This window comes from Epinephelus lanceolatus, chromosome 21 (genome assembly GCF_041903045.1).
Source record: "Epinephelus lanceolatus isolate andai-2023 chromosome 21, ASM4190304v1, whole genome shotgun sequence".
Taxonomy (NCBI): domain Eukaryota; kingdom Metazoa; phylum Chordata; class Actinopteri; order Perciformes; family Serranidae; genus Epinephelus; species Epinephelus lanceolatus.
Window position 1 is genome coordinate 19,215,366 of NC_135754.1, and position 236,896 is coordinate 19,452,261.

Below are 236,896 nucleotides of genomic sequence, written 5' to 3' on the forward strand. Positions count from 1 at the left end.
GAACCCAGTTAAGTAAGGCATGGGAGCAGTAAAGGAAAAGTGAGTGTGTAGTAGAGGAATGACCGCTTGGGAGCTGGAATGCCAAGAGGACAGTCTACATGTCACACTATCACGTCACAGAGGAAAAGCCCCGGCTGCAGATACAGGAGGATCAAGTTTTATTTCTCTTTTTTTTTATGAGGAAGAGAGGGCAGTGGGGAGATATGGAGCAGCTTAGGTAGCTGCATGAAAGATGATCTGGCTGAAAATTGCTATTTAGTGAGGTACAATGGCCTCTTGTGGCGTATCCACAGCATTGAATTTGTTATTGGGAAATAAGACATGTCACTTGGGTTCATCAGCTGGAGTCACTCTCTATTTTTATTCTTAAACCTGTACAGTAACTAAGGATTTGATCGTTTATGATCATGATGTCTTGCTCGCCTGAAAATGTCTTGTTTCTGACAACGATATGTCAGTAACACTACATGAAGTGACAATACAGTATACATCATAAAGTTGAGCACAAACTCTGTTGATTTACAATTTGTTTTAACAGCAGTAAACAGCAGTAAACAGGCTGCTGGGTGGTGCAGACAGGAATTCAAGTTGCTGTTGCTAATCAATAAAGTGACAGGTGTTCCTGTAAGAACAGCAGTGGTCACTGCTCACCATCTCTGACAGCTACAGGGCACATTTTTGTTGCAATCTATTTATTCCTGTGTTACATTGCTGTGTAGTGTCAAAGTGTCAGCCATAGTCAAAGATAAATTTGTTTCTGGTGTGAAATAGTCCTTACTTAAAAAAATGCACTTATTGGTAGTTATTGCATAACAAAGTGGTTCCTCCAAAGCTTATTTTTGGTGCAGAGAAATGTTGACAGCTGTCAGTGTCAGCCTTCTGGACCATTAGTGTTATCCCTCCTATTATCCTTGAGGTCAATTTGACCAAAATCCATGTTTAACAACTGCTTGATTTCTTTTTTTCTTCATATAAAATGACTTTTTCTAATTTAATGGGAGCAACTGGGTCAACATAAAATTAACATGATGTTATATTTTTAATCTCTTGTACACATTTTGTACCCATCTGTGTTCTTTGGGGCCAATGAAGGCTGTTTTAGCCATTTGAAACATATGAGAAACATGAAAAAATACACACATTTGTTAATGTTTTTTGGGTGCTATTGAGGTCACTGTCACTTGCAACCTGCCAACCTGCCATAGCCATACCTGTAGTAGTGGGAGAACCCCTCAGTTTTCCCACACTATGGGGGAGGGGAGATATGTTTCCTGCGAGGACACTGATAGTTCACACAACATAAGGAGGATCAAACTTATACAGGCTTGTACTGCAGCCCTCTGAACCTTTCTCTGTGAGATCTCTCTTTAAGAGTTTTTGTCACAGCTCTTTGACAGCAAATGTGACAGAGGAGTATGTGTCTGGATAATGTTGAAGAGGATCCTGATTAGAATAAGACACTCGAGGTCATGTTGTCTTTTAACCACCAGAAGATTCTGTTCTCTCTCAGCCTCCAAGAGGGGACATGTATACCCTCCAGAAATGGAAAGTTATCACGGTCCCTCTCCCCAGTTTAACTGTTTGGGGACAGTGGGAAAGACTTAGGCTATGTCCACATTACAACCAAATGTGGTCCAAATTCTATGTTTTCGCTCTCATGTGATACAGATCTGTTTATTTTTTAGAGTGGTGTAGAGACAGACAGTCATATTAGAATTCAAGTGTATTTTTCCACACCACAGCACAGGGACAGATTACTCATCATAGTGTCAGAGCGATCCATTGAAATTACAAAAGGCTGAACCACTGCTGCTGCGGTAGGCTGCACCGATCGCCAGCCAATAGGGTCCAACTGTCAGATGCTTTCTAACCAGGACAGCTTGCCTACATGCTGTGACAGTTGTCATGAGGCGCCGACAGAGATATTGGAATGTAGCCCTGGACATCCTAAAGTTTTGGAGGAACTGGTCCTCGATTTAACGCACCACATCGTAGCCCCAACACTCCTGACTCTTCTCCTGACAGAACTACCCGCAATAGCTGCTAATAGAGATAATGGACCGAAAGCTTATTCGTGCAATAGGCTGTTATCCTGAAAACAAAGGCCTATTGCTCCGAAAGTACTCACACACTCCTCCAAACAGAAGCACATGGCTAATTATAATGCAGAATGACGCCATCGGATCTTCCTACTATTCCAAAGGCATGACCGGCCCTGCTCTGCCACTGATTTTCTTACCCTAACCTTAACTAATCCCTATAGTCAGGGGGTATGATAACATCATTCTGCATAGTCAGGGCCAAGCTTTAGTTCATCAGGTAGACTATGTACCCCATGTAGGCTCCTCGAAGGAGTCCTTGGCAGCGGCTCAGGTTCAACTCAAACCATTCGCTCTTTGCTGCCTGTCATCCCCCTGCCCTCTTCTTTCCTTTGACTCTTAAGCTGACCATAGTAAGTACAGGCCAAAAGTTTGGACACACCTTCTCATTCAATGCGTTTTCTTTATTTTCATGACTATTTACATTGTAGATTCTCACTGAAGGCATCAAAACTATGAATGAACACATGTGGAGTTATGTACTTAACAAAAAAAGGTGAAATAACTGAAAACATGTTTTATATTCTAGTTTCTTCAAAATAGCCACCCTTTGCTCTGATTACTGCTTTGCACACTCTTGGCATTCTCTCCATGAGCTTCAAGAGGTAGTCACCTGAAATGGTTTCCACTTCACAGGTGTGCCTTATCAGGGTTAATTAGTGGAATTTCTTGCTTTATCAATGGGGTTGGGACCATCAGTTGTGTTGTGCAGAAGTCAGGTTAATACACAGCCGACAGCCCTATTGGACAACTGTTAAAATTCATATTATGGCAAGAACCAATCAGCTAACTAAAGAAAAACGAGCGGCCATCATTACTTTAAGAAATGAAGGTCAGTCAGTCCGGAAAATTGCAAAAACTTCAAATGTGTCCCCAAGTGGAGTCGCAAAAACCATCAAGCGCTACAACAAAACTGGCACACATGAGGACCGACCCAGGAAAGGAAGACCAAGAGTCACCTCTGCTTCTGAGGATAAGTTCATCCGAGTCACCAGCCTCAGAAATCGCAAGTTAACAGCAGCTCAGATCAGAGACCAGATGAATGCCACACAGAGTTCTAGCAGCAGACCCATCTCTAGAACAACTGTTAAGAGGAGACTGCGCCAATCAGGCCTTCATGGTCAAATAGCTGCTAGGAAACCACTGCTAAGGAGAGGCAACAAGCAGAAGAGATTTGTTTGGGCCAAGAAACACAAGGAATGGACATTAGACCAGTGGAAATCTGTGCTTTGGTCTGATGAGTCCAAATTTGAGATCTTTGGTTCCAACCGCCGTGTCTTTGTGAGACGTAGAAAAGGTGAACGGATGGATTCCACATGCCTGGTTCCCACTGTGAAGCACGGAGGAGGAGGTGTGATGGTGTGGGGGTGTTTTGCTGGTGACACTGTTGGGGATTTATTCAAAATTGAAGGCACACTGAACCAGCATGGCTACCACAGCATCCTGCAGCGACATGCCATCCCATCCGGTTTGCGTTTAGTCGGACGATCATTTATTTTTCAACAGGACAATGACCCCAAACACACCTCCAGGCTGAGTAAGGGCTATTTGACCAAGAAGGAGAGTGATGGAGTGCTGCGGCAGATGACCTGGCCTCCACAGTCACCGGACCTGAACCCAATCCAGATTGTTTGGGGTGAGCTGGACCGCAGAGTGAAGGCAAAGGGGCCAACAAGTGCTAAACACCTCTGGGAACTCCTTCAAGACTGTTGGAAAACCATTTCAGGTGACTACCTCTTGAAGCTCATCGAGAGAATGCCAAGAGTGTGCAAAGCAGTAATCAGAGCAAAGGGTGGCTATTTTGAAGAAACTAGAATGTAAAACATGTTTTCAGTTATTTCACCTTTTTTTGTTAAGTACATAACTCCACGTGTTCATTCATAGTTTTGATGCCTTCAGTGAGAATCTACAATGTAAATAGTCATAAAAATAAAGAAAACGCATTGAATGAGAAGGTGTGTCCAAACTTTTGGCCTGTACTGTATGAGTCACTTCAAATATTAAAATGAACAATCTAAGCAGAGAGACTAGATCTGGGGAGTGATCACATTTGAGCATTAAGCCATGTAACGTAAACTACTTGCAAACCCACATTAGGTGGCTCATTTTGGCAAAACTGTCCTGTGTCATACGTTTTGTGACAAACTTGCAGCAACACGGGATGCATGGGACAAGTGGGTCAAGTGATGACCCTTTATTTACAATCCAGGCCCCCACATGGCTGTGGGAGAATGGCAGGTTGCATTTCGACAGACAATACATGGCAAACAAACCAGGCAAATATGGTATCAAAATATGGGCAGCACGTGATGCACTGTCCGCCTATGCCTGGAATATCAAGGTGTACACTGGGAAACCCACTGGGGAGGACAACAGGAAAAAAGAAGCCAGAGCTTCTTTATGAAGCAAATAAAACACCAAAAAGGTCTTTCTTCCAGATTTTGAGGGGTTGGGATTTTTTATTCTATTTTAGTTTTTTTGTTGTTTTTTTAATTGGGGTGTCTGACACATATAGCTGGGTCATAATTTTTGTTACAAGGACAAAAGATATCAGTAAATTTGAGGTTAACAGGAGGGTTATACTGTATGTTTGTGATTGATGCTACTGTATCATATTTATGCCAGTGTCACTTAAAGTGTGGCCATCAGGCATCAAAAAAATGTGCTTAAGGGGAAAAGTAAAACAGATTTGTGTGCATTAGAGAGGCCACTGAGACACAGTACATTCACCACATTGTGATGATCTACACAAGGGTCATACATAGAGCAGAATGTAATGACTTCAACATAGGAAAATAAAACATGTTGTTGATGTGTTGTTTGAATCAACTGACACAGAACTTTACAGTAAATAATAATAATAGTATGAACTTTGTGACTTTATGTCCTGGTTTTTGCTTATAAAATAAATAAATAAAGTGTTTTGGGCATCATAGTAACAATATGGCTGGTTCCTAACAATCTTTTTATCACTGCTCACCACCGGACTTCTTCTTTTACAGCTGAAAATCACTGCTAAAGTCACTCTTCTACAATCCAGTTGTGAATTGTTTATAATTCACAACAACTTACACCACAGTGCAAGTGGTGATTTTCACAACTGCCTTGTAACTCAAACAATTTACATGAACTCAGCGGCCCACGTCATGGTGTTAACGACCAAAGTGTGAGCTTGAAGGACTCCTCATTACCCAGTAAAACTGATAAAGAACTAGAGGCTAAAAGTCCCTCTAATTCTACAACAATTTGAAATTCAACATTATTTCAATGGATAGTTGGTTTTTCAACTTGATATGTAATATATTTTCATTTGATTTAAAATGCTTTTCATTGGGTTCTTCTTTTATGCTAACAACAAATAACATGCTATGGAAAAAGTTCATAAAGGAATGTTGGTTTTACTGATTAATGTATGTAAATTTATTGATAATGTATGTATAGTAAGAGGAAAGATTATGGTAAAAGATGAGAAACAAATAGTACATATAATATCCAGTGACTTGCTCAAGGACATTCCAGCAGGATGGATGCTTCTAGTAATGGAAGACCTAACTCAGGTTGTCAAGCTGAAGGGTGACTCTCTAATCACAAGGAACCCCATGGACTGTTATTGAGCCTGTCCATATTTTTTCTGTAAATAAACAGATGAAACATTATTTTCCATATCTTACTTACAAAATTAATTAAATTAAAAGGAGAAAATGCTTGCTTTTTTAATTGATTACAGCTCATTGCGTTACTTTGGACTCTTATGATCTATTGATATGATTTTTATATGTTGATACTGCAACGACACGGCTCATTTTTGTTGTGTTTGTGTTATCTATCTATCTATCTATCTATCTATCTATCAATCATAACTGAACTGAAGCCTTCATCTCAAAGTCACCAGAATCCACTAACAATCTATCTGTTATGTGCAAAAACATTTCATAGCTCTAAACCTCAGATGTACTTTTAGTACTTGTTGAGTAACTAACTGCTGTTCACAACTATGAGGACATATACAGCATATACATTTCTTATTATTAGCCTATTCTTTACACAACTGTGACCTTCTGCTGCTGCTCCTCAACCGAGAATTCCTAAAATAGGAGGTTGTTTTTGTGGCAGCTTTCAAGTTTCCAATCAGCTGCCGGTGACCAACTGACCCAGCCCTCTGGCCTGCTGGTGAGGGGCATTTCCTTTTCCAACATGTACAGAGAATTAACCATAATGTAGTAGAGTAGAAAGCCAGTATAACATATGCATGCAATTCATCATATAAACATTTATGCCGCAAATATTTTGAGATGTGTTTATTCAGAAAAATTTGAGTATGCATTTAATCATTTCCTTTGATTACACTGGCATTCAAAATAGTATAAGAATGATTAGTATGATGATGTGTGTGCAAACTCATAAAATCCTGCAATCCTCACATAGTTTGTAAATGTATAAGTAAGCTGAACTGTACATTAAACTTCAAGGGATGAAACATATCACTTTGGCATTTAGCTTTATGTTCCATAAACTTTATGTTGTTCCCAGACATAAAACATTTTACTCTGACTGTGTTCTGCCAGTGTTCCCATCTCTGTTTCACCCAGCCGTTCTCCAGGCCTCAGCTGTTGTACAGCCGTTCTGACCTCTGAGATTTGGGGGCTGTGATAGGGGTCGGCCTGTCAGTGTCTCCCTCAGGGCAGTGCAATGACATTTAACTCAATATCCCAGAAGGATAAGGTTTCTCCCCCGTCCCCTCCAACTTCCGCCTCAGTCTATTGCTGAAGTGTCAGTGGCCTGTGGGTGCAGGGACTACTACAGCGTAAACCCCTGTAAGTCAGGACAACCATCACCGCCAACTCCCACTGTGGTGCTAACATGCCACGCCCTCGTGCCAGGCTGAGGGATCACCATGTGCCGCCTTAACCCATCAAGCCCTCCCTCCTCCACTTGTGAACTCTATACGTGTTCCCAGTTCTGTACAAGTGTTAAGTACTGTGGCAGTGCAGCTGTACGCACAGCTATCTTATGCAACTAAGTCTGTCTCTGCTGACTTGCACGGCACAAGCAAAGTGAGAGGGACAAGGCGACATTTGTGAGTTAAAGACGTGGGGCCAGGAAAGACTGACATATATCGTGAAGAAGGTTATTGTTATTAACAGCTCATTCTGCGGGTTGCAATTGTATGCTGTCCAGCTAATTATTATCATAATTTGTGGGGGTATAATAAAGTGAAGGAAGCCACATTTCATTCATTTAATGTTATGAAAACAACTTGTTTGTTTGTAAGGAAATGTAATTTTTATGTTTAAGTAACATATTGATTAAAGGGACAGTCCTGTTTTTCTTAAGTGTGACTGTTTGAGGTACTTTATCCATAGTAAGTGTATTACCTACAGTAGACGGCGGTCAGTGCTCCAGTTTGGAGAAGCAGACATAAGTACTGCCATGGAAGCTAAGCCTTGTACTGCTGTGGAGGGGGGCAGCAGCATGGTGTATTACAGCCACCTAAAAACGCATCTTTTAAGTGGGCCTTTATTGGGGTGGCCACGATACATTTGCTGCTGCTACCATCCACAGCGGTACACAGCTTTGCTCCAGTGCTGGTGTTGTGTTAAGTCTGTTTCCCCGTCAAATAGCGTTTTGCTCCGGTAAAAATGTGTAGCGCCTCTCTCGTGGCTAGGGTTAGGGATAATCCTATGTCAGAATAATTGGAAAAATTTGTTCCTGACAGGGATCATTCATGCAAAACACCCCCTAAAGTTGGAAAAACAACTCAGGAAAGTCTGCGAAAAGTTTGGTATCAAGTTGAGGTCATATATACAAAAACATGGCATACGAAATATGCAATATGTAATATGGTATGAGGTTATAACCGTAGAGTGACCTAAAATAGATTTTAGAAAAGTTATTCATTAACATTAGTCAGGTGAAGCAAATGTTTTTTAGTTTTAGGGGATGTTCTGGTGCAGTAACAAGTCTAGGACAAAAGTGGTTTGTAATAAAAAGCTTCAAACTGTTATCAACATGTTTAAATACTCTAAGCAACAAAGTACAGCACATTGTCTTTTGTCAGTTGGCAGAACAACTCAGGAAATGGGACCGTAGGAGGAGCACGGGGAATTAGCATTAGGTTTGATTCAGATTTAGGTCAAGACAAACACTTAAACAGGGAAATAGTCTTTGACAAAACATCGGTACTGCTTTCTATTTCTCCAAACTGGGTGAATGCAATCTGCCATCCACTGTAGATAATATACTGACTATGGATAAGTGCCTCACACAACCCCACTTAAAAAAACAGCAAATTTTCCCTTTAAAATAACATACTCCAACTAAGCAGACAGTAAGCAAGCAGTGAGATCAGACTGCAGCTGCATCATCCTAGCCACATTTAGTCTAGCTTGCATTCATAAACCGCAGCACTGTTACACTCTTTAGCTTTTTATGCACATGCAAAATAAATTAGGAACGCACACTTTCACTGAGCAGCCACATAAAATCAAATAACGTGGTATTGACAGTGAGGACATAATTAGTACTGGGCAATAAGGCAATGGATAAAGGAGCTACATAGTCGGAGTTAGCTGGGTACTTGTTACAGCATTAGCTAATAGTAATAATAGAAGTGGCAGCTGAGTCTCTGAATCCAGAATTCCTCACGAGATATAAATAGACCAGGTGACACTGTGCTGCTGGGCATGGCACCACCACAGCTTTGCAGCTTTTTTATTTAAGAATGCAGGACCTTTAGCTCAGGCTCGTAAGTCTAACTTTCAACTATTGGGGTAAAATAAGATCCCATGTTGGAGCGCAAATTTGACTCCAGTGTCATCAGTATCCATGTGGTACTTTGGGCCGAAGAGTTCTTGGTTGTTCACACCATTCCACACACTTAGGGCTGTACTATATAAACCATGGGGGAGCTGACGGGAAAGTGAGCCTGTTGATCAAAAGTGGCTTTCTTTCTACTGACACGGTGTCATTTACTTGGCTCTGCATTTTTAGAGGCTGCTGTTGTTAATTTACATTAGAGACATTATTTAGGAAAACGCAACACCTGCAGTACGAAGCCCAGCATCCTGTTAGCTTTACTGGCTGAGATAAAATCAGATTTGACTTACAGCTGCCTCGAATCAGTCAATGTTCATTTTAGAGGAAGTCCCAAAAAGGATTTTGTGGTACAGTGGTTACAAGACTACACAAAATTCAGAGCTTGATCTAGTATTGTATGAACCACAGAGGTGGGTACTAACAACTTAACTGGGTTTTGGTTTTGTGGGTACTTTTTGGACTAAATTTGTGGAAGCAGTTTAGATGCTCAACTACATTTTGAAAAATCTATTTATTGAGTTTACTTGCATTTGCAGTACATTTTCTTTACCTTCTTTTATCCCAGGAAGTTACTTCTCAAGATGATTTTTTTTTTCAGTGGATGGTTCAGAGCCTGACTGTTTTATCGGTAGGCTGGTATTGGCCTATCACGGATATATCTTTGTCATGTTGTCTGATATGCAACAATATCAAAACATTTTTTTCATATTATAATGCAAAAAATGCTTGGGTAATTAAGAAATGGTGTCAACACATAGTTTCTCAAGAAGCAGCTCTAAGAGACATTAATCCTTTGATGTTATTTAACAAAGGGGACAAGAACTTAAAATCACTTGAGCAAAATACAGCTGGCGTCAAGAAATGTTACAGCCACCTCACTCAACCCAATCGCCTGTACCTACATTACATTTGGACGTTATTATGTAGCGGATATGTTGAAACTTCAACAGCACTTAATGTGTGGTTATGTTTTGGTTCTCAAATGGTGTGCTGCAGCACAAGGTGTGCTATGGGATTTCGTGATAACCACACATATTTATTGCAATTTTCAACTTGGCCTATACAAAAAGTAATGAATGAATTTTTAACTGACTGTCAGTATGTTGTGCACACCTATTTCCTGATAAAGAGGCAAACTTTGCCTTAAAAAATTTAATTTAACATAATTTAAAAATCTTTCACAGGGAACCCATTTGTCATTCGCGCACAGGCATTATAAGTCTGTGACACATTACATTATCTTACATTATTTTAAATGGAGTTAAGAAATATTTCACGAGTAATACTTGGTTGTCAATTGTAAACATTTATGTTGTAATAGGAGTGATAAAACGGGTTATAGAAGCTATTGGGCACACATAAATACAGGTGTGCCTTGAGATTTTGGCTTGCCTTTTGGTGTGCCTTAGGCACGAAAAGTTTGAAAACCACTGGTTTAGGCACAACAACCACTTGGTTAAGGTTCGGAAGAGATCATGTTTTGACTTAAAACTACTGGTTTTGGTGGCACAATTCCACCGGAAAACACAGTGATGTCTTAGTATAAAAGAAACCAACTGTTTCTCATGGTACTATCCCAACTGGAAACACAGCAATGTCTCTGTAAATGAACAACTGCTCTTTGTGGCACTATTCTGGCAGGAAACACATTAATGTCTCGGTAAAAAACAACCACTTTTTGTGGCACTGTCCTCAGGGGAAACACGGAGACGGGTCGCTTAAAAAACACCCAGATTTGGTGGCTACAAAGCCACTAAAAACACAGTGATGACTTTCTAAATAACAACCAGTTTTGTTGTTTGTTGGTACTAAACAGTGGTGTGCAGCTTGGAAAGCATCTCGCCCAGGTATCACACCATCCACCATCCCCTCCACTTCCCGATGATGAAGTCAGCTCATATACTACTTTATCACTTTAGAAACACTGATATGACACGTATGAAACATACAAATGAAACAAATCTGTAGTTTGCAGAAACGTACATTTTCTTCTGGCGCTTCTTCTGGGCTGCCTCACTAATGATTTAAACATTAAACCAGCACAAAAATCACAATAACCAACATGAGCCACCAGGTTCTGAACAGACACAAATAAAACAAACACTAACAAAAAAGTAACATTTGCACATCACAGCTGAGCAGACGGTGAGGCGCAGTCAAGCAGATCTTCACGGTTAGTTGCTACCTAGATTGTTAAATACATTGGTGGAAGGTCAAACAATGAGTCAATTATTTTATCTTTGATACAACTCTAATATAATCCTGTCTAGGAGCATCCGACATGTCACTCAGGCTTATCATATCATTGACCCGAGGGATTCCCGTGTACTGACCGCCGAAACTCGACACGCTGAGATGAACAGAGAGAACGAATAAAGAGTAAACAGTTCACAACACTGCCGTTCTTTAGCAACAACAGCAGTACACAGCTTCCTGTGTGTTTGATCGGGAGCTGATCGTTTTGCCTCAGATCTCATAAATAAAAAAAGAGCGTGTTGTCTTTTCAACACACCTGATTTCCACACACAAGGTAAAATATCTGTTACATGTGCAGTCACAGGTTATCAATAATTATGAAGGGCTGATCTATGCTATCTTAATTCAAGGTCAGCGACTTTATGTTTTTTAATTCAAGAAAAAACAAGTAAAGAGTTAAGAAACAGAATGAAGGGGATCAGTGGTCAGTTGACAGGTCTTCACTTCTCTCTTGGTGTCACTGTCTTGGCAGTGGACCTTGCTTTACCTTCCTGGGACCTTGAGCACCCTTGCCATGCCTCCCCAACTTCAATGGCCTCTAATTTGTCCATGTCTGCCCCGGCCCTCAGCTCCATCTCCTTCTCATGCATTTGAATGAGTCACAATATGTCCTGCCAGAGACCTTTCTGCGTCTTTTCTTTCACTTCCAGCCGAGTGGCAAGAGCCTGCCTTTTAACTGAATGCTCATTGGAGACTTTTTATCTCAGCACAGTCTTAGCAAAGAGCCTCCAGGATCTCAAAGCCACTAAGACCGTCTTGTTCTGCTCCCTCGGGTCATTTTGCTTCTGGAGCAGCTCCACAATTTCCTGACGGAGACCACCCTGTCCATCTTCTCTGCTATGTGTCTGATGGCCATGCTCTTGATGCTCCTCTTCATTCTGTTGAGTGTCAGAGTTCCTCTCGGGCACCTTGAGGACCCTTTACATCTCCTATGCTTCTTTGCAAAGTGCCTCTACAACCTTGACTACCCCAGATTTGTCAGCCTCTGCTTGGGCCACTGATTGTTTTTCCTTCTATAGGTTCTGGCTCAGCTGCCTTTCCTCCTGTAGGCCTCCCACCTTTGTTTAAGCTCAGTATCGAGCATCTGTGTTGTAACTGAATGCTCATCCAAGATGTTGTGCATATTCTCCAGTTTCTGCACAAGTTCGTCTACAACATCAACAGCCTCAGTTGCTTTGGCCTCTGCCTCAAGGCCCTCTTTTTTTGGAGCTGGTGGTGGAGCTCTGTCATTTCTTCAGAGAGAACTTCTCACTTCTTTTCCTCCATTTCGAGCTCATTGCCAAGCAGTGGGTATTCAGCTGAATGCCTGACCTCCACATGTTGACCAGGTGTCTCCATTGCTGGGGAGGAGACCACTTTCACACCCGTCACCTTGCCGACTTTCTTTGACTTAACTCTCTGAAGATTTTTCTTGTGTTGGTCAATTTTTTGCCCCAGGTCTGTCTTCTTATTCCTCCACTGTGAGCTTTTTCATGTGCAGTTCTATCACCATATTTTCCAGCTGGAGGGTGTTGTGGTCGCTGCAAAGGACCCTTGACTTATTTTCATACATCTCAAAGAGATCCAGGGTGCTTATTTTTCTTGTACTTGAGTTGTTGGTTTTTGGAAGTAAAAATACTTTTGTTTGAGGGCTCCTTCTTCACCTCTGATGAAGACATCAAGCCCTCAACGCACACGCACTGTACATCACACTGTCAGCCTTACAACAGATTTACTGAGTTCCATCTATTAAAAGGATTATATTTCACAAGTGAAAACAGCTTTATGTTAATATGATAGACCATCAAAGTATGTTTCAGAAACAGAAGGCTGCACAGATTTGAAAGGTTTGGACAATATCCTCCTGTTTCATTATAGCAGTCATAACTTACACATCTTAGTATTTAGGCCAGCATAGCTGTACAAACTAGTATGTACAGTATTTAGTATCCTCTGAAAGATGAACTCTTTGAAATTTACTACATCTTCAATGTCTCGTCTATTTTGAGTACTCTTATCTAACCAAGACACTACTCAGGGGTTCATTGCTATGGCTGATGGACATGTTGCAGCCACAAAAATGGATTGCACCCTGTAACATATGATTACTAAAGCTTGATTTCCACCCTTTTCTAACCTACAGACAGCAGAAACAAGGTCACAGTTGTGTCCTCGAGACTCACTGACCAGCACAAAATTTGGAAACATAATCCCATAGAAGTGCCGCAGTACGAATCTGAGACCCGGTAGCAAGTGACAAATTGTGACGACTGAGAGCGGCTTTAAGTCTTCAAGTCTGTCGTCTTGCTATAAATGTACACAGGATTGTACTCCTGCAGTAGAATGAGAAATGCTGGGGCACCCAATGGCCAACAGATATCAGGTTTGCAGCAAGAATATGATTTCTGTCACAAGCACAGTTGTGGCCTGAATATTTATGCCTCGTAAAGATCTTTTAGTCTTGGCCATAATATTCTGCGCAAGAGGTTCGGAAGAGGTAACAGTTGTTTCTGCAGCGAAACATAATGAAATGAATGGGTAACTGGGTTCTTAATCTCTAATACATGTGTATTTTTTTGGGTAAAACATACTGTAGGCCCTTCACCTTTCACCTTATTGGACTTGTTAGATTTTGAAACAGAATGATTCATACCAAACTACAGGACATGGAATTACAGAAAATCAATTTCAATTTAAAAGGTTTCTGCTTTTTTAAATCTAAACTCAACCCCCTTTCACTCTACCCTTCACCTCTCACCTCATTGGTCCTGTAAAAGGAAGGCTAAATGATAGACAGAGCATCTTGAAGAAGAGTGTTGATGACAGGAAGACGAATGAATGCAAAAAGAGCCAGAGAAATGCCTAAGAAAGAAACAGGATCCTTTTTTGATAAATATAGAATGAGGGACGACAAGAGGGACACCGTTTTCAACAGCCACTGTGTAGTAGCAGAAGGGCAATATTACACTTATTTCGAAAAGAAAAATTAAACTGATACAAAATTATTAATGGAGTTTCGACAACGTACAACATGTTGTGACTACTGCAGCCACCATTTTTATTTTGTTGTCATAAATTTAGTACTTTTGAAATGTTAACTATCCCTTGGGAAAATGTAAAAGAAAAAGCATTTTATTAACTAAAGCTCTACAGTGCTTTTGTCCCATCGTTATGTCGCTCTTCTGGCTTGAGGAGTCAAAGGAACTCAGCAGCGCCTCCCTGTGGTGAACAGTTAAACATATTCAGACAATTCAGGTGAAAATAAACTCCCTTGAGTCAGGTTGTTGCCTCTAAAGATCTTTTTAACTTACTATTTGACCAAAATCTTTTTAGTCAGGGACACAGTATATTAATATCAATTTTATATCATTTATAAAACATAATGTAACCGAGTTCAAGTTAGGACATACTGTGTGGAGAACCAATGAGGTCAATATTAAACAAGTATGAAATAAGTAAAAACAAGAATATGAACAAAGACAAAAGAAAAACCATGAGATAATCTAAAGCTGAAACTTAAATATACAAATTTGCCTATTAAGAGTTGCCTGTAACAAAAAGGCCCATAACCTTTAAACAGATTCATGTAACATGATCAAACCTTGTAGAAAGACACACACAGATAGAATTACACATACACACACACTAGTGACAAGTGAGGTTGTGTGTGAGTGCTAGAACTAGAGCTGTTGGGATATTACTGGTATTTTCGATACCCATATTTAAAAATGAAATATTTACACCATATTACCACACACATTATAATATTGTGTACATAAGCCTGTGACTATTAAAGCGTTTGTTTATTTCCTTTTCACTGTCCATTAAGTGTAATTGCTCTTTTTGTATGATTTTGTACAGTTATGGGTACAGACTCTCTCTCCACCTCCTTGCACGCTCATTTTGAGAGCCATGTATTTGACACAGAAATTTGGAAGAAGTTTTTTTGATTTGACCAATTTCTTTTTTTTCCCCTCCAATTTTTCTACAGATATCACAGTAGTATTGTTATCGGGAACTCTTTTGTCCGCGATAACTGTGTAGGAAAATCTGATACCGTGTCAGCTGTAGCATGAACACAGAGTGTGCTCGTATTTGTAATTCGTACTTATTATATTTGATACATCTTTTTATATTTAGGTTTCTCTGTAACGGAGCCTTCTGAAGAAAGCATTTCACATGGTACTTGTATCACTGAATTTAAAAAAAATCTTTAATCAGTTGATTATTAGTTGAGCAACAGAAAAAATATTTTGATGATCATGTTATTGCAAAAGTCACAATTCAAGCAAAGATGCCAAACACATTTGCTGGTTCCAGCTTTCAAATGTGAGGGTTTGCCTTTTTCATTGTCTTACATGATAGTTAACTCGATGTTAAGATTTGGTAATTAGTAATTTGATGTAGAAGTAGCCCCCGCTATTTCCTTGTATATGTAGCATCCTTTTGTTCCTGTGCAATGACAATGGAGGCTTTCTTTTCTATTCTGTTTAGAGAGCGTGGGGGCCATTTTTCACTATTTTTTAATATGTTGCAGACCTAATGATTGACCAATTAATTGAGAAAATAACGGACAGATTAATCAGTAATGAAAATTATCATAAATAGCAGGCCTAAAACAATCTGATGCACCTTCAAAGCCCATCTTAATAATAGATTAAGTTCATTTCATCCTGCATCTTAGAACAATTTACTTTAGATTTTCCTTTTATTCCAGCAAACAGTTTCAAATGTGTGAAATAAAAGTGCCCTGAAATAAAGTATCATTGCGAAAAGGCGCCAGATGCATTTCATTATTTCATAATAACGGCAGAGATTAAACAACTGAATCCTATAAACTGGTGAAACTACTGCAAGGACTGGTAACCATTTGTACAAACAGCCATTTGCAGGGGATTAACTTCAAATCCACTTGTTTACATCACATAGCATAAACAGGATTACAGTAAAAATGACAGACAGACACTGCAGCTCAGATTCTCGCTTTATTGGTCAACTTGATGAAAGACTACAAAACGAATTCACAAAAAATCTCTTTCAAGTAATCAAATCTGTACAAACCTAAACTGTATGGGGTTTTTACAGCTCTGGCTCATATGAATCTGAAGAGTCATATGTGTGTGTTTGTGTGGGTAAGCATGTGCTTGCTCGTCTGAGACAAGGTGACATGTTCCTTCCTGTTCAAGGATACCGAGACGCCACGCTCAGATAGGCAAGACACAGCATGCACGCTCGCACACACATGCACACACCTGTGTTTTGAGATTTTACAGTACAGAGGACAGGGAAAACAAAATACTTCCCCCCTCCACAAGTACACACACGCCACCTGCTGGCAGGGGTTTGCTGCTAAATTCATCATGTCAGCAATCTCCCACCATCTCCCAAACCCTGCTTTTTCAGTCAAAATTACTGTACAGACAGACACTGTGGTTTCAACCTTTCCACGGGAGGAGTGGTAAGAGAGAGGGAAAGTATAAATCTCTAATACTCTCACACAAAATGTACACGTGCACACATGATTTTAATGCTCACCGGCAGACGAGGTGTGTTTGTCGTCTGCGCACGCACGCACTCACTCAGACAATTCGTAACATTAAATGTTTTAAGAAGTACAGATAAAAAAGGAAAAAAGCCCTGGGTATAGGTTTGATTTCTGGCTGTTTGGTGAAAGAAAGGAGAAGAGAGGTAGAGAGGGCAGGAGGGGGTGGGTTGGAGGTCGAGGGCAAACTACTGGTGTCATTTCTTAGCTTTCCTTGGGGGAGTAACTGGGCGGCCAGTGCCCATGCCCCCTCCACCCCCATAGAAGAGCTTCTTGTCTGCAGGTTTGAGAATCTGTAAAGAGGAAAAAATGATTAAAACTGAGCAAAAATCAACAACAACAATGTTTACATTTTGACACGTTATTAGAGCCCCTTTACATCTTGCATTAAAGTGCATTTTGGGTGATCCAGACTGCAATTTGATAGTGCCTGACCACATGAAACTACAGGTACAAATGCACCCAAAACAAATTGACCACATTTTGTGAACCACCTCCAGAAGTTCTCAGGGATGCACTGTGACCTTGTTGAACTGTAAACACAATTGCGTTTTTACTCCACATTCAACTAGCAGCAGCTCTCCCGCACCTGAGGGTGAAGCTCCAGAGTGATCAGTGGTCTCTCTAATCAGATGCCAACAATACTGCAATGTCTCCTCCATCCCTAAAATATTCCTGTTTTACAATATAGTTTTACAATTTGCCTTCAAACATTGAGTAAAAACTAAACAAAAACGATCTCTCATTTCTTTAGTTTGTGAACAACAACAGTGACTCAGAGTGAGATTATAATTAATAGTTCAACAAAATAAAATCTACCACAAATGACACATTTAAACAGCTCCCAAATACAAAAAAGGTCCCCTGAGATCTATATATATATATATATATATATGTATATATATATATATATATATATATATGCTCTGCCTTCTCTAATCATCATCACGCTGTAACCTGTGACAGGCTGTTATAACACCAGAACATTCACATATATGTAGTTTTTCGTCAAGCTGCGAGCGTCACGTAGGTTTACATTACCAAAGATTTGTGACAAAATCCTTGACGACAGGGTCTCTCGCATGCGCACGGCGAGAGAGGAAAGGGAGAGACGCTGTACTGCTGCTGGAGGAGCTGCTGAATGAGTTACCGCTGCAAAGAGGGTAACTTGTGGTAACTCGCTAAAAGAGTCTGAGAAGTCCGGGGCTGTTCGTAAAACATTCAGGACGCCACAGTTTATTCCACACTACTGAAACTGCTGCTCTTCTTGAAACCACCGTGGAGTATGTAATAATTTCGCTTTCAGCCGTGCTCGCTGCTGCCATGGGTAACAGTATGACGTCATTATGTCAACAAGCCAAAATATTGCAAGTATCACGATGTGAATTTTTCACGATATTAAAAATTATACTGATATTATTGTGACGTAACGAGATGATATGGCACAGCCCTATCAGGTAGGCTTGTTTCATCCTCATCAACCTTGCTATTCTTTCTGACTTGCTCTGAGATGTATAACAAAGAAAGCTACTAGGGATGTTCAGATAAAGTATATTTTACTTAAGTTTATACACTTTTTAAGGCCTTTCATTAGTAAATGTGTGTTTAAGTCATTTCAAAACTTTTTAAAGGGCCCTTTAGAACCCTGAATACCAGGTGTAAATGTAATCAGGTTATTGTATCTAGATAAAATCTGGATATAAGACGCATTTTAACGCAAGGTGCAAAGGGGTCTAAGTGACCTCACTGATCTCTTGCTTACCTGGAATGAGCACATGAGGGTCTCGTCTACGCTCATCATGGCTCCAGCATTGTCGAACTCACCGCAGTAGTTTGGGGCTGAGAACAGCGTCACTAGCTGCCTCTTTGCAAAGAACTCATATCCGTCCTCAACCACCTGAAAACAGATTAACAACAGGTTAACAAGTTGTTGGCACGGAGTCAGGGTAACTTCAAACATTTGTTTTTCACCTAAATAATATAAACAGAGGACAAAAACAGAACTTAACTGTAATTCATTGACAGCATTTTACAAACAGAGGACATATACATCATAAACACAGCGCTGTCACTTGAACTGCCTACCTGGTTATCAGTAAAACTGGGCTGAAATCCAACTGTGCTGAAGTTGCCATGGGGCTATCCAAGTATTTCAGCAGTTCCACCTCACTTTTCTTCAAATATTCACTAACAGCTGGACACGCTCGTTTGATAAAAGTACTCGTGTCAACTACAAAAGTAGTTTGTGAAAAGGAGGAGCAAAGATTCACAACACAAAATACTGCAGGAAAAATAAAACCATAAAAAAGACCTGGTAACCATCCACCTTAGTAAAACTACTCTTCTCATCATCTCTGTGAAACTGCTTGAGATGCCATCCCATAACGACACACCTCAGTTCCACACCCAACTCTTGGTGGTTTAACCCAATGTACAGAAGTGGGGCGTCTTACCTTTTAATTTATTCACTTTTTTCTTTATCTCTCCCGTCTTTTATTCCTACATCTACAACCTTAGGATCAAGCCTGTGCACTTACCTGATGGGCCCGACAAATGAGGTCCATGTCGTGTTTGTGGAGGAACTTTGTGACCACGTCGGCGCCGAAGGTGAAGGAGACACCACGGTCGTTCTCACCCCAGCCCAGCACATCTTTGTCCGGGTCGGCCCACAGCAGGTCGCAGAGGAGGCCCTGGTCAGGCACATCAGTGGGACGCATGACCCTTCGCACCTGCTCCATGGACTGAAGGTCTGGGGACAGGCCTGGAGAAGTTCCAATGAAGAACAGGTAAATGTTAGACAGCAGAAAAACATACAGTATGTTTTTCAATGTTCTGAAGTCTGGGTTTGGTTTTACCACTAGTTCTGGGTTTAAAATTCACCCGAGGCATAAAATACTGACACAAATATTATTAATTTACTTTTACTGTTACGCTTGTTGAAATACAAAGGGAAATCAGGCCTGTACATGCATTTTTAGAGCTTAAACAATCAGTTGATGATCAGAAAATTAATTGGCGACCATTTTGATAATCATATGAGTCACCTTTAAGAAAAAATACCAAACATTACATATTTGCAGCTTCTCACATGAGAAGATTTGTTGCGGTTTTGTTGTTTTATATAATTGTTAACTGATTATCTTTCAGTTTGGGATGATGGCCAAACATTACAATACATCTGAAGTTGTCACCTTTTTCTGGAAAACTGATGGGACATTTTTCAGTATTTCATGGACGCCCTTCAAATAATAACCCACTGGAACCAAAAAAAAGGTCTAACTTTCAGTTGTGTATATCTTAACATTTACATGATCAAAAAATGATGGCTTTGGGCTTTAACCACAGTGTGCTCAACAGATGAAAAACTCTGACAAACATACAATATCCATTCTGTTTGTCCTCTTTTATGTAACTTAATAAGTTTGAAGAGGGAGGTGGTGTTTGCCCTCATGATTATCAGTGCCTGTTTACATATTTTGCGTGGCGGGTCTCACAGACCTGAGATAGCTGTGTCTGGCTGTTGGTGTCACGTTGTCGGACCCCTTAGGCCCATTTTATTATGCCATGTTCTGTATTACAAGTACTGCAAAACAAAATGAATCGCATCTGTTATTTACATTTGTGCTCGTTTCATTCTTTTTGTCATCAAATGTGTTTAATCAGCACTGTCTGCCTTTACATGTTTTGGTCTTTTTGTCAAGATGTCTGCAAATTAAGATTTGCTCCTTTAAATGCAGCTTCTTTTTGGGCTGGGTATTTTGTGAGCGATCGACTGAAGCATTTCTTTGAATTTTGCAGTTGTTTAAGACCATTATCAGCTCACTTATTCTGCATCCCCCCCCCCCCCAGTACGACATGACTCTACTGAACTTGGCTCGCTCTTTTTTGGTTTTTAAGATGTGGATAGAACCAGTTGCTTTTTTCTTGTACCAGCTCGGCCCATGTTCCAAGCAAGCTGAGTGAAAAGTGAAAGTGGAGGTAAAGCACTGCTGACTACAGAGAGACAGTCATCACTAGAAGGTGACGTGGGACAGCCTGAACAAACCCGAAATTTCTTTATAGCCAAGCTACTGTCAACAGCAACCAAAATTATTTTATTCACTCAACCCAGATTTTTTTTTTTTAAAAAAAAGGGCAGCCCACAATCTACACCACACAATTGACGAAGTATCAGACGTTCCTCTCTTGAGTTGCAGATAAATGGACTCAGCGAGTGTGTCACATCAAAGATGATGTAACGCAACTTTCACACATTGTCGTTATGGTGATTAGCTGAGAATCTGGCCTACACTGAGGGGGTACTATCTGCAGTGGATAACAACATAGAGAAAACGACCAGGTACCAAAACTGTGTTCATTTGAGCTGAACCATGCAGAGGAAATGACACATTACAGTATATTAAGACTATGTTCATGTTAAAGGGCTCAAAAGTATACTTCACTCACAAAATGACCATCTGTAAATCAATTAGTCGAGCCGTGTTAGCTTGAAAAAAATGACAAATGGGAAAAGATGAGCAACATAGAGCTGCAATAGTCATGAGAATTCGTCATATGTTGAGGATGAGGTCAAAGCAAAGGAATGCAAACGCCAGTAAGCCAGTACTAGCCGATCAGAGGCCAAGAAGGGGGGGTCCAGCCTTCGCCATAATCGGAAGGTCCTATGACATCATTCTGCATTATAATTAGCCATGTGCTTCTGTCTGTGGATAAACGTCCCTTCAGAACAATGGATTGGATATACACCAGATTTAGGAACACACATGACAGTGGCCCAGAGCGGATTGGAATAAATCAGATTTCTGTGTCCACATCACCCTCTACATTTGCTTGTAATGTAAATGTAGCCTAATTTGTAAGACATATGAACTGTGCTAGTGCTTACATGGCAGTAACTGTACTGGACAGAAGTAGAACTGCAGGTGTGATTACATATAAGATATTATAAGAGCTCTATAGCCAAGAATATGCAAATATACTCAAAACAAGAAATTAAGATCACACATAGCTCTACAGGCCTTTGACCATAATGTTGACAGTAACCACAGTGCAGAGACAAGTTAGTGTGTGTGCATTCTGGACAGACGCCAAATAAACTGTTTGATGAGGATACCTCCATGGCAACAGAAGATCTTCTCATCAACAATGGCTGCAACAGGCAAACAGTTGAAGCAGTCAGTGAAGGTCTTCCACAGCTTAATGTTGTATCGCCTCTTACCTGTGGGAGGAAACCACAATTAATTGGTCACAATCTTATCTTGAGACCAATAAAATCTTAACAGCTGCACCTATTACATCAGAAACACAATATTTTCTAAAAACCTGGCTCTGTGAGCAGCAGAGAAAGGCATGTGATTAATCACTGCTCATACTGCCTTATGGTGCTCCTTAGACTGACGCCTGGTGTACTGAGAGCTTATCTGCGTTGTGGCTTTTGTTACTACAAATAAGTCAGTTTCACTTTTATGTCAACTCTTTACTTCTTTTTTTTAGTTTAAACATTTGAAAAGATTAAAGACCAATAACTGCATTAACTTGACTATGCAAAAGCCTGCAGGGTAGGGCTTATATCTTTAGCAAACTGCTGGCAAGTGTTGATAGTAGAGGGAATATTAATGTCTGTTTGTGTCTGTATGTGTGCCACATGACTTACACTCATCGTAGAAGCCATATATTCTGTTAATGGAGGCGCACTCGTGGTTTCCTCTCAGCAGAAAAAAGTTTTCTGGGTATTTGATCTTGTATGCCAGCAACAGGCAGATGGTCTCCAGGGACTGCTTGCCTCTGTCTACATAGTCCCCCAGGAACAGGTAGTTGCTCTCTGGTGGAAAGCCCCCATATTCAAACAGCCTCAGCAGATCATAGTACTGCCCATGAACATCACCTGGTGAGAGGAGAAGTAAAAGAGACGCAACAGGCAGTGTTGGTAAAAAGTGGGATTATCATGCTGTGTGTATATATGCACAACAAAAGGTGAGAGATAGAGGTACGACAATACTTGTCACCCTGCAAATTAACAGCACTTTATACCACAATTGGCCTTGCATTAGTTTAAATGAATATGGTTATTTTGGTGTTGCCTGACTTGTTTTTTCTGGTGATGAGACTACATATGCAAGCTTGCATTTAGTGCAAGGATGGTGGTGAATCTCATCGCACTGCAAACTTGGCCACTTCCTGCAATTTACAGACTGTTCCTTTAAACTACCCTTCCTCATTAAGTGGCATCAGCAGTGTAACACAGGAGGGCAGCTCCAGGGAGACTTGAAGTGCAAAACAGCACTGCACTGGCAAGCCAGTTTTATCAGCTCATCACTGTAGTTGTGTAATTATGTGGCAAGGTCACAGCCATGCACTTTATAACTAGTAGGTGTGATGCATCACAATTCTCTCTTGGAAGGTTACTCTTCGATGCAAAAAAGTCAGTTGTTAGAAATGTAAAACTCAATTCTCTCCTGTCATAACTTTATAAGACCAGACTGTATGTTCCTTTCAACTGAACCAAATAAATGATGAAACATAGCACAGCTGATGTAAACATGTGCATCATTTTTATGCTCTAGGATAGACTACTTCTTGAGTTTTGGTAAAGATGGCTGAGTGTGAGCAACCACTGATGGATATGTCCCAACCAGCACCCCAACTTGAAAAGAATGAAAGCATTCTGAAGGCATTTTAGCTTTTCTGAAGTTGAAGGGAGGAGGGACCTGGACAAGAGACACACTGTATGCAAGTATCACACTAAATTTAAATATGAGGGAACACAACAAACATGGGAAACCATATTTCATGTTTCCACAAAGAGTTGGAGGAAATACAGGCATAGATCTCTATCATTTGTTCTTACTACTGTATTAAGAAAAGATAATGTAAGTAAGTTCCTCTGGTTCTTTTTATTATGGATCACTGCAATAGCCTGATTTAAAAGTAGTCACAAATTGAGAAAAACAGTTTTGATGCTTCAAGATACACAACTGTTTTATAATCACAGCATAACCATCTGAATCTAAATCAAATCATAAAGTGCCTAGAGACTGCCACCCCTTAATAACATGAATATACGCTTTCTCATTATGGTCCAGCACTATAAGCAACAACAGCCATCTAAAGAGTGTTTGTAAATGCAATGTGACCGCACTAGAGAATTCCCCTGACTCTAAAGAACACGACTAAGCCTCACCACAAATCTTGAGGGGCGCCTCAAGTTCAAGCAGGATTGGCTGGCTGAGGAAGATCTCCCGGGATTTGAGGCAGAGACCACGGATTTCGTTCTCTGTCAGCTGAACATTTTTGCCAGGTCTGGAGCCCTTCACTGTGAGGGGAAAAATGCAACAAGAGTGAGAAATCGCACACTGGAAACAAAGCAGAATGTATTAATCATACTCATCAGTCATTCAAACAGTGTGCAAAAAAATGAGCTGAAATGATGACAGTGTTTCTGAAAGAACAGTGAAGCGAGGTTATGGATTAAAGGGAAAAAAACACCCAAAATAGAATTCACATGTTCTGAGAAATTTAAGGCAGACTGCCATGGACAGTTGGCACATGTTAATGTGTAGCGTGCACACTGTTTAGTCTTCAGTCATGGACCCTTTGCACATTTGAGCTATCATGATTATATAAAAGAGCTTTGGAAGGAGAAAAGGAATGTGATACTGCAGATGCATGTGTTTACAATGGAAATTTCAGAATTTAAAAATGATGATGCTCAGTTGTTTGGCAGTAATTTTTGGTGCTCTACAATGCCACTAAATTCAGCCAAGGAACAGAAAAACAGGCTCTGGAGTCTTTTAGAGACATATCTTGGAGCTGGCCCATAAAGAACAAAAATTGAAGACTCAATTTCTAAAAATCACCCAGACTGCTATTACTTTGATACAGGGTATTTTCTGAATTACAACTGAGCCCGCCCTTACTCCTTTGGGTGTACATATAAAGCAAAAAAAAAAACCTTAAGGGCCTCGATGTACTAACTAAAACAATGCCACCTGATGATATACAGTAATGCATTCAAATGATTTCAGGTTCCATTTCGGTGGGTAATTATCTTTTGACTTTGCATCCAAAAAGCATTTGACTCCCAAGAAAAATAAATTTCGTCCAAGCATTCCTTTGGCAAGGTACGTTATGGACCAATAACTTGAAAATATATGTGCATTGCTCCATTTTTTACGCGATAACTTCAGGTCAACGACGACTCAAACAATATATTATGTGTGGATACTTTCTCTGGCAGGGTAAAACATAAATATAAACATGAACAATGGCTGCAAGACGTTAATTTGCTGTGATACGGATGCTCCTGACCGAACATAACTGGCGATCAATTGCCTGTTTTGTTAGCTACAAGCAAGAGATGAACTCTGGGTAGCACAGCATAGGTGGCTATCGTTGTCTAGCCTCTTTTAGCTAAAATGGCTACCTCGGTGAATAAATATCGAGCGAAATACTGCCTTACCTTCCAGTAGACGTTGTATAATGGAGTCGATGTTCAGCTTATCGGCTTCGGCCATGCTATTCCTCTATTTTGGTCGGTTTCTAATCACTCCTACGAATTCAAGACTTAGTTACTATTAACTGGCTTGCGAGTTACCGTTAGCTCAACTAGTTTAGCGTTAATCGGCTATCGTTAGCCCGCTAGCTAACTTAGCTAACCTTGGGGCAGAATCGGCAACCTCAAAATGTGAGGCTTGGTGCTGAATTGTTAAAGATGTAATGGCTCTCATGTACTTCAGAAATTCGCCTCGGTCAACTACTTTCCATTAAATAAACGAATTAACTTAAAGAATTTGTATTTTCTCGTGACAACGATCTCTCTGCCGTAGCCACTAGCACCATGCCATCGATAAAAAAAAAGGCTAGATGAGCGTTAGCTCAAAGCGAGGTTCAACGGAAACGGTCTGCCTGTCCCAACGCTCCTATTGGTCAGTTTTGCCGGTAGGCGGGGCTTAAGGGGCCATTCTTCTCTAGGATTGGCTGTTTTCGACGTCGGTTAGCATTTACTTATCTCAAACCACAATGTAAAAAAGACAATCATTCTCGGATATATCTCACGTTTTATTGGCGTTAAATATAAGATTTTGTCAAACAGTGCAAGATAAACCGCTCCTGTCCAGATTTACTCAAATATTCGCGTTTGTATCGCTCTGTGTTTGTTGCGCAGTAAAGCGACACCCACGGAAGTGACCAAGATGGGAAGAATTGACGACGTATTTTGGCATGACGCAATGTCCTAGCGCCTGGCAACACGCACCGAGTGATTCATTCTGAAGTTGAGAGATGGCTTAGCTAGTGTGCTAATTCACTGTAAGATAAACATGACTCTAACTCGGATAAACGCTAAAGTATCTGTTTTACGCTAGTATTGCTCTTGATTATATCATACAACCATCCGACCATGAAGTTGCTTCATAAAGACATTGAAAAAGATAATGCCGGGTGAGTGACTAGCTAATGTTAGCAAGCTAACCAGCATGCTACTTAGCAGCTGATTCTTCATGTGTCATTTTATGGTTATGTGACTTACATTCACATGTATCAGCGTGGGGAGACATGGGGAGTTTGGGAATAGTTATTACAAAAATAGTACCATTTGTAGTTAATATGTAATAACACACACACACACACACACACGGGACATGACATATAGTTAACCTAATGAGCATGGATTGTATTACTCAGACTCTGTTAGCGTAAACAGAAAGTGAATGACCAAAACTAACCCCGATTGTGATATAACTGATGTGCACTGCATAATTACTGTAGCAGCACTGATGATCCTGCATCATTGCACCATCTGGAACATTGTTCCCAGTACTGGCTTGGCATCCTTACGTACCTCCACATCCATAGTTTAGTATTTTGACAACCCAAACCACATTTGACTTACTAACATAAATGACACCAACTCAGAACCTGGCTTATTGATTGTGTGTACTTCTTCAGTCAGGTGACCCTGATACCGGAGGAGGCGGAGGATATGTGGCACACCTACAACCTCCTGCAAGTGGGGGACAGCCTGAGAGCCTCCACTATCAGGTACCCACTAACTTCAATCACATTAAGGTCACAGGTGAAGCCCTGCAGCGCACACCTAAACACCTGACTGTTTCCCAACCTTGTAGGCACGAAGAAGGATGTTGACTTTATTTTGTAGCACTGCAGAATTGGCAATGCTGTGTCTTTTGGGCCATCTATCAGCTCATGCTTCCATTAGCTAGTAGGGATTTTAATTCCTTCTCTGTCGCTTTAGGCATTTGTATACTATCAAGGCAAAGCTACTCAAGGTTTAGCTTCCATCCACCTTTATTACAACCAACCACTCAACAGATTGGACAGATTCTCAGTGCAAACAATGCAGCCAGCCCCGCAAACAGGGTGACTTTGTAGTGACTTGGCAGTCCTGAAATGGAAAGTTGCAACAGAAAGATTTATTTACACACAACTTCTGTTTTTGCAAGAATTCTGCTTTTGCAAGACATACCAATTTCCAGCTCTGTCTTGAACCTTCTCAGCCATAGAAAAGTTAGACATCTACTTCAGCCACACATATTGATTACCAAATAGGAATTACAATAGCATTTAATAAGGGCTGTGCAATTTCTATCATTGGCCAGTAAACAGTACATTTATATACTATTTCTTTTAACAATTTGCCTAATAGCCACAGACACCATGTTGTCAAAAACTAGCACTCAAGCACTCTTGATTTAGCTGTAGTTCAGCTGTATGCCTTGCCTTTACACAAATCCAAGGATGGAGATGTAATGTTTCCAGTGAAGCGTTTGGGTCAGTTTCCATTGTGCTTGGTTGTCAGGTTTCCAACTTTCACTCTTTCTGTCTGTAAATCACTCAGTGTTTTAGTCTCAAACACACACAAAGGAACTAATGTCTCTTTCCTCTGTTCCCACAGAAAGGTGCAGACAGAGTCCCCTACTGGAAGTGTGGGGAGTTCCAGAGTCCGGACTACTCTGACCCTGAGTGTGGAGACCATCGACTTTGACTCCCAGGCCTGCCAGCTGAGAGTAAAGGGCACTAACTTAGAGGAGAACCAGTATGTCAAGGTCTGAGATTTATGAGCAACCTGTTAACCAGCTGTTGTCATGTCACATTTATAGATGTTTTAAAGTGGAGCAGTGAGACTAGAATAATACAATAGGGACGCGAGGACTGAAATTAAGATTTTAGGAGTGATTAGAGATCGTTACACATGTAGATTGTGTCTGATAAGTGGTCAGTTTTGCTCCCCAAATGCTACACAGAGACTCAGTTTTTGCCAGTGAAACACATGAAGTGAAGTCAACTGTAAAATGGTTTTGATTTGGGCTAGTTGTCAGTATACTATGACTTGACTAACAATAGCAGAATTATATGTTAAAGAACAACAGCAGCATCATTTTTTTCCTGCACAAAGATCTGAAGATAGTTTACATACTCTCCCTTCTGCTGCATTTTTTTGTCATCACCCACCCACATTATTCATCTGTCTTAATGCTAACTCCTGTATGATCTAAGTAGCTGTGGTGACTGTGTTCTCTTCTTCATTGATCAGATGGGAGCTTACCACACCATTGAGCTCGAGCTCAACAGGAAGTTCACTCTGGCTAAAAAGAGCTGGGACAGCGTTGTGTTGGATAGAATTGGTAAGCAGGTGCTACCGTTTGCATTTGGCTGAGATTACAATTTGTTTTGTGCCATCAGAATAATCACAGCAGAAAATACTGCTTTGTCTCATCCTTGTGATTGGTTCATTTAAGCCCACACGTCCCACCTGCACGTCAAGCAGGACTTGTAAACATCATGGGCTTTAGCAACTGCACACCCAGCTGTCCAAATCTCAGTGTCCATTTCCTTGAACACATAAAACTGTATGTTAGAGTCGTTACTTGTATTTAAATTCAGATCGGTTCACACTCGGTGCAGTTTTTTGATGAGCACCACAGTGTGAAGAGGATCTTGCTCTGCCAAAATGAATGAACCAAACCATAGAAACACACTCTAGAGAATTCAAACCAAGTATTCCATATTAGGAGAAGCTTGCTTGTTTTGATGAGCTTATGTTACTTTCCGCATGGACTGTTCTGGACAGTACGTTTGCTTTTAATAGCATCATTAACCACTGTAATCTTGGAGAACTTGAACATTCTGCCAGATAGATTTACATGTTTTCACTCTGACCTTTGCCTCCTGTCAAACAAGAAGCTGTGAACTAAGCCGATGTGGTTAAAACAACACAGAGAGTCCAAATGTCAAAAAATTGCTTACAGATGTTGAAGAGTTGAGATCATGTTTAAAGCACACAGTGATGAGAATCAGCTGTTTGCATTTTTGCCTATTTGCAAATTATTTAAATCCCTTTCTTTGAAGATTTCTAGACTGGATGATCTTGCTTTTGTTTAACCTCTTTTTATGGATCACTCCAGATCCCAATAATCATGAGTTGGATATAGACATTGATATTAAAAGCTAATTATGGCTGTGTTGCCTGACTGACAGGGTGACACATTAGCTGGTTTTCTTTGACAGAAAATGCACCGTCCTCTTGTTAATTCATTTACATCTCCAACAAAGAGAGAGGGTTGCCATGGGAACAGAATCGGGAGAAACAGAAGGGACATAACTGACAGATGGGGTTCATGTATCTGAAGGAGAGGAGGTCCGTTGACTCATTGCTGCTGTAATCTCCATCACAATAACATTTACATAGAAAGTGTTTTAGGAATTCTCAGTAATAACTCACCCCAACTACAACACATTTTGATAGCGTCACACAAAGTACCATCTATCCTTGCTGTGTCTATCCTTTAGAGCAGGCTTGTGATGCAACCCAGAAGGCAGATGTGGCAGCTGTGGTGATGCAGGAGGGTCTGGCCAACCTGGTGCTGGTGACCCCTGCCATGACTCTGCTGCGTGCAAAAGTGGAGGTCACCATTCCCCGCAAGAGGAGGGGGAGCTGCACTCAGCATGAAAAAGTAGGTCAGCTCACTGTAACCGCACGGCCGTAATGAGCTCAGGCAGAGGTTGTTGTTTTTAATGGTGAATATTGTCAGAGAAGATTGAGAGATGAAGACAGAATTAATTGTGGATAGACTGATGGGAGAATAGAGTCTGTTACAACATGTTTTTTAATGAAGACTTAATAGGAGGCACTCTGAATAGAGCAAGGTAGACATATTTAACATGTATTGTCTCATTTACTGTGAGTACACTTGGGTAAATAAATAACATTAAAATAATCTACAGATTAAGATATTCAGTAAATGTGAAACTAAAGCTTACTGGCATTTCTAATTCCATTGTACTATCTCAAAGAGAATCAGCATTAAGGCAGGAGTCAGAGAGAGGGTGTGTGTTGGATGCTTAAAAACATTTTTGTTTAGTCATGAGTGTAACAAGTAGGGATGGGTGGAAAAACTAGTTACGAGATGCATCATGATTCTCTCTTGATAAAATTCTGGACACTATGATCACCTGCATCAATAATGTATGATCTGTTGTATTAGTAAAAGATAATAGACATAAAATAAACCTATTAGTTTTAAATATGGATCTCTGTGATCTGTAGCCTATAGTTCGGCTTTAGCTTCTAACTATCTTTGTCTTTTTAACCTTTTGTTGCTGCTGAGACAGTTTGACATCCTGGATATATCCTTCAACCACAGACTGTATTATGTCTCCATTTACAGGCACTGGAGAGATTCTATGAGGCTGTGATGCAAGCGATTCTTCGCCACATCAATTTTGACGGTAGTGCTGCTGTGTACACACGCACAGACACACACTTTCACATGCAAACACATACAGTATGTTCCTGTTTTTGTGTCACACACTTCTCCCTTTTTAATTTGTTGTTCCCACCACATTTGTTACTTTGCTGTGAACCTCTCATCTTCTGCACTTGTACGTCATTTTTATGGAACTGTTGTGGTTTATCATTGTTGCCACTTTATCTTTGTTTCTGTTGAATTAAACAGTAGAAAAGTTCTGATTTCTCTTCCTTCTCTTCTCTTCTCTCTGCCTTCTGCTAGTGGTGAAGTGCATCTTGGTCGCCAGTCCAGGTTTTGTGAAGGACCAGTTCATCACCTACCTCTATAAAGAGGCAGTGCGACAGGACAACAAGGTCCTGCTGGAGAATCGACCCAAATTCATGCTGGTCCACTCGTCATCAGGTCACAAGTACTCACTCAAAGGTACGAGCTGGTGGGCTCTAAGAATAAAACAATCAAATCTCATCACAAGGTGAAACTAAACAAAATGCTTGTTGTTTTGCAGAAATCCTCTCTGACCCCACTGTGACAAGTCGGCTCTCTGATACCAAGGTGACTATACATTCTGAGATCTCTCAGCCTGTGTCATCATCTAGTAAACACAAGCTACCAAATTGAAAAACGTAGCTAACTAGTGATTACGTTTAACTTTCAGGCAGCAGGAGAGGTGAAAGCCCTGGAGGATTTCTACAAGATGCTCCAGCATGAGCCCGACAGAGCCTTCTATGGGTGAGAGCAGTCGACAGGAAGCGACCCACAGAGTCCTCGTTCATTCACACTGATAACTGACAACCTTTGTATCTTTGCATCCTCACAGACTAGCTCATGTGGAGAAAGCTGCCGATGCCCTCGCCATCGATACCTTGTTGATAAGTGATAAGCTCTTCAGGTACATACTGAGACGTTCTTTACGTAATCTATTTTAAATACACAGTAAAGAACTGTGGGGTCAACTATATGGGTTATACATGGGTTTCAAAACAATCTAAAATATGTGCCAACAGAATGATTTTAAAGATACTAAAATCACATACTCCCTCACTTATTCCAGCCACTCTATTGGCTTTAAAGCACAGTTCGGGAACAATCGAATCTGCTCTTTGTAACAATGTTTTATGTGTGCTGTCCAGACATCAGGACATCCCCACGAGGAGTCGTTACGTTCGGTTGGTGGACAATGTGAGGGACAACGGTGGCAATGTCAGGTACTAGTTGTCCTTTAAAAGACTGACTACGTCAACGTTCACTGAGAACTGTTAGAAGATCCTTTGCGAATCATCCAGCTGATGAATGTCTCTCTTTTTCATGCAGAATATTCTCAAGCCTTCATGTGTCTGGTGAACGTAAGTTATAAAACCATTCAGATTTATATTTTTTCTATGTTAAAAGACAAAAGGAAGGTTTTTTTTTAAAATAATCATATTGCTTCACAGTGTTCCTCTGTGTGGACTGTATTTCCGTTCCTCACTAAACATTTGCAGGACAGATTTAACAAACCTTCATTGTTTCCGTCCATGTGTGCTAGCTTGCAGTCTTCTTCTTCATTAACTTTGCTGGCGCACTGCTCTTCTTCTTAGCACGTTACTGCCACCAACTGTTGTTCAGTGGAGTAATGTATATTGCAGGCATGCACATTTATCCTTGTGCATGATACAAATGAAACAGCAACCCAGTGTTGTAGTCAGGGCCACCTAAATGGAGACCAAGTTATGACCAAGGTTGAGGCTGACCAGGGTTTTTTTCATAACTCTGACTAACTTATAATGACCAGTCTGAGTAAAACAACACCAACATACTATCAGGTTTGTACTGTAAATGTTTGATGGCTTTGACCGCAGGAGAAAGTTACTGGTGTCATAAGACTCGCCATATATTGATTAAGATGAGGCCCGGTTGCTCAACTATGATTGTGGTTTTTACACTTCTGTACTTAAGAATAAAATCAGCCTGAAGATCTGGCTGTGCACCGTCAACTTTTTGAGTTGTCCATGTCTGTCCCCTCAGAACTGACTCAGCTGAGCGGAGTGGCTGCCATCTTGCGGTTTCCCATCGCCGACCTGTCGGAGGCCGAGGAGGACAGCAGCTCAGACGAAGACTGAGCACCAGAAACGTAGCAGAGAGCGCATATTGGGAGAAAAGAAGAGGAAGGTCGTCCAGTGTTGCAGATAATACAAGAATGCATCGACTCTGTGTTATAAAACAATAAAGCTGCTGCGTATTCCACCTCTGCAACATCCACACCTCTTTAAAGTCTGATCTCTGCACCTGATTCTGTATTTTGATTTGATGCTTTGGGTTTGAAGGTGGTAGCAGGTTTGAAAGGTGCAGGTTAACAATGCCAATGAGCAGGAATGTAACATTTGTTGCCAAGTCCAAATGAAAACAGTTGCAATCTTGACTGACATTTAGCAATAGAAAACAAAGTCTTTCTTTCCAAGTGTATATACAATTTATCTTTCTTGCAATTAAACAACAGAAGCATTCAACCACCTGCGTTATTTCAGTTTGTCGCATGAACCATCCTCATTATGCATGAATGAAACACAAGTTGAAACAAGATGTAAAAATATATAATTTATTAAATACAGTCATTTCATTTACACTTTAAAACTATTTTTGGTTATGGGTTAATACAACCCAAAACTACTGCATTCAAACAAACTAAAAATCAAGTGTGCTCAGGATTTTTAATTTGATATATTGATATTTGAGTTCCACAGTTACAACACTGTCAGTTCCTCTTTATTCTGCGCTGGCAAAATGTCAAATTGCAAACTTCCCTTGTGAAGAATTTCAGCAACTAAGACTAAAGTGCATTTTGAAACAACTTGCCTCTCTTCTCACTATACCTCATGGCCTCGCTGAATCCTATATCTCATTTCTATCAGTGCAGCCTTCAGTGCATGCATGTGTGTGCTCAATACACTTCGCATCACTCAGTAGGACACTGGTAGCTCTTAATCCAGGCTAAATCCTCCAGTGTGCCCCAGTGCAGGTAGATAATTGAGCAAATGACCATGACATGCATTATCTGGTGGCTGTTGCCCCAGTTGTCAAAGGCGCCGGGGACAAAGCGCTCAGGGATCTGGATGATGTTGACCAGCCCTCCCAGTACAGCTAGAGAGTCCATGATGACGAAGAGACGCAGGGAGTTTGGGCTGCCCACCCCGCTGCCGTACACCCTGAACAGGAAGAGGATGAAGCGGAACAGGGCCTGCCAGATGAACGCTCGCAGGCGCAGGACATTAGTGCGGGCAGTGGTGGCACAGTAGATGCCGTAGGCTGACAGGAGGATGTAGGCCAGCAAGGCAGTGTGTCGCGTGGTTGGGTAGCAAAGGAGGGTGATGTGGATGATGGGAAGTGCACCTAGTGACAAGAGGGAAGATACACAAGTGAATAAACAACAGTAAATATACAAAGTTAGATGCTATAAAGGTGTAGACTAGAGACTTGGACTGGAGTCAGTTTTAAAGGACCAGTGTGTAGGATTTAGTGGCATCTAGTGGTGAGGTTGTAGACTGCAACCAACTGAAAACCACTCTGCTCACTTTCCATTCCCAAACATCGTAAAAACTACAGTGGCCTTTAGGTAACCTAAAACACAATCTATGTAGAGGCAGTGTTCGGTTTGTCCATTCAGGGCTACTGTAGAAACATGTTGGAACATGGCGGGCTCTGTGGAAGAGGACCCGCTCCCTATGTAGAAATTAACATCTCATCCTAACCTAACAAAAACACAATTTTACTTTTAGGTGATTGTACACTAATGAAAACATATTTATGAATATTATATTCTGCCTATAGAACCCCAAAAATCCTACACACTGCTAATTTAAAGGTCCAGTGTTTGCATACTGCAGTATTTCATTGGAAACAGTATGCAATTCATTGGTTTCAGACAAACAAAAATATCTAGTGTACTGTTTAGGTGTACTATAAAACATATTAGTATGGAATTTTGTGTGCAGGATAAGTCTCTGCTCGAACTTTATCATGATGGTGACAAGACTTCAAGAGGTCACTGCTCCCAGCCAAGAAATGGTCACAAAAATCCCCATATAGCCATGATTTATTGTTTTTAAACTTAAACTTTTAAACTTTGAGTTTTTATTTTGTTTTATTTTATTTTATTGTTTGTATTGTTTTTATTTCATTTTATTTTCATTTTATTTTATCTTATCCTATTTTATTTCATTATTTTTATTTTATTTATTTATTTAAAAAAATATTTTACTTTTATTTTATTGTGTTTTATTTTACAGATTAAACAAACAAGACATACATTATTAATAAGTAAGCTTGAGACACCGGAGGGGGGTTTTGTAATTACCTTTGGACAGAGCCAGGCTAGCTGTTTCCCTCTGTTTCAAGTCTTTATGCTAAGCTAAGCTAACCATCTCCTGCCTCCAGCTTCATCAGACTGACACAAGAATGGTGGGCCCACTCTGGCAAGAATGCAAATACACGTGCTTCCCAAAATGACAAATTATTCCTTTAAGATAGCTTTGAACAGAAAATCAATTAATGGTCAGCATTTTAGCCATGATAAAGATTTGTAATTTGCTTATGAAGACTTGTCTTGCTCCAAAAGACTTTGAAACATGAGTGTGAAAGTTCATTCTTGGCTTTGAATGTATTTGAAAAGTATTCTGACATACTCTATCTAATCTGATCACATTCATTACTAGACTACCAAACCACATGCTGATTTAAAGCTCCAGGAAAAAAGCTAGAAAATGAAAAGTTAAATAATCAGATAGAGGACAACAGACCCAGCTGTTGTAGCATTAACAACTTACCCAAGGTGTTAACCAGACAGACCCCAAACATGTCCAGGGACAGCAGGGTGTCGTACACATGTTCTCCTCCCACATGGTTCATGAATATGTGATAGACCACTGAGCCCACAGTGGGGGAGAGGCAGGCCAGGTAGTGGACCACACAGATCCAGCCACTGTCCACCTCCATCCAGGGGATGCTGAAAGGCAGCAGCACCAAGAAAAGGAAAAAGGGGACGCCTGAGGTGACCAGGAGATGAAGAGGAAAGAGGAGAAATTAAATGAAAGAAGAAAAGAGGGGAAAATGTGTTAAAACCAGCACCAATGCAAGTCCCCTAGAAAGCCATCTAAATTGAAATTGTAAGCCTTTATTGCCTAAAAGTTTAGTTGGGTTGATGCCTATGTAGATAAGATAAGCCATCATCCATCACCAGAGGGGAACTTCAGGTGTTGCAGTAAAATGGAGAAACAGCAGAATGAAAATCAGAATAAATAGAATAAGAGGAACATACTAGTATAAGAGTAAAGGAAGTAGCAAAACAGCCAAAAGTACATAATAAAGAATATCAAATGTAATTAGTATAAAATGGTATAGTATAGTATAGTATAGTATAGTATAGTATAATATGTACATAATAACATTTATTATTATTGTAAATATAATGAATGATTATTATAATATAATGCTAATAAGAAATATATAAAAATAAAAATAGATAATATAATTTTTAGTATAAAATGTATATGATATTAACATATAATATTAATTATTATTAATATAAATATAATGAATAAATATTATAATATAAGATGAAATATATATGAAAATAAAAATAAATAAATATAAATAATATCTTATAATTATTTCAATATAATAACAATAATTAGTATTAATTTTTTATGTAGTACTTTCCAAGCTTAAGCAAATTTACATTATAATAGAATTTTAAAAAATCTAATAATTCTAATAATGATAATATAACAATAAATATAAAATAAATAAAATGTAATAAATATAAAATAATAAATATATGCTATAATAATATAATTATTTTGATATAATAATAATTTTAATAATAATAATAATTAGTATTATTTTATTTATATAGCACTTTTCAAGCTTAAGCACAAATTTACATAATGAGATTTACAAAATCTGATCCATGATTCTCTGTATGACACAAAAATTATGAACATTAAAGCACATACATCAAACAATTAAACAGCACTGGGCACATACATGAACAGACGGAAGTCAGCAGGTATAATTAAATATCACTGCATGAAGATCAATATGAGGAATTTGATTTAGTGCTTCCTCCGTTTGTTTCTTTACCAGATATGTGACAGATACAGCAGTTGGCTACATGCATAGAGAAATGTGAGCGACGCTCTGAAGCTAATGCCCTTCACTTCCCCTTAGTAAGAGTGTTAGCCTTAATGAACTTATGGGATAGCCAAGGAGAAAATGGAGCATGAGGGAGATGTTAGCAGAGGTTCAAGGTTGGGCTTGTTTCAGCTCATGCACAGTTAAATTTACATTTTTGCTTGTCTTTGTTCAACTTAAGTCGAGTTTAAATTTGTAAGCCTTACATCAAAGGGGAATATTTAATAAAATATATTAAGATACTATAAACTTGCAGCTGCGGTCTATGCAAACTCATGCATCTGCAAGATGGTTTGCCTGTTATGATGCACACAGCGAGGGCATTTACAGCTGAAAAGTGTCAGCCAGCTACACACCTTTAAAGACCTTGTTAACAGCAGGATATTTCCAGGTCAGGGATTCCCAGGGCAGATTACAGCTAATACCCCCTATCCTCATTACACCTCCTCGTTCAGCATGCTTATAACTGGCCATAAGTGAGAGTAGTGGACACCTGTGACCTGTTTTGTTTGTGCAACCCTTGTATGAGTTAAATGGTGGGAAACATTTGCTCTGTCTCTTACTGTGAAGATAATGCAGATAACTGACATTTTTATATTTAGTCCAAACTGACACTTTCCTAGATAAATAGCAGTGTAAAGAAAGGGCAATGCACATTTATTTTCTGGACTTACCATGGGTGTAAATGTTCCCCAGCTCATTGTGCATGTAAAAGAGGCTCCTGAGGCACTCATGAGCTGTAGACACTGGCCGGTACCCCGTCAGGACATACTTGTTGAACTGAAGGTGCTGAGGGGTCTTTGCAAAGTCCAACAGCCGGGGTCCTTCACAAAGCACCATCACTACTTCCTGCAGCCAATGCCCCTCACATTTAGTTGACAGTACAAAACAGGTTCCTCACCATTTACATCCTAAACGAGGCCACACTCAGGACTCTTGAGGCACGGTCGTGAACACAACGAGCCGGAAACTGTGTTCCTTGAAATCCATCACTGGACAGGTGTAATTCCAAGCAAGCAACCTGTTGAGCTGGCCAAGTGGCATGCTTTCAGTCAGGCCAATCAGCGAAGGGCTCTTAGCCATAAGCTGGGGTAATCCTCACAAAAAGCCATGTGCAGTATCACAGCTGCTCCATGTCACGGCTCATAACTGACACACACCTCAACTTTAACAGCTCTGTATTTCCCTCATTACACGCTGTACATGTTCCTATTCCCCATGCTTGTATACAACTGTGCTGCATTCAGGATGATCTGGGGATTACAACACTTTAAGAGGTGGATGTTTGTCTTACCTGCACTGATAACTCCTCAGCATGTGCATTTAAACAATGGTTTCTGATTTTGCTGTAGCACACTAAATGTACAAACGAGTCCACTGTTTAGTATCAATTGATGGTTTTATTCAACCAAATACTGTACAATAATAAACAGATGCTTGCAACAAGTAGTAAAAAACCCTTTCCCATGCAAAATAAATTAGACTGAATAACAGGATTAATTTGAAATGACAACATCCGGCAAAACTATCTGATTCAACTATACTGTGCAGCAGACACACTCCATGTCTTAATTTCCTCTCTTGCATGTACACTGAGCAGTAAGTGCAGGACAAAAGGTAATGCAGGGTGCATAAAAACATACATAAAACAGAAAATGTTTAAATGTTTTATCGCTACAAACAAACACAAAAATACCAAGACTATTCAACAGACAGAAGAAAATAAAAATAATATACAATTAGAAAACAATCAAAGATAATATACAATGACAGAAATAGATTATGCTTGTCGTTGTCTGTGGGGTTAACCTGTGTGGAGAAAGATGAGTTGGATGGTTGTTCAATTGTCAGCAAGCTGAAAATGATTATTCTGTAGTTTGTCTGTCTGTACCTTGATAGCCACTGTTCCCAAAGAAGCCGTTCAAGTCGTATTTGCCGTTCTTTGCTCCTGAAGACAAAGAAAAGAAACAAAAGTTTTCAAATTACTTTTACATCTCAGAATATTACTCATACTGACAACACATTACTTCAAATTACTTCAAATACAGCCTGTGAGTGGATTTTAATGTTTGGCATGGTCAATTTAAAGGCACAGTTTGACATTTTCGGAAATATATAGAGGTTTGATTCTCTGCTCGAACCCGATTTGGCCTGATCGACCTGCTGGGTTTAGACTGTGCCGTAATTTCTTAGCAGTGCCAGAGACCTGAACGGGGTCTGGTTTGCGCTAATTTTTGAAGCCCAAATACAATCACCAGAAATAAAAAGTGACAGGCTAGAAAAGAACTAATGATTTAGCATCCCTACCAGAACGATGCTGTAAAGCCTTGTTCAGCATTACAATGTTGTGTAGTCTAATTTAGCCACTTGTTGGTGGCTGTTTTTTTAAGAAACATAAAAGCTTCAAAGTTTATGAGAGGGGTCTTTACTGATGTATTTAAGGGTGTAGAACAAAACGTTACAGTGTCTTTCGCTTGTGTTAACCACAGACCTCATTTCAGGCACCCAAACAAAAACCTACTGAACAAAAAACACTGACTTTAAGATGAGGGAACTGGGAGTGCAAAATGCTAACTTAATTGCGGGTTTTAGGACTCATTACTGGAGTACTCTATCACTGAACTCAGAAAAGACTTTGGTTGACTAAAACTTGTAAATATTTTTTCCATTGGGCTCAAAACTGCTGCTGTGGTTTGGGCTCTGTCTGGTTTGGAGAGAAACCAAACGGGCTCATGTTGGGTCAGATGTGATTATTTTGGGCTCAATCAAGGCTCTAATTTCAGAGTTCAATAAAAACATTGATATCACTCTCAGTATCTGTCATATATGAAGCTTAAAGACATACTATGCAGGTTTGCCTGTTACTAATTGTAAACACACTCGCCAGGGAAAGTTCAAGTAAAAGCCAACCCCAGATTCACTCTCATTAGTCATTTTCGGTACTGTATCTTTTGGATGCCTGTTGCTTGAAGTATGGCACCTTGTCGCTACCTTTTTATACAGCCCCAATCTTCGCTAAGCACCGAGGGGGTACACACCAACGAACACAGATAAATACAACAACCACAGACTTCTAGTGGCTCATAAGTGATGATTGCAAGGGTTTACTTCTGAGAAAGTCTATTCATTGCCAATTGCTAAACTTTACAGTAGTACTTTAAAGTACTCTAACCTCTCCCAGACTTGCCTTGTGGGTGAAAATGCAGTTTGAGATGCTGCTGAATGTGAATCTGACGCGGCAGCTGCTGCTGATGAAGCAGGTCATCAGGTTGCTCAGGCACCTGAGCCACACCCAGCGAATCTGCGGCAGGTGCAGAGTCGAGGGTGAGGTCGGCAGTCCCTGCAGGGTCAGGCAGGTTGCCAACATCCGCATCAGGTTCCACATCAGGCGTGAAGGACTCCACAGGCAGATATGACGGGTCAGAGGGGTAGGCCAGAGTAGGGCTGGGAGTAGGAGCTGCAGGAAATGCAACAACTATAGAGGGAGAGACGGAATAGAGGGGGAAACTGGTGAATCACTGTGAACCAATACTGTCTTTGCACCATCAATGCAATTTATTAATGTCATAGTTTTACCTTCTGGCTGCACTTGTCCATTTATATAGCCCACATTTTCTGAAATTAAGAAACAGTTAAACGTTACAGAATGCAGTGAAGCCACAAGAGACAAACATGCAGAAATACACACAACACACTCACCATATCTGTCAATGGACATCCCCTCGCCTTCAACTGCAACTGCTGGTGTCGGCACCTCTACCTTCCCTAAGAGGTCAGGGGACAATAAACAGAAAAGATAAGAAGTCGTCCAGAAGCTGAGAACAGCTGTGCGTGCAATTATTGTTTAATGTTATCTTGCAATCACGAGTTAATCAAGTCATTATCACAGGAATTTAGAAGGCTGTTTCCTCCTATTACTCATAATGTTTATCACAGATCAGGGGTGCCATCCCTGCATGATGGCGTTTCATTCATCAGCACATTACACTGTATTTTTCCAACAGTCATGACAGTGATCTCAAAGGCTGAAATCAGGTGTGATCACATGAACAAGACACTCCTCTTCGAGTTTTCCATAATATTCCCGTGAGTGGTCATTTTCTTGTGATAAATTATGTTATCGAGAAATCTGCATTTCTGTTTCTTGAAAATCAACATAAATTTACCTGAGATAACAAAATAATAAATTCATAGTCTTGAGATAAAACAGCATTAAAAAAAAATTTGCAAACACAGCCGTTCTTGGCTTTGTAAAGAAAAAATTGGGGTCTGCAGTGTATTTGTGATGTGAATGTCTTTTCCTGACGCACCGTAAGATTTTTCGGCTGAATCTGTCTGAATCAGAGGCAGGGGCTCATACGGTAAACCAGCTGCACCTGTTTGAGGTAAAAAAAAAATATAAATATGCACTCTATTTCTTCATTTCTAACCCAGATGCTCAGATAATTTGTAGTAGTAATGACAAAATACCATATTCTCCCCCAGATCTGCTTTCAGATACAGATTCAAGGGGCTGTGACTGGTATGGTCCCTGGTTACCTGTTGAGAGATTGACACCATACCATTCAGTAAACATAATAAAAACTCAGAGGAAATGATTGATTGGTATGAAAAGGATGCACTGCACCATATTTCCCAGCAGATTTTGCTTTGCTCCCAAAACCAAGGGCCTGCGGTGCATAGGGAACTTCACCGCCACCTAAGCAGTTGGCAACCACATAGAGAAGACAAATTAAACCAAACAAATAAACAAGTAAGTGGCAGTTAGAGGGTAGCTGTCATGTTTACTGATTCTCACCTAACGTGCCTGTTAATTTTCCGCTCTGTCCAAGTCCCAGAGGTTCAGGCTGATACGATGATCCAGCCAGACCTGGAAGGCAATAAATAATTAAATAGATTCTATGGTTTTATGGCTCTGACTACATTTTTATTTCAGTCAGGACCACTTTAGTCAAAGAAAACTTTATTTCAATTTGTAGTATTGTATTTGGTGGTATGGCTCTGTTCTGGGGTCTTTCTGCCTTTCCTAGGCGTGTACACGCAGAAAGCCTCTAGGAAAGCCTAAGGTGGAGAAAGCACACCTCTCTGCCGTTCCACATGCAAATAAGGAAAGCCTGAGGCAGAGAGAGCAAATCTTCCTGCCCTTCCATGCCCCTATATGGAAAGCCTAAGCCGGTGAGAGCAGCAGCAAAGACCCCCCCCGGGAACAGAACAGCAGCTTGCAGAGGAAGCAGCAACAGTAGGCAGGCCAAAGCAGTTTAAATAGGGCGCCCTGAATGAGATTTGCCAATTGGTTGCATAGAAAGGAATCATGTGATCTATCAGCTGACTCCCTTCCATCAAGCAGCTGCTCCATCAGTTGATTGGGCTGTTTGAGACCAGCTGATGTAGCTAGGATGTGAGCTGAGCTTGACATCATGTCACATGTCACAAGTTTACTTACTGTATTTGCTGTTAGATTCGGCTTCAGGGCTCAGTCCAGCTGGTTGAGCTTCATAAGGCATCCTTCCATAACCTTTAGACAAGATGGAGAGACAGAAAGAAGAGAAATAATAACAGGTTCATGGGTGGAAGTGTGTGTATCAAGTAAATCACAACAGGAGATGTCAAAGCTAATTATTTACCATATTTGCCGGCTGTCTTTCCATTACTGCTGAGACCAAGAAGCTGTCCACCATTGGGGAATCCTCCATATCCTGATTAGAGATGATGGGAAAACAGTAAAAAATGATCATTGCCTCTCAAAATGATACCTCACAAGAAGCCTTTTTACAGTAAAGTATAGATTGTGGATTTAATTTCATCACGCTATCAGTGTCTGCATTTCTGGAATGGCTACTCGGTGAAGACAAAATGATTAGCCACAGCAAAACCCATTTTTGTCCCATCACACTTACCATATTGTGCTGGTGCAGAATTAGTGCCCATGCCAGCACCAAGACCACCTGCAAGTATTTTGAATTAATATAATTACTAATATCTCAAGCTAGACATAAATGTTAAATCTAAATGTCAATATTACATCTAAATCTAAATGTTAAATTTAAGTCTAAAGTTAAATGTTAACTCTGAATTTAAACATTAAATATTAAATCTTAATGTTAAATGTTAAATCTAGATCTAACATTCAGATCTAATTGTAAGTGTTAAATCTAAAAGTAAAAGTTTAAAACTAAATTCCACTGTTAAATATTATATCTAAATGTTAAATATTAAATCTAAGTTTAAATGTTATATTTAAATATTAAATGTAAATCTGAATGTTAAATGTTAGATCTAATGTTAAGAAAATATAGTCCAAGCTACATCTATCAGCTGTGTTCCTATGGATTGAATATTTAGATTTAACATTTAAACTTTTTTTATTACATATATACAGTACATTTTGTTAACAGTTACATATAACATGTTGTTTTACACAAATTTCTGTCTCAAATTTGTGGAAAATCAGCTACATTTGAGGAAAGTTAGCTGAATATTCAAAATGTATCTGCTAGAAAATTGTAACCGAATTTTTACATTAGATGCCTAATACTACTGGGGCCTCACATTGTTTTGAAACACAACATACTGTTTGACAAATGACTCACCATATTTTCCAGATGATTTGCCATCTCCAGCAGGCCCATAGGGGCTTCCACCATAACCTGGACAGAATAGAGACAAACATTTGGGACACATTTGGACTCATTAGACTGACCATGAATGTTTGTATTGATTCTTAGACAGAAAGGAGAGCATCAATTATAACATATTGACATACCATACTTTCCTGCTCCATTAGTGCCTGTACTGAGGGGCTGTCCACCAAACTGCAGCCCACCAATGCCTAAATCAGCGAGCATTGAGTGGGCAGAGAATAATGTTGGTTGGCACATTAATAATAAGACACTAAAGATTTATACGAGAGTTCTGCACATAAATGTGAGGCTGAATTTTATTATCTATAAACTCATAAAGCTGTCTATAAAACTCCCTTTTAATTCTTTTCCAGGCTACGTTATAGTGGCATAAATACAACGGACAAGCACTCACCATACTTGGTGTTAGATTTCTCTGCACCCACTCCCAGAGTCTGACCGCCAAATGGCAAGCCGCCCATTCCTGTTACATTGCAGAGATTTGGTTATGGTGTGTTATGTGTGTTTTAAAATTGTTTCATAAGTTAATGTTAGGTTTTACAGGTATACATTTTTTCTCACTGAGTTGTCTTGTGTTAATAACCATTTAAAAGAAATAATGTCAGACATACCACCATACATGCTGCCCAATTTTCCATTTGGACCAAGACCAGCAGACTGGGGCTCAAACTGACTCATTCCTGCACGAGTACACATGAAAATCTATTTACTTGAACACTTTGAGATGAAAATGCTGCTAACATGCATATATTCAGACCAAGACTATTTTTTAAATCAGTAATCATATTACTGAAGCTAATGCCAACACACTAACACCCCTGCCACTGGGATTGTATAAAAACAAATTGTAGGACTTCAAAAGTTCTTCAAATGCAAAGGTTTTAAAAAAGTGTTGAATTACAGGCACTCATGTGTTTGTTATTTTGGTCGTGTTTCTGTTTTTGCACACACAACAGAATCAATAATCCATTATAAAAAACACTTTTTCCATAGTGGATTATTCTGCTCACTGTTGAAGCATATAGATATGGTCTTACCATCGAGTTCAGCAGGAACCACTGGGGCTCCATTGTAAGGCATCTGTTTGGCACCACCTGTGGTAAATTGGACAATAATAGATCAATATCACTAATTTACTTCACCCTTCTGTTATATTTATCTTAACTGTTTGCTCACTTGGCACCCCCACCATACCTGATTTTCCATTAACAGTAGGAACACCTTGACCAAGACCTGAACAAAAACAGAGATGTTGACTTTAACTGTAATTCAAACAAAATGATATGAACTAAATTTCATACAATGGTACTTACTTGCATAGTCCGGCTGTACACCAGCACTGTAGCCATTTCCATTTCCATACACTGCAAACAACAGAAATACCATAGTGCTCTGAACTTAGACTAGTATGCTGAGCTAAATGGCCCACAATATATAAAATCATCTACCAATTCATAGTGCTTTATATCCATTTATGGATTCAATACTTTAACAAGGTAAGTATAAACAAGGAGGCCTACCTGATTTGGACTTGCCAGCGTCACCCAGACCTGCGCTTCCTGAGAAAAATGGCACAATTTAATAAAACACTCAACAAAACAGATTTTATACTAGAACAATCAAATTCAGCCTTGTGTTACCGGCACACCCTTTCCCTTTTAATGGCGGTGGCCTTGTGGGTGACCTGTGAGGGTGTGACGTGTACTTCATTGTGTGCATGTAGAGGAAAGCACATGCAGCAAAAAGTGATCAAAAAGTGATGACAGCAGTAGAATTAACATAGGTGCAGATCCCAGGGGGGGTGGGGGGGACATGTCCCCCCCCAAATTCTGAAAAACACAAATTGTCCCCCCCAATTCTAAATAGCCTAAATGATTGAAATTGAACAAATGTATACAGTAGTCCTATATACTGGGAGAAAGGGAAGATGATGAGGAGAAATGGGAATCCGTGAGAGGCGAGAGATGAGAACGTGAGTGGACATAACATGCCTGAGACCCTGAAACTAGAAGTAGCATTAACTAACAGCGAAGCAGTGAAAAGGAGGGTGATGGCTGGTTCCATGTACTATTGGCTGTTTAAGAGAAATAAACAGTAAAGGTAAGCATATGATTCTCTTTGTAGTGCTTTTTGAATGACTTGGTGATGGTGATGAGCCTCTATGAAATCGTGAAATATGCTGGCAATCTCAAGCGCTCTGTGGGCATGATTTGCACGCGTGCAATTAAAAAAAATCACAACTGATTGTGTCCCCCCCAAACTTGTCATCAGATCTGCACCCATGAGAATTAAGTGTCTAGATAAGCTCAGGGCGACTGCTAAAGCTCACGAGAAGGTCATGTTTGTTGTTTTGTGGTGAAGACTGTAATAAAGCCATTCTTGGTGAACGGCACCCCAACGCCATCCTTCCCTCTGCAGAGTGGTCCGGACTGCTAGAAGCTAGTAACCAGCTAATAACGAGCCAAGCTAAAATTAATGTTAATAGGAGTCAGTAAGCTGTCACTGAGAGAGAGGTAACAGTTGGTTTTTAAAGCTACTGGCCTAAGATATCAGGTTACAAGCTAAATTAAAGACAATCTTTAAAAGTTATCCTTTCAAAATGCACCTCCATATGAATTTCCATTTCTATATCCAGCTCCGAGATATGCTCCTTGTCCGTAACCTGAGAGCAGACAGAACAATTATCAAAACACAATCCACATTATAACTATTCCTACGCCATACAAGGTTGAATTGATTTAAAAAAAAAACACTCACTAGGTTGATTAGGTTTCCCTCCATAGGGATATCCAAGGCCTGCTGCACACATAAAATCAAAGGTACTTTGAAAAAACACCCTAAATTTCCTTTAAAGTAAAAGATTAAACCAAGAAAATATCACTATGTTTATATTGACAGTAAATGTTACCAGCTCCATATCCATTGCTGAGTCCAGGGACAGTGTAGCTTCCTGCTCCATAAGCTTGGGATGAAAAAAAAAAATCATTGAGACATGTATGAGGGCTTATATCGTAAAAACAACATAAAACAAATACTGCAGTGGAAATTGATGAATAATCACTGCACTACTTCAAAAAATCTCACTGTATTACTGGAGTATTATGGATTTCACTTTATGATTTTAAGACCTTACCTCTTGCCCTCACAGCTGTTTTATTTGCAAGCTCGTTACCTGGTTTGTTTGCTTTAGCTCCTCTGTTTGAATATCCCCCCGCACTGGCACTGTATCCTTAACAATGACACAATATCACAGCAATCAGGCCACACTGATCAAATCTGCAGTACGTTTAAATTATCATCTGCAAAATGATCCACTATGAACATCTCACACACAATACATATTATTGAAATTGAAAAATATTGAAAATAAAAGAGTAAGTTGATTTACTGTTTGGTTTGGCACCAAATCTATTTGGAACACCGGCTCCTGCTCCATAACCTCAAAACAAATGAAAGAATCATCAATTACTAATATGAACAAAAGGAGTCCTCTATTGTTGCCATGAACGTTTGTGCTTGTGCCAGTGAAAGCTCCAGTGCCTGCAATATAACCTTAAAATAACTAAACTATTTTTCAGCATCCACTTTGTCTCTGTGTGTCTCACATTCACATCAAGGTAGTGTCTAAGCTCATGCAGGGTTATAAGCATGTGCTTCAGACAACCAGCGGGTTCATGTAAAGTTTTACCCCCTTCTAATATTTCACTGAACCACCCTAAAAACGATCCCAATTCCTTTAAAACAAATTGTATATGCAGTAAAAGTAAAAAATACCATGGACTGTATAAAAAATGAACGTGACTACTGTGACGTCACCCATTGGTTTGTGGACTCACATTTCAAGCCGTCGCCGTCTTGGATTTTTAGATCCAGAAGTGATCCAAGGTGACTATACTTGGACAGATTTTAACAGATGAATTTAAAATTCACCCCGTACAGTTGTCATAAAGGGGGAAATCAGAGACCAAAACTGTTTTTGTACCAGGCTTTAAACATGTTTACATCTACTGTAAAGTTGGGTATTTTAACATTACAGGTCCACAGGGATTGACTCGCTCTTGGCGCTAACCTCAAGTGGCCGTTTGAGGAACTGCAGTTTTGGACTTGTTGGCTTAAAGCCACAGTTCCCATCCCAATTTCTCCCATCTAACGTTGAAATCATATACTGTATTCAAACAGATGGCGCACTCTAGCGCCTCACTGTTTCAAACACGTATTGCAACAACTGTAACCGCTGAGTACCAAAAAGCTATGATAACACTGATGAAACCATGTCATCCAATACTACATGGAGTATTCATTCAGGCTCCTACACAGACACGCGCGACGCGAGTTGACAAACCCCCTCCTCACCATGCTGGCTGTGTTTACAACGTAGGACTGTTGGGGCGGATGTAAACTGAAACAAACCAATCACGGCTTGTCCTTTGACAACTGACAAGTGGCTCAACTTCACACACCTCATCCCTCTCCTCGTATTACTGCGCCGCTAACAGCTGTTAGTGGCCAGCGGCACTACTGCCGCATAACAAAGTCCCACTCTTTGAGCATAATGCAGGATCATGTATTATGCAGCATCACGGGAGATGGAATCCTCATCGCCAAGAAAGTGCAAAAGGGAATCAAAAAGGCAGCGTGACAGGCGAATTAAAAAAACAAGGGTCAGCATTGGGGTTGCCTTTCCCAGGTGGAGAGAGTTGCTGAAGGAGAAAGGTAATACAATGACAGGCCAGCGCTAACAGCGGCTAACAGCTAACAGCAGCGCAGTCATGCGAGGAGAGGGATGAGGCTGTTAGCGACTGGCCGCTAACAGCGGCTAACAGCCAACAGCGGCGCTGGCCTGTGATTGCATTACCATTCTCCCTCAGCAGCTCTCTCTACCTGGGAAAGGCTACCCCGATGTGGGCCTTCGTTTTTTTAATTCGACATTGATGACATATTTATGAATGCAGACATCAATTTTTGCCAATAAACAACTGAAAATGTTACACAATGTCCCTTTAACTTTTCAGCCCCCGAGGTCACCACTTGAAAAATACACATTTTAGCACATAATTACTATGGGAGCACTGAAGCTATAGCAATAATTTTGTCACATCACAAGTATTAGAATATAAAATTCTCAGGTTACCAGGTCTTGGTATTTTCATCCATTGTCCATTTGGTACTCCTGATGGTCCACAGTCTAGAACACCAATGAAAACATGTATTATCAGCAAAATTCCACAGGTTAAAGTAAACAAGCATACAAATATACAGATAGGTACAGCTGAGCAATCAACCTCCAAACAAGCAGACTTTGTGTTTGTATAATGTTGCTATAATTTGAGGTTTGGACAATAGCAAAAGCCGCACTGTGTTATATATATCTGTGGACATTAAGATTCTCACAATGACAATGCTAACGTGCTGATGCCTTGCAGTTACAATATTGACCATGTTCACCAGTTTAGCTTCTTTGTATCATATAATTTGCTGAAGCAGTGGCTGACGGGAATCTCATTAATTCTGCAGGTGTTTGGTCATGAACCAAAGTACTGGACTGATCAAAACTGAGAGCTTATAATGATGCCACATCAAAAGTGGGGCAGGACTCCTCCTTTCAGATTATGTATTGTTGAATGAAAAGAGAGAAACGTTTACCAGGTTTGGCTGGTTTAGCGCCCTGTCCCTTGGACACTGAAGCTCCTCCTCCATTCACTGAGAAAGCACACAAACTGACAGATCAGGATTTAGTTGGAAATGATCCACATATATTCTCTCTTCAAAGTGTTATACTTACAACATCTATAAACACAGTGCAGTGAAAAAAGACCATCAGTGGGTTAACATAAGAATCACCTCATGCACCATGAATACCCCAAAGTAAAATGTATAAGGATTAAGAAAACATACCACAAGGACCAAACAACAAAATAACACACTTCATTAGAAATGAACACACTGTGAATTGCTTCATTCACATCCAGCTCTGATGTTAAAGGAACAGTTCAACATTTTTGGAAATATGGTTATTCGCTTTCTTGCTGAGAATTAAAATTAATAAGGAGATTAATACCACTCTCATGTCTGTAAACTAAATATGAAGCTAAGACTGGAGACAGTTAGCTTAGCTTAGCATAAATATTGGAAACATAGGGGAACCACATAGCCTGGCTCTGTCCAAGGTGACAAAATTGACTTACAAGCACCACCAAAAAAGGAGAAGTGTAATTTTACAGGTAAGGCCAACTCCCTTTCCTTTTGTTTCCAGTCTTTATACTAAATTGAGATAACTGTCTCTGAGCTCCAGTTTCACAGATCTAACGCAGCAAGAAAGTCGGTAAACTTTTTCCCAAAATGTCTCTTTAAAAGTGACATGTTGATTATTTAAATATGACAAAGTAGGGTGAGCCTATCAAGAAGAAAACATTATAAACAATTCTGAAAACTATAGGTCTTTTTCTGAGATAACTCTGAAGAGAACATGCGACACAGAAACAAAACAGAGCTGTAATGACACAAAAATCTGTAGAACTAAAACAATTACAACCACGAGCACTGGCTAGAATTCAGTCTCAAGTTAATGCTTGGCATTTCTCGCTCTGTACATGTCATTAAACTTCCAAAATAAATTTAAAAAAATCACCTTATTCAATCTATAATAGTGTCTAAATATTAGTATTGCAAATACCTAATGTAATACTGAAGTATTAAGAGTCAGACTGAATCCTAGCCATTAAAACAACACAGATCTTGCAGTTTAAGACACTTGAATTGTCATAATTCACACAATTCTGCAACAGACTACAGTTAGAACAAACACAGAATACAGTCTACATTTACACATGCAGTACAACACCAGTAAACACACCCAAATCAAGATTTATGTTTACCAGTTGCCCCAGGATCTCCTGCAGGGAGACCTTTGACCCCGAGCCTGTCAGGTCCTGCCTCAGGCTGACTTTTGATGTTAGCCTCCTCTGGTGTGACCTCAGGCACACCCACAGCTAGTGTTTCTTCAGGGGTGATGCTGTCTGTACTTTTAGCTGCCACTGTTTCAGGAACAGCTTTGGTTTTCAGCGGTTTGGTGCTTTCGGGGGCAGCGTCCCCTTCACTGGTGCTCTCTACCCCAAAAACAACGTCTGTCTCTGCACCGTTCTGCTCAGGCACAGCACTTCCAGTCACATAACCTAGAGGTCATACGTTCCATCAACATTGTTGTTAACATATCTTTGCAAATTATTCCTGCTAATGATCTTACACATTAAAAATGCACATCTATGGAAAAACCAACATATTCTCACTCTGTCCTCATCACATATTGATGTCTGGTTATGGACTTTCCATGTGAAAGGTACCCTGGGAGCGTACTGGGACACCGTGTCAAGTTCTGCCCGTTACATGCATCGTTGTCTTTCAAAATCCACTTCCATTTCACAGGAAATTTACCGTTTACTTAAGTAATTTTCAAAATAAACGGATTACGTCAGTAAAACGCTGCAAATTGACGTTTTTTTTTTTCCCCTCCAACAACTAACACACGTGGTTGGGTTTAGGCAACAAAAACACATGGTCAGGGTTTGGTAGAAAGAACAGGGTTTGACTTTATAATCTTACGGGGCGAGAACACCACTCTCATCTGTGTTTGTTGGACCCATCCACCATCCCTCCTGTCCACCCTACTCGGACTTTCGCAGCTTTAACTTTTGTTCTTGTCCCGCCACATTTCCCCCTGACACCGCCAAGCACCATTACACTATAAGGGCGACTGGCTGTGTATCATGCCGACGTTAAGGATGGCTTTATTTGTCATTGTCCGACGCAGCAAGTCACTGCCCAAGTGCTGGATTTCAACGACTTCAGAGTGAGACTGAGTTGGACAAACATGACAATATGCAACATTTTAACTCAGGTGCACATACAGTATATATATATACACAGTCAAACTACCGGGTACATACATAAAATAAAAAACATATTATAAAACATTAAACTGACATACAGTACATGCAGCCATAGCACCAGTTTGTACTCTTATTTTTAACACCATGCAACTATGGTTGCCATAACATGATTTGTCGTTTCTTCAATAAGAATCTGAGTTGTTTCATAAAAACATGAATTTTAAGAGTTAAGTTTCAAGAAAATAGTACAGAGTCATCATCATACTCTCTTACTTTACATTTCTTTTGCTGTCAATAAAAAATAAACAAAAAAAACATTTAATTCCATCAGTTGTACACAGTGGTTCATTTCTCACTGAGCACACAACAAACTTTGTCACCATTGCCATATGTAAATGTACAGTACACAATTCATTTTTAAATTCTAATAAACTACAGTGACATTCTGCTGCTTTATTTCAATGTTACAATATTACAACTGTGTGAAACATGCTAAGCAATGGCAGATACAGAGCATACTATTACTCAGTAAGAACATATGAAAGGTGCACATATGTTAATACACATTTTAATTTGGTTGCCATAGTCTCTGAGATGAAAAGCCACTATAATCAGGGTTTTTAATGTTTTCACTTAAAACAAACTATTATATTCAAGTAAAAGCAACTGTGTCTAGCTTTTGTCATTTAAGGCACACTTTTCAAAAGATACCACTGGATTGGAGTGGAGCTGTTATCAGCCACATAGATAAGGGTTTGAAGGGTCCTGCTACACCCTCTAGTAGCTTCAGAGGGCCGTTATCAGCCCACGAAATGCCATTATCATTTGTCACCCGGAGCAGTTTCTTTAGAGTTCACTTGCAGTGTCATCAGGTTTAGGCGCCAATACTATGTAGTTAGGTTTGGAAAAAAATGGGTTGGGTTAAATTAGCTATTTGTTGCATAACGTGTTGTAGTGTGAATATCTTATGTATTTCAATTTCAATAAGTCAGCACTGAATTTTGGTTTCACATGAGATAGAAACCCCAGTCTCCTGGGTGAAAGTCCTATGTTTGTTTGGACTTACTTGCTCCATGGAAACTACTGTAGAAAGGCCACTAGAGGTTGCCACCCACCAGCAGGTGTAGCAGACCTCTTCTAACCCTTTTCTATGAGGCTGATAACCACTGATATTGGTCATTCAATCGAGTGATAACATCTAAAGCAGGTTTTTAAGGCCATAAATTGGTGAGAACTTTAAAATCCAAGTGTAGATTTATAACATATAACTGCGCATAAAACAGCTGATGAGTCAGTGGCAGTTTTGTTATAAGTTGAACAATATAACTTTATTGACGCTTTTTGGACATTAAATTTTTGTGAAGACCAGACCAAAATAATTAGTGACATCAGTAGCAACTAAGACTTAATATCAACACCGTATTTATCTTAAAAAAAACAATTAAGATTAGTAAAAGGGACTTATAGAGTATTTGTTCTATGTAAAATTAAATGCAGTATGTGGTTCTCTCTAATGCTGAGTTCACACCACAGAGCTACAAGCTTCATTATCGCCAAGTTGATAGCTAAATAACACAGTACCATAAGTACAACAAACCATATGATTTGTTGACGCCTCACCGTGTCATTGGAGCGGTGAAAAAAGTTGAGGCCAGCTCAACTTTCATTTGTAGCATGTCACGCCCGTCAGCAGTGACAAGTGTTGGGTGCCAATTTGTAGCTTTATGTCAACGGCTTCTATTGAAAACAACTTGCAGCCTGTTGCTGTGTCGCTCGCAGTGTGAACACAGCATTAAAAAGCAAATTATCTCTCTGTGCAGCACTGTACAAAGTCATGTTTAGGGTACTTGCCTTGATGGGGGACTGCTTCCGGCTCTGGTGCTGGGTCAGTGTGGGGAACTACTGATGCAGGTCCAGATGTGGCTGCTTTCGGAGCTTTGCCCAGTGGTTCAGATGTGGGTTCGGATGCAGGCTTTGGGCCTTTGCCTTGAGGAATGGCTGGTGCTGGTTCTGGTGTAGCCTGAGGGATTAGTGGTGTCTGTTTGTAGCTTTTCCCTTGTGGCACGGGTGAAGGCAGCTTTTGATATTTCTCTTGTGTCACCATAACGAGGATACCACTCGTCGGCTCAGGGGCAACGGGTGCTGCACCGTATGTTACTGCTGGTGGGGGTGCAGCAGCCTCCTCTGGTGTTGCACTCGGCTGCTCAGGAGAGAGAACTCCACCTTTTAGGCCCTTTTCATTGGACACACCTGCACCATTTGGCATCATGCCGTAGCCTGAGAACCAAATGAAAAGCACATTTAAAAGGAAAAAATGGAAAAGCAAGTAACAGTAAAACTTAAAACATTGGGTCAGCTGTACAGTAAAGGTATAATGTAACGACAGAGATGAAGATGACACATAACATTTGTGTACATGTGCATGTACACAAGCATTTACCGGTATTTGCTGCTTTAGCCAGCTGTCCATTAGGTACACCAGCTGGGACACCAAAACCTGTGGAACACATGTTCATAAACAAATTCAGTTTGGTTTGGTTCAGTTTGGATATCACAAACACTGCATGTGTGAGTTACGCAGAAGTCTCACCTGTGTCGAGTGATTTAGCACCTCCACTGGGCGACACTGCTCCAACACCTTTGGTAGTTTGTGGTTTTGAGCCTCCGTATCCTGAGATTAAAGTACATTAATTCTGATTAATTAAATTCAGACCTTATTACTGTATAGAATACATTTTACATTGCATAGCAGGAACTTACCATTGGGTTTACCTCCATATCCACCAAGCGCAGCACCATTTCCATGACCTTGAGAGAAAATACAACAAGCATTCGGCAAGGCGGGTAAATATGGAAGATCTAAAATGCCTAAATCAAAACAAAATAAATAAATAAAATGAAATACTATTCACATTTATGTATGTTTTAGCTTTTTATATTTGCATTTACTGTGTCATAATTAAATGAGAAATGTAGATTTAAAAGGACAATTATTTAGCCTTTAGCCTAGGTGTGTTATATTTCAGTCCAGCAGAGAGCAGCATAGACCTGCCGGTGCTAAATGGAAGATGCAACTGTCCAATCACAACTCAGGGGCTGAACCGAATATTAAAGATGAAAAGTTAATAATTCACCTTTTAACATAATTTAATTATGACAAAGTAATACATTTATACACAAAGGACATATACATAACAATGAGCATTGCATTTTACTTTTTTTTTTTCTGACTTGTGTTATTTTGGTTGTTTAAAATCTTCCATACATAGTAGTGGTAAACCACAAATTACTGTAAATAAAGATGTGTATTTTAACATTGGGTTTCACCATTGGGTTTGGCTCCATAGCCTTTGGTAACACCTGCTCCAGCTGCAGCTGCAGCTCCATAACCTCGGGTCAAACATAACATTGCATAAATATATAATCCCACTGAAAAAGAAGGACATTTATCTACATGAGGAACATTTATAAAACACCAAATGAGATGAGTTACCATTGGGTTTAGCTCCATATCCATTAGGAACAGCTCCATTTCCATAACCTATAATTTAAAAAACATTACAAAAACATCCATATCTTATTTGAATGTGATGTTTTTGTGTGTGCCATGTTTACTATAAATGCTACCTAATTGAGGTCTCATAGCACCTCCTCTGGTGGCTCCATATCCTGTAACACATTCATGAAAGCAAATTGCTTAATTTTCTGACTGCATTGTCATCAAAATAAAACAGTTTTGTATTGTTAATAAATTTGAAAAAAGAAGTAAGAGTCCTACCATTGGTTTTGGTGCCATACCCATTGGGAATATTGCCATAACCTGAAACAAATAAAAGTAGTAGTTATTTTTTTCCCCTGAAAATGATGTCATTTTTTCCCCCCGATTTTAAGTTAAGTACGGGGCGCCTTGTTGCTTAGTGAGTAGAGCAGGCGTCCCATATATTCAAAGGCAATGTCCTTGCCGCAGCGGACCAGGGTTCGATTCCAGCCTGCAGCCCTGTGCTACATGTCATCCCCTCTCTCTCACCCTTTCACACTCAGACTGTCCTATCTAATAAAGGCAAAAGCCCAAAAAAATGTTCAAAATTATGTTGAGTATGCAACAACTTGTTGCAAGAGATGGACAATGCTTTAAATATTCTTCAAGGAATAGTGATGGATAAAGTCTCCTTAGCTCAAGAAAGGTGATACTAAGGTTCGAACATAATTACAAACATGTAATTGGCTCTGTGTTTACCTGGTTTTGCTGGCTTGGTGGCTCCACCACTTGGGTATCCATAACCTTAATAGTTTCACAAACAGCAAGAATAATTAGCATTATACTGTGAATATAATAATACTAATACTGCTACTAATACTAATACTAATTTCATGCATGCTGACCCACCATTTGGCACAGCTCCATTCCCATTAGGGGCTCTGGCTCCAGCATAACCTTTGAATTTTACAGCACAATGATTTTAGATTATTTTAAATTTTTTATTGGTAGACTTGACATGTTGGATATGATATTTATTACCATTTGATTTTGCACCTTGTCCACTGGCAACACCTGCTGCAGCACCATAGCCTGAAAATAATCATAAAGGGTTCAGAGAGGGAAGACGTAATCTACAAATATAGCTATATAATATTGACTTGACAGTAGGGATACACCCACCAGGCTTCGGTCCCTTCATTCCTCCATTTCCATACCGAGGTCCCAAACCCAAACCAGCGCTGCCATAACCACCCATGTGGCCTATAAAGTGAACACATGTTCATATTAACAAACAGCATTCTATTAATCATCCCGTAAGTGACATCACTACAGACTAACTTATGTATGACTCACCTCCCATGGGTTGAGCTCCATTACCGTTATAACCATTACCTCCATATCCTGGAAGAACAAATACAGACATTATTACTGGTGTGTTAGGCGGTGACCTCAGATCTGTGTCATGACCTTCACTTGCCTTGGTGCCTGGCAAGTTGAGGTACACCCAGACCTCTGGAGGCTCCAATCCCCACACCTGGACCTTAACCCACAGAAACACACATGTATCAATGTGTCAAAGTGAGTATTATGATCATCTGGTCAACAAGGTAGAAGATGAGATACCTGCACCGTACGGTGGTCGACCATATCCTTTCATTGGTTTACTACCAGCTCCCCCATGTCCTGTTAAAGCACAGGTTGTACATGCTTAGTTACATAAATATACAAACATGTTTTGTGTCACAAAACCTCCATTTCAATGTAATCAATCTCTTACCATTAGGTCTTGCCCCATTGGACGGACCAGCTGCTGCTCCTTGACCTAAAGAAGGATTATTATATTCAAAGATGTGATATTGTTCACATTTATTTACCTTGATACAGGTTTTAAAGTTCAGTTTTTGCAGATATTACCATTAGTTTTAGCCCCATTTCCATTAGGTGAACCAGCTCCAGCCCCATAGCCTAGCAAAAAAAGAAATTTAATTCAACAACATAGTAGGAATATGAACTCAGTGCAAAATGTTGCTGACATTATAGTTTAATACTGATCAACAGTAACTCCAGATAGGTTTTAAAGATGTGCACGGTGCAGAAACAGGCTTTCTAAAGCAACTAATGTCTTCATACATGGGAAATAGGGATTGTATGATATGAGGAAAATATTGTCATTAACTTTAGCATTGAATTTCGATGACAACTTAACTTGTGTTAGATAAACAGACACAAAAGTGTACTCAGCTCTGCCATGTTGCTTTCTGTATACTGCTTAAGTGCAACAAATAGCTTGTTGAAGTAAAAGGCAAAAGAAAGAGATTTATTTCTAACATTTTTTTATTGAACAAGTTGAACATTGAGGTGAACTCAAAAGGCACCAATGAGGGGCGTCGGTGGCTTAGTGGTAGAGCCTGTTGTGTTGTTGTATTGTACTGATGCTCTGTTGTTGCTTGTTGCTTTGTGTGGCTTCTGTTTTATCTTGACAATTTCTGTTTGCTGTAGTTAATGCTGTCTTCATGACAAACAGACATTTATCACAGTGCCATCAGAGCTACCATTACCTTTAGTTCCATGTCCATTATGTGCAGCAGCTGCAGCTCCGTTACCTACAAATGGATAAACACAATCAAGTTCTCTCTAGTCATCATCATAAAAAGTAATGAGCAAAAACTTCCGAAACATGTCTTCATTAGATACCCAATCAGTCGGCTGTAACTGTATTTGACATCAGGTAAGTTTTATACAGTTTTAGAAATGATATGTTTTTGTGCTGCTTGTCATTTTGCAGTTTGGTAACATTACATTCATTTAGATGTATTTATTGCCATTTTCACAGGACAGTATAGGTAAGTTGGAAAAAGGAAAAGAACTGTCAGAAGAGCAGCATAAAAACAGAAGATGTTAAGATATACACTTTTTTTTTTCTAAAAAGGCACAAACTATATATTATATAAAAATACATTTTATGAATTATTGCACAGGTAATCTATGATAACCATTTGCAATTATTTTTTAATATTTTGTCAAATGTAATTTATGAATACAAAAATAATATATAATCGATGAAATATAAAATGTCAGTTGCAGGCCTAAACTGTAAATTTATCTGATGTAAAATCTTCAAGAAAATAATTAAGAGACATTGTTTTCCTTTAATTAGCATTATTGTTTGTTAATGAGAATTATCAATGAAGACTCACCAGTGTGTTTAGCTCCATTCCCACCTAAAGCACCAGCAGCAGCAGCACCGTAACCTAAACACCAATAAGAGAAACAAACACCAAGAGACTCAGAGGCCGTTTACACGTTGCCGGCTATTTTCATAAACGGACATTTCACCGTCTCCGTTTTCAAAAAGATCTTCGTTTACACTTACCCGTGTATATATACACAAGAGCATGCCAAACCTGTAGGTGGCAGTGTAAGGAGAAGCTCAAGCCTTCCATGTATCCATTGTCACCATAGCAACATAGGTCGCACTTTTTACACAGGCGCAAGTTCCGGCGCATACTGTGACATGGGCTGCCTATAACTCCATTTATCTGCGTTTATCTCAGTTTACATGCAAACGCGCAACCGGAGTTTTCCAAAATCTCCACTCTGGCCGGAGTTTTTAGAAAGACTCGTTTTCAGAGGAGAAATCTCCGTTTGCGTGTAAACGAAGGGCACAAACGAAGGAAGATGTCTCCGTTTATCAAAATCACCATGTACGTGTAAACGGCCTCTCAGTGGGAAATGTGGCACTATACAGTAAAATGACCTCAAAAATATTAAATAAATATCCAGCACTGATGTGCAGTTTAAAGTTGATGTGCAGAGGACTGTCTGTCATCATAAAATGATTGAACCTGTGGACTTACCATTAAAAAGGCCTCTGTTTCCATTTGGTGCTCCATAACCTGGAGATCAAAGAGACTGTGTGAGTTTAAATGCATCTCAGCGTCTGCTACATGCTTCCTTAAATGATCATGAGCAGATACATTTGTGAGGCCAAGTAGTTAGATTCTGTCTGCTTGAGTACGGCAATTTTTTTTTCTGCAAAAATTAGGTGAATCCCAAATGGTTATGTAACATAGAAATTGTGATATACGTGTTTCATACAACACATCAGCACATCAGACTCAACCCCAAATCTGTTCTAATACATCATCACATTTAACATACCGTTGCCTTTAGTTACTTGTCCGCCGTAACCGCCAGCTTGAGCTCCATAGCCTGCAACAAAGATTTAAATCAAAGTGTTGTTGCTCAGTGTGTCTGTGGGTGTGTGACTATTCATGTTTCCTCAGTGTGAAGAAGTGTTTCATACCGTTGCCTTTCATTGGTTGTCCATTGGTTTGGCCGGCTTGAACACCATAGCCTGCAACAAAAAAATTTAAAATTGAACACCATTGTTGCTCAGTGTGTGTGTGTGTGTGTGTATGTGAAAGTATTAGTGTGTCCTCAGTGTGAAGACATGTTTCATACCATTGCCTTTCATTTGTTTTCCATTGGTTTGGCCGTCTTGAACACCATAGCCTGCAACAAAGAAATTTAAAATTGAACACCATTGTTACTCAGTGTGTGTGTGTGTGTGTGTGTGTATGTGAAAGTATTAGTGTGTCCTCAGTGTGAAGACATGTTTCATACCGTTGCCTTTCATTTGTTGACCATTGGTCTGGCCAGCTTGAACACCATAGCCTGCAACAAAGAAATTTAAAATTGAACACATTGTTGTTCAGTGTGTGTGTGTGTGTGTGTGTGTGTGTGTGTGTGTGTGTATGTAAAAGTATTGATGTGTGCTCAGTGTGAATATATGTTTCATACCGTTGCCTTTCATTTGTTGTCCATTGGTTGGGCCGGCTTGAACACCATATCCTGCAACAAAGATCACAGTGTGACAATGTTGTGGCAAAAAACATTAATTTAAACTTTTGTAAACTAGCTGCAAACTGGTGCACGTAATATCTACCATTAGATTTTGCTCCATTTCCATTCGGTAAAACTGCTGGATTTCCTCCTAGATTAGAAACAAAACAAACCAAACAAAAGTTTAAACACTTTGTAAAGTGTGCTGCAGTACAGTCAGAAAAAAACAGCCTTTGATATCCACTTGTTAGTTCTTTGCTGCCAAATCCTGCATTTTTTTTTTTAAATCTGAGGTTCACATTGTATTTATTTATTCATTTTATTTTATTTTATTTTAAAGAGATAATGCAATGTAACATAGCTCCAACACAGTTTGGGACTGATGTCTTGCACAGAGAGTTGATAGCTATTGCTAATGTTCAGCTCTTGTCCCTAGCTGGGCTTTTACACGTAGACCTAAAATGTTATTATACCTAAATACCTACCCTGTGATTTACCACCTTGTCCATTGGTTACACCCGCTGCTGCTCCATAGCCTTCAAAACAAAATGGAAAAACGTAACCAAAAGATCTGTTAATTTTTACGGACTGATAATATCATATTTAACTATATTATGTTAATGATTTATTCTATTCTATCAGTACAGACAAAAACAAAGCACCATTACTGTATCATATCATATATTAGTCTGGTGTATGCTGTTTGCTTGTTGACGTTGCCTCTATTAATCACACCACTGTCACTTTACCTTGTCATTTTGTCTCCAAATACTTGCTTTAATTGTATTCTTATTTCAGTTTATGTTTCTCGTATTATTTATTTGTTACTTTCTATACTTATTTGCATTTATCTCTGTACTTTTATTTATCTTACCTGTATTTAATCAAATAGGTCAGCTGAGAACCAATTCTAATTCACAAGAGGCAGCAACAGAAGGCAGCTTACAGCACTGGGTATTCCCAGGCAGTCTATCATCCATGTACTGACCCGGCCTAACCCTGCTTAGCTTCTAACAAAGGGAGAGATCAAGCGTATTCAGGGAGGTATGGCCATAAACAACCCTGTACCACTGCAACGACCGAATTGCCCCACTGTGGATCAGTGAAGGTGTATCTCGTCTTATTTCATCTTTAGTAAAACAGAGTGAACACAGGCACATAGCTGAACTTACCTTTTGTCCCTCCTCCATTGGTCCCACCAGCAGCTGCACCATAACCTTAAATACATTAGATGTATGGTGAGAAAGTTACGAGTATGCTCTAAATTTGCACTTGATGGTGCAGAGACAAATTCACCATTAGATTTAGCTCCATTTACACTATATCAACGTCAACTGCTGAGTCATTGCCTGAGCACAACATCAGAAAAATCTTTGTAAATCAGATTTATGTAACTAACCTATGCCTTTGGTGGGATATCCGCCGTATCCATTTTGAGCACCCATCACCTGACCCACACCTAAAGAAATATATATATATTAATTAAAATATTGTCAGGAACAGAGGGATTCATGGCTGGAGATATTTGCTTTTAATTTACCTTTTGATGGCATCAGCATTCGTCCTACACCTCCACCATTCTGGAGTTTTCTTCCTGGGAAAATCATGACATGACAGCTGTGAACAAAAGCTTCAGCTTGTGTAAAAATCCCCCAGATGCGATAACTTGTATTTTTCATAAAGACAGAACATGAACAGAGTGTGATGGATTTACCATTAGGCTGCGGCCCGTGTCCATTGGATACTCCAGCTGCAGCACCATATCCTTAAACACAGCACACGTCATGTTAAACCTCTGTAAGGTTACTGCTGTTACATAAAAGGAAAAGCATTTAACTTGGCATCTTATACACTGGGTGTATTAATCTTAAATCCACAGGGCAGGAATCAAGCCTGATTAGGATGAACACAGCAGCTAATTATAAAAACAAGGCAAAATGTGTAGTTGTGGTGATATAAAAATGTCAGTGTATTACAGTAAGGAGTTGTGGTAAGAAAACTGGATGTATCCAATTTGCATTTTTGGAGTTTTTATTTTGTTATGCTGAAGGAGTGATAGTCTGAAAAACGGAAGCTAAAACCACATCTGAAGTGTCTTTTCTCTTTTTTGCGATTAACGTATTTTTGTTTGGTTCCTGACATAAATAAATTTAATATATTTTAAGCTAAACATACAGTTCAATCTCCCTCCCCACCCCAATAATTTTAAGTCCTTAAATTCATTTATAAAAACCTGTATCCGGTCTTCAGTTCAGTCTGAGCAACATTTTTGGGAAGTAGCGAGCCTCGCCTCGACAGAAGTCAATGGAGTGACTGTGTACAAGCAGTAAAACCATTCTTTCCCCTCTCACACGGGGATGTTAAATTTAGACTGCTGCTGCCACCGCAGCTGAGCTGCCTTTGATTTCACAAACTGAGGCCGCTGGTAAAGAGAAAAGAATATATAGCTGCTTCGCATCATCGCAAGAAAAGTTGGTTGAGGGCCGAGGACACATAAGACCTATACAGCGAGCACCGCTAAGATTTCAGTTTGACATGATCGTTTGAAATTTGACAGGCAAACCCGAGCACCCAAAAGACGTTTGTCTCGTCTCTTTTTCATCTCTCAGCAGGTTGGACCCTTTAATGGCACCAGACTGGAGCATGCAGTGGTGCAGTATTTTATCACAATTCGGGCGTCTTTAAAGAACGCAAAAAAAAAACAAAAAACAAAAAAAAACAACAACAACAACAACAACAACATTGATGTCTTTTCAGGGAGAAGGGTAGTAATTTCTCTACAATTATTTCTATTCAAATTGTTCAATACTATCTTTAAATTCTTACCCTGGTATTTTACATTTTTGCAGAATTGAAATCTCTTAGCTACGGGAGCCGCAAACAGCCCTGCTTGCAATTATTTATCTAATGCAGCTATCTCAAGATAACAAGATAATCAACCTGTTATCACGAGCAAACAAAAGGCTGTTTCACTTTTATTAATTCTTATGTTCATCAGGGGTCAGGAGTGCCATGCCAGCATGTATAGATAGCATTGGGACAACTGTAGCACTTGATTGGAGCTGAAAATGTTAGCTCAATAAGTGTCCATTTCTGATCAACACATCAGACTGTACTTCAATCAAGCAGAAATTGCTTTGTGTCTTTCTGTTAGAGATGACATTTAGATCAGCTCTTGCCATTTAGCAGTCAGTTTTTTTTCTCATGATAAAATATCTTGTTATCTTGAGAAACTGGCCTTTTGTTTTCTTGAGAAATGAGAGAAATATTATATATACTGACCTGTTATCAGGAGAAAACAAGCTTTGTTATCTCAAGTTAAAGTAATTGACTCATGACAGAGATGACATAATATAAAAAAATTATCGCAAGCACAGTCGACTTCTGTAATTAAGTAGTTGGTGTTATTTCAATATAGATGTTAAAGAGTGGAGATCTAATGTTTGAATTCAAACCAGTCACAAAGTAATTTGGCAGAAGTCATCTTTAAAAGAGGGATCTAGAACAGAAATGGTGCAGACAGTACGATGATTGGATGTTGCTGTTAAACACAGTCAAAACAGTGTCTAACAATCCCCTTTTAGAAAGCTTTCCATCAAAACGCAGCAAGAGGGAAAACCAGGGTATTCAGTGTGACACACACAGGTAATGTGTAGCCTTACAAAGGCTACCTGTAAGACTTAAATTATGGCTGATATACAGTACAGAGACAGAGAGCAGTTCCTTTGTGCCACCTAACTGACATCATCATCATCATCATCATTATCCTTGGCCACATGTCAGCTCATAACTCACAAGACAAGTGTTTCACCTTCTTTCTACAACGGACCACAGACACATAACTGACCACAGTGACTCTACAGAACACACAGGAAACACATTTTTTCCCTGAAATAAACAGTAAATGCAGCTGTGTTTCTTCTGGATGTATTCCAGTGACGTTGACTGGAAGGTTTAAATTGGCCCATTTGACTTAATTATCCAATTAAGAAACTAATTTCTCTAAATCTTGCCCTCTAACATGTCTGCATTCATTTGAACAAAGAAAACTCCTCAGAAAATGTATCTGGATTAGAATGATTGAGATTTGGAAATCACATGTTCTGCTATCCAGGGACCAAAAAACATTTATTATTATTTTTTTTTTTTTTGGATTATCCTGATTCCAGCAGGGGTGTGAATTTCAGAAAAAAAAACTAGTCAAATAAATATACATTTATTCATGTTTTACACTTATAACTGTGTTAAAGCAGATGATGTGGACATTAGGCAAACTATTGGTTTTATTTTTTTTTTTTGAGTAAATTTACTGTACTAAAAGGCCTAAAGTTACTGTCTCACAGATGTTCATTTTTTTCCTCTTTGGTGGCACCTAACTGCAGTGTGTTTGTTGACAGACTGCCTACATTGTGATATATAGTCCCCATTTAAAGCACCGATTTTCCAGATTTGGTTTTCTCGAAAAGCTTGCATGTGGATCAGGGTGATCCAATCCAGTGTTGCTTTGAGAAACTGGCACAACGTGAGATGGATTAGTTGATTCCTGAATAACAAAACATTAATCATTCTGATCCAAAGATTGGGCCCAGTGCTCTAAATGCTCTAAAGAGTTAGAAAACGGCATGTCGTCTACTTTATCTACTTTATCAGTGTAACAAATCAAGTCCAAAATTAAATGTCCCATTGCATGTTGTTCCTGAAATCCACCCTGACTCCACCTTTCTGCTGGGATCAGGATGATCCTGACTGTTTTGGGGGATCAATGGTATCTCACTCCCACTACACATACTGAGGGGTTGATCCAGAGCAAAACCAAGGCTGGATTATGTGATCGATTTTGATTTCCGAATCCTTTTATTATTTTGATCAACCCATTTTCAAGACCCCATCCAATCAGATAACTTTTGAACAACTGGGCCAAGCCAGCAACTGTATCTTTAATTGATCATACTGATTCATGGCCTCAGACATAAAGTCACACAAACTAATATAAATCCAACAGATATTGGTTATCACACATTTTAAATGACTCACTCCCAGCAGGGCCCCTTCCCCTCTGCACTTCACTCACCCCCTGTGTGCACTGTCTGCACCAGCCCAAGAACCACTGCGCTCTGAAGAAGTAGTCGTCCCAGCATCGCAGACCTGTAGGGAAAAAGCCCCAAAGTGTTTTAGACCCAGCAGGAGAATGAGGAGAGCAAAGCAGATGATGTGGAGTGGGCAACGTACCCTGATGGTGAGGGTCTGATATACCCTCTGGTGTGAGGCGCCCCTCCTTCTCCTCCCTCTGCTTATAGATGCTCCTGTTCCCCAGATCCTCCCCCACTTGTTGGGAGAGACACCCAAGGTGTACACACACTAACTAAATAATTGGGCACTTAAAGTACATTAACACTTAAGGGAGACATAGAGGAGCAAAGAGAGGGAGTAAAGATTGGACAGTGACTGATGAACTCTGGACACAAGCTGGATTAAAGGAAGACGGAACATCAGAGTTTAGGTTGTTGTCACAGACTATATTTTCTAACTGTATAGCAAATTAACCCATGCAATATTTTGGATCAAGGTGTTCTTCCTGTCATGCAGCACTGAAAAACATAAATAAATGTGTTATTCTGAAAACAGAGTGTGCTTTAAAATATTTAAATGAGCTGTAGTGGAGTCAAATATAGCATGCAGAAGATGACAGAAGTCACTTTCACGTAAGAACATTAAACACACCATAAGGCATGAGAACAACCATGAATAGGAGACTCATCGTAACATGGAAACATACTGCAGACATAAATCATTCGTAATGACTGAACCACAGTGTTGATACAGGCACCTTGACACGTTTTGTCAAAATGTTTCTGTAGACTTAAACAAATACAAAAAGAGCATATAGAAATCTCAACATGCATCCTGTCTGGACTTTATTTGTGAATGGACTTTATGACATCACTTCCAGATGCAGATGAGCCGCTTTAAAAGAGAGACATGATGGAAACTGAGTGAGCTCCACGCCTCCTTCACGTCATAATATCTCCATGGATGCAGCCAACACACACACACACACACACACACAGTCGGTGAGAGCGGCCCCTTGTATATTTAAAGGGAAAAAAGAAGTGAGTAAAAAGAGAAAGATATCTCACCTTTCACACACATTCCTCACTTTAAGTCCAAATCCTCTTCTTATGGGGTCAAGGAGAGGTTAACGTCTCACCTCGCGGCCCACCCAGACCTCTCACATATTTGGCTTCTCAACAAAGTCACTCACCATCTCCGCTGCCGCTGACAAACCATCCGTCTAACTTTTCACCACCTGGTAACAGACGTGTCTTTCAACGTCTCTCTGATCCTTCAGCGTCTTGTCTTCTTTGGAAATGTTTAAGTTATCATGGTTTTACTCATCCAGAATTTGTGGGATTTAAAGCGTGATGTCAAGCAGGCATGCACAATTGCATCAGACAATTCTTTTAATGGAGTCTCATAATGCCCAGAGGATGAACCCTGGCAACTTTAGTGATCTCCTGACTTCCTCTTGCGCCGCCAGGAGGTTCACTTTTGTGGTTTTGAACTTTTGGTAGACCCTCATGTCCTCCTCAAAATGAATTGTGATAACTTTAGTGATCGCTTAAGTTTAGATCAAGCACATAATCAGGTCAAAATTTCAATTTGTCCAATATTTTGGTTTACACGGAAGCTGAGAACAAACGTTCATTCATTCATTCATTCATTCATTCATTCATTTTCCGTAACCACTTATCCTGTTGTGGGTCGCGGGGGGGCTGGAGCCTATCACAGAGCTGACACATAGAGACAGACAACCATTCACACTCACATTCACACCTACGGACAATTTAGAGTCACCAATTAACCTGCATGTGTTTGGACTGTGGGAGGAAGCTGGAGCACCTGGAGAAAACCCACATTGACATGCAGAGGGGCTCCTGCACCCTGGGTTCGGACCCCTCACTCTGGAGAGAAGATCACAGAATGATAGAGATGATTGAGAACTCAAAATTGAGTGTCTGGTTCATTTCATCACACCTGATTACAGCCAGAAGGATCACTGGGATTCTTAACTGAACAGTTCACTGTCCTTTTTTTTGGTTTTACTACAGTTACGTCATTAGAGCAGATAATCTCGCTTTCGCCAAACACGAGGGGCCAACCATCTCCCACCTCTCTGCTTCAGCCAGCAGCTGCTCAAATAAAGCCTGTGAAGCTGCAGCCGGGCTACTCCTTTCCTCCTTCCTTCATTTTTTTGACTGATCTGAAAGTTATGTCTGACAGAAAGACAATTTCTGCCTGTGTTTAACCTTTGCAGTCTGATGTGATGATCAATAATGGGTCGTCCTTGATCTGACAAATAAGACGCTACAGGTGTCAAGGTGTCTGATCACTAATAAACATTATAAATAAGAGGATACAACCTTTTGTTTTCCCCTGATAATGACATGATTATCACTCTCGAAATAAGCTTGTTTTCACGACATAATGAATTACCTTGTGAACGCCAGTGTTCCAAAAAAAAAAAAAAAAAATGCAAGCATGGCCGTTCTTGGCCTCTGTAGGTTTATGACTAAATGCCTACAAAACCAGTTTGTGTATAGTGCTGATGTTAGCATGCTAACACCCATAACAGAGATGACAAACATGGTAAACATTATACCTGCTTAACATCGGCATGTTACAGTTGTCACTGTGAGTTAGCATGCTGACATTAGCATTTAGCTCACAGCAGCAGCATGCCTGGGTGCAGCCTCACAGAGGTGCTATTTGCAGACTGTTTAAAGATGTCGGGAACAGATTTTAAAAGCATGTGTGTATTAAACTGTTGAGGGGTGGAGGGGTCATTAGCCTTTAAAGCCACAGGCAATTTATATATTTACCTACAAATCTTTACAGAACACAAGTAAACACACTGACATCCTACGGAGACCTCCCACACAGTGACATACACACTTTAATAATCACAGTCAGCATCTCTCTGTGCTTGTCAGTATAAATCCAAGCTGAGCACCAAAACTATTTTAAAATGACGTGAGACAACGTCAAATTGTTATCAGTCAGTTATGAGACAGTTAACACTTAAGCATAAGCTACGGTGGGCTTTAGTTTAAGGTGGTGGTCAGGATGTTTGTAGGTTGTTCAGTGTACCAGGGAAAAAAAACAAAACGTGGGCTCAAGACCACAGTGTGACCACTGTTCAACAAGGATTCTCTGACTCCACACAACCATGTCCGCAATGTGTTTTCCTGCCCAGATGTGTGCAGCTGTTAGAGGCAGGCTGGCCAACAAGGCTGTGACTCACTCAGTGTTGGGAGACAGCCGGTGGACTCTGCCAACTGTTGGTGCTCGATGTGGTTGGCACGGGAAATACAACTTCACTTGACAACGTAGCTTTAAAGCTGCAGCAAACAAACCCAGACTGACAGCTGTGTGAGCACAGAGAGAGGGCTGAGCCGGAGACGGACAAAGATTACTTCAGTCTCCTAATGGTAAAGAGATGAACTGTGAAACACCACTTGATTTATCGACCACTGTTTGAAGAACCCTCGAGGGAAACTGATATTTTGTTGTGTTTTCACGCTGTTAAAAACCACAAAATATCAGATTTCTATACAATATTCCTGTTTAATATACTCAAGCATGAACAGGGTTATTAAAATGGGTCTTCTCTGAACGATAAAACTTTCGTACCAGGGGGTCCTGGACAGAAGTGGACACAGCAGAGGGTTTAACAAACACAGACATAGAGAGTCTGGAAGGAGCTATAATTTACAGACCTCAAACACACCATGGTATGGTTACACAAACTTCGGAGTAATGGGACATCAACAGCTCTTGCGTTTTTAAATAATATTTAAATTGATACTGCACCATGTAATCATTTGAATAGGGCGAACAGGGCTTTATATTGCATCACTGTTCCACACAGTAAGCAATGTTAAGATTTAATCTTCTGTGCCAGACAAATATTTGGTTCCCTGACAAGATGTCACAGTTGACGGCCATCTTAATAGCACGTCATTTAGTGTAGTGTTGTCCTGTCTTCAGTATTGAACTGTATAGTTATTTTATTTTACACTGTTCAGCCACCCTGGTGCCAGATTCCACCCACTCCAAGGCGTTAAGAAAATATTAAATGTCTGTCAGCACTAAGACTTCATAGAGTCACAGACAAACCAAAACACATTAAAAGGCACATAACAGTTGTACAAGAGAAACAAGGGCCTCAGACGTGTATAGGGGCACACTGCATTACAAAGTATGTGTAGTGGCAGAGCACTGAAGTCATGCACATATTATCAGCTGTTACAATCACATTCAAACAAATCAGTAACTATAGTAGTCATCAGTCTGGCTCCTGCCTGCTTCACACCACTGTTACTATTATTGTCTCTCTTCATTAGTCGCCAACTGTTCTAGGTTTTTACTTGGCAAAACTGTCCTGTGTGTATTTTGCAAATCTTTTATCTCAGTGACTCTAATTTGACAAATGCTGCTCTGGATAGAAATGTCTGTTATAGACTTTTCTTTGAACCAGTCTGGAGTCACATCATGTCCTGCTGCCAGTTTCTCCCTTTAGGAATGTCACACTCTGGTGTTTCAGCACAGATCTGAGTGATTTAGTTCAAAACTTCCCTAAGCAAAAGAAACAAGAAATCTGATCAAATCTTTTTTAATGATTTTGTTTTAAAGGAATATTAACCGATAAAATGTATTTGTATTAATTGTGTCAGTCACTCACCCCAGGTGACCTTAAAAAGTCCCCCCCCCCCCCCCCCCAAGTATCCAAAGTGACTGAAGAATCCAAAGACAGTCTTGATGAATTGTTGAAAACTATATTAAAACATCTCTTAACAAATTCTTAATATACTTGTGCAGTATATTCCAGTACTTGCCAAACACATTCATTTTCATTAGAGAGTAATATTTAAAACTAGGGATGCATAATATTGGATTTTTGGCGATATCCTAATTTGTAACAACTTATTAGGTCACACGCATCAACCGCATCACCATGCAGAAGGAAGCATGCATCTACTCATGGACATGGCTGTAATGTCAATTAGCTCACAGTGACGTACACTCCCTTCTGCGCAGTGATACTGTTGGTGGATGTAGTTTGGTAGTAAGAAAATCGTTCCTACATGAAACTGCTTCAACAAGGTCTGTGGATTATCTTGAGTAACCAAGTCATGATTTCTTTTAAGAGACATTGCTGTTGAGTATTTCAGATGTATTTTTTGGTGCTTTGAGCACCACAAGCTGAGTGACATCTAGTTCCATTATATTGGAGAGAAGGCAGACATCTCTATGGCTGATATTTCCAACACTCTGCAACTCACACCAAAATAATCTAGACTGACAAACAGCACTACAGGGAAGAGGAAAAATATGCATTTTTAATTTGGGGGTGAACTGTCCCATTGAGGTTACTTTGTTCCCTGAAGAATGAGCCCATAGACACGCTGCACCACCCAAACTAGACTCCATTAAAATCTGATTGAGGACTTGTGTGCACAAGGAGCAGATCATGTCCTCCGAGGCTACAGTGTACCTACATGCTTCTGCAGACTTGATCAAACTGTTGAGCATTTTGAAAGATTTTTTTTATTTGTGTTGCAAGTGCTCTACAAGGGTGCAATATAAATTATTACTGTTTCCAAATGAATATAATAAATAAAAATTACATCAAATACATCATATTTAGTATCACTACACATGTATACACAATGCATTCCTTTTTACAAAAAAACCCAAAAGTGCATGGCTTATGACGATGGACCATGCCATGACCACTTCCTTTATGGTTAGTATCATAATAATAAACATATAGGTTCGGCTGTACAGTCATATATTACTCTACAATCCTCAACCTGGTCACCAATATCTGATCCAATGCATTTATCGCAGTAAGTTTCCTGAATGTAACTGGGATTTAATAGAAGCCACACTCGGTTTCATGTACTAGTTAATGTAATGTTACCAACTCAGCTTATGTCAATCTCATGAAATGATGGCAACACTTGTTATGGAAGGTTAAAATAAACAAAAAAACTTTTGGGTTAATAATTTCAGAATAACTTGCACTGATGTGACGTACTGGAGACCAAAAGGGAGGAAAGTAAAATGATCAGATAAAGGAAATAAAAAAGGGAAACAGTTTAAGTGTGAAAAATGTGAAGGGTCGGGGGAGAGGAGGGAAAAAAAAAAATCAAAGCATTTGTACATTATATTCTTCTGTTATTAATGAACACTGAGGAATTATTGTCAGAGCTGTGCGTCTGCTCCTTTAACTCTAGTGCTCATCACAACCTGGTCATTAGCTGAACGTGTAATTATTTTACGTCCACCTTAAGATGGAAGAGCCAGGAATCCGGTTGCAGACCTAAATAAAGATATTGGGTAATTATCATCCACCCAATACATATGATATATCAAAACATGTTAAAAGAGACTTACTCCATGTTGCTTTTCAGCTGATGCACCGTGCGCTTGTCCAGGTAACGACAGAAGAGGGTGAGCAGGTTTGAGGGCAGGAGGAGCGGCTCTACCAGTGAACACTGGGACAGCTGTCCCGCCACCTGGAATATTGTGTCGGTCCTAAAAGAAAACAGGAACACTGATGTCACGTTCTTCTAAGAAAGTTAAAGTTGTCTCCTATCATGAATTAACAGCCTTAAAATCCCCACCAGGTCTCAAAGTCACCGATGCTGGGCTCCAGAGGAACGCTTGAGGACAGCAGCTTCTCTCCTTGGGACAGGAGCGCATACAGCAGGGACAGTCCAAACTGAGGGGAAATGAATGAGGAAAAATGGTCACTTAAGTTCAAGGCAAAAATGGCCTTAAAAGACGGCCATTATGCTTTTCCAATGTTTTCCATCATATATAATGTTACAATGTCAGATGTTCATATTTTTTTTCTACTCTTGCTACCAGCTGACGTCAGATTGTTACGGGTTCTTTGTATGGTCATCTGCTCCAGACACGCTAACGCAAGTGTTTTCATTACATACAATGCTACATAGAGCTACATGCTAACGTCCAGTAAAACATGTAATCTTGGTTGATGATGTTATCTAATTCTCTCCATTTTCAGACTATAATCCTGCTGGAACACGTCTGGTTGTGAGGACTTTGGTTTAGAAGCTTTAATTGGTGATTTTTTGTGATAGAAAGTGCTGCTACACTCCATTACAGTCATTCCACAGTTGCACTGATGGTGCAGAGACGCCGAGATACGAAGACCTACTGACCAATCACAGCAGACTGGGCTTTTTCGGGAGGCCAACTTAAAGAGACAGGTGCTAAAATGGAGCATCTCAGACAGAAGGTGAATACAGGTGTACCAGCACAGACAGTATGAGGAAAAAGGTGTTTTTTGGACACTGAAACATAGAAACATGTTCCATTAGAAACCCAAAATACAAGTATAAAACCTGAAAAAGAGCATGATGGGTCCGCTTTAAATAAATGCCATGAAGCACCAGAAAGAACAGACCTTGTTCTGACATGCCAGGGTGAGGGACTCGTATGTTGTCAATGACTCAGATGATGTCAGATCTTTGAGGACGCAAATTAGCTGACTGAACGTCAGCCCTCCAATCACATTTCGAAGAGGCGGGTAGAGCACTGGAAGGGCCTAAAAAGAGGATATGAGGATAATGATGAGGATTAATACAAATAATCTTACATGACCAAAAACACACTTTAATTTCCTTTAACTGCTTCACAACAAAACAAAGAGGTTTTAAACATGGAAGTTCATTCTTGACCTTTTGAAAGACACGTGGCAAAAATATATAAGTTCAAACATCTATGTGCTTTCAATCACAACAGAGTCTGTGCTCAGCTGAGCTAAGAAGAGCATACTCACCTCCTCTGCGTCTCTGCTCATCAGCGTGGGAAGGTTAGAGGTCACAATGCTCAAGATTTTCCGTGCAGAATCATGTTTCAGGAACGGGAGCAGACGGGCGATTAGCGTTTTGCCTTTTGAGACCAGCAGGAAAGGAAGAAACTCCACGCCTGAATCTCTGCATCAAAAAATTGGAGAAAATTAATTCTGTGAATTCAACATCCAAGACAATGTTAACTATAACTATATACATTATTTATTATAAATGTATCCCCTTTTCATCAGCAATATTTACACAATATGCATCACTTCTCCTTAATGGTGAGGTGTGTGTATAACTCACAGGCGACTGTGATGTTGCAGCTGGGAGTAGATGTGCTGCACTTTCTCCTGCGACTTCTCCCTCACTCTGCTTTCCTCTGCTTCAGATGAGACAGTGGTTTTCATCCTCTCCGTCTCCTCGACCTCCAACAGAGCCATGAACAACTGCAGGGCAGAACAGGAGTGCCAGGGTGTTGGTTAATGTCAATAAAACGCATCTCGCTGCATCAAAACAAGTGCTTAGCAGGTACCTTTTCTATTTTGCTGAGGACCTCTAACCGCTGTTGTCTGGTGTCTTTCTGCTCCTGTGAGGGGGAAATAAGTCTCAGTATGAGGGAGTGCAGATCAATACACTTCAGAAGTTGTCTCGAAAACATATTCACCTCGAGTGGACCCTGAGCTTGGACTGCATGAACTGCACTGATGGCACGGCGAGGAGAGTAACATGTGGACACAGCAACTTGACCCAGAGAGCCTTCGATGTGCACGACTGGAAGAAGAAAAAACTTTTACAGTTGTAGGAAAACATGTTCAGCACTGGAAGCTGGAGTAGATACAGATCATGCATTACTCTTACACCCAACAGTGTGGGTTTGGTTTCAAAATTAGGGGGGGGACACACAATGAAGTCAATAAAATAATAATTTAAAAAAAAACCCAACTAGTTGCTATATTGTAGGCAACTGGACTTGCTTGAGCTTCTTGAAGACGTTTCACCTCTCATCCAAGAAGCTTCTACAGTTCTAACTGACTGGTGCAGAGACACAGACTTTAAACTCTGTAGGTATGAATCCTTGCAGAGTCGTTGAAGTCACACGTGAGATCTAGATCTCTGGAAGCAAATCCAGTTGCCTATGATATATCACTGAGGAATACCATGACCTGGCTGACTGAGAACCTTCACCAACATGCGCATGAAGAGACAGACTACATACAGCCCCAACAACCTGTGCATAGCCTGAGAGGCAAAACTGAGCAACAAACTCAGTTTTTGAAATTGGTCCAGTACTGAGCAGGAGCACTGCAGCTGGTAGCCGCAAAACAGGCTGCAATGTAACCACTCAGAAATTTGTGCACCGTCAATTACCGTTCACTGAAAGTTCTTGTTTTTGCCACAGACAGGCTCAGATTGTTATTCTAAGTGTCAAGGCAATCAAATCTGGTCTAATGAAGCTCAGCATAAGTTACATTTTTTTGTGTTCATTCATTCACAATTCTCTCCATCCCACTCCCACTGCTTCCTCTAGTCAGCTGACTATGGGTGTTCACTCGTTATCCAATCAAACTTTGCCACGATCTCTTTTGGCCAATCAGGATGCCACTGCAAAATTTTAAATCTGCTCTCTCCTCTGCTGCTGTCAGCTGTCATTTTAGGCAGAATCTTTGTACCTTCCTCCACCCCGTTCATCTCCAGCCATTGTATCCAGAGTCCAGGACGAGCTCAACAATGGCTCATTTCTCTACTCATCCAGATCACTGGCACTTCTCCATCTTCCTTCATGCTTATGTGCACATGTTAATAAATATTCTCTTTACTATAAAAACGAGTCTCTCTTGAGTGAAATAAGATGAAAGGGTGACAAGAGAAAAACCTGGTGTGTAAGCGTCCGTTTTTGTGACGTAAGGCGTGGTGAGCTTGGGTGGCTCTCTCTTGCCCCTGATGCCCAGCTCCTCCTCTGCCATCTTCGCTTCTATTCGCCGATAGTACTCCTGTGACAAAGTTAAAAAGTTAAAATACCAGAGCCATGAAGTGCTCAGTCTTTGTTTATGTCACGACACTGGAGCACAGACATGATACCTGGTAATAGTAGTCCTCATGGTACGGATTCTCACTCTGCAGCTGGATCATCTGCAGCCTGGTGATCCACTCCTTCTCTTTGGCGGTCATCAGATTACAGTAAGGATCCCAGCCCTCTGGTTTTCTACCAACAGACCGTATTGTTCTTTCATTAAGCCTATTCCTTCCTCACAACATACTAGATATGAAAACAAGTTCTTTGATAAGTGATGTCGCACCAACCTTTGGAATATGCATTGTTTTTGACTGAGCAGTCTTTTATGTTGAGGGTGGAGCTGTGTGACCGGACCTGGGTACCTGGGGGTCAAACAACTTCACATTTAGAAGAGTCACGGATACATTCAACACTTGTACATAAATTAAACAGTGTGCTCTGCTACATGTATACAGCCCTACAATGTTTTCTGAGGGTTCATAGATTTGCTCCTATTCCAGCAATTCAGAAAGACATGGGCTGAGTACCAGGAGCGGTGCAATGAAAATGTGAAATGATCCGACTGTGGAACAGTCTGATCAAAATGGCAGAGGATCGAATAAATGAGAAGGCTTTTATATGGAGTGAATTACACAGTTCTCCATGGGCAAAAGAGCTCGCTCAATCTTTGAAGAGGTGGATACAGTGTATATTTACAGGAATAACTGATGCTTCAAGAAAAAGCGGCTACTGAAATTTGAGGAGAAATGGATCGAAAACATTGTCAATGCCTAAAATAATAACATACGTGCACATTAAACACAAGTTTGGCCCTGAACCACATGTAACATCTTGTTTATTGTTTATCTAGAATCCGTTTAACAGGGAACAAAATGGTAGAAACCTCAGGAAGAGCAACTGAGGAGGGATCCATCTTCCAGGACGGACAGACGTGCAATACATGTTGATAATCTGGATAAACTACTTCATTGTGAAGTCCATCTTCAGTAATAACTCACATTTTTTATAGCGCCTTTCAAGGGACCCCAGGACACATGTGGTCCTAGCTTTAGATAAGTGTCTTGTTTCATTTAATCACTTTCATTTATCGCTTTTTTTGTTTTTACTGTTTACTTTTATCTTGCTTGTTTTTTTCTTACTGATGTGTGTTACTGCACCATCCCCTGCTGCAGAACTACAAGTTTCCCCACTGCCGGGCTGATAAAAGATTAGTTTAGAGTAGTGGTTCCCAAATGGTGGGTCACGGGTCGATTCTAAAGCAAGGTTTATGCTACTGCACTGTGCACCTACAACACGGAGGGCTTTGCAGAGGCGGCAACGCAGACCAAACGCAGACCGCAAGAGCTATGATTGGTCCTTCAAACTACATCATTTCCAGCATTTCGCAAGGTTTCACTTCCTGCTTCAGTGTCACATATTCACCCGTAGTCAGCCTCAAGACATTCGTCGTCGTAACATTTGTAATAAAAGCATTTGTTGTTCAATGTCGATCATTTCGAGCTCCAGCAATAGCCTTCTCTCTTGGTCGCCATCTTCACTGTGACTAGAGCAAAGCCGGAAGATAAACAAACAATGAACGAGCAACAACCATAGATGTGACAGAGTCTAGGTAGATATATAAAAGAACACCGTGCCCCCAAGCGCCTTGGCGGGGTAATCCATAGCGACATAGACCAACAGGACGCAAAACTATGACAGGCACACAGCAACTGCGGGGCAACTGCGTGCACATTGTGTCAAGTGTACGCAGAAGCAAAAAGAAACTTTAATTCAACCTCAGGTGACTCCATATTGTGTCAAGTTTGTTTTGACGTTCGGGCAATTTCCAGCACAAAGCTTTTATTTTGAAGTGCCAGTTTTCTGCTGTAGAGTGAGTGAGTACCGGACAGCTACTTAATAGAGACAGCAAACTTGCTCAATGACATAGCCAAATGGAAGTAAAGCACTGAATATATTAAACTGTGTGGACCTTAAACTAATGACTAAGGAGAAATCTGGACCCCTTGGCTGGACCGCATAGGAATCACTGGTTTAGATATTTATATTTTCATTGTTAACTTGCACTTTTAGAAGTTAAGTGTCAAAAAGACAGATACTTTTTGATGCTATGTATGTAAAACGACAACACCAATGCTGTTAAAAAAACAAAAATAAAAAAACAGCTCTGGAATCAGGTTTTCAAGTCAAGGCTACACAAATGAAACAATGGGGATGAAAATCATCTGGTCCTCCAACTGTGGCTTTTAAAGTATTCTCTCCAGCAACAAACCCACCATGTCACTGGAGGCGTATGTTCATTGATTTTTTTTTTCTGTACCATCACTATAAAAAGAAAAATTGTGTGCCTAGGACTCCTCTCCTTTTTGCCATGGTACTGAAAGAGGTATCGAGTATTGTACTGTAGTTTAAATTCAGGTTTCGTGACAGGGTGCACAGCCTACGTCAGTCTGGTTACATTTAGGCCTCCAGTAAAGTCAGCTTTATCCTTTACATAAAGAATCTGTCTAAGAGATGTACAGCTGCATCTTTTATCTCCAGAAGGTAGAGCTATCCATTCTTCCAACTTCACCTCGTAAACACAAATATCAGTGCCAAGGATTGAATGAAATTTATGAGTGTGAGGTCAGTGGAGAGAGTTTAATATACTCACGAGGGATGAGCAAGACCGCAGAGTCATAAATATGTCTGAAGCTCAAACTTCACTGACAAATATTTCAGGCCACAAAGCAAACATTTCTGAGAGATACACAAGATCGTGACACACCTGAAATGCTGCACTGGATTAGACGAGGGGCTGTAACAGGGGGACGGCCTCGGTGAGTTGGCACCAAAGTGAAGCTGCATCATCTTCGGAGTCAGAGACTGAGGAGAGGAGGGGCGAGGTGGGGTAGTAGGAAACATGAGAGCATCAGAACAGACAAAAGTAGACTGACACAGCTCTTTGTGAACGTGTTTGCTATTGACTTAAATGTATCAGAACAGATGTAATGTATTATGGAATAAACCTGATTGAAATGTTGCCGTGGGGTCAACGGCTGGCGTGCGAAGATGGGTGATCCTGGTACCATGGGTGCATGCATCTGCAAGAAAAACTAAGATTCAGTGAGGAAATGACAATGTGTTTGTTTAAAGGACCAGTTTAACATTTTTGGAGGAACATTTACTTTGTTGTAGATATTCAGACGAGAAAATGGATACTACTCTCATATCCGTTTTTGCTTGTTGAGCTCTGTCAAGCAAAGTATGTCCAGTGTGAGGATTGGATGATTGAATGTATGGAAGATGTGGTTTTAACTATCAGCACTTTACAGGAGTAGCACTCCTAATTACGGTGTGTTTTTTTATGACAATAAAAGCCATGCTGATGCGGACTCTAAATGTGTAGATGGAGCCAACAGCCAGTTAGCTTAGCATCGAGACTGCAAATATGGAGGGGACTAACTCATACAAAAAGCAAAGTGTGAAAGGACACAGCAACTTCCTAGGGATTCATCTGCACTGCAGGGTTGTCCCCCGTGGAGACGCCATAAATCACTGCACGTGCCCTAGAAATAATCTGGCACTGACAGTCTGACCTTGGTCTTTTTCCACTGGAGCCTACTTTCCCGTGTTTTTGATCCTAATTGACTAACAGGGACAGCAATTTTTGAAACTGGTCCACTACTGAGTGAGATCAGATTATTATAATGTGTCTGACAACATTGTGGAAAGGATCCCTACAGAGACAGACCTTTGTGTTAAAGACTAAGATCCTTTGCTTAACCACAAACAGCCCCAAAGTTGCCACCATCAAACCCACCAGACTCCAGCTAAATAAACAGTAATTTTTGCATGTATAAAGTCGCATACTTTGACATCTAACTGGGTGAGTTTAGGGTTTATTTCAATCAAACCAGAGCTGACAATTGCTGGAACAGTGAAAAAAATGAGCCAAAATAGTTGAGTGAGTTTTACTTTATTTCTATTGACTTTGAATGAAGTGTGTTCTACGATGATAAAATTATTGTTTATTTAAATGGAGTCTGGTGGGTCTGGTGAGAGGGATTTCAGGGCTGTTTCTGGTTAAACAAAAAGAATTCTACTCTAACTAAAAGGTCCACCTCTGTCAGACACTTACTTGAGCCTGTCAGTGGCAAAAATAAGCATTTTTAGCAAACATACACCGACACTGAAGTCTTTTTCACAGCTGCCAGCTGCAATGACGTCACTCAATACTGGACCAATTTCACAAACTGCCCCTTGATTAGTCACTTAGTCACAACAATACGGGAAACAGGCTGCAAAATACCGAAGATAACACTTAAGCACCAGACTCTTTCTTGGCTGGGTGCCGTGATTTTGTGGCATCTTCACTGGTTACCTGCAACCTCAAACTGAAGGTGAAACTCTAGGAAGTCACTGTGTCCTTTTCTTATATGCACACAAAAGCAAAAACACAGAAAAGATGTCTATCAGTGAGCTTTTCAGCATCATATTTATAGACATGAGAGGTATCGATTTTCTCATCCAAACCCCAACACCCAAAAACTATAAATGTCCAACTATTCCTTTAAACAAAAAGATTATCTGGTAAAGAAAATGATTCCTCCACCTGAGAGGGGCCTCTGTGGCCAAACTGTCTCCTGGAGTAGGATCCTCTGTGTTCCCCTCTCCTGCCCCTGAAGGGCGAGACAGGATATGGCACTTCCAGGAAGTTGGAGAGTAGGTGCTGACCTCTGCCTCTGTGACCGTCAATCACACACACTATAGCACTGTCCTAAGAAACACAGACATCAAAATAGGAGTTGTTTGTTGAGGTAACCACTATTATACGGATGGTTATGTGTATTCTTAGTGATCTTAACCTGAAGTATTGATCCTGAGATTCTTCTAGTCTTTCTAGAAGAAGGCGACATATACTGAAGGGGAAAAGAAAAATTAAAAACGTAAGGAAACTTAGCAAATGTGTATAAAACAAAACAAATGGCACTTACATCATGCTCAAAGGTCCGCTGGTACATCACGGCATTCCCACAGTCCACTATGGCACTGTCAAGAGTCTGAAAAACCACAACAGATCAACATGAAGACAAGCTGCTGTCAGGTGAGCTGCCCACAAATTTTAGACAACAAATTTAACCTGCATCACCTTGAGGCTCGGTCGCCCCTCCACTATCCTCATCACAGCTGGGTCTTCAAACATCTGGCCTCGGCCCAGCCCTCCTCTCTGTCCCCTGCCTCTGCCACGCTGCCCTGGGGGAGCCCGGGGCAGGTACTGTGGCCTCTGTCTGGGAGGGGAGGGGGAGCTGTGGCGGGATGATGGTTTGGGGTCTGGTAAAGGTGGTGGAGGTGGTGGCGTTGGTGTTGGGAGCGTAGGTAGTGGCTCTCCAAACTGAAGGAGATTGCTGCTGGGGTCCTCTGTGGTCCCATGTGGATCGAGGTCTACGATACAGATGCATGTAGAAAAAGGGAGCTAAACATTTATCTTTTCTTAGTGGCTACAAGAAACAGGATTTTATTTTATTCCACCCAGCTGTAAAATGAAACATGTCTACACACCCATTCCAAACGTCTCCTCGTTGTAGACGTTTATCTCCTCATCTTCCTCAGCCATGGCCTGCAGGAGCCCACAGTCCATGTTGGTCCCATCCTCTCCATCACTCCACTCCCCTCCATTCTCAGGCCACTGAGGCTCACACACCTTCTCAGCCTCCTGTGGAGTTAAATATATCAAATAAGCCAAGAGACACTGAGAGGAAGAAGTAACTTCTGTCTGTATCCATATTATTTATAAAAACGTCACATTTCCACAGCCATTATTTAGCTAGCATGCACTGAATACCTGATTAGCTTGTTAGCACACCGTGTTCGCCCCATATTTACACCTGCAGCTCGCTCAACACAACAATACACACACATTAAAAAGCAGCCAAATGACTCTGACTTACTTGTTGCTGTTCTGAATCACTCATTGTGTATGTAGCTATTTTACACTTGACGCCAACAGGTCACGGTGACTTTCTCTTTCCTTCAAAGTTACCTGCTGTCTCTCGTCAGACAGTGAAGGAGGCTCATTAACTTTTAATTGAACTCACCTGTGAGCAGCAGCAGAGGCAGCGTCACACGTCAACACGCTTCACGTAGCTGTCGGCTCACCTCTACTGTCCTTAGTATATACTTATATATGATATATTTTAATTAATATGAATTTATTTAAGAGGTTTTAAGTGTACCAAAAGCCTGGACACATTTTATAGATTTATAGAAAGTTCTCGGAGTTAAAGTGGTGAACCAACAGTGACATCTAGTGGTCATTTTAGACACTGCTCTGCAGCGGTGTGCATCCAAACTGTTGTTAGGGTATTATTCAATGTTTTCAGTGTTGCTTTCTAAATGTGTCTAAATACACTAAATAAAGTGTCCTTTTTAGCAAGAAGTAAAATAAAATAAAATTATAAAATTGCATTATTTATTTATGTACCATTTTCTGTATTCCTATGTTAATTCATGTTCATTTTCTCATGTCTGTTCTGACCATTTTTCACATTTATGTGAGGTAACACTCACTCACACTCACAACAACCCACTCAATAAATGTTGTATAGATTAAAAAAAAAAATCTTAGTATAAATGCTTCCCTTTTCGTGGGAAATGTGTTTATCAAATTTAGAAAATATATATACATATATATATATTGGTGAAAATAGCATGATGTATGTGTGTCCATTAGATGTATGTTCCACCTTGTCACACCCATGGATTGGAATTACAGAATCGGCCTACTTGGCACAGGCCCTGGACCCCAAAATGTCAGGGCCCCTCCCCTGACCCCCTCCTTCAAAATGTCACTTATAGGCTGTAGCCATGGAGTCAACATTGGGGGGACCAAATTTGCAGAGAAATTTGGGGGTCATCCGTCTCTGGACATTTGAAATCTCATTTCCTTGTATTATTTATCATGAGAAAGTACATAAATAAATACATAAAGTATACAGGCAGTGCAGCATAGACAACTGACACTTTAACAGTCATACTACATTCTAGTTTTTCACTTGTTCATCTACTTAAGTATTGAAATAGAGAGACAGCACAGTGTTTGACATCGATTGTACCAACCCACAGCAATCAAACAATAGCCTCTGCCAGGATATGGCACTTGGACGAAAAACACGTAGAACTGCAGTAGCCTAAAATGTAATACTAGAACCAGTGGAGGGGTTGTGATTCTCTTTTAGGGACATTTTTGATACAAATGATATGATACAATATTTCTGGTAAGCATAAAATATCCATACCATCATGCAATTAACGTGGCAAAAACTGATTTTTAAGATGTGTTTGTATGAAACATGATATTTTTCATTTAGCAGTATGCTTAATGTGGTGTTGGCTTTGATCACTGAAAGAATTTTGGCCTTATAAGGCTTCTTTGAATATTTCCACCCCCTCACATTCCACCTCGTCACAGGCTGATATCTAGATAAAATGGGTATGTAAAAAAATGTGCTTAAGCTTGCAAAATACACATGGATGGATTAATGAGCAGGCCTACTGGGCACAGGGCCAGGAGCCCAAAATTCTCAGATAGCACGTCATAGTACGTACCAACCAGGAAGAGACTCAAAATGACCACAAAAAGAGACACAAACCTAACGTAAATTGATGCATGACGACTACAAAGAGATACAAAACATTAAAATAAATAAAGAGGGGGCAAAACCGCTAAAGTCTGTGTCTTGCTCCTGCATAGTAGAAGTAGTGGGGCTTTTGGCATGTCTGCACCCAGGGGCCAATTGTCTTATGATCCCCCATATTTGCAGGTCTAACATTTTCTTCATGCTGTGAAATACAAAATTCTACATTTAGCTTCGACCAAAGATCTTCATAGCTCCAATCTGAACGGTTCCATGGAACGACCCAGTTACCCTCTGATATCTCCTCTATGTAATGCACAGATGACGCACTGCCAGCAAACATTATATTCTGTGTATACTTCAGATCACAAGTAATAATGTCAGCGAATATTGGTGAGTTACTTCTTTCCGAGTAGAAGCTGTAGTGGGATACACATTCTTTCAGACTGCATTTTTCACCTGCCAAAGCATACCTCCTCTCCAAAATAAAGTCTGCCCTACTATCAAGTATTTTATTTTGTGTATACATCACATTGGGCAGGTCCTGATCGTTTTATTGTGTTTTTTTAAAAATATTATTTCATTGCGTTTGATTATTGTAAAAGCTTGTATTGCTTCTACATTAGAGCTTTTATTGTGAAGGATTTTGACATACAGTATATATTATTAGTGTAATTTTAGATTGCTCAGGAGGGATGATAGGACAGGTATATAAGTTCATTGCTGTTATTTTTCATATGCAGAATGACCTTAGGGTTTTATGAGGTTTTTTATGCTTAATGTTGTAATGATTTTGTTATGTGTGATTGTCTGTCCTGTTATGACATAAAGGACCATGTTGGTAATAAGTGTTCACACTCTACATGTTATCCCTTGGATTATTTGTCTTTTTTATATATAAAATCAATTCACGCAGCATGGCTAACCTTGGTAAATGTTTCTTCTTTCCTGGCAAAAGTTATAGTGGGACAAAAATTCTTATTTTAAGGGATGTGTAGTCTTGGTTTAATTATAAATGCAAGCATATTTCCCCTCTTTTCTCACATGTCACAATCGATCCTTTGAGTCATTCACCCATGAGACAGCATAACAAGTTGTGTTCTCCTTTATTTTATTCTTTGGAATTGTTTTTGGCATATTGCATAGAGCAATGGTGAGAGAATAATGACAAATATCTGACATTAAACATATGAGAGCTTACACAAAACATACAGTATATAGCAGTCAGCAGACAGTATACGAATGCAATTGCAGTGGCACTTATACTTTTTGCAATATAAAGCAAATATATTAAAGGGGATTTTTTTGCACAATGGTACAAGTCCTTCACTGAAACAGTAAATCTGCTCTGAATTTACTGTTTATTTTCTACCTTTGGCAAAAGAATTCAATTTTCGATATTCAATTTGAATCAATACAGTATGTAAAAGAGTCACATACATGACATTTGGCATCTTTTTGTATCTGTCTAACCAATGCAAGAGTTATATTTCACGCTGCCAGTCAAACTGCAGTCCACTTTTATTGTGAAATAAACAGAAATTAATCAGGTCGGATGATTCTCTTTTTATTCCCCTCCCTGTATCAGCTCAAATTTTCTTAAAACCAAGAAAGAGACCAGCTCCACCCTCATTCCCGCAGTACAAAAACAAACAAATTGAGAACTCAGAGTCATACAGCTTCTTCACTTGGTGACCCAGAGAAGGAGGGGGAGGCAAAGTCCTGCTGTGTCCTCAACCAAACAGTTTGATGAAGCAGGGGTGGCAGTACGGCTTGTTCTCCTGCTCCTTGAAGCAGCCTTTGCTCAGCGGCTTCAGGCAGAAGTGACACACGAGGTGGTGCGGGTGGAATTTGGCCCCCATGGCGGTGACGCAGCGGCCCAGGATCGGCTGCTGGCAGGCCTGACACATGCTGCCGCGGGACTGGTGGTAGTGGGCCTCGCACAGCGGCTGACCCTCGTGTTCGAAGAAGCTGCCGTTCACAAAGGGGCTGTAGCACTCCTGCAGGGGGAGAGGAACAGAGAGACGCAGTGAGACTCAGAAAGCCCTGACTCATATCACTGTAATTACACAGATGTCATGTGAAACAGCAACTTTCTCATGACGTAATCCCAACTTATTTTTAGTGTTTGTTTTTTTTTTTTTTAAACCTTTCTTTACTGGTAGTTTTGCTGAGAGTAGGAACGCCCTGCTCACACAGTAACACACATGGACACACCACAACCACCGTCTGATCTGTTGGTCACCGAGCAGCTTCTCTGCAGCAGCTGTGGGTTAATGTCCCATGACCCATCTGCAGGGCAGTAGCACAGATTTTTTAGAAACGTTGAGGCCATAAATCCAAATTGCCGCAGTACATCTCCACCTTTTCAGAGTACTTACAGAATTTAAAAATGCCACATATTATTTAGGCCTGTTAATTTACACTAAAACTTATGTTACAATGGCCAGCATGTAGCTGTGGTAGAGTAGGCTAAATTCCTTTTGTCGTTACTGTAATTAAATATTTTTTATGTCTTAAAAACAGTCAAACTGAGTCCAAAAACCAATGAGTGACGTCACGATAGCTATGTACGTTTTCTTAGATTTTTTGTATGTTTTCCTACAAAAGCAATGCCTCCTAACCCTACAAAAAAAACATCCAATTTTCCTCTCCTAAAACTAACCAAAGTAACTTTTATTGGCTAAACTTAACCTCCATAACTCTATGTTAATTACGTAACTGTATGTTATGGACATAACGTCATTCATGGGGCACAAATTCGTAGGATATCATGCGAACCGTTCTAAGAATACGTTGTTTAAAGGTATGCCATGCAGTCTCTGACCTCTAGTAGTGCTATGGAGCAGTTGTTTTTATGAGTGGGTTCCCGTTTAATTTGTCTGATGCACTCACATGACGATCCACTGATCACCATGTGATAACGCCAAGAAATGCGCATGATGTGCCAACAAAGCCACTAAAGAAGACTGCTAGCAAGTACACATAGATTTAAACAACGTTTTAAGAATGTTATTAAAAAAATCAACTTTGCAAATGTTTAATGAGGAATGAAACGAGTTCAACACTTTTATAAAGACAGAGAATGAATGTAAATTTAACTTGTTTGTTTACATGAAAATTCCATAGGGTACCTTTAAAGGGACAGTCCACCTCCGAATCAAAACTACATAGTTTTCCTCTTACCTGTAGTGCTATTAATAATCTAGATTGTTTTAGTTAGAGTTGCAGAGTGTTGCAGATATCAGCCGTAGAGATGTCTGCCTTCTCTCCAGTATAATGGAACTAGGTGGCACTCAGCTTGTGGTGCACAAAGTGCCAAAAAAAAATACATGTTAAAAACTCAACAGCAATGTCTCTTTCCAGAAATCATGACCTGGTTACTCAAGATAATCCACAGAGCTTGCTGTGAGCAGTTTCATGTAGGAACTATTATCTTTCTACCAAACTACACCCGCCAACCATATCACCGCACAGAAGGAAGCGTGCATAGAGACATTGCTGTTGAGTTTTTAAAATGTATTTTTTGGCACTTTGAGCACCACAAGCTGAGTGCCATCTAGTTCCATTATATTGGAGAGAAGGCAGACATCACTACGGCTGATATCTCCAACACACAGCAACCCACACTAAAAATATTTAGATTGATAAATAGCACTACAGGTAAGAGGAAACTGATGTAGTTTTATTTCGGGGTGAACTGTACCTTTAAGTTACATTTTACTATTGTAGCAGATTGAGCTAGTTTCCACTTCTTTATAAAGCACACATCAAGGTTTATGCTGCGCCCTCAAAATATTCAACATAATAAACGTGTCATGCATAAATGTCATGCATAAGGCATCTCCAGCAGAACACACTTTAAGTTTATTTTAATTTGTTTATTATTCTGCTTTAGTTCACTGTTTACACAGACAGAGTGTGTGATAATCTGTGAGCGACAAATGTCATGAGGCGGCGTCCTTTGTTTTTTCTTTTCTTTCTTCTCTTTCCTGTTTTGGGAGGACATGTTGTGTTGTATTGTTGCGCAAACCTTAAAAAAATATACGCAGTACCAGGGAGAATAAGGTTGACAAACTGAAGTCCTGTCGTCTTAAGAGTGCAACATTTAGTCTGGCAGTTCCCAGTCTGAGAGGTCATGAAATGATTAATGGGATAGTTAAGAGGAAAAAAGAAAATCTGCTGCAGTCTTGTTTTTTTTATGAAATGCTGAATATTTTTAACTCTTGTGGCACCAAAAAATAATTTCAGATGAGACCATTTGAGTTTAGTTTTTCATTTGTATTTTTTGGCACTTTAAGCACCATAAGCCGAGTGTCATTTAGTTCCATTAGATTGGAGAGAAGGCAGACATCTCTACAGCTGATATCTCCAACCCTCTGCAACTCACACCAAAACAATCTAGACCGATAAACAGAACTTCGTGTATAAGGACAAATATGTATTTTTGGGGTTACCTGTCCTTTTAAGTTCTCTGACCTACCGACTCTTTCTGACAATAGGTCTACAAGAGCTGCAACCATAACACACCAGTGATAAACTCGGAGAAACACTCACCCTACATACGAAGCACTGTGGGTGCCAGAGAGAGTTGAGAGCCGAGATGTAGTTTTCCAGGATGGGCTGGCTGCAGCCTTGACAGCGGGAAGCAAACAGAGTCAAAAAGCACTGCTGGCAGTACTGCTGGCCCTCACGGTCATGGAAACCTGCAGAGGATACAATCACAGTTCAACACAGTCACTGCGTGATGCTGGGGAAAAAGCACTGAAACTTTTCCATGTTAAATTGTTCTGTGCAACATGAAACGTTAATCTGTTTGTAAGGGTTCAAAGTTTTACTGATGTGAGTGCTTTTTGTGTCACAGCTTGTTCTGCTTTAAATGTGGCAATTTTCATGTCAAAGACTTAGTGTTTCCCCTGAATTCTTGGCAGACTGGAGCTGCCTTTACAACAGAACATTAACTCTCCTTTGACAACCATACAGATTAGATGCTTTTAGCCAGCAAACAGCTCTCTAGCCATTACAAACTCTGGGACAGATTGTTTTTGTAGGGCTGTATGTGAGAATGATCCTGTTGAAGTTTACTGTTAACAGTTGCGTGTTGAACCCAGACAGGATACAGTGTGTGCCACCCATTACCTTCCTCTCCAAACGCCCGGCTGCACTTGACGCAGCAGAAACACTCTGGGTGCCAGTTCTTATCCAGAGCGGTGACCATTTTCTGAACGACAAGAGGAATTAAACAGTTAGATGGCTTCAGGTGGGTTTAAAGCTGTTACATGACACATGATCATCCAAGTGTCTCACATTTAGGATGGGCTTGTTGCATTGCGCGCAGTGAGGGGAGAAGAGGGTGAAGTAGTCCGACTCGCAGTACGGCCGTCCATCCTTCTCGAAGAAGTTGCGACTGCCTAACTCTGTCTCGCACTCGGTGCACACAAAGTGCTCTGGATGCCACACCTTCCCAAGAGCTGTTACCACCTGCACAGGAAACGGTCAAAAGCTAATTAATGAAACAAAACAAAATCCTGTCCAACCTGTTACCAGATTTTGGAACTTGTGTCACATGTCCTAACCATCAAACATTAATAAACCTGGGTCAACAGCTTACCTGTCCCACTACTGGCTTTTGACAAGCCGAACAGTTTCCTTTGGAGGATGTTTGAACTCCTTGTCGGCTCAGGTCTGACTGAAGCAGCCCCAGCATGCTGTCCAATGAGCCGCCAGATGAGGGCTGTGCTGGGGGGGCGGGCTGCTGTGGTGCTGTCACCACTGGATTGACGGGCGCAGCTGGCTGGAAGAAGAGAAAGAAAAATGCTACATGGCACATCTGTCTTTGGGATTATAGTTGTTTAAGAGTGAATCATTAGACTACAGTTGGTTTGAAATAAATTGCCATAAAAGACAGAGACTGTAAAGGGCCATCTTCACCAAGAACGAACAATAACATTTTGTAAAAAGTGGTGCCAAGCCCGCGCTGTGCTCTCCAGCTGTGTCGGCATTAAATTTGATTGGTTTGGCTGTCTGTGTTCATTTAATCACTCTGAATCCCAATACTATCGTTCACCACTGTCATAGTTATAGTTGCAGTGTGGACTCTGCCATCCATTTGGGTTAGAACCATTTTTAAAATGATATATTTACAGCCATTCCCACTTAAGATGGCTTCTCTTTGTTACAAAACTGTCTGATGAAGGTCTAGTCACCAAAATGTTGCAGCATTAAAGTCATTATTTTGCAAGTTAGACAGTGTGCGGGAGTCTTTTCTACAAAATGATATATTTACAGTTATTGTTATAGTATATATTATCAGTCTTAGTGTGGACGGCCCTTAAAGGAAAACTTCAATATTTTTCAACCTGGACCCTATTTTTCCACGTTTTTGTCTCTAAGTGACTAATGGAGACAACAATTTACAATTTGTAAACTCTGTCCAGTATTGAGACATACCACTGCAGTCACAGCGGCAAAACAGGCTGCAATGTAATGCCTAGGGGCAATTGTGCATCATCAATTTACGTCCATTAAAAATGTTTGTATTTGCTACTTTCAGGCTCAAATTGTTATAAGGAGTGTCTCATAACATTACGGAAAAGACCCTACAAAGAAATGAAATGTAAAAATGTTGGAAAGTTGTAGAAATGTTATAAAACGGGGCACCCAGCTAAGTGGGTAAAGCGGGAGTCCCATGTACAAAGGCAATATCCTTGCCGCAGCGGCCACAGGCTCAATTCCGGCTTGACTGCTTCAAGTCGAGTAGTTATTATTTTTTGTTTTTTTGCTAGTCAGTGTGCTGTGCGGTGTACTCCTTGGGACATTTAAGTCCCCAGATTTTGCTGCAGAGTGAGTGCTCCTCATTTTCACTGTACTCTTTGGTGCAGACAGCTGTGGACATGATGCAGTAGCACAGAGGAGAAGAAACTTTCTACCTTAAAGCTCCAAGATAACATTATTTTCTCTCTTCTGCTTGGAAATGGTGAAATTACAGCTCACAGATACTTAATACAACACAGTCTCTGACTTTTGTTTGATATGCAGTGTCAGCAAAAATGTTGTTGCACATTTCCAATCCCCATTAGCGCCGTTAGCTTGTTTACTAGCCCCGTTCAAACTTTAAAACCTTATAAGGGGTTAAAAAAAAAAGAAGAAAAAAAAATTGGTAATTCTAAATTGGTTACAGCTCTAGTATGTAGGCTTTGAGCTAAATGCTAACTTCAACATGCTAACATGCTCACTGTGACAATGCTAACCTGCTGATGTTTAGCAGGTAAAAAGTTTACTCAGGTTACCGTTTTACTCTTTAGCATGCTGACATTTGTTAATTAGCAAAAAGCACAGCATGCAGCAAAGAGAAATGTCATTAGTTTGCTAGTCTTGGGTTGTAAACAAAAAAATAGTTGTTGAAATATTTCAGTCTGGCCAAAGTGTGGGGCTGACATGCCATGCTGAGAGCCACACTGCCAGCATGGTCAAAAACAAGGTAGCCTGTGTATTATGAAACATTATGATGATTATAGCCCACAGTATCCAGAGGAGAAATGCTCCTTTTTAAAAGCTGTTCCCATAACCTCTGCTCACGCTTGTTTATAACCCACAGCTGGACTGGAACCAAACACTTAAAACGACAGAACTACTTCCTCTTCTCAAATGTACCCACTCTGACTCGCTGAAAAAGAGACTGACTGGATGTTATGTTCCACACCGAATGTAGATCTATATCTCTGACTTCCTAGTATAACTGAAAGTATTTCTGAGGCTGGAACATATCTCCACCAAGACTCACTTCCATCCTCAGGCCCTATCTGGTGACTGATTTATACCAGGAGGCATGTGCTGTGGCCAGGCCACACAGTAACAGTGAGGTCATCGTGATGTCGAGTGAACGTCTTCATGAACCCATGAATCACCCTGAGCTGCGTTAAAGCCTGAACAGCTGGGAGTGAATGGTAGAACAAAAACAGCATGCTCTTGCGGTCACATTTTGAGCACAATTACAATTACATTTGGTCGTTTTCATGCTGTTGTGTGACTCTTACTGTGCTCTGGACTCTGAAGTCTGACAGAGACGCCATCAGTTTGTCCAATTCCAGTGTGGCGGATGTTGCTGAGGGCTTCGCAGAGCTGGAATACAAAACACAATACTTGTTTTAACAAAGCCACAAAATGATTTCGGGGAGCAGACCAACTTTTTTAAAAGAATATTTATTATTTATTATTCTATTCATTTTTAATTTTAATTTTTTATCAAATTTTTTATTTAATTTTAATTTTAATTACTTTATTTATTTATTTTGACAAAATTTATGACATTACACAATACAAAAAGGCACAAACTAAGAAAACTAAAATGTTAGTGGTTGCACAGTTTAATTTGATTTAAAAATTCTTTTTAAATCAATTTGTTGATCCTCTGTTCAATTGTGCAGCTCTTCTGCTTGTGGAAACTCTACAGTAAGTACTTTGTATGCAATATAATTTCAGAGAATTCCCCCAATTCTTTAGATTTGAGTAAATTAATTAGATTTGGTACCTGGAGGAGGAGGTTGTGGCTTTATCCTTGATCTTGTCCCTCTCATCTTTCTTAGAAGAAGGGAACTGGGCCAGGATTTCATCTGAAGACAAAAACAAGGTCACATATATAAAAAGACTGACATTAGAGTTAAACACAGGAATATAAAAACTAGTGCTGCCCCCAGTCGTCCAAACGTTATTCGACCAGAAAGGTCATTAGTCGAAAAAAAAAATCAAAACCTATATGACTGGACCATGTGGGAATTTAATTTGAAAGGACAGACACAGGAAGTGACCACGCTCAGCAGTCAGACAGGAGTCAGGTTAATTTCCAGGGCTGGTACCTGCGGTTATTACACAGGCTAGTTAATAACATGTCGGGCAGGAAATCCAAAGTGTGGGATCATTTTGAGAAGGTGAAGGATGAACCCAAGGTGATATGTAAACTCATCTTCATTGGTCGACTACAAACATGATGTATCATCTTAAACATGGAAGTAGCTACATGCCCATTAGCCCACAGCATCATTAACAGGCGGCTCGCTCAGTGTGTGACGTGCACTTGTAGATAAAATATAGGCCTATATTAATGAAGGTTCATTGTATTTCTCTGTAGTGCTACTGATACTATTCTTTCTCACACCTTCAACTCAAACCATTGTGTTGCCCCGCCCAAAATATATCATTTGATCATTAAATTAATATCGTAAACATGTGGGCAACTAGTCGACTAATAGCTCTAAATGACGACTATTGGTAGACTAGGAAAATTCTTAGTCGTGGGCAGCCCTAATAAAACACACAAACACTGACCTGTGATGTTGAACTGGGTGGCGTTCAGCTCCTGTAACAGATGGTCCAGCTCACTCAGACCTCCTCCCAGCAGCGAGGAGGAGGAGAAGGCTGGAGGAGGATCTGCCGTGCGGGGAGAGCGCGGTTTACACACTGTGCTGTAAGACAGGTGAGACAGGCAGATTTTGAAACATCCTTCATCATGGTCACTTTGTCATGACTCAGAGGTGACTCTGAAGTTTGGTCCATTCAGAAATGAGTCATGTCACAGCTCAATACTCTCATCTGTCTGTAGCGGTGGTTTCAGATCCAAACATACTCATTGTCGTAAATACACAAAATGACAAATGTGGAAAAAAACTATTTTTTCTAAACTGTGGTTCCTAATTAGATTTACGTAGATTTTTCCCCATGCAAACACAATGAGAGACTTGAGTGAGTCATTTTCTCTCTGATGTAAAATCTGAAGAACCACCTTCCATTACGACCTACAGAAATGTGCAGCCTGATAATTAGACTGTATGGCCACTTTGTTACACTTATACACACACACAAACACACACACACATACACACACAGTATAATAGGGCTGGGCAATATGGAGAAACTCATGATATTTTTGGCTAAATACCTCCCTATCGACATTGTACCAATATTGTAGGGTTGACTATTAGTGCTTTCACAAAATATTTACACAGTGAGATTTTTGCTAAAGGACCATCAGTAATGGTGTGTTCACACTGATTGCAAAGCGAGTCTTTCACGCAGTGCAAATACATACAAAGCCCATGCAAAAACGCATGGGTGACGCAAATGATGTGATGTGACTAAACGTCAGTACCGTACAGAAACAGAACAAAAAAGGAGCAGGCTTGGAGGTTAGTGAGCGAACCCATTGGACTACATGCTAAATCCTGAGAATATGTATTTGTCACTTGTGTAAGCTGTTTTGTTTAACTCCTTTTTAGCAAAATGCTCTGAGTAATTTAAGTAAACGTAAGAAGGAGTGAAGCCACAATACACTGCCAGGACAGTATGGAAAAAATAAAGAGTGTTGCCATCTTGGTTCACACTGGTTCAGCACACAAAGCCTCCATTTTTACCACGTTCACATCACTTGATTCCAGCTATGGATGGATTAATGAATGAGCCTGCAAGGCACAGACCCAGAGGCCCAAAGTGTCAGGGGGGCCCCCCTGGTTTTCACATGCAAAATGTAACTCAAATTAAGACGTACTGACCAGGATTCTCAAAATGACCACAAAGAGATGCAAGGTAAACAGCAAAGAGACAAAATAACTACAAAAATGGGCAAAAAGAGTCTCACAGACACTCAAAATGAATACAAAGTAACACAAAATAACCTAAAACAGACACAAAACAGCCACATAGAGACAAGCAAACACAAAAAGATGCATTATGACTACGCAGCAACAATGACAAAAAAGATGCAAAACCAACTAGGGCTGCAGATTAGTTGACTAATCGATGACTAATCGATTATTAAAATAATCAGTGACTATTTTAGTAGTCAACTAATCGGTTTGAGTCATTTTTCATACTATAAAAGTACCCCAAAATACTCTTATTGCAGCTTCTTATGTTCAAATATTGGCAGCTTTACACACTCTCCCACGACAGTGAACTAAAACCTGGCATGAGTACGAAACAAGACATTAGATGAAATAATTTTGGGGTTTGGGAGAGACAGACCGACATTTTTCAACATTTTGACACATTTTTCAATAAAATGATTAGTCGGCTAATCAAAGAAATAATCAACAGATTAGTTGACAATGAAAATAATCGTTAGTTGCAGCCTTAAAACCAACACAAAGTCTGTGTCTTGCTCTTGTGTAGGACAGGTGGTGGGGCCTTTTACATATCTGGGCCCAGGAGCCCATTGTCTCTTGATCCACCCATGATTCCAGCTATCGGTTGCACTTAACTACAAACCATGTAAGCATTTAGTTGCCTTCCTCAGTTAGTTAGCACAACTGTGGCACAGCTGTTAAAGGCGAATATTCACTGGGTGCTAAATACTCCAGCAGCCATATTCATGCAAGTGACGTCAAGCGAAAACTTGCTTTGCATTTGGTGTGAAGACAATGTGTAAATCAAGGCTGAGTGGGTAAAAGCAAATAATAGACCAGCTAGAAAATCTGGAAAGTTCAGAAAATTACATCACCTTTCTGTAATGCAGCCTTTAAAACCAGTAAAAGACAACACTTATATTATGATATCCAAAATCTAAGATGATATCTATTGATATATTGTCCAGCCTTACAAATATATTGTGAATGAAGGACTGTAACTAGTGTAAGCAATGTATTCTATGCAGATGATGCATTACTCTGTTTATTCAGTCAAAGATTATACAAATAATATACAAAGTGTGGACTTGAATACACCATGTGAAAAAGATCAAACATCATTAAGGGAATTACCTGTATAATTTGTCTGGGTTGGAGTTCTGAGAAGATTTCATGGCAGCAGAAACCGTCTGAGGGACGAAACAGATCAAGCTTTTCAGTAAATATGTTACAAAAGCAGCATGAACTCACAGATAATATATGTAACCAAAGTTCAGAGTGTTTAGATAAGATTATAATGATCTGAATCAGAGTGCCATCAGAATCTGAAGTGAAAAAATTGGTATGACTGTACCCCTGGGAGCTTGTTGTCTACCTGCTGTGGGGTGTAGGCAGGCGGCGGTGGCCTGGTTTGGGCGGGCTCCTGGGTTGCAGGGTCAGCATTTTTCGGGGGGTCAGAGGTGAGCAGGACAGGACACCGAGCTAAAGGAGAGCCGGTGTTCTCGAGATCAGCAAGGAGGGCATCTGGGGGGGGGGGGGGACAAGAAACTGATATAACAGCATGAATTTGTACAGTCCAATTAAGTTTTTATCAACTTTTCTGATAGGAATAAAAGACATTTATATTCCCCATAACGTATCTATGTCTTTATAAATGTCCCTGATGGAGTTATCAGTTTGTTTATGAAGCATCAAATGGAAATAAAAAGAGATACAAGTTAATAAGTGCATTTAAAAACCATGCAATGCAGATAAAGACGAAAACACTACATGTTAGACATAAAAAAGTTATGTCCCTGACGCACTGGCAGACACAATGAAACACATGCAAACACATGCACAGGCAGTTACGTACCAAACACAACAATACGAGGACTGAGCGGGTAGTTAGGTGGCTCAGGCACTCCTAAGGAGAGACAGACAGCCCGTGTGACTAATAAAACAGCGGCAGCATATCAGCCCACACATTAGACAGCGTCCTCAGACACTAATCAGTCAGAGGACAGGACAGTCAGACTTTTACGCAACCCAGAGATAATCCATCGACACAGTGAAGTTATTAGAGTGCACAAACTTCTCTGCATTCGTATCTGAAACATGCCGACATGGAAAGGAAGCAGAGAGGAGGAAGAGTGTTTGGCGACTGATATCTAAATCCACTCCACCCCCGCCTCACTCACTCACTCACTTCAAGTGGAGGCTGTCCAGAGACTAAACTTGCTCAAGGGTTAGCCGCTGCATGACATCATTAAGTGCTGACAAGTCTGTGTACATGCAACTAAAAGCCAAAGCTGGAGTTTGGAAAAAGCTGAACATGAGTAGTTACACTCTAAGTTGTGGAGGAGATGCTGCAGTTTTGGCTAACTGTCATTGTTTTACAGGGTTAACACCGACTTAACCACTCACACTGCTGGTACAATATCACCACACTATTAAAGAGGCAATTCAGTGGTTTAGTTTTGCACTTTCTAAAAGTTGTGGGACTTGCGAGAGACTCATTAATTGAAGAAAAATCCTGGATTTTGGTCCCTAGAAACACTGGATCCTACAGTTCACATGATGCAACTCAACAGGATCTGTCTATCTTGCTTATATAACCTACATTATGCAAACTGTATGCCTCCAATTTGAGTTTTGTAATAAATTTGTAGTCGGGGGGTCTGGGGCCTGTTCCCCTGGGATGATTTTTTTTGCCCAATTTAAAACATTTATATACACTATTTTTCAAGCCATTTGAGTAAATAGAATACATAAAAATATGTACATCACTTGGGAAAAACATGATAGTTACAGAGGAAAAAATCCTATATCCTATTTTGTATCTAATTGTTCTCTAACTGTCTTCCTCATTCTGAAACCACAACACAACAAATGTTACGGAAGACTAATCTTTACTCCCGTCACTTAAAAAGAGGCAACATTTTTCAAATGTTACTATTCTAAAGTTGCATAATATAGGTAGGAAAGGAATCAGGGTTGTGCACATTCACTCTTCACAAGAGCGAGGTCAGAGTTCAGTTCTCACTGATTAAAATGAACTAGTTCACATTCATAGTTCACAATTTGAATTTTGAACTGGTTTATCTTCATGTGTTCTGTTTATTTAGATTTTTTTAAAATGTGATCATCATTCACTTGCAGATAATTCCCAAGACTGGGCTGATGCTTCAACTTCACGCGTGTTTCAAATTGGTTGCCGATTTTGCTGACGGTCTTACAACGGGTAAAATGTGCATGTGAGATTTTTTCCATTGGAATCTGTAACTTACTGATTTGTTCATCAGTCAGTGACTTTTGAAGGAATTAAAACGGAGGGGTGATTGTTGGTTAAACACATGTTTTACTGCTATAATTGAAACTTGAAAGTGTTTTGTTAATGTAAAAAATGGGTAAAAAAAAATTCCCCTTTGACAACAACTAAAATAAAGGGGAGATTCCACATCCACTTGCATTTTTTCACCAAAGTATGTCATCGCTACAGTCCTATTATGAACTGGTGTCTTTGGTGTTGGTGTGCCGTAAAACGGTCATGTACAGCTTCATAAGTTGCAAACTGATGCGTTCAGTTCACAGTTCACCAAAAATACAACCACATTCAATGAACACGCTCTTTTAGCACATTCATGCACTGGTAGGAATTTGGCGTAAACAGCATTACTAATCTTAAAACCTATTTTTGTTATACTTTGCTGGAGTAGAGTTCAGAGAAATAATGTTCAGCTGACAAATCTGCTACAGTTGAACCCATCCCATAATAATCTGGGTGTAGTAATTGCAAATCAAGGATCTCAAACAGTGCCAAGCAAATGTGTTCTCCAATAATCTGAAATGATCATTAAAGCCAACAGAGGAACATTTACTCCATTATATTAGATTTCTCTGGGAAGTAACACAGACTTGGCGCTGGGGATGTCCCCATCAAGTTTTCTAGTGCACACTTCAAGTACATTGAAGTTATTAAAATCAAATATATATGCTTGACAACTGAATAGCTCTGCATTGCATTAAGAAAAAAATCCCTGCATCCAAGCTGTTGTTGTCTCAAGGGTATGTCTCTGTCCCTTTAAGACAGTGGTTCCCAAGTGGTCCAGCCACGGGGTCCATATTTCCCCTGGGTCATTAGTTCAAGGTCTACAAAGTTTAATAAATCTGGCATCATACTTGCGTTTGGCCATGTCGTGGAGCTAGTTTGCTGTCTCTGTCAAGTAGCTGTCCATTAGTCACTCACTGTACATCAAGAAACTGCACTTCAAAATAAAAGCTCTGTGCCAGAAATGTAACCTACTTAAAAACAAATTCTGTTTTGATACGGTCTCCACATGTTTGCAATTTCTTGCGGTCCATTCAGAGTGATCTGCAACCCACTTCTGGACGGAGGCCCACCCAATGGGAACCACGCTTTAAGCGGCTATTGTGGTTGTTTCTTCAATGCAGCCTTTGCATTAGTTTTCTGAATTAACTATGTTCCGCGGAGTATTTACTTTCATCGTCTATACATGTTTTGCACATATTAGGCTACACTATTGAATTACTCTTACTGACTTTTCACTCGAGGAGCTTTTGTCTCACTTTGCATTGGCATGGTGAGTGAGGTTGTTGTCAGTTCTGCACTGCTGTCTTTCTCTCCTACGCCTGCGGTGAAACACCATGCTCCATAAACGCAATATACTCTCACACTGAGTTGAAATGAAACTCATATTTTTGGTAAAAACATAAACAGTCTCATACTGCATTTTGCTGCTGTTTATGGCGTGTGGTGTTTCCCTACGGGCGGGGCTCAGCTCACACACATACGGGAGCTCTGCAGAGTGGAGGAGAGAAAGACAACAGGAGAGCTGACAATGGCTGCACTCTATGTGTCTCTGAATGAAAGCTTCACAAGTTAAGACACCTGTGTGACAGCTGACGTAAAACAAAGGATCGGATCCTCTATATAGCTCAATAAAGCTGATCCCTGACAGTCAAAAAATGCCTTGATTGGCCCTGAGACCTATCGGATTGAGACAACCCTTCTTGTAGCTTTTGAGAAAACATTCAGGGCTGAAGCACCAGAAGCCACCCGATATCCATGAATCCATTTACATTAATTATATTGAACGACGGACGGCCTTAGGCGTCCATATTTGATTGATTCCCAGGTTTTCCAGTTGTGATAATGACTTTGACGTCGACAGAGATGCTATTTAAAATTCGGGAACTTGTCATTACAGTAACTCTGAAGACATGATGCAACTGTGTTAATGGTCTGGATACTCCTCATGACTAATTAACTGACCCTTATAGTGGAGTTCCCCTTCAATTACACAACAGTGGATACTGTTAACGTATTTTTTCACACGAGACAAAGTTATTTTGGAATTGTTGAAGTTAAAGTTTGGTCTCTCACTTCCATTCAGAGTGGCAGACGTTGGATAGTTCGACCATTAATCCATCCCTTTTTCTTATTCTGACCTCTCTCCTTGCTTGTCAATGAGTATTGATGTACACTCTGAACTGCATGTCATAGCGTTTACACTAACTGGCGTCCTGTGCAATCAGCTTATCATAGACAGTAGTTTATTAGTTACCAATTTACAATAGAAAATAAACATCCTGGACTCTGGGGCACAACTACCTCTGGTTTGGGAGTCTAGAAGAGAAGAGAATCCAGTCACCTGAACAGACAGGACAGTCAGTCCTTGTGTGGAGCACATGGTTATAGTTAGAGCTCTTTAATAAGGTGCTGTCTCTTGTTAAAAAGCTTTAACTACAACCGTAGGCTGAAGACCTCATCACCCCACCAGTCAGCTTTGCTTTGTTTTGGTAACGGCGGATGATATCATAGACGTTGTGGATGATGTTTCCAACGTCAAGAACGAAATCTCCAAACCTCAGTTTCTTGTGGCCTTTGTACACTGATATCACGAGTGTTTGATGAATGCTCGAGCCAATCTTTGAGCCTGTTTTTAACATCTGCGGTGATCAGTTATGAGACATGATCAACCCAAACATAACCCTGCATTAGTTCATCCCTGCGGTCACCTCGGCCGCGGATGATTCACACTTCTGGTACGGCCATGTGGTGAGAAACTTCTGCGTACACTACTTGCCCTCTCCTCCCCGCTGTGTGTGTCTGTCTCTTACTCACACACACAAACACACGCACACACACACACGCACTCTAACAGCCTGAACTGCTCATATAAGGAGCTGAACTTCTCTCAATGGGAATTATGACCATATTTAGAGCTGCCTGTCGACTTGTTTGTCTTGGCAGAAAAGCCTCTCTAACAAGTGGTCTCTCTCTAACCGAAAAACCTCGCCAGATCCGATACATAAACTTACAACACTATCAGACAACGGCACAGTGTCCCAAACATGGCCACCGCCTGACTAACGCTCACCCAGTTACTCGGTCCGTGTGCAATCCAATCCAGATGTGCCCAGATGTGCTTGGCTACATCCAGCCATTCCTTCCAGTATTGCTTGTAAAGCATAAATCACCCTAATTCTGAAGTGGACTTCAGGAACAAACAAAAAAAAAAAGTTCCTGGGAGAGCAAATGGGCAGCTGAGGCAAACGGGCCATTCTATTTTCATTGAACTCTGTGGCTTTTTGGGAATAGCAGCGTGGCCATGGGCTATTTCAGGGGCCTTTTTTTCTCAAGCTTCTCATAATGTTACTGTGAGAAAGGCGAAGAAATCCTCCTTCAACATCACACGCTGCTGTCTCACACTCAGTGGAGCATTATGTGTCTTCTCTCCATCCCTGCCTTGTTAATATGAGCGGATGGGAGAGCCTGCAGTGGACCCCTTTTTAATCTAATTTACCAAGAATTTATTGAATTTGCAGGGGGATGCACGGAGCACTAAATGGCGGTCAGGCAGCACAAAGTAATGCAGTTCTTGTGGTACCTGTGTGAGTGTGTGTGTGCTTGGAAAGGTAAACACAATTCTGCAAAAACATTTTTAAAATCTCACAGGATGGGAGCAGGCTGAGGAGATAATTACTGTCAACAGGATGAGAGGCATCATAAGATAAGGGAAAACCTTTGTATACACTGTTTCTGACATGGAAGTTGTGTGATAGTTACATATAAGGATGTTCTCTGCCTTAAAATGTTTGAGAGTAAATAAAATTCCCATTTGATTCCAGCCCCCCACACGTCCCTGTGGACAGAAAATGAAAGGCTACTCCACTATGACTGCCAGAATGAGCAGACCTTATTTCCTCTGTTTGGGCAAACCACCCCTTCCCAAAGATCCCCTCAAGATATCCCAACATGCAGCAGAAGAACAACAGTAATACTTACCCAAATCGTCCATGATCTGATTTCAGCCGAGTGTTTTCCTGTGTGAGTGGCACAGTAGGGACGCGGACAGCATTAATAAGAAGTGATGGACGCGTCCCAAAGCCCGCAAGATAGACTATTGTCTGCGTCGCTCCTGAATAACTTCTTAGACACCGTTATCCGCCAAGAGAGGAGGAAGAGGAGGAGGATGAAGAGGAGGGAGGGAAGGAGGGAGGGCGAGAGGGAGGGCGTCCCGTTTCTTTTTCCTACACGACTCTCTTCCTGTGTAATGCCTACCAGGACCTCAGACTGGAGGAAGGCGTAGCTAGTTAAATAAATGCGGTTACAAACCCCGCATTCCCCGGACACGCGACGTCATCGTGGACATTCCTAGTCCATATTTGGGAGAGAACATTAAGCACAAACTGCAGCTGGACCTGCTGCTGCAGACACGGCGTGAGGCTGCCGGTGACAGATAATACTGGACAATGCATTAAACTGGTGTGTCCTTCATAGTAAAGACAAGCCGGGCATGAACACTGAAGGGGCGGCGCCGATTTTTTAAAAGCAGCTTGTAAAAATAACATTTGGATATCATCATGGTGCCTTTACTATTTTTTTTATTTTTAAAAAAAATATATATCCATATCTGATACCGGCATACAGGGCCCTAAACAGGATCTGTCCAAATGAAGGAAATGATCTCATCATTTAAATAAATAAATAAAATAAAAAATAATGAATAATAATAATAAAAAAATGTTGTATTATACATTTCTATTGAAAATAATTCAAATTAAAAAATAAGCAGATTTAATAATTTCACTACATGACTTTCCAATCATTTATTTTGTGAAAGGTTTCTACACTCCATGGCAGGATTAAATACATAAATTTTGTCTGTATTATATTAAATAAACAAATGTGTCTACATTATATTAAATGATTACATTTTGTCTATATTATATTACATAAATAAAACTGTCCACATCATATTAGATCATCACATTGTGCCTAAATTCTATTGAATAAATTTGTCTATATTATATTAAATAAAAAATGTCTATATCATATTAAATAAATTTGTCTACATTATATTAAAAAAATAAAAATGTCTATATTACATTAAATAAATTTGTCTATATTATATTAAATATTTAAATGTGTCTACATTATATTAATCACATTTTGTCTATATATATATATATATATATATATATATATATATATATCTTATGTGTGAGATTAAGACTTTTTTTGCTCGTGTGATTTTTGATTGTTTTTTTTAATTCAACAGGTTAGATCCAGGGTGAGGGGAGAGAGAGGGGTATGGCATGCAGCAAAGGGCCACTGGTTGGAATCGAACCTTCGACCGCTGCAGCAAGAACAGAGCCTTTGTACATGGGGCATCAGCTCAGCTAGGTTTTTGTTTTTTTTTTCATTTTTACATATGTTTAAAGGTCCAGTGTGCAGGATTTAGGGGCATCTGTTATCAGAAATAAAATATATTATTCAAACTTTTTTTTTCATTAGTGTATCATCTTCTGAATCTAAGAATTGTTGTGTTTTTGCTACCTTAATATGAGCCATTTATCTCTACATATGGAGCAGGTCCTCTTCCACAGACTCCACCATGTTGTCTCTAGATGCCACTCAATCCTACACACTGGACCTTAAAGGAGCATTGTCGGAGGATGCTGAAGCTTATTTTCATTGCCAGCTGCTTCTCTGTAATTGTTGCACATATGATAAGACCAGAGAACCTGAGTAGCTGGTCACTTAATTGCCCCCCTCAGCTTTTGCTTAATGCAGTTTTACACATAAACACTGACCCTTACAGTATAGTTGCTTCATGAGGACATGTCTTTATGGCTTGTATTAATAGGAGAAACAACGGCACTGAATAAAAAGCAATCCACATATGAGGATGTGAGCATTTCTTTAAAAACGTCTCAGGGGAAAAAAAGTGAACCTATCTGCTAAACTGTTTGGGGCCCTTGAGCCCTCTTTAGTTACCATCAGCTACAGCACACACACTGCAACACAGATGGCAGCCTCATTAATGTATTTTGCACCAAGACCCACCTGCACTTACATACCGCATTATTCCCTAGGTTTTGTGTATGTCAGCTAGTTTGAGGTAATTTGATGAAGCATACCTTAAGTTTGGAAAATGCACCTTTTGACACACCAGATTGCAAAATAAGGCAGGACTGAGTTCATGTTTTATAGATGTGGTGGTGCAGATTCCCCAACAAATTTGCAAGCAGTGCAATTCCCCAAAAGCAACAGGGAACCAGGAACTTGTGGAGGACTTAGAGGTCTGGGGAGAGTGAGGAAAATCATTGATTTGTTGTATATATTATTCATCAACCCCTTGACTTTCCTTTGCGTTAAGATAGCTTAGGACACAAAATCCATATAATACGGTATTTGCCTTTATAAAAACCCAATGTGTGAAACTTCTAATTATAAAATAAAAACTGCACTTAAGGTGCTCAAATTCCCCGCCAAAAATACTTGTCGACTTTTTCACTTAAGACTTTCTGGCTTGTCACAGTAGGAAAATCACAGGTGTAAATAATGACATTAACAATGGCTGAATTCTATTTAGCAGCTTTAGTTTCAGCAGGGCGCGGTGTTGTTTCTACAAAAATGCAGCATCTCCAGTTTTAAATTGCACTGCGGTGGCATATGCACTTTATTTTGACCTTTATATAGCACCTTATTTATCAGATTTTAGCCTTATCCTAATTTAATGTGTGGGTATGTGTTGACTGAATGGAACAGTTTTTCTTTTATGAGACAGAAAATTTTGTTATATGTGAACATGCAATGACAATAAAGGCATTCATTCATTTCTTTGGGATACACATATTAAACGGGGGTTTGGAGATCATCCGCAAGAAAATTCGGAGCATCATAAATCTGCATTTTGGTGCCTTTTTTTGCATTAATTTATTGTGTGAATGCCAAAATAGAAGTCCTCTGCTACTTTCATGTTTTAATTGGAGGGGATAAATGAACATTAATAATATTGTGGGGATATATTCCCTACATTCTGCCGGAAATCTACACCTATGAGTTTCAGGGTCCTGTGCATGCTGACTCAGTGTCAGCTCTTACTTGGACACCTGAATAGAACAGAGCCATCATTATTAGTTACACGTGTTTTCTCTACTATGCCAAGTCTGCCCAACGTCTTCAACATAGCCCTTAAATTCTGTTATCTTCATTAAATGTTGACACAAACCTGTATCTAAAATAAAAATGAGCCAGCAGTGTAAAAAACAAAACAGGAAAAACTTTTAATTAAGCAAGCTCACAGTTACAGGCTATGTTTATGTGATAAGGGGAAGGTGCCACATTGATGGTTTGGTGACATTAGGTGATGTATGCATTTTTTGAAACTTAAGTTTGTAACACCAGCAAACTCCCCTCCTGTGTATACTGTATGCCACAGACAGAATGTCTTTAGACCAAAAATAATCCCTCTGTTGTCCAAGAGGTACCTGCCTTTGGTCTCAGTGCGTGAAACATACAACAAAGAACTGACAAGTAAAACATACTGAAAAAACAAAATGATGACAAAAAACCTACACATAATTATGATAAAGACTTTGTTTTCCTGGTATGAAATCAAATCAGAAATGTACAACAGAACTGGGAGAATCAGACCAAGGAAACTTATCGGTTGAAGGTTTTATATGTTTCTGTGAAAAGAAGCCTTTTGTTTTGAATTTTCTGTTCATGCAGTTTCCCGATTCAAACGCCAGACTCCTCTCCTACGCACGTTACTTCTAGAACACTGTGACACACAACTATGCCTTCACCTTCTCCAAAATATTAATGATAATAATTATAATAACTCACACGCACGCACACACACAATCATACTTTCCGAACCAACTTCTTCGCTCAAAAAGTTTGAGCCGGTTGGTGCTTAAGAGCGAAGTCAAGGAGCAGAACCGCATGTGATGTGGAAATCAAAGGGAGTTAAAAGAACATGATTTGTGAAGCAAATTGTGTGTTTGGGGGGGGGGGGGATGCTGGGATGATAGCATGAAGGTAACATGGATAGGCTTGGTTACCTATAATGTCCCCATCCATCAACTGAAATTATATTACATATCCTCCACCCCGCTACTTCTCCACTGCAGTTAATCCACACACACCCACTTCCATCCTTCCCTCCACTGCTCGCTTCCCCTCTCTCCCTGGTATCACTGCACCGCCTGCTCGTTGGCAGTGCTACCGGAGTCCTGAGGCTTCATCACATCAGGGAGTTCTGGGGGGCTGGAGAAGGCCTCGATGTGCAGCTGTTCAAACATCTCATCTGAGGGGCGGAGGAGACAAGGAAACATTAGCTGCATCACGACAGCACGGTTGCATGTGGCTACATCAGTCACAGAGCTCTAACTTCATTTATTTCACCACCGTGCCAAAACATCCTAAAATACAATTTACACTGTCCAGGAGTAAATGCTGGCCGTCCAAAATATTACAGGGTGTTCAAGCATTGCACGTCAGCATAAATTCATATTATATTTAGTATACTTTACAGTAATTTGAAGTAAAAAGTATAAAGTAAAAAGAAAGTATCAGTTTCAGTGGTACGTTTAAAGGTTTGTAACGTTAGAAATTATGTTTAAGCACCAGAGCCTGACTCATGTTGACAAAAAGGAATAAAAAGATGGATAAAATTAAATTAGATAAAATGTTTGTGGCAATTAATACATCATAAGTTCAAATGTAAGCCTATTTACTGACTTTTAAGGCCTAATATTTATAAAACTGAACTGAAAACATTCAAGACTTTTTAAGGACCTGCAGACACCCTGTACTAAAATGGCTGTTTTTCTACAATAAAATTATTTTCATAATTAAAGTGATGCTTAGCACAGAACCCCATGGAAACAGAGTGCTCCAGGAAGTCCTGACACCTGGAAATGAGTTGGTATTTTTGCACTTTTGGGGCCAGAACAATCCAGATTTGGAAATCTGACGTTTTGCTATCCAGGATCTGCTAATTTCATCTTACTTTTGTGCCAGTTTTTCAAAGCAACATTGGAATGGATCACCCTGATTAAGATACAAACATTTAAAGATTACCAAATCTGGATTATCAGGGCTCTAAATGGAACTACATATCACAATGTTGGCTACTGGCTGTGTAAAGAACAGGTAGAATAGCCAGTGTTGGGTCACGTTAAGTGTTTTATTTGAAGAGATAAAAAAAACAGCATGGGGACGCAACTGTGAGAAACTACTTTAATATAAAGTAATAAATTAAAGTTAAAATTGAAGTAATTACATAAAACATGTGTTTTCAAAATGCACCTTTTTAATGTATTTTTGGTTTTTGTCTTGTCCTGTCTTGTCAGCATTAATGTGCACAGGTTAGGCTGCTCATGACACTTGAAAGCACAAACTCCCACTACTGCTTCAGAACGCCATGGTAACTGCCTGACTGTTGTGACAGGTTTCAGCCTTTAGTCACTGTCACAGTTTATCTTCTCTCTGTGTGCACGTCATGTGTGTGCCACTTTTATGTATGCTTTTGCAATTCTAGATTGACAGCTTCATTAGAGACTGTTGTCATGTCTTTTTTTTTTTTTAATCTTCTGTGTTGCGACTTTGCCAAAATTTATTTTTTAACATTCATGATCATTTTTTTCCCCTCGCTAGGATGGTGGGACACTCTTTAGTTAGAGCCCTGAGTCCTGTCACAAAGTTGCTGTGATGAACATTGACTGTGGCACACTGTTCGGGGTGGATATTCCAAAGCTTCAAAGTAATAACTTCTCTGGTTAATGTGTGTCTAAAAAGGTGCAAAAGAAACTTAATCTTGGGAGCATTTTTTGACTGGTGGCTCAGATATGATCTTTGGTATATCCGGAATGAAATCTGATTGATTTTTATCACATGTTGACAGCATAAAATCCCCACTAGATACAATTCTTGTGAGTCATATTAAACTACATTCAAAGATAGCTTAAAATTTTTAAATTTAAAATGGGATATATTCACCTTCATTATCACATACACTGTCTTGTGAATTGTAAACTTGTGTACCATGTAAAGACAAATTACAGTGCAGCCATGGTTTGCTGCAATGCTCAAAAGCCGTCAAATGTCAATTTATATAAAGTGGGGGGAAAAACCTAATTTAACTAACAACCACTATCTTGATGTCTAATATATCACTGAAACACTCTACTAAAAGGTTACACAGCCAAAGCCGAACTCAGTCATGTTCACTGGATACAATTAAAGAGCATTTTGCTAAATGAAGGCAAAACACTGAAGTACACAAGGTAGACTGAGGGGTTATCACACAGAGTAAGGTTACATTTCAGAAGAAAATGCCTTCCAGTTGGCACTGAACATCCCAGATTGATATTCAACAGCACAAGAGCATGGATAAGTAGTTGTTAATCACAGTTATCTACTGACATACATGGTGCCACGGCAACCAATTATACATCTTGAGGGCCTAATTGAGATTGATGCAAATTTGCTGGCACAAATCTAAATGACTGTTGTGAATCATGCAATTAACTACTTATACTCAATTAAATTAAATACGTAAGTCCAAAGTAAGACTTCTTGAGTATTTTCCCCACCCTTAAAAAGCAGAGTTGAGTTGATCAGGCTGCCTAGAAAAATCACCCTAGTATGAGGAAAAAAACATCCCTCATCCTTAGAGCGCACAGATAACATAAACTGCACATACCATTTATGCGGAACGCCAGACCAACTGTAGCTGGAGCTTGAGGTCTGGCAGTCTGGTTGGTGAATCCAGAGTCACCAAGAGTTTTGCTGTCCTCTAGCAACTGGTCATCCTGTTGGACAAAAGATCAAAGAGTCACAGGACCTCCTAGTGGCCTAAATAAATGAATTTGCTTCAGTGAACACGAAGACAGCATGTGAGGCAGTTCCAAAGACTATTTTAGCTACCCTCAGGAAAGATAAGTTACATGTCGCCACCATCAATTAGACATAATTGTGTTGCTGTCAGTTATGTAACCAGACATGACTAGGTGCCACTAGCAAACACGGCTGTAAACTCACTTTGTACAGCCTCTGGTCTTCGGGTGGTCTCTTAAGAATCCCTTCAACAATACGCTTCAGCTCATACACAGTGGTAGACTCCTTGGCATCTGTGAAGATTGTGGTCTTGTGACGCCGGATCATTAAGAACACGTCCTGAGGGAAAGTGGACAAAGAATTATAAGTTAAAAATATACGTTTAAGACAACTTGAGTTATGGTTTTATCCTGAAGATGAGGGCTTGAAGTTGTTTAAAAAATGTTATTCTGAATTTAAAATGGGATCAAACAGGAGAGCTGACTCTGCGTTTCCTCTTTAACACTTTATGTGACAAATCATGTCAGCAGGCCGTGTCGTTTTTAAGTGTCCATCTGTCAACCGTTTAAAACACCTTACTGACCTGTATGTAGGCTAAACGTGTACTGCTGGAGAAACCTTTAAATGATATTGAGGTCTTTAACTGGTTGTTTAGTAACTATGTAGGGCAAATGTTTATATGGATACAGACTAATTAACGCTACTGACAATCCATTGATTCATAAGACACCAACAATAACTGAGCATTGTATTTAACGTTAACTTAGCACTAAGCTAACGCAACTTTAGCCTTGAGGTGTTTCACAGTCAAGATAAGGCCTGACAGTTAAATTATTAGACACAGTAGGTCTGACAATGACGGTATACATTCAGCTGATCTGACTCGTCTAACCGGGTTAGTTAGCTAACGTTAAATCACTTCCAAGCTAAACTAGGCTAATCGCGAGCTACACCTCTCGTTAAAGCTAACGCTAACGATGAGAAGGCGAAGCTAGCATAGCGAGCTTAGCATTAGCTGGCTAGCAAACACAAACTGAAAGAAACGTTTCAATAACCGTCAGTACCATTTCTCACTATAACGTTTGAACAAAGCCCTAAACGTCACTTCGGTATATGTCTCTAGGCCCCATTCTCACAAATAGATCGATAATAATATTACAGTTACCATTTCAAGTGGTCAGCTAGCTCGCCAGTTGCGCCAGCCCTGTGTTGTGCAGCAATACCCCAGACTGCACCGCTTGCGGATATTGCGCAATTGAGATAAGCAGTCAGTATTCACGTAAGGCAGGTACGCAGCTCTGCGTATGGTTTTCAGAATTTGGCGCGAGGTGCTTTCATGCTTGAAGTGTGTACGGCGCAGTTTGGTTTGGATACAGACAGCACCTGAGCCCAGCTGTTATGAAGCCAGACCGTCGTTAAACCTGGATTATGGTCTGTGTTATTAATTATAACAATACGTAATCAGATTTTAACGTTACCTAACGCTGAATTGTTACTGTTACTGTACATTATTTGACAGTAAGTTAGCTAAGTTAGCGTGCTAGGTTCTGTTGTTATGTTGTTGACTGGGTCCGCCCTTAGGTAATGTTAACGTTAGCTAGCTAAAAGTTGTTTTGTGGAGGTGACATGTGTCAATGACAGCAAATAATGAGTGATGCTAACGTTAGCCATAGCCAAGTTAGCAAATTAACTGCGCTAAATAAACATTTGAAGGCTGACGTTATAGAACTTGGAGTGTTTTCTCGGTTAACCGAGCCACGTCACATTTAGCAGGTCTGTTCCAACGTTACCTCTCAATGCTAATAACGTTAACTATCTACTGACCAGGAAGACCCTGTTCTGCAAGTAAGCTGACCATCAAAGGATCAGTAGGACTGATAATGATACTGAAGATAACTGACCTGTCAAGCAGGATGGTCAAGATGTAAAGCCTAATGAGTGTGACAGATAAAAACAGCCTCCACCAAGTTTTGGTTCATTTTACTTATAGTAGAAACAAATATTTTTAGTGTCTGGACAGATTTTATTCTGTAATGGCATATCGAATTTTATTGCACATGTGTCAGGGTTCAAATTAAATGGAAACATTTAAATAATGAGTATGACTCATCACTTCTCCATCATTTTAGATCAGTAGAAAAAAGGACATTAAATGTGCATGAGCAGTGCAAAAAATGAAAGAATGAATAGTTTGTAAAAGTTTTCTTCTGAATGTTGCAGCTCACCATCTTCAAAGAAAAGAGCTGAAACGTCCCGACACAATGTCAGTGGCAGTTGAAACCACAGTGTCCAGGGTGCCTCTCCCTATTCCAACCCACTTTGCCCATGCAGAGCAATCCTTCTCCCTCAAAAAGCGCCGTCTCCCTTTCTCCACATCCTCTACGTCCGACTCATCCTACTCCTCCCCTGCCCTGCTGTCACATTCTCTGCCCCCGCTGCCACCATCCAAAGGATGTCCCCCTCTCAGTCGGATGTTCCCCCAGCATCCATCCCCCTGGACACCCCTGTCACATTCCCTTAGCAAGTCTCCCCCCCGGATTCTGTGTACAATCCCAGCAAACAGCAGTCCTACTTCAGTCAGTGCTTCACTAATTTGGGACTGCTGGGCAGAGGATCCTTTGGGGAGGTCTACAAGGTAAGCAAGACAAAAATGTGCATCTGTATAAAAGCAAATAATATATATACTCAATGTTTATTTACGTTAAGAATTTTGTAAATGCTGCATTTTAAAGGAATACTTCCGTCCCTTCATAACCATTTGTACACCTATTACGTCTTGTTATGTTGAATTTGTGGAGAATACTTTTATTTCTTGCATGCCTCCACAGTGGGGGTCAGTAACAGTATTGACATAAAATCTTGGCTGTTTGAACATCTATGCTGTGGTTTTGTAATGGGGAAGCTCACAATACAAATTTAGATTTCTCTGTAAGCCTAACTTTCCCACTAAGATTATCATTTGGAGTTCCCCGAATAGAAGTTAAGGCTTCAGCATTTTCTGTATTTTTCTAGGTGCAAAGCAAAGTGGACCGCTGCCAGTATGCAGTTAAGCGCTCCGCTCACCGCTTCAGGGGCAACAGTGACAGGAACCGTAGCGTGAGGGAAGCCAGGAACCACGAGCGCCTCTGTCCTCACCCTCACATTCTGAATTTTGTGGCAGCCTGGGAGGAGTGTGGCCGACTGTACATCCAGACGGAGCTGTGTAGCACCAGCTTGCTGCTCCACGCTGAGAATCAGCCACCTGGGCCAGGTTTGTCCGAAAGAGACTATAAAATCTGTTCAGATGTTTAATCAGCTATGATATTTTGCTCCATATAATACATGTGTTTCTTGCTTGAGAAATTCCTCTGACATACTGACTCATTTGCAACATTTTAATCCAGATGAGGCTTCAGCGTGGGCCTACCTGTGCGACCTCCTCTCAGCGCTGCATCACTTGCACTCTCATGGTTTTGTGCATCTGGACCTCAAGCCGGCAAATGTCCTTATTACTGACTCTGGCCGTCTCAAGCTGGCGGACTTCGGGCTGCTGTTTGAGCTCAAACAGAAGAACACAGCATCTGTAGAGGGCAAAGTAAAAGATGACGTCCAGGAGGGGGATCCCAGATACATGGCGCCTGAGCTGCTCCGTGGGGAGTATGGACCTGCTGCAGACGTTTTCAGGTATGAATACCATACATGAAAAATTAAATGATATTGGAAAATATTGATCTGATTTAGTGTTTAAATATTGTTGCGTCCTTTTTCATACAGTTTGGGTGTTTCTATTCTGGAGCTTGCCTGTAACATGGAGATTCCGAATGGTGGGCAGTGCTGGCAGCAGCTCAGACAAGGCTGCCTCCCCTCAGAGTTTACCAGTGGTAAGATTGACTTTAGTTTAAACCTTTGTATTTAGAGTACTCCAAGGATGACGTGTTTCAGTAGGCTGTCACTGAAGTTAGCATCTTCCTGGTTCCCTCGACAAAAAGCCAGTGGGATTATCTATTGGATTTTGAATTATAGCAGGAAATAAGATCTGCGGCAAACAAGAATATATGGAACTTACACATTTTGATCAACAAGATCATCTTGACAAGTCAACACTGATGTAGTTTATGTTGTAAGCTTGTGTTAGCTGCAGACCTTATTTTGGGCATCTAACCAAAAAGCTATTCAACTAAAACCTTTGACGTTAAAACAAGAAGTATTAAACTTATTTTCAGGTTTTGGGACTCATTCTTGCACCACATCTATTGTCCTGTAATTTTTATTCACATGACTTATGTTTTCACTCTTTCCATGTGTATTTGCAGTCCTGTCAACTGAGCTTCAGACGGTCCTGCGCATGATGCTGGCCCCAGAACCATCTGACAGGCCGACAGTCTCTGAGCTTCTGTCTCTCCCCTCTGTTAGGAAGCACAGGTGGAAGAGGCGCATCTATCTAATGGTGGCCGAGACCGTGTTGACACTGGTCTCCCTCTGCCAGGTAACTTGTCATATAAACCCTGTAACAATTTGGAGTTTGCTTTTTAACTTTTTATCAACCTTGAACAATATTTTTCTGCTCTTTTTCTCAGTCGTTGTTGTGCCTCGGGTGTAGACTCGTGTCCTCCCTTCACTTGCCCTTTCTTTCCCACTGGACGAAGCCGGTGCCCTGCACTCCTCCTAAAGGAAGCTGGGACAAGGATTTAACTCTGCCTCTCAGTGCCATGCACGCTGACTCAGGGAGCCCAGAGGATGATGCAGTGTTCCTGTTGGATCCCAGAGACCCGGAGCTTTCCCCCACCTTCTCACACAGGTAGAGAACCATTAACTAAATCATTACTTTTTTTGTCACGTCTTCGAAATGCACACATTTCCGTTAACGTTACCTGTCACATTACCTGCTCATTTTTGACGTTACCTCACTCAACAGGGTCAAATCCAGACTGTCTGTGGGAAGCACATCCACTCCTCTCCCAGTTTCACCGAGACACAACCATCACAGCCCTGCCCACACACCCACTCACTCACGCCTGGATGAGTGGTCCTCCTTAGCACACACCCCCTCCAGCATCCACTCAAATGGTTCCTGCCACACACTCACGCCCAGTGCGAGCCCCATACACGCAGAGCTTTATGTAGATTGCAAGAATGAAAATTCCATGCAGAGCCGACAGTGTTCATCCACCAAGTCCTCACAGCGACGCGGTCGCAGCTGGGTCCGAACGGAGGAGGCACTACCGCGACCCAACTTTGAACCAAAGAACCTGCTCCATCTGTTTGAGGACACAACTGTAGAGGCAGAGCCATGAGTACAAAGCTGCCAGTTTACATTCAGGGGATAAAGGTGTTTTCACTTTAACATGTCGGGTAAAGAGGGACTCGTGCATGAATGTATTCAGTTTGTATTAAGTGTTTCTGCCATTTTGTAACAGTCCTACGCAGCTTCTTTTAACATGTATCTGAAAAGAACATATTTAGGGGAAAAGGTTTGAATATGAACTCTTTAAAGCACTTTTTATGTTTGTGTAAATGCAATCTGTTGCTGAAATGACAAGTCATGATGTATTGTTAAATAAGTTATCATTAACATGGTGAACACTGAGCTGTGTACTTCATGAGTTACAGCAGAAAATAAAACAAAGGGAAACTGAATTTGAACTTGTCATGTTTTTAGTATGTTACCAAAGAAATGTGAGTGGTGTAAGTTACCTTTTATAATACATTTCTCTTGAGTTCTTTTACATTACTAAGACTATACAGTGGTGGAAAAAAGTTTTCGGACACCCCATGCATTTGTGAAATATTGCATTAAGAATCACTCTTAGGTCTTCAAGTGCAATTTCTTTTAGTACAGTCACAGCCAAAATACTAAATAAATCCTAAAAAAGCCATTAAAAACTTAAAATTGATTGGTTCCATAAAAATACATAAGAAATTTTGAGTACTGGGTCATTTTGGTACCAGTGATGAAGGTCGTTCTTTTTATTAAAAGACACAATTTTTGTTGCCAAGCTTCATGTCTACATAAAGCCAGCACATTTGAAAGTTCTTCAGACACAAAAATGGCTAAAACAAGGAACCTAACGCAGGAAACACGCCTGAAGATAAAGATTCTCAGCCAGGAAGGGTACAGCTGCCGCTAGATAGCCAGGAAGTGCAGATGCAGTCCTTCAGCAGTTGGATACACTCTGCAGAAATACAGACGAACCAACAGCTTGGAAGACAAACCAAGATCTGGGCATACAAGGGTTTCTTCAGCAAGAAATGACTGCATCCTGATCTGCATGTGCAGGCAAAACCGCCGAATGACATCACAGGAGCTTCAGCAGCAGTGGTCAAACCAAACTGGTGTCCAGTGTTCCACCCGCACTGTACGTGGCCGACTTTTAGATCATGGCTTAAGGTCCTACAAGGCTATCAAGAAGCCCCTGATCAATGAGAGACAGAGGTTAGCCCGGCGTCGTTGGGCCCAGGCACACAAGAACTGGACAGCCAGGAAGTGGAAGAAGATTTTGTGGTCAGATGAGTCCAGTTTCCAGCTTTATCTTCCTCCTACTAATGTGAGGGTACGCAGAAGGCCAGGCGAAGCATTATCTCCAGCATGTACAGTACCTACTGTCAAGCATGGTGGAGGCAGTATCATGGTTTGGGGACGCATGAGTGCTGCTGGTGTTGGTCATCTCACTGTCTGTGATGGCACATTGAACTCTACCAAGTATTGTACCATTCTCGAAACCCACATGCTCCCTTCTGCGCGTGCACTGTTCCATCGAGGTAAAAACTGGATGTTTCAACAAGATAATGCCCCTTGCCACACATCCAAGGCCAGTAGAACTTGGCTGCAGGAGCACAGTATCCAGGTCTTAGAGTGGCCAGCTCAATCCCCGGACATGAGCCCCATTGAAAATCTGTGGTGGATTATCAAAAGGTCTGTTTCAAAGCATAAACCAAAGAATTTAGAAGAATTCAAAGCAGTAATTCAAGAAGAATGGGACAAGATTACCCCTCAACAGTGTGAAAGGCTCGTGGGGAACATGCCAGCCAGGATTAGAGCTCTACTACGTGCCAATGGCAGGACTACTAAATATTAATTTGATGATGTGATGGTTTATTTATTTTTTGTTCAGTTTTGAACACATTCTCTGTTATTTGTTGACTTTGATACCGACAATGTTGAGAACTGACATATTGAAATTGTCAAGAATTTAGTTTTGTTAGTTTTTCTTGTAAACAATAAACAAAAAAATATAATTTGTATTTGTTTGTATCTGTCTAATGCAGCCACACCTTTTGAAACACAAAAAAGATTTTTCCACAAATATTTCATGATAATATTTGAGATTGTGTAAAATTTTAAGGGTTTCCACCACTGTATAAGTGTAAAAAATAGTCTAATTACCCTCTATTATTTAATTTTCCTACTCTAAGGGATTTCTATTATCATTATTATTATTATTATTATTATTATTATTATTATTTTCAAGGGTCATCCATGAGGGAGCCCTTGGCTGAGAGAAGATGGGGAACCTCTACTGTGAGAGAGCTGTATATCCTCAGATCAGCAGTGAATGAATGTAGATGTACTCAGCATGTCTTAATGCTGTTCTCATACTCACCAGCAGGTGGCAGCAGCGCACATCACGCTGGTTTCCAGCCGCTTTAAAAACCCATGAAGGGGATAATGTGGTTGGTGGCTATATTTTGTGCACACGATACCATCAACTGTCGCAATATTTATTCTCCAAACCATTTTTCGACTCCGTTTCTCCTCTTAAAAAGCCTTACCTGTGATGCTAAATGGACTTCCGGTCCTCCAGGTGCTGAGACAGGCTCGTGCAGCCTAACTGCGGATATCTGCTTCAGTGTGAGGGTTGTAAACAATGAGCGTGTTCCTCTGGATCACTGCTGGACAAACTGGGAGTCACCACAGACTGCGACATTAAACGGGCTTGAATTAGGTTCAAGGTATGCTGCCTTTCTTTAGGTAACAGAATGATTATAATACTAAAGAGCGTGTTTGTTTCAGCCTGTTTAATATCTAGATATGTTTTATTCTCATATGCCATTGTGGTAATAGTATATGTTTATGTTGCAGTGGTGTCTTTAGGCTATAATAAATGATGATGTGATAACTTAAAAGAACTTACTACAAACACTTTATCTTATTTAATTTATCTTTTTTTTTTTTTAAAAAAAAACAGTTTTTGTGAAAATGAGTGAAGCCTTTCTGTGTGAAAGTCCACATTTGTAATGTTACAAATAAAAAACTATAATACTGTCATTTTACTTCATACTTGTACTTGTTGGCAAAATGTAGATTGACTCAACTCACTAATAATCATATTATTACATAACACTGACCTCTGCATGAGACCATATACATACCTGTATTGCTTAAGTAAGTAAAACAGGATTTGTCCAAAAATCTGTCCTAAAATAGGTTTAAAATGTGTCTTGAACGGGTCTTAAAAAAGTTAAATTTAACCGATATTACATTTTGTGTTACTGTATCAGTTCCTCAACACTGTGTTGATTTTTAATTGTTAACATAATTTTTAATTTCTTACTTTAACAACCTAAATAATCCTGCACGTACTTTTGTTTTATTTTATTTTATTTACTGATGCAGGAAAATGTTAATTCCTCAGATGGCACAAAAATAGTTACATGATGTGAGATATTACAGTGATAAAAACAAATACAGACCCCACTGGTCTCTCGGTATAAAAAAAGTAAACTTTAAATAACCTTTCTATACATATGGTGGAGTGTACTTTATGTCGTAAGCTTTCCTAAAATTAGATTTAAAATCACAACAATATATTGAATCGTAACCCCTTTATTATGAGGTATCATATTGCAAAATACTTGCCAATTCTCAGCCCTAGAAAGCATGTTGTTCCTGTAAAGATCTATGAAGTACACACACTGATCAACTCATATTCTGCTTTTTTAATTTCTTCTTCTTCTTTTTTGTTTAATTTAATGAGTTTTTAACACTTTAACAATACTCAAACCCAGACATAAGAAATATAGGACAACAAAAACATTAAAAAATAAATAAATAATAATGAAAATAGTGGTAATATTAATAATAATGATAAGAAGTTATAAAATAAATGACAGCACATTGCCAGCTAGAGGAAAAACAGTACAATTATACGCCAGTTCGTACTGTGTCTCCAGGAAGGCTGAGGCAGAGAGATGACGTCCACAGGGTAAAGACCATGAGTGGTTAGGAGAGGTCCAACAGAGACAGTGTCCTGTGTATGGTCCAACACAAGGAAGTAGTCCAATGTGGTCAGTCAGCTTGACTCCTCATCATTTTGATGTGTTCAATACAAGGTCCCCAGATTTTAGAAAACTTGATGAGGGAGTTCGACAGAGTGTACCGAATTTCTTCAAGATGTGGACAAGAAACCATGTCATTCAGCCATTTTGTAAAGCAAGGAGGGGAGAGCCTGCTGTAATGCAGGGCGAAGGTTCAGAGAATAATCACAACAGCCCAGTATCACAGTGAGAGAATCAGAGACTAACTGTATATCCTGCTTTTATCTTCAATCATAAAGATGTCCAAAATTGAGCGCCTGAATGCCCGAGTGGAGAAGCTGCTGTCCAAAGTGGTGCAGGAGGTCCTGGAGGTGGTGAAAGAGACTGTCTCAGAGTACCAGGAGAGAACAGCCAGGACACAGAGAGAGAACCAGAGTCTGAAGAGGAGGCTGCAGGAACTCCAGGACAAGTTAAAACTGGAGAGCAATGGTGAGTCGATACTTGTGTTCAGAACGGCTGGATCTGTTTGATAAAAATATTGATTGCATTTGTGCTTTATCACCATGTGCAGGAGTGGTGCCACAGATTTCCCCTGCTGAGCTGCACCTGATGGGGCAGAAACAGAAAGAAGAGCTGGAAGAGGATGCTGAACTCGTCTCAAGGCCTGACAAGGACATCGCAGTGATCTGTCCCTCGTATCCATTTGAAGACCTTGACTGTGAGGCATCCGTCACATCATTGGGCACCCCATGTCTCTCCCCTAGAGCTACACCACGACCACATTTAGGTGGCGATGACTTGAACACTCCAAGAGCTCCTAAAACAGAGACAGATAACAGACTGTCAGTTTCAAACCATGTGGTTACACTCTCTGAAAACAATCGGCAAATGAAAGTAGAGCCTGCGTCAGATGCAGATGCCATGCACAACACAAATTATTTTTGTGGTGATATTAGCTCAAGCGCTACATCCTCACACAGACTACAACCTCCTCAAGCCAGTTCAGGACTCTACGGTGAGCCCGGGGTCATCTTCAGTCTGCAGCAAAACGGCATAGACGAGCCACTTTCCCACAGATACAACAATGCAAACTATGCTGGAGTAGAAAAACAGCAAGTCACCCAAACAAGCACAAAAGGCCCGAGAGCGTTCCAGAGAAATGTCAGAAAACACTACTGCTGCTCGTCCTGCGGCCGCACCTTCAGGCACGCGGGCGACTACAAGAAGCACAGCAGGGTGCACACGGGGGAGAAGCCCTACTGCTGCTCGGTGTGCGGGAAGCGGTTCAGTCAGTCGGGCTACCTCACTGTGCATCTGCGCTACCACACGGGAGAGAAGCCGTTTGGCTGCAGTCACTGCGGCAAAAGTTTTAGTCACTCGAGTAACATGAAGAAGCACCAGCAGACTCATCTGTGAGGCTTCCAGACTTCCTCTTAACATATCATGTTAGTGATATCTAAGGATGGATGGTGAGAAGGCTGCCTGTTTGTAAGCCAATATAAGAATAATAAAAGGTGCTGGATTCTCAATGTTTGATGTCAAGCTATCTTCTATAAGCATTTTTGTCAGCTGAGCGTATCGCAGTCCTGTTTAGAAGATTATGTAGCTTCATCCTGACATCAAAAATACAGTTTTTCAGGTTAAATTTCGTTAAAGAGACAGTGCTGTTGAGTTTTTAACATGTATTTTTTGCCACCGTAAGCACCACAAGCTGAGTGCCATCTAGTTCCATTATATTGGAGAGAAGGCAGACGTCTCTACAGCCGATATCTCCAACACTCTGCAACACACACCAAAACACTCTAGAGGGATAGATATCACTACAGGTAAGAGGAAATATATGTGTTTTTGATTTTTGGGTGAACTGTCCCTTTAAGTGACATGTAAAAGTAATTGTGCCTTCTTTTAGCAGAGCAGAAAGCTTACTGTAGAGCACATATCAACCTTCAAGTATCAACCTGAGGACCGAGGACCACTTTGGAAATAAGTGTTTTCTTTAATGCTTTAAAGTGCTGTCCTCTGGGGTCTTTTATGTCATGATACTCCTGTGATTGTACTTTCAAAACTCCAAATAAAAATCAAATCGAGCACAATCTAATAATCCCCTAAGTTCCTGTCGTATTGTTTGTCAGATGTTTAGAGATTTGTTTCATGTGTTACTTGTTACACTGAGGTTCTTATATGGACCTCCATACAAATCAAACAAATATATTTGGTATTTCTTTATGGTAAAATGTTCTGTATTGCCATCAAGGTTTCTTTACAATGATCCTACACAATCAAAAAGCATTGAGCATTGAGGAGCTGGCTCTCCTTGCAGTCACAGCTCCTCAGGTCAAGACTCAGCTGTCCATTTACATCTAAAGGAGAAGGGACACTCTTTAAAGGACAGCAACGCACGCATCTTGGCCAGAGAAGGCAGATGGTTTGAAAGGAACCATCTACGTCAAACCGGAACAACCATCGTAAAACAGAGGAGGTCAGGTAAGGTAAAACTTAAACGTCCCTGAGGGGCAATTTGAGATACAGACAGTAGTCATGAGTACAGCAACTGACAGTACAATACATAACACACAGAATCCAGTCTCACACACTGTCAGGGGTAAATCATGGACATTAGTGGTCACTGCTGATTAAGATAAGTGATAGCAGACAGGACGAAGGATGATCTGAAATGCTTAGTGCGACATTTAGGGAGAGAAAACCTCTGCCCTGATGAAAGCATCTGAAACTCAACATGGAGGGGATGTTGAGAGTCTGAGACAATAGACCGAGCTTTAGAGGTGACCCTCTCTTCATACAGATGCTGTTGGTATTTTAAAAGTAACACCAGTGATCTTACAACACAACTTGACCACTTTTTACAACTCAGATTACCAAACCGAGAGACGATGTTAAAAGAAAGAATGGACTCAGTAATAGCAGAATAGAACAATTTAATGATAGTCCTGTTTACATCGAAACTCTTCAGCCTCCTTAAAAAGGTAAATAGATGGCCTATGTCACCACTTATGACCCGGATACAATGCAGTCTTGAGATCCTTTCCCAGATTATTAAACACCCATTCACACCTGGACCTATCTAACCCTAATGATACACATGATGGCCAGGTGGGACAACGACTCACGTGTGAACTCAATGACTCTGCAATAGTTCACAACCACACAGAGTTCAAAGCCTGTGACTCTGCATCAGTCCATTAGAACTGAAGAAGCCTCTTGGATGAGAGGTGAAACATCTCCGGTCCAGTTGCCCACGATATAGGAGTTAGGATTACCATGACCTGGATGACTGAGAATCTTCTCCAGCTTGTGTCAGAGCTTCGAAAGTCAATCTGTCTCAGGACTAACTAGTTATCAGTGATGAAATGAAATGCAGTCTGGTCCAGTGTGCAGGATTTAGTGGCATCTAACGGTGAGGTTGCAGAACTGAAACTTCTTCCATGTTTAAAGTGTGTAGGGGAACTACAGTGGCTGACAAGAAAACGCGAACAGCCCTATCTAGAGCAGTGCTGTGTCTCAAATTGCGTACTTCTGTACTTACACTTAACATTTTGAGTGCATAAGTGCGTTCACACTGAGAAGTATGGAAAAATGCAGTGCATGATGAGTATCCGGATGGTGCACTCAAAACGGTCAAGAAGTTGAGTGTGGAACTATGGACACTTCTCACACTCAATGGTCGCCATCTTACCTTCCGCTCCTACGTAGCATCAGTAACAATAACGCAAATGCTAATGCTAGTTTGCTAACTAGCTAACAGCTGCGGTCATCATTTACGGTAATTGCATGTTTGATTTGAGACAACACTACCCTGTCAAAATCTCGCGCAATTCTATGTCAATGAGTACATAGTGCACATAGTATACTACATAGAAGTGCACTAATGGAAGTATGTGATTTGAGACACAGCACAAGTGTTATTTGTCCATTCTGAGCCATTGTAGAAACAACATGTCGGACTCCATGGAAGAATACCTGCTCTGTATGTAGATATAAACAGCTCATTCTAAGGTAATGAGGTAGATGCTTCTAAATCCTAAACACTGGACCTTTAATAGTAAATTCCTGCCTTTACAGAATCCATATATCAGCATGAAGAGTGCATAAATCATCGGTCTCTCATTATTTTACAAGGCCCTACCTAATATCCAGGTCCATCTTGGACAAAGTGGAAACATTACAAGATGTCAAATCCCTCTTCAGCTTGATATCAACTGGTTGCCATAGAAGCCAGATGACTCTCCTACACTGCAAAATCAGGACTAAACTGACATTTGAGGATGTAAAATTGCAGCAGTGGTATGCAGAAGTCACCACCATTCCTCAGCATTTAGTTATTGTACATTACTTCTGCTGGCACAACTGTCAGCAGAGAGTTAAATCAACACCATACTTCTGTACAGCTATTGTAGAGCAACAATGGCTACTGAACAGGAAGAACAGGACTAAACAGGAGATTTACTTGAGATAATCGCTGCACCACATCTGAACAGTTATGTGCACAGAGTCTTGTCAGATAAGGAGAGTAACACCGCAGCACCTCACTGCCTCACGTTTCAGAGGGGATGACGAAACATCTTTCCCAACACTTTGAAGGTATTTCCCAATTCAAGAATTTCCAGTGACTACTTCCCTTTCCCTCAGGACCGAGATGTGACTTGTTTGAGCTTGAAGCTGGGTTTAAAGGACTGCCTGCTTCACCAGATGTCACTTCCTGTTATGCCTTCAGACACACTGCGTCAAGACTGTGATAAGTAAGGTAAGGTATCTGGGGGATGGGGACTAATGTTGATGTGTTAAATGGAAATGCAAAAATCCATTCAATCTGAGACTTTTGTGATTGTGAAAGTTTTTTGTTTCAGAGTCTCTGGAGGCGACGACATCATCATGCAGAGTGTCAAGTGTGTGCTTGTTGGAGACAGTAAGGTGGGAAAAACCTACCTCGTCTACACCTACATCCACAAGATCTACCCTAAGGAATACGTACCATGTTTCTTTGAAACATACAGCACTCAGGTTAGTGTAGACAGCCAGACTGTCACCCTGAACCTTGGACACACTGCTGGCAGTGAGGACTACGACCATCTACGCACCCTCAGCTACCCTCAGGTCAATGTCATCATCATCTGCTTCTCCATCTCCAGCCCAACATCCTATGAGAAGGTCAAGCTCAAATGGCTCCCAGAGGTTAAACACTATTGCCCTGATGTGCCGATTCTCCTTGTGGGAACTAAGAAGGATCTACGTGATGATCAGGAGGTCTTGGAGAGACTGAGAGAGCAGGATCAGACCACAGTCACTCAGGAGCAGGGAATATCGATGGCAAAAGAAATAAAGGCTGTTAAATATCTGGAGTGTGCTTCAATCACTCAGGATGGGCTGGATGAGGTGTTTGAAGAGGCTGTGCGTGCAGTTCTCAATCATTCAGTCACCAAAAAGAAACCATGTGTGGTCATGTAAGCTAAGGTTGTATATAGATACTGTATTTTGATGATGTGAGTTCATGGTAGTCTGTGCATATCTGTTTGTTTCTGTATATCTGAGCAGCTTTATGTGCTTGTGGGGCAGGCATGACATCAGATTTTCACTGCACAATTGTTGTGGCACTGGACTATTGACAGGATATTATATGTGTATTATTAACATGATATCTGTAAGGTTTTTATTTTTGTGTCATGCACACTTACATGTGCCCGACCTTCATGGGTTCACATGACACCATTACAATGACGTTCTGTAACAATCATGTACATGTTATTTTACTACTCAGACCATAAACAAAATACTCTGCCTTCTATCCCAGGAAATTCAGCCACAGAAAAGGTTCCCTGTCTGAAACAGAACTTAACTTTTTCATGATCATCCAGCCAAAAGAAATCAACAGATACTGAAAAGTACACTCTTTATGTCTACATATATACTGGACTGTAAAACAAGAAGTTAATCTCATTCTCAACTTCACCTAAATTACACAACAAACAAATTCTGTCCTCCTTTAGGGTGGTGTAAACCTTCCAGTCTCTAAGGCTAATGGTAATGTTCCTGAGTGCAACTGTGCACACAGGGATCTTTGTCTTTTGTTTAGGTTATACTCCACGTAAGGTTCCACAATGTAGCTATTCTTTATGAGACAATACGTTAATAGTTTGGTATATACCATATTAACAGACCATGCGAAACATTCCACTCCTAATGTCCTGTGTGGTTGTCTATGGGAATATCATGTATGTGCTGTAGAAAGACTAAAAGTGAATGCTACAGATGCAACTTGATATAAAAATGTATCAGACCACACCATGTTATAGTTAAATGTTTGTTGTTTTAGGACTCCTTTATTTATTTATTTTTTATATTTAGTTTGCTGATGTGTAAATGTATAATTTAATAAAATAAATAACATGTTCTGGCCATCTTAGTTTGCTCAAAGCTGTTCTCTTCTGTTGTTTTTACTTTGCTGCAGTAATAAAGTGGGAACTCCCAGTTTTGATCAGTTTGCTCTGGATCATTTTATTAGCTGTATGTCACAGGACAATAAACATTTAAATTTGATTCAGCCCAAGGTTAAGTTAAATGTCAAGTGTATAAAGAATTATTACTATAGAACAGTGATGTGCAAGTCAATAAATAGTTGTAGTTATAGTTATTTTTGTCTTTTAATGATAAAAAATATACAAAAATTCAGGTAGGCCTATGGCAGCACACACAGTTTGAATATAAGTGCTACAAATACATATGAGGGACAGAAAATTTTGAGTGAATGAGTGGGGTCTAGTTTTGAAAAGGCCCCATAGCTTTTATTTTGAAAACTACCTCACACCGGATGTAATTCATGTTCTGCTTCCGGGGCTTACGAGTTGTTGTGTTGCGTTACGATTCCTGCTTTTAATATTGTTTCCATTTTCTTTTAAATGTTTTTACCAGCTAAGTCGACTCAAAATTAACTAAACGCTTTCTAACACAGTAACTACGAGATACGTTTTCGGGAAGTTTAAAAACAGAAACGATAACGTACGGAGTTAGCTCATGTTGCTAACGTTAGCCGCTGACTTAACCTCCAGCTTTCCAGGTACAGCTGTTATAAACATGCTAAGCTAGAGAGCTGACATTAGCGTAACTGTGGTTATTAAACACGTGTTTGAAATATGTTTATTTGAAATTAATATTAATTAAACCGTGAACTATTATAAATGTTTAGCTTAGTTGAACACATAACCTTATTACATTGCAAACAAGCTGGTGAAATAACTGTACCAATATAACAACAACAGCTGTAAACTGTGTTACTTTTTCATTTTGGGTCTATTTTCCTTTTTAACACCACAGTACTGGTTGTGACCAGTTTATGATCAAAACAGCCAGCAATGATGTCACACAGCAGTGCGTGTGAAACATGATGATGCAACTGTTTACATACTGCCCCATTTGCAGAGGGTTGAGCACAGGTAGTCTACAGTCATCTCTTACCTGAAGTGACGTCTTATTTCAGGATGTCTAAACTTGAACGTTTGAATGCTCGTGTGGCCAAGCTACTGACCGAGGCGGTGCAGGAGGTTCTGGAGGTGGTGAAGGAGACAGTGTCAGAGTACCAGCAGAAAACTGCCAGGACACAGAGGGAGAACGAGAGTCTGAAGAGGAAGCTGCAGGAGCTACAGGACAAGATAACAAGAGAGAGCACAGGTGGGTTACAAGCATAGTCTTCTTGATCCTCATTTGTTACAGACCAAGGGGAAATGAGTATATATGGGCACATTTTAGTTCTGGTCCTGGTTCTGTTCACACTGATAGACAGCTCAAGAACATGACTGTCAGGTAGCTCGTTGATCGAACAGTGTGGGCAATTGTCATCCTTATTGAGTAGTGTATCATCAGCATCCACTTGAGGAAATCAATTTCTGGTGACTGTTTAGTCAAAGTTTACGCACTCGCATACAAGCACCGTATGCGGTAATTCCATAATTAAGTTATATATGTGGCCGTATACAGATCTGAACACATTTCACGATAAGCGGATGGATTCATAAGAAGTGTAGCTTTTGAAATGATACCACAATAACATATCTGCTCACATAAAATGCTGTGGTTGGTTCATTTGCCTCCACACCACAAACAAGCTCTACCAGAATCTACTTAAGAGCAGACTGAGCTTCACCTTTCAAGTCTGAGTTTGTTTCTTTTGGTACACAAAAGGGTTTTATTGACAGCTTTCCCCACAGCCCAAATGAGCTGTACTAACCAGGCAAACAGACCTGAGTTTGTTTTTACAGAGTCAAACAGGTTAGGTGTGAAAGCAACCTTGATTCTCACAGCTCTGTCTTTTGATCTTGATTTCACAGCTGCTCCACCCACAATCAGTCCATTACCTGAAGAAAAAGAAGACCCACAGATTCAAGAGCAGGATCTGGGGCTCGCTTTGTGGCAGGACTCAGACCTCCCTCTCGCAGAGCAAGCACCGATAAGCAGTCTCAAACCTGACCATGACGTGAAGCAGGAATTGAAACAACAGGAGAGCTTCAGTGATGCTGGATTACAAGTTGAGTGCAACTTAACACAAACAACAGAACAGTGCAAAGCACAACCCAAGGAGGTGACGCACATTATTGAGGAGGCAGTGACAGTCCACACATCACACAGTGCAGACAGCAACATCAGTGCTGTCTCATCCAATAATGCATGCACCTCTCACTCCAGCACCTCACTTGGGGTAAACCTGGCTGGTATCAAAACAGAGTCAGAACTAGCAGACTGCACAACATCAGAGCCACCATCTCTTCCAGAACAATACAGTGGATGTGTGGATTTAAGCTGCAACTCTTCTCGTCAGAACACCGCTGAGACGCAGAGGTCACATATTAGTGCTGAACCTCAAGGACGCGTCTTCATCCACTCAAATCACCCCATCCCTCGGAGGCATGGCTTTACAAAAAACAGCAGGGCTGCATTTGATGGGAGAAAAAACAGGATGGAGCACTTCAGGAGAGAAGACTCACACTTGTGCGTCGTGTGCGGAAAGACGTTCAGCAGGGTCGGGAACTTGAGAATCCACCAGCGTTGTCACACAGGAGAGAAGCCGTACGGCTGCATACAGTGTGGGAGGCGTTTTAGTCAGGCAGGAGACCTGAAGAAACACAAGAGGGTCCACACGGGGGAGAAACCGTACTACTGCAACCAGTGTGGAAAGAGCTTCAGTCGGGGGGAGAATCTGAAAAGACATCAGAAGATTCACATTGGAGAAATTTTACAATTACAGCAGGTGTGGAGGGAGCAACACAATGATTAATGTACAAGACTGACTGCAAAGCACATTGACGCTGTGGAGAATCTGTGAAGGATCATGTTTGGTCTGTGCCCTTAAGAAACAGTTGCAAGACACCTAAATTATTAGCTTGAGAATTTATTAAGGCTAGTCTTTTATAACTTATTGGGAATTGTTACAAGGACTTACTTACTGTTCTGCTATGGAGCCAATTGTGTGCTAGTTATGCTACTTTTTTTGTCCCTCTGATCACAATGAAACAGGGCTGTAGAAGGTTATCACCCAACCAAAGAGGTGGATGTAAAGACACACTATCAGTATATATAATGATAAATCAAACAGTTAGAGTAATATAAAAAAAGGACACAATAATCGAAGACAACACAAGATAAAACTATAAAATAATCAAACGAGACATTTATAAAATAAACTGTGCTAAATTAAGAAAAGGCTTTTTGAACAGATAGGTTTTAGAGGTATTTTAAAAGATGTCACTGATTCAGCAAACCTCAAATCAGATATCACAATATTTATGACTAACTGCGACTATATTGCAGGGTTAACTATTTCTCAACTTTCACAAAATATTCACACAGTTAGATTTTTGATAATCATCAGTAATGTGCATGAAATGAGCAAGTGGGTAAAGACAAACAAAAGAACAGCTGTAACAGTCAGGTAAGGAAAATACACTTATGATATTACAATATCCAAAATCTAAAATGATATATCTGTCAAATAGTGTTTTTGGCTAACACAGTTTGGTCAGTTGTGGAATTTTACCTCATAGAGCTGTTACATTAGGAGAAAAAGAAGAAAAAAGAAAAGAAATATACTTCAGAGGTCCTACAAAGCCATGGTATATTTATACAGGTTTTTAAAAAATATTATTTTGGCTGAGTCTATCCATTTTAGCTGTTTAGTGCGACAAAAAATACCTTTGCAATTCTTCTCAACCAGAGTGGAGGTCAAATCACGCAGGGGTGTGCTGGACTTTAAGGAGTTGCACATTTTATTAAGCACCTTCAGCTGTCAAAATGATTTTATTAGAATGTATAACATTATCAGTAATGTTTCAGACAGTGTAGAAAGGAAACTCAGATACTGACGTGCTAAAAAACAATAAACAAAACATGATGGTGCAGCTCTACTTTGCATATAACAAATTTATATCCACTGAGCATTCGGTCTAAAGAGCAGGTTTAAACTTTCAAAGGTGACATTGTGTCATATAGGAATATGATTTCAGTAATTTCCATATCTGGATAAGTATGTGGGGGGAAAAAAGAGAATGGAAAAATATTTGTGTTTCCAGACTGTTGGCCTTTATTCTGTTTTTTAACATATACTTAAGAATTTCTAGAATAAATTGATAGTACTTATAAACAGAGTGTTTCTCATGGTATTTGGAGCAGGCAGCCAGCACAGCCAAAATATTTGCCACCGTGTGAGCGAGTATGGGCCAGAGCTGGCTCCATGTCATTGAAAGCAAAGCTCCAAGTATGCCATGTCTAAGTGCTTGATAACTAAACCAAATCTGGACATCTGCCACCAAATTAGCCTGAAAGATAACGTGGCAATATCTTTGAATAGCATATATTCATAGCATCACAAATAACTGACTGTTTAGCTTGTCTAATATCTGTGAGTGATGCAGTGATGCAGATATCTGATGAGCAAACACTGTCTTGTCTGTGCAAAGGAAACCAAACCTTCATGGTTGCATTCATCGTTGTTTCCATGGACACAGTGAATAACCAAGGCTGCACAGGTGCTGTGAAAATTAAATTATTTAATTTTTTTCCAACTCATTTTTTAATTCTTATTTATGAAAGAGACTAAAACTATGGGGTAACAGTGATATAATTTATTCAACATGTTAAGAGAAAATAATCCAAGTAAAGGCAGCGTTGGTTCGCTTACTTCATCTTTGGGCAGAAACATTACGAGACACTACATGAACTAGCTGCAGTCTCCTGGCAGTTATTGGGCAACATTAATATCATACATGGTCAGAAGGTAATGCACATGTTTACAGATGGATTTTAAAACCATTAATTTATTTTTAATTTTAATAAACATCTGGTTATTTGGACTCAGATGCTAAACATGGGCTGAAAATCTACCAAGAACTCTGGAAATGTGAGTCTGCAAAAGTCTGGAGTTGAATGTAAAATGTGTATGAACCCTGTGTGAAGTTGTTTCAGTCATGTACAGAGTGAGTTCTCTCATGTTAAATAAGTAAAGACTGAATGATAGAAAGTCTTTAATATCTGGACAGCATGATTGTCATGAAAACTGCCTGATGTTCCAGACTGATTGAAGCTTGCTGTATGCTGGATGTATTTATTGCAGATTTTATTTAGTTTTTTAGGATATAAGCCAGGAAAATAGAGTTTGTACAGCAGAACAATAAATTAATTTATTACCACCACAAACGGCTCAGTGAGTGTCTGTTCCTCACTCATTAACATCACTCAAAGGCTCGTTGAAAAAGTAATAAAGGCAAACATCACCTCAACCCACCTGTGGATGTGTGTCATTTTCAAGTCATAAGTTATGTAAGGTGAGAATGTGTGAGAAATTATCAAGTGCCCACCTGACTTAACACACAAGACGTTGGGGATTTTCACAAAACAAGCAACACACACCACTGACTCACACTCACAGCCAAACACTGCATGTCAGCATCATTTTTCTGTGACACTTGTTCACATGGTAGCATCTGATGAAACCACAGTTCCCTGTATAAGTTACATTTCAGGCCACAGAGCCGTCTCCATACCCGCCCCCCTCGCTCTAGACTGCACCGACCTCTCCTGATTCAAATCACTCATCAAAACTCATCTTTTCAAAACTGCTTTTAATGTGTGAATGATGTTGTGTGTATTCTACTGTATTTCATGATCATTTTAATTAATGCAAAGTGTCTGAGTACTATGAAAAGCACTTTATAAATAAGAGATAATATTCAGTAGAGTACGTATAGGTTGTTCTACTATAATTACCCCCCCCCCCCCACCAGCTGAAGCCAATCACAAATGTACATGGCGGGTTAACCTGTTGGGGCAAAAACCTACATGCCACCATCCTCTGTGTGTTGTGTGTGTACTGTGTCATTAAGCACAGTATACACAACAAAGAACGCACAGCAGCTTCATCATATGACCAGGGGGCCAGGGGCCTACCAGTACTATGGAAATTCACTTTACACTTACTCTAGTAGAGTTATTAAATGTCATAATTTATGCTTAATATTGTCCTACTTTTCTATAGCCTTTAAACTATTACAAAAAAAAATCTCTTTTATTTTTAGAAAGGTATTTAGATAAAATACAAAAACTAGTTTTTTAAACAGGGCCCCAAAAATGTTCAAAAATGACCAAATGATGCAGGACTTGCTTTAGTTGAACTTTATTGGTGCAATTTTCCAAACAAATTTGTAATGCATAATAAACCAAACCAAGTGATACAGGTACTGACAATATGGCTGCCCTGGGATGGATGTGAAGCTCTGGGTAGCCCTGCACTAAAATGATCAACTTTTCCATATTTATCACAGACTGATATTTAGGAGGAAGGTAAAGATATCCTTCAGCTGTGATTGGTCGTTCCTGGTCACATCACATTTGATGCGTGCTGCTGCATTCCAAAAGTTGCACTCTGTTTACCTTGGGACGTAGCCATTGCACCCTGAAAAATGGGTGCTCGGGAACAAGTGTGCGTCAATCTGGTGTTTGAGCGCACATGCCGAATGGCTCCATTGAAAACAACGAATTTGAGGGCGCAAAAAATGCAGGATTTATGTACGACCCCTCAAGCTAGGTGCACAACCTAACGCATTGACGGATTGATGCTGGCCGGAAATCATTCATTCCAATGGAGATGAAAATGACGGATAGTAACGGACTAGTGCGCAGCACGGCAGAGGTTCCGTTGACCATCGGACCGTGGAGGCGTTGGATTTTTCCTACATTTTGACAACATGGGAGAAACGGAGCGTTACAGTGCCGGAAGTAGGAAATAAATTGTAATTGCAATTGTAAACAAACAATATCTCATTTATTTATGCAAAAGAAAAATAAGCATAAGCTTTTTTTTTACCACTATTAAAAGTGATTTTTAACCATAGGTTGATTTCTATGCGGTTGATAATTAATCTATATTTTTGAATTTTGCGCTCATTTCCATAGCCCATTTCGCACCTATATATCAGCTCTTTCAATAGTACACTACTCAACTTGTCTCAGTTCAGTATTATATAGTTCAGTACCTGCATCTGGCCAGGTCCGTCAGCGGCGGAACCTCACAGCGTTGTTCTGGGGGTGGGGAATGCGTTGGGGAAAGGCTCCGTTAAAACAGGAAATATAGGTTGTGCACCCGCCATTAACCTTCACAAGCACATCTATTTTCGGTGTGCAAAGTCATCCAGTGGGCCGGATTGGACCCTTTGACGGCCGGTTTTGGACCCCGGGCCATATGTTTGATACCCCTGCTCTATGCCTTGGCTTTTCTTTCTTTCTTTATAATATTTAATCAGTTCACGATACAATGATACAAATAAAGTTACACTTTCAATTTAAACAGATGTACAGGTAAATATATTAATGCAGATATGCCAGTGGTCAAATAAATAATAAATATAGATAGATCGATAGATCGATAGATAGATAGATAGATAGATGGAAACTAAAATGAAGACATTAAAGTGGGAAGTATTGTGTTTACCCAGTGGGGTTGTTGTGTTGACGTGGAGCCGCCCTCAGCTCACCTACCTACCAGGAAGAGATTGACACACACACACACACACCCACAGGAGGAAACACGGTTATTACACACACTGCTTCTGAAAGGTGAGTAAACACCCACCATGTGGAAGTGAGAAGTTGTCTGTCCTCTCAGTTTCTCAACTTAAAGTAGAACATTATGTCAAAGGGAAAGTGAAATTAATAACTCAGTTGTTACAGACGGCGGGTTAAAGTCGTCACCGCCGTAAACACAGTTGGCGAGTTATTAATGGCGGTCAGTTTGGCTGCTCTCCAGCTACATATACACGACATTACACCGTCTGACTGCCTGTTGTACAAAGTATTTAATAAGGCATGTGGAGAATTTCCTTGTCTCAACACGTAAAGGCGCGTTAATATTACATATCTATAAAGATATATAGCAGTAGTCTGATAAATGGGGAAGTAGTGTGAATAATGTATGTGTGTGTGTGTGTGTGTGTGTGTGTGTTGCAGGTTCAGTCTGAGCAGCCTGAGATGTTGAAATGAAGATTGATGAGAAGGTTGTCACCTACTTTGAATCTTGCACCTCACCAGTGGACAAAGAGGGATACCTCTACAAGAAGGTAGGACATGGTATTAATTAAACAGTATCTATATTTCAGAGGAGGTGAGAGAAAGTTTGTTTGCCTTGTAAATAATTAACACAAGTTAATGGAGGTCATTAAATCACACCCAACAATAAACACTTTGCTTGTAACGTCTGAAACATTATGTCAATAAAGGAATACTTCACCCTCTAAATAACTACCGTAAACTTAATTTAATAGCCTGGGCTATTATTTGCTTAAATCACTGAACTCAGCAGGCCTATATGTGGGACAGGCGAGTTACGACACTGGAGGATTACAGCACCCTGCATACCAACGCTACACTTTATCCTGTTAAAACAATACTCACAACTTGGATTCATTATTTTGAAAAACCCTGTTGATAATTTTGATGCAAAGACCAATTACTAAAGGAATATGAATATCTTACAGGGTAATAAAGGAATGGACACATAATTTCAGGTAGCCAACAGTCTGGTTTTATGCATCGGAAGAATTTTTATGTAAAAAAATGTTGTGACTAGGCATTTAATTGAATTTTTTTGGTTTTTATAAATCAGTTATTTATGCCATGTTAATAAATTCGTTAAGAATTTGATTGACTGATTAATTGGGGACCTAGTTTAACAACAGCAAAACTATATCAAGGAATCCCTTTACAAACTCTAACACAACTCTACTTCCCAAACACATGCATTTCACTCATGGATGGATTACTGAACAGGCTCAGGGGGCCAAAGGATCAGGGGGTCTCTTGGCTTTCACCTACAAAATGTCACTATAACCTTTATTTAAGGAGGGAAGGCCATTGACAGCAAATTGTCTTTTACGAGGACACCTTACAGTACTTCTAAAACAACAGAAGCTCATAAAAGTTACAGTTTACGCCAACAAATTATAAAACAATAACAATAAAGTTAACAGTTACCATCCAAGAAGAGACTCAAAGTGACTTCAAAGAGACACAAAATGTGTACAAAGAGACACAAAATGACTTCAAATAGACTCAAAATGACTTCAAAGAGACACAAAATGACCTCAAAGAGACACAAAATGACCTCGAAGTGACCTCAAAGTGACCTCAAAGAGACACAAAATGTCTACAAAGAGGCACAAAATGACCTCAAATAGACACAAATGACCACAAAGAGACGCAACATGACTTCAAATAGACACAAATGACCTCAATTAGACTCAAAATGACCTCAAATAGACACAAATGACCACAGACACAAAATTACTACAAAGAGACACAAAATGACCTCAAACAGACACAAAATGACCTCAGAGACATAAAATGACTATGTGAGACACAAAATTATTACAAAAAGACACAAAATGACTTTAAACAGACACAAAATGACTTCAATTAGACTCAAAGTGACCCCACAGAGACACAAAATGACCTCAAAGAGACACAAAATTACTACAAAGAGACACAAAATGACCTCAAACAGACACAAAATGACCTCAGAGAGACATAAAATGACTACGTGAGACACAAAATTATTACAAAAAGACACAAAATGACTTTAAACAGACAGAAAATGACCTCAATTAGACTCAAAGTGACCCCACAGAGACACAAAATGACCTCAAAGAGACACAAAATTACTACAAAGAGACACAAAATGACCTCAAATAGACACAAAATGACCTCAGAGAGACATAAAATGACTACGTGAGACACAAAATTATTTCAAAAAGACACAAAATGACTACGAAGAGACACAAAACAGCCACAAGGAGACACAAAATGACCTCACACAAAACTATTACAAAAAGATATATAACGACTACAAAGAGACGTGAAACAGCAACATCAAAAAGAGACAAACATGATTTTTGCTTTGAAGAGGACAAAGATGGGTTTCACTTTCAGTTCAGTTTTAAATAGTGAGGTTTCAGCTAAAATGCACGTGTTTGGGAAGTACTGAGCACATGACTGGATAAATGAGACATGGATTTTACTGCATGAGTTGTGTGGGAGTTTGTAAACTGATGTTTTGAAATAGTCTGGCTGTTGTTAAAAACGATCCCCAATCAATCAAAATCACTTTAACTTTAAATGTTTGCATTTTCCATGGAAGCATTCAAGACAAACAAAGCTTTATTCAGAAATTCAAGGTAACACGTCAGGACTAATTGATATACAAATGGTCATTTCGTGAATGAAGTGTTCCTTAAACTATTTGTCTGAGCAGATAGAAACAAAAACAATAAAAAATCTACTTCACGTTTTTGTGAGTTTCATCAAACACTGTAACATTTAACCCCCCAGTAGGCCACTTATTTCCTCAAATTGTTGTGAAAGAAATTGAGTAAATGAGATGTTATGTAAGTGAGTCAGTAAACCACAGATGGCACAATTGTCACACAGGGCGAGAGAAACACTTCCTATCAGAAGCGCTGGTGTGTGCTGAAGGGGAACCTCCTCTTCTACAAGGACCGTCCGGCCGACCGCGACGTGATAGGAGTGATTGTTCTGGAGGGCTGCACCGTCCAGCTGTGCGAGTCCGAGGAGCAGTTCGCCTTCTCGCTTGTGTGGAGTGAGCCAGGACTGCGAACATACAAGTTTGCAGCCGAAGACCAGGCCAGTCAGGAGAGCTGGATCAAAGCACTGCTGTCAGCCAACCACAGCTACCTGTCCCTGCTGGTGATGGACCTGGAGAAGAAGTACAGAGGTGAGAGACGGAGAGTCTGGGTGTCTGTTTTTATCTGTGGGTGACAGAGAGAGCTGCCTTTGTTCTAGAGAGCAGCTGTGTGAGGCGTCACTGTTTACAGCCTCCTCATCAGACACCATGTACATCGTGGTACATAGTATGCAGACAGTATAATCTCATAACATCCAGCTGTTGGCATGAGCAGGCACTGTGAACACAAAGTTTGAAATAATTTAAATTATGATGTATGCATCTACTGTTAGACTGTTTACCACATTATGTCATGATTAATATGTAATTTAGTTAATTAATGGCATTAACTGGTTATGTTTACAGTGGAAATACACACATTATTTGCTTTAAGTTATCATTGTGAGCTATATGTTGATTGTACAATGTAATGGCTATACAGTAATGACATCATCAGCGTTAGATAGGTCCCCCTTAATGCTTTGCTTGCCACTGGGTACCATCTCTCAGAAAAATAAAGGCTCGTTTTACAGAACAAAGGAAGTGTGTCAAATAATACACAACCAAAACAAGAAGAAGATAGCACTTTCGTTCCCCCTTGGTAGCTATCAGTGGCTATCTCCAGTTACCAATGAGTAACAGTGTAAGGTCTTTGCAGTTACAACCTGTAGTTGCGGGAATGGCGGATGGTGGAACAACCTAAGTAATGCAGTGTGTTCTGTAGGGCTGCCCCCTGAAAGTCGAAGGTTTTGGTAATTAGTCGTAGACCCGTCAGTTGACTGAGATTCTTTAAGATGAGCAGTCGTGTTTGTTTTTTTGTCGGCTGTGCAGTTTAGCCTTCTTCTGAGGACGTTTTGGTCCCCAGATTTAGTTTCAAAGTGAGCCCTCCTTGCTCCAAGCTGCGCTCCGGTGCACAAATTTGCAAATCCTAAGATAGCGAAGGAATGATCCGCCCTACACTCCCTATGATTCGTTAGTTCTAGTTGCCTTCATTGGTTGTATTGGTTAGCTCTAGGCAAGAGGAGTGGGACTGGTTAGAGGCAGGGTAAGAATACCAGGGTAAGCCAATCAGAGGCAGAGTAAGGTGGGCCATTCCTTTGCTATCTTACGATTCGCAAATTTGCCTCCGGTACAGGCGGCTGCACACCCAGACCCAGGGTGAGTCTGAGTGGGATGGAGGCAGCTGCCTGGAGAAAGAGAGGCTTTGCCCGGTCAGGCTCTGAGAGAACGTTATCTTCTGCTTTCTGCTTAGAAGTGGTGAATTTACAGCTCATGGCAACTTTATACGATACAGTCTCTTGCTTTAGTTTGATATCTAGTGTTGGCAAAAATGGTTGTTGCACATCTCTGTTCTGTCGTTAGTGTGGATAGCACACATTAGCTGAGAAGGCTAACATTGCTTTTTTAAGATATTACCCTGAATGTCCCACCGAATCTTAATGAGGGACTGGATAGTCGAATATATGCATTGAACAGCCAACATAAGTTTGGTGCAGTATTAGTGTTCTGTGTTGTTGGTAACTGATAGGCTGTGAGGAAAACAGGAAGTGATCCGGTTGTCTTTGCAACAGCGGCGCCAACAATAATACCACTTTAAAATGCTGCAGGGAGAAGTGTTGGAAATTTGTCTCTTTCCACTTGATTATATGATAGAGAACTTATCAAATAATCATCAGTTGTCCACCTTTCTTGAAACAGTCTTCAGCTCCAGCTCAACTGTACTTTTAGGTTTAGAAAGAGACATTTAGTGCCAAGTGTGCTGTGTAAGTCAAGAATGATGTTCGTCAAAGCTGAAGTGTTGATGTCGACATAAACATTTAGCAAGCCACGCAGTTAAGCCAGTTTTTATTGTCTAATTTTGCAGCCCTCACTGGAAAATAAAATGTCTACTCTGGGGGGAAATGAAATTGGGTAAACTGGGCAGTGTAATATAAGCACCTTTAGCCTCTCTGTTGATGCATGTCTCTGTTTGTCTTTTCTCAGACGCATTAGGTGAGTTCTCCAGTGAACCAACCAACCCTTTCGTGATGCCAAATTTCAACACTGCAGAAGTGGCATATCCTGCAGCCTTTCAGAGTTCCAAGTCTTCAACACTACCTACATTCCCAGGCACAGGTGTGGGAGCAGGACCCAGCCTGAGCTCCAGTCTCACACTTCAAGCTCCGACCGTTTCATCCAAATCATCCAGTAAGAGATCACCCAAACTGTGGCCCAAGAAGAGCTCTAACGTGGTGCCTGTTAACACTCCTCCTCCGCCTCTGATGGAGTGGTCAGCGGCCTGTTTAAGCACCAAGGAGGAATTCACTCAGCTGCATGAAGATTTTGGAAAAGAGGTGAAGGAACTGATTGCTGATTGGTCCAAGAGGGGACGAGGTGACGCCGTTGTTCAGGAAGAAAACTTGATAGATTTCGGATGATAACTGTGACGTTTACACAGTGTCTACACCTTGATTTCAGTACGTGGTCGCATTGCAAAGCTATTATGTATATAAGAATTACAACAATTACTGTTGAGATATATTTGTATATAATTGTTGTTTAAGAGCAAATTGTTTCTTTTTTACTTATTATACCATAGAGCCAATAAATGATCTCATGCTCCAATGATATTAATTCCTTATTACAGTGAAGAGATTTCGTCATGTGAAGATTAAAAACAAGCCACACGTCTTTTTTTTTTTCAAGGACGTTAACACCAGCTGTGAATGTGGCCTTTATCTCACTTATGATTATGTACTTGACCAAGTCCATACAGTATATCATCAGTCGGGCTGTGTGTTGTTAAAGTTAGGCATGGTACATGACAAGTTTTACATTCCATGATGGCAGAAATTGTTGATGAAAGAAACTGTTACATGATATTGAGGCTGGGTTTTGATTTGACATTTTCCTACTTTAAGTACGTACTGCAGCTGCCCTGATAAAGTGCCTGTTGTTTCATGGTGTATGCATACATTTGGCACATACTACTTCGTCATAACATTGTGCCTTGAACTTTGAGTCTCTCACTTATAGAAGTATGTGATTTGGAACTCAGCGGGTCTTAACGTTATGACTTAATGTTAGCTTGAAGATATAACAACGACAGAGGTCACCCTGTGTCCTTTTGGGTTTCCAGCACCTTATACTTCATTCTACTTAACATAGACCTGTTGTCCTCATTCGTGGACACTAACGTGGACTAATAATGTTTGTAGTTGTTTGTATATGGCAACACATTTGACCAATTTTATCAACAGTAACAACCTAAGACACTGTTAATTAGGAAGTACTCGTCTGGGACTTAATTGTCATCTTGTTTGAGGATGTTGGGATTAAATAAACCCAACATCCTCATATGAGGACATGATTTTTTTCTAAACTACTTCCTGTTCAAAGACAATGTTTAGTTATACTGACCAGGTCCTACTGATCCCAAACAGCTCGGAGACATTAAAAATGTGTACCAAACAGAAGCTGAGGTCTCAGGAGGTGACCTGCATACACTGTAGATTCAAACATGCAGTATTGAAGTCATGACATTAAAATCACAAATGCAACTGTGTCATGCTATTTTCATTGTTAAGCACTCTTGTTGTTATTGGTAACTTTCGTGATTATTTTTGTGCCTTCCGTCAACTGCCAATGAGCTGTGATCTGTTTGTGGTCAGTCAATGTGACGTATCTTCCGCTGCACAGAGGATTGTGGGTCAGAATTGTCATATAAATCATGCTGGCTTGCATACTACAAAATGCGACCCGATGCAGTAGAACATCCTGGTATTTTTGGCACACTGCATTTGACATACTTTGTATTGGGACATACTAAATCTTATTTTGGCATATTAAATAGTTTGGTAGTATGGGTATTTTGAAATGCACCATATAAAAAAGTATAAGATTCAAAATGAGGCAAATATATTAAAATGGGAAGCTTATCAAATGTGCATAATACGATCAAGGGTTTAAGCAATGGGGAGTAAAAGGGAAAACAGCTTGGTGTGTTTTGGAAATGGATGTAGGGCTGGAGAGTTCTGAAAATCTGAGAGGAAAATACGATTCGGGAACGCATGAAAATAACTTTTTTTTTTTGTCAATGTCACAAAAATTGTTTTAATAAAGATCTAAATGAAATGCATATTATTTAATACTCGTGCAAACAAAGACCTGCATTTGTGTCTGTTCACACTGTTCACACTACCAGAAATGAACCCACTCCAAATGTTTTGTGGCCATTATTTAATACTTTAATACTGATTTTGGTGTCTAATTTTCTGTACAGATACCAAAATTATTCCTTTTTTTTTTTTTTTAACCTTTAAGAAATAAAGCCATGAGTCTCTATAATCTTGTGTGCATGCGCCGAACATGCATGCAGCCTGCTGCAGGTGCTCCTGCTTGTTTTGTTTTTTTTATATATATTTTGACGTACTAATTATTTTCATACCTCTTTTTCTTCCTTACAGTTCTCTCTGTTATACATCAAGGCGATTGTAACGTATCACACTTCCTCCCTAAGGGATCAATAAATGTATTTCTGATTCTGAAAAGCTGGGGTTTTTTTTCATTTAGAAAAAGATAAAATTGTCAGTGAATAAGCACAATAATGAAACATTTGATGTCAGCTGTCTTCCTTGACAAGCACTTGTTATTGATACCAATCTGAGGTTTGATACCAAGCCCTGCTATTCAGTTATGAAATTTTATTGATTCCCTAGAAACCCCTTGGTCTCTATACCACTGAGTTAAACCACTTCCTTCACTTCAAAGCCAGCCAGTGACTGGGGGTAAAAAAAGGACCAGCAGTTGTTGGGGGGGGGGGGCGAAGCCGGCCAAGAAGGGCGAAGTCTGTTGAATTTTAGAAGAGAGTCAAAATGGCTGACAAAGACAACGGTGGGGGCAGGCAGCGCTATTTCAGTCCCTACAGCTGTCTTGTTTTATGGTCTTTGACAGAGCTTGGGCTGTGTCTCCCTCTGTCACCTTCAAGCACATACTTGAAGTGACTCCTCTGCTGCTTGCGCCTGTCTTCACAGAGCAATGAACTTTTGCTTCTCCGCAAATAACTGTGATTTTATGTAATCAGCGGCAGCATCTTGTGTCAAATAAAATATATAAACACCCAGAATATATAAGAAAAGACAAATTAGACCTATAAATAAGTAAAGTATCGGTCCGCACTGGTGCAGCGTCCCGATACATACCTTAGCTGTACAGTGGCGTGATTGATGGCAGCCTATGGAGCTCATATATGGAGTTCAGTGGGTGGGCCTGTGTCTTCCTGTTCTACAGCAACTATACTGGGAACCTCAAGATGCAACCCAAATTAGTGCACCCATGGTGGGAAAGCTGCTTATTTAGGCCAGTCCTCATTTGACGTTTCCCATCACAGATGCGACCTATTGTCACAGAAACAGGTTCTCCTGTTACAGAGAGATTAATATTTGATATTTGCTTCTCTGGCTATGGAACGTATTTTCCAATATCTAAACTTTTTGTTGTTGTTATTCCATCTGTGTGTGGCATTTTCCACGTCTACCAGTGCACAAAGCTACAAGGCATCATGAAAAACAAACCAGTTGGCTGCCTTGAGGAGTTTTTTTTCCCCTTTTTTTTTTACAACAAATACAATTTGAAAGTCAGACAAACAGTATTTCCACAAAGCATTTCCTGCCACCTGTGTCTGTATCACAGGACTGTTTACATTTCTGATTACTGCAAGGTCAGTGTCTATAGCGGCCGAGTAGTCGCGTGTCATTGCTGGAAACAGATCAGCGTCCATCAGCCAACTGTTTTCAAGTTTCATGACTGTTTATAAACCCTGCTGGCCACTACTGATCTAGTAGTGGGCTCAAACCATCATCTAGACAGGTGATGACTTCGGGATATGTTATCCCACGATTACATGTTGGCACCCCGAGCAGCTCGCGGCTGTTAATTACTGTTAATCCTGTACGCATGTATTAAGGGAGTGAAGCAGCAACAGCATTTCGTCATATGCTGGATTTGTCCTCTCACAGTTGATATAAAAGAAGCCAAAACAGCCACAACAAAGCCTCTTCTCAAGAAGAAGAAGAAGAAAGGAGGAAATCAGTTGTCCCTCAGCATGTCCAGTCTTGTCAGTTTGTCCATATTAGTCCACAGATGGCACCAAAGTCAGGCATGTGTGTTGGCATTGAATTCACCTCATTCCAAGACTCCTGGAGCCTATTTTGGAGCATCTGTAAGCCGATCCGTCCCGCCACCTCTTCGCTCCTCCCTGTTTCTCTTACTTTCCCCTCAGCTCTGTTTTCCCAGCCAAACCTGATGGTGTGGCTAAAGTTAGCCCCCCGTGGGCTAGTATATAAGGCCCCTAGGGTCCGATGCTTACATGTCAGTCACATCGGCTTGGCGTAGGCTTCTCTTCTTGACCACCAACAACCCCAGAAACTTGAGAGATGGTGAGTGTGGCCATGTTGTTTGGAAGAGCAGTCTCTAGGGACCTAAACTGATGACAGCATCACTGATACAGTTGCTATCTGGATTACCAGCAGCCAATGAAGCTGAGCATCCCAAACTTTGGATTTGGACCCAGTCTAAATTTTTATCTGCTGGCTTGAGCCAAAGTTTGACTAACATCTCAAACCTTAATCATGATGAAATACTGAAATACTTAAGACTTTTGGATATGGCTTATTATTGGTCCCCGAAGCCATTAAAAAGTATTTTAGATTCAAAATGGATGGGGAAAAAAGTCTGTGTGATCAAAATGTGTGATGTCTTTAGCAATTTGGCAAAAGCCTTCAGATACAGTGATTTAATTAGACTTTTTGGAGAGTTTTTTTCATTGATCTCAGCTTCAGTAAGAATATAGATTTAACTGAAACAAACATTTTAGGACCCCAGTGTGTCCTTTTCCTTTTGACCTCAGGGCATCCTTGACTGTCCTTGTATTTTTCGCCTAGCCAGGATTGCGGTGTCTGCTAGTGAAGTCTGTGTGGTTGATGTTTTGTATGTTTAAAGTGTGTTTTACCTTCCATCATCTCCCAGGCACCCAAGAAGGCCAAGAGGAGGCAGCAGCAGGGTGAGGGTGGATCCTCCAATGTGTTCTCCATGTTTGAGCAGAGCCAGATCCAGGAGTACAAGGAGGTAAAATTTTCTTCATCACATCTCGCATACTTAGAGCTAAATCTTTCTAGCAGTATAGATGTGGGTCTTTGTCGGCCATGTGGGAAAAGGGACATTTTGTACTCCATTCATTTGACCTCGGAGGTAACTTGAGGAGGCTATAGACCTGATCAGGTGACTGCGTAAGAGCAAGAATGTCCTCGTCAGCAATGGCAGGACAGTAAATCAGTTTTTCCGATGACAGCAGCTACCTCTCCCCCTGGGGTAGCTCAGTAATTCTCCTCGGAGACTCGAAACACTCACTCTGTGACCCCACTGGAATTCAGCCCAACAGCTGGTGGGCAGTAATATTAATGAAAGCAGGAAAGAGGGGCTCGAGGTGGGAAGAACAAGAAACATTCAAGGTCCGAAAGTTGAGTCTGTATTTTGAAGGAAAAGAAAGAGCAACGACATATTTTTTGTTAATTTCAAGTAAGTTTTTCCCAACAATTAGGGATGTAGCACTGCTCAATTAGGAAATTAATGTTGCTATTAGCGTACAACAAAGCAGGAGTCTTTCTGGAGTTTTTCCTGTATTCAGGCAGAAAGAAGACAGAAAGAGAATACAGTGGCGACAGTAGCTGAAATAACATTGGGGACAGGGTCATCAGATTTAGTCACAAGGCAGAAAAGGGGAGGGGGGTGACAGCTGTAATCAATGCCTCCTCCTTAAATGTCGCAAGGGGCTTGTCTCAGATTCCGAGACCATTTTAACACCTTAGAAAGACAAGTGGCCGGCCAGCTGCCAGGTCCCAAAAGATTTGCAATGCCATCTTTGGTTTCACTGGATGCTACGCCCAGCTATGTGGGGCAAGAGGTGGAGACGGCCACCACATTTACACGTTTATGTTGGCAGGCAATCTCACGCAGACAATTATCATAAGCGAGTCTTATGACTAGGACTTGTGAGAAACGTGAGGATCTCAGTTTTCACTTTTAATTACTCATGGTTAAGTTTGTAATTACGGGGCTCATGAATGTCACCTGAGGAGGTGTTGAACCTTTAATGTATCGAGAATAACTTTTTATTCCTTCATTCCTTACCTCACTGTCTCCGGCAGGCTTTCACAATCATCGACCAGAACAGAGATGGCATCATCAGCAAGGACGATCTGAGGGACGTGCTGGCCACCATGGGCCAACTGAATGTGAAGAATGAGGAGCTGGAGGCCATGGTGAAGGAGGCCAGCGGCCCCATCAACTTCACCGTCTTCCTGACCATGTTCGGCGAGAAGCTGAAGGGTGCGTCGACACATAGAGCCTCCCTTGCTCATCACTTTTTGTCTTCTTCCACACATTTTCCCCACATCACATGCTTGATATAATCAGGATTCTTTAACTTTTAAATTTTTACCTCCAAACAAATTAAAAATCATGGCCATATTTTTCCCCACATTTTATTTGAAGGAGTCAGGTATCTGTCCACTACAGTGGACACTATGCATCAACAGTATAACAAGTGTTTCGATGGAACTCAATATAGGTCTGAAAAGCCAATTGTGTGAGCAGGGGCGTTCTTGGCCCTATCCAGCTACAGTCTCTGTGGGCCCCCACCCTCCAACTCTTGATCCATGTCTATCGTGCGCACTTTTTTTTTTTTTTCTTACAAAGTCAGTTTGCTTTCTTTCCTTTTTCTTCTTTTCTTATTTGGAACCCTAATTTCCCTTTCTTCAGGAAAACATTACAGCAGTCATTCACTCAGCTCTAGCTGTGTTTAAAGTCAATCCAAGTGCAGTGGTGGACCAAACCATTTTTCATCTTTAAGTGGTGAGGGTGGGTTCAGAAAGCTTCTACTGTTTCTTTATATATAGTTCAGTCTTTCAACCGATTTATTCATACAATTTTAATTTAGCTACAGCACTTATTACTTAGAAATAAACAATTACAAACAAAAACAAACTTTTTATTTCAGGCTTTTTGAGTGCCCGCTTCCCATTGGGGCCCCACTTTTCCCTCCACTACAATGCCCCTGGGTTTGAATACAGATAAGAGCATTAAATTACAACAGATGTAGTCGAGAAAGTTCATGAGCTCCATTGAATCGCTTTTTATACCGTTGGTGCATGGTGTCCTCTGCAGTGGACCAATTCGTATACCCTTTGGCACATGACTATTTCAGTCCCTGAAGTACTTCTATCCAGAATTTAGTAATTTTTTCCTTCACATTTTTGTAACATCTTATGTCTGGTTTCCTATAAATAGCAACAGTTATCCCTGGGTACTTGGTGCATTTCCTCTTCCCTACGCCATTTTGAAGTTATGGTGCCTCATCTCAAAATGCCAAAGAGATCTAAAGATAATAATCAAGTGGAATTGAAGACAACACTTTAGGGGTGTTTGGGACATGGTATTATAACCTAAATGTTTCAAAATGAATTAAACTAACAGGCTGCTTTTGCTGTTAGGTGCTGACCCCGAGGACGTCATCGTGAGCGCTTTCAAGGTCCTGGACCCCGAGGGCACTGGCGCCATCAAGAAGGAATTGTAAGGGCTTCTATCTTTAACTTACCCTCCATCACAACAGTCTTAGCTCTTAGTGGCGCGATCATGAATCATGATGCACCATCTGGTATTCATTTTTATCCATTTCCCCTCTCCAGCCTCGAGGAGCTCCTGACCACCCAGTGCGACAGGTTCACCGCTGAGGAGGTGAGTTGATCCGTCTTTGGCTCACTCATATTCTAGCTGTCTTCTAGTTGTTCAGGGTTGTAAGTATTTCTCTAATCTCCCTCTGCAGATGACCAACCTGTGGGCTGCTTTCCCCCCTGATGTGGCTGGCAATGTGGACTACAAGAACATCTGCTACGTCATCACACACGGAGAGGACAAGGAGGAGTAAAATCCACCTCTCTCAAGCTCTCTACCTCCGCTCAAACCCATACTCGACCCACCATCTACTCACTCCCCTCCTCTCCGATGACGCGGCTTCCTTGCACACTTCCACGCTTCTCCAGCCCGCTCTTTCCGCTTGCCAGCTCACTACAAAAAGACTTGTCTCCTTTATTGAGATCCTCAGTGAGAGGACTGAAGGCTGTGGAGGGTGTTTGTGTGTGAGTACCAACAGGGGGACATGGGATTATTTTCAATAAAAAATAATCTTGTGGCACCGAAACACTTTCTCCATCTCTGTCCCTGCCTCATCTTCCTCCGTCTTTTCCGCCATCACTCATTCTGTCCTTCTGTGTTGAGGCCAACAGTGCATGCATCATACCTACATGCGGCGTGTATGCATAATGCAGTCTAGTGTATACAGCGGTCAGTTAAAAGTGTCTCTTGGGTGCTGTGGTGCATGCACAGTCACTTACTTGAAACAAGTAGCAGCCTGACACAAGTGGTCTGTTAGTCTCAACCTCACGCAGAGTGTTTTATGGATCTGTCCCTCTGTTTATAATAGAGGAGGTGCACAGTAAGAGTGAGGGTACTGCACTATAATAGTTTGCCTACCCCCTCTCTTTTGAATCTGTCCCTCCCTCTCTGAAACACAGGTACGAACGGAAAAGTTGCAGTGAAAAATAGGAAAGCATGGTCTTGTAAATAGAGAATGAGATGGTGAAAAATGGTGAGCGGGAGGCAGGAAAGAAAAGAAACAAAAGGAAAAGCATCTTTGTTTTTGGCTCTTCTTCCTCCCTCTCACTGCTGTTTCTCTCCTGTTGTTGTGATTGTGTCTGTAACAAATAAAGAAGTACAAATAAAATCCACTATCTTTCGTATGACACTGTGTCTGTTGGTTTAAGTGGGGATGTGGGTGATAAAGCACTGCTGGTGTAGAGCACTGACTGCACACTGACTGTAATATGCATATATCTTCTGAGGCCCGGTAGGTAAGAATTGCAGATTGCAGCTGAAACTTCTCCCAGGTTAGGATTCCCTCAGTGTTCATTGGTCAAGACATTTTTACAGGGAGCCGAATTATCTAGAGGTCTCCTCCTCTCTAAAATAAACAGACCCAGTGAATCAAACCACTAAAAACACTGAGTAAAGCGTGTTAAAAATCAGTGTATTTCTGACACTGCTCGTTGTAGCGGTGCTGCTAACCACAGTGGCCGGCGCAAAAACACCAATTGCCTATCTACATCTCTAGGTTACTATAGAAAGTAAATAAAGTTATTTTTTCTTCGACTCCAGCTGCTGTGAGAGGCAGTTTATTAATGTATGTAAAACTCTCCACAGTATGAACAGTGGTTATATGAGCCTCAAAACCAGCCACAACTCAGCCCTGAGCAGAGTGACCGTCCTCTACTGACCAATCAACAGACTGCAGTGTTCACAGCTCCACTTTTTAGTACCAGATCTGTGTGCTAGGTACCCCAACAGAGGGGGGACCAAACATGGGGACGGTATGGAACGGTTCCATTGGTACATCCACAACTTTTCACAGTGGAAATGGAAAAAAAGACTGTACCGTACAGTAGTGTATTGTTTGGTGGAAAATATAAGGAGGAGGGGCCATGTTTAAAACAAATGGAGGCCAACATTACTGTCTATAAGAGTCTGTGATTCACTCATGTTTGAATGTAGTGGTTTCTTGTGAAACTAGACAAAAAAGATTTACTAAACTGGAAAGACAAACTCTCAACATCCCATTGGTGCCTTCGACCATCCGAGTGCACTTCCATAGAAAGGCAATTGGCATAAAAACATCACTTCATGTAACGTCATACACATATGGACGTGTCTCCACTCCAGTAACAACCTCCCTCTACTGCTGGTGACATCAGTGCCCTCACCTCCACGTCCCTGTCAAGACCCTCCAAACCACAACAGCTGATGAACATAGTTATCAAACAACTGACTCTGGTCAATTCTTTTTAGGTTATTTTTTCAATCCCCTCATACCATTTGTTTCTTTTCAGCTGTTTTGTTTTACTTCAATTTTTTCCAAAGATTACGGACATCCCTTCAGAAAAGTACCCCCAGGGGTGCCCAAGAGAGGGAGAATGAGCACACCAAAAGGACAGAGTTCCCAGTTCGTCACTGAAGATGTGTCCAGGTAGCACCATATCATGTTTGAGAAATTTCAGCGTATGACTTTATATAAATACATCCTTGTAGTTTCTGAGATATAGCCACTTTCTTGGCATACTGTTTTTTCCTTAAATATAATGAAATATATAGTAATATCAGTTACTGTAATATCATGTGCTTAAAGCCTACATATACTGTAGTATAATGAGAAAAACTCACTTTTCAGCCAAACTGATCAGTTTTTTTCCCACTTATCCTTTTTATTGATTTGTCCACAGAATACTTCTTACTATATAATGATGAAAACTGTCTGTGTGTCTGTTCCACGTTTTTCTCATCACTGACTTGGTCAATCCATGTGAAATTTGGCACAGTGGTAGAGGGTCATGGGAGGATGCGAATGAAGCAATATTACATCAATTGGCCAAAGGGGGGCGCTATAGCAACCGATTGAAATTGCAAACTTTGAATTGGCATATCTCATGCCCCGTATGTCGTAGAGACAAACTTTGCACAGAGATGCCTCTCCTCATGAGGAACAAATTTGCCTCAAGGACCCATAACTTCCGGTTATATAGATTTTCTGCCATTTTGAATTTTTTTAAAAACACTTAAAATTGATCTCTTCCTAGGAAGTTTGACCGATCTGCATGAAACTCGGTGAACATAATCTAGGGACCAATATCTAAAGTTCCCTCTTGGCAAAAGATGGAAAACTTACTAAAACTGAGCTTCTATAAGGCAATGACTTTAACTATCTGCCTTTCAACGTGCTACCTCAACTACTAATGTACAGTTTTATCCCACTAACTATCCCACTATTGGCAATGGTACTACTGTACTTTCAATAAAGCAATCGTACTATCAAATTCACAAAAACTCTGTCTGAATACATTGTTCTTCTTAATGGGTTCAGTTGACTATTTAATCAAACACACACCATGTGAAACTGTACATGGGCAACTGTGCACTCAATGGGTATGGACTAGTTCTTACATAAAAACAAATCCCAATGAGTCCGTCTTTACACTTTGAAATTTCTGTCCAGTCACACCAGCCGTACTTCCTCACTAGACTCCTCAATAAACAAATTTTGAAACCAAAACTCCAGTAACATGTATCAAACTAAGGTAAAAACTGGTTCTGTTTTGTGATTAAACCATATATCCCAGTCTTTTTCAAATTGTCCTTCATTCCTTTGTATCCTGTATGTAAGATTCTCCATCTCCTGAATATCGTCTATGATGGTCAGCCATTGTTTGTGATTTTTGATCTCTCTTGTGCACGGTTCCATCCATAATATGTCCCAAGTACAATACAAGACATGTTCATGGGATTTTATAACCCAACACCTCACAAAGAACAGAATGTATACCATCCCAGAAAGGTTGTATTTACATACAACTCCAGAAAATGTGTGTGTGGTTTGGTTCCACGTGGATGCATAATCTAAAATAAAATAAAATGAATAAATACAACATAAAATAAGGGGCAATATAAATAATCCTGGCTCAATCAGGGGACCAATGGTGTATTAATCTGGTACCTTTTTATGGCAAATCTGATAGAGGTGTTGGTAAAGTATCAATATGTGTCAAATAGGGCTGCCAAGTCTTTAGAAAGGTGTTGTGTTCATTTCTTGGAGTATACATGATCTTTTCGAGTAGGAAGCAGCTGTTCATTTCCAAAAACCACCTGGCTATGCACATCACCACTGTGCACGTCGTGGTAATGAACAGAGGTGTGTCCCTGATTTTACAGTAAAATTCAAATTCAAATCTGAGTGGAAAATGTGTGTCTGTTGACAGATGTGACAGGTGAGGATGGGGTGGCTTGTGATCCTCAACATTCACTGCCACACCTACATTATTCAAATCAAGAGAACGTTGTCAAATACAGCAGGTCATATTGTCATGTTACATATAGCGACCGGTCGGCTGAGTGTGTTCATCTGCTGTAGGTGCTTTTAAGGGATTAATAACAGAGTGAAAGGAGGTCGTGTAGTTTATTTATTAGCAACTATACCAGAACAAATCTAAATGTCTCGGTTAATTAACATCACTGACCAGTCTAATGCTACAGTTCCATGGTGTGAAGACCAAATAGAGGGTTTTATCTTCTGGTCATGTGCCGCTGTATTTTCCTTTGTTGTGGGGTGTCCTGCAGCTGTTGCTGTGCTTTTGGATATGATTCAGAAAGGACGAAAAGGAACCTCATTCACCCCCATTGATGTCTTTGTGTCAAATCTCGCTGTCATGGACGGGCTGTATTTGTTCTTTCTTCCACCACAGGTGTATAACTTTTCTCACAGATTTAACCGTGTATATAGAGAATTTATTTTCTTCTTGTTTTCATTCATCTTGTGTGGGAGGCCTCTCTTTACAGTCTGAATCAGTCTGGACTGTTACCTGGCTGTGGTTCATCCAGTTACATATCGGACCAGGAAGAGTCTGATTCCCAGGGTCCTGGTGGCTGCTGGTGTTTGGACTGTGACGCTTACTTACGGACTTTATTTTGTTTTCAGATTTGGGGAGATTCCTATTGAGATAACCCAAATCTTGTTTTATGCTTTGACTGTCCCTGTTATTGGATTTTGTGACATCTCCATCCTCTGGACCCTGAAGAGGTCTAAGCCTGGGGGAGGAGACGTTCACCCCCAGAAGAAGAAGGCTCTGCAGATCATCATCAGCAACCTTGTTGTTACCTTTACTTCCTATCTTCCTCCTACCATTAGTTTGTTGGTGTTTCAGTTTGTGAGCTTGGATATCACGACAATTCAGTGTCTTGTGGTGGTTCCAGCGATGGGCATCCCTTTAATAGGAATTACAGCGTCATTATTGCTGTATTTGAACAATCTTGGAAAACTGGACTGGCTAAAATGTTGGACGCAGAAATGAACCAATCATGTTGTAGATATTTTCCCAGCTGTGCAGAGTTTTGGAAAGAGTAATAATTCATAAGACACCATATTTATTGTAGCTGCATACAGTGCAATAAGCTGCAGAGGGAAACCTTTTTAGATTTCATCCATAAAGCCTTTTAATAAACCAGCTTCCTTCTTGTATTTATCGATGACACTGCATCATACTGCATGGTATGATTTGTGTGGTTGTTACGTAATTTCATTACTAATATTAATATTTTGATATCATTTTGATCTATATCTATATTTGTTGTGTGTGTTGTTTCTTTAACCTTTTGAGGGAGTGATGTCTATTTCATTGTGTTGTCTTGATAGGGTACCAGGCTTAGTCGATTTATTTCCACTGTGTGAAGACCCTGAGGTCAAAAATACCAATGTGTTTGACTAAATACAGGATTTTTTAAATAACCTTTCCTCTTTTTCCCCCCCAAGAGTGCTTGAGGAATGCTTTTTTAATTGTTAAGAATAAATGAATTGTACCTTTGCTATTTGTATTGCAACTACATGGGTTAAAACACAGAGAATAAATGCTATGATATATTTCTTTCTGCTGTCTTTATTTATCGAAGAGGCTGTTTCGTTGACTATTTGTAAAACACTGACGATTTTTATCCATCTCTGTTTTATTTGCTTTTTTTAATTATGTATGTATTGCAAATAAAACTATTATGACGATGATTATTATTACCATTATTAATGTATTTCTTATTCTAATCATTTTATTATTATTATTATTATTATTATTATTAGCCTATTGTAATTATTAATAATAATAATAATAATGATAATATACAATCAATATTACAATCAATACACGCAATGCACGTACAAAATCAACAGATCAGTGAATCACGTGATCTAGTGACGCTACACGAAAACAGGAAGTAAAACTAGCTGCAACGAAACAGTTTGCCTTCAAAATAAAAGCTACCAATATGTCGCTGTACAATATCGATACAATACCGGTACTGAATCAAGCAAATATGTATGCTAACAAAACAGGAATTATTTCTCGACGTTATTTTGGAAGCTCAGACCGTATATAAATGATAGTATAACCATAAGTCGATGTTTAATTACAGTGAGTGTTTTATTTTGAAGATAGCAACCGGAAACGATGTGTGAGAGTGAAACTTGACCCTGATCAGAGGGCAGGGGAGCAGTGGACATACTGTACTGTCACTGTAAAACACTTCAGGCCCGGTTTGTCACCACTAACTCGGAATGGCTGTCTGGTAATGTGGACCGTCGGCTGTGGAAGCCATCGCTGCCGCTGTCGTCCCGCCGTGCCTTCGTGAGTCCTGACGGGCCGAGACCCGCCACCATGGCCTCAGCGTTACCCCGCTGCACATCTGTCAGGCTCCCCGCTGTGACCACTGCCGTCCTGCTCCTGGTGTCGGTGACCACCGTGCAGTCATCTCAAGGCGACAAGGAGCCGGTTTACCGAGACTGTGTGAAGCAATGTGTCCGGACCAACTGCACCGGAGCTCGGCTACGGGGCTTTCAGTCCTCCCAGCCGAACTACATGGCGCTGACAGGTGAGTTGTTGTTAGTAGGTAAGTTAAGCTAACTTAGCTGCTAGCAGCAGATATCAAACAGTGTGCCCACTTTATAATATCAGGCTGACTTCATCCACTAACTGTCTTTGCTAACATTTAACATTCACTGTGTGTGCTCAGCCGTGGAGCTGCCCTCTGCTGTTTTGCGCGCCATGGCTGCCATGACTTTTCATGTAGTGTATTTTCTTATCTTTGACGTTTCATGAAACGTGACACTGATTCACAACCTGACACGGACCTGAAGTTGAAAGCCAGTTTTTCAGGCTGCGCCAGGTGTCACAAAAGGCCTATTGTAACACCGCCCTCTGTCCACCATTAGCAATTGTACAGAGTGACTGTGTGAGATTAAAAACAAAACCGCTTGTAAAGAGGAGGCAATAGATACTGTGTAAAGGAGAAACTGACAAGTAGTGCCTCCTTCTCTCCAGGTGCAAAAAATAAGAGCACATTTTAGGGCTGCCTTTAACCATTTCTTATTTTATCAGCTAAATCACCAAAAGTGTGTCTATATACATAATGTCAGAAAATGTTGAAAACAGCTCACTGCAACTCCCCTTGGGCACAAAGGTGACAAAAAACAACACGTGCACTTAATGTTTAAATTTTTGTACCTATTATTTGTAGGCTAATCTGAACTTGACCTTTTGACCTGTGTTTGTGCCTGTCAATGGCCTCATCTCCTCTCTCTTTGTTCTTGTGTTCCAGGTTGGACATGTCGTGATGACTGTCGCTATCAATGCATGTGGACCACTGTGGGCCTTTACCAGGCCGAGGGGTACAGAGTCCCACAGTTCCACGGCAAGGTTGGTGGTTATTTCAGAGGCGTCACACCAAGCTTCAACACAAAATCTTAAGTTGCTTTGTAGTGGAGAGAGATCTGGGTTCTGTCCTTTCAAAAATCCTCTGTTCTTTTAAATCAGATGATATCAACTGTATCAGTGTGCAGAAGGAAGTGTGCATCTACTCATGAACGAGAGACTCATGCTCTTCACAGCACAAGATTTAAACATTAAAGGTATCGTCCCCAGTTGAGCTCTAACAGCTAGGTGAACTAGTAGTAGATGCACGCTTCCTCCTCTGTAGTGATACGGTTGGCAAGTTAGGTCTGTGGATTATCCTGACTAACTGGGTCATGATTTCTGGAAAGAGACATCGCTGTTGAGTTTCTCAAATGTATGTTATCAGTGCTTTGAGCACCACAGGCCAAGTGCCATCTTGTTCCATTATACTGAAGAGAAGGCAGACAGCTCTACGACTGATATCTCTAACACTCTGCAACTCACAGCGAAGAACAAAATTATTAGAACATAACTCCAGAAGTGCTCCAGTGTTGGTTTCGTCTGAGTGATGTATTTTATCTCCCACAGTGGCCGTTCGCACGCTTCCTGTGTTTTGAGGAGCCAGCCTCTGCCCTGGCCTCTCTGCTCAATGGCCTGGCTTGCCTTCTCATGCTGCTGCGCTATCGGAGCACGGTGCCACGCCAGAGCCCCATGTACCACACCATCAACGCCTTCTCTCTGGTGAGATGGAGAAAATGAAAGAACTTAAAATGACAGTTCAGATTTTTTGAAGGCGGCTTCTATAACTTATCTATCCATAATCAGTGTCTTACCCACAATAGATGGCGGTTGGCAGGCCCCCAGTTGTACTGGTGCTGAAGCTAAGCATTGTACTGCAGCAGAACACATTTTAGCTACCTAAAAAAAGGCCCATCTAGAGAAATCAATATCAGTTTAAATGTGAGCTATATATAGAATATTGTCACAATATTATTGTGAATATTGTTGAACTAAACTGAAAAAGATGGGCCTTTTTTCCACAAATAAATAAACCAATGCTACTTTGTCTTTACACTCATGACAAAATGTACCATGCACATTTAACAAGAGCCTGTCTGTGTGTTTCTTTAGGTATCTCTTAATGCCTGGTTCTGGTCTACAGTGTTTCACACCCGGGACACCTATCTTACTGAGGTAAAACTTGCTGACTGCCATAGACTTGGAAAGTTGTGTCGAGTGGTTTGTGTCAAATTGATGGCTGGAAAAAAAAAGGTTTTCATGGCCTACCTGTCAGTATGGAGTTGGACTTTCAGCAGAAACAGAGCACATCCTCTGGAGTTTTGTTTATTTCTGCCTGACTGATGCCAAATTGATAATCTCTCACCGTTTAGCCGCAGTTTGGTCCACTTACTCCTGAGAGAAATATCTGTGCAGTCAGCTGGTGAGCTGGCAGCAGCTGATGCTGTTCATATGGAGTGCTGGTGAGAGCCGTTGGGACTCAATATGCAGGCCCAGCGAACCAAAACAATGAGCTGAGCGACCTTTTCACTTCGCGGGCACCCAGTTGATTCAGTGTTAATTTAAAAAAGAGATACCACTTGTTGCAGCCTTATTGTAAACAGATTGGAGACCTGCAGAAATGTCTCGTGAAGTGACAGACCTCATGCTGAGATGAGTGTTTCTCTCTTTTATTGGCTAATGAGTTTAACTAATCAGTAACATCCTAATGCCATTACTGATGAGCCCTCCAGCTGGGCGCCGTATATTTTCAGTAACAGACAAGCCCTTTCCTCTTGAGTGTAATGTAGATTTCTGTTGTCAGTAAATGTGTTTTGTCTTTGTGTGATATTCTCTTTCAGAAAATGGACTATTTCTGTGCAACGGCGGTCATTCTTTACTCAATCTACCTATGCTGTGTCAGGTAAGCTCTCCATGCTTTTCTGTTTATGATGTTAGTGAATATTTACTTTGACTTCTGTCACTGATGATTTCAAGAAGATTGAATTGATTCATCCGTTATAACACACTCTCTTCACGCTGTCTTTGTCAGGACGTTGGGTCTGAGGCGACCTGGGGTGTCCAGCATGGTGGGAGTCCTGCTCATCCTGGCCTTTACCTCGCATGTGTCCTACCTGACCTTTGTCAGTTTCGACTACGGCTACAACATGGCTGCTAACGCCACGATCGGTACAGCAAATGCTCAAAAGTCACATTAAAGCTCATGTTTGGTCATAATGTTTTAAATAGTTGTGTTTTATTATATCTGTACTTGACTAGCATTATCTCATCACAGTTTGCAGAGATACACAACTTGCTTTGTCCTGGGGGCCACTTTTGCAAAACAACAGGAAGCCAGGGGCCAGCTAAATACACAAACATGAATAGTATTTATCTGTATTTATAATAAATTAATTGCCTATAGCAGCAGCTCTGTGTAAGGTCAAGTGTGCACAGGGGTGTTTCTAGAATTTGAGGGCACTCAAGGCTCAGTCCTGACCTCTGACGGGGGTCCAGGCATCCAAGCAAGTTCTATTTTGGTGCTATTTATACACTCTGACACCTAATTTACATTCATAGTCTCCAAAAAAATCCCAGTGTGGTTTAATTGATATTCATTGTGAATTAGAAATGGTCGACAGGCTAGATTTGGTGGGCTGTAAGTTGAGTATCACTGACCTACAGAATATAATGTCCCTGATCATTGAGTTGACTGCTAAAATTCTGACGTACTGTTGTCCTTTAAGTGGCTTATGTTTTTTTCCTTCCGTTTTTGTCTTTAAAGGCATGGTGAACCTCCTGTGGTGGCTGTGTTGGTGCTGGCAGAACCGGCGGACCCTGCCATACTGGTGGAAGTGCGGCCTGGTGGTGCTGCTGCTTCACGGTCTGGCCCTGCTGGAGCTGCTGGACTTCCCCCCGATGCTCTGGGTCCTGGATGCTCATGCTGTGTGGCACCTCAGCACTGTACCAGTGCACTTCCTTTTCTACAGGTTCGTCCACTCACCCGCTCTGCCTTTGTGTCGTAGCCGCATGTGGAAAAGGAAAAATGTCATCATATGTGATAAATGATCCCTGCTTCATTCTCCCTCCAGTTTCCTGATAGACGACAGCCTCTACCTACTAAACACAGAGAAGATGGGCGTCAAAGTCGAATAGGAGGAGCTCATTGCCTCTGCACCACGCCTGCACCCTCACACCTCTCCAATCAGGGCAGCTGGACACCCGAACACGGACGTAACTCAGCCTCCCAGATGACATGCATGACATCACAATGACTTCCATCAAAGTAGACTTTGTTTACATTTCTCTTGTTCTTATTGTTGTTGTGTTTTTTTTTAAAGTATTTATTTGGGGAGTAACTTCTCTCTTCTTTCGATCACCACTGATGCTTGCTCTACTTAACTTTGCCTTGTTCTTACATGTGCTTGACGGTTCTTTTGCCATTTATCATAACTGCAAAACACGAAGGAACAAGTTTTGTGGTCTACAGCAGGAGACCTAGTGTTTTGTTCTTCCAACTGTGACAACTGGGATCCATATTGTGCTTCTTTCAACTCTGCTTCTGAAATTGATCCCCTGACCCCATGACTCTGACACGCTTAGCTCTGCACAGATAGCAGTTTGCTGTAGCTGACAATAGATGGCACCAAATCCCAATGCCAGGCCGTCACGGTAGAGTCTACTATGTGTGGTCCAGCGTGCGTCTGTGCCAGTAGTGGACTGGCGGACACAGAGAGGTGCCCCTTGTGAAGTGGGAGGGAGTCTGCCAGTGGATTGTTCTAGACAGAGAGGGGGAAGGGGGTTTATGTTTGGAGGCCATTCTAGCTGACTGTGTTTTTTTTTCTTTTCTCACCATCACACCTTTATTTTTGTGCCTGTGTTGTTTCCACTGCTGCTTTTGTTTCATTCTCATTTTTATCAGCTGCCTTTTTTTAATTCTGTCGTCTTCAACCAATTTGTGTGCTTTATTTTTTTTATTTTTTTATTTTTTACTTTGATTACTTGATTTTGAATTTGGGTGGGATATGCCTGATGATCATGAAATATTATTTTTAATCACCTGGATTGCCTTTAAGTGTGAGGAGAAGGAGAAAATGATTGAGGTAGGAGAATAAGCTGCAACAGGAAGCTGGGGGCTTTTTTGATTTTTTTTTTTTTTTTTTTTTCCACATCAAGAGTTTCAAATAAATTCTGGGGTTAGGCGGTGTGTGTGGATGAGTTTCAGCTGTTTGTTTGATACCTATTAGTTGGATTTGGTTGCATTTCTTGCTGTAATATTCCCCAGACTTGCATACACACACATACAACCAGCTGCTGTACAGACAACTGCCCCATCATGTGAAATACTCCACGTCCCTCCATGTCTGCCTTACATACTGTATCATAACCTGCTTATTAATGAGCATGCTTCTTTTTTTTATTATTATTTTGAAATCAAATCGTCCTTTTCCTGGCACCAAAACTCTTGAATTCATACCATGTATGGCTTCATCCCTCAGAGCTTCCTTCCCATATGTGCACTTTACGAGTGTGTGTACATTTATGTGCATTTTTTGCCCATGCCTTTGTGTTTCTGTGTGAGAGCAATGAGCAGTACAATATGTGCGTACACGTTGCCTTGACTCGACATTGTGTTGTTTTTGCCACCGTTAACTGAATCACTGTGCGCGCGCGTGTGTGTGAGAGAGAGAGCTAGACTGTGCTCGGTCCTTTTGTACAACTACTAATGTGAGAGAGAGAGAGAGTGTGTGTGTGTGTGTGTGTGTATACAAATATATATATGTTGGAGGTTTGAGGCATGAATGTGTGTGAGATGACGGGTAAATATAGCTTTGCTAACAGCCTGTGATGGGGGTGGGGGGAAGACACGGAGAGGCTGTCATAGGTTTGGGTGGCAAAAAGATTCCTGACATTACAGCAGAGATAATGAACATTATATTGTGTGTGTCCTCAGTTGTAGTTATGTTTGTTGATCACTGGGATTCCAACTATGACAATTACACACCTCTAAAAATCAAACACAAGAACAAAATCTGATTTCAAATCGTCACCCATTCGAAACTGAAACTCCACAGACATGAAACTTGTAAATAATCTCATGGGTATCTGTTTTAATAAGTTGAAGATTTCCTTGAGGAATTACCATAAAACAAACTCCTGTTTTTGCTCTGTAAATCATCTCATTGTCCATTTCCGTCTTCCTAACCGACAACCACATCCCTCCACCTCCTCCCTCACTCATCTGCTGCCCCCTGCCTGCTGCCCTGTGCACCATCACCTCTCCGACTGAGAGCACTTTTCCTCCACCTCGCATCTAATACCTGACCAAAAAATCTGGAAGAAATCGAACAAATAAAAGTGTTCTTTGTTGATAAGGAGCAGGAGTTGTTTCTGTCTTTATTCTTCCTGAGAGACTTTTTATCCTGTAAATGTGATTCTCTTCGATAATCTGTCTGAGTGGTTTTCCAAATATGAATAAATATGGGTTTCATACTATAATATGCTTATAATATCCTGTACATGCCAGTGACTAAGGATTGGCTCAACATGTTTGCATGAGTGTGTGCCTAAAGAGATCCAGGAACATGGGAGAAAATCAGGATTATTAATATTACATGCAGTGAGGAAAGAAGTAATCCCTTAAGTAAAAGTATCAATACAACAATGTAAAAATACTTCACTACAAGTAAAATCTCACCTCAAACATTCCACTTATGTAAAAGTACTAGTCTAATCAGCTGTGTACTCTAAGACAGTTCACTCTAAAATCAAAAATACCAATCTTCCTCTTACCTGTAGTGCTGTTTATCAGTCTAGATTGTCTTGGTGTGAGTTGCAGAGTGTTTGAGATATCAGCTGTAAAGATGTCTGCCTTCTCTCCAACATAATGGAACTAGATGGCACTCAGCTTGTGGTGCTCAAAGTGCCAAATAAATACATCTGAAAAAGTCAACAGCAATGTCTCTTTCCAGAAATCATGACCCAGTTACTCAAGATAATCGTGATCGAGACCTTGTGGTGAGCAGTTTCATGTAGGAACAATTTTCTCTCTACCAAACTACACTTGCCAACCGTATCGGTGCGCAGAAGGACATGTGCATCTACTCATGGACGAGAGGCTCATGACAGTTCAGCAGCAGAGACAAACAGCAAAGAAATAAATCCATGCCATTATACAGCACTCATTCAGGGAGAAATTAATCAATCAATCAATTGACAGTTTAAAAAATACATATTAAGAATATTAAAACAGATAGCTGCTAGTTATAGGCTATATTGAAATGATATATTTTGAGTCATGGTTTAAAACTGCCCACTGAGCCAGCAAGTCTGATATTTAAAGGCAGGGTGTTATATATTTTTGGGGTGTAGCAGCTAAAGGGTTTTTGTAGTGACATCAGGAACAGATAAAAGAGCAGCTGTGGAGGATCTCAGGGTTCATGAAGGGACATAAGGTGATAGGCAGTCTATGATATAGAAAGGGGCGATGCTATTGAGAGTCTCAAAAACCAATAGAAGGATACTGGGAGCCAGTGCTCTAGGGTGTTCCAATAGTCAGGACGACTGGGAACAAAAGCATGAACAAGCTTCTCAGCATCTTGCTGGCTCAGTAGAGGTCATACCTTAGCTATACTGTGTAGATGATAAGATGCAAATGTTAAAGGATTAAAATGAGCTTTAAAATTGAGATCAGAATCTAAAATGACACAGAAGTTTCTTACTTGACTTTGTGTAACGGGAAAGTTGAGAAGTAAGAAAAAGGTTCTGCTGTAATCTTTGCTTTTTTGTAAAATGTGGTATATTTTTTATCTCTTTTGGCCCCAAAACATAATTTCACATGAGAAATTTAGAGGGGAAATGTCTCTTTGGTGAAACTGATTACAATTCCAAGATATTTAAAACATGAAACATTGTGCCTGGGGTCACAAGTCATAAAAATACCCGCAGTATTTTGTTAAATGTACTTCTGCATGTTGTACCACTACATGACTGTATTTCTTTGCACCCTGACATTTTTGCAGCCATGGTGATGTATTTCCTCCATGTACTGCTCCTAACTAACAGTATGCTACACCCACCAAAGCACAAAGACAACATCATGCCTCCAGCACATTAAAGTGACTCTAGAGTAAGTGACATGAATCCCTCCCCTCTTCCACTGCAGTCTGAAGGTCCTGATGACCTTGTACCATGTGTGCCTGTATCATATGCACAGATTCTTTGCAAGTTGTCATTATGTCTCTAATATCACTAAGACAGATTCCTCCAGGCCTGTATTTGTTGTGCCTGCTGCTCTACATAAGCAAGTAAAACTGATTCATTGTCCAAAAACAAGCCTTTCTTACAGTTGAATGAACCATATTTTTGCAGTCTGTGTTGTAGTTTTCCTTTGACTCTCTCACAGTAACTCCCACAGACTTGTTGGCTCTCGTGCAGCCCCCACAATCATGGCCATGTTTAGTTTTCGCAACCCTTGGCTGCAGGATTTGTCATATGAAAATGTGTATTTTTTAAAGAAATCTGACTGTTAGGTCAGGGTTTGCACAGCTGACGTCCAAATGCATAATTTTATAGCTTCATAGTTTGAAGATTTACATGTTTCTACAGAGCCAGCAAACTTTATGCTTGAGAACTCCCCATAAATCTTGGTTTATTCATTTTATAGAAGTTTACAGCCGAGGAAATCGAATGACCAGAATGCCAGATTGGCCCTCAAAGGCCTCGAGGGCCGTGTTTGGTGGGAATCAAACATTTGAGCAGGAGCAGGACCGCTAACCCTTGTGAAACGTCTGGGGTGTGCGTTGTGCATGGCTCAGTGAGTAGCTTTTTGTTGTTTCCTGATAGCTCTGTGCAGTAGGTCGGACTCTGACCCTGGCTACTGTGGGTGGGGAGAGTGGATAGACTGGGATGAATGGAGTTTATTCTTCTTTCCTCAACTCCTGATTTGTGACCATGAAGTGGAGGGCATGAGAAATATGAAGATGCTCCAAGCTGGTACAACACAAATCATTTCCCCTTTTTATGAATTCAGCAGCCCACAGAAATCCACTGGTCAAAAAAGCCGAAAACATAACAGTATGACGTTTGATAGTAATAAACATGGGGGCTTCTGATGTGAGGGTGGATTAACGGAGGCCTGCTGATGTGTAAATGAGCGTCTAATGGAATATCTTAAAAACAGGTTGGTCTGGACGCTCTGACGCACTCCTCCATTAATAAATGATTGATAAAGTCATAAATGACAGACTCATAGATAAGCCATAGGTTGAACCTCCTTTTTATAAGGTAGTGTGATAACAAGAACACCTTTCTGTGCAGTCCTCTTTCACTGAACCAGACCAGTTGAGAAGTAACAGATTTTGATATCTTCTAAAGTATACAGTGGCCATGAGTACAACTTTTGAGGTATTTGTGGTTTACTTGAGTACTTCACTTTCGGCGTCTTTATACTCCTGCTCCACTACATTTCAAGGGACATTTTATACTTTTTATTTGAGTTGTGTACTGTTTCTTTTGCAGCTGTTGCACCAGCCTACCTCCATATAAACTTTCCTAAACACACACCAATTTGTTGCAAGTTGTGAACTTACTGAGGTGAGATGAGGCGAGGCAGTAACCACCAAACGAGCAGAGGCGTATGATGTGTGTTGTCATCACAGGGTTAGTTGCCATTTTCTGTTGTACTGGTTAAATGACCACAGCACAAGTCGGTGTCCATTCTACTCTCATTGTATTTCTATGGGTTCATCATATTTCATTCCTTGATTTCTTGACTTGTAAAGATAGTTAGAGTGATTAAAAAAGTTCTTAAGGGTGCCAAGCAATGTATATTATTTGGAAAAAGTAGGCTGGAGTCTGACACAGGAGCTAAGCAATGTACCGCTGTGGATGGGGGTCAGCAACAACATGTATTTTAGCCTCCTAAAAAAAGTTCCACCTAAAAAAATCAATATCAGTTCAAGTGTACATTACACTGAGGGTATTTTCACTGCTTTACCTTTCTGTCAGACAGCTATTTACGACAGGAAAACCATTAATGGGTTCAGTTCCACCAGACTCAATTCACCAAACAGAAATTTTAGCTGAATGAACACAGGAGCTGCTGGTCTGCTGCTGCTTCGATCAATTAGTTTGTTTGTGTTATTGTGTGTCTTTGGTGAATCCAAACTCATCCCTTTAAACGCCAAAGTCACACAGTAACATGAACTGTTCAAGGCAGCAGTAGACCAGCAGCTCCTGTGTGCAGTGAGGTAAAATTACTGTTTTTATCAGTGGGGTGTTGCTTTGAAGAGAGCGATATAACAGCTTAATTTTCCCATCGGAAATCTCTGTCTAACATTAAGGTAAAGCAGTGAAAATACTCTCAATATAGTGTACACTTAAACTAGATTGCTTAGCTTCCATGTCAGACTATATCTCTACTGTTATATATTGTCTGTGGATAAATAGCTCACACAAGCCCACTTCAGAATAACTCTTTAGCCCCTAACCAGTGGTTCCTTGTGGCTTTGACATAAAGTCACATGGAAATGAATAACCATTATTTATTTATTTACATTTTAATTGTCATTAAGTGTCAGTGTCAGTGACAAAAATGTGTAGTCTACACATTGAATTTTTTTTTTTTAAACATTTCGTCAACTAAAATGTACATCTACAGCCTGGTGCCTTTTCCTCTGAAATATGCCAAACCTCGATAGCATTGGCTAGTCTTGAGTCTCCCTAATGGATTCCAACTTTTTAAAAAAGGACAAGTCTTGGAGACAAGTAGCAGTGCCCCCCCAGCAGGACAATTCACCACGCCACACCACAAAATTGCTCAGGAATGGCCCAGGGCACGTGACTGACAGCTCAAGGCGTCAACCTGGCCTCCAAATTCCCCAGATCCCAATCCGATTGAAGCTCCATTGGGCATGCCGGTACCTTACCTCCCAACCCACAGGACTCAAAGGATCTGTCCACTATGCCAACACAGGAAACCCCCAGAGGTCCTGTCTCCATGCCTCGACAGGTCAGAGGCCCCACCATAGATCGGACTGGGCTCTCATAGATTGGACCTCTGGGGCACCGATTTGTCCCACAGATGCTTGATCATTTTGGGAACTGGGGAATTTGAAAGCGAGGTTGATGCCCTGAGCTCTTTGTCACATTCCTTGGACCATTCCTGAGCAGTTTTTGCAGTGTGGCGGGGTACTTGGTATCACAGTGTTTAGATGGGTGGAGTAGGTAAGGTAAGTGGTATCAGAATCAGAATCAGAATCAGAATCAGAAATACTTTATTGATCCCCGAGGGGAAATTATTTATGTTACAGGTGCTCCTTGCAAGAGAGGAAAGATACATGAAAATATAAGAAATTTAAACAATAGTATTAACAAATATATAGTTAAATAAACAGGAATTATTAACAAACATAAACGTAAATAAATAAATATATATATATATATATATATATATATATATATATACAGTACAGGCCAAAAGTTTGGACACACCTTCTCATTCAATGCGTTTTCTTTATTTCCATGACTATTTACATTGTAGATTCTCACTGAAGGCATCAAAACTATGAATGAACACATGTGGAGTTATGTACTTAACAAAAAAAGGTGAAATAACTGAAAACATGTTTTATATTCTAGTTTCTTCAAAATAGCCACCCTTTGCTCTGATTACTGCTTTGCACACTCTTGGCATTCTCTCGCTGAGCTTCAAGAGGTAGTCACCTGAAATGGTTTCCACTTCACAGGTGTGCCTTATCAGGGTTAATTAGTGGAATTTCTTGCTTTATCAATGGGGTTGGGACCATCAGTTGTGTTGTGCAGAAGTCAGGTTAATACACAGCCGACAGCCCTATTGGACAACTGTTAAAATTCATATTATGGCAAGAACCAAACAGCTAACTAAAGAAAAATGAGTGGCCATCATTACTTTAAGAAATGAAGGTCAGTCAGTCCAGAAAATTGCAAAAACTTTAAATGTGTCCCCAAGTGGAGTCGCAAAAACCATCAAGCGCTACAACGAAACTGGCACACGTGAGGACCGACCCAGGAAAGGAAGACCAAGAGTCACCTCTGCTTCTGAGGATAAGTTCATCCGAGTCACCAGCCTCAGAAATCGCAAGTTAACAGCAGCTCAGATCAGAGACCAGATGAATGCCACACAGAGTTCTAGCAGCAGACCCATCTCTAGAACAACTGTTAAGAGGAGACTGCGCCAATCAGGCCTTCATGGTCAAATAGCTGCTAGGAAACCACTGCTAAGGAGAGGCAACAAGCAGAAGAGATTTGTTTGGGCCAAGAAACACAAGGAATGGACATTAGACCAGTGGAAATCTGTGCTTTGGTCTGATGAGTCCAAATTTGAGATCTTTGGTTCCAACCGCCGTGTCTTTGTGAGACGCAGAAAAGGTGAACGGATGGATTCCACATGCCTGGTTCCCACTGTGAAGCATGGAGGAGGAGATGTGATGGTGTGGGGGTGTTTTGGTGGTGACACTGTTGGGGATTTATTCAAAATTGAAGGCACACTGAACCAGCATGGCTACCACAGCATCCTGCAGCGACATGCCATCCCATCCGCTTTGCGTTTAGTTGGACGATCATTTATTTTTCAACAGGACAATGACCCCAAACACACCTCCAGGCTGTGTAAGGGCTATTTGACCAAGAAGGAGAGTGATGGAGTGCTGCGGCAGATGACCTGGCCTCCACAGTCACCGGACCTGAACCCAATCGAGATGGTTTGGGGTGAGCTGGACCGCAGAGTGAAGGCAAAGGGGCCAACAAGTGCTAAACACCTCTGGGAACTCCTTCAAGACTGTTGGAAAACCATTTCAGGTGACTACCTCTTGAAGCTCATGGAGAGAATGCCAAGAGTGTGCAAAGCAGTAATCAGAGCAAAGGGTGGCTATTTTGAAGAAACTAGAATATAAAACATGTTTTCAGTTATTTCACCTTTTTTTGTTAAGTACATAACTCCACATGTGTTCATTCATAGTTTTGATGCCTTCAGTGAGAATCTACAATGTAAATAGTCATGAAAATAAAGAAAACGCATTGAATGAGAAGGTGTGTCCAAACTTTTGGCCTGTACTGTATATATATATATATATATATATATATATATATATATATATATATATATATATATATATTGTAAACAAAATTTACACAAACAGAATATATACAGTCAGGGTGAATGGGGTTATTGCACAAGTTAAATTAAGTTATTGCAGTGTGTGAAAGTCTCAGGGCCACTCAGAGGGAGGAGTTGTACAGTTTGATGGCCACAGGCAGGAATGATTTCCTGTGGCGCTCAGTGGTACATCTTGGTGGTATGAGTCTCCCACTGAAAGTACTCTTGTGCCTGACCAGCACATGGTGGAGTGGGTGTGAGACATTGTCCAAGACAGTTCGTAGCTTAGACAGCATCCTCCTCTCTGACACCACCATCAGAGAGTCACACTCCGTTCCCACAACGTCACTGGCCTTGCGGATCAGTTTGTTGAGTCTGTTGGCGTCCGCCACCCTCAGCCTGCTGCCCCAGCACACAACAGCATAGAGGATAGCACTGGCCACCACAGACTCATAGAAAATCCTCAGCATAGTCCGGCAGATGTTGAAGGACCTCAGTCGCCTCAGAAAATAGAGACGGCTCTGGCCCTTCCTGTAGAGAGCGTTAGTGTTCTTAATCCAGTCCAGTTTACTGTCAATGTGTACCCCCAGGTACTTATAGTCCTCTACAATGTCCACACTGACCCCTTGGATGGAAACAGGGGTAACCGGTGTCTTGGTCCTCCTCAGATCCACAGCCAGTTCCTTTGTCTTTGCCACGTTGAGCTGCAGATGGTTCTGCTCACACCATGTGACAAAGTTATCCACAACAGCCCTGTGCTCATCCTCATCACCCTTGGTTATACATCCAACTATAGCAGAGTCATCAGAAAACCTCTGAAGATGACAAGACTCTGTCTGGTAGCTGAAGTCCGTGGTGTAGAGGGTGAAGAGGAAGGGAGAGAGGACAGTCCCCTGCGGGGCCCCGGTATTGCTGACCACTCGGTCTGACACACAGCGTTGCAAGCGCACATACTGTGGTATCCACATGAATGCCAGGACCAAAAGTTTCCCTGCAGAACATTGCATTGTAATGAAATGATCGATGTTATTCACTTCACCTGTCAGTGGTTTTAATGTTTTGGCTGATCAGTGTATGTACATCATTATAAATCTGCACCTTGGAGCTCAAACATCCAAGTGAAGTAAGTGAAGCACATTTTTGAGTGGACTGTGACTTTAAAGTTAAAACATAATAAACCAACAGATATACAGTTTTCTTACTGAAGAAGTATCTTCTAGGATGAGATGTGTGAGTGTTGAGCAGCACTGCCTGTGCTGTGTGTGCTGATAAGTCATGCTGAAGTGAGGGCGGGCTGAGTCAACCTGCCACTCCCCGCTCAGGCCTTCACGGGCGCGCGCCTCTGCTTCTGCGCGCGCTGTCACGCTTTACTACCAACGGGTTCGGAATTCCAGGGAGGAAGTCGCCGAGATTGGGAAACGAACAACTCCGAAGATCCCTGAAAACTAACCTGGATACGAGAAGAAACCAGAACACGGGCATTCCTCACCGGGGAACAGTAGGAACAGCCAACTTTGGACTATGGACTAGAGGCGCCGGGTCGCAGCAGATGGAGGCGGCGAGAAGTTTGGTGTTTGTCGGGGCCGTGCTGCTCGGAGTGACGGGCGCGTTGGCCAGAGAAGGTGGGTAACTTTCACAGCTTTTCTCGCCTTTAAAGCCTCCACTTCCAACAAAGTAGACACTCTGTATATATGGAATATAAAAGTGGAGTAAGTGTGTTGTGTTTGGGTGAATGTTCGAGTTTCGGCTCGGTCCATATTTCAAGCTAGGAGCACATTCCTGCGCGAGCCCTCGTCCTGTCTCAGTCCCCGCTGAGGCTCGTGGGATTTATGAAGCGCTGATACGGAGAAAAATCACACCTGTCACAAAGTAGCCTCAGCACAGATTTACTGTTTGGACCCAAACATTTTTGTTGCGCACACAAACAGTGCTGGGACATAGTAGCAGCAGTAGCAGTGAAACAGGTGAGAAATATGAGAACCTGCTTTGCAGCTTGGGGACAGATACATAGAGACTCTGGCTGACTGGTGTGTGCAGGCGGACGTTAGGCTGGCTGGCTGTACGCGTAAACAAAAACAAACCAACAATCACAGACAGCGCATTGTGTGCCAGGGATCATGACGATGTCAATTATTCACTTCTGGCTCTAAAGAGGACATTGTCTGATAGAGGGCCACTTGTCACACTTGGAGCTTGAGTGCATGCCAGTAAAACAAGAGCTAACTGAAAGTGCAAACAAGTGCATAGTTGCAACATAGTCCTACAATGTTTTACCCCTTTTTAAATTTTTAATATACATATGATAATGCAAAGCAAGAGAGCATTTAATAAAGTGTTTGCATAATACAAGTTGCTTGTTTAAGTTGGAAAAATGGAAGGAAATCATTTCCAACATTCTTTTATTGATCAAACTGAACATTGACATGAACGCAAGATGCACCAAACTAGGGCTGCAACAAGATTTTCACGGTACAATAACTGTCTCCTAAAGTATTGCAGTTTCACAGTATTACAGAATCTATATTATTAGCAGTCAGAATTACCCTTAAAAAGGCAAAAGCAATGTACACAGTATGAGAACCATCAACTTTTATATCATAGTATACCTTAAAACCAGTATATCGCTGCAACCCTGCACCAAACATGAATGGATTACTGAAGGGGCCTACTGGTTACAAGCCCAGAGGCACAACATGTGAGGGAGCCCCCTGACCTTCACTTGAAATATGTCAAATGTCAAATTAATAGGCACCAACCACAGTGAGACTCAAAATGACCACCAGGAGACACGTAAGACTGCAAATAAATGCAAATGAATCACAAAGAGATACAAAAAACCACAAGAAGACAAAAAATGACCTAAAAAGACACAAACATACCTGAAAAAGTCACAAATTTACCTCCATAAGACACAGAATTACCTCCAAGACACCCAGACGACTATAAAAAAGACCCAAAACACCCACAAGAAGACACAAAATGACTTTAAAAGACACATATTTATCTCAAAGAGACACAAAATTACCTCATAGACACACAGATGACTATGAAAAAGACCAAAAATAACCACAAGGAGACACAAAAGGACCTAAAAACACAAATGTACGTCAAAGAGACACAACATTACCTCCATAACACAGAATTACCTCAAAGACACCCAGACGACCTTATAAAAGACCAAAAACAACCACGGGGAAACACAAAATGACCTAAAAGACACAAACTCCTCTCATAGAGACACAAAATTAGCTCCATAAGACACAGACTTACCTCAAAGACACCAAGACTACTATAAAAAAGACCAAAACAACCACAAGGAGACATAAAACGACCTAAAAATACAAAAACTTACCTCAAAGAGACACAAAATGACCTCAGTAAGACACATAATTGCCTCAAAGACACTTAGGCGACTACAAAAAAAGACCCAAAACAACCACAAGACTACAAAGAGATACCAAATAACCAAGAAAAAGACACAAAATTACCTCTAAGAATGCAGAACAACTACAAAGAGACGCAAAACCTCCATAAAGTCTGTCTGTCTCGCTTTATGTAGATGAGGTGGTGGGGCTTTTTGCATATCTGTGCCCAGGGGCCTATTGTCTCAGTCCATCTGTGCAAAAAAAAAAAAAAAAAGGGATAGCTACATTTTGAAGTTTCCTACTGATACTCTCTTTTGACTAACTAAAAAAATCCTAGAGTGCAATGTTGCCATCTTTCAAGATGTGTTCATCGTGTTAAAACAAACCGATAAATTGTTGAGCAGCTCAAATTTGCATGTGGGATTTTGTTTCATTTAGAAGATATTTTTTAACATTTAAAGACAAAACACTTCATCTCATACATGAATATTTGCAGCTCTAGTTTGTAATGGCGCTCGCATTGGCCCAAATATCAATAGAGATCTATTTTAAGTGGAGTCATCAATAAATTTAAAAGCATTTAATGTCGCAAGCTAACGGCAGAAATATTGACATCAATAACTCCTCCCAGTGCAATCTTTATTGAACTTCATCAACATGCCCTGGTTAGGAAATAGGTCAGTGCATGTCCTTTATCACTACATTTTAGTTTTGGATGAAATTTCTACAGAGGAACAATTCATTCAAGTCCTGTTTACACTTTACTGACTCGACTGATGTGAGTGAAAATATCAGAGTGAAGCGTCTTTGTCTTTTATTAGCTGCTACCCCCACTACGACTACACATACAAACAAAGCCAATAGTCACAGGTGAAGTGATTTCCAAACACAACAGCATTGTTGGTGGGAACAGGTTGGTGCACTTCGCTCCACAGTGTGTCGATCTCTGAAGCATCAGCTCAGCGTGAGCACCGTGATTGGTCCGCAACAGCTGAATTAAGCAACGCATCATGCACAGGCCTTTCTTTCTGTCTTACTTAAGTATTGTTTTGTCTACACGCACACACACACACACACACACACACACACACACACACCCATACACACATCCTGTGGCTAACCAGCGTATGATTCCAAAGGTCAGCAGTTGCGATTGGTGTTCTTCCTTCAGTGGACCAAATGAATTATTCCAACAACCTGCTGCTCCTGTGTGAGAACATATTGTGTGTGTGTGTGTGTGTGTGTGTGTGGTTGGTGGCCTCAATATCCACAGAGTTCATATCCTTGTCACACTCCAGTGCACCCATTGAGCGAAACTCACTGTGAAGTGATTAAGTCCCACTGAATCGCCCTCAGTGGCAGGTTAGCTCAGCCGGCCATGACTCACCAGTCTCGTCTGCATGTTAGTGATCTAACTCACTGTGAGCAGAGGAAGGGGCCGTTGGTGGCCCTCAAGCCTCTGAGGAAACTTTCAGCACCTTCTTGTTTGCTTTTCTCGGGTTTAAGTTACACACCTGACAGATCTGTACAAGGAAATCACAGATTTAAAATAAACCACAGCTGCCTTCTTAGGAAGTGAACTATTTCCTTATAATAAAAATAGTCTTGATCATTTCGGTTTCAGTGCACATCCTCTGTAGAGACCAACTCTAAACTCAGGATCTGTGTTTAGGAGGAAAATATTGTTGGTTGTGTTTGCATCCTCTATCAGTGTAATACTTTCTGGTCATTAGAATTGGACAATAATGCAGAAATAGAAACACCCTGGTGGCCGAGGGTGTTAAGATGCTGGCAGTGTGCCTCATATGAGTCAGACTGGGGGTCTTTGTTGCTTATTTCCTGTCACCTCTCTATTGTTGCTGTAAAAACCGAAGACAAAAATGCCAGAAAAATAATTTAAAAGGTAATGATCATCTCAGTTCAGTATTGCCATTGATCCTTTTCGTAGAATTATATATTATTAAAATAATAATAGAGAGCTATTTTGGTACTTCAGTGTGTTGATACCACTTTTCAGTAATGCATATTTCATTTAGTATTATTACTTGCTACTAACAGCTCTATTATAGGTCAAATTTGATCAGTTTCATACCGGGTAGTGTATAAAGAGACATGGGTTTCTCACCATTAATAACAATTGATAATATTAATAGTATTAAATCTATCAATAAAAACAATTTAGGTGTCTGCAGCATTTTTTCCCCCCAGAGGAAGTAGTCAAATGGTCTGTTATACCATTGTTACAAACCCATTATAAATGGTGCCTCACTAATACTGAGTCAGTGTTACCAGTCTGTTGTTGTAGAATAAGAACTAAAGCTAATGCAATTAAAAAATTGGCACAGAATTACACCTAAAACATATTTGAAATATCTTCTATTGCACTTAGTATCACTTTAGAATTTATTGCAATAAATATAGACTGCAATGCTGTAAATTAATTCTGTGTGTAGGGTTGCAACAGTATGAGATTTTTATGGTACAATAACTGTCCCCCCCCCCAATATTATAGATAAGTAAACAAGTTTTTAGCACAGTATACCTTGAAACTGGTATATCACTGCAACCGTTGTGCGTAATGAATATTGTGATTATTCAGCCTTGGTCTGGGCTAGTACCAGTACCAGTACCAGTATTTCTAGTTCATAGAGCAGCAGCGATTAATTGATTAGTTGTCAACTGTTAATTGCCAACTAATTTAGTTATCGATTTGAGTGATTTTTTTTTCTTAGGAAATACATCAATGTTCACTGATTCCAGCTTCTTAAATAATATGTTTTTCTGGTTTCGTTCCTCCTCTATGACAGTAAACGGAATATCTTTGAGTTGTGGACAATTTTTTTTTTTTACCATTTTCTGCCATTTAATAGACCAAACAATGAATCCATTAATTGAAAAAAAAAAAAAATCAACAGATTACTCGACAATAAAAATAAATGTTAGTTGCAGTCCTGTCTATTAGTAAAATTAAATAACATTGGTAGATTAGACATTCAGGTTATATATTATAATCTATTACCTGAGTTGATAGGTTATAGATTCACATTATATAACGTATAACTTGCATCATGACACAAAACCTGGTTCTTGAATCATACAGTAAAATTTCCCTCAGAAAAAAAACATTGTGTACTTGCAGGCTGCATGATGATTCAGTTTAACTTTCATTATCACACAGACCAGTGTGATGAGCATCTGCTACGTAAATTAGCATCTGATTATCCACACTTCAACAGAGTGATTGGTATCAGAGGATTTCTTAAGTTTTTGCACAATATCACCCCGTCTTTACACCGCCTTAGATTCATGACCTTTTAATCATTAACTGGCTTTTTGTCTGAACTGTTCATGTTCACTTCTTCCCCTTTAAATGAACTGTATTTAAATGCAGCTGCAGATGCTTTTTAAACTGCAGTAAACATGTAAAAAAAAAAAAAAAAAAGTATGCAGGAGATATTGTGATGCAGGGGTGTTTGTGTACGTGTTTGTGATTATAGTCGAAGCATGACACGCTGAACGAGTGAGGAGCTCATGTGTGTGGCTCCAGTACAGTACGGATCCTGTTCTGCTTGTCTGTTGAGCAATACCTGTTTTTTCTTCCTGGGCCGTAGCATGAAAGGGAAGAAAGAATGCGTTCAGGGAGGTTGGGAGAAATGTGAAGTTTATGCAAGACACGCTAGGATTAGCATTGTGTTGGAATCAGGAGTGACATGTTAAATCTGAGGGATAATAAACTGACAGGAGAGAAAGTCCTTTTGGATCAGCTCGTTGTGTTTGTGTTGAGCTTTGAAGGGATCTGATCCATTAGAGGAGAGTCCAGGCCAGACTGTGGATCCTGTTGACTGTTCTGGTGTGTCGCTCTGCAGGCTTTTCCACCATGATTCAGTCCAGCTCTTGCAGTAGCATCGCTGCCACTGTGTTTCTGTCAGTCAAGCTCACACACACACAGGTAAACACAAGCGCACACTCCCTGTGCTAACTGGCACGCTGCCACACACAGGTGTGGCTTCAAGCTGGCTTTCAGTTTACAGACAGTCACAGCCAGTTTACGGTCACCACATCCTCTCCTGTAGGGAGCCAGATTAGGTCTCACATCAAGTCAGTAATAAATCTTATAAGTAGGTATGGGACAATTATTATGCCTTTGAATGGTGTTACAGTGGTGATAACATGATGGTTTTTTGTCCAGTGCCTTGAGTGTTGTGTTGTTTTTCCAGGTTGTAACCAGCTTGTAATGCAGTAAGAAATACGTGAAAAAATCATTGAGTGCATGTATATTTTTGCCGCGTCTAAGGGGAGCTGGTTTGGAATACCTGAAGTTCCTTAGATTGAATTTTACAGTTTTACACACCGGCTTCACATTTCTTAAAGGTCAGCTGTGAATTGATAGTAGCTCCTAGATATTTAAGATGTGACATAGTCTGGATCCCTTCTCCTTTTACCACAATATTTGGCTGACTCTGACTTTTCCTACTATAAAAATACATACAAGGAGTTTTACTTACATTGTGTCAGGCGAGACTCGTAGAGCCAGCTTTAAAACTCTGAAATCTTAGTATATAATCTAAATTACCAGTTATCCATGCAATACAAAAAAATAGTATAAATATTAATATTACATATATATCTTAATCAGCTTGTCCTGCCGTCTTTTTATATTTGAATAATTGAACATATGAAAAACACAAAATATGAATATACGTAATTCTTCCAGTGTATGTATGTGTGTACACCCACATACCGATAAATTAATAACTACTTATTTACATATTAATACATTGTTATTGAAATTCAAACCTAATATGCTTTCTCACCTCTGCACAGTTGACCAATCACTGCACACACCTTGGAAAATTACATTATATGATCCAACCAAAGTGTCTGTCAGATAGTCTGAATACCCCTCACGTTTTTGACATCAGGATTTCTGCAACTGTCAAAGAACTGACAACCCAACATTCACACCTGCTTCATGCTGTGATTGGTCAGCTGTGCAAAGGTGAAAAAGCAAGCAAGGTTTGAATTTCTCTGTTAAACTGAGATTACATTAGCTGTAGTGTCCCTTGTGTGAGGTTTGTGCACCAAAAAATGACTTCATCTTGTCTTTCCTGTTGACTGTGAAAGCTCTTAAAGTTGTCGTGGCGCTTGGCTGTGCACCTCTGAATTTTGTTACTAGTACCTTCTGTGCACGCTGGGCCTTTCAGTTAAACAGGGACACCTTCAAATGAGACTGGCTGGGAGGGTTTTGCCACAGGGACAGTCAAATGGCTTAAAATTTTACAGTCACAGGGTGCGTAAGAACATGAGAGATTGTAAGTGGTAGAAAGAAAGTGAGATACTTCCAATTTGGAGTTAAGTTACAGTAATACTTAGAGTACATAACTGCCATTATTTGGTTGTGTGTTGGTGTTTACCACAGTTGCCAGGCGACCTACTTATCTGGTGATGTTCTTCTGCCAACACCAGTTGACTTCTTGCTTGTCCACAAAATATTTTGTTGTACGCTGCTTGTCATTTGGAGGATATTGCAGTGAACAGTGCACCTCTGTGCATGCTTGTAGCTTGCGCACCATCTACAGAGGCCCACGTCACGCTGTCTTGTGTGAACATAAACAAAACTTAAAGCTGTTTTCATTCTTTCCACAACTACCTCTGTCTCTTATTTGTGTACAAACATGCGCAACACTATGTCTTCCAGGAGAGACAGTCTGAAACTGTGTGCTGCTGTTACCCCATATTCAAACATTCATTATTATATACATCAATATTTAAACATTTAGCATCTCCCTGCTCTCTGTGACGGCAAACTTTTCACCCCACCTTTGAGTTAAGTTGTTCAGATAACTATAAAGACATTTGCCTTCTGATGAGGCTCGGCAATTTGTTGTACAAATCACTTTCTTGTCCTACTTTTCAAGTTCCTGTGATGCATTAAAATCTGTCTCTGCATTTACACGAGAGCACTGAATAAGATCAAAATAACTGCTGGGTTGCTCTAAATGCCAGGAAATGGGCTCTCACTGAATAAATTAAGAAAAATGTTAAAAGCTGGTATGTCAGAAGCCTCACTGAACACAGAAGGACTTGACTGTGAGCTAGTAAATGATCAAAATGTGGACAAAAGGCAGGAAATTCTCTTGTTAACCACAGACACACCTGACCAGTGAAAGTTTCAAGGGCCAAGTTGCCACAGTACGCTGCGCAGAACCAGCACTAACATGTTTAACTCTGTGTGTGTGTGTGCTTGGATGTCAGTGGCGGTCATTAGTTGTGTGTGTTGACTGGGTGACCTTCTGGACACTGAGACTGTCTTGTGACCTGCAGGGTCACAGGTTGCTTACATGTCTTTGAGCAAGACTCTGAACTACAACCCGGTCCCTTCCCGACCCCCTCGCTGCTGAAACACATGCATGTGTGTCATCTTTTAGATATGCAAAGACACACATTCCTGTGAAATGACACTTTCCAGAGTCCAAAAAGAATTGGGCAACGACTCATGCACTCACAGAGAAACTGACAGGAAGAAATGAATGGGAGAAGAGAAGGGAAATTTTGAGTGAACTTGGCTCTGGGAGCAGGTACAGAAGAAGTCCTGAGTGAATTAAAAAAGAGGAAGGTGGTGATAGTGACATGGCAGTGAGCAGATAAAGCAAAGTAAATGATAAAAGAGGGAGTATTTTAGGCCACGGGGATGGAGGGGTGGGCAGCTCCTAAAGCAAAGTAAATGATAAAAGAGGGAGTATTTTAGGCCACGGGGATGGAGGGGTGGGCAGCTCTTCACAAGGCCACGCATGCACACACACACAGCCGTTGCTGAGAGACTTTTGGAGAGCAAACAATGAGGGAGTAAAAGGGGAGGAAGCTGAGAACTGGCTTTATACACACTTTTTTAGAAATGGAAAATCTGCTCTGTTGTGCTCTCTGTTACGGCACATTTACCTAATCCCCTGAGTTGGAGCTGTCTGTGTTGTTTGTGCATGTGTGTGCGGCAGTTTGTGGTGATCACAGAGTTTCAAGGAGCCGGTTTTTGTTTCTGTTTAGATATTCTGTCCTATTAAAAATGATTTAAATGCTGGAGAATAAAAACACGACTCCCCTTTTGGCTTGGCATGTGAAACTATTTTCCATGATGACATCACTGAAGGAGGCAGTGATTAGTCATTTGATTTGATATTTGACACAAGCTGCGACGACTGGGTGTGTATTTTTGGCCGCCGCTCCATTAATCATAGATCCATTTGCCGCAGTAGCTGTCAGATTTTAATGTGGACTTTATTTACGCTTTATGACCCAGTATGTCTTTACAGGAGTCAAGTTCTGAGTATGCAGCCATCACCAGGAAACACGTGGCGGACGCACATACATGATAAAAAACTGTCTTGAGCACATATCTGCTGAACGTTGTTAAACCTCAGTGTATCATGAAAATCTCCCTCCCGTCTGCCAGCACTTCCTGTTCCTGCGATGATGTATATGAACCCCTTCAGCCGTCTTTTCCAAAAGGAGGGACAGAGATAGGACGGGGGGGGGGGGGGGGGGGGGGGGGGGGGGGGGGGGTGGCTCAATCAGTAAAAGTGGGTTGACTATTGAAGGGCTGTTGGAGGGGAGCCAGAGGAAGTCATTTATAACCTCAGCAGAGGAGGGACTGTCCACTGTGTGACTGCCTGCTAAAGCACGGGAGCTATGTGTGTGCGAGAGCCCCCGTGAATTGGAGCGCTGCATGACCCTGAATGTAATGCTGTGTGTGACCCACTGTGGGGAATCTGTGCTCTTTGCTGCCAGTGGAAACTATATCATAGACACCAAGAGACAAGACTGAGGCGTAGCGCATATGGTTTGTGTTTTATCCAGTCAAGGCCACTTGTGAAAAGTTACCAAGTCAAAATATGTGAAGTCCAAGCACTTACAGTCAGAGCATTAGTTGGAGTTTTCAACATATAACACAAAGTCCCCTGCCTGTAACTATAAATGTGCAACACTCTGTCTTACTGTAGGTGCAAGAGAACGAAGTTTGAAGCCATTTAAGAAGCAGAAAATCAACTTTATTTAAATATTTTGTCTAGAAATAATTATTTTTTGCAGAGTTGACACTTATAGTATATAATAAAAAAAGTTTAAAACATTATTCTAGGGCTGCAACTAATGATTATTTTCACTCTTATTACATCTCTTGATTATTCCTGGAATTAATCAACTAATTGTTTTGTCTATCTACCTTATTCCTGAGGGCACTACTGTAGAAATGATTATGTGCGCAACTTCCTGTGAGACAGCAGAAGTAGCAGTAAGCTAGTTAGTCCCATAGACTGACATTTTTAACAAATATTTAACTAATATTAACTTAGCATTTTCTAAAATGTCTTTGCACTGCTCTGGTACCCGTCGCACTGTCCGTGTCTGTAACGACTAACAACCAGTCTAAGCTAATTTTTTGTCTACAGCAACTGTGTGTAGAAAATGTAACCAGAACAAAAAGGGATTGCTCCTGTTGCCAAAGGTGCCATTGATATGAGAAATAATACCACAAGAGTTTCACGAGACATCGTGAAAAAAAGTACTAAATCAGAATTTGTGGAAAAGAATGACACCTAGACTGACAGGTCCGTCACTCAGCGTCAGTACATGATATCCCTGTCTTTCCCCGTCTGACGTCATTCTCAACCTACATTAGGAAATTGCTAGTTATAAAATAAAATCAGCAACATACCTTGAAATATATATTTAGTCATTATGGCTGAGAATGTGTTACTGACTCCTTGATATCATATAAAAAAATGAATGCCTCAAGTTATTTCTTTTACTACTACTTTATATTACTATTACTGAAGTCTGCTGCTAAATTCAGCATCATGTTTGGCTCAGAACAGTTTTTAATAAATCAGAAGTTAACAAAACATGTAAAAAACGTCGTTAACGCAGACGAGCGGAGGATTAGCTGGGAAACACCACATTTATTCACTTTATATGGAGCTAAAGTTAATACTGAATTGTGTTAAAAGTTTGTCGAATGTATTAGTATCTCTTAATAAGTCATCAGAAATCAGAAATCATCTTTAGAAGGAGCAGATGTTCACCTTAAGCTAGCTCGGGCCATGTTTAAGTTAACAATATTTTAACGGAGCAAGGCAAGCTAATTGATAGCGTGCTAGATTGAAAAGGAAAAAGACCGCAATGCTTTGAGATGGCTGTCAGAGATGGCAGAGGTATGATTACATAATACCGTTTGAGCTATAACAGGTGATGTGTTCAATGTTTTATTTCCCAATTGCTCTTGGAAAGAAGAATAGAGTACTGTAAACAAACTGTTACCATTAGAAAACGCTGGTTTCATGCAAGGTATCATGGGGGCCAGGAACAAGGTGGATAAAATGTCAGAAGTAAATGTCTTAATTTTCCCAGATTTTTATGTGTCAAGATGGTCAAAGACGGTCCACACCCGCAGCTATGTTTTGCTCTTGAGTCAGCCAGCCGGGTTGTTGTTGATGCTGCCCCTGTTAAGTCAGTGAAAGCAGTCTGGCTTCCTGTTATCTATGCTATTTATCATCTGTAATTTCATTACTGGAATAATAAATAATAAAAATGTCCCATTATTGTGGATAATTTATCTGCTTGTGCATCCCTAAAGTAATTAAATGAGTTCAGTGAGTTCAGTCAGTATCATACATTTGTTTTCATTGCAGTTAATGGAAGGTTAATTTTTTCAGTCTAGACAGGGTGCTGGGGAGTTCAATGATGAGAGTCAAAAATCATTTTTAAAATATGTTTTTCCTTTATTTAGGTTACTTAAATTAGATCGTTAACATCCTACACAATCATGCTGAAACTCTCATGCACTCATTAAATTTGACCACATTTTGTTAAAAGCAGCAAGTAAGTTTTATTTCCAGGAGTTAAAGATGATTTTTTTAAATTAACTTTTTTTCTATTCTTTTTTTTTTTTTTTTTGGTCGTTAAAAGTAGTTCTTGGAATTAATTTGAGTCTTGAGTGGACAGAAACATTCATAGTGTTGATGAAGAAGGCTTTTGTGTTTGCTTTTTTCATATATTGCTTGCTTTCCAAGTGATTTTTAATGACAGTAAAACTTGAATGTTAGTGAAAAAGGTTTTAATAGTATTTGTGTTATCTGTGTTGCAGTATGCCTGGGCACAGACATGAAGCTGGCCCTGCCCTCCAGCCTGGAAAATCACTACGAGACCCTGAAGCTGCTCTACACCGGCTGCCAGGTTGTCCACGGCAACCTGGAGATCACACATCTTCATGGAAACCCTGACCTATCCTTCCTACAGGTAGATACAGAGCAGAGGTTGTGTTAGACTTTTTTGTTTGTAGTAGATCATCCTCAGTGTTGTAATTGGTCAAAATTATTTTTTCAGCATTGTTAGAAACATTCAGTCAGTGACAGAAAATATTTGGTTAACGCGACCTCTGATACAAAGTGTGTTTATTCTGTAATAATGGCTGCATAAAATTACCCAAAATAAGCATATTTATGAGTTATTAAACAAATGAGAAGGAATTAAAGACAAGTATTAAGTTGCTTAGCTGAGTTCGCTCCAATTGTTTTAGCCAGGCCACTTGTTTTTGTTGCCACATCTGACTCATCATTTTGTTTTCTTCTTCAGGGGATCGTGGAGGTACAGGGCTATGTACTTGTAGCCCATGTGTCAGTGAGTCTGTTGCCTTTGGACAGCCTTCGGATCATAAGAGGCAGCCAGCTGTACAACTCCAGCTACGCCCTGGCTGTGCTAGAAAACACTCAGGGTGGACAGGGGCTCAGGACACTCCGGCTTCGTAGCCTCACAGGTCAAATAATCCTATAGTAGAGCTCAGAGTTGATGCCCAAACCCAGTATGACCAGACTGGACTAAACTGGAGTTGGGACTGCATGTTTGAGCTTTTTGGCTCATTAATGTTAACAATATCTTTGTATCGTCTCCTCTGCAGAGATCCTGTTGGGTGCGGTGTATATTTGGGGGAACCCCCAGCTGTGCTTCCCAGACCCCCAGAACATCGTCTGGAGGGACACTTTGGACGAAAAGAACATCGACGCCAGGCTGCACCGACTGCAGCCTCGGGCCCCTAAATGTGAGCAGCTGATTGATTGATTGAAATATTGAACATCCCACTGGGTAGTACAGGAAGAGAAGCTTCACTTGTTTCCTGTGTGCCATAGTAAATACAAAACGGCTAATGTGACAGCACATTATGTAAAGGCATGTCTTTAGCAACACTAGTGCTGTGGCTCTAGTCCCCATCGGTACATTTTAGTGACTTTGATGATCCTCTAATCACCCAATATTTTGTTTTATGGCCATATACTTTAAAAACTTACAACATTCCCATTAACCCCAAACCTAATGTTAAGGGCTAATCAGGTGATATTAGCATGCTAACAGGCTAAACTAAGATGATGAACTCAGGAAATTTGAATTTGTAGCAGTAGCCTCTTTGTCTTGTTTTCTCCTGTTTAATTGTGGGTGCTCAGCTCTCCTCATTTGCTGTTGTGTTCCTTCTGGTTCAGGTCCAAGTTGTTCGCCTGCATGTGGGGAAAGCTGCTGGGGAGAAACAGCACAGGACTGCCAGACCTGTAAGTTAACATCATGTGCAGACTGCGACACTGACACTATTTAGTAGGGGTGATACAGTATACAGAGGTCACGGTTCATATTGAGTTTTGTGCTGCATGAAAAAACGAACACATAATTTAAACATTTCAGTGTTTCCCACTGAATTACAGTTGCAGTAGTATGATAGCATGATGTACAATACGAAAATTCGTCTTTTAAATGCGTCTGTGTCCCTTTGTATCATTTTGTGACCCCTCTCTAAATTCTGACGTTTTTGAGGGTCCATTAATGCAGCGCAGGCAGAGCTCCTCATGAATTTTTCTTTTTCTCAGCTGCGCAATGTGAGTCACAGGGTGGATTCATCTGTTGATCTGTTCAGAGCTGATCATATCAGGTATATGGAGAGGACCAGCTGCTGCAGAGGCGAGCTAGACTCAGCTTAGACCCAGTAGAATGAACGATTAAGTTTAATTTTCAATGCGCCTGACGTTTTTCTGCTCCATCTGTGCCAAGAGTGGGCGCTGCGCTCTGACAGTGTGGTACTATAAATAACTGAACAGTGTATATGTATTTTAACAGCGCTCTTAAAGAATGGTCCAGCTCCAAAAATAGACAATCTATTTGTGGCAGCAGGTGTTTGATTGTGAATGTGTGGGAATCCCTGCAGTTCTTTTAATTTATTTGAGCACAGAGTAGTGTAACTGTCAAAGACAAAAGACATAGACAACATCCTCTTGCTGGGGACTGAGGTAACTTTTTGCCCACTGGTAAAATATTTTCATTATAAAAATAAGGAACATTTTAACTCTTCTGTACGAATACTGAACAAGTACTTTCCCAAAAGGCAGCAGGTCACAACAGGCTATAAAAGTGAAATCATCTCTTATGCTATGAAACTGAAAATACAAAATCTATCCATCCATTTTCAACCGCTTATCCGAAGCTGGGTCGCGAGGGCAGCAGGCCGAGCAAAAAGTTGCTGGGGAGAGGGACGGCTTGAAAACACAACATCCATCATCTTGGTGATCAGCACATCTGGGTGATGTTGTTGAGTGTGCATTTGCATGTTCAATGTGTTTCCATTCACATATCTCACAACGGTTGAGCAAGGCCAACTCACCGTCCTCGTCTTATACACACCTTTCTGTTGCTGTTGTAGCTTACCGGGAAACCACAAGTGGGTCCTCCAGCTCTGCCCTTTTTGTTTGCTTTCACCATAGTGTGACTAAGACTGATTTATAGTTGTGGGTAGGTTCTATGCGGACCCTATGCCTTAACCTATGAATGTGGACTCTGCCACATTTACACTTGTGCAGTGATGTGTCTGTATTGCTCTGATATTACACCACCAGAGCGCTAGTTGGCAGCGGGGTTTCTGTGACACTGTGTTGAGGTGCTGCAAAGCGCTGTAAAGTTTGATTGATTCACAGCACACATAACACATGGTTTAATATCAACAATATTGAACACAAGTACAAAATTCTGCCTGTGTCTGGACTGTGACCCCGTACGGTGACAATTTTTTACGAATGCGTGAACAATTACAGACCTCCTATTTGGTTTTCACTGGAACAAGTCCAGAGCAGGTGAAGTACAGCTGAAAACTTTAACTTTTCATTTTTGTTTCAAGTGACCCGTATTAAATGTGCATCTGGCTGTCAGCGGTGTAAAGGTCCCCTTCCCAGTGACTGCTGTCACATGCAGTGTGCTGCTGGATGCACAGGACCCAAAGACTCAGACTGTCTGGTAAATTACACACACACACACACACACACACACACGCACATGTATTATCAGACATTTGTTTGTTCGATGTAATCTCAAAGTGTTGTTCGACACTCTTTTGTCATTTCTGGAGTAACGTGTTTCCTCATTTTTCTTCTCTCCAGGCTTGCCGCCACTTCAATGACAGCGGTGTGTGTAAGGAGAGCTGTCCTCCTCCCACTATCTACGACACTGTCACCTTCCAGACCAAATCCAACCCAAACAAGAAGTTTAACTTTGGTGCCACCTGCGTCAAGACATGTCCTTGTGAGAACTTATTTTGAAGTTTATCCATGAAAGCTAAAACACAGTGCTCAGTAATTGACTGTGCAGCTCTGCTGGTGCACCTGATGAATAAGTGTCTTGCTGCAGGGCGCCTTGATGTTAGGAGATGCTGACGGGAAAAGGAGGAGAAAAGATTATCTATTCGCTTTCCTTGCCAAAATTTCCACACTCCAGGGATTCACTCCTGGCAATGTGACAATCACATTCCTGCTACTCTGATGCTTTAGGCTACCAGCTTCCCATTTCATCATACATGATTCATTTTCTTCTTGCTGCAAAGACGCCCTCTGAACACTTTGTCTCCCCTCTTCCTTTTGTCTGTAGATAACTATCTGGCTATGGAAGTGGCTTGTACTTTGGTTTGTCCCGGAGCCAACCAGGAAGTTGTCATCAGCAGCCCTGATGGAAACGAGACGCAGAAATGTGAAAAGTGCGAAGGAGACTGTCCCAAAGGTGGGAGTCATTGTGTTTTGTCGGTAAATTTACATTTGGGCAAGATACAGTGTTTCCATACACTTTGTGGCCACTTTTTTAAGTTCACCTGTGCACCTACTTCAGCAGTGTAATGCACCATGTCGCAAAGCACATGTCATCTCAAACTGGTTCCACAAACATGACAATGACTTCACTGTGGTCCAATCTCAATCCCATAGAGCTGCCGAGAAATCTGCAGCAACTGCTTGATGCCATCACGTCTGTAAGCAGTGTTTCCTTTCTGGTGGCAAAAATGGATCATAGCCAATATTAGAAAGGTGTACGTAATAAAGTGGCTACTGAGTGTAAACAGTAGCTATCCAGACCTCCAACAGGGGAAAAACAATTTCACACTATGTGGCTCAAATGTTACACCTAACATTTATACATAATGGTGTGGAGTAATTTAAGTCATGCATTCTATACATGCATGACACGGTGCTTCAGTACAGGTGATTATGATTAGTGCTGCATGTACTGATGTTCTGATGCCACGTGTGCTGACGATGCAAAGTGATCCAACCTGTTTCTGCCGTAACTTGTTGTTGTTACACCTGAATCAGGACAATTAGATAACTTGGATAAGTTAAGCTTTGTAAAAAGCAGGCACAGTGCCAGGACTTCAATTTTGGCTGAGCCTTTTAATAACAGAGTTAATACTGTTCGCATTCCTTTAAGGGTTTCTAACTAGTCTCACTAAAACAGAAATTACTGTAATTATGCTGTTGAAGGTGACTTGTGCTTCTGGTTGATCATGACAGTTTTTCTTTTCTTTTCTAAAGCAATTCAATTCAATTTCATTTATAAAGCCTAATATCACAAATCACAACTTGCCTCAGAGGGCTTTACAGCATACAACAACAATTTCAATGCAAAGATAAGTTATTATTTATCTGGGACAGTTTGTATTTATTATAAACAGCACATGCAGTTGATGCTCAAATTGTACACTAGACCAATGCATCCATGATTTCAAACACATATTATAATTCTTTATAAAGAAATACCATCTTGTTTGATGATCTGGCTGGATTATTATTTGTTTAACCCTTTGACATAGGAAAAAAAGGCAATGAGCAACTTGGTAAGAATTGTCCCACAAATTGCAAAACAAAAAAAAAGATTTTGAAAATTGTAAAACAAAAAATCTGAAAAAATAAAGACAAGGAAAACTATATTTATAGTTATGATAATTATAATTATTCAATTTTAAAATTATGTTACAGAATTATTATAATTATTTATTACTATTTCCAGGTCATTTATTTGTTTGCTTTTAACTTTCCTTCTCTTCCTCTTTTTTTAATTTTATTATTTTCTTCTAATTTCTTGGATCATGTCCTCTTTCGTTGCTCATTGCCTTCTCCCCATGTTTTTAAAAGACATCAAACCAATTTGCTCAGGTTTCAAAGGGTAAAAGTGATCGCAGGAGGAGAGAGAGATCTAATGGTTGGTGAGCTAGATTGACAAACCACTACCTCAAACAATTTGTCAATCACCTTTTACCCTTGATTTTTAATGCGATACTACACACTATATTTTACTGTATGCTGATGATATCCTGGTTTATATGGAGGGTTGTTGATCATTCTTTTTCTGTTATATTGAACATTGTTGGTAAGTTCAGTTTAACTTTTGGATGCAAGATAAATTAGTTAAAATCCGTTGTCATGGTTTGTATTACAGTGTGTTATGGTCTGGGCATGGACAACCTCGGCGTCATGGAAAACCACGGCGTCACCATGGTAACATCTTCCAATGTGGAGAAGTTCAACAAGTGTAAGAAGATTTTTGGCAGTCTGGCCTTTCTCCCTCAGAGCTTTGTAAGGTAAGAGACACACGCCATTTAAATCACTGCACTCAAATGTACTTCAAACCCAGACTTGAATGTTTTCACTTTTACAGTATCTTTGTGTCAACAAAAAGAAAAAGAAGTGCTTTTGTGGCTTTTCTCTACATTGGGGTTATTTAATTTAAATGGAATCTAATGCAAACGCAGTAGAGACATTTCTATGCTCAAGAGTAAAGAGTAGAAAGTGTATACAGTGATAACATATACAGTATATGTCAAACTAGTCAGCTGCTTCACCAGTCACTCTATGGATGTTAAATAAAGGATTGGCGGATCGGCTTACGTGACACCGACTGAAGCTGAGATGCCTGATAAATCATCTTGCGTGCGCCAATTGTTCATAGTGAAAGTGTGAAATGTAAACACAAGTCTGAGATAACCTGCAACACTGGAGCTTTGATCAGTCAATATAGATTTTATAAGAAGATCAACTAGAAATAATGTATGTTAAATTGCTGTTGGTTTCATATTATGCTGTTATTGTTTAGGGACCCTGCGAGTAACACATCAGGCCTGACCCTGGAGCAGCTGAGCTCCTTCAAGAATCTGGAGGAGATTACAGGTACCGAACACTGAGGAGAACAGTGAGGAAGAATTTGTTGAATTCAAAACTGTTGCAAATGTAATAATTATCCAGATATAACCACATAGAGGTTTTTGTGTACAGAGCATACTGTGTCTCCTCTGTTAGTCCTTTAGCATCTTTGTTTGGTTTTGCTCTGCAGGTTATTTGTACATTGATGCCTGGCCAGAAGAGTGGACTAACCTGAGTGTGTTTGAGAACCTGAAGGTGATCAGAGGCAGGATGCTCTACAAGTAAGACTTTAAAACTGACTGACATGTCTGTCTTTATTTCCTCTACGCAGTTTTTTACCAATGTTATTTTAGTTGCTTGCACATATGATATAAAATACATTTTTCTTTTTAATACAAATCCTTTTATTGATTATGTTATCAATAAACTACAAACAAACTGGAAGCAAACAATGACCGCTCATGTTGCTCATGTTTTTCACCTCGTATAAGGAAGCACTATGAACGTACATGTTGAAAAATGGAAATAGATAAGTAATAATTTAATTACTCAGTTACTCTGACATTAAGTGTAAGTGAGATGAATGTAGAAAAAAGAAACTAAGAATTTTATTTTACAAACAAACACATAGGTCTTTAACTTAAAAGAATAGTTTGGTGTATAAACTACAATAGATGGCGGTCAACTCCAGAGTTTGGAGCAGCAGGCAGGAGTACCGCCACAGAAGCTAAGCAGTGAACTGCTGTCGACAGGGGCTGCAGCAAAATATATTTTAGCCACCTAAATAAATCAGTTCAAGTGTACGCTATATGTAGAATATTTTTACTGCTTTACTTACTTTACTACAGTCCTTTCTGACTGGGAACATAAGCGTTATCTATCCTCGCTTCAAAGCAGCCAGACTCCTTTGACAAAGATAGTAATTTTACCTTGCAGAACATTTAAATTGCTGGTCTACTGTGGCGTCAGGCGGTTAGTTAGTTTGTGTCATGTCTAACTTGCGATGAATCCAAGCTAAACTCCAAAGTTGCACAATAACACAAACAAATTGACATTACAAGGCAGCAGTAGATTGACTTTTTTGGGTGGCTAAAGTATGTTTTGCTGCTGGCCTGCTCCACAGCAGTGCATTGCTAAACTCCTGTTGAGTCGATTTACATAGATAATTCACAATCATGAACCTAATCTGGATCTTAAACCTGCTAATTGCCAACTAATTTAACTAAATGTGTTATATTTTTAATATTTTTGTCATGTTTAGATTACGTGTTTCAAAGGCATCTGTGTATTGTGTACATAACAGAGCGCAATATGAATTAAAATTGTAATTTCCAATAGTGACAAGCAATATTTATGTGCTTTACTAAATTTACACAAGCACTACGACTGGTCAGGAGCAGGAGTAGATTTTGTTAGTAGCTACGAAAAGATTGGAGCTACTAAAATATTGATGAATGCGAACAGTTTACACACAAATTCCTTCTGCTCACGTTTCATGAATGAGACCCATTGTGTCTTTGTTTGTGCTCTGTTTTTTTTTTTCTGACTACGTGTCTCTGGTTCCGTCGAGGCAGTTTGTTCACTTTCAGTGTCATAAAGGCTAATTATTAGCCAGCACAGCTGCATTAACCTGCAGCACACGCCAGCCAGGATAACAGTAAACATCTACGGGACACTAGGACACTATCTAGTGGGGCATGCTCAAACTGGGTCATAGTGATAAGTGGGAAATCTGCTTGTCTGTTTTATAACGTCTAACAAATATAGGCTGTTGTTTGGGCTATTAGATCAGTCTCGTTGTTTCTCTTTGATTCACGTTCATAGAATATAGAGAGATTACCTGAAACACAAAATATCTTATTTTCACACTTGCTCGCAAATTAAATTATATCAGGAGAGAATCTCAGGTTCTAGTTTTAGCTACTTGTTGTAATTTTGCAAACAAGAGCACAGAGTTAACCCTCTGAGACCCACGGGGCTGTCTGCGATCCAGGCTGACATTTCTGTCTTTAAGAGGCTAAAGCAGGCTGAGTTTTAAAACTAGAGTGATCATACTGGTTTTATATACAACTAGGGGACCTAAGGACTCCAGTGGTGTCACCATGATGTACAAAAGATGTTGAACCTGAGCATGTATGCCATTGAATTCACCCCTAATTTTTAACCAAATTTGAAAACAAAAGAAAATCATTCTTACACCCATAAAAGCTGAATTTAAGTCATGTTTGGTTTTATGTGTTCAACATATCCGTATGCATCATGTAATATTGTGACAGTTGATTTCACTTACGTCTCCTTCTGTTCAGGGGTGTGTTTTCACTGGCCATCCAGAATCTACACATCCGGTCTCTTGGGTTGCGTTCACTGCGCAGCGTCAGTGGAGGTTTGGTCCTGTTGCACAACAACTCCCAGCTGTGCTACACCAATTCTCTGCCTTGGGACAATCTCCTCCATCCCACCCAGGGACCCCATCGCATCGTCAGCCAGAACCAGGACGCCCAGCGCTGTGGTGGGTGAACACACTAATGTAGCACCAAGTTCCATTAAAGTTACTGTGGGTTTCACTTTGATCAGGCACTTAATCCAAGTTAAAACTTTCAGCCAGATGAAAATCCAGCTGCATTGAATACACTTTTATGATTTGCATTTTAATCAGCATTCATGTATGTTGTTGCGGTGACAGTGAGGAAGTGAGGCCAACAGAAAGTACAGTGTGCATCATGCTCTTTTTTCTCTGTATGTGTGTTCAGAGGATGAGGGGCGTGTGTGTCACCCACTGTGTGAGGGGGGCTGCTGGGGCCCAGGGCCCAGCCAGTGTGTGTCCTGCACGGCTTTCCAACGCGGCACTGAGTGTGTAGAGCAGTGTGACATCTATCAGGGGTAAGAACGTTTGTGTGTGTGTGTGTGTGTGTGTGTGTGTGTGTGTGTGTGTGTGAGTTTGTGTGGGTGTGGCTGCACTAAATCAATAAAAAGCCAAGTGATAATGGTCCAAATAATACAGCAAGCTGTGTGTCATAATTCCCAAACAAGTTAAACAGTACAAAACAACGAATCATGTATTAGCCTAAAGTAAAGAATGTGAACAGGTGGATTTACGTTGGGGTTGACTGGATTGGCAGTTTGTGCCAGATGGCAGAGTCGTCACAATAAATCCATCGGAAAGCTTTTAACTTTAATTGTGCCCAAAAGCAACTATAGATCAATGACAAAGCAAATACGTGTGATAACACTGGGAACTCAACACCTAGTATCTTTGAACAGTAAATGATGTTTTGTATAATTTACATGTATGCAAGTGGAATATTTACAAGATAACACAGATGTGAAAACAATTTGTAGAGATCTATTTTTGAATTGTTAGTTTCAGTTCAAAAGCCAAAGTATCTGATGAAGTCACGCAGCACAAAAAAAACATGACTCAACACTTTTTTATATTTGTTTGAACTCTTCTTAGATTATGTTTGATTACTTGTACTTGGACAATGAAACAAGTTGTTCTCTCTCAGTCTAAAAATATGTTTGTTGCCCATGTTATCTGGGTCTAAAGACTGAGCTATGTAACTAAAATCAGTATCACAATATTTATATTTATTCAAATGTGGCAAATGTTGAAATACTGAAATATGCTTATCTGCTTTCTATCTGTGAATTAGATGAGAAGATCGATACCACTCTCATGTCTGTGTGGTAAATAGGAAGCAATAATCAGCGGTCAGTTAGCTTAGCTTAACATAAAGGCTGGAAATGGGAAAACAGCTAGCCTCGCTCGATCCAAAGGTTACAGAATCCATCTGTCCACCTCTGAAGCTCACTTACTAATACTTACATCTTGTTCTATGAATATGCCCAAAAAACAAAGTGTAAAAATGACACTTTGTGGCGCTATATGGGGTTAACTGCAGGACTATTTGTAAGCTAATGTTGTCTCTCAGCAAGAAAGCCAACAGGTGCATTTTCTAAAATGTTGAACCATGTCTTTAACAAACGAATCTCATGATGTGATCACAATATGATGACACTCAAAGTTGTTAAACGATAATACACATTGTTGTCCAGCCCTTTGTGGTTCAGAGAAGACGTTATCCTGTGCAGGTCGTCTGGCGAGGCTAACATCGGCAGTTATTTGAAGCTGGGGCCCCCCTTTCTAAAAATGTATATGTCCTTACGACGGTGTCAGGTGCTTCAGATAAAAGCATCCAACAAATGCCCGACTGTGTTATGGGACGTTCTGTTAAATCCCATCTGTGCTTATATTGCAGGTCTGTCCGTGAATACACAGATGGATCTTTGTGTGTTGCCTGTCACGCAGAGTGTCGAGCTATCAACGGCTCTGCCTCCTGTCATGGACCGGTAAGATGTTCCTGCAGCTTATAGTCCTTACATACCAAAATAACATCTGAAAATGTCTCAGCTACTCAGCCTTTAAGATATCTGACATTAAAGTAAATCAGCCTTTTGGGCTTATAAAACTAGTACATTAGTACATCCACACAGATGTCTTATCCAGATGTGTTTAATCATTGCCAGAACACAATGTCAAAGTAACCTGGTAAACGTCACCTGATTTCATTCAGTTCAAACAGTGCATTTTTATTTACAAGTTGACCACAACTGCTCATTCGTGCGACCCAGCAGAGAACACGGCTACTGATTATTGTTGTTGTTATGTTTCTGTCCTTTACGGCAGACTCTATTCTTATTATTTAACTTTTTTGTCTTTTTACTGTTATTACTACTGTTTATAACTCTTGATAGATATTGCTGCTACTTATTTATTTTTTTGGACTTTATTCATCACTTTATTGCGATTAGTATTATATATTTGTATCCTTCCAGCCCATTGAATGTGAACTCAGGGCATTGCTGTAAAAGAGCTTAATGCTCAGTCAGTTTTTCCTTGAATAAACGATCATTTTCCATCGGTTGATAAATACAGATTACTGATTAAACAATGACTACATTAATAATTAAAAAAAAATACTATCTATATTTATTACAGTTGACTAAAATTAAACTAAAAACAAAAACTGAATCAATATTGTGCACAAAATTAATTAAAATAGAATAAAAATACAAAGGAAATGTCTTCAGTTTGAGTTTTTGTCACTTTGTTTGTATTTGTTGACCCAATAAGCATGAGGAGGCGTTTATGTGTGCAGATGTTAATTGAGACTGGGACTTTGAGTCAGTGGCCTTCACTAATGTTTGTATTGTGATACGTATTCTGAACTTTGTAAATCTTGTCCCTGATAAATAAACCCCATTTCACAATCTCTGATACCAGCACAATCAAAAATAATCATTAGTTGCAGCTCTAGAGAAACAATCATCTGAATTTTTGCTGCAGTTTTGGTAGATATAAATGTATACAGTGAAATATGATTCCTAAACATTTAATGATATATCACAAAGCAGCACAGGAGCAGAAACTTTTGCACTTCGATGGAAATTAAAGGTTCAGTGCGTCATCAAATACAGACACTTTGAATTGGTGGTTTGGTCCAACTACCAACCCAAGATCGTAGGTGTTTGACGACCTGGGAAGGGAACTACCAAAGAAAATCAAAATATGCCAAAAAAATAATATGAATAAATCCACCCTGTTATACCTGTTCGTATGTGTGCAAATTGTTTATGTATAAATTGATTTAATTTAGCTATTTCTCTGTGTGTGTCTTCAGGGTGCAGAACACTGTTCAGAGTGTCGAAACTTCCAGGATGGTGAGTTCTGTGTGGATCATTGTCCCAGCGGTGTCAAGGAGGATCAGCAGACCGTATGGAAGTACAGCAACGCCACAGGACACTGTCTGCCCTGCCACACCAACTGCACGCTGTCGTGAGTGCACACGCGTCACAAACACAATCACACACATGCTACACACACAATGAGAGTGATTTCACACCCGGAGCTTCTGTGTTTCAGCTGCACCGTGATGGACGACAGAGGCTGCCCCATCGACACCAGGACAGGGTGAGCTGCTCCAACTGATCACTTACTCAGATGGTGTGGTGGTGGATTTTCTCAGTGCTTCTCTGAGGAAGAGGAGCTGTGTTTAATTGTTTGTCTCTGTGTAGACCGGGTACAACCATCGCAGCTGCAGTGGGTGGGGTGGTGCTCTTCTTCATCCTGCTGGCTCTGCTGATCTTCTACCTGAGGAGGCAGAAGAAGCTGAAGAGGAAGGAGACGATGAGGAGGATCCTGCAAGAACATGAGGTGGGCAACTGGTTACAAGTACTGATGTTTTATCATTTCTCTTGTTTTGTAGACAGACGTATGTGTTGTTCAAACAGATGGGAGTTCATTTGCTAGAAGTTTAATGCTAAACATAAATGACATTAATTGTTTTAAGTTAAAAAAACAGGTCAAAATCTAGTTCTTAGGTTTCCCTTGGGTGGTGTTGTCGTGTGTAATGAAGGAATCTGCTTTCTGCTTATTTCATATGTGCAGCTGGTGGAGCCTCTAACACCCAGCGGCGCGTCACCCAATCAGGCTCAGATGCGTATCCTGAAGGAGACTGAGCTTAAAAAACTCAGGGTGCTGGGTGCAGGGGCCTTTGGGACTGTTTACAAGGTAGGTGTGCCATTTTTTTTTGTGTCAGTTTTTTTTTTCAATCTGGACCAGAGTTGGGTAGATGTCTGGTTTTTATGTGGCCTGGTCCAGTGTACGAGCTTTAACTGGTTTGATTTGTTCACTTCACTAAATATTTCCAAAGAGCGCTTTTTCCTTTATCATTTTCGACCAAAACTGGCTGCTCTGATCCTCCTGCAGCCGCACTGGCCATATTACAGCAACAGAAATGTGTGCAACAAGCCGGGTTGCAGCGAGGGCTCTGTGCCTGCCAGACGCTGCCTGCACAGCGCGTGTCCGTCGGACCCGTCGCGCGCACCCAACAGGCGCTGAGGTGGCGTGCACTGTTAGTATCGATACTTTTGTAAATTAGTATTGTATCCGGATACAGCGTTTGACAGCCCTAGTTTGTTTACCAAAGGTCATGTCTTTTTGGGGGTGACAAGGGGACATGGCAGAAGAAAACTAAATCTGTGCCAGTATTGAAACATTTTGGATTCAAAGCTGATAAAAGAGGTGTATGCACTGTTGGGAGCTGAACTTTTACCAGATGCCCTGTCTCTATTTATTCCTGTCACTGGCCTTGAAAGTGCAGCAATGGGCAAAGAACAGCAGATTCATGATGTTGACATGAGGAATCCCCTTTACGATACTTCTGAATTTCACTACAAAAACCTAAATGTGGCAGCTAGCTGGGGGGAGATCACCAGGGAGCTGAAAGTCTCTGGTAAATGACCATTGCTAATAGTTGGCTGTATTAAGTGTCATATACTGTAAATATCACAATATAATGTGCACGGAGGCTACTCATCCATCTTTTAAATGGTTACATGTCCAGTCTGATCCTGAAATGTATCCACTCAGGGGATTTGTGCACTGTCGATTTACATCCACGAAAAGTGCTTGTTTTTTTCACTGACAGGCTCGAAGTGTCTGACAACGTTGTGAAAAGGATCCTTACGGAGATAGAACTTTTTCTTAAAGTGTTAAGTCCTTTTTGTTTAACCAGAAACAGCCATGAAATCGCCATTGCCAAAGCTAGCAGACTCAGAGAAAATAAAATGCACAAAAGCCTTCTTGGTTCGTCTCCCTACTGTTCCAACAATCATCAACTCTGTTTTGTTCTAAATAAACCCTTAATTCACCCAGTTAGACGTGAAAGTATGCTGGCTCTATACATGCTAAAAGTACTGTTTAAGGGCTGTTTCTGGTTAAACAAAATGTCTGTCGATGTAATGATCCTTTTCATGATGTTGTCAGACACTTGTAACAACAACCTGACCTGTCAGTGGCAAAAACAAACACTTTCAGTGGACGTAAATTGATGATGTACAGAGTGGTTATGCTGCTGCAGTGCTCTCGCTCAATACTGCACCAGTTTCAAAAGTTCTTGTCTCCGTTAGTCACTTAGACCAAAAATCATGAGACAAAAGAGTCCAAGTTGAAAAATACCATAATACCGTTAGCAGTATTTTAGATTTAGCTTCACATTGTTGGTGAGTTTTGAATGGTTTTTGCTGATTTTATTTCAGGGAGTGTGGGCTCCTGATGGGGAAAATGTGAAAATACCAGTGGCCATCAAGGTGTTACGAGAGAACACCTCGCCAAAGGCCAACAAAGAGATCCTTGATGTGAGTACAACTCAGATACACACAGTAACAGTTTACATAAATACAGTTCTCAACCCTCTTTCCTCTGCCTTCCTCAGGAGGCCTATGTGATGGCAGGTGTGGCCAGCCCCTACGTCTGCCGGCTGCTCGGGATTTGTCTGACCTCCACAGTGCAGCTGGTCACTCAGCTGATGCCGTACGGCTGCCTTCTCGACTATGTCAGGGAGAACAAGGACCGCATCGGCTCCCAGTTCCTCCTCAACTGGTGTGTCCAGATCGCCAAGGTGCGTTGATTTCCATGCACATACTTGCACTACTGCTTGTTTTAGTAGGAGGAAATGTGTATGTTGTAAGCCAAACAGCAGTGTCTGAATGTCGCTGTTGATTTCTCTATCGTCTTATTTTTCCTTTCAAATCTGATGTGGTATCAGTTTGTGTAATTGTGAAGACATGGATTTGTGGGTGATGGATCTGTGTGTGTGTTTGTGTGTGTGTGCGTGTGTGTGTGTGTGTAGGGGATGAGTTATTTAGAGGAGGTCCGGCTGGTTCACAGAGATTTGGCTGCCCGCAATGTTCTGGTCAAAAACCCGAATCATGTGAAGATCACTGATTTTGGTCTGGCCCGTCTGCTCGATATAGACGAGACTGAATATCACGCTGATGGAGGGAAGGTAAGAGGGAGCTGTGACTGTAGGAGCATCTGCGTTGGGAATGTTCACATTTATCATCATATTATTTTAACTGATGTTCTGTAACTGTGTTTCTAGGTGCCAATTAAATGGATGGCTTTGGAGTCTATTCTGCACAGAAAGTTCACTCATCAGAGTGACGTCTGGAGCTACGGTCAGTATCACTCATTGCTGGAAATGATATAAGACATAACATTAAAAAAAAACAAAAAAAAACGTAGAGGCTTTTTTTTAATGCCTAAAATGACAGCTGACAGCAGCAGAAAAGAGAGCAGATTTAAAATTTTGCAGTGGCATCCTGATTGGCTGAGAGACATCATGACTGATTGGATAACAGAAGAGTGAACACCCATAGTCAACTGATTAGAGGAAGCAGTGTGTAATAAAGAATTGTGCTAACTTTACTTCCATACAACTCTGCCTCTTGGTAACACGTCTGCTTTCAGCTGGCTACCTGAGGCTCGTGCTGCGTACAAATTAAAATCATGATGAAAAAAAAGAAAGTAATTTTCTCTCAATGAAAAACATTGTCTCCTGAACGCTCATGATAAACGGGCAAAAAATTAGTTAATAAGATGCTGCAGTGAAACCTAGTGTTCCTCAGGCTACTGTGTGTAGCCTGCTGAAACAATGAGACACTGTCATGGCTGCTGAAGGAAACAGAAAACAAATGTGGGAAAGCAGCTGTCGTTGAAGCAGCCCTCATCAAGTGTATCGATATTGGTATCGGAGCTGTCTGTTTCATTACTTTATATTTCTGTCTTAAATGTACAGATGTTATTAGATGGTAATCTGCATGACAAATAAAGAAAAAGAAAAAAAAACCGGTTATATTAACCATGTGCTTACAGTGATCAGTTTAACCCAGAAAGACGTGATCACCATAAGCGGTTTGCACTTTATTTATATTTGTAAAAACTCACTTTCTTTGATAAGTAATATTTGGGACAAAGTTTTAGTAGCAGATACTTAATTTTGGAACGATAGCAGTTCATAGTATTAATTGCAATGCTTTAGAAAAGTTGTTGATGTGCTTGTATTTACATACTAATGCATTATATTCAGGTGGTTAAATGTAACTGGCAGTATGAGAGTTTAGTTTACTTTATTGTCCCCAAGGGGAAATTCTTTTCCCAGCACTGTATCTTATCAGACAACGGCAAACACACAGCACACAGTAACAACATGGACGACATCATATGCTATATATGTACAATGTGGCTGCAGGGATCAGGCTCTTCCCAAAGTGAGCCCTTCTGCACCCTGCGCTCAGAGGGCAGTGGGGTGAGGTTGTGATTGAGTGGATGTGTGATGTCCTGTTCTTGTTGACTGTCATTTTGGTAGGTGTTTTATTCTAGTCACAGTGCTGTTGTAATGGTACATTTCCTTCCCAGGTGTGACGGTCTGGGAGCTGATGACGTTTGGTGCTAAACCCTACGACATGATCCCAGCCAGAGAAATCCCAGATGTTTTAGAAGGAGGAGAGCGACTTCCCCAGCCGCTCATCTGCACCATCGACGTCTACATGATTATGGTCAAATGTCAGTAGTTAACTTTATGTTATGTTTGTGTCTCAAGGTTGTTTTTTTGCAGTTTTCTTTTTATTTTCAGAGGTATTGCATACAATCAAGACACTGCCAATGTTTACAAGTAATCCAAGAAAATAAAAACAGTGTAGTCTTGGCAGTACAGATACAATTTTAAGCTATCATAACCTCAATACCCCTCTTTTCTGTCTTTTCCCCCCTTCTTTTTAAGATTCTGTGTCTCAAAGTTTAATATGTGTTTGTTACAACATTATGTTTTGGGTAGTTGTCATTGTCCCAAACAGAGTTGCATGTTGGTAGTTATCTTTGCAGATGATTAATTGACATCTTGATTTTTATGTTTGTGTTGCAGGTTGGATGATTGACCCAGACAGCAGGCCGAGGTTCAGAGATCTGGTGAATGATTTTAGCACGATGGCCAGAGATCCACCTCGCTATGTAGTCATTCAGGTGTGTGAACGTTTTTCATGTCACCAATGTTTTACTTTTTGTGACTGTGCTCACAGTGTCCTTATCACGTAATGCTCGTGCTCATCATGTCGCATACATAGTAGTTATTAGTCTATAACTGCTGTTGTTTTTTTATTTCAGTTTATCTCTCAGTGCATTCCTAGTGCAAACATTACTGTAAATATGCCAGCATGGTGTTCAAGTGTTGTTCTTTCTCTTTCTCTGTCTCGCAGAACGACGAGCAGATGAGCATGTCCAGCCCAGTGGACAGCCAGTTCTTCCGAATGCTTCTGGAGGAGGAAGGAAACAACATGAGGGAGCTGCTGGATGCTGAGGAGTATCTGGTGCCTCAGCCAAACCTCTTCCCCAGGACTCAGGGAGACGGGGCCCAAGCCAACGGGCCATCCAGACACCAGTCATACAGGGTCAGTGAGGAGGGGTTATGTTTCTTCTTCTCCTTGAAGAGTAACTTTGTGTGTATTGAGTTTTGCCAGGTGATAATGCAGTTGGTTATGGAGCATTTGGAAGCATATAGGCTACATTAACTGATGCTGAATCAATTACCTGGATTGTTTTAACAAGAGGATGCATTGATTTGATTAATTTATTTTAGTGTGAAATGTTAAAACACCCACAAGGTTGCTCTGCTGCTTTGCATCAGCTCTAGTTTTATCATATTAAACAGATTGTACCTGTTTTTTACACAGTTCTATGTAGTTTTACCTGTTGGAGGGCCGCAGAGTTGGGCACAGAAAAAAAAAAATAGACCAGCAGCATATAAAAGAGCCGCAGGGTGATGGCGCTGGTAAGCACTACCTCCATGGTCAGTGTAGCAGCTGCAGACGATTCTAATGGATGCACTCTGCTGCAGAATGTTGTGGCAGATGTGTTGCAACCCATCCGTGTCCCATGTATTTTGGCTGTAAGTGACTAATGGGAACAACAGGATTTGAAATTGGTCCAGTATTGAGCGAGAGCGCTGCAGCCAGCAGCTGTGAAACAGGCTGCAATGTAACCATGCAATTTACGTCCAATAAAAGTGCTTGTTTTTGCCACTGACAGGTTTAGATTTGTCTGAAGTGTCTGGCAACCTCATGGAAAGGATCCCTACAGAGACAGACCTTTTTCTTAAAGTGTAAGATCTGTTTATTTTAACCAGAAAGAGCTGCATAATCACTACGGCCAAACCTACCAGACTCCATTTGAATAAACAGTGATTTTAGCCTGTATAGAGACTGCATATGTTTGCATCTAGCTGCCAAATTAAATGTTCATTTCAACTGAATCAATGTAGATGATTGTTGTAGCAGAGGAAAGATGAACCAAGACAGCTTTTTTGAGTTTTATTTTATTTCTGTTAACGTAAGATAAAGTGTTTTTTAGAATTATAAAATCATCGTTTATTTAAATAGTCTGGTTGCTTTGGCGACAGCAATTTTGGGACTGTTTCTGGTAAGCGAAAAGGATCTCACTCTTTAACACAAAAAGTCTGCCTCTGCAGGGATTCTTGCCATAATGTTGTCAGACACTTGCAGCCTTGCAGTGGCAAAAACAAACACTTGAAGTGGACATAAACTTGTCAGTGCACAAATGCCCCAAGTGGTTATATTGCAGCTGGTTTTACTGCTGTTGGCTGCAGCACTATCGCTCAACACTGGACCAGTTTCAAAAATTGTTGCTCCCCTTAGTCACTTAGACACAAAAACATGGAAAATTGGGTTGAGGTTGAAGAGTAACAAGGTGACCCTTTAATTTACACAGCCATGGAGACCTGGGAACCTTTAACAAATTCATCTTTTCGTCAGTCTTTCATATATCATCTGTTTCTCCTCTCTCCAGCAGAGCAGAGATCAGGGCTTAAATGTGGAGCCCTCTGTCGCCGGCGGCCCTCGCAGCATGTACTCCTCCCTGAGCACTCTTGGCCGCAGCCAGTACCCTACCTTACCTTTAGGAGCCAGCACCTCCAACGGCATATGGATTCCTCAGTACCCAACGCTGGCTCGCAGCACCTCGGCCGGGGGCCAGTCTGACTCTGTCTTCCTGGATGGGCCTCCAGATGACCCCACGCTGCCCCCGGCCAGCCCCGGACGCTACAGCAAAGACCCCACATACTCCAACGGGAGCCAGGGCGACTTGGAGACAGATGGGCCAAATGGCTTCCATCATCCTCCTCTCCTTCATCACTCACTGCCCAGACGGACTCATGGGTATAATCATAATCATCCCTTGCCAGGTGAGTGGGAGATGCGTCCACTGTGGGCTTTAAAAAATAACATGAAGGGAAGAAAGTGTTTGATGTTTTCTTTCTTTCTTCATCTATTTAGAGTATGTCAACCAGGAGATTCAGGATCTCAGGCCGGGGATCCCAGACCGGCCCAGCACTTTGCCTCGTAAAGGCGCCAGAGTAGACCGGCGCCTCCCTAACGGCCTGAGCTCTGGTCACAGTGTGGAAAACCCGGGTTACTTGGTCCCCGTGGGTGCAGTGTCCGCCACCTCTCCAGCCTTTGATAACCCGTACTACCTGGACCTCGTAGCCAAAGCTAACGCTGTACCCGAGGTTGCAGACAGTCCTGAGATGAGAGACGGAGGAGTGCCCAAGCACGTGAATGGGTTTGTAACCCCCACGGCAGAGAATCCAGAGTATCTGGGACTAGCGGACACCTGGAGTGGATATACTTGAGGAGAGGGAGTAATGTGATGAACTCAAGAGGAGTCACAGCTTGCGTTCTACTGAGTGAGTCGAGGAGCGAGAGAAAGGGAAGATGAATAGTTGTGTGACAGAAACGAGCTGGGTGTATGATTGATTTTGGGATAAGTGCGTATATACGGAGCTGAATCTTCTCTCGATAAGCACCTGAATCCAAAGCGGTCGAGGTTTTCCAGCACCGCATCACCCAGTTGTGACACACCATGGCTCAACACAGTGTAGCATTAATCTGGTGTCTGTGGCATCATTTGTATTCCTGTCTTCCTCTCAGCAATCTGTGTGACTGTTAAGTGCCAAAAAAGAAGTTCACTCAGCCTTTGTATATAACTCTGTACTTGATAAACAGAGGAGTTCACGTTTGTCAACAACCTGTCATGGTACGAGAAGGGTCTCATCATCACAGGATCCAACATTTGATCGGTTTAATGAACGCTGAGGGTTTTTTTAATGTTCATTTAACATGTTTTAATGTCTGGTTGTTTCAACAACACGTGAAGCTTTTTTTTTTTTTTTTTTGTATTTCCCTCAGTTCCTTCTCGATATGCTCCTCAGCCCAGCTAAAAAAGTGTAAAAGCAAAAAACACTTTGACAAAGTGAGCCATGATATGCACTGAAGGTGGTGTTTAGTATTCTGGTCACTTTGTCTCTGACCTGATGGGGGTCTTCAACACACTCAAAGCCATTTTGTTTTGGCCGGAGAAGGCCCTGCAGCCCATCTGGCCAGTAAACATGCTCCCTGAAAGAAAGGCATCCTGTATGGAGAAGACAGAGGCATTGTGCCACACTGATGTATGTGGTTGTTAGTGTCTCGGCTGCAGCTACTTTGTGGTACGACAGAGGGGATACGAGGTACTAGGCAAGACTTTTTAAGCTGAAAAATCATGTTTTTGTCGTAGAGACAAAGTGTACTTGTCACCAAGTTAGAGCCGACTTTTCAGGGATTTATGATTTTGCATATAATTTGGGAAAAATATGCACATTTTGAATTATGCACCATGCACTACATGTTACTGCATACGTCCCCCATGCTTGTGTTATCACAATGAGCCTTTTGGTTTTGGTGGCCTTTCACTGTGTAAGAAAGCATTACAAGCTATAAGTGAGTATATTCCACAACAAGTGAAGAATTTGCATATATATATATATATATATATATATATATATAAACTTCTATATAAAGATGTTTGCTCCCCTTTATGGAACAAATAGCAGTTCTGCTGTTTGTGCAAAAGCGAGCACTCGACACTGGAGCTGAATGTGAATCTGAGGAGGCAAAAACTTCGCTCTGCTCGGGTTGGATAATCAATGCATGGCTCAAATTCCACTCAGCGAGAACACACTGGCATCCCAGTTAATAATCAACAGCCTTTTTTTTTTTTTTTCCTTTATTTTTGAAGAGCGTTTTTTTCACGTTAACTGGAGTTGGGGCTGGGGGAGGTCAAAACCCGAGTCAATGGAGCCTTTGTCTGACCCTCATGTCCATGTTGGAAAGTCACCGCTTTCCCAACTCGCATGTCCCAACGACTGATGTTGTCTCAGCTTTGAAAAGAGAGAATAGTTTTCTCCTGCAGAGGTTTGGAGTTCGTCGTACACAGAATGTGGTTCAGTGTTTGGGGTAATAAATCCCCAAACAAGTCTCAACTGGGTTGTTGATAGGCCTGTCACGATAACTAGTGTAGTGGAGGATATATCATCCCAGAAATAATTGCAGTAAATGATAGTAGTGGTATTTTAAGACAGTTTTATGCCACTGATATGATTATGATATAATAGCAATTAACTTTTAATATTAAGAATATTCAGACTTTGGAATGTGAACAAACAATAAATAAAAAATCCTTTAAAAAAACAATTAAAATAAAACAATATATAATAAAATGCACCCTCAGGTTAACAAAAAAAAAATCACTATAATAAATGAAATTGAAATAAATGTATGCATAAATATTAAACATTTGGCACAGAGTTATAGAGAGTCATTCCTTAACAGGCAATAAACTGCTGTTTATTGTAGCATCATGTTGGTTAAAATTGTTTGTGACATTCTCAGGTAAACAAACACACATAAAAAATATCGTACGATACATGGACATGACCTCAATAAGTCAATCACGTAATTATCATGACAGGCCTCGTTGTTAAAATGTACATAACCCTCCATCAACACGTCACGTTTTACTCTGAAAGTCTTGAGTAAACAGTCTTCTATTTTCATGTTCTCATACGGGTTTTGAAGAGTTTTGTTCCAGAAAAAGGACCTTTAAGAATTAAACCTGATTTTATATAACAATTTCTTACATTAAAAAATAACATGTTTTTTTATTTAAAAGAAAAAAAACATGATAATATTTTATTTTAATAGCCTCAATTATCATAGACTAACATTCTTTAGAATTGAATTATTATTGAGTGATAAGATTCATATAACAGTTTTTGTTTCATGTTTATATATAATAGATATGCATTATATTATTTTGGAATGAAACCCTTCATGTGTATTGTTGCTGTCAGGTGAACATCTCATGTCTCTATGAAAGCAGACTGTGGATTGACTAAAATGTATCTTTGCATTACATCTGAAATATTTTGAAAGGGTGTTATGTGCCTGTGTGTTTTGGGCCCGCCTTTTGTGTGGTCCCCTTTCTTTTATTCTATTTTTTGAAAGATCCCCGACGAGCCCGCAAATATGTTACGTTCCCACCAGATGTCTAGGGGGAAGGGGGAGTAACACAGTGAAATTGAGGGAACTTTCAAAGAAAAGAAAAAGGCAAACAAAACAAATCGCCAGTTTAAAGGAAGTTTATTTAAAACGAAAACGGGACAAAGGACCACCAACGAAAAACTAACTCCTAAAGGACACTGGATCGCCTGTAGCAGGGACACACAAAGAAAAGATTAATCACAGCCAACAAACACCTAGCCAAACTCTTAGTTATTACCTTTGTCTTAGAGACGCGCAACTGTCACAGCCTTCTAACCCGCCAGCACTGGCACTACTCCTCCGTCATTAATTTAAACCCTCGCTGATGAGGAATGATGAGGATCAGCTGCATGCAGAAAAAAAAGAAAGGGGAAAACCCAAAACACAGACGCATAATAAAGGGTTAAAAGAGATTAATGGATGTAAAATTTTAACAAGTAAATGGAAATTTAAAAGTGCAACATCCTGACTGGGATAGTTGGGATTTTTTGAAGTGGGGGCTCTATGAGGTGCTTATCTGCAGTCAGTGTATTACCTACAGTAGATGGCAATCAGCACGCCTCCAGTTTGGAGAAGCAGACAGGAGTACTGCCACTAAAGCAAAGTCATGTACTGCTGTGGATGGGGGCAGCAGCAAAATGTATTTTAGCCACCTAAAAAACTACTAATAATTTAAGTGTGTGCTGTATTAAGAGTATTTTCTCCGCTTTACGTTACCATTAGACAACCCTTTATGGCTGAAAACTGATCTGAAAGTGAAACTTACCTATGCTCTTCAAAGCCACCAGACTTCACTGACAGAAACAGTAATTTTACCTCGCTGAACACAGGAGCTGCTGGTGTACTGCTGCCTCGCTTGGTTAGTTTGTTTGTGTTATTGTGCGACTTTGGTGTTTTAAAAGGTTAGCTCAGATTCACCAAAGTCACACAATAACACGAAAAAAACTAACCAGTCGAGGCAGCGGTACACCAGCAGCTCCTGTGCTCTGTGAGGTAAAATTACTGTTTTTGTCAATGGAGTCTGGTGGCTTTGAAGAGAGCATAGATGCATGGAACAGCTTCAGTTCCCAGCAGAAAGAGCTGTCTGACAGCAAGGTAAAGCAGTTAAAATATTCTAAATATAGGTTATACTTGAACTGATACAAATTTTTTAGCTGACTAAAATATATTTTGCTGCAGACCCCGACCACAACAGTACATTGCTTAGCTTTTGTGGCGGTACTCCAGCCTGCTTCTCAAAAACTCAGGGTGCACTGACTGCCATTTACTGTAGGAAATATACTGAAGATGGATAAGTAGCTCATCTATCCCCACCTCAAAAAAATCCAAACTATCTCTTTAAGCTTTCCTAAAATTTAATTTCATAACATCGACTTTAACATGTTAGGAAATTGTGCTATTATTAAATTAATGAGCGATCTACACACATGAACATCCTCTCTGCTGGAGATACGAGGTTTTCACAGGACCATAACAGCATTATAGCACAGCTCACAAATGTTCCCGCTTCCTTAAGAATGTGATATGTTTCCTGGACATTATGAGATTTCATATACAATCACAAATAATGTACTGGTGTTTACACTGTAGTGTCTTTTTGTATAAAATGTTAACTTTAGATGTGGCCGACACATGACCCAGGAATCTCACACACGATTGGCCGCTCTACTTGCTGTCCTTGAAACCATATGTGTCTTTTCTCTGGTTTATTTTGACGACTCAGCTGTAGGAAAAGCAGCCTGAGGAATGGCACTGGTCACTGTGTGGTGGCTTGTTGGAGTGTTTGTAGTGGAATCAGCTTAATGTCAAAAACATGAATGGCTGTTTCTCCCTTTTTAAATTGTGAGATTGGACAGAAGTCGAAACTGAATGTTGTTAAACATTTACAAACGTGTGTTAAAAAGTCTCAAATGTGAGTCAGCCCAAGACTAAGGAACAGTTAACTAACGGGAGCGTGCTTGAGGTTTTATAAAATTAAATATCTGTAATTTACATTTTGAAGAAAATGTATCTTTTGTACTTTTCATGTGAATATTTTTTTACCTTTCACAGTTTGTGTGATTGTGTCAGGATATGAGTAATAATAACCATCTTATTGGGAGGTTTTTGTTTTTTTTTAAATGCATCCTTTCTTATTTGGTCAGTAAGTCCCACAGTGTAAATGTGTAGTATATATATATATGTATAAATAAAAACAATCACTTTGGTAGCTAATTTGATTGAACACATTGTGACCAGTTGCTCTACTGTGGAGGGAGGTGGGAGTAAATACATAAGAAAATATTTTATGAAGAAAATAGTCATTTTATATGGAATTGTTTGCATACATTGTGTGTCATTAAAAGCTTATAAATCACATAAAACTAAATGTTTTCTTCTAAACCGGTACAAACAGTGAAAACTGGATTCTATCTAATTTCTTTGACAAAATAATCCTGTCAGATTTTATTTTTGTAAGACATTTTTAATTGTCAATAATTCTTCATTTACCAACTGTGGTCTGTCTAAAATGCTTGCTGGTGGTAAGCACATTATGAACGGCATGTTGCTGCACTCAGTTAGCTGCTCCTGCCACCCAGTGATGGAGAGTGGAACTACAACAGTAGTGTTTATCTGAAGGAGAAATGACGGACCGTTTATTAGTTTGAATTATTTTGCTACTTTTTCCCCCCCTTTATAAGTAGTTTTATGCTGTTTCCACTGACAACAGTATATTTAACCACCTCTTCATTCGCTCAGTATATAGACATTGTAAATGTAGGTACTTTATTTGCTTCACTACAATATGTAATAGAAACAGAGTGAGTCCACTTGGCTACTAGAGTGATGCAGGTTCCACTTTTTCCCTTTTGTTTCCACCTTAAGTAGTTTCAAAGTTGGATCAATCATCTTATGTATCAGCTCGTTCCAGCTCTTTATCAAAGCTACATGATGTTTACACTGTGAAATATTCATGATGTTTAATATGGCAGTACCATTTACCCAGATAATTTTGTTTTTTATTAATTATGTGCCTTTTTATGTCTTTAATATCATTAAAATAATAGAGAGACATAAGAAAACAAGCACAATGGTCTAAAGGGACAGTTCACTCCAAAATCAAAGTATTTTCCTCTTACCTGTAGTGCTGATTATTCATCTAGAGTGTTTTGGTGTGAGTTGCAGAGTGTTGGAGATATCAGCCGTAGAGATGTCTGCCTTCTCTCCAATATAATGGAACTAGATGGCACTCAGCTTGTGGTGCTCAAAGTGCCAAAAAATACATTTGAAAATCGGGTTGTGAGCAGTTTCATGTAGGAACTATTTTCTTTCTAGCAAACCCACCAACCGTATTACTGTGCAGAAGGATGTGTGCATCTGCTAATAGACGAGAGGCTTGTTTTCGTGACAGCGTGAGATATAAACATTAAAGACTTCGTCCTCGGCTGAGCTGTGATGTTAGCTAGCTCAGTGGTGTTAGGTGAGCTAGCAGTAGATGCACGTTTCCTTCTGTGTAATGATATAGTTGATGGGTGTAGTTCAGTAGAAAGAAAATAGTTCCTACATGAAACTGCTCACAACAAGGTCTGTGGATTATCTTGAGTAACCAGGTCATGATTTCTGGGAAGAGACATTGCTGTTGAGTTTGTCAAATGTATTTTTTGGGCACTTTGAGCACCACAAGCCTGAGGGGGTCATCCCTATGTTTCCAGGGTTCTATGTTTCCTGGGTTCTATGTTCCCCACTTAACCCTGCAAAAAAGCTTCTATGTTCCCCGCTTACACAAAAAGGGTTCTATGTTTCCCGCTTGGTTAAGCAGGCAACATAGAACCTTTTTTGCAGGGTTAAGTGGGAAACATAGAACCCTGGAAACATAGATACGCTCCCGCTCTGGTGAGCTAGCAATGTTGGTTAGCTATAAACTAATCTCCATAAGCTAGCTGTGTCAGACTGCGGCTCTTTCTGCGCAGTGATATGATTGGCAGGTGTAGTTTGGTAGAATGAAAGTACTTCCTACATGCAACTGCTCACACCAAGGTCTGTGGATTGCTCCATACGCTCCATACTTGGTCCCAACAAGGACTTGAATGAGCTACCCTGTGTTTTCCAACCCAAGTGCCTATGGACTGAGCTACTGCAGCCTTATTGAATAACGTGTGTAATACCATAGTGTTGCTCTGGTTGTTAGAGAGACTTTCGTGAACTGGCCTGATAGAGGTACCCTTGACCTTCGATCTCTATCTTTACCATGAGGTAGAGAGAACTCCATTTTAACACAGCCCAGATTATATCACAGTAACAGAATCTAAAATACCTGGAGTCAGCCTGATTTGTTGTTTACAAAATGTCAGTGCCGATGAAGATTGAAAAATGATCCTGAGTGTCACGTGCATATTCAAATCACAGTTTTCATAAGATAAACAAATCAGCCCCTTCATTAGAAAGTCTAGTCCAAAAATGGGGTCACATCGTCAAGGTAAGATGGCAATTAAACACATCGTGGCTTGTCAGAGAAAAATATTAAGGTGAAAGATCTAGTTTTTTATTTGCCTCATTTTATGTATTCCTGTTTTATTTCAGGCAGTAGCTGAACAAGTTGTCACAGCTGCAATGATTCTCCAGAATCTAACCTCCAACTCCAGTGAGCCTTCAGGGGACATGGGAGTCTTCATGTTTGGACACTGTGGGGACATGATGGCAGGTATCATAGTCTGGGCGTCTCTCAGCGCTCTCTTCTCTCTGGTTGGGTGTCCTGCCTGTGTTGCTGTTCTCTTAGAGCTGTTCTGCAGACACAAAGCAGGAACCCCCGTCTCCCCCAACGACGTCTTCATGCTCAACCTCACCATCATGGACTTGGTCTTCTTGTTTTTTGTCCGCTCGGACTGTGTAACTTCCTGCTGTGGTACATCAGGCCCATTCAAATGCTGAGTAACTTCCTGTATGCTCTGAACCTGGCTGGACGACCTCTGTTTACAGCGTGTATCTGTCTGGACTGCTACCTGGCTGTGGTCCATCCTGTCACCTACCGCACCAGGAAGAGTCTGACCCCCCGCGTCCTCATGGCTGCGGCTGTGTGGACCATCACGGTGACTCAAGGGATCACGTTCACAGTCGTCAGTGAGATGAACCACAGCGCCTGGGCCATGTCTGTGTACGTCATAGCACTGCCCATCATCATCTCATGTGATGTCTCCATCCTCTGGACTCTGAAGAAGTCTGTCCATGCAGGCGGAGACCTCCACCCCAGGAAGAAGAAGGCTCTGCAGATCATCACTAACAGCATGGTCATGACTGTCACATCGTACGTCCCCCCAGTCCTGGCGTACATCCTTGGAGATCTGATCATCAGTGATGACACAGTGTATGAATGCTTTTTGGCCATACCGATCCTGATAACTCCAACTGCAGGGAGTGTGATCATGCCTCTGCTCTATCTGGGGAATCTGGGGAGTGTGAAGAGTCCCTGCTGTTCAGATAGTTAGAGAGAATAGGGTTAGACAGTTTTAACTAATGCATATCATCATAGGTGCCATGGTAGTGCAGTATTGGGGCGACACGTGAAGCAGCAGGTTTGGTAGACGGCGCTTAATTTCCTTCATTCTGTTGATTTTTTTATGTGCCATTTTGTGCCTTTAATGCAGCAGTTTATGGTGTAAATGTCTTAAATGTTGTTGAAATGTCCTCTGCTACTTTTATGTTTTTATTGGGGGGTGGGGGTGTCGAATGCAAACGTTCTTAATATTGATGGTGCCATGTCCCCTGTGAAATCTACATCTATGGTTATATAAATCAAGCTATTAATGATATATAAACAATCCCCTATGTAAAAAAAACACAATCTTTGGAATATAAACAGGGATAAAGCCAGAATGGTTAGTGGTGTTGATGTCTGTCTCAGAGAAAAAAATCCAATTTTGAGAAAATGGCCTTTAAAGGTATGTGTTGTAAAATTACGTACATTTTTGGACCAAAAATAAGACGGCACAGATGAAGAGGGTAAAAATGTTATCTAATAGAAATTGCCGTGAAACCTTCCCCAGTTGATTACTTACATTAAGACAATTATTTTTTATATTACAAGTTTTATTACATTTTATGTTTGAGTATGCAAAGTACTCATTATATAGTTAAACATGCATTGTTTGCATACGTTTCCAGAACAGGAATCTGAACATAAATAAAAATCTAAACGTGCATTTTGGATGTTGTCTTTCCAGTCTTAGTCTGAATGACAACATGTTATGGAAGCAAAATAGCCCAAAATCTCAAAACTGACCAGCACATGAAAAAGCATTTTCACCTGTAGTGTCTCACCTTGATAGTCAAGTTTGATGGTGATGTGTCAACTACAAAACAGTAAATGCATCCAGTTCAGTGGTGATACTAGATTTATACAGTTACACCTAATATTGTATGTATGAAAGTTTTAGAGGTAGCTAGCTGTCATACACTCGCCAGAAGGGGCCCCACTTAGGGTTCTTTTGGGGCGTTAGCAGTGCACTGTAGTGCTTTTATGGGAGGGGCTTTCTAGTTGTCATTGCAAAATGTACCAACATGAGTGGCCATCGGGAGCCCCTTTTCCCAGTTTTTGTGGGGGGTCCAAAACTTTTGCCTGGATTGCATCTCTTGCTGGTGCATCCCTGATCCAGTCATGAGCCAAGGAAGCCTCTATTAACCATTCACAAGTTGCAGCTTTATTTGCGTGCAGCCAGTAGAATTGTCTGAACTGCTTTTTACGATATTTCAGCGCACAAATAATCTACTCAGCTGATGATGTAAATAACTTGTAAATAAACTTGTTTAACTGCACGGTCTGAGTTGATTCGTCTCAGTAGGCATCAGTGTCGGCAGATATCAGGATGTAAGTGTCACAATATGTATCATCCATCCCATCATTTTTCAGGAAAGAGCTCACAAATCACATGCTTATATTAACTTTGTTGTTATTGTTATTTATTATATACTATCAATTATATGATTTTCCATTTTATACTTATCTATATATAAATGTGAATCAGTGTATGCTTCATTTCTGGGATCAATAAAGTGTGAGTTTTTCCTATTCACTGTGGAGTGAGTAAGTGTTAAGATAAAACATATATAAAGTAATAAAATGTAGGATTCATGACAACAAATATAATTATATTTGTTATATTACACATGTTTTAATAGTTTTAGGTGAGATTAAAACATAAAACAAGGACGCAAAAAATATGTAAAAATATGTGTGTATGTAGAAGAGAACAAAATTATAATCTTGTTTGTGTGTATCAATTTTTGTTAAATACTCTGAATCCCTTGTGTTGGAAAATCCGACTTGGAAACTCCCGTCACACAATGTACCTTTTTCCAACACACATCTTCATCCCACAGTATGTAAATGTTTGTTTATACCTGCACACCTGCATGAGTACAACTGTCATGAAAGATGACCTGCTCGTCTTCATCATTTACATTAGTCAGATATCACTGCAAATGAGGAACCAAATATAAATCTGTCGTGGAAAAGAAGTCTTTGATTTTACAAAGTCATCCAGCTGATGAGCCGATGAATAAGACTTTTTCCTCACGTTTATCAAACATTTCATTAGTGTTATCAGATTAATGTCTCAGTCTGAGGTTTTCAAAGTTATAGTAAATTATATGCAGAAGCACAGTGTCTTCTCATCTACAATACTAATAGTTCCGTTTGTTCTGATGTGTTTAAAAGCCAATACAATTGTTAGGAATTTTTTATACTGATATAATTTTCTATCCATTGTCTGTGGCGTAACAATATTAGTTGAAAGGTTTCGGGTTTCTTTCAAATTATACAGATAAAAGTTACAGTGGTAACTCCACAGCAGCTTAGATATACTGTAAAGAGAAAGTATTTGTTCTAACTTAAAAAATAAAAAGTTTCTGGGCTGCCTTGAAATTTTAAGTTGACTGAATTTGAGAAGACAAGTTGAGGTAATTTTGTAATGATTGAACTTGTCTTTTTAGATTCGGTCAACTTAAATTTTTAAGACAACCTGGACACTAGCTTTTATAAGTTAGAACAAATAGTTTATTTTCACAGGGTATAGTTTTCCTCCAGTTATCCCGCCACCTGTTTGCCACCACAGTATGGAGCATCTGAGGTTTACCATCGATAATCATGATCAAAAGTTTAACAGCTTTATTGTGAGTTTCACTTTGTGAGACATTCACTTATTCATTTCTCTTTTTTAAAATGGTTTATTTATGGAGATTTTTTCCATTAATCAGACAAGACATTAATATAAGCTGTCATCTTAAGGTAAAAATATCTACAGAATTATACAGGAAACTGTAGAGTAGGAAAGAACCAGCAACAAACAAAATGTGCATCAAAGTGTTTTAACAACAGATAGGATAGTTCATAGCTATTTATTTCTAATCAAGGTCAAGGTCAAGGTCAAATTTATTTATATAGCACATTTAAAACAACCGAGGTTTGCCAAAGTGCTGTACAATCTAGAAAGCACTAAAGTATTAAAATACAACTATAGAAATAGAAAAATACAGTATTAGAGCACACAGTACATAGAAATATTAAGAGTAACAATAGAAAACAAAATAAAGTGCACAATAGGCACAAAATTCAATAAAAACAGTCCATACATTGGCAATGTTCGGCTCAACATGCGTCAAATGCTAACGAGAAGAGATGGGTCTTCAGCAACGACTTAAATATCTCAAGAGTCTGGGCAGATCTAATATACAATGGTAAGCTGTTCCACAATTTTGGGGCAGCCACCGCGAAGGCTCGGTCGCCTTTAGTTTTGAGCCTAGATATCGGGACATCTAGAAGCAACTCATTTGATGACCTCAGTGCTCTAGCTGGTGTGTGAACATCACACCATCAACATTTATCAAACTGGTTGTCTTAAAAATAAAGATAAATTTAAGTATAAGTATGAAAGTTACTTAATTCTAACTTTCTTTAATTCTTTTTTATAAACATAAAACATTAGTGCAAACATACAGCATGACATGATAAATGATATAAGAACATAGCATTAGATAAATTAAATCAAGAAGAGAACCACATGCCACATAGGTGTAGAGTTCAGGGGAAAATACAGGAGACAACTCCTCCTTAATATTTAGAACATGCATTTGTCTCCCCACATTTTTGGTGCATAAAATTTCACTAGAATGCAGGAAACAGATTAACAGATGCTCAAATTACAGTGCAGGAGTAGTTCCAAAATGTGTGTTTGAAAATATTATTTTTTAAAAGAAATAGTAAAAGGACAAAGATACTTATCCAAAAACAAAAAACAAAACAAAATACAAAAAAAACATACTAAAAAAAAGAATTTAAATAAAACGTACGAATACTATCCCTTAAGTATATACTGTACAGGGAGGATGGACTAAAATTAAATCTTAGGACATTTTGACACACAAACTTATATTGATATATTCACGAATGGATCAGAAATGATCAAACTTGGGAAAGAGAAACAAGAAGTTGTTCAGCATCAACCTCCCACCCCTGGTTCTACATTTTTTGTCATTTCTATAAAAATGTCAATAAAGGGATCCCATATTTTCTGAAAGATTGAAGGTTTTTTTCCTCATATTATATAATATTTGTGTAGGTGTGTAAGAGGCAAGTTCATTAATCCAGTGTCTTGGGGATGGTGCATCGTCTGATTTCCAATTAATTAATAAGCATGCTCAAATATTTCTAGTAGAGGACGCCCAACCCATTCGTTACATATGTGTCCCCCTAGTGTTGAAATGAAATCTACGCTCATGATGTCATAAATATGTGATGGTCTAAATATGCACAGGGATATGGCTTACTTGAAAAACTGAGTTAGGGGTTATTTTAACTTTCTACGAGTCAGAGACCTTTTAGCTTCTGGCACCTGGTTATGTGAGAGGGAGATGCAGATACTATCAGAGGAGGCATGAATTAAGAATTCTTGCAGCATCCGAGCCTGAAACAATCCAATTTTCCCTGATTCTTTAGATGGAGTATCGGCATGATAGTAGATCCCAAAGTGGAAGTAATGGTCATCGGAATAGCAATCAAACAAAGGAAGGCGTTGAAACTGCTGATCAGCGGCCAGCCAACAACTAACATAAGCACTGGAGGAAGGTAAGACAAGACTGTCATCACCAGGCTGTTGATGAGGGTGTGGACGGCTCTTTGCTTCTGCGGGTGAATGTTTGTTCTGCCAGGTTCAGGCTTAATTAGTTTGTGGAGGATGAGAGAATCACAGATGCCAATTATTATCATAGCTATTACATATGGCGCAATGGAAAACATGGTGAGGTATAACAAGAAACAAAGAAAGAATGCAACCCCAGTGGCAAACGTCAGAGTCCAAACAATGCCGACTATCACAACCCTGGGAGTCAGACTCTTCCTCTTGTGGTAGAAGATTGGATGAACCACAGCCAGGTAACAGTCCACACAGGTACAAGCCATCAGGAGGGGTCTCCCACATGTGCTCAAGGCATAGATGAAGTTCCAAGTCGCTTCAAAGGGCCAACTCTTCCAGAAAAGCTGGTTTAACAATCCCGGCGGGATGAAGAGCAGGAAGACGGAATCCATGATGGAGAGGTTGAGAGTGAAAACATCATTCGGTTTGAAGGAGGTTCCTCTCTTGTATCTCTGAAACATCTCCCAGATGCCGGCAACGGATGCAGGAAAACCAAGAACAAAACACAGCATTGTAAAAGAAATCCAGACATATTTGCCCCCTTCATGGTCGTCACATCCCTCGAAATCAAATTCTTTCCAGACAAATCTGGATACACCAGAGTTGGTGGGCAGATACTCGAAACAAAGATGTATCTCCAGCGACATTATTGAGCAGCATAGTTCGGAAAACAAACGACCTGAGGGACACAGATGTAGAAAATATGCTATTGTTCAGTTTATCAGTTTGAACTTTGCAGCACATTGGTTAAAAAAACAGACACATACTGTACCTTCCTATAGTTTTGTAATGATGCTTTTACAGAGGTGCTGCTGAGTCTTGTTGCCCTGACGAATGTGTCAAACATCGCTGGAAGCTGCTCCAAATGCTTGTGCGTATACATCAATCAAATTAATGACCTGGTGTCAGTGGCAGCTTTGCAAATCCTATAGATATGGAAAAGAGCAGACCCACAGAGCACTGGAGACTCACAAAGACCCACAGTGAGAGACAAAGACACAAAAATACAAACCGACATTTGTGTGTTTACACTTCACTCTCTGTTGATGTCTTCTGGCCTGACAGTGAGCCAAAGTTCACATCACTTAAATTATTACAGTTCATCCCCTGGGATTATGTGTGTACTTGTCACGGCAATCCATTCACTCATTGCAGTGTGCTTAGTACCAATCCATTAAGTAAGGGGATCACTTAAGCCAGGAATGTACACTCTTCGAAAAATAGGTGCTAACTGGAACCATAGGGTTCCTTGGCATGTACCCTTTTGGTATGGTACCTTTGGAACCAAAAGCAACTCTCCAGACACGGTACCTAGAACCTAGCATTTCCACTTTAAACAGTACTCTTAAATGTGGGCGGGGTTGTTGTCACTCACTGCTCCATACAGCACTCACTGTATTTCTTCATCACCGGTGACACAGATGGAGGGCTGCACCTCATTTATCGTCCACAGAATGAGGTTGCACGCCAACATGTTCAGAACAAAATAAAACAGGCTGCAGTGAGAGTCTCTCTCCATGGGATATTTGAAAATAGCGGATTTGTGCATGTAGTCCTTCTCAGGCAAGCTCAGGGGTTTAGTGTTGCTGGAACCCACAGGAGCAATGATCTGCAATGCTTCTTTTCTCTCCAAGTGAGGATTAGAATATATAGAAATGGGGACGGTGCAGAACAGTTCCATTGGTACCATCCACAACTTTTCACAGTGGAAATGAAAAACATGTGTACTGAACTGAACCGTACTGCTCAGTGGAAACGCGCTGTTAGAGGGTTCTACCTAGAATCCAACATAAAGGGCTGTATCTAGTGGCGCCCTATGGGGGAGAAAAGTCAGGACAATTCTCGGCACCATGACTGACAGGGGCCCTGAGAAATATTAATGAAATAATAAATATTTTGTTCAATAAAGAAATAAAATCACTCACCAGATCCGTTGAAAAGAGATGCATTGTCACCAGAACCCTCAACATCTGCAGGAGCCAAAGAAGGCACCACGTTTCCCTCCATCCGCTGTATCACAGATTCATTCAAAGACACCTGAACGCCACATATTCTGCTTAAATGTACCATTAGTCTGTTTCAAAATCCTTTGAGAAAGGAAATCCAAACTACATTACAGCTGCAGCATCTCATTTTAATAGTAAAATAATGGTTGTTTTGTAGGTTACAACATTTAAAGCACTGCCAACATTTATGCCATAATTATTTAGCACTCTAAAAACTGACTTTTCTTCACAATCAGTACTTTTATCTATTACATGTATACTGAGTACATTCTGGTGCTAATACTACATCTGTTTAAGTTGGTGTTCCAATTCCAACTCCTACAGCTTTTTCTTTGAGGAGACCCGCAGGACAGCTGACGAGCTTGGCCAATATTATTGTCTCTAAGAGGCTGTAGCCAGCTGAGTTTTAGCTAGTGTGAAGATACTGGTATCATATGAAATTAGAGGAAGTAAAGAATCCAGTGGTACCAACCATGTCATGCTGTCTTGTCTTGAAGGGTCCCTTGACCTCTCATCTCTAGATATCTACATGAAAATAGGTTCTATGGGTATTTCTGCATACTGGGGTCCCTGCAACACTCTTGGCATAGCATAAATGGGGTATGAAGAGAAAACCTGAGACTCTTAAGGATTCAATGATCCAGTTTTACTCATGTGTGATAATGTTAGTTCCCATAGAAACCATTTCATTGTAGTGAGACCATTTTTTAAATGGACATCAATGTATAAAATGACCTGTTATGACCTCTTGAATAACCACAGCTTAAAGAAATGTTACAGCCATAAACTAAAGGGTTGGGGCATTCAGAGGATGTATGGCATTCCAAGGTTTATTAACAATAAGCATTTGTTTTTTCAGCAGTTTACATGCTCTTGATAGTCATTTTATATATCACAAGAGGAAAAAGCTGCGATACAATGAGTGTAATTGATACATTGCTCATCCCTAGTAACTACAAATTGGCAACACGTTTAGCTCTACACTACAACAGAGAATACCATAAAAAATGCTGAAAACTAGTTGCAGATGAACTGGACATTTCTGGCCATGGGCAAAAACTCATTTTGAGAAAACGGCCCTCAGAGATATGTTTTGTAAAATTCCATACATTTTAAGACAAAATTAAGACACTACAGATAAATAGGTAAAAAACACCTTAAGTAATAGATATCACCATGAAATCTCATCTCACATCCCAAAGGTGCTCTATTGGATTGAGATCTGGTGACTGTGGAGGCCATTGGAGTACAGTGAACTTATTGTCATGTTCAAGAAACCAGTTTGATATTAATTTGAGCTTTGTGACATGGTGCGTTATCCTGCTGGAAGTAGCCATCAGAAGATGGGTACACTGTGGTCATAAAGGGATGGACACGGTCAGCAACAATACTCAGGTAGGCTGTGGTGTTTAAACCACGCTCAGTTGGTACTAAGGGGCCCAAAGTGTGCCAAGACCACCACCACCAGCAGCCTGAACCGTTGATACAAGGCAGGATGGATCCATGCTTTCATGTTGTTTACACCAAATTGTGACCCTACCATCTGAATGTCGCAGCAGAAATCCAGACTCATCAGAGCAGGCAACATTTTTCCAATCTGCTATTGTCCAGTTTTGGTGAGTCTGTGTGAACTGTAGCCTCAGTTTCCTGTTGTTAGCTGACAGGAGTGGCACCTGGTGTGGTCTTCTGCTGCTGTGGCCCATCTGCTTCAAGGTTGGAAGTGTTGATTGTTCAGAGATGGTCTTCTGCAGACCTTGGTTGTAACCAGTGGTTATTTGAGTCACTGTTGCCTTTCTATCATCTTGAACTAGTCTGGCCATTCTCCTCTGACCTCTGGCATCAACAAGGCATTTTCACCCAGAGAACTGCTGCTCACTGGATATCTTCTCTTTTTCGGACCATCCTCTGTAAACCCTAGAGATGGTTGTGTGTGAAAATCTGAAACACTCAGACCAGCCTGTCTGATACCAACAACCATGCCACGTTCACTTAAATCACTGTTCTTCCCCATTCTGATGCTTGGTTTGACCTTCAGCAGGTTGTCTTGACTATGTCTACATGTCTAAATGCATTGAGTTGCTGCCACATCATTGACTGATTAGCTATTTGCGTTAATGAGGAGTTGAACAGATGTACTTAATAAAGTGGCCGGTGAGTGTACGTTTCTTGCATAAAACTCCAGATCAGTAATCTGACCTAAAATAAACACCTAAATGTGTATTTTGGATGTTTTCTGCCCACTAGTCTGAAGGAAGACATGCTATGAATGCAAAATAACCCAAAATCTCAAAACTGACCAGTGCATGAAACAAACTGCCCCACAGAGCTGAACTGAAACTCTACTTCTATAAGTTAAAATGTTTCTGATTATGTGAGAGGGAGAAGCAGAAATTAGCTGGAGGCATGAATTAAGACTTCCTGCAGCATCCAAACGTGAAATGAGCCAATTTTCCCTGATTCTTTAGATGGAGTATCGGCATGATAGCAGAGCCCAGGCTGGCAGTGGTGGTAATTGGAAGAACAACAGAACATATGAAGATATCTATAGTACTGCTGAGGCATCTCCCGATTCCTAACATAAGCACTGGAGGAAGGTAAGTGAAGACTGTCATCACCAGGCTGTTGATGAGGGTGTGGACAGCTCTTTGCTTCTGCGGGTGAATGTTTGTTCTGCCAGGTTCAGACTTAATTAGTTTGTGGAGGATGAGAGAATCACAGATGCCAATTATTATCACAGCTATTATAAATGGCACAATGGAAAGTATGGAGAAGTATAACTTGTAAAAAAGAAAGAATGCAACCCCAGTGGCAGCTGTTAAAGTCCAAACAATGCCGACTATCACAACCCTGGGAGTCAGACTCTTCCTCTTGTGGTAGAAGATTGGATGAACCACAGCCAGGTAACAGTCCACACAGGTACAAGCCATCAGGAGGGGTCTCCCACATGTGCTCAAGGCATAGATGAAGTTCCAAGTCGCTTCAAAGGGCCAACTCTTCCAGAAAAGCTGGTTTAACAATCCCGGCGGGATGAAGAGCAAGAAGACAAAATCCATGGCGGAGACATTCAGGATGAAAACATCATTTGGTGTGAAAGCAGTTCTTCTCTTGTATCTCTGAAACATCTCCCAGAGGATGGCGGTAGATGCAGGGAGACCAAGAACAGTGCACACCATTGTCAAAACAGCCCAAACAAATCTGCCCTCTTCATGGCCTGTACACACATTAAAATCAAATTCTTCCCAGACAAATCCGGACGGGGCAGAGTTGTTGGACAGACGCTCAGACTGATAAAGCATCTCAAGCAACATAATTGAGCGGAGTAGATTAAACACCTGAGAGACACAGAAAACTAAAATTAAACTAAATTCAGACATACACACAACATGCTGCAAACAAGTACCTGTACATGCTACACATACTGTACCTGCTTATAAGGTTTGGTAGGGATGTTTTCACCGAGGTGCTGCTGTGTCTTGTTGCCCCGAGGAATGTGTCAAACGTCTGTGCAAATGTTTGTGCGTAGGCTTAAATCAAATTCATAACCTGGTGTCAATTTCAGTTTTACAAATCATATATTTATGGAAACCAGCAGACCCACGGAGCACAGGAAATGTACTACAATTCCAATAGCATGGTTAATAAGGGAAGAAAAATGACCATACCAGACTGTCATTGTAATGCTGATGTGAACTTGTTGAATGTGGTTTAATATCCATTAACCTCTGTACATCAGAAGTGATGCGAATAACATCAGAATTTGCAAACAACATGTTGTGGAAACTCATTTATAAAACCCTGGGTGATGACCTGACATGCAAATGTTGTTTTAGCTGTTAACAGGTGGAAAAACAAAAAGCGTGTGGCAGCATAAACACCCTGTACACTACAGGTAAATCAGGTGTCAGAACGCAGATGAATGTGCTGTCATTGCTGATGAATAATACTCCGAGACTGCTGGGGTTTATCAGGGGTCACTGCGTTAAGTGAGCAATCAATGCCAGAAGTCGAGGTATGGAAAGAAGCCAGGTGTCAGGCAAAAGAGCAGCTGAGAGGAACAAGTGTTGCTTGTCATGTACACTGTTGGCACTGGCAACATTACTGATGATGTGCTTATGGGGTGCACACATCACATGGTCTCCATCCACTCAAAAATGTAGAGTTGCAGAGTTAGTGGTTACTGGTAAGTTACTGGTAGCCCTTTAATTACTTTCTGATCTGATTATAATTGCAGTAGGCTGTGCCTGCCACATTGAATGCTGTCACTGATATCATGTCCTTTTCTTTTTTTAGTTTCCTTGACACCTTGAGACCAACCAAATGACCATAAAGGTACACAGAAAAGACCACAGAGAGATACAAAGGCACTCCAAAGAGACACAAAATAAGTACAAAAGGACACATAATTATTTAAAAGAGACACAAAATGACTACAAAGACACACAAAACAACAAAAAAAAGGCAAAACCATGTAGGAGAGGTGGTGGGGCCTTTTGCATATCTGTGCCCTGGGGTCCATTTTCTCATAATTCGCCCATGCTGGTAGGGTCTCAATATGTGCAGGCCAGGAGAGAACGGGAAAATAGTCACGGACAATCTGATTTATTTAACTGGATTCAAAAGAGATGTTAGTTTAGACTGGGGGAAAAACTTTAAGCCTGAACACATCTGTATGCACAAAGGCAGCTCTGGAGCACATCCTACGCAACGCTGCCTTCATTTGCTCCTCGTAAACTCTCCTTTCAAGAAGTTGTTTATAAATCAAAGCTCGTTGGATAGGCAGGTTGTGGGCAGAACAATTATAAATTAACTACATTATAGCTTATCTATTAACCGTCTGTCCCTTAAGCTTCTCAGAAACTCAAGTATCAACCCTTCGTTGCCTTCCCTTTTGTTAAAAAATACTTGCTGGGTGGTTTTTGTGTTTAGATGTGCTATAAACGACATTCACGCCGCCCTGTGAAGGCAGCACCAGCGGTCTTGATGACGCTCATCGTCGCATCATTTTTGTCCCCCTGTCGCCGCCATTACTGCCAGTTTTCGCACATCTTTCAGCAGCTGCTTGCGGCTAATTTTAACATTCAGTTATTTTTTTTTGCCAGTAACATAAAGCTGTTACCACCGGGAAAGCGCCCCGACTACATGGACGCAACAGTTACCGAGCCTTATGCTACAGAAATACCACAACGTTAGCAGAGACGATAAATTAGCTAAGTAGCTACATTTTGTAAAGTAAGCTAGCAGAGGGGGTTGTTGCGACGCTGCTACTAATAATTTCTCATCCAGCGGTTATTTGTAGACGCTTTGAAGATGTCGCTACACGGTAAACGTAAAGAAATCTACAAGTACGAGGCGCCATGGACGGTTTACGCCATGAACTGGAGTGTCCGACCGGACAAACGGTTCCGCCTGGCGCTCGGTAGCTTTGTGGAGGAGTACAATAACAAGGTAACTTCATCTTGTCCCATGGTGCCTTTCAATGGCAGACATGACCAGTGATGGCGACGTCTTGTACACAAATCATAGATATAACTAACTGGAGAGTCATTGTATCAATGAAAAGTAACGTTAGAATTTAAATTATCATATAAAATGTCACCTCCAGCCCCCTGTCAAAGCTTACTGAAAGCAACGGTTCACAATGTACACTAGTGACTAACAAACTGTAGCTAGCGTTAACTTAAATTGTATCTAATGGGAAACACCTGGAGATACATTATGAGGATATGAAGATGATGTCTGTTCATCCTGTTTTGTATTACCTGTCTGTGTGTTTATGAAATGTTTTGTGGCGAGTGTAGGCAGCAGTTTACCTTCATTACATAATTTCAATATGAATGTAAATACAGTTCACATTGTAATACAGTGGGGGAAGTCAGTTGCTGACATTTAAAACAGATTAGCAGTTTAAGAAATAATTGTTTTGGGTTTTTTTGTGCTAAATTTCAATTGAATTGAAATTGTTTGTTATTATTATTTTTGATTTTTATTTGTAGTCTTTGAGGAAATTTTTGAAGGGCTAAAGATACTCAAATACTCATGAAACTTTGCACACGTATCAGAAGTGGTGAACAATTTGATATTTTATGGGTGTTTTATTTTTTGAGCTTTTTATTTAGTGTTCGATTCCTTTCAGATAACAACATTCCCTGACACAGGACCTTTTTAAAATTTATATCTTCAATAAACAAACAAGACAAAACAATGAGAGGTAAACAATACACCTAAGTATACAATAAAGAAAAGAAAAAAATTAAATAAACACGGCGCTAAGACTTACAAAGGGAAGTTGCATTTACAACAGAGCAGGTTTGGTTACAGAGGAACATAATAATGGTATTTTGAGTGATATGCCATTATAATACAATATATTACAGCAATCCATTCTGTTCAATTAGATCCCCAGATATAGCATGACTTGCGGTCATTCATTCAATCATGTAGACCATTCGGAGTCTCTGTATCCACTGGGTCATAGTTTGTGGTTTTGTACCTTTCCAGTTCACTGTTATCATTTTCTTGGCAATCAGTAAGAGTATCCTCAGTATATACCTCTGATCCATCCAGAAGGCAAGCCAAAATCTCGACAAATAGGTTCCCCGTTTACCTCTTTATTGGCTAATGGGTGTGCACTGTGCTCAACATATTGATGCAGTCCATTTAAAATTCATTCATAACTTTTTGTACAGACCCAGTTGAATAATATTGCAATAATAATGTGTGGTTATCACAAAATCCCACAGCACACCTGGATTGGCATCGCAGCACACCATTTGAGAACCACTGCCTTGAACTGTTCAGTTTTCTGATTACGTATGCTGCAAACTTTTGACTTTAACAACTATTAAACTCTTAATTAGTTAATAACATTTTTATTATCCATTTTCAGTTGACAGAACAGTGATTAGCATAGCTGGAAATACCAACTGAATTGATTGATTAATTTAGTTGCTATCAGCACAAGTGGGACCTGGACGTATGGTGGTATTGTAAAGAATTAAAAAATCTAACATGACAATAAAAACATTAAAGATACATTTTGTGGTTATGATTAATATAATGTGTCTCAAACTGAATTATCCCATCTCAGGATCCCTAAAATCACCACCACCTGTCCCACTCTTGAGTGACTGTGCTGTTCCCCCGCTCAGTAACACTACCCTGACTCACCTAAGGTGAGTTGGTATTCTGTGTTCCCAGGTTCAGATAGTTGGTCTGGAGGAGGAGAACTCAGAGTTTGTGTGTCGAAACACTTTCGACCATCCCTACCCCACCACCAAGGTCATGTGGATTCCAGACAGCAAAGGAGCGTACCCTGACCTGCTGGCCACCAGCGGAGACTACCTGAGAATCTGGAGGGTAAGAGGACCAGTCTGACCTGAAGCCATGACCTCCTGTAGTCATAGAAATATATTATAGAGACATAGTCAAATACTATGTACCAATTACTGTATACCTGTTGTCCACACTCAAAGTTTCAAGCTCATAACTTTCTGATTCTGAAAAGTAAGGTTCTAATATGCTATAGCGTTACAACAAAAAAATTTGTTTTGCTTTTTGTTTGTTTGGATAATTTTACAGACAAACATTCTGGGATGCGTTGATCCCATAAATGGTACAGAGGTGTTAAACGGTCTTACAGGTTTACTACACTGGTTATTCATTTTTTATTGTTTATTATTTAATATTGTCTAAAACTGTTTTGAATGTGGACATAATGACTGCCTATGACACCTATGGTGAAGCCCATAATATACCATGTGGTGCATGTGGATCATATGAAGTCACTAAAGTGCACAATTATAAAAATGTGTTTCTATTGACAGGTGGGCGAGACAGAGACCCGACTGGAGTGCCTGCTCAACAATAACAAGAACTCTGATTTCTGTGCACCGCTCACGTCCTTTGACTGGAACGAGGTGGACCCAAACTTGTTAGGTAAAAACTCAGTGCTGACTCTATTGGTGAATCCCTCATAGATCCTAGAAAATGATGAGATTTCAAAGTCATTATTGTTATTAGTCATTATTGTTAAAATGGAGATGACATTGTTTTTATGTTTAATGTATGTTTTCTGTGCAGGTACTTCCAGTATCGACACTACCTGCACGATCTGGGGGCTGGAGACTGGACAGGTGCTGGGCAGGGTCAACTTAGTGTCTGGTCATGTCAAGACACAGCTCATTGCCCACGACAAAGAGGTAAATGTTCTGACATGATTGATCAGGCCATCAAGAATTGTAATGTGTTTAATAAAACAGTATTTATAGACATTAGTCTTAAGCCCTAATCAGACAGGATTAGTTTTACATAGGTACGTGGGGTAAAGTAATAATTACCAGAGATTTTAGTCCCGTTCGAATGTGCCATGCAAGTAATCATTACCGCACGATGTCAGTAAAGATTACCACGACTTTTACCTTCTGTAAAAAGGGTCCCGGACAATTACCTCAGGTAATACTAATCCCGTGCAAATAGACCAGCAGTAAATATGTGTGTAGATATTTTGTCATATCCCGTTTACAAGTGGTTTTTCATGGATTTTCAAGCATGGAGGCTCTTGAAGAAGCCCTCAGTTTTGCACTTCACAGTCGGACAAGTCCGTGTGAAACCTCAAGTACTGTGGGCCTACGACGAACACAATTCAAGTGTGTTCGAGTGTGGTACGCACAGGAAGCAACGTCATACGCACATGACAACGGTGTGTGAAAGGATTTACCCCTCCCACTTGTGGTAGTTTTACTGATATTTCTTATCCCGTGTGAATTGGCCATTAATATTACCAACGTCCTGTGATAAACATTACCCCACATGCCCATGTAAAACTAATCCCGTCCAAATAGTGCTTTAGAGTAACTCTACCTTCTTCTAGTCAAATTCTCCTCACTCAGCTGATCCGCACTCATGGTTGCATTGCAGGTGTATGACATCTCTTTCAGCCGAGCGGGCGGTGGCAGGGACATGTTTGCCTCAGTGGGGGCGGATGGCTCCGTCCGCATGTTTGACCTCCGTCACCTCGAACACAGCACTATCATCTATGAAGACCCCCAGCACCACCCACTGCTCCGGCTCTGCTGGAACAAGCAAGACCCCAACTACCTGGTCACCATGGCGATGGACAGCATGGAGGTAAGTGCTGCTCCCTCTCTAAATACATGCTATAAAACTAAAACCTCTAAACTTCTTTTCAAATATGTTTCTGGGATTCTGAATTAAAAGTGAAAATGTAAAAAGCTTATAAGTCATAGGAAGTGTAATTTCTCACATCATACACTGTTTTTCTATGTTTAACACATGGTACGTTTCTAAATAATGAGTCTACATGTTGGAACTGTACAACTTAAAAACCCCACACTAGTTTGAGACTTACAAAACTATGTCTATTGACTTAAAATATTAAATTAGCTTCTTGAAACTCAGAATGGAAGATAATTTTTACCAATTTATCGTCATCTGGAGCCCCTATCTGTCCTATTTTATTTGCTAGTTGACGTCTGTACATTTATTTTCTCATATCCTCAGGTGGTGATCTTAGATGTGCGTGTGCCCTGTACTCCGGTGGCCAGACTCAACAACCACAGGGCCTGTGTGAATGGAATCGCCTGGGCACCACACTCCTCATGTCACATCTGTACAGCAGGTATGCAGATTTTAGTGAACACAGAAGCTTGTTTGCAGGTTTAGGGCTGTGTCTAAAAATATAACAGCAACAGAATGACAGGAGATCATCTCAATACAAGCGTAAACATCATTGCAGTATCTGACAATGAGCACTAGAGGGAGCCATTCTAATGTGTGTCAATTTAACAAAGCAGTGTGACAGTAAATACACAAGTTGGAAAGTTAACTACTTGGTTAATTTGAGAAGATAATTGACAGATTAATGGACAATGAAAAGAATGATTCGTTGCACTCCTAATAGTAGAAGAAGTTATTACACTTGAAAATTAGCATACAGGGAAAAGCAGTCACCCAACAAAGAGTTGCAGACTTGATCACAAGATGCAGCAGAACTGCGTTCAGTTCGTGATGACAGATGATTGATCACATCAGATGTTGGCTTCATGTGTTTAAGCAAAGCACAATATTAAAGACAAAAGAATAAAGTGGCAGAGGTTACCGTCTCCACTAATTTCTGAAGTTAATACTTACATACCAAGACGACTTTGTCCAAAAACCCCCTCAAGTACAGTCACGTAATACTGTGTAAAAATTCGATTACATTCAATCTATAGTTTGCACATTGCATCGGCCCTGTAGTTCAAAACACTGATGTGCTGTTAAAGCAACATTACAGATGTGGTGCTGTGTGTATTTTGTCTCTTAGTTGTTTCTCCTGATGTTGCATTGATGTTCATGGTTTATGTAAGAACATGTTTAAGAATAGTTCTCAACCAGATTCAGGTCACTTACATGTGGTGTTTACTGACATTGTTTTCTTCCTGTTTAAAAAAGATAAATCAATTAAAATCAAACCTCTCTGTCTAGCGGAGGACCACCAGGCCCTAATCTGGGACATCCAGCAGATGCCGCGGGCCATTGAAGACCCTATACTGGCCTACACAGCTGAAGGAGAGATCAATAATGTCCAGTGGGCCACCACCCAGCCCGACTGGATCGCTATCTGCTACAACAACTGCCTGGAAATCCTCCGAGTCTGAGCTGCAGTCACTAAAATAAGGCAACTCAAAAACACTCTCAGTTGGATTTACAAGTTGTTTAAGGATGAAGCAACATTCAATTCCTGCTCGTATTGGGTTCACGTTGACACAGATTATGTGTGCAGCGTTTTTTTTCTGACTGAGTAAGAACCGCAGCGCTTGACTTTGTGATACAAAATCAAGACGTCTTGTATCAGAAAACTAAATGGAGCGCCAAAACAAAACGGCAGCCAAGTCTCAAGAAACTGTTTTCATGTACAGACTAAGATTCAACAGCCTTAAAGCTTTCAACACGTTGTCTCACGGACAAAAAGGCTCGTCAGTTACATGTTTTTATACGCCACATGGTGCATTGTATATAGTTTTACCCATTACAACATTAACCATTCATTTTTATGAAGCAGCAACATGTAGTGTAGCCACATTTAAAAGTGGATCGAATGTGGTTTTAAGTGTCCATGTATTCAACTGTTTTTTAAACCTATATTTTATTCAACTGAATATCATTTGTATTAAGATAAACATCTCTGTTGTAACAGTTAACTAGTATTAACCATTGACCATAATACAAATTTGTTTTTGTAATTTGTGCACCAATTATTTTATTCATACCACTGTTATTTTATACAAAAATAAACAGTCCCTCACAGTCAAATCATTATACAGACGTTTTATAGTTAGGTGACAGTTAATTTACAGTGAGGTGACATATTGATAAAAATCTATAGTACAGATGTAAAATTAGAAATGATAGGTTGAAAAGTGTATTATGACAGTTACTGTATAATACTGAGAGAATACTGCCTACATCCTCCAACATCTCTACAATAGAGAGAAACTTACATTTTTGTCAACCAGCCTAGAACACTGACATTGTATAACGAATGCTGTGAGTTCTGTTGTGATATTGAGTCCTGTTGTGAATTTCGGACTGGGGTGGGATGTGAAGACGTGGGAGGGAACAGGAGTTATTTCCTACTCGTAGGTGTTTCAGTATGGCGTCATGATGTGTGATTATTTGCTAAACATAAAGTCATAAAATCACTTGTTCATGATTCATTTTCACAAAAGTGACGCAGCACCTCCGTCGGGTAATAATTGAATTTAAAACACAATACAAAAAAGATCACAGTGATAGGTTGACAACAGAAAAAGTGTCGCGCATCAGAGAGCAGTGACAAAATTATTGGTTTAACAATGTACATATCTTTGTCACAATTCTTTTGTAACAAAATTCAGTAGATCAAAATGTTTTTGTGGTGGAGTTCTGTTGAAAGTTCATACCAGCCAGGAAATTGACATTGTGGGAATTGCTTATTTGCTGTTGTCTTTTTTTGTTTGAGAATTAGATGGGAAGATTGACAATAATCTTGTGCTTGTGCCTCTCAGCCAGCAGGTGCTAGATAAGTTTAGCTTAGCTTATCTTAGCTTAGCACAAACACTGAAAATAGGGAAACAGTTGAATGGTTTTATGGGTTGTCAAATGACGGTGAATTTCTTGGCCAGAAGTAGTTGTCAGGCAACCAGTGGAGAATCCAGGAAGTCACTCCTCCTGGTCAAAATAAGCTTTGGGGATGGCACTCACAAAATTTACTATATCAGGATGGAGTAATAAAACATAAAGCATAAGGAGATGTAAAGAAAATTTGACTATACAGGCCTTATCAGCAATGTCCTTTAAAAAGTGCGATAATTGTGTTGATAAATGTAATCCTGTCTCAGCATTGTATGAAATGGAAATCCTTGATCTGGATCTGTACGTGTAATGATAGCTTAATCTTGGACCAGTTTCATGGCCCCTTCCAGAAGTCTTTAACTTAAGCTATGGCAGTCTATAGCTCCTTTTACACAGAGATTGCGCAAAAGGCCGCTACGAAGTCCCTTTGTTACTGGCATTTTTACGGACTTAACAACTGCAGCATCATGCCGGTCCAGTGTGTGATTTTAGGCTGCATACCGGTTGCAAAAAAGCTCACCGGCTTGACATTTAACTCAACAGCTTTGGCCTCTAGTGTGACATAACTTTCGTGTCTACAGCGCTTCATAAACACTAACAATGGCATAACATGGTAATCAATCATTTACCGTCCCTGTTATATGGCGGCTGATCTCGTTCTTTGCTATGGGGGTAAGGAGCTCCCTCGTCTCATTTTTTTCCCAGATTGCGGACATTTCCACTGCTGTTCTTCTTTGAGTTAGCTGCTAACTGCTTCTAGCTGCTTTTTTCATCTCCAGCTGTGGGTCACGCGTAACATCTTGTCAGAAGTCCCACCTGCTGGCTGTCCCTCAAACACAAACACTGATTTGACACTGTTACTACCTCCACTGCTGGCTTTAGGGCGAGACAACTCTGTCCCCTCATTCTGTGATTGTACCTTTTATACAGAATGGAACGGTGAAGTGGTGTAACAGTGTAAAAGTCCTTGAACAACCAGTGTAAAAGGGGCTTACCACTACTTTCAAGGTCACACTGGTTGCCATGATAACTCTGTTCCTGAAGGTGTTTAGGTGACAGGCAGCACAGGGTCTGAGAGGTGTTTCTGGATCTCTGCCAGTCCTGAGGTGATGTCCAGGTTTCCTGGCAGTGAGGGGTAGCGGAGACTACCACACAGCCTGGGGTTCTCCATTAGAGTGGATTTAGCTGATGGCTGGGCCGGCTGAGGAGTCAACCCCGTATGTGTCTCAGTTTCGGGGGTGACAGTCATGAACGAGGTGTCGTCTGATGCCAGAGTCACATGGATACCGCTGGACAGTGACTCCTGGGACTTCTTGGTGAACTGAAGGTCAGTCTGGGTAGAACTCTAGAGTAAAGAAATCACATGCACTTAAATTTTATGTCTTAGGCAAAACACTACAAAAAAAATCTCTGTTAGTTGAAGTAAGTGGTTGTCTCCATTTCTGAAGAAATGTCTCTGCAAATTCCCACAAGATGGTACGTCATAGACACACAAAGTTTTCACCAGTGATTGGAAGTTGAGTGCAAATGCTGCCCAAGAAATATGACCCCAGTCGGCCTAATGGGGGGGCTATAATTAAAGGTCAACTTTGAAAACCCATAACTCCTATGCCATTAGTCCAATTTAAATGAAACTTGGTACCAACATCCATGTTGTTATGCTTTACAAATTTGTAGAACCACAGGTCCAATTTCTACTTTTCTGCTGATAATTATTGGACCAAGCTCATCAAAAGCTTGTTAATCTCTCATTGCATTAAAAACATACTGACCAAGGAACTTAAAAAGACTGTGGCTTCACACATAAATAGACTTAACTCCACAAATATTGGGTCAATCATCATGAAACTTGCAGGATATGTCCACAAACACACCCTGAAAGTTTCAAATCATGAGTTTTCCATGATGGAAAGTGGGTTAGTTTTGTACAAATAAAAAACCTATTTAGGCTGGGCATCTATTGATGCAAGATACTACACTGATATCAGAATACAGACCCCCCCATCTAAGTAGATTTTTTTTGTTGGACATAATTTAGTCCATCTAAATGTCAGTATATTTTAGCACTGTTTAGTTGTACACATTTATCAATATAGTGTTATGATGGTCACTTTGAGAATTTTTCAGCAGTCAGGTAAAAGTCATTTGAAAAACCGCAAGGAAGTCTAGTCCTTGTCCCAGCTGTGCTTGAAGTGCAAAGAGCAAAAAAAGCAGTGTATCTTCATAAATTGTTGATCACAAAAAAATAATTCATCTCTGTTTGAAGTGACCGTTAGGTGTGAGGTCTCCCACAGGTTTAATCTTTGGGCTCAAGGCAAAGATTATGTTAATAAACATTTTAGGTTACGTTTTTGTTAGCTTATCCAACAAATGATGAGACAACCCAATGCGAGCTGACGAGAATGCGCATCCAGCACACAAAACTCTGTATGATACCATACGTAAGGAACCGGCTCCAGGTGAAACCCAGTGTTTTTAAGCAGTCTCGAAAGGTTCATTCAAATTGACCACTAGAGAGTGCTATAAATGCAAAAGTGGGTGTGGCGTAACACCAGTCAGACTATAAGCAGTTGACCAGTAGTGGGTGACAGCGTTGCCGTAGAATGAGTGTCTGTCCAGACTAAGTCAGTCGTCATAAAACCTGTTTATCTTTAATGCAGGTGTCAGAAACTTTCAACACAGCTTTCAGTTTTGTTGGCTTGAACATTTGGTATTATTCTCTACCTGTGTTGGGGCCCGGCTGTCCATCTGTATGGGGGAAATGGGGTACATGCTGTGCAGCACTGGTGTGCCAGTCCCATACAGGCCAGGTGAGTCAGTAGGGAGGGTATTGGATGATACAGTGCTGTAAGCAGGAGGTACAGGAGCAATCTGCCTCTGGAGAAGCTGGAGAATCACGTTGATGTCGGCTGTCATGCGGGTCTCCAGTCTAGGGAATTAAGAGACAATGGCAGAGGTTAACAAGTGAAGTATCAGTAACATTATCCAATAATCTTCTCTCTAGCCAATGGAAAGGACAAATTAAATCACATACATGAGAGACAGCAGATTTTTAAGCACTGACTTTTGGATTTGAGAACATTTTCTGAGCCAGTGATCTGACCAGCCACTCTCATTTCTTATTATACCTCTTATATGAATATATGAATATATTAAAACTATCTGAGAGCATCATTGAATTCACCTGTTGAGCTGTGAGTGTAACACCTCAAGTCGCGACTCCAGCTCACTGGGCCGCTCTTCTGTGAATGGTGGTGGGTGGTACGAGTTGCGGGCGGAGGAAGATCTCCAGGCGCGACTGGAAAACTGTTGTGACTGTTGGTCTGGCCAGTATCGATACATGCCCGGCACATTCAGTGATGAAGCTGAGGAAAATATAAAGACAGTAGTCGAAGTATTTAGCCATTTAATGTTGATAAAGTAATGCCCAAAATGTTCTCTATGCAACATCAACGGCTCTAGTCAGTCATGGCGTGTTTAAAACCCCACTCTGTATGTCTTTCCAGGACAGACTTCAATTAAGACTCGCCGCAGTAGCTCAGTCCATAGGGACTTGGGTTGGGAACCGGAGGGTCGCCTGTTCGAGTCCCCGTCCGGACCAAAATATGGAGCATGGACTGGTGGCTGGAGAGGTGCCAGTTCACCTCCTGGGCACTGCCGAGGTGCTCTTGAGCAAGGCACCGAACCCCCCAACTGCTCGGGGCACCTGACTAAAGGGCAGCCCCCTCACTCTGAGATCTCTCCACTTTGTGCATGTATAGGTCCTGTTTGTGCATGTGTGTGTCTTTCAGACCTGTGTGTAATTGACAAACAAGAGTGAAAACATTGAATTTCCCCTCAGGGGATTAATAAAGTAAATAAACTTAACTTATAAACTTACCTTGGTGGCCACGGTCATACACTGCGTCCCTCCCTACTGAGGTGCCACTCGGGGGGAGCAGCTGCACTACAGAGGGGGAGTAGTCCCTCCTGGAATCTTCTGGAGGGTAAAGCTTTACTTTGGCACCGTGGGCGTGAGGCTTAGCCAGGTCTTCACTTGACTGGGAACACGGGGTGTCACAGCTGCAGCGGTCATCCCAGTGGGCCTGAGTAGGTGAGTGACGATGACGGCAGGATTGAAGGGGGTACGAGTCTTCGTGATCGATCCCATCTGTTGACAAGAAAGCTTCAGTTACTCTTTGATACTCTTGGTAATATTTTCACATCAGTCCGGTTTAGGTTACCAGTCAAAACAATGCCTGTACACTTTAAGTTCTTCTGTCAGATTACCAGGGTAGAGGATTATCACACTGATTACCAAGCAGACTTTAACTCAGGACATTTCTATTACAACTTTCCAAGAACCTGTATACAAAGATTGACAGCCAGTTAGTGAAAGAGTTGTGTGCCATATAACTCACCTGGCCTGATTCGGCAGTCCAGAGAGTGGATTCTGTGTCTCGGCTTGTGGCGGTACCCACAGTCGTCCCCAGAATCATCAGTTGTTGTTATTATTGGTGGTACTTGATCAGCCTGATGAACAAAGAAAGAAACAACTACTTTGGCTTTACAGGCCTACAACAGCAATCTTGTCTGCTTCAGCACAGAAGGAAATCTACAGGCAGAAATCCAAAGACGGAAACCCCTCTTGGGTGGTTGAAGATACAATAGCAAACATCAGCTGTAAAAGGAGAATGACTTTTTAGGAATTATTTTGCAAGATGGCAGAGATGGTGAATTACACACAAGAACGTTCTCCAGCCAAATGTAAACCAGGGATTTTGCGGTTAATAATCCTCTAGACTAACAAGAGTACTCCAATACTCATTTGGATGTCACTATCAACTCAATGTATAGAGTACTTGCTGCCCCCCTGCCACATGAACATTACTTGTATACTTTTTTTACCATTTAAAATGGGAATAAACTTATTTTATTATAGGACTGTGTGCAGTGTATATCTTCACTCTTCGCTCCTTTCTGTCGCTCTTTCTGTTAATCATGACATTACCGCTAAGGGAATGTGAGCTCCGCTCCAGAGACTTTCCACATCCACATATGACATGCAAGGTACCCTGGGTGCACCAGTTGTTGATGTTCTGGGACACCATGTCAAGTTCTGCCTGGTACATGCATTGTCTTCTTTCAAGATAGACTTCTGTTTTCACAGGAAATGTACTGTTTGCATACAGTCTCTTTCAAAATAAATGCAATACGTCAGTACAACACCATGAAGTGACATGTTTTTCCTTCAACAACAAAAGCATGTGGTTGTGTTTAGGAATGAAGAACAGGGTTTGGCTTTAGAATCTTACGGGATGCGCACAGCGCTCTGTCAAATGAAAGTCGATGTTTGTTGGATCCATCCACCACCCCTCCCGCCTGATCCCCTTGGACTTTCGCCTTAGCTTTTGTCCTTGTCCTGCCATGTTTTCCCGACCCCACCAGTTAAACTGTAATGGCAATCGGTCGCGTATCATGCCGACATTAGAGGACACCTTTTTTCGTTGGTTTCTGACGCTGTAAGTCACTGCCTAAGCGCCAGATTTCGACAACATCGGAGTGAGACCAGGCTTCCAGGGAACAGTTGCTGAGAGTCCGCCTACCAGACATGCACAATTGCAGGGCTTACTGTTGGCATCACACAGCTAACATTAATGGTTAACAGGTTTAACAACAGAGTCAATTGTTTCGGTGTCTCTGTGATCTGTTGGGACTGTTTAAGTCCTCGGTGTAGGATGTTGGCTGCTGCTGCTGTGTGCTCAAGATACCAGGCAGACGGTGGACTTTGGGGAGAGAGGCTCATAGACGGTTCTTCAGGTCTGTGTCTATCCTAATTGCAGCGACAGAACTTATTTTTTCTTACGTGAACTTTCAATTGGTTTTATAGAAAAATTGAAGCCTGGTTACTCAATAAATTGATTTCACATTGCAGTTGTTTTCCATCGTCGGCCAATTTACAATTCTGTTCTTACATACGTAAGATTTTTTTTTTTTTTTTTTTAAATATGAAAGTTACTTAAAATGCCCATCCCCACTGCCAACATACATCTCTCAGGTCAAACGTTATCTCGAGGTTCCTCCAGAAGTTGTCTGCAAAGCTGGGGTAGATATCCAGGACCTCCAGCAAGTCGTCCCTCAGGATGCGGTGCAGGTCACAGTAGGTGATGGTGAGTACATCTGAATTGGACTTCCCCGGCTCATCATACAGGTGGATGGGCTCTCCAAAGATGTCATTCTTTTCTGTTAGAGCATGAATATTTCTTATTTCCTTATCACTTCATCTTTGGAGCATTTTTGAGACACCACAGTCATATTGTCTATAATTAGATACCTAATATGGCGACCACCACATCGTCCCTGATGACCTGGATGGAACCACGTGAGATGAAGAAGAGAGAATCCAGCATGTCTCCGTAGTGGATCAGAGTATCTCCTGGAGGAGCATGGACTGTCTTAAACCTCATACCCAAGGCGCGCAGACAGGCTTGACTGCCTCCATGGAAAGCCTTGCTGTTCTGTAGCAGAGATCTGTTCAAGTGCAAACAGATGTCTGCCTGCAAAGACTCTGGAAATCCCTTCAGCACCTGAATATGGGAAGACAAGACCATCAACATACTAAGGATCAGAGTTGAAACGGGGATACTTAACAACCTTGACAGCTGTTACAGGTTGAAGTGGGACAATAAGACCTAATCCTGTAACCTTCTACGTACAGCATTCATGTCGATGCCATTTGTGTAGGACCAGGCATGCTGGAAGTACTCCTCCAGCCTTTGGCGAAGGCAGCCTGGGATTTGGTGGAATCTGATGAACTCTTTGACCCGCAACATCTGGGTGTGGTAGCGGGTCGTACCAGAGTACAGCCGCTGGATGATGGCTGAGACATTTCCAAATATGCTGGCATACATGAGAGCTGAGACAGAAGAAGCAACGAGGACACACATATTATTCTGACTATTGTGGAATATTAGTTGTTAATGTTTAATATGCTCAAAAGGGGGTTGTGACAACAGGTTAATATTCTGTAAGGGACTGTATGAAAGTTACTGGGGGTGGGCCTTTCCTTGTAGATTAAATCTGTGTCTTACCATTGTGTTGCAAAAATGCAATGCAGGAATATAAAAAATCTGCATGCTAAATTTCGGCATGACAACTATGCACACAAGGTCTTTTGTCAAAAAAAAATAAATAAAATTGAAAAATAAATAGATATAAATGTAATCCTAAATAATAGTGCCTGTGTCGACTCCACACAACAAAAACCTAACCCGACAGAAAATGTCTAAGAGGCTAACGTCATCTACACATAAATAACTAATTGGACCCCAAATGTGATGCTAATGCTAGTTGTTGTGGCTAGCCCTGTTCCATGACAAACATAAAACATTAGCAAGTGCATATCAGCTACATTACCATTTTCATCATAACCCAGCCGAAGCAGAAGCCAAATTCACGAGACATTCCTGCATTTTGGCAGCAAGCTAGCTATGACATCAGTTGGAACAAAGGCTTTTATTTGCCATGTCAATTTCCGCAATTCCGCAGGTTGAAAGTAGTTTCCATTACAAGTTTCCATGTGAATTTTAAAAATCAGTGCTTTGCGAGAAACAGCTTTAATGATAAAAAAAAAAGAAATAAAAATACAAAAATGAAAAAACAAATAATGAAAACTCTTGTTGGAGGATTTTGCAGTTTTTTTCCTTTAATTGAAAGGCTCAGACCTGCCTGCCCACCCAAATAATATTCATACAGTCCCTAACAGTGTTATTTAACTCACAGCCAATGACCATGACGCAGATGGAGAAGATCTTTTCTGAGTTGGTGTTTGGAGAGACGTTACCGAACCCCACGCTCGTCAGACTGCTCAAGGTAAAGTAAAGAGCGGTGACGTACTTGTCCTTGACTGATGGACCGGAGGAAGAGTCGCTGTCGTTGTACGACTTGCCCAGCTGTTCAGCCAGGTTGTCCAGCCAGCCAGTCTCTGTGTACGGCCTCTCCACAAAGCCAATAGCGTACCAAATGCAGGCGAGCCAATGGGCGATGAGCACAAAGGTGCACATGAGCAAGAAGAGGACGGCAGCCCCATATTCAGAATATCGGTCCAGCTTTCTTGCCACACGGACCAGTCGCAGCAGCCGAGCTGTTTTCAGCAGGCTTGTTAAGGTTGCCATCTTTGGTATCCGTTAATGACGGGAGAGGATGTTAGGCAGGGAAACTTTAGCAACTTAGAGAACTTATAGAAGAAGAAGTTTAGATACTTTAGGACATTACAGTTATATCAAAGATATTAGATTACCTCTAAAATGACTTAGAATCAACACAAACAATGTGAACTTGTGTTCTTGTGAAAAAAAATCTTATACTTTGCAGAGTTCTTACCTCATCAGAGCCAGATCTGAAAATGAGAAGGTCAAATGGAATCGCTGCGAACAGATCAATAGGAAACCAGCCTTTGATATAGTGCTTGGCAATCCGGCTCGGTTGTGTGACCACCTCGTCATTTTGGTCCACGTACGTCGTGCGAAGGTTAATGACTATATCAACAATAAACAGAACGTCTACTAATAGGTCCGCCACATTAAGGGGGTCACATGTATAGCCGCAACTCCTTTGACGTAAATCCCCGTGTTCATCCAGGAGGAAGGCAGCCGAGTAAGGAGTGAACACAGCTGTGTAGAGGACCAGGAGGAGAATAATCCAGTCCCAAAATGCCTTGAAGGGGCTGTAGTGAAGCAAGATCCACCATGTTGTCTCTGGCACCTGGAGTTTGTATTCAGGCAGCACGTCAGACTCCAAAGAAAGTACCTAAACATAAAGAATGGATCAGTAAGCAATGATTCTCACATATGAAAATAAACCTTTAGTCTTCCTTCAATTATGTACCATCCTATCCTTCTGTCCTGTATCTAATCTTTTGCTTTAAAAGGAAAACAAGTACACAACAAGTCTCTGAACTAATACGAACCAACAGACCTTTTTAGAAGACGTAGTGTTTTGATCCAGTTCTGGTTGGAGGCTGCATGCTCTGGCTTTGAGACCATGTAGGTCCAACAAATCCTTGACCATCCTGAGATAAGTGACTCTCAGCAGAGTCGAGACTGGGTTAAGATGACATCCAAATACAGTAGTGTGATTGTTTCCAGTTGTTAGAAAGATAAAGCAATAGTGTGCTTTCAGCAACCATGCAAAAATGGACTGAATGTTGGATGCTGTTGAGCTGGAGGGCTGTGATGATGATGTGTGGCGTCACAACTGAGCTGATATGCTGCTACAGTCCTCGTGTTCTCTTTAACCCAATTTCACATTAGCACTTTTTGCCCTGATGATCCTCACTGACATCGGAGACAGATAGATCTGTTTACCAGTTACATAGATAAGTAGTTAGATATATACAGTATATAGGTGGACAGGTGGACAGGAATCAACAAGTAACCCCGTGCAGGAAGGTCACAGGTTGTTGCAAACACTTGCAGTTGTTTAATATCCATCCCACACCATCCCACAGAGGCAGTGATGCAGAATGCAGAGCCTCAGGGCTCCAGCAGTAAGCACAGTAGGCCTCAACTGTGGCTCAATGTAACTTTGCTTTTCACAACCAGAAGGAAAACAACCCAGCCACCAAACCAAATACTGATTTTTCCACCAGTGGGTTAATTAACAGCGATCTTCTACCACAGCAACTTTTTTATGCGCCTCAAAACACAGGATAAATTCATAATTTTTCAACCTGGATTGTATTATCCTTTTTTTTTTTTTTTTTTTTTGTTTTGAGTCTGTGGGACTAATGAGAATAACAGCTTTTGAAACTGGTCCAGTATTGAGCAACGGGGCTGCAGCCAGCAGCGACTGCAGTGTAACAACTCTGGGCATTTGTACACTGTCAGTTTACAGCCATTAAAAGTGCTTTTGATGTCACTGATAGGCTCAGATTGTTATTCTTAGTGTCTGACAACATTATGGAAAGGATCCCTGCATAGATAAACCTTTTCGTTAAGGAATAAGATCCTTTTGGTTTAACCAGAAACAGCCCTGAAATTGATATCGCTAACCCACCAGACTCCATTTAAATTATTGGTAATTTTAGCCTGTATAGAACCAGCATATTTGTACATCTATCTGGGTGAATTTAAGGTTTATTTCAACCAAACAAGAGTTGGTGAATGTTGGAACAGTGGAAAGACAAACCAAGACAGTTTTGTGAGTTTTATTTTGTTTATGTCAGCTATGAACAAAGTGGTTTCTTTATGATAAAATTACTGTTTATTTGAATGTAGTTTGGTGGGTTTGGGTGATAGCGATTTCAAGACTGTTTCTGGTTAAACAAAAAGGTCTGTCTCTGTAGGGATCCTTTCCATAATGTTGTCAGGCACTTGTAATAACAATCTGAGCCTGTCCATGGCAAAAGCAGCACTTTTATTGGATGGAAATTGATGGTGCATAATTGCCCCTTGTAGTTATGTTGCAGCCTGTCTTGTGGCTGCTGGCTGCAGCGCTCTCACTCAATACTGGACTAATTTCAAAAACTATTTTTCCCATTAGTCACTTAGACACAAAAACATGGGAAAACAGGGCCCAGGTGGAAAAATCCCTAAGTTACCCTTTAATCATGTGCTAAAGCTTCCATAAAGTTTCCATGATTGAAGGCTACCAAAGAGCACCAGTTACCCTTTCATGTGAGCTCTTGAAGGTGGCAAGCAGTGAACATATCGTGGGGCATTTGAAATTTGGTGTTCATGGGACTCCCCAGCTCTCAGTCCATGTCAGGTTCTCACTCCCCCCCCATACCTGTGTGACCTTCTCTGTGACGTTCTGAGAGCGGTCCTTCACCTTGGATGGGCTTAGAAGCTCCATTCTGGGAGTTGGAGGCGAGCGGCATTCGGGGCCCCTGCTGGCTGGTCCCCCACTCTTCATAAGGTCTGAGTCAGCCATGGAGCTCTGCTGGCCTGCAGGTGATCGGAAAACACATTTTTATTTATATTCATGCCAAAGAGATCTTAAACAATCTTTGTTTTTACAGGTTTTTAAATTTTGTTTTGTCCTTTTTTCTTCCTTTACTGTTAAGGACATTACTACTATTACTACAATTATAGTATTTAGTAACAGTGTTAACTACATCGCTGTACTCATGAGGTAGTTTTCTACTGGACTTATATTGAGGATTCCTTCAACTTTAAGATTCACTTTTGTATTTTCTATTCTTTAATTTGCCTTGGAAAATCTCAACATGAATGCAATGAAAGGAGCTACTCAGTGAAGTTTAATGTCCTGTACCCCCCCATAACAAATTCCTCTCTGCTCTGATTTCCCAGAATGCACATCTATCTGTGCCCCTCCCAAAAAACTCTGCCCCTAAAGCAATACTTGCCTCACAGTTTTACTGGATAGGCAGCAGCTAGATAGGAGAAAAATCTCTCTGCTCTTTCTAGGGTCAAATCTTCAACCAAGTTTAACTGAGAATAAATAAACATACATACCTGATTTGAAACCAGAATCTCAGATCCTTCTTGACCATTACGCAGCCATGACTCAGATATCCATCCTTGAGGACACTTTTTGGATAAGAGTTAAAAACACACTCACTCTCCTCTTTTGTGGTTCATATTTAGACAAAACAAATGTACTTCTTTCATCCAGATGTCGATGTTGAACCCTCCACTGTGGCACAGGGCAGAGAACTGGCCCGCAGGTCGCATGTTGCCACGCAGCATTCACAGACACTGGAAACCAATCAATGCCATGCTATAGCTAAGAGGAGCTGACAGGGAAATCAATGCTGAGCATTGATAAACAGAGCAAATGGGCTTGGAGCCATTACACTGGACTTCTCTGTTAATATCACATTACCATTTCAGAGTTCTTGTGTATGCAGTTCAGTTTGGTGGTGTTGGTCTAAAATATATTTCAGGCTGTGACATACATGACACTGGTTTAAAAAACAAAATCAGCCAGCTGAAGGTATAGTGCCCACTCAATGTGTTCCGTGCATACTGTTAGTGTGGATCTTATTGACTGCAATGCTGTTGACACCACAGTTATATGAGGGGGTAATGACCTGTGATGACATTGGCTCAAAATGTCCTTCAGTTGCAACCTTCAGCCATCTGCATTCTTTTTTTCCATATGGTATTGTAATATTAAGTGTTTAGAAAATGTATGTGTTACATCCCTTAAATGTTCCCTTAAATGTAGGAAGCTGTTTTTACATTCATCAACTGAAGAGGAAAAAGTTCTGTGTTCATCTTTGAAATTATACAATGCAGGATTTTTCCCAAATTCAATGTATAGACTCATACAGAAGTAATCCCTCTCAATAATCACTTATGGTCCACCAGAAGTGTGTGGCGGTTCATCTGTGGTCACTTTTTAAAAGAATGTTCTTATTCATTCAAACCTTTACTTAACAACAATAGCAATAAATGATCGCTAAAAGTAGAAATACAGGGTGATAAACATGCTGCGGTGTAGATGTATTGTTAAAAGCATTTACACTCAATTAAAACAAGATCAGAAATCAGAAATAAGGCATTTAAACAGCCATAAAGGTGGCAGAGTGTCCAAGTTGAAGGTCTTTTGCAGATTATTCTTTGTGTAAGGTGCACTGTAACAGAATGATATTCTTCCTAGTTAAATTCTGATTTATTTTATTTCACTTAATTGTGTTTTATTTTTTTTTCATCTTAAATTTAAAACCAACAAACCTTATCTCACATGGTACTGATTTCCAATAGTTTGTAGCTCTAACAGAGAAGGGATTAAGGGAGTGTGAAGCAACAGCTTATTCTGTGAACAAGTACCAAGATGATGTGAGGTCAGAGTTAAAAGGGGTGAAATATAGGTGGAAGCATCTGCAACAAAGCTTTATTAAAGAACAAATACCAATGCTGTTCTCACCTCACAGCCAAATATGGCCAGCTGACCTTTTAGTAAAGCTGGCAGTGATGGGTGCTGTAAGAATCACTTGTTATGAACCTTCAGGTTGAGTGGTGGACCACATCCAGTGATTTTAGTGTAGGCAGCAGCGTTTCCGCATATAATATCCCCATGATCCAAAAACCTTTTCTATGTTCAAAAGGAAAACAGCTCTTATGGAAAGCATAAGAGAAACACAGAAAGCCAAGTATTGTCGTTAATTTCAATATGGTGCTTAAAATTAAGATTGTCCTCCAGCTAGATACCAAGGTATTTATACTGTTCTTCTCTCTCTATGGATGTACCATTTACAGCATCCTTTTTTTTTGTCTGAGTTCACTACTAGCTTGTGGATATGTTACAGTGGTGGAAAAAAGTTTTTGGACACCCTTAAAATTTTACACAATCTCAAATATTATCATGAAATATTTGTGGAAATTTTTTTTTTGTGTTTCAAAAGGTGTGACTGCATTAGACAGATACAAACAAATACAAATTATATTTTTTTGTTTATTGTTTACAAGAAAAACTAACAAAACTTGACAGTCAAATTCTTGACAGTTTCAGTAGGTCAGTTCTCAACATTGTCGGTATCAAAGTCAACAAATAACAGAGAATGTGTTCGAAACTGAACAAAAAATAAATAAACCATCACATCATCAAATTAATATTTAGTAGTCCTGCCATTGGCACGTAGTAGAGCTCTAATCCTGGCTGGCATGTTCCCCACGAGCCTTTCACACTGTTGAGGGGTAATCTTGTCCCATTCTTCTTGAATTATTGCTTTTAATTCTTCTAAATTCTTTGGTTTATGCTTTGAAACAGACCTTTTGATAATCCACCACAGATTTTCAATGGGGCTCATGTCCGGGGATTGAGCTGGCCACTCTAAGACCTGGATACAGCGCTCCTG

At 40.5% G+C, this 236,896-nt stretch overlaps 18 protein-coding genes across 29 annotated transcripts; 11 read left to right on the forward strand and 7 right to left on the reverse strand.

Annotated features, from left to right (window-relative positions):
* Positions 1-16,122: 16,122 nt before the first annotated feature.
* On the reverse strand, positions 16,123-25,553 carry ppp1cab (protein phosphatase 1, catalytic subunit, alpha isozyme b). Its single transcript, XM_033611147.2, has 7 exons — positions 25,151-25,553; positions 23,873-24,004; positions 22,346-22,576; positions 21,806-21,910; positions 19,230-19,453; positions 18,455-18,589; positions 16,123-16,985 (listed from the first exon to the last, which is right to left on the reverse strand). The coding sequence occupies exons 1-7, from the start codon at positions 25,203-25,205 to the stop codon at positions 16,890-16,892; spliced, it is 978 nt and encodes a 325-aa protein (XP_033467038.1). The 5' UTR covers positions 25,206-25,553; the 3' UTR covers positions 16,123-16,889.
* A 387-nt stretch (positions 25,554-25,940) lies between these two features.
* pelo (pelota mRNA surveillance and ribosome rescue factor) lies at positions 25,941-32,944 on the forward strand. Its single transcript, XM_033611146.2, has 13 exons — positions 25,941-26,130; positions 26,638-26,730; positions 27,605-27,755; positions 28,244-28,334; positions 29,500-29,663; positions 30,378-30,438; positions 30,720-30,881; positions 30,964-31,010; positions 31,114-31,187; positions 31,276-31,347; positions 31,589-31,663; positions 31,770-31,801; positions 32,463-32,944. Exons 1-13 carry the CDS (start codon positions 26,090-26,092, stop codon positions 32,555-32,557), a joined length of 1,158 nt encoding a protein of 385 aa, XP_033467037.1. The 5' UTR covers positions 25,941-26,089; the 3' UTR covers positions 32,558-32,944.
* Positions 32,945-33,260: 316 nt separating this feature from the next.
* Positions 33,261-37,583, reverse strand: paqr4b (progestin and adipoQ receptor family member IVb). The gene is made up of 3 exons (XM_033611149.2): positions 37,298-37,583; positions 35,258-35,476; positions 33,261-33,824 (listed from the first exon to the last, which is right to left on the reverse strand). Exons 1-3 carry the CDS (start codon positions 37,461-37,463, stop codon positions 33,391-33,393), a joined length of 819 nt encoding a protein of 272 aa, XP_033467040.1. The 5' UTR covers positions 37,464-37,583; the 3' UTR covers positions 33,261-33,390.
* A 420-nt stretch (positions 37,584-38,003) lies between these two features.
* On the reverse strand, positions 38,004-64,862 carry cmn (calymmin). 6 transcript variants are annotated; one of them, XM_033612217.2, is made up of 61 exons: positions 64,706-64,862; positions 64,548-64,621; positions 61,191-61,241; positions 61,017-61,070; positions 60,876-60,935; positions 60,649-60,693; positions 59,962-60,012; positions 59,580-59,627; positions 59,435-59,485; positions 59,258-59,308; positions 59,096-59,146; positions 58,938-58,988; positions 58,793-58,843; positions 58,489-58,527; positions 57,829-57,882; positions 57,190-57,234; positions 56,546-56,596; positions 56,409-56,453; positions 56,255-56,314; positions 56,109-56,171; positions 55,985-56,032; positions 55,811-55,891; positions 55,670-55,720; positions 55,538-55,585; positions 55,388-55,432; positions 54,929-54,970; positions 54,778-54,819; positions 54,644-54,691; positions 54,478-54,540; positions 53,911-53,958; positions 53,741-53,821; positions 53,591-53,647; positions 53,002-53,427; positions 50,140-50,436; positions 48,908-48,964; positions 48,396-48,449; positions 46,653-46,703; positions 46,437-46,493; positions 46,173-46,226; positions 46,022-46,063; positions 45,870-45,926; positions 44,785-44,823; positions 44,578-44,628; positions 44,459-44,497; positions 44,302-44,358; positions 43,876-43,944; positions 43,659-43,727; positions 43,387-43,452; positions 43,214-43,270; positions 42,521-42,568; positions 42,248-42,319; positions 42,067-42,138; positions 41,422-41,493; positions 41,251-41,322; positions 41,094-41,162; positions 40,934-40,999; positions 40,323-40,388; positions 40,200-40,238; positions 39,811-40,098; positions 38,515-38,571; positions 38,004-38,432 (listed from the first exon to the last, which is right to left on the reverse strand). In XM_033612217.2, exons 2-61 carry the CDS (start codon positions 64,612-64,614, stop codon positions 38,428-38,430), a joined length of 4,110 nt encoding a protein of 1,369 aa, XP_033468108.2. In that variant the 5' UTR covers positions 64,615-64,621; positions 64,706-64,862; the 3' UTR covers positions 38,004-38,427. The 6 variants fall into 6 exon arrangements, with proteins under 6 accessions (XP_033468108.2, XP_033468110.2, XP_033468109.2 ...); XM_033612219.2 differs by lacking the exon at positions 64,706-64,862 and having other exon boundaries at positions 55,685-55,720; positions 64,548-64,685; XM_033612218.2 differs by lacking the exon at positions 64,706-64,862 and having other exon boundaries at positions 46,022-46,060; positions 64,548-64,685.
* Positions 64,863-70,032: 5,170 nt separating this feature from the next.
* patl2 (PAT1 homolog 2) lies at positions 70,033-80,447 on the reverse strand. 2 transcript variants are annotated; one of them, XM_033612125.2, is made up of 19 exons: positions 80,311-80,447; positions 79,922-80,075; positions 79,512-79,804; positions 79,357-79,422; positions 79,228-79,281; positions 78,975-79,139; positions 77,389-77,463; positions 77,148-77,245; positions 74,671-74,745; positions 74,449-74,572; positions 74,243-74,360; positions 73,034-73,140; positions 72,902-72,955; positions 72,673-72,815; positions 72,351-72,507; positions 71,976-72,116; positions 71,167-71,264; positions 70,937-71,077; positions 70,037-70,862 (listed from the first exon to the last, which is right to left on the reverse strand). In XM_033612125.2, the coding sequence occupies exons 1-19, from the start codon at positions 80,332-80,334 to the stop codon at positions 70,829-70,831; spliced, it is 2,121 nt and encodes a 706-aa protein (XP_033468016.2). In that variant the 5' UTR covers positions 80,335-80,447; the 3' UTR covers positions 70,037-70,828. The 2 variants fall into 2 exon arrangements, with proteins under 2 accessions (XP_033468017.2, XP_033468016.2); XM_033612126.2 differs by lacking the exon at positions 79,228-79,281 and having other exon boundaries at positions 70,033-70,862.
* A 2,636-nt stretch (positions 80,448-83,083) lies between these two features.
* LOC117247407 (transforming growth factor beta-1-induced transcript 1 protein-like) lies at positions 83,084-100,177 on the reverse strand. 4 transcript variants are annotated; one of them, XM_033611953.2, is made up of 12 exons: positions 99,904-100,059; positions 94,468-94,518; positions 93,988-94,136; positions 93,747-93,802; positions 91,321-91,457; positions 90,527-90,608; positions 90,033-90,117; positions 87,608-87,790; positions 87,304-87,477; positions 87,136-87,217; positions 86,554-86,702; positions 83,084-83,996 (listed from the first exon to the last, which is right to left on the reverse strand). In XM_033611953.2, exons 1-12 carry the CDS (start codon positions 99,914-99,916, stop codon positions 83,730-83,732), a joined length of 1,428 nt encoding a protein of 475 aa, XP_033467844.1. In that variant the 5' UTR covers positions 99,917-100,059; the 3' UTR covers positions 83,084-83,729. The 4 variants fall into 4 exon arrangements, with proteins under 4 accessions (XP_033467844.1, XP_033467843.1, XP_033467846.1 ...); XM_033611952.2 differs by having other exon boundaries at positions 93,967-94,136; XM_033611955.2 differs by lacking the exon at positions 94,468-94,518 and having other exon boundaries at positions 99,904-100,177.
* Positions 100,178-103,166: 2,989 nt separating this feature from the next.
* On the reverse strand, positions 103,167-108,023 carry LOC117247584 (elongin-B-like). Its single transcript, XM_033612167.2, has 4 exons — positions 107,918-108,023; positions 106,957-107,091; positions 106,619-106,727; positions 103,167-104,218 (listed from the first exon to the last, which is right to left on the reverse strand). The coding sequence occupies exons 1-4, from the start codon at positions 107,918-107,920 to the stop codon at positions 104,106-104,108; spliced, it is 360 nt and encodes a 119-aa protein (XP_033468058.1). The 5' UTR covers positions 107,921-108,023; the 3' UTR covers positions 103,167-104,105.
* A 1-nt stretch (position 108,024) lies between these two features.
* On the forward strand, positions 108,025-112,368 carry pkmyt1 (protein kinase, membrane associated tyrosine/threonine 1). The gene is given in 9 exon segments (XM_033612166.2): positions 108,025-108,183; positions 108,973-109,280; positions 109,283-109,387; positions 109,765-110,002; positions 110,136-110,415; positions 110,506-110,612; positions 111,045-111,217; positions 111,309-111,529; positions 111,647-112,368. Coding segments are annotated over 9 exon segments (1,938 nt in total). The 5' UTR covers positions 108,025-108,056; the 3' UTR covers positions 112,026-112,368.
* Positions 112,369-114,329: 1,961 nt separating this feature from the next.
* LOC117246930 (uncharacterized) lies at positions 114,330-117,512 on the forward strand. The gene is made up of 3 exons (XM_033610962.2): positions 114,330-114,681; positions 116,286-116,475; positions 116,558-117,512. Exons 2-3 carry the CDS (start codon positions 116,286-116,288, stop codon positions 117,400-117,402), a joined length of 1,035 nt encoding a protein of 344 aa, XP_033466853.2. The 5' UTR covers positions 114,330-114,681; the 3' UTR covers positions 117,403-117,512.
* Positions 117,513-118,420: 908 nt separating this feature from the next.
* LOC117247354 (rho-related GTP-binding protein RhoG-like) lies at positions 118,421-122,479 on the forward strand. Of its 2 annotated transcripts, XM_078163710.1 has the most exons (3): positions 118,421-118,470; positions 120,634-120,748; positions 120,852-122,479. In XM_078163710.1, exon 3 carries the CDS (start codon positions 120,877-120,879, stop codon positions 121,447-121,449), a length of 573 nt encoding a protein of 190 aa, XP_078019836.1. In that variant the 5' UTR covers positions 118,421-118,470; positions 120,634-120,748; positions 120,852-120,876; the 3' UTR covers positions 121,450-122,479. The 2 variants fall into 2 exon arrangements, with proteins under 2 accessions (XP_078019836.1, XP_033467761.1); XM_033611870.2 differs by lacking the exon at positions 118,421-118,470 and having other exon boundaries at positions 120,139-120,748.
* Positions 122,480-122,805: 326 nt separating this feature from the next.
* LOC117246678 (uncharacterized) lies at positions 122,806-127,680 on the forward strand. The gene is made up of 3 exons (XM_033610591.2): positions 122,806-123,055; positions 123,476-123,666; positions 124,323-127,680. Exons 2-3 carry the CDS (start codon positions 123,477-123,479, stop codon positions 125,264-125,266), a joined length of 1,134 nt encoding a protein of 377 aa, XP_033466482.2. The 5' UTR covers positions 122,806-123,055; position 123,476; the 3' UTR covers positions 125,267-127,680.
* Positions 127,681-130,006: 2,326 nt separating this feature from the next.
* LOC117247239 (sesquipedalian-1-like) lies at positions 130,007-137,742 on the forward strand. The gene is made up of 4 exons (XM_033611634.2): positions 130,007-130,095; positions 130,486-130,595; positions 132,961-133,264; positions 135,197-137,742. The coding sequence occupies exons 2-4, from the start codon at positions 130,515-130,517 to the stop codon at positions 135,628-135,630; spliced, it is 819 nt and encodes a 272-aa protein (XP_033467525.2). The 5' UTR covers positions 130,007-130,095; positions 130,486-130,514; the 3' UTR covers positions 135,631-137,742.
* A 1,743-nt stretch (positions 137,743-139,485) lies between these two features.
* mylpfb (myosin light chain, phosphorylatable, fast skeletal muscle b) lies at positions 139,486-144,045 on the forward strand. Its single transcript, XM_033611635.2, has 6 exons — positions 139,486-139,629; positions 140,219-140,317; positions 141,397-141,577; positions 142,741-142,819; positions 142,936-142,984; positions 143,073-144,045. The coding sequence occupies exons 1-6, from the start codon at positions 139,627-139,629 to the stop codon at positions 143,172-143,174; spliced, it is 513 nt and encodes a 170-aa protein (XP_033467526.1). The 5' UTR covers positions 139,486-139,626; the 3' UTR covers positions 143,175-144,045.
* A 5,322-nt stretch (positions 144,046-149,367) lies between these two features.
* pgap3 (post-GPI attachment to proteins phospholipase 3) lies at positions 149,368-155,936 on the forward strand. Its single transcript, XM_033610516.2, has 8 exons — positions 149,368-149,761; positions 150,488-150,585; positions 151,150-151,302; positions 151,693-151,755; positions 152,421-152,482; positions 152,612-152,748; positions 153,344-153,548; positions 153,651-155,936. Exons 1-8 carry the CDS (start codon positions 149,548-149,550, stop codon positions 153,712-153,714), a joined length of 996 nt encoding a protein of 331 aa, XP_033466407.1. The 5' UTR covers positions 149,368-149,547; the 3' UTR covers positions 153,715-155,936.
* An 8,122-nt stretch (positions 155,937-164,058) lies between these two features.
* erbb2 (erb-b2 receptor tyrosine kinase 2) lies at positions 164,059-196,413 on the forward strand. Of its 2 annotated transcripts, none has more exons than XM_033611710.2 (27): positions 164,059-164,316; positions 176,195-176,346; positions 176,683-176,863; positions 177,005-177,145; positions 177,582-177,647; positions 179,258-179,373; positions 179,517-179,658; positions 180,001-180,129; positions 181,837-181,978; positions 182,491-182,564; positions 182,728-182,818; positions 184,844-185,046; positions 185,288-185,417; positions 186,797-186,887; positions 188,219-188,373; positions 188,461-188,508; positions 188,613-188,751; positions 188,986-189,108; positions 190,638-190,736; positions 190,814-190,999; positions 191,231-191,386; positions 191,483-191,558; positions 192,799-192,945; positions 193,304-193,401; positions 193,635-193,826; positions 195,241-195,634; positions 195,726-196,413. In XM_033611710.2, exons 1-27 carry the CDS (start codon positions 164,244-164,246, stop codon positions 196,079-196,081), a joined length of 3,900 nt encoding a protein of 1,299 aa, XP_033467601.1. In that variant the 5' UTR covers positions 164,059-164,243; the 3' UTR covers positions 196,082-196,413. The 2 variants fall into 2 exon arrangements, with proteins under 2 accessions (XP_033467601.1, XP_033467602.1); XM_033611711.2 differs by having other exon boundaries at positions 195,244-195,634.
* A 6,323-nt stretch (positions 196,414-202,736) lies between these two features.
* Positions 202,737-205,706, forward strand: LOC117247521 (lysophosphatidic acid receptor 4-like). The gene has a single exon (XM_078163638.1). The coding sequence runs from the start codon at positions 203,711-203,713 to the stop codon at positions 204,269-204,271; it is 561 nt and encodes a 186-aa protein (XP_078019764.1). The 5' UTR covers positions 202,737-203,710; the 3' UTR covers positions 204,272-205,706.
* A 10,270-nt stretch (positions 205,707-215,976) lies between these two features.
* On the forward strand, positions 215,977-222,679 carry LOC117247304 (DDB1- and CUL4-associated factor 7-like). The gene is made up of 7 exons (XM_033611741.2): positions 215,977-216,423; positions 218,176-218,334; positions 218,802-218,913; positions 219,058-219,176; positions 219,895-220,104; positions 220,498-220,615; positions 221,464-222,679. Exons 1-7 carry the CDS (start codon positions 216,286-216,288, stop codon positions 221,634-221,636), a joined length of 1,029 nt encoding a protein of 342 aa, XP_033467632.1. The 5' UTR covers positions 215,977-216,285; the 3' UTR covers positions 221,637-222,679.
* Positions 222,680-222,901: 222 nt separating this feature from the next.
* Positions 222,902-234,665, reverse strand: kcnh6b (potassium voltage-gated channel, subfamily H (eag-related), member 6b). The gene is made up of 12 exons (XM_078163243.1): positions 234,549-234,665; positions 233,860-234,017; positions 231,409-231,879; positions 230,852-231,245; positions 229,788-229,987; positions 229,406-229,658; positions 229,121-229,314; positions 227,493-227,604; positions 226,973-227,242; positions 226,277-226,457; positions 225,817-226,021; positions 222,902-224,437 (listed from the first exon to the last, which is right to left on the reverse strand). Exons 2-12 carry the CDS (start codon positions 234,001-234,003, stop codon positions 224,141-224,143), a joined length of 2,721 nt encoding a protein of 906 aa, XP_078019369.1. The 5' UTR covers positions 234,004-234,017; positions 234,549-234,665; the 3' UTR covers positions 222,902-224,140.
* Between the last annotated feature and the right edge of the window lie 2,231 nt (positions 234,666-236,896).

Coding starts and splice junctions, on each gene's coding strand:
- ppp1cab (XM_033611147.2), bottom strand. CDS start 25,205: ATGGCCGAAGCCGATAAGCTGAACATCGACTCCATTATACAACGTCTA. Junction 24,005..25,150: donor TATACAACGTCTACTGGAAG/GTAAGGCAGTAT, acceptor TTCCCCTCACAG/TGAAGGGCTCCAGACCTGGC. Junction 18,590..19,229: donor TCATTTGTCGGGCCCATCAG/GTAAGTGCACAG, acceptor ATCTGTTTTCAG/GTGGTTGAGGACGGATATGA.
- kcnh6b (XM_078163243.1), bottom strand. CDS start 234,003: ATGGCTGACTCAGACCTTATGAAGAGTGGGGGACCAGCCAGCAGGGGC. Junction 229,315..229,405: donor TGTGGTGGTCGCCATATTAG/GTATCTAATTAT, acceptor ATGCTCTAACAG/AAAAGAATGACATCTTTGGA. Junction 226,458..226,972: donor GTATGACCGTGGCCACCAAG/GTAAGTTTATAA, acceptor TATTTTCCTCAG/CTTCATCACTGAATGTGCCG.
- LOC117247239 (XM_033611634.2), top strand. CDS start 130,515: ATGAAGATTGATGAGAAGGTTGTCACCTACTTTGAATCTTGCACCTCA. Junction 130,596..132,960: donor AGGGATACCTCTACAAGAAG/GTAGGACATGGT, acceptor ATTGTCACACAG/GGCGAGAGAAACACTTCCTA. Junction 133,265..135,196: donor CCTGGAGAAGAAGTACAGAG/GTGAGAGACGGA, acceptor GTCTTTTCTCAG/ACGCATTAGGTGAGTTCTCC.
- LOC117246930 (XM_033610962.2), top strand. CDS start 116,286: ATGTCCAAAATTGAGCGCCTGAATGCCCGAGTGGAGAAGCTGCTGTCC. Junction 116,476..116,557: donor GTTAAAACTGGAGAGCAATG/GTGAGTCGATAC, acceptor CACCATGTGCAG/GAGTGGTGCCACAGATTTCC.
- LOC117247407 (XM_033611952.2), bottom strand. Junction 90,609..91,320: donor CACCCAGTTCAACATCACAG/GTCAGTGTTTGT, acceptor TTTTGTCTTCAG/ATGAAATCCTGGCCCAGTTC. Junction 87,478..87,607: donor AAAAGCCAGTAGTGGGACAG/GTAAGCTGTTGA, acceptor TTTCCTGTGCAG/GTGGTAACAGCTCTTGGGAA.
- LOC117247584 (XM_033612167.2), bottom strand. Junction 106,728..106,956: donor AAGACCAGAGGCTGTACAAA/GTGAGTTTACAG, acceptor TTTGTCCAACAG/GATGACCAGTTGCTAGAGGA. Junction 104,219..106,618: donor TCTGGCGTTCCGCATAAATG/GTATGTGCAGTT, acceptor TCCGCCCCTCAG/ATGAGATGTTTGAACAGCTG.
- mylpfb (XM_033611635.2), top strand. Junction 140,318..141,396: donor AGATCCAGGAGTACAAGGAG/GTAAAATTTTCT, acceptor TGTCTCCGGCAG/GCTTTCACAATCATCGACCA. Junction 141,578..142,740: donor GTTCGGCGAGAAGCTGAAGG/GTGCGTCGACAC, acceptor TTTTGCTGTTAG/GTGCTGACCCCGAGGACGTC.
- LOC117247354 (XM_078163710.1), top strand. CDS start 120,877: ATGCAGAGTGTCAAGTGTGTGCTTGTTGGAGACAGTAAGGTGGGAAAA.
- erbb2 (XM_033611710.2), top strand. CDS start 164,244: ATGGAGGCGGCGAGAAGTTTGGTGTTTGTCGGGGCCGTGCTGCTCGGA. Junction 181,979..182,490: donor CTCCCTCAGAGCTTTGTAAG/GTAAGAGACACA, acceptor GTTATTGTTTAG/GGACCCTGCGAGTAACACAT. Junction 188,752..188,985: donor GGATCCTGCAAGAACATGAG/GTGGGCAACTGG, acceptor TCATATGTGCAG/CTGGTGGAGCCTCTAACACC.
- pelo (XM_033611146.2), top strand. CDS start 26,090: ATGAAGTTGCTTCATAAAGACATTGAAAAAGATAATGCCGG. Junction 26,131..26,637: donor ATTGAAAAAGATAATGCCGG/GTGAGTGACTAG, acceptor GTACTTCTTCAG/TCAGGTGACCCTGATACCGG. Junction 27,756..28,243: donor AGGAGAACCAGTATGTCAAG/GTCTGAGATTTA, acceptor TTCATTGATCAG/ATGGGAGCTTACCACACCAT.
- LOC117247521 (XM_078163638.1), top strand. CDS start 203,711: ATGCTGAGTAACTTCCTGTATGCTCTGAACCTGGCTGGACGACCTCTG.
- paqr4b (XM_033611149.2), bottom strand. CDS start 37,463: ATGGTGCTTTGTGAAGGACCCCGGCTGTTGGACTTTGCAAAGACCCCT. Junction 35,477..37,297: donor GGGGAACATTTACACCCATG/GTAAGTCCAGAA, acceptor TGGTCACCTCAG/GCGTCCCCTTTTTCCTTTTC. Junction 33,825..35,257: donor CTGTCTGGTTAACACCTTGG/GTAAGTTGTTAA, acceptor TCTTGTCACTAG/GTGCACTTCCCATCATCCAC.
- pgap3 (XM_033610516.2), top strand. CDS start 149,548: ATGGCCTCAGCGTTACCCCGCTGCACATCTGTCAGGCTCCCCGCTGTG. Junction 149,762..150,487: donor GAACTACATGGCGCTGACAG/GTGAGTTGTTGT, acceptor CTTGTGTTCCAG/GTTGGACATGTCGTGATGAC. Junction 152,749..153,343: donor GGCTGCTAACGCCACGATCG/GTACAGCAAATG, acceptor TTGTCTTTAAAG/GCATGGTGAACCTCCTGTGG.
- LOC117247304 (XM_033611741.2), top strand. CDS start 216,286: ATGTCGCTACACGGTAAACGTAAAGAAATCTACAAGTACGAGGCGCCA. Junction 218,914..219,057: donor GGTGGACCCAAACTTGTTAG/GTAAAAACTCAG, acceptor TTTTCTGTGCAG/GTACTTCCAGTATCGACACT. Junction 220,616..221,463: donor ATGTCACATCTGTACAGCAG/GTATGCAGATTT, acceptor CTCTCTGTCTAG/CGGAGGACCACCAGGCCCTA.
- LOC117246678 (XM_033610591.2), top strand. CDS start 123,477: ATGTCTAAACTTGAACGTTTGAATGCTCGTGTGGCCAAGCTACTGACC. Junction 123,667..124,322: donor GATAACAAGAGAGAGCACAG/GTGGGTTACAAG, acceptor TTGATTTCACAG/CTGCTCCACCCACAATCAGT.
- cmn (XM_033612217.2), bottom strand. CDS start 64,614: ATGCTGGGACGACTACTTCTTCAGAGCGCAGTGGTTCTTGGGCTGGTG. Junction 58,844..58,937: donor ACAACCAATGAAAGGCAACG/GTATGAAACACT, acceptor TCTTTGTTGCAG/GCTATGGAGCTCAAGCTGGC. Junction 58,528..58,792: donor ACAAGTAACTAAAGGCAACG/GTATGTTAAATG, acceptor TTTGATCTCCAG/GTTATGGAGCACCAAATGGA.
- patl2 (XM_033612125.2), bottom strand. CDS start 80,334: ATGAGTGATTCAGAACAGCAACAA. Junction 72,956..73,033: donor AAGCTCAGGGTCCACTCGAG/GTGAATATGTTT, acceptor TCCCCCTCACAG/GAGCAGAAAGACACCAGACA. Junction 72,117..72,350: donor TGAGCAGAGACGCAGAGGAG/GTGAGTATGCTC, acceptor TCCTCTTTTTAG/GCCCTTCCAGTGCTCTACCC.